This window comes from Vicugna pacos, chromosome 22 (assembly GCF_048564905.1).
Source record: "Vicugna pacos chromosome 22, VicPac4, whole genome shotgun sequence".
Lineage (NCBI taxonomy): Eukaryota > Metazoa > Chordata > Mammalia > Artiodactyla > Camelidae > Vicugna > Vicugna pacos.
This window is the reverse complement of record NC_133008.1, coordinates 8424526-8712883: the sequence shown is the minus strand read 5'-3', so window position 1 is coordinate 8712883 and position 288358 is coordinate 8424526. Positions and strand designations below refer to the sequence as shown.

The following is a 288358-nucleotide window of genomic DNA, read 5'->3' as shown; positions in this document are numbered from 1 at the left end:
GCACGGCCAAGGCCCCCGGGGTGGGAATCTGCATGAAACGTGGCTGGGGAAGGGGAATGGTGGGAAAAAATAAACGGCTAAAGCTGGGGGAGGGGAAGGGTGGAAAAAAAGAACTGGCTAAAGCCGACAAGTGAGGGTGTGATGGGGAGGATCGGCCAAGGGGAGAAAGGAGTTTGCACTTTATTCCAAGTGTAACGGGTCATCACTGGAGAGCTTCAAATGGGGAATTCCGTGTTCTGATTCACATTATGAAAAGCCACCCAGGATGATTTGGGGACTGGAGAGAATGGGTAGGAAGTGATCAAAAACTCTGGAGGCTGTAATGAGAGAGGAGGGGGCTTGAGCTGCAGAGTGGCCGTGGGTGGGTCTGGAATTGGTCTGGGGTGGAGCCAGCAGCCTCTGCTGAGGGATCCCACGTGGGGTGGGGTTAAGGAGAAGGGTGTCTGCAGCTGGAGCCCGAGCCAGTCCCGGAGGCCAGGAAACGCCTGGGAGGGAAGGTAGGGAGCTCTGTCCAACTCTTGATTCTGGGGAGTGGGCCTTCGAACCTGTATTTTTAACAAGCCGACCTTCCAGGTGCTGCCGCTGAACCAACTGAGTTCTCAAATGCTAACTCTGGAGGCTGAATTCTCTGTGTGTAAAAAACACAGCCTGGGGGTTCCAGTTGCCGTGTAAGGGATCAGGATACAGCAGCTTAAACATAGAAGACTACTTGTCACTTCACTCATTACTGCTCTTTCCCATGAAGCCAGGAAAGGCCCCAGAGTCACCTCCCTTATCAAGAATGTGGGTGCCTTCCCAAGGAACACTTCCCTCCCCAAAAGCCCCTTCTTTTCTTGTTCTCGGAGATTCGGAAGGTAGCAGAAACCTCTGAGGTGTCTGCTGCATAAGTGTGAGTGGAGGAAACAGCCAGACAAGAGGCCAACACCTCTCAACCATTAATGATTCCAAGTGAAGCCCAGCAGGACCCTGGGGGACCCTCCTTGGCACAAAAGCCTTTCTGAGCCCCCCCCCCCCGTTTCTTATTTGAGGGATAAAGGCTTCAGCCTTGTAGACCTTCCTGAATACCAAAGAGCAGATTCAAACAGTTATATTCAGGGAAGCGAGGGAGTGCAAAAACAAAGGAGGAGCAATCAAAAATCATAGTGCAGCGATCAAAGTAGGATCTGGTTCCTCCACAAGGAATATACGTAACAATGTCTTTGAGTTTTTCTGCAGGAACTAAGGCTGCCACCCAGGTGGAGGATGGCAATTTCAGGCTGAGCACAAGGTTTCTGGAGCACCACCCTGTTACCTCACCACCAACCGATCACAAGAAAGTCACACACCCTGCAGCCCTCACCCCAAATTTTGCCTATAAAATCTTTTCTCCAAAAGCCATCTGGCAGTTCGGGTTTTTTAAGCACAAGCCACCCATTCTCCTTGCTCGGCCCTGCGATAAGTTTTTCTCTGCTCCAAACTCCAACATTTTGGTTTGTTTGGCCTCACTGTGGGCCAGGAACATGATCTTGTGTGTTGGTGAGACAAAGTTTCCATGAAAGACCTCAACTCTACCTGGAAGTGACCCTTAAGAATCAAGGTGAGCTGAACGGTGGCAGCCAACCCTCACAAGGGTTCATTTTCTCATAAAATAACCTGGAGATTGACAGTCTAAGGCTGATAAGACAACCTGTAGTCACTGAGGAGCCAGGTTCCTTCTATTTGTCCCTTGTCGCTTCCTAGCATGTGGCTTCTATCCAAAGGTCATCTCAAGGTGAAAAACAGCTGCTGAACTTCCAGGCATCATGTCAGGCTGGAAGGAGAAAAATGGAGGAGCAAAGAGTTTACATCCCATTCATCAGAATTTAGTGCATTGACCACACCTAGCTGCAAGGGAGGCTGGGAAATGTAGTTTGGTTTGGTTTTAAAACTCAGCTCTTTGCCCAGGTCTTTGTAGTGAGACTGAAGGGGGAATGGATGTTGGTTTTTAGTCACTTTTGTCCCAGGACATTAATAGTCACAATATGTAAATAAGGTCAAGGCATCCTCCTGCATAAAACTCCCTCTGAGCCTCCAGTCACCTACAGCCCCTTCACCTGGCAACTGCAGCCCTACTGGACCCAGCCCCACTCCTCCCATGTTGGAACTCACCTACTACTCTCCTACTTTCTCTACTCGGGTCATTAACGTGTCAAATTCATACCCACCTCAGGGCCTTTGCACTTGCTGTTTCCCCTGCCTGTAAGTCTTCCCCTTAAGGTCCTTGCACAGCCAGCTCACCTCATCATGCAGGTCTCAACTCAAATGTCACCTCCTCAGAAAGGCCTGCCCTGACCTCCCCCAACAGCCATTCTCAACACCATTGATCTGGTTTTTATTTTTTTCCAAAGCACTTGGTACAGTTGGAACTTATATGCTTTATGTTTATGCTCCACATGAAGAGGGAAATTCACTTTTGCTCACCGCTCTGGGCCCTGCCTGTTCATACGCAGGTGTGTATGCAGATAGAGGAGTATCCTTAATTTGTGTTTTCTTCTGTACGGTGTCCTACAGGATCAGATATCAGAAGGCTCTTGCCCAGAGGCCCAGCTTCAGTGTGGCGATTCATGTTAGGAATGCCCTTTACCTCCTGGCTCTGTGTCAGCCGCAGGCCAGCATCCTTGAAGAAGAGGTGGCTCCTCTGACGTTCACCATGCCTGCCTGCTCCTTTTGGAGGGAAGGGTGACTCCAGATATGGAGCCTTGCATGTACTTGGCCACCAAAGTTCAGACTGTCTCCAATCTATGCCTGGAATTCAACAGATGCCCTGATCCCTTGTCACCATTGTCCTGTGGGTTTCTTTTGCCCTCTCTCTGTGTTGGGTCTCCTGATCCCTGAGCCTCTGGTTATTTCCTTTCTTGGTTTGCTGTCTCTCATCGTGGAGCACAAGCTCCAGTGACCTCCTGAGAAGGTAGTGGAAGAGAGCTCAATTTTGGAGGCTCTTGTAGCCTGAAGGTGTCCTTTCCTCTCCTTTCATTTGGTGAAGAGCTTACCTGGGTGTAGAATCTAGCTTGGAAATAATTTTCCTTCAGAATTTTGAAAGCATGACTCCACGTTTGCTAGTTTCTCTCAAAACTTGTAGACTTCGCTTTTTGTCTCCAGGCTCCTGAACTTGTGCAGCAACGTGTTTTGGTGTGGGTCTGCTTTCATCCCTTGTAATGCACCAGCGTGAATCCTTTCAACCCAAAAACACATGCCCTTCGTTCCTGAGAAATTTCCCTGAATTATTTCATTAAATTTCTCTCTATTTTCTCTTTTCTTCACTCTTATTACTCAGATGTTGAATGTCCTGAATCCATCTGTCAACCTTCTTACTTTTCCTCTCCTATTTCCCATCTCTTTGTCTTTTGGCTATTTTCTGGGAGATTTCCTCACATTTGCCTTTCTAATCCATCCATTCTTTTTTGGGGAAAAAAAATCACTTCTTACTGCTTTTAATTTCCAAGAACTCTCTTTTAATTCTCTATTCTCTGAATGTTTCTTTTTTTATTAGAGCTTCATGGATGTAATAATTTCTCTTATGTCCCTGGGATTATTCTTAACAATCTTTCAAGGTTTTCTTCATCTCTCATGGCCTTTGTTTTTGTACATTATTTTTTTCTATTTGTCTGCTTTGTTCTCTCTATCCCATGATGGAGGTGTTCCTTGGATGTCTGGTGACCTGTGGTTAACCAGATCATGTTTAAGTAAGTACTGTCGACTGAAATAAAATGCACAACCTGAAAGCTGAAAGTTTTGTTTTATTCAGTGGACATGTCTGCGGGCTTAAGCCCAGGATGACAGCCTCTCAAATCGCTCCGAGGGACGGCTCCAAAGTGGCAAAGTAGAACTCAGGATATATGAGTTTTTGCAACAAAGACCAGGTAGTTGGAACATCAACTACTGTTACTGATTACTGTTAATTAAAGAAAACCAGGTATCTCAAGTTAAGGAATTTAGCACTTTCTATGTATGGGGAGGTGCAAAGTTCTGGGCTCATGCAAATTCTTCCTTTGCTATGCACCTAGCTATCTAGGGCCAGTGTCCTGTTCTTTCCCACCCTGCTTCCCCTCAGGGGGCACCACTGGGGGTGGCTACCGAGGCCGGGCTGCCTGCATGTCTGCATCCTGAGTTCCCTCCGCTCACTGTCAAGGGGTGGCGGTAGCGGCTGATGACTGGATGGCCACCGTGTTTTTGTTTACTGATACAGCTTGCAATATTTTTTGTTCACAGTACCAAAATGTTGACTGAAAACTTCAAGATCTTAATGCGTCACTGGTGGGGGAACCTGCCGGTGCCTGTACCTTGAGGCCTTTACAATGGGGGCTGGTCAGTTTCCCTAGAGAAACCCTTCCAGCCTCCTGCCTGGAGAAGAGATCTGGCCTGATGGTTTCTGGAGCTGAGTAGGGGAAGGGAGCGGGGTGTGTGTGTGTGTGGGGGGGTCACAGCATTTTGCACCCTGTTTTCAGTATAGTATCTAAGCTCTTAGCTGAGCCTTGTCTCTTCCAGTCCAGAGAATAAACCTGGACTTTTGCTGGGGAGATGAGGGGTGATTACCCAACCGCTTGGAGTGACCCGAGGGTCCAGATTCCCACAGGTTTGCTTTGCTGGCTCTTGTTTTAACTCCCGCTCACCTCTATTTCCAGGTGTACCTGGGGCTGCACATTCCCGAGGCTCTGGGGTGAGAACAGACTTGTGCATCCTTTAGAGAAACAAACCAGCCTCTTGGGTGGGTATCACCTCTCCCTGTTTCCAGCCTCCAAAATCATTTTTCCATCATCTCTGCCCGTGTTATCCTTCCCGTGAAGTTGATGTCTTTTAAAAAAATCACTTGCTGTAGTTTTAGTGGGAGCTGGAAGGGAGTGCAATTAGATATTGGGTGTTCGGTCTGCCATTTGTCTCCCCGCCTTGCACATGAGGGGATTCACGTGAGAGTTTGGGGCTTCCTATGGAGATGAACAGTAGCTGCATATCTGAACCCCGTCCTGTGTTTACGGAGATCCTCACTTTATGAGGCTCACCTTGCATCGTGGAAACTGAAAATGGCAGGCACACATTTTCCTGTTGTCCCCAGCAGCTAGTCCGTGCTCAAGCCTTGCCCATAAGATGCTCCTCACCCCAGATCTGGATCCGGAGATAAGAGCAAAGAAGCAAGGTCAGGGGAGAATCTTCTGGATGGGTAGCAGCTGGGGCCATGCTGTGTCGCTTGCAAGCTGTGGTGGCCATGGTCAGGGTGCTGGCAGCATCGTCATCACTGGCCAGGTTTCTAGCAGGATTTGTACCATGATCAGCTAAGAACTGAGTGATGCACGCAGCTGGCTAGTGGTAGGCTTGGGGTCAGGGTGGAGTTATCTAACGTGATACCATGTCCTCCCCACACTCTCAGGTCCTCCTCAGCCCCTTTGAAGCTGCATCTGGAGCCTCCCCCAAGGGTTCCTTTCTGACCTGCAAACTTTTTACAACTTCTGCCCTGCTCTGCTTCTCTGACCCTCTCCTCGCCTTCCTCATCCTTGACCTTTGACCTCCTGTCCCTTATTCAAAGGCAAGACCCACTCTGTGGCTGTCTGTTTCTCCTCAACAGGTATCAGGCTGCCTGACTGCATGTCTTCATCTGCCCTGGCCGTGTTTGTTCCTCCTCTTTTTCCACCAGGTCCTTGCTCCCTGACACTCGTAGAGCAGTGCCCCAGCCCTGGGAACCATTATTTAAATATTTTAAAAAATTTACTATTTCTTCTGTTTAGAACTTGTTCTTCCCACTAGAAACCTAAGTGTCTCATCCCTTCACTGCAGACTACAGGGCCAGGCAAAATGCAAAACATTCAATAAATATTTCCCCACGTCCCTGCTCTGTTGAGAAAATAAAGCACTTATGAACTCATGTATGATTTACAGACACGAATGTTGGTAGTGAAAATTATTCTTCCTTATCTGAGCTTAGTTTTCTACTAGCTTTTATTGTTAAAACAATATAACATGAAAGAAATTTTGGAAAAAAGAGGAAGAAAAATCACCCATAATTCTCTTTGGCACAACTATTTTCATTTTTTGTGTATGCATCGCCTTCAAGCCTCTTCTTTTAAGTGTCCACATGTTTACATAGCTCCAGTCTTACAGCTTACTCCCCATAAAATTCAGCTCAAAGACCACTTCTCGGGGCAGCTTTCTTGGACCCTGAGTAACTCCCTGGTCCTCTGTTATTGCATTTCTCACCTCTTGAGGGTCATTACTTGTTTTCATGTCGTAGCCACGGATCAGCTTCCTGGGGGCAAGAGTTGCAGCCCAGGCACAGGACAGGGCACGTGCTGGGCACTTGTCACAGTCCCGTTTTGTATTCTGTGCTGTCACTGTGCCTTAGAACAGATGCCTTTTCCCCTGTTGCTCTGCAGTTTTTGTTAACAATCATTTTTAACGGCTCCAGAATATTTCATCAAGTGGATGTTTCATAATTTAGTTAACCAGTCCCCTATTGGGGAACATTTGGGTTGTTTCCAGTGTTTTGTTTTGTTTTTTTTTTTTTTAATCGCCAATGACGCTGCAACAACCCTTCCTGTGCAATATAGTTGATTTCTCCTTTTGAGTAAATTCATGGAATCCTTGGGTCAAGCAGATCCTTAGCTCTTATTTCAACCTGGCAACGAGGTGAGTAAAACTGACTCACCTGGAGCCACCTCATGAGAGGGACACAGGTGAGCCCCCAGCCCTATCTTCCTTCAGCATGAACACGTCCTATGATCACACGAATCTGTCTTCCTCGCTCTGCTGAGAGGTCATGGATTGAGTGGCTCTCATTCAGCAAACGTTCATTAAAGTGCTACTATCTTGAACTCTCCAGAGCCTGGTACAAAACTGGGGGTGTCTGCCTGACCCTTCCTCGGCATCCGCTCACTGATTTTCTGTGGGGGAAACCACCCCACTTCCACTGCAGTTTCAGTGGTACTGAGGCTGCTTCTGGTCCCAGGAGTTGACCCGGGCTTCAGGCCTGACCAATCAGAGCACTTTATCCCTGCTTGCAGTGATTGGCTCAGGGAAGGTCACATGACTCAGTCATAGCCAATGAGCTGCAGCCTTGGGATATTTGCGAGAGAAGCCCTTTCCTCCCATTGAAGTCGGTGCTGCTGCTGCGGGAATGGTGCCTTGACGATGTGATGCTGTTGATGTGATACAGACCATGAGGTGATACTGAAGGGGGAACATCCGAGCTGCCTGCAGCCAGCTCGCCCCTGTACAGGGAGGCCCCACCAGTGCGTGGAGAGTAAGACCAAGAGAAGAGGAGAGAACATTCCTTCACTGATTCCTTCTACATCTACCTGTTAAGTTCCACTCTCTGCCCGGCCTGCTCCTGGCCCTGGGGAAACAGCTGTGAACAAGACAAGGTCCCCAGTCTCACGGAGTTCATGGACAGTCAAGCGGGAAGAAGCAGTCTCTACAACAAATAAGCATAAAAGTAAGCTGGTGAATAAATAGGATAATTTCTGGAAATGGCAAGTGTTTGAAGGGTGAGAGTGAGTGGCCAAAGAACAGGGGTTCTTCTGACTGCCCTCAGGGGGGCCTTTCTGAGGAGCTGACTTTGGAGCAGGGACTTGAGTTATGCAAGGGGACTGCATTCCAGGTGGAAGTAGCCATCTGGAGGTCCCACTGGAAAAGGGATGAGGCACAGGGTGCAAGGTTTTTGTTTTGTATTCAAATTAAAAAAAACCCCACTATACTACAATGCACATAACATAAAATTTACCATCCTAACCATTTTGATATGTACACCTGAGCAGATGCACGGGATTTGAAGACCTTTTTGAACCCCTGGATTCAGCAGGAACCGAAGCAGTTACTACCCCTGACTTTACAGTTTGAGACGGATTCTCTGCCACTGGCTCCCTGAGGCCTGGTACAACCAATGCTTGTGAGTGAGCAAATACATCAGCAAATAAACAGAAGCCGAAGTCTTCGGAAACATGCTACTCCCAGCACCCCATCAATAGCCCTGGTCTCAGCAGTCTTGTCAGTTGGTTGTCATCAACCAACTTTCAAGCCTAGAATCTGAAATACAGGGAAGAAACAACTGATCCAGGGAGAGAGAGAACCAGGACCGGCCTCGCCTCCCTTCCCGCGAGTTCTCAGCGCTCGTCCACCCACAGCTGGGTCCGGGCCTGCTTTGTTCTCTGCTCTGAGCTGTTGTCTTATGGTCGGTTATGACATTGCCACCTGGAAGTGCCTTGCTTTTTGCTCTGGGGACGTTTTTATTTTTTTATTTAAAGAGAATTTCTGTGGCAGTCTGTGCCACCAAGGGCCGTCGGGAGCCCCTGGCAATATGATTCTGTCTGAAGAACAAAGAGGCAAATTTGCAGAAGATCAAATGCAAAGGCATCGTGAGAGGAGAGGGCTGGGAGTTACAGATGAAAACAGTGCGGGTTCCAGCCCAGCTCTGAGAGCCATGAATAATGGAGGATTCACACACAGCCCGGGGTGCGAGGCTGTTGGGGGTGTGGGAGGAGATGGGGTTCCCCCCACCTCGCTGAACACATCACTTTGTCAGGGAGAAACAGGGCCGGGCACAGCCCTCCAGGCAGGGTCAGCATGAATGAAAAGAACAGCGAAGCTGTGGGGATGCGTCAGTGCCGTGGCTGCACAAGTGTAATGGGAGCTCAGGAAAATACAATCCCTGGTTCTCAAAGTGGGGTCCAGGTGTCCCTGGGGATTTACGGGAAATGCTGGGAAAATATGCACTCTCCCCCTGGACCCTACGGCAGGTGTGCCTCCTCTGTCAGGCTCAGGAAGGTGCCTCAGCTTCATTTGGGGCCAGTTGGGGGCGTTCGCTCTGTGCCCCTCCTCCTGAGGTCCTGTCCCCGGACCTACTCTGTGCCCCGTCATCCTCTGCTATTCCACTTCTCTTAACAGCCCAGCACCCCTCCCAGGTCCCTGGGCCCACTCGCCTCTCAAGCCAAGTCCTGAGCCTCTCCCTTCCTCAAACTCCTCCCAGGCTCCCCATCCCACCGCCCAACCACAGCCCCCATCTTCCTCCCTCCCATCTCCCCTCTCCTGGAGCTCCCGGACCTCTGGGTTGACCTCAGACGTTTCTCTCTGTGCTGCTCTGACACAGCATCTTGCCCTGTGCAGCACTGTGTCTTTGAGAACCTGATCCATCCTTCTGAGAGTGGATTCTCATTATTCTTTTTGGCCACCCAGTTCTAGAACCTTCTTCCTGGCCAGAAAGAGCAAGATTCCCTAGGTCTCAGCTGAAAGGCCGAGCATTTGCCCGCTAAGGCTTTCCCTGACCCCTAGGATCCTCCATCAGTCAAATCCACCCCAACCAGTAAGGGTCACAAAACAGCAAGGACCACCCAGCATCCCAGAATCTGCCAATGGTTGGGCAGTGGCTGCACTGGCTGCCAAGAGCAGCTGCGTCTGTCTTCCAGATGCAGCAGGGACAGGACCTGGGACCCAGCTGGGCAGGTTGGGGTGTCAAAGCCAAGGGCAAGAGCTATGATGTTTTTGTGGCCTCTTCCTGGATGTCCAGGAGGTAATTAGGTTTGTGTATTTTAGTGGAGGTACTGGGGATTGAACCCAGGACCTCGTGCATGCTAAGCATGCACTTTACCACTGAGCTATACCCTCCCCCACCAAATCTTCTTTAATAAGTTCCCTTTCTATTTACATCAGCCAGAATATGTTTGCTACTGCTTTGAATTATATTCAGTTCTTCTGTATTTAAAGACCCTAACTTGCCCATTGCCTTTTTTCGATTTCTGGGGTTTTTCCCTTATTCTAGTTTCTCTTTAAAATATATATATTTATTAAGTTTAAAAAATAAATTGATATAAAGCAAGATATTAAGAAAATGAAAAGGTTTTTTAAATTATGACTTAAAAATCCAGAAGCCACAAAAGGTTTGACAATACCTATCAAGATTGCAAATGCATGTACCCTTTGACCCACCAATCCCACTTTTGGGAATTTATCCTACACCTTTTCTATTCAATTAAGGCAGTCTGGAGATTAGAAATCTTTCCTAATCAGAACATAGAAACATTCCTCATCTTCTTCCACCTCCTTTTTTTTTTTTTAACAAAAGAGAACTCCATTGTGTGAACAGGTAACCCCTTTCAGTGGACCCTCAGTCGCTTTCAAGCTTTGACTGTGATAATGCCATGAATACCCTTATACATACGGCGCCCCGAGTGTATAAAGCAGAACATCTGTGCAGTGTATCAAGTGAGAAGGTAAGATGCAGAACAGCCTAGAGGATGTGATCTGTTTTGCCCGAGAAAGAGGGAAAACCAGAATACATCTTCATATTTGGTATACTTCCATGAAGATGCTCTAGAAGGATAGAGAAAAACTAACAACAAACATAGGACGGTCTTTTGTGGTCGGCAGAGGGAATGAGGAACTGGGTGGCAGGGGGAGAGGTGGGAGAGAGGCTCCGCCTCCCACTTTTAGCCTTATTTTGCTTTTGGAACCAGATGATTGTATTATCTGGTTAAAAAAATTTTTTTTTATTTTACTTTTTAGTTTTTGACTTTTTTTTGAGAAGGGCGGAGGGGAGGTAGTTAGGTTTATTTATTTTAAATGGAGGTACTGGGGATTGGGCGGGATCTCCTGCATGCTCAGCATGTGCTCTACCACTGAGCTCCTCCCTCCACCCTTTTTTTTTTTTTTTTAACATAATGAGTGTAGAGGTGGTACCTAGATGAGACCAAAATCCTCAGGATGACCATGGGTGGCTGGATTTGGGAGCCGCTCCATGCTGTGGCTTTGGGCTGTCTCTTATGCCCTGACTATTTCCTCACCCCCCAGAGCCAACATGGAGGGAGCTGAGGAGAGAATGGAGGTGGCTCCTGCTAATGCAGACCCCTGCCTGGCTCTGTGCCCATGACTGTCTGCAGCTCCCAAACCTGCCCAGTGCATCCTGTTTCTGGTCCACCGTGTCCTGAGGCGTTGACTAGGGGACCTCTGGCTGAAACTGGACCCCTTAAATCCTGCACCCCGCCCAGGAGAGAAGACTCTAGAGGGGCCTGTCCAGGTTAGGGAACCTTCCAATGACAGGCCACATTAGCCCGACTCCTGTCACCTGTTCCTGCCAGCCCAGCTTTTTGAAGGGAACCCAGCAGAACCGCCCACACCTTTGTCCTAGGACCCCAGCACTTTGCAGAGGCTGAGATGCACACGCGTCTTCAAGTCTCCCCTCTGCAGCCGGATCGAGGGCCTTGGCTTTAGGGAGAAAGCCAGAGCGGGCAGCCGGGGGAGGGCCGTGTGCCCGTTTTGTCTCCAGCCGCCTTTGTTCGAGAATAAACACGCACACGCCGGGCCGCCTCCCCCCTGTACCTGAAAGCCGCTTCTGCCGGGGAGAGAAATCGTATACAGTCTCTGCTTCAGATGTACAAAAAGTCTGAAATTGCTTGGAGACGAGGCGGGAGGGAGCCTGGGCGAGGCTAGGGGGATCCGGGCGGTAATTGCGGGTCATCTATCTGCCTCTGTCAGCGCAGGCCCCGCTCTGCTCGGCAAGCGTTTGCAGAACGGATTCTGTGAATTTGCTTTTTTCACCATCTTGCATTACTTACTCTTTCCTCAGCAGCTGTAAAACCTCTTTTTCCTAAAAGTGCCCTCAGGCATCACGAGCAGGAGACATTTGGAGCTGGGAAGAAAGACAATCCTAAAATAATGCACCTGGCCTTTCTCAGGGTCCTTGAGAGGGTAACACACGGGATGGAACTTGCTCTGGGGCAAGTGGGGGCTGCAGAGAAGGACACCAGGGCCCACTGCATAAAGGGGGTCCTGATCGCTTCCTCCTCCACCCACTCAGATCAGTGACCTCAAAGGAGAGGTACAAGCCTCCTCCAAATGGGCCTAAGGGCTTAGTCCCCATCAGAACCCGCTCGCCGCACAGGCACCCACGTGCACCCTCAGATAGCCCGGGGGCGCCCCTAGAGTTGGGGTCCATGTGGCCTAAAGCCTGAACTGAAGCAAGGGGTTGGGGTGAGGAGGCTGGAGTCCAGTGGCCAATGCTGTGCAGCAGATGGGACTATGGGGTGACCAGCCCAGCTCATGGGGAGGGTACAGGATCAGGGACCACTGGGCACCCCAGATGTGGCTAATAGAACCAGAACTGCTCTCTCCTTGGGGGCAGAGGGTGTAACAGGGAAGCCCTGTGGGCCGATGCTGCTGTCACTTGATCGCTGAGTGACCAGGGCCACCAGGAGCACGACCTCAGGGGAGCCTTTCACCCCAGGAGACCTTGGCTCAGTCACAGAACCTCTCCAGGTCTTGGCTTCTGCACCTGCATGGAAAGTGTGAGGGTTAAGGGGGCAGCGCCACCAAAATAACCACGGGGACTTCTCTTCCTGGTCAGGCAGGCCACAGGGCCAGGCTGCTAGGCTGTTTACATACACCAGCTGTGAGTATAAACGTGCCCATTGGAGAAGGAGATGCAGACTTTCAGAGTCAAAAGGGTCCCTAGAGAAGACATCGAGGCCCACCTCCTTTTTCTCACCACCCCAAAGTTGTGCCCAGAGAGGTTAAGGGACTCTCCTGGGCTCACAGTGAGATGAGGAGACAGATGGAAACACCGATCTCCAGGTCAGCTATGTGACTGCCCATCTTTCACTTCTTCCTGGGGGGTGGGCAGTCCTCAGCTTCTCCTGGCACACCTGTGAGCCCCTAGAGTACCCCCCTCAAACTACCCTCGCTCCTCTGCACCAGGGATTCTAGAACCATTGATGTGGCCACCTTCCCCCACCAGCTCCTCCAGCCCCTTCTCTGCCCAGAAAGGCAAGATGGTCTGGTAGGTAGGGGTGAACCCCAGACGTGGACCCTCTCAGTCTCACCCATCCCCCGTGGCTGGTGGAGGCGGGGGAGGGTAGCTCATGCCCCCTGCCCGTGGGAATGGTCATGTCACAGGAGCCCAGCCTGTAGGGATGTGAGTGACCCTGGTCCTGGGGCCTGCGGGAGAAGGTTCACCCATCAGGTAGGTCTAGGTGCTGTGGGGGGTGAGGCCTCTGCTGGACCCTCCATCACCTTTGTGAGGGCAGGACTTGCAAAGTCCTATGTGCACAGCCAAGCCAGGAGGGAGGCTACTGGGGGCAGGCCTCTGGGCTCCGGTCCATGGAGCAGGATGTGCAAGTCAGGCCCAGCGTGGGCGGCTGTGCTGAGTTTTGAAGAGCACCTGGAGTTCTCGGCATTTAGAACACGACTGTCCTGATTTTCAGTCTCTACGTTAGTCACAGTGGCCCAGGAGCCTCCATGAGTCTCCGTGGAGCGGTTCCTGTGGGTCCGGGCCAGGCTGACCCAGGCCTTCTGTGGGGTGGGGCTGTGCTGCAGCCGGGAAGGGAGGCACCGGCTTCACTCACACTCTGAGACTCCAGTGAGGAGGCCCGGAGGCCCGGAGAGGGCAGGCCGCGTGGAGGCCACGGTTCCCTCCAGGGTCCTCAGACTCCCGGCTCTTCCCTGAAAGGACCAGTGCAGGAGGATGAGTGCTGGGGTGGCCCCTCCTGGCCGCCCGCGTGCGGGATCCTTCAGTGTGCCCCCAGCCTCCTGGTTCCTCCTCTGCCCAGGGCGGGCAGGACGGAATGGAGGGGGTGAGCCCCAGACATGGCCCCCTGAACCCCACCCTCTGGGCCAGCCCGCCTCAGGTCTCGGGCAGGGCTGGGTGTCCTGGCCCTCTGGGTGGTCTTGCCCTGGGCCTCCGACTGTTTCACTCTTGCTCTCCCCACAGTGGGGGGGGGGGTGTCTCCGGGCAGTGGCCTTGGCAGGCTTCCCAAAGCGTGACACACACCCTCTGGGTGCTGGTCCCTCTTCTCAGCCATCTTCTAGCCCATAAAATGGGCGACAATCCGTAGGTGAGGGCGTCTGGGGGTCAGCGTCTCCTCTGACAGGGAAAGAAGGGGGTCTGGGCAGGTTAACAAGCCTCAGATTCAGACCCCAAGACAGGTGACGTGCGGACTCAGAGAGACTCAGAGAGACTCAGCGAGGACTGTTATCACCCTCGGGGGCTCTTTCTCTCGAGTTCCCCGAGGGCTGGCTTAGCAATCCCTGTTAGCTCCCGATCTGCCCGGAACCTGCCCCTGTCCCTTCTCGGTGGCCCCAGCCAGGGGTGGGGGTGGGGAGGAGCCCCAGTCTCAGCTGCTCCCCCCACCTCCGCCCCAGCCAAGGCTCTGCTCCCGCCACCACCCGCTTGCAGGCATCCCGCTGCTCCAGGGCCTCTGCCTTCACTGTTCTCTTTATCTGGGAGTTTCTCTCCACAGATCTCCACATACCTCGCTCCCTCTCTTCCTTGGATCTATGCTCCAGAGTCACCTGATCAAAGAGGCCTTCTCGAATCAGTAAAGGGGATGCCCTCCTTCCCATATTCCCTACCACCAGGGCCTTATCACCACCTGACTCTTTATATGCCTTTTTCTCTACTGCACCTTGAATGTAATGGCTCTGGAAAGAGAACTTTCAGTTTTGTTCCCTGAAGTCTTTGCAGCTTGACACATAGTAGGAGCTCAACAAACATGCACTGGATGAATGAATAAATGGTTAAATGTAAATATTTAAGTGATCCCAGTTTCCGTAACACTTTGGGGGCATTTCTTGCATTTTTAATATACAAGGACTCAAAAAATAGTGCTTAGTTGAGACTTTCCTTCCTGCCCTCTGAGAGCCTCCAAGGATGAGCATGACTGTGGGGTGGTTGAGGCCAGGGCTTCTGTCCACCCTGAGGAAAGGGAAAGACTGAGCTGTGGGAAATGCCAGGAGTGAGAAATATACCCCTTTCAGGGACGGGAATGTGGAGGCCACTGTGAGCCACAGAGAGGAGGCAGCTCAGTCTATGGCCCTGGGGATCAGAGCTCTGCCCTACAGAAGCCCCAGTCTTGGGGGATCCCAACACAGAACTAACTATTCGCAGACCATAAAGGGCATCTTCAGAAAGGGCATTGCAGGATGCACAGGAGCTGCTAAGCCGACCTGAGGAAAGAAATGTGAGGAACAGAGAATAATGCAGACACAAATACACAGGCAGAGTGTTGGGCAAATAGTCCTCCTCCTGAGACATCATGAGTTCGAGTGAGAAGAGGGCACAGATTGGCAACACTGGATTAAACAAAGTAAACGTGGACACACAGGACTTATCAGAGCCTTTAATACACAATGTCCACTGTGGCTCTCCAGGACAGGATATAGCATGCCCCATTTGCTTCATGGAGCACCCTGAGGGTCCAGAGGCCCATTTAACTCACCTCAAGAATTATTGACAAGAACATTGGGACACATGGCAGCTGGGGGAGAGGTCTGGGAGAGGGGTGGGGCAGGGGAGGAGGGATGCTGGAGTAGGTGAAGCTGAGGCCCATTTGTAAATTCTGTGAATACTCTGCAAAGGAGTTTAGATGCTGTCCTATAGGAAGCTAATATTGATGTGGAATTTGCACTTAATTTGTATCCACTTATTGACTCTAAGCCAGGACATGCAATCAGGATGCTATAGGGACTTCAGTAAAGAGGCTGGCCTGGCACTGGTGCAAGCTGGAGCCCACGTGCCTTTCTAGAGAGGGAAGGGCTGCTACAGACTGTCCTGCTGTGCACTGCACATCTGCAGGGAGCACGGACCCCAGAAACTACTACATGAATGGCGCCTCCTGGAGCTGTGCAGTGCACTTTCTGAACTCCTGTCCACGGTTGCCCTGAGAAGGGCATGCTCACTCAGCTCCAGTGAATTGCTGCCAAATGAGAAGGTGCGGTAGACCAGTGTTCACCAGTATTGGAACTAGTGAACCTAGTATTCACGGAAGACCGCACTTCCTCCTTGGAATGTGGGTGGGTCACATGGCTTCATCCAGTCAATGACAAGTGAACAGAAGTCAGATATGTGTAACATGCAGCATCCATGTGTCCTTCTCCTGTCTCTTCTGCCCCGAAGCAGCAACTGACAGGCCATGGGTCTCAGGTGCTGCTAGATGATGGTGCTGCCTCCATCAGCTTGGGTCCCTAAATGATTTCATGGAGCAGAGCCCCACCCCAGAATCTTTCATTGGACATGCCACGTGAAAAAGAAGTAGACATCTGTGTGGTCTCCCCGAGACTTGGAGCTGTTTGTTACTGCAGCACAGCCTAGCCTGTCCTGACTACACAGAAGTAGAGCTCATGTCATCCTGACTTCTGATTTTGAAGAGAACTCTTCTGATGTTAAATGCTGGGCATCAATTAAAAATAAATTTTTTTTTGGCATGGCCTCCTGGCCACTGGTTTGCAACCCATACTCTCAGGCTTCTCTGTGGGGTCTCAGGGAACTGTACATGGGACATGAGCTGACTCTTTTTTTTTTTTTTTTTGCACTGTCCTAGGCAATCTCCTATCCTTGTGGGTGGACTGGGACAGAATGAGACTCTCTGGTCTATGATTAACTGGAAGAGAATGCCTGGTTACAAATAGAGAGAAAGAAAGCATTACCGGGGCTCTTTGAAAAGCTGCTGGAAAGCAACACTGGGACATTTGAACGCCGATGACAGCAGTGATGAGACACTGGCTGAATCAGCCCAGAGTGAGGCAGGAAATGGTGATTAAGCTGTGCTCCTGGGCGTGTGACCTTGGGCAAGTCATCTCACGTCTCTGAGCCTCTGCTTCCTGGCGGAGAAGCTGGGGATCATCACACAAAGCGCTTTGCAGGGATGTCAACGGGAGGAAGTGAGGTGTGTGTACAGCACTCAGCCAGCAGGAAGGGCTCGAGACACGCCAGTAGATTCCCTTTCTGTCAAGCCAGGCAAGGGCACAGAGCTGGCTCACACGTTTCCTCCCTGCCACTGCAGGGGGCCGTCCCAGGGACCTGGCTCTCATTGGCCTTCCTGGGACACACACAGGCTGGTCAGCTGCAGGCTGGCTGAATTCGTTTCATGCAGCTGCTGTCACACATGACCACAAACTGAGTGACTTTCTTCTTCTTTTTGTTTTAAATTGGAGTAAAAACCACATAACCTGAAATTTATCAACGTCACCATTTATGAAAGTATAGTTCAGCTGTGAAAAGTATATCCACACAGTTGTGAAGCAGCTCTCCAGACGTGTTTCATCTTGCAAAGCTGAAACTCTCTATCTTGGTGACTTTAAAAAATTTTTTGTTTAATTTTTAAAGAATTTTTTATTTTTATTGACGTATAGTCAGTTCACAATGTGTCCATTTCTGGTGTGCAGCATCATGTTTCAGTCATGCATATACGTACATAGACTCATTTTCATATTCTTTTTCTTTTTAGGTTACTACAAGCTATTGAGTATAGTCCCTGTGCTGTCCAGAAGAAACTCGTTGTTTATTTTATATATAGTAGGTAATCTTTGCAAATCTCAAACTCCGAATTTATCCCTCATCTTGGTGACTTTTAAAACAACACAAATATAATTCTCTCACAGTTCTGGAGGCCAGAAGTCTGAAATCAGTCTCACTGGGCTAAAGTTAAGGAGTGGGCAAGGCTGACTCCTTCTGGAGGCTCTGGGGGAGAACCCGTCCCCTTGCCCCTTCCAGCTTCTGGGGGCTGCCTGCACTCCTTGGCCTGTGACCCCTTCCTCCCACTGCTCCACCGTCTTACTTCTGTTGTTGTATCTTCCACTTCTGTGTCTAATCTCCCTCTGCCTCTTTCTTACAAGGACACTTGTGATTGCATTTAAGGTCCACCCGGTGGATAATCCAGGACAGCCTTTCCATCTCAAGGTCCACAATTTAATCACACCTGCAAAATCCCTCTTGCCGAGGAAGATTGTATTTTCACGGGTTGCAGGATAAGGACATAGCGATCTTTGGTGGCCACTGTTCAGCTCCCACTGAATAGCGGGAGCTCAGTCCACCACTGCGGCCACTGCGGTTAGCTCAGGGCCTGGGAGCCTCTCCCCAGCAGCCAGGAGGAGCAGGGATGGGGAAAGTGCCTGAGATGGGGCGTGGCACAGCGGAGCAGCAGGACTTGGGGTCACTCTGGTTCTGGCTCTGCTCTGGTCCTCACCTTCTATGAGACTGTGGGCAGGTTCCTCCCTCCCACTCTCAGCTTCCTCAGGACCGTTCATTGAAACAACAAGGCACTGGGGATACAGACAAAAATTGTTTCTCTGATGAAGATTCAATTCTAGCAGGGGAGACAGAGAATGAAGAAGACAAACACGTGCAATGGGAGGCAGTGGGGAGCGCTAAGGAGACAAAGGGAGCAGGGGCGGGGGAGGAGGATGGAGCCCTCTCTGGGCTGGGAAGATTTAGTCCACACACATTGATCAAGCAGCTATTATGTGCCAGGCACTGTTCTAGGACCTGGGTTACAGCCAAGAACAAGACAGACTTGGCCCTTGTCCTGGAGGATCTCCTGTTTTATCAGGGGACTAGCCAGGACCTAAATGGATGGATGTAGTCAGACAGTGATGAGGCTATGACAAAACTAAAACGGTGTTCTGGGCGAGAGAGCCATGCAGCCACTTCAGATGGGCTGGTCAGGGAGGGCCTCTGGGAGGAGGTGACTGCTGAGGAAGAGTCAGTGTGTGGGAACCCTGGGGGAGAGGGCTCTGAGTGGAGGGGACTGTAAAGGCAACATAGAGGTGATGCTCCTAGATTGCCCTGTATGGTGTCTGGGTGGCAGGTGCTCAGTAAATAGTGTTGGCCGCGATCAGGAGTTGAGTAGAGGTGGTGTTCCTGGAATGGAACACCAAGTCAAGGGCTTCACAGCCCACCTGTTGTGGTCCCAGCAGTGGACACACCTGAGAAAGACCCAGAGGAAAGATCTGCCCATACCTGGCGGCCACCTTAGACAGAATGAGCGCAGGACCCAAGCCCCACTGGAATGACCCAGGCCTGGAGCTGCCCCCGTCCGGAAGGAGCAGCCTTGGGTGCCCCCACGCCAGCGCAGAGCCCTGTTCCCTCATGCAGGCTGGTTTCTTTAACGAGACCATCTGTCTGGCTTTCCTCACTCTGCTGAGCCTGATGGGGCCATCCATCTCCCATGTCCCCATCCCCGTCTGTCTGTCACCGCCCAGGGTCCCCGTTATCCCTGCCTGGCTCTGAGGGGGGCCGTGGCAGATTTGGCCTCCGGCCTCCGTGTTTATTCTTCTCATCTGGCCGCATCTGGCCTCCGTGCTGAGTCACTTGCTCCATCTGCCTGTCCTCGCTGTGGGACGGCGGCCGTCTCTTCCTGGCTCTCCCTGTGCCACGTGGCAGCCCACGCGTGCAGCGGGTGCCAGGGTCTGCACGCGCGTGGGGACAAGACTGTGAGCAGTTCTGTGCCAGCCTGTGCACTGAGGATAGGGGCACCCATTTCAGGGCCAGCCTCCCCTTGGGGCTCCCCGCGGCCCTGGAGGGTCACATGGCACATTTGCTGAGTCCCAGAGGTGGGCCCTGCCCCAAGGCCACAGCTAGGCCTGGCAAAAACTAAAATGCCCAGGTAAGCCCAGCAATGCTCGGTGCCAGAGCCTTTCCATTTTGCTTTGAGCCTGAAAGTGAGGGATTCAAACCCCTGCAGGGCAGTTCCCAGGACCCAGAGCTCTGAAGTTGAACAGGTCTTTCCAAGTCTGACTTTCTTTATATTTTTGGAAAAACGAGTAAGTTGAGCTGGGGTAGTGTCATATCCCATAGACTCGGCGCCTGTCCCCCCTTACTCCAGCAATAGCACCCCAAATTTTCCTCAAGCCCCTGTCCACAATTCTTGAGATCTGGTCGGGGCTGATAAGAGGCTTGACTCTAGGAGAGGCAACATGACCAAGAATTACCCAATCAGAGCACTGCAAACTCCCTCCACCTCCTCACATCAGTGATTGGTTCAGGGTCATGTGGGCACCAAGCTGGACCAATCAGGGCCAGAATATTTGCTGAAAATTTTCAAAGGAAAAGAATGGTTCTTTCTTCTCCTGGGTCTGTGATGGAGCCAGACGTGGGACCTGAGCTCCTGGCAGTTGCCAGGTGGTAAGAGCCAGCCTGCTAGGGAAAACAACACAGAGGAGAGCAGAGCCAAAACAGGGAGAGTGAAAGCAGTCCTAACAAACTGCTAGATCCAGCTGCACCTGAAGCCAGCTCCACCTCTGGACTTTTCCATTACTGATACCAGTTCATTCCCTTTTACAGTATAGTTTGAGGTGGGTTCTGTCACTTGCAAGCAAAATAGTCTTATGTGATACATTCCTGAAAGGGGCTAACACCTTTCTTATACGCAGTAGGTACTCAATAAATACTTCCTTTAAAATAAGTCCTTTGTGAGTGAAAAAAGCCATTCTTAAGAGTTAACATATCATATGATTCCATTTACATAACTTTCTCGATGTGGCAGTCATAGCAATGGCAAACAGATTTGCGGTTGCTGGGGGTTAGGGATGCTGGGGGTGGATGTGACAGAGAAGGGTAGCACGAGGGACATCTTTGCGGTAATGGAACAGTTGTGCATCTTGATTGCTGTGGTGATTTCTCAGATCTCCGCAGGTGATAAGAAGGCAGAGATACATGCACATATCGTACTGGTGCCAGTTTCCTGGTCTCGGTGTCGTACTGGGGTTAGGTAGGATGTAACCACTGGGGAAAAACAAGGGACTGGCACATGAGCCCTCTCTGTGCTATTTTTGCAACTTCCTGTGAATCTGTAATAATTCCAGAATAAAAAGGTTTCTGTCAGCTGACACAACCCAGCAGTTCTTGGGCCCTTAAATGGCAGAGAGCATGGATGCTGGAATCAGATGGCCCCGAGTTCAAATCCCAACACTGTCATTCACGAGCGATCGGAGGTCAGTGATGTCCCTTCTCACTCTCTGTGTCCTCAGCTGTGAAATGGGGCTCATCGGCCCAACTTGTGGGATGGTTATGAAAAGAAAACAAAATAAAAATCTTTCTGACTCATGCCTGGCGTATAGGAGGCAAGAAACAGTACCCAATGGATGCAGCAGGGTATAAATACAGGGTTTAACAAGAAAGACATGTAGTGTAGGGTTCAAGGCTTTGGGCTTGGCAGCCAGCCTCTCTGGGTTTGAATCCTGGCTGTGTGTGTCTCTCTGGCTGTGTGACCTTGGTCAGGCTACTTGATCTCTCTGGCCCTCACTTTCCCCATCTGTAAAGTGGACATCAAAATTGTACCTACCTCGTAAGCTAGTTTTGAGGATTAAAAGAGAGAATGCACCTGAGACCGTCAGGGAGTGACTGGCACTTGGCAAAGATGGTACACAAAGCCCTGAGTGCCCATGGGGTATGGAGCCTGGATCCCTAGGTGGAGGTGATGGGGAGGCACTTGGCTACGCAGAGGAGTCTGTAGCAACCTTGCCCCAGGAAAGCCCCAACTTTCTGGGAACCAGTCCCCCTGGAGGTTCTCCTTTGAAGTCCTGCAGCCAAGGATGAATCCCACCCCTGGCCAAGCAGGAAACCTCATTCCCAGCACCAAAGCTGCCTTCCCCCACGATTCCCTGGCTTCCCCCTTCCCATTCCTGTCCTTCCTGAGGAGGGAGCGCACAAACCCGAACTGGACTCTGCACGGAATGGACTCCGAGGTACAGCCTCCCAAGAGAAAGGAAAGGAAGTAGGGTTCGTGGTCAGAGAAGGAAATGATGAGGACGGTGGGGGCTGGGTAGTGCAGGGGGTGGGTGGAGAAGTTCCCCTTCCCCGAGTCGTACGTCTCATGGCTCCGTTGTGGCTGTCAGATGCTTACCACGCCATCATCACCAATCCCATCACTTAGGTTAAACACTGTCCACTCCTGTGTCCTGTTCGTCTCTTAAATCTAGAGGAATACCACATTAAGCCCCTATGGTGTGAATTAATTTATGACAGGGTGTGGGGTGAAGCCCCCTCCAAGAGGACAGAGGAGGAGCGTGGGAGCAAGGGGAGAGCGCTGTGGGAGGCACACCCCGCCTGCCCTGGCCGGCTCTCGGTGGTCATCTACTTAAGGGCGTCCCTCGCTGTCCTGGTTGATGTAGATCCATTTGAGCAGTTTCAGGGCTGCAGTCTTTATTTAACGCAGCTCTGAGCCTGGCTGCACCGGGGCCCAGAGCCGAGAGGAGGCTGGGTCCTGGCAGTGCTTAAGAGCAAAGTGAATGTGTGGAGCGTCTGAGTGGGAGGAGCAGCGGTGCCAGGCAGCAGTGGCCATGTCTGAAAACCCAGGGCCTGGGACAATGGAGCATGTTGGAGGGGAAAATTCCCGCCCTGGAGCCAGGCAGGGGCCCTTATGAGAAGGCACTCTCAATTTTAAATGAGCTGGTGATTCGGTGGGATGGAAGAGGCTTTACTGAGTAGTGACTGAGAATAAGCTAGGTCCCAAGCTAGCTTCAGCAGGCAAGGGAATGTATTAGCTCATGGGGCAACTATCTTCAGGTATGGCTGGATCCAGGACTCTCTGTGAGACTATTTAGTAGTTCCTGAGGCCACAGGCTTCCTGTTTAACACAGGAGGAAGAGCATGTCTGTGGCCAAGCATTCCTTGCGAAAGTCCTTAGATTCTTTCTGACAGGTCTGGCTTAGGTCACGTGCCCATTCCCCAAGCCAGTCACTGTGGCTAGGAGGGCTGGAAGTGCTGACTGTCTCGGCCCACCCCAAGGGGCCAAAGGAGGTGTGTGTGGGTGGGGGGGGATGTCAATCCTATCCAAGCCTCACAGAGGATAGGGGGCCCGGAGCAGGGCCAGCCTCACCAGGAAGCAGGTAGGACGCTAGTTCGTACTGACAGCTCAGCCTGTGTTCACTTGCTTTATCCAACTATCCCTTCTCGAGTCTCTGCAGAAATTCTTCCCGTTTGACATATGAGAACACTGAGGTAGAAGAATTTGCCCAAGCTCGCACATCCAGAGGGGGATTCTAGCTTTGTTCTTTTTTATTCCAAATCCTTTCCAACATTTCCTGGTCCAAACTGCCTCCTCCCTCCCTCCCCAGTCCCCTTGATACTCCCGAGCACTTAAGACTCCTAGATTTGGGACCTGGAAAGGCTCTTAGAGTTCATTGCTTCCAACCCCCTTCAGTGACATAACCAGTGAATGCAGAAGACTAGAATCAGATCTAATTGTCACTTAAAACCTTCGGTCTGCCCCGCTGTTTGTGAATCCGGCCTTACCTGTGTGGCCTCAGTTTCTCACTTCCTCACGGCCTCACACGGTTCCCGAAGCCTCTGAGGCTCCGCTGTCTGGACTGATGGGCTGTGCTTTGCTGGGTCTCAAGGCTACAGCTATTTGCATGTTTCTCACTCCTCCTGTACATCATTTTCTTTCTAGCTAATTGCTTTGTTCTAATTCTTTAGAAGTAATTTTCTTCTGTTACTTTATTTCTACAGTTAACACCCTCCAATTAATTTCATAGCTCTTGAATATTCTCACGTAAGTTGCCCTAAAAACCCTTGCAGGTTAACTGTCGCGTGTGATAACGATGTCTCTGGCAGCCCGGCCGTCCAGCCACACGTACCGCATCCAAGGCGCTTGGACGTATTGGTTGCATCTGATGTTCATAAAAGCCTTCCGAGGGTAGCCTCATTCCACAGAGAGGGAAAATTAAGGCCCTAGGGTCCTAGTGTGGGCAGAGCTGGGATTTGAACTCCAGTGTGAGTAGAGCTGGGATTTGAACTCACCACCCCGTCCTCCGTCTCATGAGCGCCTGGGCTCTCTTACAGGGAGTGCTAGCGTGGGTCCCGGCTCCCAGATGCACTTCCGGCCTTCTGCGCTGTCCCTGGAGGGGTCTGGGTGGCTGTGCTGGCCCCACCCCTGGTGATTCTCTGCCGGTCCCTGGATCCGGCTCCGAGAAACTGCCCTGGCAGAGGTGGGGAGTGGGTACCAAATCCAGGGGAGCCGCGTCTCAGCATCCATGTGTGGACAGGAAGAAGGCAGTGGCAGCTTCAGCCTCTCCGGGGGGAGAGGAGGGGAAAAAATGCAACATCAACTACATTTGCAGAGAAATAACAAATGATTTCAAATTCTATTTTCCTGTCTCTCTCAGCACATCCCCCGGCGCTATTTTATCTAGTAAATAGGAGGCCTGCTTGTTATTCTCAATTATGACATTAATTCTCCAGGTGACCCTTGGCTACTTACCTCCCTACTCGGAGCCACTTTCTCTATCTATCACTACTCGCTCAAGGACAAAAAGATGTTCTCACGGGTAGGGAGCGCCCTGCGTCTGGAACAGACCGGGCCCTCATTACCCAGCAGGCCCTGCAGGCGGGGGCACGGGTGGCTGGCGAGGGGTGGACAGCATCTTGGCCCGAGGCGTCTGCCTCCATGCTTTGTCTCTCCTCTTTCCTGACCACAGACTCCTCTCTCCTATCTGGTTTTTTGGGGGGGGACTTGTTCTGCCAGCATCCCTGTCCTGTTTGATTCTGGAAATTTCTCTTGCCCCTGCCCCACCCCTCCACCCAGAGTTGGGGGAGGGGTGGCAGCAAGTTCCCAGCTGGGCACCAGCTTCCTGTGGCTGGGTTGATAATATTTTCTTATTTTTCCAGCCATCTCTCCTCCTTGGGGGGCAAGGTTGCCACGGGTAATTGGCCTTGAATTTGTTTACCTCAGCGCTCAGCGCTCCCTCTCCCCCGAGCCTCTTCCTCGCCTCTCCCTCCATCTCCTCCATCCTGCCGGGGCTCCCTAAGCCATCTGGAATCTCAGTTCCCCTCTCCCGCCACTGGTGAGGCAGAGGAGGCCAGTTGGAGCACTGGCCGGGAGGCCCAGGCTTCCCTGGAGCACAAGCAACTGGATTTAGAAGACGGCTCATCAGCGGCAAAGGAAAAACAGAAATAATGACCCGCAGAGACCCAGGGCTGGGATTTGGCAAATGCAGAGGAAACCAAGTGCTAGATGAAAAATTCTAATGATTTTTGCTCTTGCTCAGAACAGACAACTACTTTTGAAATATTAGAAAGGGTTCGAGGAGGGATGGGAATCAAGTCCAATCCTGCAGGAGGCAGAAGGACTTTGAGGCCTGGGAGACTGAGCGCTCACGTGCAAAGCCTCCCCGCCCCAACTAAGTTAGCTCGAGGACCCTCGGTGAGGTAGGCAGGGAGCGTTGCCTGTTGTCATTTTTACTGGAGGTCCTGGGGATTGAACCCAGGACCTTGTGCATGCCAAGCATGTGCTCTACCCCTGAGCTATACCTTCTGCCTCTTTGTTGTTATTTTCATAGGAAAGGAAACAGGGTTAGAAAGAGGATCATTTCTATCCGTGGTCTGAGGCTCCCATCCGCTGAACCAGGTGGGCGATCTCCACAGGTTCAGACATTTCTGTAGCTTAGGGAGGACTTTAGGTCAGATTTGTGACAAATCCTCTCTGAGACCCAGGGTGACAGTCAAAATAATTAATAACCTGAAGGGTCAGGCTCTGATCCATCAGAGCTGTGGCCAGCCACAAGATGGAGCAGGTCCAGAGGGTCCTGGAGGCCCCGGGAGACTGGAGTGGTCAGGAAAGGGGAGCCAGGGGCTTCCGGGAGTCGGAGGCAGCGACTCCTCACCACCTGGGATGGAAGCACCTGGCTCACACCAGCAGGTGTCCCAGGGGATCCTCGGCGCTGCTCCAACCAGTACCTGGATGTGGGCCCAGCACATGCCTTCCGCAGAAGCCAGGCGTGCACCGTGCAGCTCCCTGTCCTCACTCACAACGGGCTGGGAGGCGAGGAGGAGGGCAGGAGGCTGGGCTCCAGATCGTTCAGCGAGCTGGCCTCTCTGGCCTTGAATTCCTTATCTGGGAGGTGGGGGCAATTCCAGCACATGGTGCTCTGGAGCTGTGCGTGGAGAAGATAATCTTTGTCCAGCGCTGCGCCTAGAGCCTGGCGTGTGGCTACTGCTCAACAACTGTTCACTGCACAAGCTCGCATCTCACGAGGCACGTGCCCACTGAGCAGGGAGATGAGCTACGGGCACCTGTGCATCCAGACAGAGCGGGGCAGCGGCAGCCACAAGCGCCCTCTCTGTTCCAGGCCCCTTGTCCAGGAACAGCCTTGGGACCAACTCGTGGAGCGCCACACAGGACACAGCATCCTTTCCTGGGGTGGTGACAGCAAAGGCAGCAGGGCCCTGCACCCGCCCTCAGCTGCAACAGGGCCAGGCGGGAGAAGAGCCAGGGGCTGCTGGAAGGAAGCCCTTCCTTGCAGAAAACTGAGGGAGCCTTGGGGTCAGCACACCACCTCCTGAGGGGCCCTCCTCCTTTGAACCGAGTTGCGCCTTTGGAAGGCAGCCCTGACACTTGACACCAGACTGCCTATTCACCCCCTGCCCGTGTCACTGCTGATGGGGGTCACGTCACCCTCAGGGGGTCCCTGCTAGGCACGGGGATGACAGGGAAGGATTTGACCAGATGCCTTTCCTTCCTCCCCCCGCAGGAGCTACACAGCGGACTTTTAGATCCGTCAGCTGACAGCAGCAAGGCCGCCCTGGCATCCATCAGACCTCATCGCCTCACTTTAGAGAGGGTGGGGGAGGGGAGCAAGGAAGGGTGGTTTTGGGGGGAACATCATAGCGGTGGCTTCCCTGGTCCTTGGCCAGGACACTGCCCCATCAGAGTGCGGGGTTCCCTGTGGTGCCTGTGTCAGAGCTACCTGGGGTGGTTGTTAAACATGCAGGTTCCAGGGCCCCACCTCCAAGGCCCCAGAGAATCACTGGGGCAGGGCCATGAAACTGACCTTTCAAACCACAGCTCCAGAGATTCCCTTACTTGCAAATGTTTGAGACCCACTCACGACCCTAGTCTGAGACATCATGCTTCTGGGGACAGAACCCCCCTTAACTTCCTCCTCCCCTCCCCTAGACTGCCTGGGTTTGAGCCCCATCTTTGCCACGTACAAGCCATGGGAGTTTGGCTGGGCACTTTGCATCCCTGCCTCATCTGTGAAATGGGAGGGAAGCAGAACCCACCTCCACTTCAGCCTCCCCTGAGCCCAGCTTCCAAGGGGGTGGAAGGCATCTTGCCTTGTGGCTTCCTGAGAGCAGCTCAGATGGGAGCTGCCGCAGATGAGAGCCTGTCCCTGACTTGTCCCCATCCTCATCAGGTCCTAGGTGGTGGGATTTCTCAAGGGTGGGAAAGGCTCTGAGCCAGACACACGAGGCTTCCAGTCCTGGCTTCGCCACTTCTGGCTGCATGATCCTGGGCCTGTCCATTCTCCATGCTGGAACACAGCCTTCCCAGACAAGCAAGCCCCTTTGTTCACAAGGTGAGGATGCGGATAATCAACTCACAAACAAATCAGTGAAACAAAGTGACTGAAAATAACGATAACTGTTGTGAAGGCGAGAAAATGGGGATGCAAATAGAGAGTGACAGCCAGGAGGTGGGGGGCTGCCTCCCTGGGGAGCTGGCATTTGAATGGAGACCTGAATGCCAAGTTACTGGCCTGGCATAAATGGTGGCTGAGCCTCACAGGCAGCAAGAACAGCAAGTGCAAAGGCCCCGGGGCAGGAATGGGTATGGAGTGCCAGGGGAGCGAAGACGGCTGACACGGCAGGAGCATCACGAAGGAGGAGCAGTCGGGGAGAGGTCAGAGGGGTTTGCAGCTGGCAGATCTTGCAGGGCCAGTGGGTTTATTCTATGTGCTATGGGAAGCTCGTCCCAGCCAGGAGAAGTGAGTGGGGTCAGGGAAGTCAATGCTCGGGCCAGCCTGATGCAAACTGAGTGCTCTCTGTTCCCTCACTCTGTGACAGCCTGTCCTGCTCAGACGTTAAGGGCACATGGTGGCTTGGGGCCTCAGATCCTATAAGGAACTTAACATTGTTCCCAAGTCTGGGCGCTGGGGTCCCATTTGAAGATGTCAGGATGTGCTTGGTTAGATCACTGCCTTCTCTGTTCTTCTCTGCCACGAAGTGACAGTAGAGAATATTCCTTCTTTCCTTTGTTCCCTCAAACCTGAAACCCACCCAGAGCTTTTCAGAGCTCTTTTCAGAGATCCTTGAATGCAGTGCCCCCGGGAAGGACAGGGCCTGGTCATTTTGGGGTCCTGGCCCTGGTGGGGCTTTGTGACTGTGCTGGTGAATGTCTGGTTGCCCCTCCTTAGAGGATGGACGACTGGCCACCTGCCCGAGGGGTGTGCCAATCCCCTCTGGGGGCCTGGCTCTGGGGACAGGAGTGGGCTGCAGGGAGAGGGAGCAGGAGGGAAGGAGGCAGAGGCAGCGCTGGGAGGGAGGACGACTGTTGCCATGGAAGGAGCTGCAAGGCATTCTGGGATCAGAATTCTCACTGCAGAGGACTGGGTGGGGGGGCGGGTGGTTGGGGAAGGTGATGGGGAAGCTAGTGTCTTTCTTTTGTCCTTGGCGAGTTCCCGCATCCCCGCAGACAGAGTGGTCCCCTCATGCCCCCGGAGCTGGCCCTCAGAGGTCCCCTCTGCGTCCTGCCTGCCCACCTCATGTATAGAAAACAGAGTGGCCCCTTCCAGGAGGCCTGTTTACCAGCACGACAACAGCAAATTAGTGCTCTTAAAAGGCATTCAGCATTTATCCCGGCAAAAAAGCTCACCGCAAAGGGGGCCTGTGATGCCTTCTCCCCGGAATCTGCTGAAATGGGGTTTGCTGTGCATCTTAATCGACTTCCTTCCACCCACCACATTAAATGCATTTAATCCACTCTTGCAAATGGCTAATTTTGAAAATCCGCTTATCAGAATTAGGTCCTCAACATCCATATTTATTTACTTTTCATTTTCATAATCTTTTTTTTTTCCGTGTATATGACTGAATTCTGTTTTTGATTGTCTAGCCTATCGCCACAGGTCCTGGGGGGCGGGGGTGGGGTGGGCAAGGGCAAGGGCCAGGATAGGAACAAATTGGAAGTGGGCACATGGCCGGGATGGAAGGAGTGGGTTTAGGAAGTCACTTCAAGGATTAGGAGTCTGCGCTCTCCTGTGTGGGGAACCATCTCTGGGAAATGACAAAAAGCTGAGACTTGAGCAGAACCGGCTTAAGAAGATGAGAACATCTTGACAGGTGCCGGGCGCTCGGGGCATGCCTCCGCTTTACCAAGGGGAACCGGCAGCCTCGGCGGAAATATGCAAGAAAGGGATTGGGGACGACTGCTCTTCCGCAGTGCCCGCTGGGTGCCAGGCTCGGCGCTAGATGTCTCGTCTGTTCCATCCTCAGTGCGCACGTCAACCCTGCTAGGTAAGGGCGAGCCCCAGCTTACCGATAAGAAAATTTGTGCCACGATGCAAACCCAGGCTCATGTCCAGGCTGCACACTCTTCCCCTTTGCATCATATTGTCAGGTGTTCAAGGGATGGTTTCTCTACTTCAGTGTGTAGGAAGCACGTGTGCTGGTGCAGGACAGATGTGAGAAACACAGACTCAAAGGAGAGCGGATTTGGGACAAACACCTAGAACAAAACCCTGAATGCGGTTTTCTCTCATTTCCTTTGGACACGGACTGGGCGACTCCTATGTGCCAAGGGATGTGATGCAGAATACCGGGATAGAAGGATGAATCAAATATATTTCTAGCCACAGGAAGCTCACACTTAGTGGGTTTTAAAAGAAAGGCTCAGAACAACGAAGTATTAACACATACATACAAGATAATTTTATTCTCTCAAAGAACAGCTATTTTGTAACCACCCGCTCTGGCAAAATAAGTGGCGATTTTCAGATCTAATGGAAATTTCTAAAGCGTAAGGCGCTACACCTTGGTGGCTGAGATTAGGACTGAATTGTCGGCAGACCTGAGCTCAAGCTGCCGTTCTGCCTCATTCGCTGTGTGACTGTGAGCAAGTTAGAGCCTCGGCATCCTCGTCTGTAGAATAAGGGGTTATAGGAACATCTGCCCACAGAACTCTGCCGATTTAAATGATGCTGCGCTAAACGTGGTGTTTTAGCGCAGTATCTGACAAGGGCACTTACCTAATAACTAAATAGGAAGCATGATTATGTATACTAATTTTCTCAATCAAACTCAGGAAATAAAATTTGAAGATAGGGAAGTAAACATTGATCAACTGTTTTCCAACATTGCAAGCATGTTCATAAAGAAACTGGGAAGTGTCACTGGACCTCCAGGTCCTGGTGCCAGGTGCCGGGTGAACGGCGAGGGAGACCAACGACATACCCGCGGTCAGGACCCCTCCCTCGTTACTCTGCCCCCTCCTTCCCCTCTCAACTTCTGCCTTTCTCTGGAACTGAAGGCTATCTGCAGGATACACCAGACTTGCGAGTAGCCTGCATTTGATTTCCCCACCCTGCCCAACTGAGGGGAGGAACTTCTTGCAGAAGATAAAACCTCCTCCCATCCTGTGATAGGGGTGTGTGGATGCATCTGCAGGAAGGGAAACATTGGGGGGGGGGTTGTCGAGGCGGGAGGGAGCAGGCGGGTGTGCGCACAAAGAGCCACCTGTGGGTGTGGGCGTGGGGATTTGTGAATGAACAGTGTTTGTGTGCACAGGGACGTGGCGAGTGGGAGGGACGGTGCCCTCAAAGCGGTGCAACGTTCAGTAAACGCAATTCTTCCAGCATCCACTGCGACCAGAGGCCCTCCTGCCTGAGTGCCCAGCTCCACCGAGTACCGTGGGTGGAACGAAGCTCATGTGGGCGGGCTAAGGTTCTCCGTGGTTGAAAGAGAGAGGATTGAAGGACCAAGGGCTGGAGAGGGTGGAAGGTTCGGCCACCAGGCTGCGACAGGGAGTTTGGGGAGGATGGGAGCATATCCGTCTGCAGAAAGGAGAAGATGGTAACGGGGAGTGAACTGGCATCAGAGGCGGGCAAGGTAGAAGGTGGGGTGCAGAGGGCTGCGTGGACACCGGAGGGGACGCCCCAGCTCAGGGCGATTCTGAGAGCAAGTGTGGGGCTGCCGTCGCCACGGTTCTGACCGATCAGGGCAAGTGGACAGGGGACAGAGGCCGCAGAGGGAGGCCGAGCCGTCAACACAGACGATGACGGCTCTGCCCTGGCGCTGAGGAGGCGGGTGGGACTCGGGAAGGGGAGGGGTGGAGGGAGGGCGAGGATCCGCAGTGACAGAGCTGCACGAATACCAGGTATTTATAGTATTATCTGTTGATTTTGAAAGCTGAGTCAAGCTGCATTTAAAATATGAGATTACACACCGGAGGAAAGAATCAGGTCCCTTATTAAAAGAGAACAGAAAAGCTGCAGAAGGACGGTCTCTAGGTGGGGATGCGCAGCAAGGACAAAAATCTCTGGCTGGGACCCCTCGTCCCAAATTTCACATCCCCCTTGAGGAGGTGTTGTCAGCTCTGTCCCCATGACCATGGGAATCTCCTGAGATAAGACTTCCTGCTCTAAAACTCCAGCTTAGGCAGAATAAAATTCTTCCCTAGGTTTCTTTAGCACAGCTGAATAGAGCTGAAATTTTTTTTTAATTTTGCACACATACATGCACACTCCTTCCTCTCACTTGAGGCTTTGGGAGCACTGAGGGCATCTTTCCCTGCTTCATTCTACCTCCCTGTCTTCCTTGGTCAGGTCATTTTTGCTTGTGAGTGATAGAAAACCCAGTCCAAACTGGCTAATGCAAAAAAGGAAATGTTTTGGCTCTCATAACTGAGCACTCCAGTGTGGTCTTCAGGCACAGCTGGATCAAGGACTCTCTGGGGTCTTTAGGACCCAATTTCTCTCTCTCTCTCTCTCTCTCTCCTTAGGGCCTGGCTTCAATCTCCAGCTCTGGGTGGGGCCCTCGGAAGCTCTGAACTTCCCTCTCTGGTGGCAATTTGGCTGTTGCATCTCACATTTCCATTCCTTTGGGGTCACTTCATAAGGAAGATCTGGCTGATCCTGAGTGTCATTGGCTAGAATTGGACCAGATACCCCTTTGCAGGCCAAACACTATGCCTGGGGCATGGGATGAACGGATTGGCTGGGGTCTCTGCCACACCCTCTGAGCCCATGACAGAGGGAGGAATAGTCGCTGTCCAGTCAGACCTTGGTAGTCCTCTGTAGTCACCCCAGGATGCTGGACACGGGCGGGGCCACTATCCCACATCCCAGGGTGTGCAGCTTCTCTCCTCAAACCCTCTTTTCTCCTCTCCAGTGCAGCTGGCAAAGTAGGTGGGGCCTCTGACTGGGAGCCCAGCTTGCCTGCTACAACTCACATGTGCTAAAGGGAAACTGGGAACGGAGCAAAGAAGATGCAAGAGACAGGAAGGCAGCCCTCCGACTGTGGTGGCCATTTGTCACTTTCTGGCTGCCCTGAATCTACCTTCTTCATGGCTATCACCCCAAATTCCCGCTCTGCATCTGGGTGACTCAGGCACCCACCTCTTAGGGCAGAAGAAGAGGTGCCAAGTCTACCCTCCCCCACCCCAGATGCAGGTTTCCCATCACATGGCTGCTGCCGGGACCCTGACTCCTGAGGTGTCTCGGGGACTGTGGGGATGGCAGGAGGGCCTGTCCTGCCTGCCTGTGGCTCTGGCACTGTGGTGGCTGAGATGCCGCCCTGACAAGACTTGAAGTCATCCGCTGGGCTTCCTGCCTCTTCATGTCACTTTCTGCTCATCAGCCTCCTGATTTGGGGAGGCCCCGACAGTCACCCAATAATTCTGTCTTACTTGCATAAGCCCCAGCACTCCCCCGAATCACTCCCAAAGTTCAAGTTGCTGTGGAGTCCAGCCTCCACCCTGTCCTCTCCAGATCCGGTCGAAGAGGAGGCCACCCCAGCCCCCAGAGGGGAAAGCACTTCACAAACCCCTTGCCTGGCCACTTGCTTCCAGCTCCCAGCCAGACTCCTGTTGAGGTGGCCCTCACGGCCAAGGTCAGAAGAGCCCCTGCCAAGGGGCTTCCCCTCTCTGGAGCTTCCCAGCAACCCTCGCTTCTCCTCGGAGGAGTGGACTCATCCCTGACTCACCGGTGGGGCCCCGGCACGTTGCTCGGTGAATGAGCTCACACACATTGAAGTTTTGATCAGTGTGCTTATCTCCCACTCACCCACCTCTGCGCTCACCGAATTTCTTCTCCTTGCCCGGAGGATGTCTTTCCTCTCCCAGCCTCCACAGCCACGCATGAGTCACTTGCTGCGGAACCAGGCACCCAGGCTGCAAAGGCTCAAAAACCACTGGCCCCGGGACAGCAGAGAAAGGTGCTGATGGACGGGGGTTTTCATGTCGGCCGAGGCTGGGGGAGAAGGGAAGTGGGAGGGGTTGAGATCCTGTGCTGGAGGAGCCTCCCATGCCTCCCTTTCACCCCGACACCCCCTCCTTTTTCATTCCTCCAGGAGGACTGCCAGGTGGCCACATGGCACCTGAGTCGTGCCAAGTGTGCAGTTGCCAGTGGTCACACATGGTCAGTGGTCGGCTCATTCCCCATCAGTGCTCTGGATAGGAGTGATGCTTATTTGAGCCCCAGGAATCAAATCAAATCACTCTGTGACAGTGGCCATCCCCCAGAATGGAGGGTGGGGGCCATCGAGGGGGTACAAAGGCATAAAAGGAAAGACGTTTCCTGCCTCAGGTCACGAGGGAGCAAGTCTGCAGTCGTCCACAGAGCTGGCCTGGCTGTACAACGCGGCACCCCCCTCCTGCCCTATGCATCCAGGGAGACAGATGGGCTCCCTCTGGGGCCAATACTCGATTCTGAACTTTGGCATCTGTACCAGAGTTACATATCCAGAAAAGGAGGGATGGTACAGCCATGCATGGAACTCAACTAATTCACATTCACGTTGCTCTGAAGTTCCTGGCCCTGTGGTGAGGCTCGGCCTGTCAATCACCTGATGGGGCTGGAGCGTCATTCCAGGGCCAGGGTGCTCACCAGGGGAGGAAGAGGGTCTGAAAAGGACAGCACCGAGCACTGAGCCCTGTGGTCCAGCAAATCTTTCCTGGAAACTCCCGGGCCAGAGGTCTTCAAATCTACCCCACCAGGATCTCAGAGTCTCTGCCTGAAATTTCCTGGGATGATTTTCGCCTTGTCCACCAGACCCTAAACTCCCCACGGATGGTGTGGCTCACCACCAGAAAGCCAGCTCCTGGCAGAGAGCAGGTGCTTCTCAGGTCTTCGTTAATATTTGCTGAAGAAGAGAAAATCCGATCCCAAATAGACGGTACGTGGTCGGTTAATTACCACTGGCCCAGAGCTGATGCAGCTGCTTAAATGTATGCGTTGCGCTGGTCATGTCAAAAATCAGAATTAAACCCATTCAGACGCCACAAGTAAAAAGACCCCATGATATACTGGTCTGGTGGTTTCTTTTATGAAAACAGCTCTAAAGTGTTTCCTATTTTTCACCCAGAGCTCACTTGAAGTGCCTTCCATTTCGGACTTTATAATTTATTTTAGGGCTCCTGCTGTATCTTTGGTCTCTGAGGCTCGCGATGGCTCTGGGCTAAAAGCAATAACCGACCTCAGAAGAAGAAAGAGAAAGGTTCTGCATCGCAAGAGCACAGCCTCTGAAAGGAAAAAAAATTCTGGAGACCTCAGGGGGCAGCTGCGGCTAGTTGCCTTCCATCTAGGGGGCCGTCTTAGGCCACCTTTCATCAAAGGCTGCAGGCACTTTGGCACCAAAACAACCCACAGCCACAAAGCAGGAAGGACTCTGCTTCTGTGTGCGGCGATCAGTTGGCAATTTCTCGGTAGTAATGAGTAACATTTGAATGATGCTCGGGCAAGTTTGCCCAGATCGTGGGTGGAGGCTCTGGGTGTTCTGACTGCACAAGGCGTGCTTGGCCACCGGACCAGGGATCCTAGTGGGGGGCTGCCCGCAAAGGAGGGGCTCGCGAAGGATAGAGGGGATATGCCAGAAACATCTAAACTTATCATTGCTACTGGTTTGCCTTCATCTTTATCAGAGAAAAAAAATCTTAGCACAGCAAACCTGTGACTTCACACAAATTATTTTCAGGATGATGCTAAAGGTATTTAGATTTAAAACAGGTGATTCAATTTACTGCAAACATATATATAAATAATAGCACATGTGGTATCTGAATACAGCAAAGCACATGAAAATGATTGAAGTTTGGGAAGTGTGGCTTTGCTCTCTATTGCTGCGGTCCTGGGTATAAAAGCATGGAGACACTGAGCTCCCCGTTTCCACCCCCTGTTACAGTGATGGATGTTTCTGAAGCCACAGAGCGGGGTACCATTCATACTTACAGGAGAATGTGGAGGTGGGATGCGGGACGGATTTTTTTTGTCTCAATAATTCCCAAACCCGCATTTTTTGTCTCATCTATACAGGAGATAATTCAGCCATGGAGGCTGGATCAAAAGGAAATTGAGACCAAGTGATGCAGTCCAGCCCTCTCACCCATTTCACAGGTGAAGAAACCAAGTCCCAGAGGAGAAAGTGACTTAACGATACGATAAGTTAGAACTGGCCTTAGAAAACTCTTTCTAAGTCAAAAACAAAAGCCCAAGTTCTCAGACATGTGACAAATATCTACAAATCAATAAGAAGAAAGACCCAGTAGGAAAAATGAGAAAGGATTTCAAAGAAAACATAGAATACCATTAAATACCAGAAAAGATGCTCAATCTCGTGCAAAGTAAGAGAGATAGATGTAAATTAAAATTATATTGACACATCTGCTTCTGGCTATGATGGACTAGCTCGTACTGGGAATAATCAGAAAAACTGGATGGAATTTTACAAAAGCAACAGTTTGAAGATATTGGAGCTCCAAGATCCCAGAGAGAAGGGAGGCTCAGAGAGGGGAGCCTGATGTCTGGCAGTGCCCTACTTCTGGAGGCATCTTCTAGCTCTAAAGCCTCTAAAGAGAAGCTGGGAAGAGTGTCTGGCAAATCCGTGGTGCTGGGGAGACAAAAATTGGAGATCAGAGTCTCTTGAGAAGTAGGGACCCTATCTGCACACCCACGTTCATCGCAGCATTATTCACAATAGCGCAAAGGTGGAAGCAACTCAGGTGTCCATCAGCAGATGAGTGAATAAACGAAAGTTAATGTAAATGTACAATGGAGGGTCACTCAACCTTAAAACGGAAAGAAACTCTGACACGTGGATGAAACTGGAGTACATTCTGCTAAGTGAAGTAATTAAGGCAGTCACTGTATGATTTCACTTACATGAGAGACCTAGAGTAGGCAAATTCATAGAGCCAGAAAGCAGAATGGTGGCTGCCAGACACTGGGGGCCAGGGGAAATGGGGAATCATTGTGTAATGGGGACAGAGTTTCAGTTTTACAAGATGGGAAGCATTCTGAAGATGGAAGGAGGGTGTGATTACACAACAAAGTGGATGTGCTTAATGTCACTGAACTGTATATTTAAAAATGATTAAGACAGTAAATTTTATGTTATGTGTATTTCACCAGAATTTTTTTAAAAAAGAAGTAAGGACCCTGGTAAACAGCCTAAGCTTTCATTTGAGACCCCATAGGGCTGTGCACTAGGAGTAAGTCACCCAGAGCTAAACCATCTCTCTCTTGTGGATGGCAGGCCTGTTTCAAGTCATCTTAACTCCTGATTGGATGAATGCAAGCTGAGATGTCTGGTGCTCCTAGCTTAGGCAAGAGTAAAATAAATTCTCCTTGGAGGAAGATAACATGCAGAGCTTCAAATTATCTTTTCCGTGTTCATCAATTATATCTGATATTCAATGAAAAGCATAAATGCAGAAATACAATAACAGGACAAATATCAAGAGAAAAACAACACATCAGAAACATATCCACAGGGATCCAGATATTCGTGGTATCAAGGTCGGACTTTAAAATAATTGTAATTAATATAGTCAACAAATTAGATGGCAAGAAGGAAAAATTCAATACAGAACTGGGAACTATCAAAAAACAATCAAGTGGAAATCCTAAAAATGATAAAGGAGGATGACAAATCTGACAAAAGAGGTGCAAGATTGGCACATATAAAACTCAAGACATTGCTGAGAGAAAGTAAAGGAGATATAAATAAACAGGGAAATATATTGTGTTCATGGATCAGAAAACACAATGTAGTTAAGATGTCAATTCTCCCCAAATTGATCTATAAATTTAATGCAAGATTTTTTTTTTGTAGAACTTGAGAAGTTGACTCTAAAATTTATATGGAAATACAAAGGATCTAGAACAGCCCAAAACATTTTGAGAAAGAAGAGTAAGTTGGGGAATTTACACTACCTTATTTTAAAACATTATAAAGCTTTAACAGTCAAGGTAGCATAGTTTGGGTGCAAAGATAGACCAATGGAGCAAAATGTGGGTCCAGTGGGAGAACATGCTGGTTGATTTTCACAAAGATACCAAGGCAATTAATGAAGAATAAATATTTTTTTCAGCAAGTGGTGCTGGAACATTTGTATAACCGTATGCAAAAACAAACAAACAAAACAAACCTTGACCCTTACCTCACACCATATTTAGAAATTAACTTGAAATGGATCATAGATCTAAATGTAAAACTATAAAGATTCTAGAAGACAATATTTGTGATTTGGGTTTTGTAAAGATTTCTTAAATATGTCACAAAATATCATGAATTATAAAAAAATCTATAGATTGGATTTCATAAGATTTAAAATGTTTACTCTTTAAAAGACACTATTCTTTTGTCAGTGTCTTAAAAAGTTAAATATACACTTGCCATACGATCCAGCAATACTACTCCTTGAAGGAAAGCTATGTCTACACAAACATTTGCATCATGAATAATCATACAGCAGCATTATTTGTAATAGCCAAATATTGGAAACAATCCAAATATCCATCAAATGATGAATTCATACAATGGAATACCACTCAGCAATAAAAGGTAATGAGTTACTGATATATACAACAAGATAGATGAACCTCAAAAACATTTTACCAAGTAAAAGAATACATATTGTGTGTTTTTATTTATGTAAAATTTCTAGAAAAGGCAAAAAATCATAGATATAGTAAACATTTTAGTGATTGTCTAAGGCCTGTTTTGGGAATAAGGAAAGACTATTAACAGCCACAGGGTAACTTTGGGGGATGATGAAAATGTTCTAAAACTGGATTGTGGTTATAGTTTAGTTTTTTACTAAAAATTGTTGATCTGTGCACTTACAATGGGTGAATTGTATGATACGTAAATTATACTTTAATAAAGCTGTTAAAAGTGGGAGGAAAAGACAGCATTAAGGACATTAAAAGGCAATCCACAGACTAGGAGAAAATATTTGCAAAACATAGATCTAACAAAGGACTTGTATCTAGAGCATAATAAAAGCTATTACCAGTCAATCATAAGAAGATAACCCAGTTTTTTAAATGGACAAAATATTTATTCAGACGCTTCATCATAGAAGATACATGGTTGTCAAATAAGCACATGAAAAGATGTTGAACAGCATTAGTCATTAGGGAATTTCGAATTAAAACCTCAATAAGGTTCTACCCACACCCACTAGAATGACTAACATTAAAAACACTGACCATGTCAAGGGTTGGTGAGGGTGTGGAGCAACTGAAACTTTCATACACTGTTGGTGGATATATAAATCAATACACTTTATATTGGATAATGATTTGTCAGGTTCTCAAATATTAAAGCACACAACTACTGTAAGATTCAGCCATTCGACTACAAGGTATTTGTTGAGAGAAATGAAAGCAAGTGTCAACCCAGAGACTTGTACGTGAATGTTCATAATAACTTTATCTGTAATAGCCAACAACTGTCAAAATCCAAGCAATGGGTTACCATGTGATAGCACATCCATACAATAGAACACTTCTCAGTATTAAAAAATAATCAACTATTGATACAACGTGGTTGATGCATATTGATGCAACAACATGGATGAATCTCAAAATAATCATGCTGAATTAAAAACAAGTCATACCAAAAATAAATTCACACTGTATGATTCCAATTATATAAAACTCTAGAAGATGCAAATGAATCTACAGTCACAGGGAGCAGACCACTTATTGCTTAGGGAGAGGGGATAGGGAGAAACAGATTAAAGACGTGAGGAAACTTTTGGGTTGATGGATATGCTCATTGTATTCATTATAGTAATGGTTTCATGAGTGTATCCATGTATCAAACTTAATCAAAATACATATTTTAAATATATGCAGTTCTTTGTAGTCAATTATGATACAATAAAGCTGTAAAAATGGAAAAAATAATTTTAAAACACAGTAAGTAAAAAGCAAGAACCAAATAATTGGGTTTAAGACTTTCAGACATAGAGAAGAAACTTACGGTTACCAGGGGGTAAAGGGAAGTGGGAGGGCTAAACTGGGAATTTGAAAATTGCGCCTCTTGAGGAATGATGGAAATGTGGTGGGTTTATGGGTGTATACATCTATCAAAATTCATCAAATTGTACATCTGAAATGTGTGTAATTTACTGTACAAAAACCATACCACAGTAAAAGTGTTTAAAAAATAAATAATTGGGTTTAGACACTGCTGAAGGAAGATTATGGAACTGTAAGATAGAGCAGAATGAAATACCCCAGATTAAAAGTATGGGGGGAAAAACCCTACAGAATTGAAAATACAGAAAAGAACATCAGAGACATGGGTTCTGGTGAAAAAGCTAATGTAATAAGTATTTGGAATCCAGGACAAAGAGGAAAAAGAAGACAGATAAGAAGAACAGGCAGAAACAATATTTGAAAGATACCGGCTAGGAACTTTATGATGAAACATACGAAAGATGACATGCTAAGGTTTAAACAGAGCTAGGAAAACCACACCAAGGTGTATCGTTGTAAAACTACCAAAAATCAAAGACCGAGAAAGTCCATAAAGCAACCAGAGGTAAAATGCCAGTTACTTTCCAAGGGAAGCAGTAAGATTGACACCTGACTTCTCAACAGAAATAATGAAATTAAGGAGACCACAGACCGATCACTTGAAAGTGCTGGAAGAAAGCAACTGCCAACCTCAAATTCCACTGAAAAATATTCTTCAGATAATGAAAAAGACATTTTCTTTCAGCAGACAAAATCTGAGCTAATTCACTACCAGCAGGTGCACACTAAAGCAAAACTTGAAGTTTTTCAAGCAGAAGGAAAAGGGAAACATTGAGAAGAGTTACAGAAAATGTAAATATGAGGGCAAATTAAATTATTATTGACTACCTAAAACAATAAAAATGTCTTTTAGGGTTTCCAATAGAGAATTAAAATGGAAAATGACAATAGCCTGAAAGGTGGGAGAGAAATAAATTGAACTAAGTGTTCTGAGGCCCTTAAAATTCTGGGAAGTGATAAAGTTATTAATTTATACTAGATTTTAATAAGTCAAGGAAGGGGTCTTAGGCTGACTGCTAAAACTAACAAGCCAATGGAGGAAGGAAAGAGAAATGAAATAAAACAAGTATTTAGTTAATGCAAAGGAAGGCAGGGGCCATATGGGACAAGTGGAAAACAAATCATCAGATGGTAGATTTAGACTCAAATCTATAAGTAATTACATTAAAAGTAAGTGAACTAAATTTTCCAATTAAAACTAAATGCTCCAATTAAAATAAAATTGTTGGATTCAATTTTTAAAACTATATGTTATTTATAAGAGAAAAACTTTAAAAAAAAACATAAAGAACAAAAAGATATGCTAAGAAAATTCTGACAACAACAAAAAGTTCAGGTAGTTACATTCAAGTCAGAAAAAAGTAGACTTTAAACAGATACTTAACTAAATATGACGAGAGACATTTCTTCGTGATAAAAGTTAAATCCAATAGGAAAACACAATCATCTATATATTTTATGCACCTTATTATAATATAGCCTTTAAATATATAAAGCAAAAATGAGTAGAACTAAATGGGGAAATAGCAGAATTATCACTGACACATTTTAACATACCCCTTACTAATGTTTAAAACAAGCAGACCAAAAAAATCAGTGAAGATATAGACTATTTGGTTAACACAGTTAACTATTTTGACCTAACTGACACATATAACACACTGAGCTCTTCAACTTCAGAACACACACCTTTTAATGTGTACCTGGAACATTCGTCAAAATGAACCATGTATTATGACTTAAATAAAATCTCAACAAATTTCATAAGATTGAATTCCAGACCATATTGGAATTAAGCTAAAAACCCACCCCAAAAAAACCTAGAAAATTCCCAAGTGTTTAGGAAAATTATTACTATAAAGAATTCTTTTAAAGAGACTCAGCTTGCAATTAAAATAATGATGAAAATTTAAAACATTCTACATAAAATGATAATGAAGGCACAATATATCAAAACCTGCATGGATACAGCTACAGTCATGCTTAGAGGACCCAGATAGGCTTAAATGAGGAAAAGTTAAAAAGGAAAAAGGACTGAAAAGATTAAAGATTAAAAAGAGCAGCATATTTGTTCTTTAAAGAAGTTTGAAAGAAAAGAAGTAACAGCAGAATTAATGGAAATGGAAAACAAATGTAGAATAAAAACAATAAAGTCAATTTTCAGAGGGATGAATAAAAGTGATAAATCTCAAGAAATCTGATTTTTAAAAGACAACAAGATAAGGCACAAATAACTAATATCAGAAATGATGAGGGAGCATCATTACAGATCCTAAAGATATTAAAGAGAATATTATGAACAACTAAATGCTAATAGATTTCAAGATTTCGATAAAATGGAAGAATTATTAGATAAAAACAACTTACCAAATTATGGGTCTACTAAGACACAAGAAGAGAAAGAAAATCTGAACGTTCCCCCAGCCATTAAAGAAATTGTATCCATAACTAAAACCTTTCCCACAAATAAAACTTAAAGAATTATTACATTCTCCCATGTAAGAGAGAATTGTCACCAATCTGACACAAAGTCTTCCAGAGAACAGAAGAAACAGAACAGTGCCTGATTCTTTTCTATAAAGTCAGCATAAACTTCTTGCCAAAACTTGACTAGGAAAAGCTTAAGAAAGGAAAATCTCTCCTATGAACACACCAGTCTCTTTCATAGACATATACTCTTAAGTAAATTATTAGCTAACCAAATCCAGAAATACAGAATAATATATAACCACCACGTTGGATTTTTTTTCAAGGAAGATACAGTAGGCTTTAAAAAAAAAAAGTGATTTCCCACACTAGCAGAAAAGAGGACAAAACCATATGATCATCCCAATAAATGCAGAAGCAGCAACTGATGAAACTCAACATCCACTTAAAAATTTAAAAAGCTCTTTGTAAACCAAGAATAGATAGAAACTCCTTTGATGTGATAAAAGTTACATGCAAGAAACGCAGCCGACAGTACACTTGATGACTACTTTTAAAGTTTTATGCCCAAGATTATGGATAAGACAAAGATGTCCATTATCTCTGCTTCTCTTCAGCATTGTACTGGAGGTCCTAGTTAGTGCAGCAAGGCCAATAAATGAAATTAAAAAAGTAGAAAGACTGGAAAGGAAGAAATAAATCTGTCACCATTTGTGGATGACATGATTGTGCGTAGAAAATTTCCAAGAATCTGTAGATAAGCCATAGGAATGAATAATTGAACTTAGCAAGGTTACTTGATACAAGGTCAACATTTTTATATACCGGTAAGAATTTTTAAGTCAAAATTTAAAAAGTGGTGACATTTATAAAACCATAAACATTAAATGGCTGGGGATAAATTTGACAAAAGATGAATAAAACTTCTATGCTGAAATCTATTAAACATTATTGAAATTAAAGACCTAAATAAATGGAAAGATACGCTTATGGCCTGAAAAACTCAATACTATAAAGGTGTCAGTTCCCCCCAGAACTGACCCATAGATTCAGTGAAATCTCGATCAAATCTCAGTAGGTTTCTTTTGTGGAAACTGACAAGCTAGTTCTAAATTTTACGTAGAAATGCAAAGGGTGAAGAATAGCCAATACAATCGTGCAGAAGAAAAACAAAGTAGGAAGAGTTACATTACCAGATGTCAAAACTTAATATAAAGCTACAGTCATTAAGAAGGTGTAACGTTGCCACACAGGTAGACAAATAGATCAATGAGACAGAATAAAGTCCAGAAACAGATACACATATCCATGTGGGGATTTGGGTTTTTTTTTTACATGTTGACATCACAGAGCAGTAAAAATGATGATCCTTTCAATAAACAGTGCAGTGGCAACTGGATATCCATATGGGAAAAATCAATCTTGCTTCTTACCTCTCACTATATGAAAAGTAAAATATTAAAGATTCTAGAATACAGCAGTGGAGAGTATCTTTGTGACTCTGGGGAAGGCAAATGTTTATTGAACAGGACATAATGGCACTAACATTAAGGGAAATATTGAAAATTAGACTACACTCAAATCAAGTATTTCTGTTAATGAAAAGACACTATTAAGACAGTGGAAAGTCAAGTCACAGAAGGGAAGAAGATATTTTCTGACATATTACTGGCAAAGGACTTCTGTCCAGTACATAGGAAGAATTCCAATAAGTCAAGTAAAAGAAAGAAGATGATAGAAAAATGGGCAAAAGGCTTGTACAGGCATTTCACAAAAAGGACTATCTTTCTGGTCTATAAACACACAAAAGAGTGTTCGCCTTCTTTAGTCATCATGATAATGCAAATTAAAAGCGCATTGAGATAACTGTTAAACAAAAACTTAAAAGATTCGGGGGAGGATATAGCTCAGTGGTGGAGTGCATGCTTAGCATGCACAAGGTCCTGAGTTCAACCCCCAGTACCTCCACTAAAAATAAATTTTTTTAATTAGTTAAAAAATACATAAACCTAATTACCTCCCTCCAAACAAAAACAAAAATTTAAAAGATCAGCATAACCATTATTCATAAGAATAAGGATCTGCTGGAATTCTTATCACAGTAAGAGTAAATTAGAAAATCCACTTTGGAAAACTGTGCAGTGTTATCTACTAAAACTGAAGTATTCATATCCTATGATCCAGTAGTTCCACTTCTAGACATATACCCACCAGTCATAAACACATATTAAACCAAATGATGTGTACAAGAATGTTCATTGCATCACTATTTGTAATAGCTCCAAACAGGAAGCAATCCAAATGACTATCAATAGTAGAATGGATAAATAAATTGGAGTATAGCCATTAAGTAGACTATTACACACCAATGAAAATGATCGACCTACAACTCTACATGATATGAATGAATCTCACAGACGCTGAGTGAGAGAAGCCTTATGCAAGATGCATCCTGTTGAGGGGACGGGGGTGGGAAGGGATAAATTGGGAGTTGGAGATTTGCAAACACTAACTACTATATATAAGATAGATAAACAACAAGTTTCTACTATATAGCACAGAGAACCATATTCAATACCTTGTAGTAACCTATAATGAAAAAGAATATGAAAAGGAATATATGCATGTATATGTATGACTGAAACATTATGCTATACACCAGAAATTGACACATCACTGTAAACTGACTATACTTCAAAAAAAAAAAAGAGTGCATCCTGTAAGATTTTATTTATATAAATGGCAAAAATAGGCAAACTAATCTATGGTGATAGAAGTCGGATCAAATGTTACCATGGTGAAGGGAGACAGTGACTGGAAGGGGAGGTGAGGAAGGCTTCTGGACTTATAACTTTCTATATCTTGATCTTGTGCTGTTTATCACGTGCATTCACTTTCTGAAAATTTATCACCTGGGACACTTATGAGGTGGGCTCTTTTCTGAAGGTATGTCAGACTTAAATAAAAGCTTATTTCATAGAAAATCATACCTAAACACCAAAAACTGGCAGAGATCCAAGAGTTGGATGGTACACTGTGCTGGTGAGTATAAACAGGCACTCTCACACACAGCAGGTGTGTACAACGCCTATGGAGGACGATCTGATAATATATCTAGTTACATATGCACATCTTTTTAAAAATTAATAGACTTTATTTTTTAGAGCAGTTTTAGGTTCACAATAAAATCGAGCAGAAAAATACAGAGAGTTCCCACTCGCCCTGCTCCCGACACTCCCCCACCATCAGCTTTCCTCATTAGTGGGGTACGTTTGTCAATGAATCAGCATTAACACATCACTAGCAACCGAAGTCCATAGTGTACATTAGGGTTCACCATTTGTGTTGTTCATTCTATGGATTTGACAAATGTGTAATGACACATGTCCATCATTATAGTATCACACAGAATTGTTTCCCTGCTCTAAAAACGGCCTGTGTTTTATCTATTTATCCTTCCCTCCCCTAGAAACCCTAGCAACCACTGATCTTTTTTTTTTTAATTTATGGCAAAACACCCTTAAAATGTGCCATCTTAACCATTTTTAAACATACAGTTCAGTGGTATTAAGTACATTCATACTGTTGTGCAACCATCCCCACTATCCATCTCCAGAATTCGTGTCATCTTGCAAAACTGAAACTCTACCCATTAAACTCCCCGTTCCCCCTGCTGCAGCCCCTGGCAACCACCATTCTACTTTCCATCTCTATGAATTTGACTATTCTGGGGACCTCATACGAGTGGAATCATACAGTATTTGTCCTTTTGTGTCTGACTTATTTCACTTAATATAATGTACTCAAGTTTCATCCATGTTATCGTGTGTCAGAATTTCCTCTTTTTCAAGACCGAATAATATTCCATTGCACGTATATACTACATTTAGTGTCTGTCAGTGAAGACTTTGATTGCTTCTACCTTTGGGCTACTGTGAATAATGCTGCTGTAACGTTGGTGTACAAATATCTCTTTGAGTCCCTGATTTCAATTTTGTTGGAAATAAACCCACAAATGGAATGAATTGCTCTGTCATATGGTAATTCTATGTTTCATTGTTTGAGGAACTACCACACTGTTTTCCCTAGCTGCTACACCATTTTACGTTCCTGCCAACAGTGCACAAGTGTTCCAATTTCTCTATGTCCTCATCAACAATCGTTATTTTTGGTTTGATGGGTGTAAGGTGATTATTTCATTGTGGTTTTGATTTGCATTTCCCTAATAATAAGTGATCTTGAGCATCTTTTCATATATTTATTGGATATTTGTATATCTTCTTTGGAGAAATGTCTATTCAAAACTGTTTCTCTACTCACAATATTTTTGACTCTAAATGTATGGGAGTTTTTTTTCCCCACACCAACCAATTTCCCAGCTCTCTGGACACCAACTGGGTGTCTTGTCAAAAATCATTTGACTATAGGGCTATGTACGAACTCTGCATTTTCTGCTCAATTCTGTTGTGAACCTGAAACTGCTCTAAAAGAATAAAGTCTATGAAAAGAATCATTTTACTATATATGTGATACTTTATTTCTGGGCTCGCTGTTCCATCCCATTGGTCTACATGCCTGTCTTTATGCCAGGACTATGCTATTTTGATCACTGTAGCTTTACAGTAATTTTTGAAATCAGGAAGTTTGAGAGCTCAAATTTTATTCTCTAGTCACTAATTTTTCTTATATATTTTTAATTTTATTTATTTTTTAACTGATTTTTTTAAAAAAAGTCTCTATAGTTTTGCCTTTTCCAGAATGTCATATAGTTGGAATCATACACTCTGAAGCCTTATCAGATGGGTTTCTTTCACTTAGCAATATACATTTACAGTTCCTCCATATTTCTTGATGGCTTGATAGCTCATCTCTTCTTCAGTGCCGAATAATATTCCATCGTCTGGATGTACCACAGTTTATTTATCCATTCACCTATCGAAGGACATCTTGGTTGCTTCCAAGTTTTGACAACTATGAATAAAGCTGATATATCACAGACATTTAAAGTTGTTATTGACATAGTCGAGTCCATATCTACCACGTTTTATTGTTTTCTAGTCATTGCCCTTGTCCTCTGTTTCTATTTTTGTCTCCCGCCATTTTTCTGTCTTCTATGGTTTTATCTGAGCATTTTATATGAGTTTATTTTCTCCCCTCTCTTAGCTTATCAATTATACTTATTGGTTTTTTTCTCTTTTAACTTTTTTTTAGTGGCTGCCCTGGAGTTTGCAACACACATTCACAACGAATCCAAGTCCACTTTCTTTTTTGTTTGTTTGTTTTTGTGGGGGAAGGTAATTAGGTTTATGTATTTATGTATTTATTTTTTTAATAGAGGTACTGAGGATTGAACCCAGGGCCTCATGCCTGCTAAGCATGCGCTCTACCACTGAGCTACACCCTCCCTACTCAAGTCCACTTTCAAATAACATTATACCACTCGACAGGTAATGCAAATACCTAATTCCTCCCTCCCATCCCTTCCCTCATTTCTGTCCTTCATTTTATGACTCCATAAGCAATAATCATCCAACACATGGTTGCCATTATTATTTTGAAAAAAACTGTTATTTATTAAATCAATTACAAATTTTTAAAATATTTTTATTTTACCTTCACTTATTCCTTCTCCTTCCTTTTTCAAATGTAGATCCGATTTCTGACCTATTTCATTTTCCTTCTCTCTGAAGAACTTCTTTTAACATTTCTTACAAGGTAGGTTTAATGGTGACAGATTCCCTCCAGTTTTGTTTGTCTGAGAAATATTTATTTCTCCTTCACTTCTAAAGGGTGGTTTCACAGAGTACATAATTCTAAGTTGGTGGGATTCTTTTCCTCTCAATACATTAAATATTTCACTCCACTCTCTTCTTGCTTGAAAGGTTTCTTCTTATCTTTGCTCCTCTATAGGTAAGATGCTTTTTACTGCTGGCGTCTTTCAAGGCTTGAATATAATATGCCGCGGTGTAGCTGGGAGGCGGGTATTTTGTTTGTTGCTCGCTCGTTTTTGGCATTTATCCTGCATGGTGCTCTCTGGATCTGTGGCTTGGTGTCTGACATTAATCTGAGGAAATTCTCAGTCATTATTGCTTCAAATATTTCTTCTGTTCCTTTCTCTTTTTCATCTCCTTCTGGTATCCCTCTTCCACGTCTATTACACCTTTTATCCCCAGATTCTTGGATATTCTGTTCTGGGTTTTCTTTTCTGTCTTTCTGTGTTTCAGTTTTTAAAGTTTTTCGTTGACACACCTTCAGTGATACAGAGCTCGCTGACTCTTTCCTCTGCGGTGTCCAGTCCTCTGATGAGCCCGTCCCCCAAGGCACCCTTCGTTTCTGTTACAGAATTTTATATTTCTGGCATTTCTTTTTGATTCTTCCTTAGAATTTCCATCTCTCTGCTTACAGTACCAATTTGTTCTTGAACGTGGTCTACGTTTTCTGCTAGAGCCCTTTGCCTATTAATCACAGTTATTTTATATTCCCAGTGTGATAATTACAACATCTTTGCCGTAGTGTTGCTTGTTCTGTCTCTTTAAGCTGTGTTCTTTGCCCTGTAGTATGCCTTGCAATGTTTTGTTGAACCCTGGACACGATGTACTGAGTAAAAGGAAATGTGACACTAAGCCTTTAGTCACGCGGTGAGGACGTGTGGGGTGAGGGGAAGCGTTCCATAGTTCCGTGATTAGTTCTGTCTTTTAGTGAGCCTGTGCCTCTGGGCTGTGACCCTCCTCCACCAGGTCAGTCAAGCCCTGGTTTCCCTTGAAGACAGACAGGCCTTGTTAAGAGGAATAGAATGTTCTGGTCTATTTCAAAATGGCTCCTTCCCCCGTCCCCCTGCCAGAAGCAGGAGCAAAACTTTTTCTAGACCGTGGTAGAGCTCGCAGAGGTAATATAGCTGTTCCTCGGTATCCCCAGGGGATTGGTTCCAGGACCCACTACAGACACCAAAATCCATGGATGCTCAAATCCCTCAGCTGGCCTTCCGTATCCAGGGGTTCTGCATCCCCGGACTCAACCAACTGTGGATGGTAACACATAGTATTGGAAAAAAATCCGCGTATAAGTGGACCTGCACAATTCAAACTGGTGTTGTTTGAGGGTCAACTGCGCTCAGTACTGTGGGGAGCTCCCCAAGACTGAGCCCTCCCTGGAGTTAACTCTGAAATTTGTCTGCACTGAGCAGCTCATCAATTATAGTCTAGGTTTCCCCGCCGCACACTGGTTCTCCTGGTGGTTTCTGCACATGGGTTCCTGCTCTGATAAGTTGCAGTCCTCTGTATCTGCCTGTCTGTCTCTCCCATTTAGGGGACGGCGATTCACCCTGTGACCTCAGTTCTCCACCGGGTTTAAGAAGAGTTGTCAACTTTAGTTTGTTCAGCTTCTTTCGTGTGTGGATGGGAGAGATGTCTTGAAGCTCCTTACTGGGAGATATGGGACTGAAATAAAATATCTTGACAATGTTAATTGTGGACATTTTCAAGCGTGTGTTAGAGTAGAAAGGATCGTACAATGGACTCGCACATCCTCGTCAGCTTCAACTTTTACAAACATTCTACAGTTCCTGTTTCGTCCATTCCCTCTCTCATACACACATTTTTAAAATTTTAACAAATGTAGTTTGTTTTCTCCGACCAGGTATTTCACTTCTAGGAATTTTGTTTTCGAGATAGATATACATATGAGCAAAATGACTTGTGCACGATTGTTTGTTACAGAGCTGTTTGTAACAGCAAGAGACGGAAACAATGTGAATGTCCATCAATGGGGGACCAGTTAAATACACCATAGGACTGTTGGACAGCATGAGATGGAGGACTATCCAGATGTAGAAATGGACCAAGGAACCATGTTATGCATCAATATGGAATATGCTCCAAAATATATTGCTAAGTATTGGGGGAGGAATAAATCGAAACAAGGGGACAAAAGATGTATCTAGTACACTGCCATGGTGTAACAAAAAGGGGAGGGGTGATGTGACCATATTTTCTCACGACTGTATAAAATATCTCTAGAAAAATAAAGAAGACATGGATGACACTGGCTGCCTTCACAGAGGGGAGCTGGTGCTCTGGGAACAGGGGTGGGGGGAGTCTCACTTTAATTATACCTTTTGATTTTTGAATCATGGGAATGTATTACTCTGGTGAATGAATGTATAAAATTTGAAAGAAAGGAAGGAAGCTCCTTCTCCTGCAGTCCAGAGGATGCGGAGGAATGATGGATGCACAGACCCACACGTTTCTGGGCTCACCTACTTACCACGTAATGCTCCCAGCACCCTGGGAGATAGGTGGTTTACATTCATTTCACAGGTGAGGAAGCTGGAGCTCGGAGAGAGGAGTTTGCCCAAGATGAACTGCCACCAGTAAGTGGCAGAGCCAGCTGGGAGCCCAGGTCTCACTCTGTCTGATCCAGCTCGTTCCCCGCTAGGGCGAAGGCAAGGTGGCTTGACTTCCCACATTGCAGTGACAAGAGCGGATCAGAATTGCTGGGTCTCCAGCATGGACCCAAGTTGCTCCCCAGGGAGCCAAGTCCACCGTGCAGCCCGGAGCAGCTGGACCTTCAAGTTCATCCGCTCCCGAGGCAGAATCACCCGCTTCCTTCTCCGGGGATTTCTCAACTCCCGGATTAATCACAGCATCTCACTTCCCCCACCTCTGAAAACAAGATCCAATTTAATTTAAGGAAAAAAAGCACAAAAGCCATAACACTCAGTTTATCCCTTGAAATACAATCAGGCTGAAGGAAAGAATTAATTTTTAATTCCATCTTAATTACTCGGAGAAGTAATCTATTGGCACAGCCTGGCCCTGGGGGTGCCCCTGCCTGATCCCTGCCTGCTGCTGCGGGCACCCGAGGCTCCCTCCTGGCGCCGAACAGAAAGGGGAGAGGAGGGATGGGGCTGGGGCTGCACAGGTAGCCTTTGCTGAAGAGAATTATGAACTGTAGAAAGTAATGCTTTATCATTCCTTCAGCCTGATCTCAGATTCCTTTTTTGTTTGTTTTCATCGTTAGTGGAGGTACCGAGGATTGAACCCAGGACCTCATGCACACTAAGCACACGCTGTACCACTGAGCTATATTCCTCTCCTCAGATTTCTTTAATAAAGCCATGAGATTTATTCCTTGGTGATGCAGGGGGGTGAGGGGACATGCCAGACCACTTGCAACCCTGGGCTGAGGGGAGAGGGGCTCTGTCTTCCTCATCATTTCCCATTTGTTAAACAAACACTAATTGAACACCTACTACGTGCCAGGCATCTTGTGGAACCCAGCACAGCAGGTCCCTGCCCTCGTGGAGCTGACATTCTACTGAGCGGTGAGAGTCACTGACAATAAACCAATAAGCAAATAAATATAAGTTCAAGTGATGATAAGAGCTATGTGGTAAATAAAACAGGGTTAGAGAGTGATGGCTGATGGTTTGCAAGCATGGATAGGGAGTCGGGGGAGATCTCTTCAGAAAGGGGTTAGTTGGGGCTGAGGCCTGGGAAGGGGGCAAGGCAGGTGAAAAGACCCTGAGGCAGGGGCCCGACAACCTGTCTGCAGAGGAGAAAGGTGGGTGCAGCTGGAGCGGCAGACCCGGAGAGAAGGTGGGAGGCGATGACTTTGCATTTTATTCTGGCGCCAGGGAAAGCACTGTGCGCCCACGCAGACACATAGTATGTGCTCAGTAAGGGCTGGCTGCAGAAACAGCACCCTCTGAACTGGTAGCAGCTGGGAATCCATTTGCTGCCATTTTGTCCCTTCTCTGCTGCCAGGGAAATTCAGACAACTGATGATGTCCAGGAAGCCGCCCTCTGCCAGCCCTCCCCAACACTGTTTTGATGTGCTAACAACTCTTAATGAGGATCCTAATGAGTCACTAAAAATGGCATCATTAGGTTGAGAACAGAACAGTCCACACAAGCGAATGTCCAAAACAACCAGGCGACTCGCCAGGAAGCCGACACTGCCCCCTTCCAGCCTGTGCCGGGGCAGGCCACCCCTTCCCTCAAAAAGCAGGCGCCCGTTTATCTGTCTGCCTGTATCTCCTTGGGCTGTGACTCCCCATCCCAGCCCAGTGTCTCTGGCTGTTTTGTTGTTGGGTTTTTTTTTTCCCTTATCACCACATGAAGTTATTAGTCTAAGAACTGAGAAAAATGGAAAAAACAAAAAACTGTAAGGATTTGCTTGAATGTAAATGGAAGTGAAGACATAGCTTGAGGCTGGTCAGAACTCAAAGCGCTAATGCATAAGGGTGGAGGTTCTCCAACGAGGGCTGCAGGCTAAATCTGACACAAGTAGGTTTTATGTGGCCTATACAGCGGTTACAAAAAAATGAAAGGTTTCCTCCATGAAATGATGGGGAGAGTTTACCTAAAAATTGGGATGCTCAGCTTCTCCTGAAAAGCCGGAAGCTCTGGCATCCTGGGGCCCCGCCTCCTAAAGTGGCAGCCCTGGGCTGGGGTTAAGTAATGGCTGTCCCTCAGAGAGGGCGTGCTCTGTCCTCTTTGTCACAGTCCCCACCATCCCCCAAGGTCTCCACACCCTGAGGCCAACGGTCAGTTGCCATTTACCATCGAGGTTGCCCAGTCAATTTTCTCTCTGGAGATTTAAGAGGAAAAGAACACATTTCTCAAAGCTCTTCTTTATCAAAAGCAGGCAAACAAACATAGATCAAGAGAGAGAAAAGGTAGGAGAAAAACTATTTTCTTGAAGATGTGGAGACAATGCCTACGTGTTTCGTGTGCACGCAAAGTGTGTCTATTTCCAAAGAATTCGTTAAAATGCCACAGGGAGCGAGCCCCGCTTCACCTCGCCGCGTCGCAGCCTGGCCCCTGCGGCACTGGAGAAGTCTTTGGCTCCTGCATGAGGGACTGTCATTTCTACACCAGGGGCTATTGCTACTGCTTGGGTGACACTGGAAGCTACGTTGTCTCTATTGGGAATTTAAGTGTGTAACTTGCTTTGAGCATGCTGCAATATTATGACCATCTTGAGTCATTTTTTAAAAACAGAATTGGGGGAGCAGATAATTAGGTTTATTTTATTTTTAATAAAAGTGCTGGGGATTGAACCCAGGACCTCGTGCATGCTAAGCAGGTGCTCTACCACTGAGCTACACCCTCCCCACTGAAAAAAGATCTTTTTACAGTGCTCATTAGCTGGATTACCTCTTATTGTTTGAAGTTTGTGAAAATAGGTAATGTACGCTCTTGGGAAAGCAGTCAAACACTCCAAAAACGGTTATCATGAAAAGCAAGTCTCTGCTCACCCAGACCACCAGTCTATGGGTTTCCCTTCCTAGAAGCTTCTGCTCTCCCATCAAGCTGGAATCTGAGGTGGATCTAATGGTGGTCCCCAAAAAGAGATGCTCAGGCCTTAATCCCTGGCACCTGTGAATGTGAGATTATTTGGGGAAAAAAAAAAGGTCTTCATAGATGCAATTAACTAAGAATCTGGAGATGAGGAAATTATCCTGGATCATCAAGGTGGGCCCTAAAACCAATGAAAGCATCCTTCTGAATAGACACAAGACGGAGGAGGAGGTCACATGACCTCAGAGGCAGAGGCTGGAGTGGCGTGGCCACCAGCCAAGGGGTGCAGGCAGTCACCAAAAGCTGCACGGGGCACAGAACGGAGTCTCCCCCAGAGCCTCGGGAGAGGGCACGGCCCTGTTCACACACGGATTTCAGACATGGAGAATGGTGACAGAATTAGTTCCTGTCATTTTAAGCCAGCACATCTGTGGTCATTTGTGACGGCAGCCATGGGAATCCGTATTAACACAGAGTTCCCGCCCATCTCCCTCCCTCCTGCCCCCTCATTTTGCTACATACGCGGAGCACGTCCTGCTCAGTGTACTTCCCCCTGCCTTTTTCATGTAAGTGTTGTGTGAAAACCTCACACAGACCGCTGCCGCGGTCTGATTTGTGCTCACATGGTATTCCATCGCATGGCAGCACCGCGGACTGGTCTGTGTGACACATCTGAAAGACCAGTTCGCACAAGTGGACCTGCCGTCTCCAAGAGCGTGTTGTGTTTCCCATTCCCGTCGGTATTGCCAAATTGCCCTCCGAGGAGGTTATACCACAGATTCCTTTTTTAAAGTACATTTTTTTCTCATTACAAAAGTAATCTTTTAGTAGCATTCGTAAGTGTGATTTGATTACACCCTGTAACCAAAATCTTTTCTAGCAGAACACAGTCAATGGGCAAATAACATCAATTACCTGAAATTTTCTTGCCAGCCTGGCTGGAATGGCCCTCTTCTGCTAAATAGGGGTTCTTGCATTAGGTGTCTGTTTTTCCTCCAGGTGGCCTCTCTTGGTGGCTCTGAGGCAGGGCACGAGGATGTGGCTCTTTGAGCCTGGACAGCCGTCTGAAAGGGCCCTCCCCTGCCGTCAGTGACTAACCCCAGCCTCCCCCGTCTGCCAACCCCGTGTTCCCTTTCTGAGAAGAGGAAGAAGAGAAACAGAGGGTCAGTTCTCCCATCTGGATGGTCCTATATTGAATGTTGAATTTCAATCTATTTGTCTTTTTCTTCGTGTTCCTGGACCACGCTTTGGCTCAGAGGAATGTTCCCTGCGCCTCCCCAAGGTGGAGAGAAGGAGGGCCAGCTTCCCTGAGGTGCCACCAAACCCCATCCTGCAGGCAGAGGGGGCCCTTCCTCCTCAGCTCTTGGCCTCGGTCGGCTGCTAGGCAGATGGCCTTCCTCTGTGACATGTCCACCTCTAGTCAGTCCCCAGCAATGGCTTTGGATTTAAAGAGACTCCCTAAAAATCATCTTATCCAGGACCTCATCTTAGCAATGGACAAACCAAGGCCCAGGGAATGAGTTGACTGTTCCACGGCCACACCCATAGAAGGCCCCAGTCACCTGCTTGGGAAAGGATTGCACTCCCTCCATGGGATAAAGGGCCTGGATATGGGTCCCGCCTTCGTTTCCAGCCCTACCCTCTGCCATTCCCTGCCTCACCTGAAATGGCTTGAATAGCTCAAAGGAAACTGAGCATCTCTTTACCTGCTACAGCTCTCCATCACCCCCTCGGCCACGGCCCCAGACTGCGTCTCACCTCCAGCCCACACTCATGCCAAGCCCTTACCTCCTTGGCTTTGTGTGGTCAATTCTGCCTCCTTTTTAATGACTCAGCTCTGACACCCTCTTCTCCAGGAAGTCTGCTCTGATTTTCCCTAGCTGGGTTAGGACCTCTTCTTGGTACCTGAGCACATCTCTGTGGCCTCACCTCATCACAGTTATCGTGATGTGTTTGGGTTCGGTCTCCCCACCACCACCACACGGAGCTCTCAGAGGACTAAGAAAAAACCCAAGTCATCTAGTATCTCCAGTAACATGTTTATTGAAGGAGCGAATGAACAAACCAGAAGCTAGGTGACAGTCACTGCCATGGAGTAGAAAGAAAGAACCTTGAGCTAGGTATCAGGAGGGGAGGCCTTTGCCACTTAGTATTTGCATACCACTGGACAGGTCTCTTACCTTCTCGAGGCCTCAGTTTCCTCCTCTGTAGAATGGCGAGATTTGACTGCTTGTCAGTCAGCTGTTGCTACAAAGCAAACAGCCATAGACTCTGAGTGGCGTAGGGCAATGAGCAGTACGTGGCTCGTGCACCCGTGGTTGTCTGGATGTTGGCTGATTCAGCCTGAGCTCCACAAGGTGGCCAGCTGAGTCTGGCTCTATTCAGTGAATTTCTCGTCTTCCTTGAGCCAGTGGAGTAGCTGGGTCATGTCCTCAAATGGTGATGGCAGAGACACAAGAGGACACGTGGAAACGTGAAGGCCTGGGCTCGGAATGGGCACTGCTGCCCACATTCCATTGGTCAAAGCTTGACATACGGCTGAACCCGAAGTTAAAGCGTACACTCAGCTCCTGGTGGCGGGGAGAAACTGCAAAGTCATGTGAGAAAGTGATACAGAGAGGGTGAAAAATCGGGACCCACAAACCAGTCCATCCCACGCTGTGTGGTCTGTGAAGATCCTGAGGGGCCTGGCAGGCTGCGATCCTCTGGGCTGATCTGCTTCATTCCTCCTCTGCTCTGTGTCCTCCTGTCTGGTGAACGTTCCCTGCTTCTTTCTGCCAACCTGGGCCCAGGTCTCTTCCAGTGGAAATTCTGTGCGCACAGTTCTGCCTTCCCCCATCTCAGCCTGCAGTGTTCACCCTGCACAAAACCTCTGCCAAGATCTACCCCATCCTTCAGGAAGGGCCCAACTGCCTCCTTGTCCTCGCAGACCTGAAACCTGACACCAGCACCCCCCCCAAGGTTCTCACCCAGCTGGTGAATTTCACCTCTTAGCTCCCTCTTGACCCTGCCGCCTCCTCCCAGGCTCTCCGGCTCTGCCCTGGCCCAGGCTGCGTCACGTCCCCCAGGTCGAGTCCATACCTCCTCCAAAGGCATCCTCTATACTGTCACCTGAGAAATCTTTGTAACAGGCAGAGCTGGCTGTGCCAAGAACACTTGGGTCCTGACTGCTGACAGCAGGTGCAGCCAGACAGGATATGTAAGGCCATGAAGGGGCAGGCAGGTGCAGCCAGACAGGATATGTAAGGCCATGAAGGGACAGGTGGGTGTTATGAGTTGAATTGTATCTCTTCCCCCAAAATATGTTGAAGTCCTAACCCCTGGTACCTCGTGATGTGACCTTATTTGGGGACGGGGTCATTACAGAGATAATCACATTGTAATAAGGTCATTAGGATGGGCCTTAATCCTAATATGACTGTGTCCGTATAAAAAGGAGAAATTTGGACACAGACGGACACACGCGGAGGGAAGTCGGTGTGACGACACAGGCAGGAGACCACCCGCGGAAATGCCCAAGGCCACCAGAAGGGAGGAGAAGGGCGTGGGACGACTGGCTCTCACAGCCCTTGGAAGGAACCGGCCCGGCTGACATCCTGATTTTGGACTTGCAGCCTCCAGACTGGGAGACTATAAATTCCTGTTGTTTGAGCCACCCAGTTTGAGATACTTTGCTCCTAAGCAGCCCGTGGAAACTAATGCAGTCGGGGAGGGTGGACTGAAACATTAGCACGGCTGGAGGGAAAGGTAACTGAAAGGCACACGGGTTCTTGAGGGGAGAGAGAGACAGAAGAGTCAGGACCAGAGAGACGGCAACTTGAGGCTGGACTGGCCATTTCCAGCTTTGAAGACGCCGGAAGGGACCACAAGCCAGGGAGCACAGGCAGCCTCTGGAAGATGGAAAAGGCAGAGAAACAGATTCTCCCTTACAGCCCCCAGAAAGGAATGCGGCCCTCCCAGCACCTTGATTTTAGCCAGTGAGACTCACCTTGGACTTCTGACATCCGGAACTGTAAGAGGAGAAAAGTTTGTTTTTCTAAGACACCCAGTTGGTGGTGACTTGTTACAGCAGCGATCAGAAACCAATACAGCATCCTTCCCGCCCCAGGCTCTCCGCTCCACCCCACGCCCAGCTCTCTCAGCTTTGAGTCTGGGAGGCTGACCAGCTAGTGACTGGACACCCAGGCTCCCTGGCCCTCTGGCTAACAGATGGGTGCAGCCGGTGGGCAGCCCTCAAGGGAAGCTGGAGGGTGGAAGGGAGAGAGAGGCCGGGATATTTCTTCCCTCTGTTGTTGGAGAATAGGTTCTTGCTTCACAGAGGAAAGAATTCAAGAGCAAGGCATAGTAAAGTGAAAGCACGTTTATTTAGAGAGAGACACACTCCGTAGGCAGAGTGCGGGCTATCTCAGAAGGCGAGAGAGAGCGCGACCGCAAGGTATGAAGTTGTTAGGTTTTATGAGCTCGGTAATTTCATGTGCTAATGAATAGGAGGATTATTCCAGCTACTTTGGGGAAGGGGCAGGGGTTTCCAGGAACTGGGCCCCACCCACTTTTTGACTTTTATGGTCAGCCTAGGAACTGTCATGGCACCTGTGGGTGTGCCTTGAGGCTCAAGGTCCACTGGAAGTCCAGTCTTCCACCATCTTGGTCCTAACCAGTTGGCCCTGTCCTCAGTGGCTGTGCCACTCCTTCAGTGGTTTTGCCCTGTCCCCTTTCCTCCGGTTTCACCTCCTCCCCGCCTGCCAGGGCGGTAGCTCTGTCACTGGCTGCATCCTGGGCTTCTGTGCATGGCCCTCCCCAGCTCTAGCCACGCTCCCTCCCATGGGGCTTGTCCCTGGTGCTTCTGCTCCCCTCGTGGTGTCCCTTATAACCCTGCCTGCACCGCCTTGAATGAATCCTCTTTAAATTCTCCACAGTCGCAGCTGAATGGCCTTCTCTCTCCTGCAAGAAACCTGCCTGATATCATGGGATGTGACCATCAAAAAAGATGACAACCGATGTCGGTGGGGAGGTTGAGGGAGTGCTTCAGGAAGGAAGGCACTGGGTGTGGCATTTGCAGTGTCCCTACAGGGATCCTGGAACTGGGAAAGGGGTCTGGGCTCGAGCCAGACACCGAGGCTGGGATTCTCCGCTCCTTCCACAATTATGTGGCTCTGCTGACCCCTCAGAGCTTGCTCACCTGTCCTGGGACACACAGGTGGTGATGTGTACAGCTCCCAGGCCGATCAGGGAGTCAGGCGGCCAGCACGTGTGGGGACACGATAAAGGGTGGCTCTTAGGCCCCCGGGGGCCATCCAGGGTCAGAGGAGCAGGGGCTCAGCAGGCAACCATCGGCTGTGCTCTGGGGCAGCAGGCAGCCAGGGTGCCTGGAATAGTAAGACCTGCCCCTGGAAAGGTACGTGGGGAGCGTGGCCCAGAAGGCGTTTAGAATCAGCGCAAAAACTTGGATTCAGTTCAACTGGCAGTGGGCTGTCGTGAGGGTTTCTGAGTAGGGGAGTGACACACAGTCCAAACGATGCAGGCTTGAGGGAGGGAGCGGAAGAGAGAGAGAGAGAAAACTTAGGAGGCTAAAGGTCTTTGGCAAATTCCTCTGGAGACTTTCACAAAGCCATCTGTGTCTTGTTTTCTTTGTGCGAAGAGGGGAAGTAGAGGTAAACAAAACTTCAGAAGCAAATCATTAACAACGGGGCTCTGAGAGCAATTCTTTTCCTGGGTAATATGTCTTCCGGCTGAAATTCTTTGCCAAGCTAGTTTTCAGGAGCGGGCTGGAAACAGGCAGGGCCCCACGTTGTGGGATCGGGTTGGGGAGCCCCTCCCATCATGGTCTAGGGCTGGCGCTCCCTGCAGGTGTGCAGACCACCACTTGCACAGCTGTACCGGGAGGCCTGGGAGCAGCGCTCCTGGGGGACGTGACTCAGCCCGGAGCTCCCACCGTCTTCCCCTCTGAGCCTGGAGGTGGGTTGGGTGGCCAGCCCTCAGGCTCCTGCTAACTAATGGTACCTCCTGTATTTCCCTCTAACAGGAAAAGGAGGGAAACCCTGAGGTGGTCAACAGGGTGACACAGGGCCTCCCGATAGGTGAGGCTGGTGGAAGCCATCCTGTCCCTCGGGAGTCACGACACAACACCAAAGGAGCAAGAGTAACGCACCATTCTGTTCACCTGGCTGCTGAGAGCCTGGCCTGCACAGAGGGGCCGGTCTGCTCTCATAGCGCGTTACTCCTTCGTGTCTTACTGTGAAAGAGTCATATATAACTTTGGCATCATGTAAAATGTCATCATTATTTCCTTAAAGTGACTTATTTGGAATCCTTTTCTATATTAGTCAGTACTTTTTTGCTTGTGAGAATCAGGAACCTAACTCAAATTGGCTCAAGAAAATAAGCAAACCGAGAAATCCAAGCAGCATCAGGCGTGGCTGGACCTAAGTGTAAAACCCTGTCATCGAGACTCTGCCCCCTCTCCCCCACCCAGGGCTGGTCCCTCTGCACTGGCTTCATTCTTTGGCAGCTTCTTTCTACACGGTGGTCCCCAGCAGTTCCAGATTTATATTCTACAGGCCCAGTACCCCAGAGGAAAGAGAGGACTTTATTTTCCATAGAGTGGAATCCCCTTGGCTTGTCCAGGGCCATGCGTCAGGGACGGCAGGCTCTGGGTGGGCGAGCCTTGGCCAGGTGCCTGTTCCCTGTGCCCATTCCCTGAGAGGTCCAGAGAGAAAGTATCTGGGCACAGAGAGTGAGGTGGAGCGTGGATGCTGGGCTCGCCGGTAGAGCAGGGGCCACCGTAGATGCGTTTCTTATTTCCTTCTTCATTTTCAATAGCCCAACGTGCCTTCTAATACAAAAGGGTATATGTTAACAAATCTGCATGTGTGATGATTCACCGCAATAAGTATAAAACTCTGGACCTTGTTACATTGGCTGGATTCTTGCTCACCTTCTTGGGAGCCAGGGTCTGGGGAAAAGCCATGATATGGACCTTCAGAGGCCTGGGCAGGAACAGCCGGCCCCTTCTGCTTAACGTTGTTCCCAGAGTGATGAGCAGCAGAGTCATTCCTTGTAGAGGGAGTGAATCACAGAGCTGAGAGGTCGGACTCAGGCAGGTCCTGAGGCTACTCCATGGGAAGAAACTGGGGCGAGGCCATTACACACTTAGCTGGGTCCCTAAACAGAGATCTTGCCACATTACTTAGAATCTTTTGGTTGTAAGTGACAGAAACTAAATTCAGACTGGCTGAAACAAAACAGTAAATGTAAAATTATTATTCACAAAGTAAAAATCCTCATAATAACAATTATAATTACTACATAATAATATAATTAATCACATAACTATATAATTATATAGAATAGAATAATTATTAATATTATTATAAATAATATGATTTCCTGGCTCAGATAACTTCAGGCACAGTTGGATCCAGGTGCTCAACAAGTCGTCTGGAAGCTCTAACTCCCCATTTCAGGTCTCTCTCCTCTGTGTTGGCTTTTTTAAAAAACTGAAGTATAGTCGATTTACAATGTTGTGTTAATTTTTGTTGTACAGCCTAGTAATTCATTTATATATATATATATATATATTTTAACCTTTATTGGCTTTATTCTCAAGTCCTCTGCAGCATCAGGCTTACACTGTCAGCTCAGTAGTCCCAGCAAAAAGAAGGGACCGGTCGCCACAATCCCAGGATTCATCTGGATTAGACGTCGGGTTCCCTGTCCATCTCCAAACTACCCTCCATCTCCAGGGTGATGAGATACGCTGACTGGCCAAGCCTGGGGCATGAGCCACTCCCACCCCTCCCAAGTGATCAGATTCTTTCAAACCTCCAGGACTGAACGAGGGGGAGGGGTGGTCCCACAGAGGGGGATGATGCTTGCAGGAAAAAACAACAGCTGTCCCTCACTCGGAGAGGAGGGTTGGGGGGGGAGCGCTTGAAGTACAGAAGGCAGCCTCGTGCCAAGCAGGAGAGGAAGGCTGTTGCTGGGGGAGGAGTGCAAGTGAGGAATGGACGATGAGTGGAGGGGGCTGGGGAGCAGGTGGAGGGTCACAGATGGTAGGAGTCCTCCCCAGCAGAGCTGATAGGCAATGCTGAAGGCAGACTGGAGGAGAGAGAAGCTGGGGTCAAAGGCCCAGAGAGCAGTTGGGTGCAGCTGGGAAGGGGAAGCCCTGCGCTCTCAGCCTGGAGTCTGACACCCGCCCCTGTTGGTAGGCGCGCCGTGGCTCCTGGGGCTTCTTGCTTCTGCCAAGCCTCTAGTTCGTTACCGCCTCTTCCTGGGGTTGCCTCAATGGCCAGGGGGTGAGGAGACTGGTCTTTTCGCAGGGATTCAGGGCTGCTGCTCCGAAAGTATCCCCAAGTGGCTTTCTGTGAGTCTGGCCTTGCTCCAGGGGCCAGAACACGATGTAAAGGGGACCGATGTGCCCCTGGTGTTCAGGAGCTCACGTTCTAACTGGGGGCCAAGACAGCCCCGTGGTGTTTCCCCTGGGCTCTGGCACAGAGTCTGGCTCATGGCCCGGCTTCTGTGGAAGTGTTTGTGGAATTAGGGCAGTGATTCAGTGGAAACTGCTTTCACTGCCCATCAGGGAGAGGACCCGCTTTTAGTCCGTTCCACCTATAACCGGCTGGGTGACCTTCACTTAGTCACAAACCCTCTCTGGGCCTCTAGTTTCCTCATCTCTCAAATGACAGGGTTGAAATAGTCGGTCCCCAAGCCCCCGGTCAGCTCTCATTTTCTCCAGCTCTCTGGCCGGTCCTCCTGCTGTGGGGGCCCCTGCTCCGGCAGCCACCCTCACTTCAACACTTCTCCCCTTGGTACCCCGCGCAGAGCCGGCCTGGGCCAGCCAGGGCAGGGGAAAGAGGCATTCAAGGTGCTGTAATTATTGTAAAGAGGAGAGTTTAAGTGTTTAGTTTTATGAGGTAGCCGGCCCTCTCTGTCAGCAGAAAGCCACGCGGTTCCCTGGGTGCGAGTTAATTTCCTCCGTGGCTCGTTTCCTCTCCCGGCATCATTTTTTCTCAGCTGCTTTATGGCTTTTGGAGCCGTTCAGAGCAGTGTGTGGCGGTGGTAGCTTTGTGTATTGGAGCAGAAAGCCCCCACACCCCCTACCCCTGTGCAGGAGCCCATGGGTGGCCGGGCCCTGCAGCGGGCAGTGGGGCCAGTGACCTCTGTGCTCGATGAGACCAACAGGCTGGGGAGGGGTGGGGTGTAGGAGGAACACTAAGGCCAGGCCAGGCTGTCCCCAACCAGGCCATGGTCCCTGGTATCTCCCTGACAAGCTTGCAAGGAAAAATTCTAAATTAAATGATGGTCAGGCCAGCCTGGCATCTGTCCCTGGTGCCTCAGCTAAACAGTGAGCTGACAGTGAGCCAGGTGGGGGGAAATGCACCAGCTATGACCTCAGACAGACCTGGGTTCAAGTCCCGACCCTGCCACTGCTGTGTTCCCTGAGCCAAATGACTTCACCCCCTGACTTTGGGTTCCCATCACCTGATCTCACTGGGTGGCTCTAAAGACTAACGGAGGTAAAATAAAGGGAGGCAGCTTGGTGTCCTGTGAAAAAAGGCTCTGTGGAGTCGGACCGGGGCTTGAACCCACTACACCACTTGTAACCTTGAGCAAATCGTGGGTTCTGTCACCCGCAAAATAGGGACAGCAGCTACTTCCTAGGGCACGTACAGAGGACTAAATTAAATGAGATGCGGCATGTGGACTGCCGTGCACACGAGAACATGGCAGTGATACGTAGGGGCAGGACGCTGGCCGACCAAGGTTCTCTTCTTGATTCTGCCTCCAGCTCTTGTTCAGACTTGAACACCACTGTCCCTCCCGGTGAACCTCTTTCAGGTTGCAGACTGCTTTGAGACTTCATTAAGTTGTGGATCCTCTGCCCAGAAAAGTGCACACATGAGACCCCACAGATTTGGCAAGTGGTTTCAGAGGTTTCTGTACCTCCCGAAATCTGTCTGCCAATCCTAGATTAAGACCTCTGAGCTGATGGTTGCTCCAATCCTAACCTTCTTTGTCTTTGTGGGGGGAATAGGGGTAGGGTCCACGTGCTTTACTTGTGTTTTTTGTGGGCCCAGCACCTGGATTCAGGGGTCAGCCTCAGCGTATGGTCCCACATCCTGGGGAGAAAGAGAAGCTATTAAAAACAAGTTCAACAAGCCCCACGGTGGCTGGCTCACTCGGCTCACTTCCCCCACCCTTCAGGACCTCTGTGATTTGCCCCCAGTACCCATTGCTTCTTCCTTCTGGAAACAATCCTCTCAACCCACCCTGGGAACACCCCATCCATAGCTCAGCCTGTGACTGGTGAGCTGATTCCCTGCCCACCTTCAGGAGCAGAACCTGATTGGCCACTCAGCATATCCCCTCCTCCTGGCTGTGTCTATTGGTCCAGAGGTGGTTCAGGCACCCAATCAGAGTCAATGGGACATGAGACTATTCCTAGAGCTTCTGGGAAAGCAAGACCTTCCTTGTCTTAAATGGAAGCCTGGAAAAGATCTTCATTGTCCCCCTGAAGGATATGGTATAAGATTAGGATGGCGGCAGCCATTCTGCTACCAGGAATGGATATGCAGGAGCTGCCCAAGGTGGGGTGTGGGGAGAAGCTCCATGCGGAGACTGAGGGTGAAGCTTACAACAGGGAAGTCAAATAAGAAAGATGGAGAGAAGCAAGGCTTCTGGTGACATCTTTGGAGCTGCTGGATCAAGCCTCACCTGATGCTAACACTACCTCCAGACTTTAAAACTCAATTAACTCCTCTACGATGTGACCATTAGACCCAAGTTTTCCTGTCACTTGCAACACAAAGCATCCTAACTGAAACTTCCTTCCGCCGGGACCAGACAGAGAAGATCAGGAAGGAGAGCTCAGGTGTCAGGAAAACAAAATTCTTCCAAAAGATACAGGAGATTGGAATCTCCATCCACCCACCTGGTCCTGAGGGAAGTTCAGAAAAAAGCCAGAACTGAGAGAGTAGATGATTCTTTTGATATTATTTGTCTGGACAAGAGGAAATATTGGCTCTTTGGAGTTTGATTAATCACTGACTCCATTCAAGTCCACAAATGTTTCCTGAAAGCCAGTCATAGGCGGGACATTCTGCCAAGTGATGGAAGATGCACACACGAACAGGGCGGTCCCTACAGTGGGGAGCTCCCTGTCAGGAGAGGAAGACAGGCTCAGACAAATCTTGCCTGACGCCAGTAGGACCAGGAGAAGTGCTAAGACAGAGCAACGGACTGGTTGGCCCTGAAGCCAGCAGGAGGAGTCTGCAGGAAGGCAGATCCCAGAGGATAGGGGATCCTTCCCTGCCCACAAAGGCACAGTGCCGCCTCCACCCAGAGAGAACGCCTTTTCCCAATCCCCATAAAGACACCTTAAGGGCTAACGTGGTCCCAAATGCCAGGTGCGTTTGGGGAGCAGTCCCTCCATACCGAGCCCCACTGAGCTGTCCAGATTCTGTGTTCCCTGAAGCATGGGACGAGGACTGTGGCAGGGGCTGGATTTTAGGAGGAGCCGAGAATGGAGTCAAGTCACACTGTCTGGCTCAGATGGTGAGAAAGCTGCTCCCTATGCAGGTCTCTCTAGACCCTCTGTCAAGGACACAGTCTCCGTCCTGTCTCTAACAGCTCCCAGCACCCGCGACCCCTCCTTTCAGCAGAGAGGGAGAGAGCAGGCATCCTCCTATTGCCTTCTGCAGGCAACAGGCTCTTGCTCAAATTTCCTCACGCTGTTTTGTTTTCGTGGCATTTATTTTAACAGTTGTCTTCTATTTATGGCAAGTGATATTGGCTTTCCATTTATGGGAGTGATAAAAAAGTTTCCTTACATTTCACTTCTTTAAGTTTTTTTTTTTTTTTACAGAGAGCTGTTAAAAGGAAAATATGAGATAGCACAAGGAGGACACAGATATGACCAAAAATTGTGAAGGTGGGATGTGAGCGACCAAAGTTGGGGAAAAACTCATTGCACAAACACAGACTACCTACCTACCAGGTGCCAGGTGCTGGGAACACCACAGGGAACCAAGCTGGCAAAACCCCTGCCCTCATGGAGCTTACAGTCTAATGGAGCAAAGTGGATAGAATGTGTGGTGTGTTAGATGGTGGTGGGCGGTTTGCATGGATTCAAAACAGGGAAGGGAGCGCTGGCGCCTGTACACCTGTCAGGTTAAGCTTCACTGAAAACCTGGCAGTCAGTGCAGTCTTGGAAGAGGTGAGGCTGATGCTTCACAGATGCCGTGGGAAGGGGCACTGCAGGCAGGAGAAACAGAAGGACCCAATCGTGTTGCTGTCCCGTCCTGGGTGAGGCTGGGTTTGGAGACTCCCGCTGGTAGCTGGTCATGGTGGCATGCCACAGGAAAGCCCGCATCAATACACTGTCCTTCTTTCTTTGGTATAAAAAAGCAAAGGATGATCTGCAGAGTTGAGAGGGGTAGCCTGGCCAGCAGCCCCTAGGGTTCCTGAAGCTTTACGTGGCCCCACGCCGTGCACAGGTGTGGCACCACGCATGAGATCAGGACCCAGCAGGACGGGGCCCCGCGGGGCTCTGAAATCATCCCCTTCTAGTCATCAAAGTGTCATTGACTTTAGTCAATAATCATAGGGGTGTTAAGTGCACTTTACTATTCCACGTCGTTGGAAATTGGTCATCTGTCTGTGGTCCATCTGCAGCATGGTGGGCAGCAAAGCCGAGAACCCCAATCACAGCTCCCCCACGGTGAGCTATCTGCTTCTGGGCGGGTTCTTTTATTCTTTTGAGCTTCGTTTTCTTGTGTGTAGAATGAGGGGAACACATTGAATGAGGTCACTTATGCTGCTCTTGGCACGTCTGGTCAGTCGACAAACGTTGTCCTGGTCCTCCATCTACCTAACTCTGAGTTGCCCAGAACACCCAACTCCCTTCCACAAATGGGAGCCAGCAGGAGGAGGAGATGGCAGGAAACCCACTCATTCATTCAACAAGTATTTATTGCTCCATGCCAGGCACTGTTGCAGACACTGGAGGTACAGCTGAAAACCAAACAGACGGATAAGGTCTTGCTCCCATGGGAACATGTCATCAAATCACTGCATGCGATTTCATTGAATCTTGAGGACCATGACGATGATGAGGGGAGCCAGCTCAGATTAGGTGTCCAGGGAAGGCTTTGCAGAAGACGTGACATTGCAGTGAGAAGGAGTGAGCTTTGCAGGGATTCAGTGGGGGCAGCCTTCCAGGCAGAGGGAAGAGCAAAATTCCTGGGATTTGCCTGCAACATAGAAAGCCCAGCTGTTAGAGGAGGTGGGTGCGGGGGAATTTAGCACCAGAGGAGGGGGGATGTCAGGCCCTGTGGACTCGGGAAGGGGAGAGGCCAGGGAGGATGGCCCGTGACTGAGTGGACTGGGTGATGTGAGGAAGCCTGCGGTTCTCATCTGATGCCAGGGTCCCTTTGAAAGCATCTCTAGAAACCCCCAACTTGAGCGAGACCCTGGGCTCCCGCCCACCAGGCCAGGCCCTGCCTGCCGCTCCCGACAGCCTCTGGGGTCAGTTTCATCTTTGACCAGACCCACGAGGCACCCACGTGCCGGCTGAATTTCCCTCCCAGTTGGAAGAAGGAAGGGATGGGGGGCGGGGGGGAGAGCAAAGTGTGTTGGTTGGCACGAGAATCACAGCAGAAGCCAATGCTGGAAACCTTCCCAAGTATTTAGAAATTAAAATAATAAAAGAAAACTGAGCATATGGAGTTTGTAAAGTGCCGTCCATCTTCAAGAAGGGACGCAACTTGCTCAGAATTCACGGGAGAGCTGGGGTCTGGGAGAATGTGTCCATGGGGGTAAGAATAGATACCTGCCTCTCAGGTGGGGACCAGGGGCAGGGGCACATGCTGTTCTGGGCCTTGCAGAGTGTGGGAATCCCCTTTGGGTTGTACTTTTGGAAGAGAATGTCCTCCATGTCTCCTCCCTAACCACATGGGAGTCCCCAGTTCTCCTCAGCCCAGGAAATGCCCCCTCCTTCCAGCTCAACTCCAAACCTATCTTTAATTCTTCTGCGTCTAACTCCAGAGTGGTCCTGTAGGCTCAGCCTCAAAAACACACCCCAATCCAGCTGTTTCTCACCCTCTCACCACCTCCACCCCGGTCCAGCCAAACCAACAGCAGCCACCTCTGCCTGGTCTCCCGATGCCTCTCTTCTCACCCCAACCTAGGCCAATCTGTCCTCCCCACAGCCATCAGACGGATATCTCCCTCAAAGTCTCTTCATCTCACTTGGGATAAAAGCTCAGCTCTCCCCCATGGTCTTCAGGTCCAGCATGATCCAGGCCCTAACTGTTCCCAACATCATTGGTCTTCCTTCTATTCCTCAAACATGTCAAGGTCATTCTGCCTCAGGACCTTTGCACATGCAGCTCCCTCTGCCAGGAACACTTCCCCAGTCCTTTCTATGATCCGCTTTCTCATTCAGGTCTCAGCCCAAATGCCACCTCCTCAGAGAAGCCCTCCTTAGCCAATCCATCTAGAAGGCCACCTCTGCAGTTCCTGTTGACATCACTCTGTCTACATACATCTACCACTACCTAAAATTCCCTTGTTTGTTGGTTTGACTTGTCCTTCTACCATGTAGGTGCCATGATCCCTGGACCTTGCCTGCCCTCTTTCCTGCTGTGGCCTCCACACCTGGAACAGTGCTTGGCCCCGAGTAAACCCTGCTCAGTCATCTCTTAAATGGGAACTGACTGAATGCAGGGCCACCTGGTTTATTTGGGCATCAACCAAGTGTTTAGGTAGCACCACGCACAGCCTTGCAACTGCTGAGAGGCAAACATTGCCTTGCTCAGGCCAAATTCATGAGCTGCTGGTGGAGCCACGCGGGCAGGAGTCAGGGCACTGCCGGTGGACCTGTTCTCAGCCAAATCGCCGGACACCTCAGCATGTGTTGGGGGCTTCCCTTTCCGACAGGGCAAGAAACCAGGCGAGAAACTTCCACTTGCTGATCCTGGAATTGGGAGCCCACCTGGGAGGCCCAGGTGCCTCTCTCCTCAACAGGTGCTCAGGTAGACCCAGTGCCAGGCAGCCCATCTGGCAGAAGCCAGCGAGGTGAGTGGCTGGAAGTTGTGGGCCTCAGGGCAAAAGAAGGCAAGTGCCCTTTGAGAGCCTTTGAGGTAGGAGACCTGGTTGCCCATGGACTCTGAGAGACCTTGAGGGCTCTTGAGTGCCTTGGCCTGGGTGTGCAGAGGTGGCTGCGTGGGTGTGTGCAGACACCCATGGGGGGAGGGGTGGAGAGGACCTGCCCCCCGGGGTGGATGGGCCTGTGGAGGGGATGGAGGGTCCCCTCCCAGCAGCCCCTCCCCAGCCCCCATCTCTCCATCCTCCCCCTCCATCTGGCTGCTCCTCTCCCGCTCTGCTGCACGCTGGCCTCCGCAAGATGGATTTTCCTGGCTGTGCCAATCTTGCTACCACCTGTTCGCGCTATGCTGGAGCCAGCAAAGTGGCTCAGCTTCAAACCCAGAGCAGCTGGGAGAGCGGTTGCCAAGCCTCGTCGTCCCCTTCACCCCCCTCCTTTGTTGCAGCGGCGGCAGCTTGGGTTCCGAGTCATCCTGTCACCTGCTGTCATCTGGGCAGCCCCTTCTCTCCCCTACCATGGCCCCGCCAGACCCCTCCAGCCCTCCCCGGCCTCAGCCCCTCACGCCCAGGCTTCAGAGCCTGGCACAGGAAGGGGCGTTCACAGCAACCCTCGCCACCCTGCTGCCCCTGCCCCCAACCCAGACTCTCAATCCCCTCCCCCTCCCCCACTTCCCATGGGATTCCCCAGCCTACTGCTCCCCAGAGTCTTCCCCAGAGCTCCAGACAGAAGGACTGAGGCTTGGAACCGGGGCCCTGGACAAGACCGGAGGTGTCCAGCGCTACCCACTGAACACATGACAGAGCAGGTGGCCAGAGACACCCCCAGGCAGAGCAAGCTCCTAAGATCCAGGAGAAGGAGGACTCCGGAAACTTCCTGCAGGAGCAAAACCCAACCCACGCCTGAGACCCAAGGCCCAGCCGGGGCCTGACCGCTTGCTGGCTCCCTGACCTTGACAAAGGCCCTCGAAACCTCGGTTTCCTTGCCTGCCAAGGGGCTGGGTCGGTGCCTGCCCACCCTACCGTGTCACTGTGAAGAACAGAGGACTAGTGCCTTGAACTCCTTTGGGAGCAAGGCAAGGATATAATTAAACACATGCGTGGGACAGAGAAATACAAACTGTAAAGGGCTGTGCAGCCCAAGGAGCTGTTTTTGCTCTCTCTCACAGGGCATGGACCAGCTCCCAGAGCGGCCGCGAGGCCCCGTGGCCAGAACGCGTGCATGTCCGGCCCCCAGGAGAGAGATGTGGGCTGTGTCTGTCTGCAGAAACGCTGGCTCCAGCTGAGGGGGCATCTGAAGGCTGAGAGACAGACACATCAGAAGATAGAGCAAGACACAGGCAGACAGACAAATAAACACAGATGAAATATCCAGCGAGGCCGATCGCTCTCCTGATGGGAACAGACAAGCGGTGGTGGCTGGGTTCCCAGTGCCTGGGGCTCCTCTCTGCTCCATCAGGACCCTTTCCTGCCTTCTGCCCTCGCTCATCAGCAACCACACACTTGGCTCGAGGGCACGCGGGTGCAGCGTCCACCCAGGCACACCCTGGTGCTCACAAGGCTGCCTCCCACAGCCGTGGAAGCAGGGTGGGGAGGGTTGGACCCTCTAAATCCTGAGATGCTGATGAGAGGGAAATCGTCTCTGGCATGAGAGGGACGGGACCTTCCATTGGAGCAAATTACTTGGGGTCTGAGGAGGTGTGACTTTGTCCGCGATAGGAATAGGAAACTTCAGGGCGTTTCCAATGTGGGGGGGGGGGGCAGTGGCAGGGGTGGGGAGCTAATCCCTGGGGATGAGTCATCATCAAAGAGAAGCTGAGAAGGTTGGTGGAGAAACCATGTCTGCTCAGGTTTATCAAAGTGTGTCTTTCCCCGGGTGCCCAGAGCTGGTCAAGGGGACCTGCAGATGAGCAGAGAGCTCTGGGGGCTCCCAACATCATACGGGGGTGGGCTGAGCTGGGGGCACTAGTTCTGGAAGGGCATGGAGGAGGCAAGGCTCAGGCTGGCAGCCCTGCTTCCTCTTTGCCCCTGCCAGGCATCCTCCCACAGCTGCCAGACTGCTCTTCCTAGGATGACTGCAGAATCGGTCCCTCCCCTGCCTAACTCCCTCTCCCCCTTCCACGGTTTCCCATCGTACATGAAATAAAGCTCATTCTACCCGTGGCTCACAAGGGCCCTCGGGTCTGCCCTACCCACCTCTCCAGCTTCATGTCCTACTTCTTCCTCACTCAGCTCTCCATCCACACCAGCCCATTGTTCTTCCATCCTGGTCCCACCTCAGGGCCTTTGCACTTGCTGTGCTCTCTGCCTGGGATGCTCAAACCACCAGGGATTCTCCAACTTACTGCTCCCCAGAGACCTCCCAGAGCCTTCATTGCCTTCTTCTCATCATTTAGGTCTCAGTGGACAAGACTTTCCCCACCCCAGTTACTGCCCCCTTCCTTCTTCCGAGTACTGTCTCATCTCCCTAGGTTCTGCTCCTTTGTTTCCTGCATAGCACATACGTGGAATTATTTCTCTTGAGTGGTTTTAGTCTGACCCTGCCCAGTAGAATGCCAGCTCTTGTCTTGCTCACGGCTATTTCTCACTGTCTGGAGCAGAGCCTGAAACAGAATAGACATTTTAGTAACTAATCCCTCAGAGAAGGAGTGAATCCCAGAGGAAGAGACGGGGTGTCCTCAGAGTGGGGAGCACACAGCCAAGAAACCCGCCAGGGCAGAGGGGACTGCGACGAGTGCAGGCACGACCTCGAAGGGCTGAGACCGCAGACCCTGTGAAGCCAATAGGGTGTATGTTGCGAATCATCATTTTACCACGGGTTTTACTCAGTTCACCTCGCTTAATGGTCCTCACCTGAAGCCGGTGCGTTACTAGCCCCACTTACAGATGAGGCAGTTGAGGCTTGAGAGTTTAAATCATGTGTCCAAAGTCACACTGCTCGTAAACAAGGGTAGGGCTGGGACTCCACATCACACTTCCCCTCTGTGGCATGTGACCTGCCCGCAGGTTAGAGAAAGGGCTTAGGGGCTTAGGGGCCTCTGTCTCCCTGGGGTCACCCACAGTCACATTCCTAAAAGAGCTCCGCCTGCTTGAAATGTCAGCTGAGGGGAGCCACAGGCAGCAGGCTTACAAGACCCCAGGCTGACGGGAGCAGTGGCCAGGAAAGAGAAGCGAAAAAAGTGGGTCCTGCTCCTTGGTGGGCAAAGGAAGGGTGAGCAGGGGTCTGACTAGTGACTGAAAAGAGATTCCTAGAGGAGGCCTGTCCAAGCAGGCTGCACTCGCCCTCCAGGATGAGAGTAACTAAAGGCTTGAATCCGAGTCCTAGCCTGCACCTGGGACACACCTCGACTTCTGACCTAGCTGTCCTCCTGTGTGGAATGAAGATAACAACGCCTACCTCCCACAGTTGCTGTAAGAATGACCCCAGCCCTGTGTGAGAGTGCTTTCACAAACCTTCAAGGGCTCTACCAGTCTGCATTACTGAGGACTCGTTTGGCTTCAAGGGTCAGGAATCCATCTCAAACTGGCTCAAACTCAAAAGGAAATTCGTAGGTTCTTGTAATTGAAAAGTTAAAAAGGTGGGAGAGGTTGGCTTCAGGCATAGCTGGATCAGGGTGCTCTAACAGAATGAGACTCTTTCCTTGTCTCTTTGTTAGCTCTCCTCTGTGGGAGGTCCCATCTTCCACAGGATCTTGTCAATGAATGGCCATCATCCACTCATGCCAGGCCACCATGCTAACAGATGACCAACCCCACCTGAAAGAGCATCTTCTCTGTAAGCTTAAGTCCCAGCATAAGTTCCAGGATTGACTTTCATTGGTACAAACTGGAGGCCCAACCTGAACCAACCACCAGGGTACTGGGAAGCCAGGATACTGGGATCTTTGGCCATCCCTGCAGCCAGGGAGTGGGACTGGCTCCATTTAAACCATGAAGACTGTGAGTGGTGGTGATGGAGGTTCTCCAAAGGAAAAAGGGAGTGCTGCTACCAGAAGAGGGGTCTGGGAGCCCAGTTGGCAAATAACAGACGTTCACGGCAAGACCAACTGTGGCATCTTCACCCTTCCAGCTGGCACTGTAGAGCAGTGGTCTTTAGGGCTCCAGGTTAGGAGGCCCCACCCTGGGGCTGCTCTGCGGGGGGAGGCCACTCCCTTGGGAGAGTATTAAACAGAGCTGCTATGAGAGTAAAACAGAATTGTTTCGTGAATGTGATTTGTAAACGGTGAAAACACGCTTCAAAAGTTAAAAGATTATCCTTTAAGTTGTTTAAGAATTGGAGAGAGAGGGGCAGGAAATTATAGGATTTTGGAACCAAAAGGGGCTTAGAAATCACTGGCTGCCACTCCATCCCCCCCTTTTTTTTATAGTCATCACTATAAGACACAAGAAGAATGAGTTTAAGATGCAGATCACATCATGTCACTCCTGTCTAAACCCTCCACTGGCTCCCCTTTTGCTCTTGAAATAGTCTATTTCCCCTTTTCCACTTCAAGAGCCCTTGGGATTGGGTCCCTGCCCACTTCTCAGACCCCATCTCTGGCATCCCATCCTGCCATCTCCTTGTGCCCCAGACACACTGCCTTTCCTGTGGTTGCACAAACACACTGAGCACATTTCCTTCTCAGATGCTTTACACTTGCTGTTCCCTCTGCCGGAAACACTTTTCCCCCAGAATTTTAAGTGGCTGCCACTTTCTCATCACTCAGGTCTCAGCTGAAACATCACTTTCTCAGACAATTTTGTACTGATGCCCCCCACACCTACTCTCCTCCACTCTCTCTCACTTTATCCATTCTATAGTCTTCACTATCTGAAATATCTCATTGGTTTATTTGTTTATTTATTTTATTGCCAGTCTTTCTCCCATCTGACACCCTCACTGGAATAATCAGATTCAAGAAAACAGGACCTACACATAGCACAGGGCCTGACATATAGTAGGTGGTCAATAAATACTTATTAAATGATTGAGTGTATGGTTGGACAGATGGTCAGTGGATGACGACTGGGCGCATGGGTGGATGGTTAAGTGGATGGGTGGATGGGTAGATAGATGTGTAGGTGGGTAGATGGGTAGATGGGTGAATGGGTGAGAGGATGGGTGGATAGATGGGTAGATGGGTGAGTGGAGGGCTGGATGGGTAGATGAGTGGATGGACGGATGGATGGATGGGTGGATGGATAGATGGTGGATGGATGGGTAGGCTGAGCCCATGCCTTGCTCACCCTGCCTTCACTCTCTAACCTGTTTCCGGCCCTTTAAAAGAAGTGTGTCCAGTTACCCTCTTTACACTAGGAACAGATCCGGACCTGTGGTCGCTAAAACCCCTCCAGACTCCCCGCTTCACATCAGCTCAGGCACTGCAGCCTCAGTGCCACCCACTCTAGTTGCTGAATTCACCTGACTTCAAAGCCCATTAAACTGATCACTAGGAGGTTAATAAAACCCTTTCCCTTGCATGGGCACGCATCCTTTCTTGCCTGCTGCTTGCTGCCCGCTGCCCGTCAGCTAGGCCTGCCTGTCACTGTTGCCAGGAGCTGGGAGAGAGCTCGGCGGCCCCTTTTGCCTGGCAAGCCATGCAGGTGAGCTAAGCAGCTTTGTCCTCACAGAAGCCCCCAGGGAGCATGTCACTCAGTCCCTGCCCCTCCAGGGCTGCTCTTAGAGATGGGAAGCGGGAGGCAGCTTGTCTCTTTAAGGACCCCTCACCTGAACTGGGAGTCTGTGAGGCTGGCAGGGAGTGGCCGCTGCAGCGGGGCCACTTTGTGCGAGACAGCTTTGTGTGAGCTGCCCTGGTGTCTCAGCGACAGAGGCTGGAGGAGGGAAAGGGCACTGTCGTGACCTTGGCTCACTCCAAACGCTGAGGAGGAGCGGGATCCAGGGGAGCGTTCGAGCAGACGGGGCAGCGGGCAACGAGCCGGGGGCGGGGTGCAGTGTGGATCCCCTGGGCTGAGAGTCCACATTCAGGAGAGGTTCTGATGCAGGTCCCAGGCCATTCTTAGCAAGAGGTCCCGAGGGCAAGGAAGTCTCCTCTCTCTACCAGGAAAATTCCATCTCAGTGAAATCTGACTGAAGAACACATCAAATCTTCGCATAATTGTTGAGTGAGGAAAACACACACACACACTGCAGAACAAAGCAGACAGTAAGATACCATACTGTAAAAAAGTCTAAAGTCAAGCAAAATTACATCGCGTTATATCAACATATATACCTGTATACATGCGGAGGAAGACCCCAAGGGCGACACACCAGAATTTCACCAGCTGTCACTTTCCTGGAAAAACCTGGTATTAAGTGGCATAAGGGTGGTATTTGTAGTCTTTTATTTTAGTTTTCAGAAAAATGAGGTATTCATGTTTCATAGGTGAAATTAAAAATTAATTTTTAAAGCTATTCACCAAGGATGTAATTTAGAAGGTGATGGTCAGACTTAGCCCTGGAAGGAAGTGGCATGAACAGTCACGGAAGGACGTGAGAGGGCCCCTGCTGGCATAGGAGCCCCCAACCCATGGCAAGCTGGGCCAGCTGCAGGCAGACCCTGTGAGGGTCACCTTTCACCTTGGAGCATCCCGGGACAGGTTGCCTCCAAATACCTGGTCCTCCTCAAGACTCCCTCCAAAATCCCACCTGAGGCTGTGGCAAACCCAGGAATTGGTTCCAGGACCTGGGGAGCAGAGAGGGCGGGGAGCCAGTGCCCAAGGGAGCAGGGAGCGTTCTGCTCTTCTAATCCCGTAATGCCAGGGCTACAGCCTCTCCGCTTCTGCCCAGCCAAGTGACAGCGTCCACGTGCTCAGGCAAGGGGGTTATTTTATTAACCAGATAGATTAAGCATCTCTCCTTCTAATTGCCAGTTTAATTAACCTTGGCACACAGTATGTACCCACCCCCGAGGGACTGAGTCAGAATTGCAGCGCTGGGTGAACATCGCCCATCTGCTCAGCTGGCCCTCAAGGGACCAGGACAGCGGGCAATGAAGGCCAGGGGTCTGGTGGTACCAGGGAGGAGCGGAGGAAAAAGTGGGCAGGGGCTGTCAGGAACCTCTCAGGAGGATCTTGCTGTGGTTGCTGGATTCTAACAGGGCCACCTCTTCCGCAGCCCTTCTGGAAGTGACCCTGCGCAAGGTGATTAGAGAATTCAGCCTGAGCCACCTCACTTGGATTGCTCTAGTGCCTGCAGGGTAACGATGGGCCCTGGGTAAAGCCTGGGAACCAGATGACTTGTGTTCAACTACCACTAACTGAATGGTAATGATGCAGATGCTGCCTTAAATTCCCTGGGCCTCAGTTTTCTCATCTGTAAAATGAGAACAGTGAGACCTAGGACATGGGACCACTTATGAGGCTTAATTCAGAGAACGGAGGTCAAGATGCCTTGTCAATTACATTCATTTATTCACCCAATTATTCATGCAGCACATGTTTAAGGAGCATGGAGCAGATGTCGACCAAAGTAAGAAATGATGAACAGGGACAATTTGGAGACCAACTTCTCCAGAAATTGGTCAGCATCTGGCCAAGAGCCCCAGAGTCACCCCCTAAGTGTACATGCACTAAAGCACACACGTGCACACACACACACACATACATGCTCTTTCCTGACCTGTCATCCATGACACCCTGCACCAGCACACACCTCACACACACTTGCGCCCGACACACGGTTCACACACCTGCTCCTTCACAGCCATGAACAGAACACATACCATCTCAGAAACCCGCCTACACACACGACGACTGTGTTCTCAAGAAGCGTAAGGCCAGAGATGTCACATTAATAAGAAGCACAGAGGCCCTGGTAAAGGGGGGGTTATATATTTATTTATTTAGAAGCTTATTAAAATCGTAACCTAGTCTCCTCCTTACTCAGGCAGTGTTATTGGAGCCCCCGATGTCTGTGTGGGAGGGTGAAGATGGGAGCGTGTGTATCTGCACATGCGTGAGGAGAAGCTTCTCGATGCGTTGTGGTGTGTAGTGTGCGCTGGTGTGTGTGTGTGTGTGTGTGTGTGCCTGCCCAGGTGTGGTGTGTCGGATCTGTGTTAGGCTCTCATGCTTCTCAGGACCTCTCAGTAGTTAGCGTGATTTTCAGCCTGCTTTTCACTGTTGCCCCCACAAGGAGCCTAGCACACATTTTTTTCCCTAACAGCCCCTCTTTGAAATTGTCAAGCCACCGATATGCTGTCTACCAGTTTATGCACTGTATGTAGATCTGTGCCTTATGCAGAGAAAGAGTCAGATTTTTTTCACCTAATTCCACCCTCAAAGAACCAATTCCCACCCCCTTGGGGCAACACAGCTCCTATTGAGAATTCATGACATAGAGCAAGAGTTTTTGTTTCCGGGGTCCTGTGACCCCTCCCCCCAACATTGTGTGCCATGGTTCGCAGTCTAGAGGGCCCAGCTGGAAACCTCTTAAATGCAGATCCCTGGGCTCTGCCCAGAGATCCCATAGTAGGTCTGGGAAGGAGTCTGAGAAATCTGGATTTTAGCAAGCTCCCAGATACTCTGATGCCCTGACTGAGGGAGAGGTCTGGGGTGGAAGGGAGCTTAGAACCATCAGGGACCACCTGGACAGAGGGGAGAGAGTCTGACTGGAGCCCCCACTTAGTCCTAGAGAACTTGGAATCTCAACCCACAAAGGCTGGGGCCCTGGCCTTTACAGCCTTGCTGTATCAGAGCTGACCCAGGGCTCTCCAAAGAGGCTGGGGGAAGTCTAGTTGCTGGACCAGAACCCCTCCCACTGACCAGGACTTGGGGAAGGCACAGTGAAGAGAATGTCCCCAACACCAGGGCTATGTAGCTGGAGACTGAGACAAACTCTGACCCGTGTCTTGAGGGCCATTTTGCATCTGTTCGGTAGAGCCACACTGACCTGGGCCTCCCTTCAGGAAGCCCCAGCTTCCCCACAGGTCCAGGCACTCGGTGTGCTGGGCACCGGGAGAAGCAGCAGAATCTCCCTCGGCCCTGCCCACCAGACCAGCCCGGGGACTGGAATGGGAGCTCCAACTTGTCAGGGGCTGGAATCCTGTCTGGGAGTTGCCAAAGACCTGGTAGCAAAATCAATGAAAAATACAGATCCCCTACCTGGCCCTGCCCTTTGTGGGTGCCAAAGGAAAGCTCTGCCTCTTTGCAGGACTGGACCAGTGCCAAGCCCTAGCCCTGAGTATCTGAGCGATCAGAACACAGGGGACCGATTGATGCTCTGTGGGCAGTGGTCCAGCCTGGGGCTGCCGAGGGGCAGATGGAAGCCTGGAAGAGGGAGGGTGGGGCCATCGTGGTGGCTGAGGAGCGGGATGGGTGGAGTGGGGTGGGGGGTATAAGTGATTCTATGAGGGCATGATGGCAGGGGAGGGGAAAATGGGATAAGAGTGGATGGGAGATGGAGATGGAGGGGGCATAGAGAAAAAGCGGGAAGGGATGGACACTGTGGTCTGGTGGGGGAGCCAGAAAGGCATCCTTCTCCCTCTCTTAAGCTTTTAAAGGCATCAGAGCATCTTGCTAATTGTTCATCTCCCAGAGACGCTAATGAAATTAACTCTGCAAAATGCTCATCAGGTCATCTGTAGAGGGCATGGTGCCAGGTTTCCACTCGGTCCAATCCCATCCTCCTCCTCCTGCTCAGCAACTCCTGCCCCTTGCTGATGATTCCCTGCCCCCTCCTTTTCACACAGGCCCCTCAGCAGGGAACACCTCACCTCCAAACCTGCCTGAAAGTGCCCAGTGGGGACACTAGAAATCGGAGCTGTGTAGCCAGGGAAACCTCCGAGTCTGATATGCCATGGAGCTCATGGAGCTGGAATGGTTGTTTCTGGATGTGTGTGTTTCTTTGGGTGTGTGTTTCTGAGAGTGTGCATGTGGAAGGGTGGGTAGCACATATATCAAAGGACCACATGTCTCTAATAAAACCATTTGTTAGACTGAATGTTCTTTCAATCACTCAGCAAACATGTCTGGAGCAGCATCTGGGTTTAAATCCTTGTCCCATCCCTTACAAGCTGAGTGGCTTTAGGCAAGTTACATCCCCTCTCTGTGCCTCAGTTTTTGTATCTACATAATGGGGGCAATAATGGTGTCTACTTCTTAAGGGGTTGTGAGAATTGAAAGAGACCAGGTAAGGAGCTTAGTCCTGTGCTGGGCATGAGTTTCAACAAATGCTAGGAGCTGTCCTTGGTCCTGGAGAGTTCAAGATGGAATCTCACTTCCTGCGTTGCGGCCACAGGATAGGGCCGGGCACAAAATTCTCAGTAGCTTGGGGCTGCATGGAGAATGGGCATGAAAACAGTCTGTGCAAGAAAGGAGTGGGGGTATCTGGAAGTGTTTTTATGTATACGTACATACATACATGGAACTTACGTGTTTTCATTAACTGGGTCCAATATTGATTCAGTACTGACTGATTATATTATTGATTGTGTGCATCTGTGTGAGTTGGGAGTGGAAAGTGCATTTGTGCTAGGAGCAGACACTGAGTGGGGGCTGGCATTTTGTGTGTGTGTGTGTGTGTGTGTGTGTTGGATTCGGGGCATAGGTGACTGTTAGGGCCCTGCGTGTGGAGGGACTGGTCCAGGTATTGCTGGGGGTCCTGTGAAGGGGTGTGTTTTTAGTTCTCTCCCCTCTTAAACCCTACACATTCTTCACTTGTCTTATAATGCAGCTCTACTTCCACCCCAACTTAGAACTAGGAGGACATCTATGTCTTCTCCCACAGGCTGCAGCTTCCCCCAGTGGGTAGCACTGAGCCTTGCAAACACTAGGCATTAATAAGCACTTGCTTTATCTTAGGCAAGGCTCTAGAACAGATTTTTATAAAGGATGGTTCTGTACCATTCTTTCAAGTGAAAATGACAGAAACCCAAAATAAGCTTAAAACAACAAAAAAGGCTCATATAACTGAAAAACCAGGGGTGAAAAACCAGCTTCAGGAACAGCTGGATCCAAGGGGCTTAAATGAAGAACCAGGACATAGCCCCTCTCTCTTCTCCAGGCTCTGCTCTTCTCTGTCCAGCTTCGATCACAAGAATGGGCTCCTCCCATAATGGCAGCCCTAAGAGCACCCTTTTCCTCCTCCAAGCCCAGCAAAAAAAGAAATTCTTTCTCTCCTTAGTTCCAACAAAAGTCCTAGAAGTGAGCCTCAGCGGCTTGGCTTTGGTCATATGTGCATTCTTGAAAGAATCATGTGATTCAGGGAACAGTGAATGTTGTGTGTCCCAAAGCATGTGCCATCCTCTGGAACTGGGGTGGGGTAGCCCCACAAGAATCTCATGCACTGATGATGGGAAGAGGTAATCCCTCAAAAGGAAAGATGGAAAGATGCTGCTTCCAGAAGACAGGAACTGGAGGCTGAGCAGTGGACATATAAGAATGCTGGGATCAGGGCAGGGACCATCAAGAGCCAATTTTGGGTCACCAAGAACAAGGCCTTCCTGCCAAACTAATTTCCTGCTTGATTGGATTATTGGCCTGGTAGATCGGGGCAAAGCAGGAGACTCATGTGTCTGGGGCTCTACAGGGAATTTCCATTTATTTTGTGGGTACAGCAGTGATGTGTGAGCTGAAGGGTAGAGTGATGTGATTGGAGGCTTCCCAAGTGAATGAAAGAGAATCTGTCTTATTTCCCCATGGAACTTGCAAGGTAATGTAGAGTGAGGAAGCCAGTGGGATCTGTCCTTGGTACTGATCCCAGCCACCTGTTTAGTAAAGACTTGACTGAAAGTATGAAAGTATGTATCTGGGAATGATAGGAAGCTGAAGAAAACAGCGAGTCCCCTGCCTAACAGCCTCCACATCCTGAGAGGGCTCCACGTGGGGAAAGAAGGTTAGGTGTAATACAAAGGAATAAAATTGGGGTGAATTGAAGTCTCTGCGTTTAAATTCAGAAAGCCAGTGACCAGGGTAGATGAATAACATCCAGTTGTTGGCAGCACCCATGGCTAAGACCTAGGGCAGCATTCCTCAAAGTGGAGTCTTCAAGCCACTGGCATCAGTAAAAATGGCTGTAGGGGATTTGTGGGGAGGGCTTGGTGAAAGCACAGGTTCCTAGACACCTCCCCAGACATAGTGAATCAAAATCAGGATAAGTCAGGGCCTGGAGTCTGCATTTTAATCATTATCACAGGGGCTTCTGGCATATCTCCATGTCAGCTGTGGCCTCACCACGAGCTCTGAGGCCCCCCAGTTGGGAGGGCATTAACAACACGATGTCACTGACCAACAGCTGACCGAATCCTTGCTCATGCAGTTCACAAGGCCATGTGGGCAGGAGATGTGCCAACTTCCTCCCTTAAGGAGGTGCTTTCAAAGGAGCAGTCCTGCTGGAGAGCACCTGCAGCAGGGAACTAGTGTGTTGAGAGTGCTGACAACAGCAGAACTGTTTGACCTGGAGGGAGAAAATCCATGGTAGACCCAGACTTTGTGTTCTGTTCTAATCTATTTTTTTTTGCATAATTTTTTAATGGTGGTACTGGGGCTCGAACCCTGGCCCTCGTGCATGCTAAACATGCATTCTACCCCTGAGCTATTACCCACCCCCAGACTTTGTATTCTGAAGTTTAAAAAAAGTCTTTGGATACAACAGAAGAAGAGATGGGGGGCACATGCTTGGTGTGGCCCAGATGGTGAACCCAGTGAGGGGCAGAATTTCTGCTCCCTTGAAAGGAGACATTTCTGGCCAGCAGAGCAATCAGAGGCAAAACCCATGTCCTGACACTGGGATATCGCAAGGGGGCTACGGACGCTTGCAGGAGGGTCCCCCCTCCCCAGGCAGGGTCTGACTCCTCCTCGCCTTCGAGTCTGGGACTCAAGAGCAAAAGAGATTGGGGATGTCAGGAGCCCTCCTCTCTGGCCATCTACCTTTGGGTCTGAGACAAGCCCTTCCTGGCAGCCCTACAACCTGCATTCTTAACTGGAATTCAGCTGAGACACCTGCTTCCCTGTCTCCACAAGGGTACTGCTGCTCCTTTTCCTGACATGGCCCTGACTACCACTTGGAAGGGGACAGCTGACCTGAGTGACTAAAAGGAACCACCCATGTGAACAGATCTGGGGACAGAAAAACAAACAGGAAGGCCTGGAGGTGGGGATGAGCCAGGATGCCAGAGAAACAGAAGGAATGCCACCACGGCCAGGGCCTAGGAGGAGTGCAGATAGGCAGGGGGCAGCTCATGCTGGGCTTGGAGGCTGCGGTTAGCACTAATGCTGCTTTCCACATATTTCAGCTGCTCCTTCCAGGCACGTGGTAGGAATGCACTTTCTGGCCCTCTTGTATGGGGCCATGGGGCCAGTTTGGGCCAGTGAATTGTGAGTGGAAATAACACGTGTCATTTCTGGGCTGAGCCATCAATGGCTGGTGGGTATACCTCCAGAGCTCTTGTTTCCTCTCTCTCACTGGCCAACAGCATTCCTGAGAGTGGCCACTTTGTCAGCCTGGGTCCTCGAGTGAAGATAAGTTGGAGTAGTAGATTCATGATGGATAAAATGAGAAACCTTTGTTGATTTAAGCCACAGAGATCTGGGGACTGTTACCACAACATAACCTCATCTATCCCGCCTGCTACACAAACCGTCTTATTCCAGCTGAAGAGAGAGAGCCAGGGAAGTGAAAAGAGAAACCAAACTGAACAGAGAAGGGGACCCTTTCCTTTCCTGGACTCCAAACCTCATTCCTAAGATCTAATCCCAGAGTCAAGCCTGCAGGAGGAAAGATAAGGCGCATGGGCATTGACAGGAAAGCTTGCACAGTCATCTCAGCTAGCCCTGCAATCACTGAAAAAGGCTGGCCCTGGGCGTAAGGCATTTTCCTTACCCAAGCCTCAGTTACCTCATCTGTATAATGGGGGTAATAATGTTTAACAGGACTGCATGTGAGGATCAAACCAAATTATAAACTTTGGCAGACATAGCAGAGTCCAGCACATACCACTATATCATCTTATACCCCAGCCCCCAATCCCAGTCTTTCATTTTCAGCTACTTCCCTCCAGTGCCCAAATCCCAGTTCCTAATCATTGCCCCCATACTGGGGTCCCCAAATACAGGTGCTGCTACTGTTTCACCTCTCTCACCCACCTCTCTCCTGGGAATGGAATGGGGCAGAGAGTCAGAGGAAGCTGCCTAGGCACACACTGCTCCCCCTCAACACACACACACACACACACACACACACACACACACACTCCAGTTGGGTAGATCAGGGCCCTCTAATACAGTGTACACACCCAAACGCCCAAAGCACAAAGTACACACAAGCGATTCTCAGAGCTAGTGGATATTTGTGGACATTTTCATCTGGGCTCACATGAAGTTAAAAAAAATTTTTTTTTTTAGGTAAAAATTTTACATCAGAAATTTTCACATACAGTGGCTTCTATTGAAAATTTGGAGTGGGGAGAGGATAGCTCAGTGGTAGAGTGTGTGCTTAGCATGCACGAGGTCCTGGGTTCATACCCTGTACCGTTAAACAAATAAATAAAAATAAACCTAATCGCCTCCCCCCAAAAAATACCCACCCTCCCAAACTGGTACCTGAAAGAGAAGAACCAGCTGTCCCTGTGGATGGAACCCTGTGCCCAGTCCCCAGAGCTGCCATTGTCTCTTTGGCGCTGAAGCCCAGCTTCTGTAGATAGGTATTTGGACATTGGCTGATGTTTTTCACAGCAGAGTTAAGAGGAAAGCAAAACATTTCTCACAACCCTTCTCTATCAAAAGTGGGAAACAAAAGACAGACCGAGAGAGGGCCTCGTGTTTCAAGAAACATAGGAGAGCTCATATCTCTTTGTGGAAGCGAAGACCATTCTTGTATCGCCCGCCCAGCGTGCAGTGCGCAGCATCAATTTATATTATCGACTGGCCCCTGTAGGCGTTTTAGGTTGCCACCCTACCTTCACCCTTCTCACCCTCCTCCCGACCCAGAGTAGGACCCTCTCTTTTTCTAACCACTCTCCCGTGCACATGGTGCACGTTTGTCATTTCCTTTCTCCTTCAAGGCAACCCTCTGTTTATTTTAACCCGATTAGGGAATGGGGGTGGGGAACAGAAGACTCCAGAAGCAGTCGTTGCTAGCGGCTCCGGGAGACGAAGTGACTTGCCCAAGGTCAAAGAGCTAGAAGGCAGAGGCGTCTAGACCCTACCCCAGATCTCTCTAGCTCCAAAATCCCGGCTTGTTCCTTCACGCCCACGTCTCAGGCGCGGTGCGCGCTCGGGGCGCAAATACCGCGCGCCCTGTGGGTTGCGCTGCGTCCTAGGGTTGTTTTCCCAAGGCGAGCAGGGCCGCGAGGTTAAAGAAACCTTGGGTCACTGAGAGGGCCGTCAGGCTACGTGCCTGGGATTGCGGGTGGCCTTTAATCTGGTCTACCCGGGTACCTCTGCGCACAAGCCATGGCCCGGGCACTCTCCTGCAGTCCCCTATCCAAGCCACGAGCAGGGTGGCATACCGCGGCACGCTGACAGCTTCCGAGCGCTGCCGGGAGGCGGGGAGTGGGGTGGGGTGTGGGTAGAGGACTGCAGCAGAACCTGCCCCGGGCACCCCTGTCCCGGGCGGCTCTCTGCAGCCTGGCGCCGCGCCGGGGTCGCCGCAGCCCTGGGCCCCTCCCGGGCCACCTGTGCGCAAGCTGGAGGGCCCAGGAGAGCCCGGATCCGCAGAACCGATCCACTCCGGGTTTCAGATTCCTGGCCCAGTCCCTGGAGATCGCGCGGGGCGGTGGGAGGCCTCCCCGCCTACCACCCCAGCCCCTCCCTGGGGGAGCCTCGGGCATCGCCAGGAGGGATCCCCGGAGCTGGGGGTGGCCCGAGCGCGCCGCGTGGAGCGGCCGGGCCCCTCCTTCCTTCCCCCGCCCCGCCCTGCCGCCGTCCCGCTCCGCTGCTCCAGTCCGGGTTTTGCGGCGCCCGCCGGCCCGCTCCCCGGCTGCGGGCTCCGCGCGGCGGCTGGCTTGGTGCGCGGCGCGGCTGGCGCTGCGCTCCGCCCCGGCTGCATTGCTGCGCTCCCGGTGCCCAGGGGAGCCACGCGCCGCGTGCGCCCCGCAGCCGGCCGCCCGGAGGCAGCGCAGTCCGCTGGCATGGGCCCCGGGGGCCCCCGGGGCTGGGGCTCTGGGCTGAGGAGCTGAAAGCCGCCCTGTGGTCCGCGGGGCCCCGCGCCCGGCCCGCCCGCCAGCCCGCGGCCATGGCCGTCCGGCCCGGCCTGTGGCCAGCGCTCCTGGGTATAGTCCTTGCCGCCTGGCTCCACAGCTCGGGTGAGTCACGCGCGCGCTTTGGGGAGGCTTGAGGGTGACCGTGGGCACGAACGCTCTCTGCTCTGGGGGTCCCTGACCCACGCTGCCTGACCCGGCTGGGAGCCCCCGGAGGCCAAACTTTGCGAGGCGGGACGCGGGGGCCGCCTCTCGCTGCTGCGCAGCTTCCCCGCGCACTTCCCCGGAAGCCTGGGTTCTGCCAAGTCCAGGAGCAGCTGTCAGCGCGTGGGGCTGGCGAGTGTAGACGCCCCACGTCTCCAGGTGGGGGAAGTTCGCTGGTTGCCCTGCCCCAGAGCAGGGTCGTGGGGTTTAGATCAAAGCCCCAGGGAGTCTGACTTGGACGGTTGGCAGAACAGTGGATTTGGACCACATCCCAGTGCTTAGGAAATTGAGGAGGGGGTTTAAGATACCTCTTCCCAGCAGCATCTGCCCCAAACAGCTACTCACAATTCCCAGCTTGGCACCTGGCCTCTGCCCACGTCGGGAACACAGTGTCCTCCTCTGTCCCCACCACACAGGCTCGCACACGCACACACTCAGGCGTGGAGGCGCTTACACCAGCCCCCAGCCCTTGCAGCCCGTACAGTCAGCTCCGCGGCCCCTGGCCCTAGCTGGGGCTCCCGGATTCCCTGGTGCTTGGGGGGCCAGAGTTGTGCTCGGTAGATACATTACCGCTTCCCCCCTTCTTTCTCGCTACACAGCCCTTCTCCCTCCCTTCGTGTCCCTTTGGCCACCCTCACCTGCCCCATTACTCAGCCCTCAGCCCATCTCCTGGGTTGGGGGTGGGGGGTAGTTCCCCTGTGCATCCTTTGTCTGTTCTCCCTGAGCTTCCACCTAGGCTGACTGAGACGCTGGGCCTCCCTGATCTCTGACCGCCCTCCATGCACTTAGCAGAGCTGAGCTTCTGTGTGCATGGGAGGGGGTTATTTGTGTGGTGAAGCGGGGCATGGAGCTTGGCCTAGTAATCTTGATTCTTGCTGCCCTGAGACCCTGGAGGGTGAGCCTGGCCAGGCCATTGTTAATTCCAGAGGTATCAGAAGGGAACGCTGGGGTTCCTGAGATGCAAAGCCAGACAGACTGGAGATGAATGAATGAAAGCTCAGAAACCAACCCGACGATTGAGGCTGATGGCTGTTTCCTTCAAGGGTCTCTGCGTAGCACATCCTGCACCCACCACTGCCTGGCCGCCGTTCCCATCCTACCCACCTCAGTCCTCCCTCCACCCCATCCCATCCAGTCTCTCTCCCTTCTCCATCATCCCATCACCGCCCCACCCCCACAAGTCCTCACTTTAGCAAACCTTTCTGCCCCATGACCTCCCCTCCTCATCTTGACTGAGCTGGGAGGCTGCACTGCCACTGGGTATGTGTCCATCTTGCACACACGTGCGAGCTAGGAGTGTGTGTGTGCATCACTCAGGGGGTGCGGGTTGCACCACTGACCATGGTGAGCTGGGGGTGTTCATGCTCCTCACCCAGGAGAGGTGTCGCTAGATACCCAGAAGGTGCCCAGGAGATGTTTACTGAGTCGGATGTGTGCCAGAGGGCTGTGTGGTCATATCTGCACGTTGCCCACGTGAGCACGTGTGAGGGCTGTGGGTGGGCATGTGTGCCCTGGCGATGCTGAGGGGAGGGAGGCTGGCGGTCTGTGCAGCCTGGGTATGCGTGTGGCCAGATGAGTGTGTGTGACGGCTGGCCTGCTGCACGTGTGTGCCGGTTGTGAGCAGTTGCACAGGTGAGCTCGTGTTGATAAGACGGTGCCCTGTGATGGGGATTCAGGGTGCCGCAGCCCAGGGGGTGCTGCCTGGACTCCTCAGGAGGCCATAGAGTCAGGGGACCGCATCCCTGAGTCGTGGGGCACCTGTTGGGGCCTCCTATAACGTTTCCCAGGGAGCTGGCGGGTGGGCACCAGTGCCACAGGGCTGCCTTGGAGCAGAACCTGCCTCTGGGCATTCAGTCTCAGGTCTATGTGAGGGGCTGCTGAAGGGCAGGAGGCCCTTCTTTTCATCTAGGGTCCCTTACTGCCGTTCCCCACAGGCTCTGGGTACATGTACCCAGCAGGCTGGCCCGGCGCTGACCCCAGCTCCTCCCGCACCGCCCATTCAGCTCCTTGGCAACAGCAGCCAGTGAAAAATGTGTCTGTGAGTGGCTGAAGGAGGGACGGCCAGCCAGGCGGCAGGGGGCGCCGGGGGCCAGCACAACCGAAGCCTCCCGCTCCCCAGGCCAAGTGCCCACCCTCTGTCTTTTGATATCACACAAAAGCCTGTCCCTCAGGCACACTCACCGGGGTGGGCCCTCTCAGTGCCCGCACATCCAGGTTTTCTCATTCATACCTAGTTACCCAGCTGGCACCTGCCCCCCTGCCCCCCTGCCCCCCTGCCCCGTGGGCCACACACACCTGTCGGCCTCCTGGTCTCAGATCTCTGCACTCCTGAGGGGGAGGGGCCCACGGGGAGCTGGAGCTCCTGCAAGGTGGGGCTGAGGGGCACTAAGCCGTGGCTTTGCCCATCCTGACTCGGTGGCTGCTGCCTCAGGCCCCTCCTCCCATCCTCAGGGCTGGTCCTGGGCCCCTCTTTCCATCCCTCGCCCCCAGGCTGGAGCAGTTGGTTCCAAGGAGGATGTCAACTCTTCTAGGCTGAGATATCCTGCTGTCACTCATCCTGCCTTGGGATGGGGGTCTGGGCTTTGGGGCCCCCCGAAGCACTCCCAGGAGAGGGCTGGTCCTCTGGCTGACATGCCTGTGTTGGGAGGCCCTTAGGAGCCTGGGGATTGGCACTGATCCAGGGACCAAACTCCCAGCCAAGAGGCACTGGCCTGGTTCATAGGAGCAGCCAGCTGTGGCCTAAGCCAGGGGCCAGGACCCCACTGTGTCACATCCCTCCCTCCTGCCTAGTGCTGCTCTGGGCCCCAGATCTGCCAACCCAAGCCATGCAGTCTCAAGACAGGAACTGCCCTCAGCTGGGGTGGGGGGAGGGGGGACCTCTCCAGGTGAAGGCCCCAAAGCTGGGCTTGGCTACAGAAGCAGGTATCCACAGCCACGCATGCCGGGCCTGCTCCTCCCAGGCCACCCCTCTCCTGTAGCCCCCTCCTCCCAGGGGCCCTGTCATTCCCCCTCCCACTATTCCTCAGCCCGGAGCTGGAAACCTTAGAGCCTCCCTCGGCTCTAACCTTCTCCTTCACGCTTCATGTCTAATCTGTCACCGAGTCCTCCAGCTCAGCCCTACTTGTGACTTTGCTCGTGTCCCTCTCCTCCTTTGTCCCCTCCCACCACCAGCCCTTTCTCTCTCACCTTTTCACCTGGACCAGTGCAGGACTCACCCCTACTCAGCCCCCTCCTATGCCTCCTTCACTTACACTAATGCCCCTGGTGCCCAGGATGGAACCCACTCAAAAGCCTTCTGCAGCTCCCCTGTGCCAGCAGGTAAAGTCTGAACCCCGAGCCCAGGGGCCCTTAGGAAACACCTGCATCTCCACACATCGCTGGGTGGATCAGTTGGCAGGTGGGGTGCTCCTCCCTGGCTCTGACTACTGCTGGGCTGGGCATCAAACCCCCAGACGAGCTCTGGCTTCCACACACTGTACCTCCCTTGCCTTGCAGAACTGGGTATCCCTGGCCCTGCCAGCCACGCTCCCCATCCTACACCCCAACATCCTCAGCTCTGTCCAGATCTAGGCCAAGCTCCCCTGCTCTGCCAATCCCCACTCTTCTCATCTCAGCCCCCAGCATCAACACAGCCCCCCCTCCAGGGGCCTCCCTCACTCCCCCCAGGGCCCATGCAGGGGCCACAGCACAGCACACGGAGGAGCTTTGAGTGGGCTCCAGGACAGAGGTACTGATTCTTCAGCCCTGGAGAGGCACGTGGGGCCTGGGGCATCTTGCCAGAAGCATCTGGCCCAAGCCACCTCCTCATTCAGGCCAGTGCTTCCCACAAGTATTGCCTTTGTCTATGGCGCTGTGGCGCTGTGACCCTGTGACCCTGTTCTCAGCCCCCAACAGTCAAGTGCTTATTTTTTTTTTCTTTATTTCCTCTGCTGGAGTTTGGGTTCTCTGGCTAGGCAGGGAGGGCTGCTGCGTCTGCGGAGGGGGAAAGAAGTTCGCTCTGTCCTCCCGGGCAGCCCTCCTCATCCTTGTGCCTGAACACAGACCGCCCTGCTCCAGGGAGGCTGGAGATGGCTGCTGTCCAGGGCCGGGGCGGGGGACGTATGCCCACGTATGTGGAGTTGGAAACTCCCTGCCCACCCCCACCCCTCCCAGGCAAAGATGTTCCCAGAGGAGTGTCTTCTTGTGTGAATAATGTCATTGTGGCCCCCAGACCTGCAGAATCAAGCCCCTGGAAGGTGAGGCTGAGGGATACCGAGAGGTTGTCCATCCTGACCCCAACAATCTGTGTGGGTGGCAGCTTCCTCGAGCCCCACCCGCACCTGCAGGGCTGGAGTTGACACCAAGATGGGGTGCTCTGTGCAGCACCTCCACAGGGCTCCTGGTTCCTGAAGTTGAGCCCCAGCAGAGCCCAGCCCCTGTGCCCCAACCATCCCCGCCACCCAGTTGGGCACCCAGCTTCCTGCAGTCAATTCTGCTGGCCCACCCCTTCCTTCCTCTTGTCTCCCCCATGGAAGTGGCATCGAAGGGTCCCCCTGCCTTCTGGGGAGCCTTGCCCCCCTCTTCCTGTCAGGTGGACTACAAAGGAGTGTGCTTTGGAGGCAGACAGGACGGTTTCAGTCAAAGCCACCTGACCTTGAGTGAATAACTTTTACTCTCCCAGCCTGTTTCCACCTTTGTAGAATGAGGTCACGTCTGCTTCCTGGGGATACAGTAACGACTTGATGGGCAACACAGAGCACCCAGGGTGGACAGAGGGGTGGTCTTAAGCTGCATCGGGACCCAAGCCCACACGTAGGAAAGAAGATTGTCTCCGTATAAGCTGCTTCACCTCTTGCTGCTCCAGCCCCAGGCAGGAGCCCCTGGGAGAAGTCATTGCTTCTAGTTGGAAGAAGCACCCCCACAACCCAACCCCCAATCTGTACACACACCACCCCCTGCAGGGACTTGGGCCTGATTCAGATACCAGCTCCTCTGATGTGCAGAGCTTTGTTTGGGGGTTCTAGGAAGATGATGATTGGGCTCAGCCTGGCCTGGAACTGTGTGCTGATGATCCACTCTGACACACATAACATGGCAGCAATGTGGGAGTAGGGGCCCTGGATGGACCTCAATTATAGTCCCGGCTCTGCCGTTTGATTACTGTATGATATTGGACAAATCACTTAACCTCTCTGGGCTGTTATCCTCTTTGTATACCAAAGGATTGGACTTGATGACTATTAGGGGCACAGGCTGATGCCCAAGGAGGCTGCCTTGTGAGTCTGGGGTGGACTGTGCACTCAGCACCAGGCTCCCCCAGGAACCACTCACACCTGCCCAGCACCTGCCAAAGCCACCAACCACCCTGGCAGCAGCTGCCTGCGTTGCCTTGGAGCCAGGTGGGTGCTGCAGCAGAGCCAAAGGTGACTGTGTGGCAGAGGTGGGAATTGTAGAGTCTTAGCACCCAAGCAAGGAAGCAGGGCCCTGCTTTAGCTGGTGAACACCCTCAATGGCAAAAACAGGCCTTCTCAGGGCCCCCCGAAGGTCAGAGTGCCACCCTCTCCCCAGGCACTGATGTCAGATGCCGCAGGCAGCCTTTGGCCCCGTGGGAGCCAGAACCCCAGGCACATGGAGGAGGTGGTGGGATGGTTGAGGTGGCAGGCTCTGGGCTCTGGGTTTGGACCAGGGCTGGGACGAAGCATGAGGCAAGGGAGGTGCCTAGGGTGCAAAATTTAAATCATGAAAGTACAGGGTCAGCCCCTGAGAATGAAGGCCTCCTTACATTTTGTGCCCTTGGCACCCCAATACCTCCCCCTAGTCCTGGCTGTGGATCCAGCTCCTCTGTGTAGTTTCCTTGTCTCTAAAATAGTCACAAAAGGACTTAACAGGGTTGTTGTGTGGATTAGGCAAACTGATGCATGCCAGTCCGCACACAATAGGCGCTTAATAAATGTTAACAATTGATAGAGATGGATAAAGCAGAGGGCACTGTTCCACTCTCTCCAATGGGGAGTGCGGGAGTCCTTGGTGTCCTCTTTGTGGGATCCAGGTAAGAGAGAAGAGGCCCGAGGGGAGGCCTCCACTGGGGGATAGGGGACAGGCCTGGCGTCTTTCCTCTGCCCCCTTTGACAGCCAGGGACAAGGCATATAGATGTCCCCTGCCCATCCCACTCTTCGGGTGTGATGTTGGCTGGGCCATCTCAGCCCTGTTTGGGATGGAGGAGACAGGGAGGCTCATAGCCATCAGGAGAGGCCTGAGTGGCAGCTACTCCCCAGAGCAGGCCCCAAAGGGCAGGTTTTAGGTCCCACTAGATGGGGGAGGGGACCCTGAACTTCCTGCCTATGAGTGCGCCATGGTGAGAGCACCAAAGGCCAGTGCCCTGATGGGTGAGTCCCCCAGACTCAGGCCTCTCCCCACGCCTGGATGTCAGAGCTGTGTCCCTCTGGAAGGCTCAGGGTCACCTTGAGCTCCAGGCAAATATGCGGCTGTGGTTTGTGGAGGGCGAGTCAGTCTATCTAGATGGATCCTTGGAGAAGGAGCTAGGGGCCCTGTATCCCACCTCTGCCCTATACCTCCCCAGCCAGGGTGGCAGCTGGGGCTCCCTGTCCCCCCCGCCCTCGCCCGCAGCATGTCCAGCCCAGAGCCTGCGGGGGTATACCCCAAATTAGACCCTATTCCCTCCTTACTGGAAGAGAGACTAGAGAGTACTATGTGGACTTGAGGTGCTGCTGGGTTTTTCCATATCTGCATCTTCCTAGCCCTTCTCCTAACCCCACCCCCAAAGGAAAAGGGGTACCAGGCACTGGCAGGTAGAAGTGATTCTTGATCTTCCCGGCGCGACCGGAGCCTCCCCCTCTCCCCAAAACAACCCCCACCCCGCTGTCCAGGTAGCTTGGCGGGCGGGGGTCCCGGGCTGGAAGCAGGCCCCAGGCCAGGCGAGCCGCGGGGCACGTGAGCCGCTGTGGGGCGGCAGGTGCCCGAGCCAATGGGAGCCCGAGCCCAGGGGATTAGCAATTAGCCTCCGCGCCCGCCCGCCGGGGCCCTGGGGAGGGGCGCGCCCCCGGGGGCGTCCCGGAGGAGGAGGCGCTGAGCGTCCAGCCCTGTGGCCCCCCGCCCCCGCCCCGCGCCGGGTAATGAGTGAGCGGTAAACTCGGCAGCCGCGCGGGGAAGGGGCGGGATCCCTCCGCCCGCCAGCCCGCCCGCGGCCGCCCGCCGGATTAGCGGCTCTTTGTTCGGGGCCTGTTAACAAGTTCCTGGCTGAGCGCTCGGTTGCCGCCCGGGGAGCGGGCATCCAGCCTCCGGGCACGGCGGCTCCGCGGCGGCCGCCGCTCCTGGCTTCCCGCGCCCGCCGGACCGCGGCCCCAGCCCGCGCCGCCTCCCTCGGGGCCCGGAGACGAGGCGGAGCGGTGGGCCCCTCTGGCGGTCCGCTGCGTTCCGTGCTTCCAGGGCTCCCGGGCTGGCCTCGCAGCGGAAAGGAGATAGCCTGAGCACCTCCTGTAGGCCAGCGACTTCAAATGCACCGCTGTGGTCCGTCCCATTTTACAGATGAGGGAGGGCCCACTTCGGGAGTGCCGAATGGGTTAGGCAGGCCTGGGGTTCCAACCCAAGTCTTTGACATCCAGACTCATTCTCCTTCTGCTAGGATTGAGGCCTGGGGCGGGAAGAGGAGGAGGCTTCGGTAGCTGTAAACTATCGTATCTTTTATTCCTAATTAACTTGATGATAATGGGAACTGTGGCCGGGGCTGGGCTCTACCTGTGTCAACTGATCAGAACCTCAGGACAGCCCAGGAGGTGGGTGAGGTTAGTCCCATTTATTAGATGAGGACGCTGAGGCTCAGAGAAGTGTTACTGCTCAGCCTCACCGCCCTCCACTCACATCAGCGGGGACCAGAACCCTGTCCCACGTGTCCATTTACTGTCAGAGCCTTTTCTGGTGTCCCATGGACTTGAAAGACGACTGGGGACCACCTTGCTCCACTGGGATCTTGGGCTAATCCACTTACCTCCCAGAGCCCGTTTCCCCCCTACATCCTGCCTCCGGACGCCACACCCCACCGGGGTGCAGGCACTTTCTAAACCTGGATTGGATTGTCCAGGCCACAGGACTTTGATCATAAAAAACCCCTAGGGGTTAGCTTTCCAACTTGTCCACGGCCACACATTTTCAGGTGGCTGGGGCTGTAATTAAAGCAACTGTCTTATAGTGAGGTGGAATCCTTCCCGGTAAGCTCCCCTGGATGGTTCCTGGCTTCTCCTTCTGGCCCTAAGACAGGGCTCCATCTGCCCTTTCCCAGGCCAGGCACCTCCTGTCCTCCCAGCTGTTCCCCATGGTTCCAAGCCCCCTTCTGTGTCCCCAGCATCTTTATTACCTGCCCCTGGATGTCAGTCCTAGGAGCGCATCCCACTGTGACACAATGCCCTGGCATGGACTAGCATAGGATACTGTGTCTATTGCAGATTTTGGAAAACCCAACACAAACTGGGTTAAGGAAAAAAAAAAAGTATTGGCACATTACTGAAAGGCCAGGGGTAGCTCTGGCTTCAGACATGGTTGGATCCAGGGATAACAGTGTGACCAGGACTCATCCCTGAACTCTGCCCTGGTCGGGGGGAGGGGTGGGGTGCCACTCTTCAACAACCCTTCGCTTCACAGTCCCAAGGTAGCTGCCGGGAGTTACCAGGGCTATATCCTTGCAGGCCCAGGCTACAGGGCAAGAGAGAGCATCTCTTCCTGCAGCCAACATGCAGACATCCTGACCTTTCCTCATTGGCCCAACTCAAGTGCTGGTGGAGTGAGCCAGTCCCCAGAGCCAGGGCTTATGGCTATGCAGGTTAGCTTGAACCTGAGCCACCCGTGTCACTGTCCTGATCCAGGCTGTTTGCCACCACTCGCAGCTTCTTGTCCACCGAGAAGGGTTGCGCACATGGTCCTCAGATTTAACCAGTGTGTCATCAGTCGGTTTTACCAAAGTATTTAATCAAAATGCTGAATAGCACCAAGGACACAGCCTGGGGCTCAAAGGTAAAGAACCAAGTCTGGATCAACATTAGCTATTTAATTGGCTGTGTTAGAAAACAATGTTGGCCATTCAGAAGGTTTTGCATGCCCTTAAATGTTCTGTCACCTAGTTCATACATCTCCATTTGTGGATCTTGAGATATTTTATCAGGTGCCTGGCTGAAATCCAGACACACAGTTTCCAGTCCAGCCCGGACCTGTGAGAACGGTAACCCTATGATAAGGGAAGCTGATCTGGTGTGATGGCTCCTTGGGGGTCCTGATGGGTCTCTTAGTGTCCCTGCTTCCCTCGGTCACCTGTAGCTGACCAAGAGGTGCTAACAGAATCACGCCTGGAGTTTGCATGGGGGGTACCAGGCTGTGGCTATTCCCGTGGACGTTTGTTGGGCTTTGTATCTGTCCAGCTTCCATTCCCAGTCCCACCAGGACCCCCTGACCTCCCCCCCGGTACAGCCTTAGTTGGCGTTTGTCAGGCCCCTTCATCTCGGCAGCAGAGCCCAAACGAGACAGGTGAGTGATTTCCCCATCCTGGTTTCTTTCCTGCTTCAGAGCCTGCTTTTTAGCCTCTTTTCCCTTCTCTCAACAACCCAGTTTCTTGCCAGTATTTCCCCCTTTTCGCTTAAATTTATGAGAATCGATTTCTGTTGCTTGCACTCAAATAACCTAACCGTGCATTCACCAAATCCAACTTTCTTCCTTTTTTGAAAACTAGGCCACAGCTCACGCATCTCCTGCCTCATGAGCTCTCCCACTCGCACTCTCTCAGAGGTCAGCAGAGGAGTTTAGCAGGTTCTCAGGCCAGGGCCTGGGGTGTGATCTATCAGGACCAAAAGACCTGAATTGATTCCCGACAACCACTCAGCCTGCCTTCATATCACCTTTTGGCCTTCAGTGCTTTCTTACTAGCATCGGTCCTGTCTCTTTACTTTGGTGTCATGTGCAGAATGGTAGGAGGTGGAGGCCTGCTTTGCAGCATCCCCCTCAACCGGTCAGAAGGCCCACCCTTTCTTGGTCCTCTTCCTCCAAGCCCCTTCTGCTCTGTCTTACTTTGGCATTTCCCACAAGCCTCAGCTGGACCTGAACTTCACCTTCCCTGCTTGTTTCTCCAGTCCACGCCTCTCATTGGTGGCTTTGTCCTTGGTTTGGGGCCATCTTTCCATATTGGGCATGTCTGGTCAGAATCTGAGCCTACCTAGATGTCTTGCGGCTGCCCTGACACTTTTTGAGAGTCCGTCTTCTTCCAGATCTTTTGGGATCACACAGCCAGAGGTCCATCTTTGAGACCCACCTGATCCTCTCAAGATCCTATTCTTTTAAGAATGGGGTCCACTGTGGGGGAAACTTGTCTTTGGTGTGAGATGCCTGAAGCCTGGCCCCACATAGGCCAGGACGCCCTTCTGAGGGTGGTCAGCATTCCTTCCCCAGCAGTGATGTGCTGGTAAATGTTTAACAGTTGGCTCTCTGGGAGAGCTGGGGGATAGATTTGCCAATTTCCATGGTGTAAATACTCCCACGGTGGCCTATTTCAAGCTACCAATGTGATGTTGACCAGCTTGCAAAATTCCAGAAATTTTAACAACAGGCTGTCCTAAGACAGGATGAGCTAACTTGAGCACATCACTGTTCCCTGGTCCCACCCCAGCCCTCTGAAGAAGTGGTCACAGGAAGGGAGTGACAGGGGCTCCTTAGACCTCGCCCTTTCGGACTCAGTGACCTCCCCAGCTCTTTGGTGGGCCAAGGGGTGGGGAGTCAGGCACTAGAGGGTTGTGGCTAAGAGTCGGGCTCTGGAGCTGATAGTGTGGGTTGGAATCCTAAACTGGATGTCCTTAGACAGGTGATTTCAGCTCTCTGTGCCTCAGTTTCCTCATCCAGAAAATCTGAATAATGAAAGGCTCCTATCTTGTAGGGTTATGAGGATTAAATGAGTTATTCTGTGCAGAACACTTGCCCTGTGCCAGGCCCAGGGCAAACACTTCATCAGTTTGAGCTATTTGGGGACACTCTGTGGACAGCAGTGGGGATGCTCACTCTTGGCCTCCCTCCGTGACACCTCCTGAAGGGGCAGGGGGAGGCGGGTCCTTGGTTGACAGCATTGGCAGAGAGCATCAGGGCAGAACCCTGAGGGTCTAGAAACTTGGGAAGGTGCTCATTCTGGGGTGACGAGCATTCATAAGAGGGCTTGAGAAGGAAGGCTGACGTAGTGAGGGATGACCCACCCAAAAGACTTGACCAGGGGTGACTCCTGACAGCCTGGAAGCTGGGGTAGGTTCCCATGGACAGAGAGGTGGCAGGGGCCACAGCAACATTCAAAATTCCAGACAGGCCAGGCAAGGACAACCCCTCTGCTGATCTGCAAACTGGGCTATGGCTTCAGGGTTGGTCCCTGGCCACCCCCACTCTCCTCTGCTCCCAACCTGTGGGTGTCCCAAGGCCAGAGGAGGAGAGGTACTCAGCTGGGACCTTGGCATGGGGTGGCATTGGGCCAGACAGTGAACAGAGGGAGAATAGAGAACAGGCATTCCCTGGTGACAGCGTGTGTACAGGGGAGCCAAGAGGCGCAGCCCGGCTGAAGCAGACAGTGCCTGTGGGGGACCAGTGAGCGACAGGGTTGGCTACATCATTGTGCTGGAGAGTGACAGGCAGTGAGCGGTGTTTAAGGAAGATTAATCTGGCAGCGCATGGAGGATGGATGAGAGCAGGGAGAGGCTGGAGGCAAGGAGACCAGCCAGGAGGCTGCAGCGGTCATCCAGGCAAGAAATGACGAGGCCTGCCCTCCCAGGGAGCAGGCAGCGGGGGTGAAGTAAGAGAGATGGATGTGAGAGACATTTGGAGGGAGGAGCCTCTGGATGTTGCACGTTGGGGGCGCGGGATGGGAAAGAGGCAAACATGATTCAGAGCTTTCAAGCCTGGGGAAGTGATGTCAGAAACAGAAAATGGACAGGGAGCCTCGATGAGAGAGAAGCTGAGAAAGCAAGAGGGTTCTGTGATGCCATGCACTCCACCCAGGGAGCTCTGCCCCATCAGGCCCTACCGCGGGCGTGGACGTCAGTCAGGCACTTTGACCACAAGCAACAGAAACTGGCTCTGGCCCAGAGGAGCAAAGGGAGGGTTAACAGGGTGCTCAGGACTGGCAGATGCAATGTAACCAAGGGAGAGACTTAAAATCATGTCCTAGGAGAGAAGTCCTCAAAATGTCACAGTGACAATGGGGCTGTCCTACATAATTCAAGGCCCTGAATGCAGGTGGGAAAAGTGGAGTTGCTTTGTTCCATGTAGCCTTAGAGGGCAGGGTCAGGACCAGCAGGCAAGAGACTCGGAGGCTGAGAAAGATCTTCCTGACAAGTAGTGACACCAGTGGCCCTGGCAGGCGGGGAGCTCCCTGTCGGCAGGGCTGTTGAACCAGACCCTGTCCGGACCTGTCAGGGAGACCATGGACAGGTGGCAGGTGGCCTTGGTGACGCTCCATGGTAACGGGGAACGGGTGGGGCTTTAGCCCTGACTTGGGCTCCACTCCCAGCCCCACCCGTGCTGGTTGGCCTTGGCCTTGGCCTTGAGAAGTTTCTTACCTGTTAGGAACTGGCCTTTCAGGAGGGATGAGCCCGTCTCATGGGAATTTGTGCTCGTTGTTTTGACTACTCAACACACGTTCTCAATGGCACAGCACTCTTCCTGAGATGACCTTCTCCCAGTACAATGTGTTCCTGATGGGACTGTCAATCATGGGGCCCCATCTTCCCCACAGAAAGCTCCTGACCAAGCTGGCAGAGATCCTAGGCACAGTGATTGGTCCAGGGTGGCCATGTGACCTGGGATGAGCCAATCAGGATCCTTCTCATGGCTTTTCTCACCTGGAGGAGGGGGATCTGCCTCTGAGGTTGGCGGCTATGAAGATGCAGTCAGAGATGTTGGGCCAGTGGCAGCCATTTCCCCTTCTATAGATAGAGCCTGGCTAATGAGGCCAACGTGCAGAGACAAGCAGAAGAGAGAGACAGTTGGTGGCCCCGAGGCCCCAGAGACAAAGGTTCCTGCAGCTTTTCTCTCAATCCTGTGAGCTGCCCCCCAGCCTTCCCCACTGTTGAGCCAAGAACTTCCCTCTTTAGGTTTATTCCAGTTTCATTGGCTTTTGGTGCCCTACACCTGAAGGGGGCCTGGCACAGAATCTCAGGAGGAAGATATGACCATGTGGGCAAAGCACCTACCCAGAGGTGGCAGTGTGCAGGGCATGCAATCCCCAAGAGGCAGATAGAACATTCTAGAAAATAGAGAGTTCACATGAAAGTCCAGATTTCAGGTTTCTCTAGAAAAATTAGATCTGGGCACTGAGAGCCCATTTTCCTGGCCAGGCAGGGGCTGAGACTTGACTGCCACCTTGGCAGGTGTGCACCCCACCACCCTGGGCACCCCCGCTGAGGCTGCGTTCTCCCCACCCCATGCCCCACCCCCAGCACGGTGCCCAGGCTGTATGCTTTCCTCTCCTCTCCTCCCTTCCAGCTCTGCGAGCCTGCATTTGGGGCCTCAGATTTCACCCGTCCAGTTGAGGTGGCAGCGGCTAGTCGGGTGGAAACGGCTGAAAGATTATTGGGAACCCGGGGCTGGCACTTTGAGAGGCAGTGAGGGCGGGAAGTGGACACGAGAGGCCCGTTCAGAGGGAGCTGGCCACGGGCTCCAGTCCCATTCTGAGGGGTGACTGGGGAGTGGCTGCGGCTGAGATGGAAAAGGAGGATTTGGGGAGTGATTCCGAGGAAGCCAGAAGGAGGCTAGAGAGAGAGCATAGGAGCCCGGGGAGGAGTTTAAAGTTTTGAGAGGGACATGGAGGCAGCTGCGAGGAAGGCTGCACGCAGACGAGGCCTGGAGGACACGCGCCGGGATGAGGCCAGGAACTGCCTCCTGAGAGCCTGTGCTCGGGAGCATGGAACCAGCCTGCGAGACCAGGGACGGGGTGGGTGGGCGGCACGCGGTGGCCACTCAGGATGTGAAGAGCTGCGAGGGAGGGACATTAGAGCCAGAAAGGCTCAGGGTCCTTGGGACGTCAGAGCAGGAACCCGAGGGAAGGGAGCAGGTGCACGATGAGTGTGATTGCTCAGCGCTGGCAAAGCCCTTGCACACAGGCTGCAGGCAGCCTCAGAGGTGAAGTCACTGCCCGAGTCACATGGTGGCCCTGCCAGCCAGGTCCCAGCCTCAGCCTGTCTGCGGGAGGAGTGGGGCAGAAGGCCCAGGACCCCAGTGAGCTTTTGAGGGAAGCCAAGAGGATGGGCTGAGGGGCAGGGCCAGGTGAGGATGGGGACACGTCAGTCGTTCAGTACGTGTTGATAAGGACCTACTGAGAGTCGGGCCCCAAGTTAGACACTACGGAGACGCAGTGAGCAAGGCGGACGCCGTCCCCACCCTCAAGGAACCCACATTTCTGGTGGGGGGAGATCACTGTCAACAAGCAGATAGACTCAGGTAATGAGGAATGCTTGTCAGGACTTGGAAGGGAAGCAGGGAGGGCCACGGGACCACGGGACTACGGGCCAGCTCGGTGTCAGTCAGGCCTCTCTGAGGAGGTGACATGTAAGCTGAGACCCAAATGACAGGAAGGAGTCAGCCGCGGGAGCAGCGGCCCAGAGGCGGGCATGAGCACTGGGAGTGGAGATCCAGTGTGGTCTGCGGCCAGGGAAGCGTGGACTCGGGTGGAGGGAGAGGGCGGCTTGTCTCTGTTCATTTATGCTGTATGCCCCCTCAGCTTCCTGAAAGGCATAGTCGAGGAACTGAGTGATTAAAAGGCCCTCAGAAGGCAGATCTGATAGGGCCAGCGTGGCTGAGGACGGTGACTTGGAGGTGTGGGTGCTGCACCAGAGAGCCCAGGCCTGGAGTGGCTGCACAGCGCCCTGGGCCCAGGGTCAGGAGACCTGCGTTCAGAGGGTGGCCCTGGGGCCAGACGCAGTCCTCTGCCTCATTTGGGAAATGGAGAGGATGACCGGGCCTGGGCTGTCCTGGCTCTGGTCCTGAGGCCTTAGGATGGGGAGCAGGGGCAGTGGAGAGGGCGGGGAGAAGGGAGGGCGTGGGGAGAAGGCACGACAGGCCCCTTCAGCACCATCCTGCCGCCCCCACTGCCTTCCAGTTCCAGATCCTACCCCGTAAAATGAGCTAAGGCGGGAAGTCCGGTGAAGTTGAGATCCACCCCTCCTAGACCACTTTGATCCACATATATATTTACAAGTATATGGATTATTGAATATATAATTGAGGTGAACTCCATACAACATAAAATTTAACCATTTTAGAACACAATCATTTGCCCTTTTTTTTTTGAATGGAGATACTGGGGATTGAACCCATGCATGCTAAGCACATGCTCTACCACTGAGCTATTCCCCCAAACCCCCAAATTTAACCATTTTAAAGTACACAGTTTAGTGGCATTTAGTACATTCACAATGTTATGCAACCATCAACTGTATCTAGCTCCAAAATACTTTTCACCAGCCCCCAAGGAGACCCCATTAGCTGTCACTCCCCATTCCCCACTCTCCCCAGTCCCTGGCAAACACCAACCTGCCTTCTGTCGCTGTAGACTTGTCCATTCTGGGTATTTCACGTAAATGAAATCATACAGTGTGTGGCCTTTAGTGTCTGGCTTCTCTGACATAGCATGTTTCCGAGTTCCATCCATGTTGTAGCACGTAACAGTGCTTCATCCCTTTTTATGACCAAGTAATATTCCGTTGTACGGATGGCCCACATTTGGTTTATCCATTATCATCATTTGATGGACATTTGGGCTGTTTCCACCTTGGAGATATTGTGAATGATGCTGGTCTGAAGAATTGTGTGCAAGGATTGGTTTAAAGATCTGTTTTTGGTTCTCTTGGGTACATACCTAAGAGTGGAGTTGCTGGGTCATACGGTAATTCTCGGTTTAATGTCTTGAGGAACCACCAAAATGTTTCCCTCAGCAACTGCACCATTTTATGTTCCCGCCAGCAATGCATGAGGGTTCCAGTTTTTCCGTATCCTCATGCTTATCTTTGAAATATTAAATTCTTGCAAAGCTGTTTTTCCCCTCTCTTGGTGCTCCAGCTTTTCTGGTGCCTGAGTTCATGTGGGGGCTGCTGCCGGGCCGGCCAGCCCTGCCAGGTGTGGCTTACATGGCCCAGGATGGGCATTAAAGGGCGGGTCCCGGGGACTGGGGCAGCTGGGGGCCCGCAGCCCTGCAGCAAGCAGTGGGTCCGGCTGGCTGTCAGGGAAGGGCTGGGCCTCTCTTTGCCCTGGGGGACCCTGTTTCCCTCCACCCCTCCCCTCTCCCTCTGCACATGCCCCCAGCCGGGGAGCTGCCCTCACCGCCCCTCTGCTCCATTTTGTGTGTGTGTTTCATCACCAGGATAAATGTAGCTACAAACAATGCGGCGGGCTGGGTGCTAATTTGTCAGACGCAGTGCGCGGCTGTGATTCCGAATACATTAACATTTTCACATGAAATCATTTCAATTTTTAGTGATTAAGAAGTATTTGTTTTAAAGCATCAGGGTGATTTACTGCAGGCCTGGGGGGTGGCGGGGGCGGGGCGGGGGAGCCCCCAGGTGTGATGTCATTCGTAGGCACCAGCACGAGCAGAGATCACACCAGTCACCGTCCCACGCCCACCTGTGCCCACCCAGCTTGGGCTTCCACGGCGTGAGGCAAAGAGGGCAAGTCGCAGGGTAGGGGGTGGAGACTGGTCCCCTAACGTCAAGCAGCAGCCTTTCGTTCCGTCTTTGCCTCTTTGTGGGGCTCACCAGCGACGGAGAGGGCCTTCTGTATTGACACATTCACGTATATTCTACTTCCGCCACATTAGGGTGTAAGTTTCTTGAGGGGCCATGGCCTGCTCACTGCTTTGTCCCTTGTGCCTAGAACAGTGCCTGGCACGAAGTAGAAGCTCAGTATTTGTTGGACGGATGGACAGATGGGCGGAAGGGTGGAAAGGGGTGGATGGATGCCTGTGGGTAAATGGGTAGGTGGAGGGGTAGGTGGGTGTGCAGGTGGATGGATAGATGGAAGGGAGAGGGGATAGACAATTATTCAGGGGGCACAGGAAACCCTTCACTGTACCATGCATCCTCTTATCCTTGAGTCTCACTGTCTCTGGAACTTGAGGGACCCCAGCCCTCTCACGCAAGCCACCTCTGCTGGGCTGGCTTCCAGGCACCCGGGAAGTACAAGTTCATTAGCACTAGGGCTGCTGCTCACAAGCCTCCATCCCCTCCACCCTTCCTCATCACTCCCACTCTTTACAGCCTGTTTGTGCCTCCCTCTCCTAGTGGATGGGAGCCACTGAGGGCGCCCTCGTGCTCTGGACAGACCAGCTCCTCCAGGACCCAGCTGCTGCCAGCCTTCCTAGCCAGACCCTTTCTCCCCTCCCTGGGGCTCCCAGGCAAGGTAGCCCTCTCCGGGCAGTTCACGGAGCAGCTAAGGTCTGAGCATGAAGGACAGACCTGCAAGGGACACATATACAGTGTGCTCTGGCATATGTGTGTGTGTGTGTGTGTGTGAGAGAGAGAGAGAGAGAGAGAGAGAGAGAGAGAGAGAGAGAGACAGAGAGACAGAGAGACAGAGAGACAGAGAGAGAGAGACAGGACATGCTCAGAGCTTTGCCAAGTGGAAATCAGGCCCCTGCAGGCCTCGCTCTGCGGGGGCCACACTGGAACCCCTGCCTCACCCTTCTGCACCTCCCAAACTTCTATGGCTCTGCCCCCCACCCCCGCACCCCCAGATCAGACTCCTCCCCCACCGACCCCAGCAAAAGGAAAATAACTGGAAGCTTTTATCGTTCAGCAGAAGCAACATCAGAAAACAATTATTGTTTTAATTACCTGCTGTCGCCGTACAAGACAGGGAGGTTGTAAAGTGCGATAAAATCTTTCATGTTAATGGGCTGCCAGCCTGGGCCAGGATGCGATTTATGGGACTGCAGCTGGCAACTCCAGTCAGCTGGTACGGAGCCCCCAGGGCCCCCCTCCCCGCTGGGGCCAGGTCTCCAACGCCAGAGGCGCGGTCTGTCACTTTCTCCCGACGCAGCAGGGGTTCTTGCGGTCTGAGCCCTGGAATGCTTGAGACAGCACAGACACAGCAGTGTCCTGGCAGCTGCGTCCCCTGCAGGCTGAACCTTGGATCAGCCTCTCTTTCTACTCCATACAAGACACGCCAGTGCTGGGCTAGGGCTGGCACATGGGTCTTCTCCCTAAATAAGCCTTCTCCCCACCACCCTGCTCTGCTGTGGCCCCCGCATCCTCCAGCCAGACAGGCTCAGCGCTCTGGGTACCATCTTGGGCTCCTGCACTGCCCAGAGCTGGTCCTCCCACAAGCCCTATAACCTCACACCTGTCTCCTCCTCCTCTGCCGCCTCTACCTCCCAGAGCCTGACTGCCACCTCCTGACAGAGGTCCTCACCTGTCCTCCCCTCAGCCAACCCGGCCCCACTACTGTGCCTGCGTCTTTCTAAAGCCCGTCGTGGCATGCCCCTGCTCGGGAACCAGCCTGTGCTTTCTCACATTGTCTCACTGAAGCTTCACAACAGAGCTTTCAGCAGGTGCTGTCGTGATGCTCCCCGTTGTACAGATGTGGAAACCGAGGCACAGAGAAGTCAGGCGTTTGGCTGGCAGTGTGATTTCAGAGGGCGGCTCTGAAGACAAAGCTGGAGTAACAGTTGTGAAGTGTTTGGAACAGTGCCAGGAATAGAGTGCACACCCCAAACATTTTAGCTCTAATAATAATTCTTGTTATTTCTGTTCAACCTGGAGCAAATCACTTCGCTGCTTTAGTTACACATAACTTTCCTCATCTGTACAATGGGGACAGCGACCGCCTATGCTATAGGATGTGAGGCTCAAATAGGCCCACGTCATAGTGCGAGGCTCAGGGCAGGGTGTGGTGGCGAGAGCTTGGGACCCATTAGCTGCTGTCTTTGCGGTTACCATGGTAATGGTGGTAGAGGCTGAGGCTGTGAAGATAAGTCGAGTCCACATTACGTAAAGCCCTTAATGCCACATCAAGGGGTTCTGAGCCAGTCTGGAGATAGCAGGGAGCTGCTGACAATTTTAAATCCGGAAAGCCATGTGATCAGATCTGGGTTTTAGAAGGATCATAGTGGCCCAGTGGCGGATCGATAGGTGAGGGAGAAAAACTCAGTACCAGAATGATCCAGATGAGGGCTGACAAGGCTGCATCCCCGCGTGGCAGGGCCAGGTCCAGCTGGGGTGAGGGTGGACAAGCAGGGCTTGTCACCGCTTGGACAGAGGAGGAGTGAGGGGAGCATCCAGGGTCTGCACAGGGCTGGCCTCTGCGGGGACTCAGACCTTTCTAGATCTCCTCTTTCATGCCCAGTGCCAAGCACGGGGCTGGCACGAGGGATGGGCACTCCTGCCCCCAGGACACGGCCAAGGCCCTGGGAGCAGCAGGAATATTGGGGCTGGGGCCACGTCTGCGTGGAGTGGAGCCCAACTTGAGGGAATCTTCAGACTGTTGCTGAGGGACTTGAGTGGGGCTTCTCTGAGCAACCTCAGGGGCCTGGCTTCGTCTCCGGATGGACTTGGGTGCCAGCTGTGGGTCTGCCCTGGGTGGGTTTGCTCATTCATTCATTCACTCACCCACACATTTGTTCTTCTCAATTCAGGTCTTCAACGAATGACTGTTAAGCACCATCTCTACAAGGGATGTGGGATGGGGGGAGGGTCTGAGCTGGACCCTGGAGATGCTGGAAAGTATGATATAGCTGGCTGCACACCCTCCCATAGCTAGCATTCTAGTGGAGGAGATGGGCAACGAGCCAGGGAACAAATGAAGAAATGAAATAATTGCACATTGTCGGGAGTGCAGAGGAGAATGAAGAAGGAGCTGAGACGAGGTCCCCCCTTCTCTCCCCTCCCCTCTGTCCCTGTCCTGTCTGCCTGTGAGAAGTGGCCCACAGCTCCCCAGCCCTGCCGAGATGCATGGTTGGCATTAGCAGCCCAGTCTGCCCAATATGTTTCCCTGTCTTCCCTGGATTACTTCCCCCATTTTGGCCATCACTTTAGAACTCTAATATATTCCCCAGGGCCCGGGAGGGGCCATTCATTTAAAGATCTTTCTATGGAGCCTTCTCCTCTGAGGACTGTGAGGGGAAGAAAAATGCCAGGAGAGGACAAAAAAGAGAGCAAGAGGGATCTGACTTCTGAACTCCCAAGTAGCAGGTCAGATGCAGAAGGGAGCAGGGCCCTGCTGGCTCACAGACAGATCTATCCAGCAGCATAAGTGCCTCCCACCCTCCCTGTCACCCACTGCCTGCGCCCCTGCAGGAGTCTGAGCTCCCCACTGTGCCCTCCCGGGGAGAAGCTATCCCTAGGTGCTGGGAGATGGTTCCCTAATTATAGTTTAATTTGGCAGTGTCCCTCCTTCATCCCTCCCAGTTCTCTGAGTGAGGGCTCTGGCAGGGACCAGCCTCGGTGTGTTCCATCCCTGTAGCTGGGCCAGAGTGGCTGGCCGGCGGGGCCCACCCTGTGCCAGGCGACTAGGGCCGGCGGGCCAGTGTGGCAGCCCCAAGGCAGCATGGAGTGTGAGAGGTGGATGGCAGTGCTCTGGGTCCTGGTTGGTGCTTGTATAACTCTCTAGCCAGGGAGTCATCACCCCTTTGGGATTTCAGGCGGCAGCTGCTTCTCATGAAAACACTGAGGAATTCCAGGTCCCCACCTGACTCTGTGGGCAACCCCTGCCCTCTACAGGCAGCATGGCCAGGGAGAGAGGTGGTCTCAGGGTGGCTTGGTGGGGTGACAGATGTTCTCACACATCGTATGAGCCTGGGAATAGGGCCTCTGGCCAGGGGCTGCCTTGTACACCTGGAGGCAGACAACAGCATTGGTGTGATGGAGGAACGGTGTGCCCATGGGTGAAGGTGACCTCACTGCCTGCTTGGGAAGCCGGGATGCCTGCCCCACAAGGCTAGCTCCTGGGGGTTCAGGGCTACCTGCTCTTCTAAGTGTGAACAGAGGCTGCCTGCCTGGTCTGGTGTGTGCTCAGTGTATGGGACTCACAGGAATGCTCCCGGGTGGAGACAGCTGGGCAGCCAGCCCTGCCCATAGCTGAGAGAGGTCCTCATCCAGGATTCTCTAACCACCCTGGTCCAAATTTCAGGAAATTCCCTGATCCCCTCCCAACAGTTCCAGATGCTCCAGAGCCTATGATCCATTTCTCTCATGTGCTGGCATTTCCCTGCCTGGCTCCGTCCCCTTCCATCCTGTCAAACATATGAAAGAACTGGGTTCCTCAAAGAACAGAGCCAAGTTTCTCCTCAATGGACAGGTGTGTGAGTGAGTGTGGAGAGAAATGTGCTGTGGGGAAAACACTTGTGTGCCTGAGCATGAGTGTGGAGGCACCAGCATTGGTATAAATGGGTGCCTTGATAAAGGGTGTGTGTGTGTCCTCCAACTGTGTGCATCCTAAGTATTCTGGGCTGTGGGTCTCACAGATACGTATGTCTTAAAAAATGGATTCATCTGGAAGTTAAGGAGCTGACAAAGAAAGGAAACAAAAGGTCTGAATGAATAAACAGTCTTCTGGGTAGAGAAGTGTAAGATGTGAGCTCCGCCAAGAATTGAAGCTAATCTTTTTTTTTAACATTTAAATAAAAGATCTGGAAGAGGATGTGTACAGTGAAATCACCAAGTTAGCAGTTGAATCTAAACTCTCCTGGGTGGTAGTCAAATGCCAGGCTCATGAGGGATAAGCTTTAGGCAACTCTTATCTTAACAGGCAGTTGACTGGGCGGAGAATGGCCAGCAAGTTTGAGTTTGGAGGAAATGATGTGGATGGTGTCTGGGGGAGGGTATTTGGAGTTTCATTCCCAAGGAAGGACTCAGAAGGGCAGTAGAAAGCTGGACATGGTTGGAAAGGGAATTTGAAAGAAGCCGTAAACGTTCTCTTCTCCCAGGACATGAGTGAGGTATACTTGCATCCAACAGTCTGGGGTGCTGGAGGTCATGTCTCCTTAGGAGACCACCAGCCCCAAATTGGTGGGGGAAGCCTCGGTTTTATTACAAACTCACATGATCTGGGTAATTCATTTCCCTTCCTTGACCCTCAGTTTGTGAAATGGAGGTTGTGCTCCCTGGCGGCCTGCTTCAGAGGGTGGGAGAGTCTGCGGTCTCACTCAGATGACGATGTGTAGGTAACTGTAAAGTTCAGTACAGCTGCATGTGGTTGTAATCAAGAGAGTTGTGATGAGAGGGGAACTGTCATATAAAGTCATTCTAGCCCACCTGGGACAACTTCAGTGTACAGAGAGAGGCGAAGAGGGAATATGGTAGAAATCTATAAAATCAGAAAGGGCACAGAGAAGGGAACATGACTTCTTTACTAAATCCCAGCCTGACGGAATGAACCCCTCCCCACTCCTGGCCCCCACCAAAACTCAGGAGAGGTAAGTTTAAAACCAATAACAGGAAATCCTGCTGCACTCAGCAGGGAATAAACTTTGAAAATCATTTCCCCTAGAGGTGATACAGGCTGGAAATATAAATTGCTTCCAGAAAGGTTTAGATAAGTTCATGGATGGCAGAATCAGAGTGGTTCTTAGGCAAAATTAGAATGTTAGGAGGCCTCCACCCTGTGAGGATGATGTCAGAGAGGAAGTCCCCAGCAGAGCCAAACTCCTGGACCAGACCTAACAACCTGTAGTCCTGTCTCTGGATGTGTGTAGGAGTCTGTGTTTAGGACTAGATTGTTCCTATCTGGTGAGGATGGTGCCCCTCTCACCAGTCCATCTGTGTTCTAAAATTCCCTTTACTTCCTCCCTAGTCGGTCACCCCTATTGCTGCTCCCACACCCCTGTTAAATTCCATTCCATGAGTTCCCTAGTCCCACTCACAGATTTCCACTCTCACTGCTGACCTGTGTCTCCAGCTTGCCCCTGCCATCTCACCTGTCATCACAGAGCAGCCACCACCACCCACCATGTACTGCCTTCTAGCACAGGCACCTTGTCTGGCAGTGCCCTTGAGCCAGTGAGGACTGGAATCTCCTGCCAGGCCCTCCGAGTAATGCTGTTGGCATGCAGCTTCTCTCTCCGGCTGCCTGCCCAGAACCCGTCTCTGCCTGGATGCCTCTCCCAGGGTCCCCAGCAGAGGCTGGTTGAATAGATGCTGACGTTTGAACCCTTCAGGGGCCCACAACCCTGGAGAGTTTAGGTACAGGAGGACAGACTGATATCCACCCTGAGGACAGGGTCACTATCAGGAAACAGGCCTGCTTGGATCTGTGCCAGGTTATCTGTCTCATGCAGAAGGTCTTGGGGGACTGGCACTAGCAGAGGAGGCAAGGTTATGGAGTCTGCTTTCCCCTTGGTTCCTAAGATGCTTTGAGCTCTTTCCAAGTCACCACGGATAGGCCGTGAAGCAAGCTGTGGGCTCTGTTTCAGCACCACGGATAGCGGTCCTTGGTGCGGCAGTGCTTTCAGGACCATGGACAACCCCCACGCGGTGCCTCCTCCAGCTCTTGGGCCTGAGCCTCTCCAACCTCTGCTACCTACTTCCGCCACCACCCCCGGAGAATTCATTTATCCATTCGCCAAGATTTATTGACCATCTACTTATTATGTGCCAGTAACTATTTTACATGCTGGCAGCACATTACTGAACGAAGCAAATACTTGCCCCGCCAAGCCTCCATTCTCCGGGGTGCAGACTCCTGCCCCATGGGTTTCCACTGATATTCCCAGAGCGTGTTCCAGCCAAGGTCGCCCAGCAGGCCATGGAGGGTGAGCAGATTATGCCTTCTTGCAAACCTGATTCTGAGGCTTCACTCTGGTGGAAGGGAGCTGGAGAGGTAGGAAATAGGGATTGGTGAGACCAATTCAGAGAGTGGTTTAGGATTCTAGGAACCCAGTGTGATCTAGTCATACCCCATTGGTTCCTGGTCCCTGTGGAAATAAATAGGAGTCCCCCAACCTGTCATTCAAACCTCTTGGTAAAACGTTCTTCATCCATCTTGCCAGTCCTATCTTCTTACTCTCTTTTCATGCTTCCTACACTCCAGCCAAGCTGGATGCTTAGTTAAGAATCTTTTGGTTGCAATATGACAGAAAACTCAACTCAAACAGACCTAAGCAGTAAGTGAATGTTATTGGCTTTTGTAACTGGAAAGCCCACAGTTATGGCTGACTTTGGGCGAGGTTTGATCCACTGGCTCAAACATTGTCTGGAACTGCTCTCTCTATTTCTCTGCTCTGCCTTCTCTGGTGTCTGTCGACTACATCCTAGCCTCCTCAGGGCAGCCTCCAGCAGCTCCACACCCTCCCTGTCTTGGTAACAAAATGTCTGCAGCAGCCCAGTCCCCACATCCTCACCCCACACCATTCAGGGAAGCCAATGTCTCCAAGGACCTCATTGACTGTCTCCCATTCCTCTCCCAAAGCAATCACCACAGCCAGAGCAGAGAGACAACTGACTTAAGCCAATCAGGGCTGCCTCCTGGAGCTGGGGAGGGGGTCATTTATAGCCAAACCACATGGCTGAACATGAAACAGAAGGGGATCCCCAAAGAAATGAAGCTGCTTTTGAGAGAATGGGGGAGATGGAGGCTGGAAAGGCAGCCAACAGGTGTCCAGTCATTGAATGTGCTATTTTCTTTTCTGCTTCTGTGATTTTGCACCTGCTGGTCTCCTGTTATCCCACCTACTGATACCCTGAGCCACCTTCAAGGCCCTTCTCAAGTGCTACTGCCTTCCCAACACCGCTCCCATCACTCCCTTTAAGGAGTCATGCCTGCCTCCTCTGATCCCTCCTAGCACTGTGCTTACTTCTCCCGTCTGTCTGCTCACCATTCCCTGATCTGCTGGCAGTGAGGGGAGTGGACATGCATCCCAGGGCACTTGTGCTGGAGCTGGGTGATGGATGGCTGCTGTCACACTGGCTCAGTGGGGTGAGATAACAGCATCACTGAGCCGCAGGCAGGCTGAGAGGGCCGGCTGGCTGGGCAGGCCCAGGGCTGTCCCTGGTGCCCGGGTCTACACAGCCTGGGCTGTCCCCTGCTGTCACCCCCAGTGAAAGCTTGGTCTTGCCCAGTCTGTGGGTAGGGTCTTAGCCCCTAAAGCTTCCCTGGCAGAGCCAGTCCAAATGTGACAGGAAGGCAGAGAATGTGCCAAAGGTGGCTCAGCCTGAGAGTAGAGGCACCTGGGGGACTGTCAGTGGGAGTCCCAGGAGACAAGCTGGGAAGCAGTCAGCACCCTGCATCCCCACTGTGGCTTCACTACCTCCTCCTTCTACTCAGTGTTAACCTTCTTTGGGTAACTCTGGCACTGGCCAGGGGTGGGGGAGATGGTGCGGAGAGAAGGACTTGTAAGGAGCCTGCTGATTTAAGAGAAGGGAGACTGGAGCTGAGTGTCAGAGGGAGGAGGGAAGAAACTCAGAGGCACAGGGTTGAGGGGTTGGGGTGCAATTGCGAGGGGGTGCAGTGACAGGGGCTGGGCTGTGAGTCTGAGGAGGGGCCAGAGCCATTATTCTTCCCCTCCACCGAGCCTTACAGCTTCCCTCAATGACGTAACACTCCCATCAGCACTTTTCCCTTCATGCTCTTGTTTTAATTACAAGTTGGGCTCAGCAAGGGGGTGGCCACATCTCCGTCCTGATCTCTTTCTCCATTTCACGGGGACCCTCACCCTGCTGCAGGCCCGGAGCTGAGCTCAGGGTGGCCAAGGGCTCATGTGAGCGACTAGTGGGGATTCTCTGTCCCCCATGAGCCCTGTGAACACTTCCTAGAGGCAGCTCGTGGGCAGGACAAGAGGGAGGCTTCTTGTCCCAGGCCTCCCTGCCAGTCATCTTCTAAATCACTAACCAAAGGGATTTATTACGTCCAGGTCAACTTCAGAGAAATCTCATCCTTCAGTGGGACAAACAGGACCTGATGACAGAGAGACCTGCCCAGGTCACCCCACATGGACAGCTGTGCAAGGCAGGTGGGGGTGGGCTGGGGAGAGCTTCCTGCCTCCCCACTTTTGTCCTCTTCCTGGGCTCCCCCACTGGCCTTGAGGGCCGAGGAGGGGAGAGCTGCTCCTCTCTGATTCCCTTGCTCTGGGTGTCTGGGCTTTTGTTTCCTCACTGGAAAACTCCATCCACCAGAGGGCGTCGCAGTCCATTTGGGTGGCTGAAACAATACTTCAGACTGGGTGTCTTGTAAACAGAAATTTATTTCTTTTAGTCTTGGAGGCTGTGAGATCTGTCCAAGCTCAAGGCACTGGCAGATTTGGTGTCTGGTGAGGGCCTGCTTCCTGGTTCATAGACATCGTCTTCTTTCTGTGTCCTTACGTGGTGGAAAAGTCGAGGGAGCTCTGTGGGGTCTCTTCTACAAGTGCACTAATCCCATTCATGAGGGCTCCACCCACGTGACGTCATCACATCCCAAAGGCCTACCTACTAATACCACCACATTGGGGGTTAGGATTTCAACATAAAGATTTGGGAAGGACACAAACTTTCCGTCTATAGCAGAGACAGGGTGAACGACCAGGCATTGAATGGATGCAGTGTGACTTGGTTGTGTGTTGAAAGCCATGGCAGGCAGTGGGAGTGCCAGGAACCCTTCTTATCACTTCTGCTAAACTTGGGGTCAGGACAGCATGGTAGTGATCACAGAGCTGAAGTTATAGGGGGCACCAAATGTCTGCTTCAATTTATTTCCTTCTAACCACAGGGTTCTCGGTGACGCAGGCAGTTGTGGGTGCCCTTTGCAGCCAGTTATGCACCAGAGTCAGAGGGACTTATGTGGGCACACTGCTAGCCAGGCGGACTGGGACTCAGACTCAGGCCTTCAGCTCCCAGGTCAGAGCTCTGCCCACCACCCCAGGCCTTGCCTAGGGCTGAGCCCAGGAAACCTGTGAGTGGCAGTATAGCCAGGACCTTAGGGCAAAGACTTTGGAGCCAGATATCTGGCTCTGCCATGTCTAGCAATGTGACCTTGGGCAAGTTACGTTGCCTCTCTGAGCCTCAGTTTGTCACCTGTAAAATGGGGATAATGATAGTACCTAACTCATAAAGTTGAGAGAATTAACTGAGATGTTATACATAAATATGTATAGTATATGAAACAAAGAATTTCTTTTCAAGTTAAACACATGCTTCCTGTTTGCCTTCGCAATCTTATTCCCATGAGAAATGAGGACGTGCCCACCAAGGCTGTTGTGTGATCATCAAAATCTAGAAACAGCACCAGTGAATGGATAAACAAGCCGCAGTCCATTCATATAATGGAATACTGCTCGGCCATCAAAAGGAACCAACTGCCAATTTAGGCGACAACATGGATGAACTTCACGGGCATTGTGTTCAGTGAAAGAAGCTGGGCACAAAAGACTGCGTACTGTATAATTCCATTTCTATGAGATTCTAGAAAAAGCAAAACTGTAGTGACAGAAAGCAGATCAGTGGTTGCTGGGGTTGGCAGAGGGATTGATAACAAAGGGGCTCGGGGAACATTTTGGAGGGGATGAAACTGCTCTCTGTCTTTATTGTGGTGGTGGATACATTTGTCAAAACTCCCCAGACTGTAGATTTAAAGGGGCTGAATTTTACTTTATATGTCAAAAAAAAAAAAAAAGCAACCTCAATTTTTAAAAAGCAGAGCCAGGGGTTCATAGTAAACAGTTTGTAACTATTAGCTGGTATTATTATTATTACTATTACAATTATTACCTGGGGAAGAGTGTCTGGATTGGTTGCCCACACCCTGGATCCACCCTGCTGTGCCCCAGCGCCCACCCTCCTGCTCCAGTTGGCAGAGGAGGACATGCTGGGTCGTCCCTGCTCCACCAGCTCCTGTGGGTGCAGACAGCGGGGCAGGGAGCATGGAGGGAGGGTGCTCAGCTGTTTCCCCGAGTCTGATTTCCCTCCTGCTGATCCTGCGAGGTGCTCAGCGACATGTTAGCAAGAAAGATGCCACAAGAAATAAAGTTTGTTATGAATTATTCTACTTTGGGCTAATTATAGGCACAGAGGAGACGATTATTTACAGAGGCAGGAGGCAGCAGGGAGGGAGAAGGGCCCAGAGGCGTGGAAACAGGGTGGAGGGCTGAAGAGAGTGAAGCAACGGGGCTGTGTTTGGAAGGGAGTAAAAGCACTTTTTTAATAAAAGCTGTAACTGAACGCAGGTCCAAGCTGATGGGAGTGTCTCAACAGGCAGATCAAAGGCCCCAGGCCTTGTCATGTCCTTGATATGGCCTGGGATCCCACAGGCCACCAGACTTCTCCGGGACAGGTGTGTGTGAGGTGGGAGCGGGGTCCAGACTGAGCTGGAAGGGCTACTGGGGATGACCTGAGCCGAAGGTGGGTGCCCACTGGTTCCAGGAGGCCATGGAGGGAAGGGCCCAGAGGGGACATAGGTGGACTGTGCCATGCCTGAAGAATGTCACCAGTCATGGCTGGTGTGCCCCCAGCTTTTGATTCTTCAATGGGGGTGTATACCAATGTCGGTGTGAAATTTACTAGTCTGCAAAAGGTGGTTTGAAACCTACAAGACACCAAGGGGTCCGTGGACCAGCAGTTTGCAGCCTCTGAGAGCCAGCCTGGCCTCCTGTTGTTCCAGCTGGAAGACAGAGGCCCAAGCAGGACTGAGGCTCTGCAGCTCAGCCCTCGAATGGCCCTGCTTGCACTGAGCCACAGCAACCGGAGCTCAATTGGGCCATGGACCCCCGCCCCGTGCCCCGCAACAGACAGCAGTCGTCAAACACGTGGGTGTGCGGTAGAGTGGGTGTGTGGCCCTCTCAGCTTGCCGGAGGAGCCCCACCTTTCAAGAAGTCACCGATATTGCCCTCCCCTAAGCGCGAGCAGTGGGCCAAGGTTTTTCCAGTTATTTACGCCTGGCTGTGTCGCCATCTACCCACTCAGCCGGGCAGGAAATGACAGAGTCATCTTCTGCTCCCTGCCTGCCTCTCTCCCAGCCAGGACGATGACTCTCCCTACCCTGCCCCCGGAGGTGCTTTTCATGTCCGTTTCTCCTCTCCAGCAGCCTGTTCAGGGCCGGTAGCTTCCTCCTGCGCTGTGGTGTTGGGGAGTATCCCCTCCCCGAGCAGAGCTCTCTACCACTCTCTCATCCCATCGGCCCTGCTCCCGAACCTTCCCTGCTTTCCCATGCTCAGTGTCCTGGCACAGAGTCCGACCCTTTCTAACTCAGTTCATGCTGCCACCAGATTTGTCCTGCCTCAAATTCCTCAGTCCTGCTGTCCCCTCAGCCTAGAATGCCTTTCTCTGCTGCCCACTCCTGGCCCCTGCCTTTCCCCCAAAGCTGAAAACATCCCCTCTCTTCCCCCCCAGCCCCGGCCCTGCAGCAGGGCAGACACACTGCATCTGTGCCTGCCCTGACCAGTTGGTGTGCACCCCCAAAGGCCCTGTGCAGCCTGGAGCTTGGGGCCTGGCACAGGAGCAGCTTCTCCAGAAACATAACCCATCCTTCGCTCAGAAATGTCTAGTGACAGGGCCTCTGGTTCCAAGCAAACAGACAATAAAGGAACAAGTCAAATCAGAGGGGGTGGGCACTAGAGAATGACAAGGATGCTACTTTGGATGGAGCCTCTCGGAGGAGGTGCACGAGCCAAGAGCTGGACAATGAAGAGTGAATGACAGTGCCTGGGGCAGAGGGAACAGCGGGTACGATGGCTCTGAGGCAAGGCAGAGCTCGAAGCTGCAGAAGAACAGATGAAAGGCCGGGTGTTAGATGGTGAGTTGAGAGGGTTTTGGCCCGTGACATCTGAAGGGACAGGAGAAAAAGAGACAGAAGAGGCAGAGCCAGCAGGTTCCTGGGCAGGGCAGTGACAGGGCTGTTTGCCTGGGGAGCTAACCGTTTGCAGGGGCCACACAGGATGGCTGAGAGGAAACGTCGTGCGGAGCTGGGCCTGGCGGTCCTGCAGGGGGGATTTCGGAGTCCTCTGCTCTGATGCCCTCGCTGAAGCCTGCGGTTCTCCAGGAGCAAGGAGAAGGCAGATGGGGGAACAGGATGGGGGGAGGAGCCTGGGCAGAGCCCTCAAGGGTGGAGGCCAGGAGGAGCTTTTGAGTCAGACAGATGGGTTCCCTGGCAGAAGGGAGAAGGGGTTTCAGTGGTGATGTGGCAGTGAAAGTCTGACTGAGGGACCTGTGTCAGGACCAGGACAAAGAAGGGCAGAACTAGAGGGGAAAAGAGAGTAGGGACCGAGGCTGGAAAGGGGGAAAGGAGTTAAAGAAATGGTTTTCCTGTCCTTGATGGAGAAGATGGACACCCTTGGGTCATCAAGGCATTTTATATAGCTCAGTGACACTGCCTCCAGGAAGCCCTCTTGGAGACCTCAGATCAGGCCCCCCAGTGATGTGCTCTCACGCCACCAGTGTGTCTCTGACGGAACTCTGACTACAGGTTGTAACCTTGGACTTACTACCCTGACACCTGCCAGTGTGTGTCTCCCATGAGTGGGTAAGCCCCTGAGAGAGGGGCCTGGGTTCTGCCCTTTGTGGTAGATCCATGTGGTTACCTAAGGGCTGGCAGGAGGGCCGAGGACGCTAGGGAGGACAGGCACAGTCCTGGCGGGGAGGCGGTTGGGTGGTGAACTGGCCCAGAAGGAGGTCGTGCCGACCTTGCAGTGAGCGCGCCTGTGGGCTGCTCCGAGCGAGCAAGCAAGTGGCTGGGGAGCGTTTCAGCAGGAGGCGGACGTGCTCCGGAGCAGGGTGGACACCGATGCTACACCAACGCTCTGCCCGCCGGAACTTCCGCGAGGGCACCCCCAGCCCCACCCAGACTCGCATCCCCTCTTGGCTTCCCGCCCCCTCACACTCCATTTATGTTGCTCTAATGGCAGTGCCCACATTCTGAAGGTCTGCCTCGTCCCCGTCCAGCTGAAATCAGGCCCCAGCTGATTCTCTGCACCCAACAGCCAGACCCGGGCCCTGGCGGGGTCTTTCTTAGATGAAATGCTGCCTGGATGAACCCGCCCCATTCCCACCCAGCGCCCCTCTCTGGGATGGGGGTTTGGAGAGAGGCAGGGCTGGCCTCAGGGACTGACCAGCTGTCCATGCTGGTCCAGGCAGCTGTGGCCGGTTTGCTGACCCGTGAGCCCTCCCTCCCTTGGGTGGGGTCCCCTCCTAGGAGCAGGCCACCGAGTGTCCCTGAAAGAGCACTGTGCAGGGACCTACATGGGGGCCCTCGGCAGCCTCTCCCTTCCATCAATTCATTAAGACCTGTAAGTTTTCTCATTAATGTACTTAAAGTTCGTTTTAAGGGGAACAAGCGCAGAGATAATTGATAATAAACCCTCAGTTAATGCCCTCGGTTTACTGTATGTAATTTATATCCGCTGATAGCGTCTCTCACTCCCAATTACCCATTTAGCTGTGGTGATAACAGCAGTTCAATCAGACTGATACCAACTTTTATATATTCCAACCTGATAGCAATAAATACCCACACAGGGAGCCGCACTGGGCCTACTGTATTTTTTTATTAAGATTTAAATATTCATGCAATTATGAGTGATTTATTAAGAGCTAATGACCCCTTGAAGAGGCTCTAAATCTTCACCCAAAGAAGCCCTGGCCTTCCCCTCGGCCCCCTCTCTCCTTACTGCCCCCCCAAAATCAGAGAAATGAGCTGCTCTTTCACAGCCTGGATGACATCACGGCATCGCTCACGTTTCCATGGCGATGGCAGGCAGGTGAGGCGGAGGCCAAGGATGGAGGTCAGGCCCAGGGAGGGGCTAGGTTTCTTGAGGGTGGCGGCTCCTGCTCCCTCCCCCGTCAGACCTGGGGGACACAGGACACGGAAGCCACCCTCTGGCCCCACCATATCCTTACTGGCCAGTGGCCTCCACACTGCAGTCTCCTCCAGGCTGGCCTCCAGGAGCACCCCCTCCCCACCTCCTTCTTGCATTTGCATCCCTCCACCCACCCCTCCCCTTTCCCGTATCCCTCCTGTCCTTCATACCCTAACATTTGTCTGAGTCTCTGTCCACCCCATTAAGGGCACTTGGGAGGGAGTACACCAGCTTCTCTCTCCCTGCTGCCCTCTCCCTCCTCATTTTAAAACGTTCCACCCTGATATGTTAATGACAGAGGTTGTGCGGAGATCTGGGATTCCAGGACTCAAGGCCCAGAGAGGGCAGTGGCTTACCCTAGGCTGCACAGCAAGGCCCAGGCCACCTCTCCTTCCTCCATGTTCTCTCACACCCCTGCTTCCTCCAGTCCCCTCTCCTCCACCTGCAAGACCTCTGAGCCCATTAAAGGGGCAAGAAAGATAATGAACAAACCAGGAAAACATGAAATCAATATCAGGAAAAAAAGTACGGCTGCCATTAAGTGAAATAAACAAGCTGGTAATTATTTGGACAGCAAGTAATTAAAATGGGGTGAGGGCTCATTACTGTCTTGTTGGAATTCGATGGGCGTGGTCAGACACCCTCTTCCCAGCGGGTCGCAGCGGGCCTGAGCTCCGGCCCGCCCAGATTTGGGAGGACTGTAGCTGGGGGTTTCCTCTGTGGAGTGCCCACCCCCGACATGCCTGTGTCCCCATTGCCAGCAGCCTTCTCCCTCCTCCCCCAGCTCAGGATCTGAGACCCAGAGCAAAGGCCGGCAAGAAAGGCAACCCCCAGCCTGTCGTCTGCCCCCACCACTGTCCTGAGCAGGGAGCGGCTCACTGCTGGTGCTCAGACCCTCAGCCTCTGGGAAAGGGGCCGTGCCCTCAGGCTCAGCTGAGTGTGGACACTTGAGCTGATCGTTAAATCCCAGCCACTTGGGGTGATGGGCAGATGACCCCTCCAGCCTCTGCCAGGCCTCAGGGGACCTCCTTCGGGAGGCCATGATGAAGAGGGGTCCCAGGGGAGGGCACAGCTCAAGTGGTAGAGCACATGCTTAGCATTAACGAGGTCCTGGATTCAATCCCCAGTACCTCCATTAAATAAATAAATAAACCTAATTGCCTACCCCATCTCAAAAAGGAAAAAAGAGGGGTCCCAAGGAGAAGACAGGATGATGGGATGCTGGCGAGGGAGGCTGGGAAGAGTAAGGGAGGGGGAGGAAACCAGGAGGGCCGAGCAGTGACGGAGGGGGGCTCCTGCCCACCCTGCTGTGACCCCCATCCTTAGACCTGTACGGTCGGAGGAAACCTTGGACCTTGTCCAGTCTGGCTTTGGCCTGCCAACTTATTTGGCCCGCACGGTGTTTAAATGTTTGAATTAGTTGTCAACATTTTAAAACAGGAAATTTCACATAAAAATGATTTCTAGCTGCTCTTGAAAGAAAAGAACTCCGGCGTCTCTTGGCCGCCCTGTCCCGTGGCAGCAGTCAGCCTAGCTGTGCTGGCCCCTCAGGCAGGCATCTGCACCCTCTACGTCTCCCGGGCCCCGCCCGCCCTTGAAGGCGCCTGAGTTTGCCACCCCTGACCCAGTCCCACATCTTCTGAGGCCTAGAGAGGGCAGTAACCTGCCCAAGGCCACACAGCCAGGTGGAGGAAGGTGGGGACTGGGGACCCAGTCTCCTGATGCCCATCTGAAGGCTCCGCTCCTGCCTTCAGTGAGTCCATGCCCTGGACCTGTCACTGGTGGGCACACCCCGGTGCACAGCCCCAGAGTTTGCAAGTGAGGGGGGAGCCTTCAACTCAACCAGTCCCTGACCCCGAACTTGCCAGTCCCTGAGTTGGACGCTGCTGAGGAGAGGTGGCTCAGGCCCGTTGCACACACTTGAGGGTGCACAGTCTGATGGAGGCGGCAGCCTCCGCACAACAGCCTAAGTCAGCGGGTAATGCTTTCTTAGCCAGGGAGTCGGGGGAGGGGGCCGTGCATCCCCTGTGCAGAGAGGAGCTGGGAAGGGGATCAGAGGAGGCGACACCTTGAATTATGAATTACCAGGGCCGTAGGGCATTGGGAGTGGGTGGGGTGCCCTGCAGGTGCAGAGAAAAGTTGAGGTGAGGGGCGGGCTCTGGGCATGCAGGGAGGGAGATGAGCGGATGTGCTGAGCTGGCTGCAGGGTGTGGGTTGGTGCCAAGGGATGAGGCTGGTACTTGCGTGTGCAGGGGAATGTGGGGGCATGCGGGGGACCGACCTTTACCCTGCGGTCAGCAGGAACTGTTGCGGGGGTTTGAAGGGTGGGATCAGATCTCCTTTCTAGAAGTAGCCCTGTGGCGGCATGGGTGATGGTATTTTTGGTACTTTGGCCAGAGGAGAGGAGGGGGTGGGTGGGAGAGAGGCGGGGGGGCTAGAACAGTGGACAGTGAGGGCGCAGGAAGCCCCGCAGCTCTGAGACGCCTGCTGAGGCTTCTGGGGGTGGGGGCGCAGCCCTGCTGGTGAGGGCGAACTCTGGGAGCAGGAGGTTTGGGGGAGCCACCGAGCCCAACTTGGGACATGGCAGTGTGAGGTTCTCGGGGGCATCGAGAGGCAGGGAAAGGGATGGGGCTTGGCTGTGAAGGGCAGTTGGAGGGCAGGAGGCTGTGGGGGAAGGGGAGTTATGGAAAGGGGGGCCCCAGCAGAGGGCTGAGCACAGCCAGGCAGCCGCACCGCTGAGGCACAGAGGAGGAGCTGGGGCTGTGACTGCTTTTCCTGTAGGTCCTGGTAGGAGGAGGAGGGGTCCAGGTGGGCTCAGCTGCTGAGAGAGGGGGTCACAGGGTGGCTGGTGATCTGTGGCTAAGGGGTCACCATCCTAGTGAGGGCATCGGCCGCCCTGGCTAGATTTAACCTGGAGGACAGTGGGCAGTGCTGGTGCGCACACGTGTGTGCCCAGGGCTTGGTGAGTGTGCCCACAGATGCCAGAGCACTGGCGTGGTGAGTGTGATTCTGGGACGCTCTGTGCCCAGCACTTCCAGCAGGAGGGCTGTGGCCACGGCACCCCATGGGGCAAGGACATGAGTCTGGCTGGGGCTCTACTACAGTGTGGCTCGTGCACGTTTGCTGAACCCATGCGACCTGGTTAAAGTCTTGGGACACTGCAGCCTGCCTGGCACGAATCCATCCCTCACTCCTTACTTCTCCTGTCCCTGCATCAGTGCCTCGCCTGGAAGTTGGAGATTTTAAATGGTTCTTTGGCTCTTAGAATTGTCAGGAGGGTTAAGTAAGAACATGCATGTTATTATTGTGATGGTATGACCGTGTGCGTGTGAGTGAGCGTGTGTGCACGCAGCCACGTGTGCACGAGAGCCTGTGGGTGTGCTCGTGCTGGCTGTGATTGTGAGCAGAGTCTCCCTCTGGCCCAGGGCACAGCACTGGGCGGCCTCTCTTGTTTCTGGGCTCCATCCGGGGGCCTCGACTGCCCTGCCCCGTGCACCCTGAGCCGAGCCTGGCTGGGGAGCAGCGCGTCTGCCCCACCCCCGGCCCCTGCTCGGGCCAGACTCACATTAAACCAGTGAGATATGAAATGCCACCATATCCAGGACAGGGTCTTTAATTAAATTAATTGCCGGCAACATTGTAAAAATGCTGATGGGGTCATAAACGGCGCCTCAGCGATGCCGTTCATCATCCCCTCGGACTTGCGGGGGCCACACCTGGGCTAGGGGCAGGGGTGGGCATGCCATAGGGGAGGGAGATGGGAGCATGGGCTGGGGGGTGGCGGGGGGCGCCTTGTCTTACGGGTGCACATGTGGAACAGTCACACCATCCTTACTTAGCCTGTATGTTTCCCTGGTGAAGGACGCAGATGGAAATGGGGAGGGGTGCCTCGGGAGCTGGCAGGGGTGGGGGCGAGAGGGGAGTTCCTCCAGCCTCCTGGCCAGTAGGAATTATCGTTAATCCACAAGCAACCTGAGAATCTGGCCCAGCCCGGCCAGCCGCTCATCACTGTGTGACCTTGAGCAAGTTCTTCCCCTCTCTGAGCCCCAGTTTCATCATCAGGAAGACCGGCGGACCCCTCCCTGCCTGCCTGCCTCCCTCGTGTTCCCTTTGACCTCCTGGCCACCCTCCCGCGGCCTCCCACCCTGCAGGGAACTATGCCGGGGATCCTTTTACGTCTCCTTCAGCCAGAGCTGCCACAGGCCCTGGCAGGGCTCAGAGCCTGCGCGCCGACCTCCTGCTGAGCGGTGGTGACGCGGAGGGGCCAGCGCCCACCTGCCCGCCTCTGCCCGGTGAAGGTGGAGGGGGCCCGCCGTGCAAACACACACACACACCACCACCATCAGAACCAGAAACATGCCCATGGCAACACGCACTGCACCAGCAGAAGTTTCCAAAGCAGGAGAAAGCCTTCCTTCCCCGGTTCTCTCTGGGCTGTGCGACCACATAATTACCCTGGATTCCATTCTATTTAATTGCAGCTTATTAAATTCTAACCAGCCAATTATCAGCCACAATTACAGCTTAATTCGGGGACACAATAGCTATTTTATCGTTTGTTAATCAAATGCTTACTTAGGCCTCAGCTTTATTAACTATTTCTCTGGCCTGAAGCAAGGCCCTGTGGCCAGAAGGGGCTGTGGGAAGGGCTCCGTGGAGGCCCGCCCCCCCATCAAGCACACTCTCCCTGGGCATCCTGGTAGGTTCTAGGTCCCCTTCACTGGTGGCTTTGGGGGCTCTTAGCAATGGCAGGAGTGTGATGCCCAGTGTGGGCTCTGGGCATGGAGTTAGAAGACCTGAGTTTGTTCATTCGTGCATTCAGCACGTTTATCAAACACCTACTGGGTGCCAGGCCTGAGACTATAGCAGTGAACAGGAAAGGTGTGATCCCCGCCATCGTGACACATTTCAGGGGAAAGGGGCATAGACAGTAACCAGCCAACAAACACACAAACAAGATGACTTCAGGTAGGGGTGAGCCCTACGGGGAAAACAGACGGAACGGGGTGGTTAGAAGGGCCTACTTCAGACATGGCAGTCAGGGAGGGCCTCTTGGAGGAAGGTAGAGCTGAGACCTGAGGGATTCAAGGGAGTCAGCTGTGGAAGAACAGGGGGCAGCATGTTGCAGGCAAAGGAGGGAGCAAGTGCAAAGGTCCTGGGGTGGGATGAGCTTGGAAGGTTTGAGAGGCAGAGAAGTCGAGGGTAAGCAGAGTGAGCAGGGGCCAGGTCCTGGTCCAGAAACTGCCCAGAAGCCCACCTGCCCTCTGTGGCCGTGTGACCTTAGGGAAGCCCTGAGCTTCATGCTCCTTGTCTGTGACAAGGACAAGGGGCAGCTAGAGGGCACCTGAGTGCAGCTGCCAGAGGACAAGCCTGGTCTGCAGCAGCTGGTGGGCAGGCTGGTCCAGCCACGTGCCCCACATGGTGTGACCATCCTCTGAGCTGCTGAAGTGGCACTGTCTCTGACCGCTTTGTTCTCTGCAGTTGAGCCTGTCTGCACGTCCTCCTCCTGGCGCCTCTGTCTGTCCTGGTGACCAGGTCCCTAGAGCCCAGTGGGGAAGAGGGTGACTTTCTTCCAGTCTTGGTGAGGTAGCTGCTGCTTCTGTGACACTTTCACACAAGCGTTACCATGGAAACCGGAGCGCCACGCACTCGTGTGTATGTGTGTGAGCGTGGGTCTGGGAGCAGCCCTCCCTTCCGAGGGCCACTGCGAGGGGCTGTCACCCCGCCTGCCGCTTCCACCCCCTGCCTGCCCCCTGACCACTGGGGTGAGGGGCCTGGGCTCAGACCCGGCCCTGCCCTCTGGGAAGTCCTGTGCCATGTGGAAGGACAGCCAGGGAGACAGCTGACTGAGGGATGGACCAAGGGACCAGGAAAGGAGGAAAGGGAAAGAAGAGAAATATTGGTGAAGCCCCTGGGTGGGGTGGCACCCCTGACCCACCTCGTCCTGGTGCTGGGTCACTGCTGTTTGCCCCGAACAAGGAAACTGAGGCTCAAGAAACAGGGGTCTGTCTGGGGATTTGTAGTAGTCAGTGTGCCCAGAAGTAGCTGGTGGGCAGCACAGAGGTTTTTCACACATTGGATTTGGAAGAATTCTGGAGCGCCCCCCGAAGCCTGCTCTGGCCCCGTGGCACCCCGTCATCCCCACCAGGCAGGGCCACACCTCTAATTTGCCACCTGGAACCTCAGGGTTCTTCGTGTGGCCCTCAGATCTGTCGTCTCAGGGCCTCCCGCCCACCGTTCCTCCACTCCCTCCACCCTGCTTCTGTCTCCAGCAGCAAGTGTGGATTCCAACCCTGCTTATCAGAGTCTCCTAGTGAAGCGCCCTCATCATAAAATTGCCCACATTTAAAAAATCGTAACTCACAAAGCTGTCTCAGGCCGCAGGTGAGTAGCTGGTCAGGAGAGCGCAAATCCCCCTTCCTCTGTTGGCCCAGCCCCCACCACTGTGGCCACGTCTCCCCCCTCCCCCCCATCTCCCCTGGCCCTGCACACCAGCCTCTGCCCCCTCAAGGGCCAGCATGGGTGTTTCTAAGAATCAGGTGATTGACTGGTTGATTGGAAGGTGAGCTGGCTCCCAGCCAACCTGTGTGTCCAATTTCAAAACTCCTTTCTGGGCTCTGGTCCTGGTCAAGGGAATGATGTTCAACATTCACTCAACAAACACTTGCTGGGCATTCACTATGCACCATGTGTCAGAGCCTGCCCAGGCTCTGGAGATGCTCGAGGGGTCGGGGGATGTCACCATTCTGTTCCTGCCCTCAAGGCACTGACACTTTTCTGGTGACCGTATGACGTGTGAGGCACTGAGACAAGTTCAGCCAGGAGATGTGAGAGCTCAGAGGTGGCGTGTCACCTGGAGGAGGGGGTGTTTGAGCAGTCCTCGAGGGACAAGTAGAAGTCACTCAGGCAGGGAGCAGAGGATGGATGGGTCAATGCGATGAAAAAACCCTCCCTCCAACTGGCTTGAGGCAAAGAAAAGAATCCAGGGGTGGCTCTGCCTTCCGGCTTCTTGGGACCCCAGGCCTCAAATCTCTTCCCTGGTTGTCGTCATTCTCCGAGCCCCTGCTTCAGACCCGCGGACGGCCTCCCCTTTCACTTGGCCGTCTGTGGCCTGCAAGGCCTGCAGGACTGGCCCAGCAAAAAGAGAGGTGTCTCTTCCTGGCAGCTGAACCCAAATCCCGAAATTCCGTGTACTGAGATGGCGTGACCTGCTTGTCTGGGAACCACTGACTGCACTGTCTCTGAGGCCAGAGATGGGGTCGGCCCACCTGGACCAAATGACCATATGGACTGAGTGGAGCGAGGGTGAGAGATCCTCTGCAGAACATCGGGCTCTGTTAGCCAAATAGGGGAGGGACGCAGGGCCCAGGATGGAATGTGCACAAGCCTTTGCAGAACTGCAGGTAGTCAAGATGCAGCCCCACAGGGCGCCTGTGAAGGGAGGGCCTGGAGGTGAGGCCAGGTGGCAGCTCAGGCCCTGGGCCAGCAGAGCCTGGAACGCCAGGCGAAGGGCGTCCTGTGGACTCTCCTCTCCTGCCTGGGCCAGTGGAGCAGGACGCCCAGGGCCCAAATGGACCTACCAAATGCACACCTCCAGGCCATAAAGGCTGGGAGTAAAGGTGCCCAGGGGTGATGGGGTGTAGTGCCGGGGGTACAGCCAGGAAAAGAGAGACGGAGGCTGCCAGGCCCCCACCGCCCCCCGCCACTGCAAATCCAGAACATTTCTCAGGGAAGTGGCAGAAGCAAGGGCTCGCTGCCCCCCACACACACACACCCCCCGCCAAGTCCCTGGACACCTATGCTGGGGCTGTTGGGAGGGTGAAAGGAGCAAGTTGCGGGCAGGGCTGGGCAGGACTGCTCTTGGGAAGCAGTCCTCACATCTCCCAGGTGGGTGAGGCCCGGTGACACCCTGCTCCCAGGGACCGAGGCCTCTCTCGGTAAATACGAGTTCATTAATAGCTAGATTAATCACACCTCGTATTTTCGTGGTGCTTTTAAAAATAAAACATTTGAAAGCACTTTCACACCCACCCTGGGCCTCAGAGTTACACGAGGAGGTCTTATCAACCCAGACTGCAAGTGAGAAAGAGGAGCTCCACCTCAGAGCAGCAGCATGTGTGGCGGCGGGCGGCCCACAGCGCAGAGCCCTCTCCCAGCCCGCAGCTCTGCCTGTGGGCCACCCTGGGCTCTCTCTGGGTCTCCCTGCAGGACATGAGTGAAGGGGGCCGTCCTTAGGCAAATCTTCAGAAGTTCAAGGGAAAACAAGGGGTGGTTAGTTAGTCACTCAACAAACATTCCATCAGTATCAAGGCCAGACCTGGCCTCCTGCCCCCAGTGAATTCATGCTGTAGTGGAGGAGGCAGCATGCAAACAAATTCACTCCAGTCCTGAGTGTGGCACAGACTCGAGCATGGGTGCCAGCTGCGGCTGACTGAGCAGCCAGTGCCCTCCTGAGACAGATGGGGGCTGGTTGGCTTGCCCCAGGACTTGCTGGAAGTGGGGTTCCCACTTTAGGGCCTGAGCATTTGTACAGCCCCATCTGCAGTTCTCAGTGACCAAGAGCCCATCAGGGATTCTCTAGTCAGTGAAAGAAGTCTTCCAACTGAATTCCAAGAGGGTGGCTGGGCAGGTCGGAGAGACTTGGCCAGGGTGTGGCAGACGGAGCTTCTGGGGAGCCAGGGGGCGGAGTCCAGGATGTGGCAGTGCCTGCTCTCCCAGCCCCAGTGCATCTGCTTTGGCCAAGCCTTCCTTCTGTGTTTATCACCTCACAGCCAGAAGGGAGGAGCAATAGGCACCCCAATCTGAGTCCCTACTCGCGAACACTGGCCCTAGGCCGCCTTGAGCTTGGCAGCCAGGAAGGATAGACTGGTGGTGGGGACAGAGGCCTCAGCCACACACTTGCTTCTCCTGTCATATGAGCTACAGCACCAGTGAGGATGGGTCCTAGATGCAGAGGGGGTAAAATGCTGGGTGTGGTTTCCTGGGAGAGTGAGGTGGGGCAGCCCTCTGTCCAGAAGTGACAGCAGAGAGGGAAGGGTAGCTCAGCCAGAGAGCAGAGCTTGGACAGAGACCTGGAGGTGGGTGGCAGCACCTAGGAGGGATCAGTGAGTGTTTCTGGGAGAAGGGACTGGGCCAGAATGGAAGACCCAAGGCTACCAGTCAAAGGCACTTGGTTCCTTCCTGAAACGCCCACGGGAGCCAGGCAGGCAATGGTAACAGAAGCAGCAGGCCTGGGGTGAGGCAATAGGGAGTGGTGGGGACTGCAGTAAACTAGAGTCCATGCCCTTTTAAAAGGCTCATGTGTCTCTTGGCACCGAGCATGCACTGCTTGGTGTTATCTTTAATAGACAAGAACATGATTCATATCCAAGGGAAGACCACTTACTCCAGTGGCCTGCGGTGTGGAGCAGGGGAGATCCAAGGCTGTTACTGTGCTTTAGTCCAGGCGAGAGGCCTAACCGGGACGGGGAGAGGGGTGGGCAGATCGCAATAGCAAGGTGGAGGGTGGAGGGTGGAGGTCACATAGTGGACTTGGGGCGAGAGGGAGCGGAAGCCAGCTCTGGCCACCCAGGAAGCTTCCAGCAGCCCTAAGAGGGGCTGAACTTACCCCCACCCATGGCCTTAGAGTGACCTTGCTGGAGGGCATCACTGCAGCCTGGAGGGGGCCCCTTGATCCACCGGATAAATCCCCGACCCCAGGGGTGGAGGAGGGGAGACCTCCCCAGCGTGGCGTGGCGGAGGCCTGGGAGAAGTGAGCTATGTCCCTTATTGGTCACAGTACATTTATTTTTCATTAGCAGTTAAATGCAGACATGAGGGATTGGGCTGGGTTCAGCGGGCGGCTGACGCGAGCAGTGCTTGGCGCAGTGATCGATAGGGAAGCTGGGGGGCCACGTGCCCACTCCCAGGCCCACACCCTGAGCTGGGACCCCTGCCTACCCAGCCCCCAGCCATCACATTGAGACTCAGCCAGGTGAGGCGTGGGCAGGCCGGGAAGCTGCCCCAGGTGGTCTCCCGTGCCCTTCTGGAGCCCATGACACCTTCCCCCAGCCCGCTGTGGGCCCTGCTCAGGAGTCAGGCTTCCTCTTCCTCTGGGCAGCCCTAGGGTCTGCACTGTTGCTGTGATGTCTCCAGTAAGTGTCCAGAGAGGCCCCTGGACTTTCAAGCTCCCCGCTCCAGATCCACACTAAGAAGCCCGCCCTCCCACTCACTCTCCCGACCTCGGGAGGCCTGAGCGCCACTCAGCTCTGCCCTGGCTGAGCCCGCTGCCTGGGTCAGGGACCGGCAAGTGGCTGCCAGTGACAGTGAAGAAGCAAATGTCACAACAAAGGGCCAGGAGGCGGCCCCCGGGAGTCCAGGGCTGGAGCCGGGGGCCTGGGTAAGGGACTTCTCCCTCAGGCCTTGGATTCCCCATCTGTAAGGCATCCAGGTGGCTCCTCCCCTCTGCCTGCATCCCCACCTTCCTAACCTAAAACAGGTGGCGAAACAAGGTGAGTTGCATCTTCCCAGCTGCTGGTGTGGCTCCCGGGGGCTTAGCCTTCATCACAGAGCAGCAGGAAGTGCGGGAGATGGGGACGGCTGTCAAAGGGAGGTCACAAAAGGCAGAGGCAGGCTGGGGAGGGGCCGGGGGAGGGGTGGGTGAGCCCACTGCTAGAGACCACCCCACGTCCCTGCCACACGAGAGCACGACTCCCCCAGCCCGAGGGCAGGGCACCTACTGGCTCTGTGCCTGTTTCCCCATCAGCCCTCACCCCTGAGGAGATGGCCGGAGGGGAGGTTACTGAGAGAGACGGAGCCGTTTGTCATTGTCGGTGCAAAACCACGGCGTACGGATAGCAGCCAGCATTTACTGAGCACTGTGCCTTTTTGCATTTCATTCTCACGTCAGCCCTAAGACTTGGGTACCCCATTTTGTAGGCAAGGAAACAGGGTGGGAACGGGGCAGTGGGAGTGGTTACCTGAAGTCACACCGGGTTTCTCAGCCTCTGCGGACATTCCCTGCTCACCTGCAGGACCAGGCACAGATGTCCCCAGAATCACGGTCTTCAGGTGGAAGGGGCAGGCTCCCACCTTGGAAAGAGAGGGTCCCTGTGCAATCAGGAGAGAAGGGGCAGCGTGGATGCCCCCTGTGCCCAAGGAGCCAGCCCTCCGTGGTTTTGGGCTGCCCACAGGGAGGGCCCTGGAGACAGGAGGCCAACTGCGTGAGGCATCCCGAGACTCCCCCACGGGGCAGACGAGACCTCCACAGGTGTCACAGATGACGAAGCAGGTAACATGCCCAAGGTCACCAGTAGCAGGGAGCAGATGGATCTCCGAAGCCCAAGCTTTCCTCTCTTTATCCCCAGAGGCCCCTGTTGGCTGTCTGTGTGGGTTGGGGGAAATCACCACAGCCCTGGCAGAGGCCAGGCTGTGGGGAGCCTGTCTGGTGGACAGCGGGGTGTGGAGGCTGAGAGTGCCCCCCTCCCCTCCCCTCCCCTCCCTTCCACCCCCTCAGGGTCCCGTTGGTTGAGCAGACGGTCAGACTGCTGTGAGGGCTTACCTCCACCAAAGCCTCAGAGCCAATTACCTGTGTAATTAGCAACAAATGACTTGTGGGATGGTTGTGGATTTCAGTTAAAATTAGAAGGAAACCCATATTCAGGTCTCCTTGAAGGGTGGGGCGTGGCTCAGGTCCCTCGGGCTCCCAGGCACACTCCCCTAGCTCCCACCCGGCCCACCCAGCAGCGCAGGCTCGCCCCAACCCGCCTCTCCCAGGGGCCTCTCCTACGGCACTGCCACCGGCACCCGTCGCATCTGCACCCGCCACAGCCTCCTCCCCTCCTTCATTCACTTGGTCTTTTCTCAGCACCCACTACGTGCAGGGGCCAGGAATGGGGAGCAACCCCCGAGGCAGCCAGGGCACCAGAGGAAGGGACTCCTGCCCTCTCAGGATCCCCTGCCCCTCTCCAGCTCTCCCCCGGGCCTCCCAGGGCGGTGGGCTGCCTCACCAGACCCCTGCACTTCTACCAGGGTAGCAGTGAGCCCTGACCGCTGCCGTGTGCTGGGACTTCCACCTCTGTCTCACTTCGTCTCCACGGTCTTCACACGTGGGTGGCCTGCTTCTTCCCCCATTTTACAGAGGGGGGCACTGAGGCATAGGGGGCATTCAGCAGCCCCAGTTGCCGGACTGGAAGTGGCAGAGCCTGGCCTCACTCTCCTCCCATCAGCCCCACTGGTGGCCTCCCCGTGGCCTGGCCTTGGCCCCTGAACAGGCAGGGAGCCCTGGGAGGGCCCCAAAAGTCTAGTCTTGGCTCACCTGCCCCTTTTGCCCCCACTGCAGGTGCCCAGCAAAGTGCCACGGTGGCCAACCCGGTGCCCAACCCGGTGCCCGGCTCCAACCCAGACCTGCTTCCCCACTTCCTGGTGGAGCCCGAGGACGTGTACATCGTCAAGAACAAGCCGGTGCTGCTGGTGTGCAAGGCCACGCCTGCCACACAGATCTTCTTCAAGTGCAACGGGGAGTGGGTGCGCCAGGTGGACCACGTGATCGAGCGCAGCACAGACGGGAGCAGCGGTGAGGCCGGGCTGGGGCACCGGGTGGGGCCCCTTGAAGGGGAAGCGATCTCTACCTCAGAGGCAGTGGAGGCCCAGAGAGAGGCCACTGCCCCGGCTGCATGCCTGTGAGCGGGAGGCCAGGGTGTAAGTAGCCAGCCCCGTGCGCACCAGCCCAGGTCCCCAGGAGAGGCAGGACTCCCACACCTAGCACCCCCGTGTATACACCAAGGCCTTCCCTGGGAGGCCTGCCCCCCCCCCAGACCTCACCACTTGGTAGGGGAGTAAGAGGAAATGCCCCTGGGAGCTGTGGATGGAGGCGCAGGTCCCTGCTGCTGCATCTGAGCCCAGGCAGGCCCACAGGCAGCCTGGTGAGTGGTGCTGGAGAGAAAGGGGGTTTGGAGGGAGTGGGTCCCAGATGATGGAAGGGCTCACGGATGTCACGTTCTGTGATTTTTCTTTATGCATCCGTTTGTTCATTCATTCATTCGCACGTTCCCTGAGCACCCACTCCCGAGCTGGGAACCCTGCAGAGAGGAGGGCAGCATGGTGACCTCTCAGTGAGTCCTGGGGGCTGTCACTGCCCAGGGAGGCTCCTCAAAGAAGGCAATGTGTAAACCGAGGGGGCTAGTCTGGGAGAGAACAGGGGAAGGGTGTCCAGCCACTCCAGGGAAGGGACACAGCACGAGCAAAGGCCTGGAGGCAGATAGGCTGGCTTGCAGGTCAGGGGTCTGCAAGGAGGCTGTGAGTGTGCACGGGTGTGCAATGGTGCCATCCAGGAGCCCCACCCATCGGGCTCTGGAGTCAGGACACTGTCCTGTGGGATTTCGAACTGCCAAGTGACATGGCCAGAGCTATGGGTGACACTCAGGGCCAGTGTGGGGGACTGACAGGAGGGCAGACCCAAGAAGTGCCCCTTCTGTGGGACACCTCACTCCCCACCCCCAGCCTTAGGCTGCAGGGGCAGAGAGCTGTTGTCTGGGTTCCCTGCTCCCCGAGTGCAGGCCCAGCAGAGCTCACAGCAGCCTCTCCTCCTCACTAACTGGACCCCAGTTAAGCTCATTACCTCTCCCTTTGCCTTGATGCTTTGTGATAAGCCCTCAGGTTAAGTCCTGAGCCCCTTCCCATGGAGGTTAAGCCAGCCTGAGACACACAGCACACAGATTCTGTGCAGGTTACGGCCACGGGCATGAGGCCCAAGTCACAGGAACAGGCAGGTGGTGACCAGGACAACTCACACTGACACCAAGGTCGGGCAGGGGACCACAGGCCCAGAGGGGTGGCCCATGCTCCATGAAGGAGGGAGTGGGCAGCCCAGGAGGGATTCCCTGAGGGTGGGTGACCTCAGTCTTAGAAGCACCTGAAACAACCATTTTTCAGGCCGAAGGACAAATGCAGGGAACGGCAGGCCGGCCAGCAGCTTAGCTTCGGGCGGCAGAAGTGGGGGTGGAGCCTGTGGTCAACAGGAGGAGGAGGCTGCAGCCACACTTGCACTGTGGGGAGTGGTGCCGGGCAGAGAGAGAGCCCAGAGAAGGAGGCCCACAGTAACCCAGATGTGCGCACACCAGGGCTGAGTTTGGGCAGCGTGAGATCTAGTCCGCCGCACCCGCCTGTCGTGTTACAAGTGGCTCTCATTTGTCCAGGGCCCCAGAGGGGCGCCAACCAGGTGTTCTGGCCCACAGAAGTCACGCCCGATCCTCCCCTCTCGGGGGCTGGTCTTCTCCCCACTAAGCGTCCGCCCCCAGGTGGTGATTCCTGCCCAAGTCCTTGAGCCCTACATGTCCTGGCCTCACACGTGCCAGCCAACGGCAGCATCCTCCCTGCTGGCCTCTGGTGTTAACCGAGCACCTGCTCTGTGCCAGGCCTGGGTGAGGTGCTAGGAATTTAGCCCCCGAGGCTGTTGGGCAGGTGATCCACCTCTGCCTCCCACCTCAGAAGGGGAATGGTTGGGGTTGGTGCTCTCTGTGGCAAGTCCTCTCCCCTCCCTGGGCCTCAGTTTCCTCATCTGTAAAATGGGGGTGAGGAGGGCCCCCTTTCGGGTTGGTGGCAGAAGCTGTGAGATCTCCCTCCCACTCCTGTGTGGGGTTGCGGGTGGCTGGGTGCACCCCCCAGGAAGAAGTGCTCGGTCTCCTTGTGACTTGCCCCCATTCCCCATCCAGAAGGCCAGGGGAAGGGACCAAAGCCTGAAAACTCTTGACCCCAAACCTGCTGATACTGTAAAAGCTGGAAATTTGCAAAACCAATCGTTGGAGTCCAGTCTGGGAGTGTAATTTATTGTGTGTTAAACAAACTGGTTATTAGAAGCAGATTGGTGAGTAGGTAAGACCCTAAACACCTTCTTGTCCTCAGAACCCCCCACCCCTCACCCTCCACCTCCCAGAAATACTCAGCACACACACACTTGGACCTCCCCACAGCATTCACACGCCCGCACACATCCGACACAGTCCTGGGCCGGCAGGGACCCCCTCCTTCCTCCCGTCCCTCCCCAAGGCTGGCATCTGCTCACATTTACCAGGCAGGTACAGACACAGCCGTGCCCAGAGCCAGGCTGCTCAGTGACCTGCGGTGGGTAGGGCACAGCCCCTCACTTCAAGGAACTACAGGGCAGGGTCTGGGTCTTCTCCTCGGTCCACCGCCTACTTAGAGCTTGTGGGGGTCAAGGGCACTCCCTGGATCTAGACCTCATGGACCAACTTGGCCCTCATTCCTGGCAGCAGGAAGATGAGGAGGTGGCAGGACAGAAGTGGGGAGGAGACAGGGAGAGAGAATTAGGAGTACTTAAATTTAGTACTGTTCGCCCCCAGCTGAGCTGCCTGGGTGGTGTATGAGCTCTCCCCACCACCATGGGGATGGAGCCGTCCACCCATAGACCTGTCCACCTAAGAGAGAAAAAGTACCCAGTTTAGAATGTCCTGCAAGTCTCCCACTGCTCACCCCAGAGGCTGAGGGAAGACTTGCTCTCCATCCCCTGGTGTATGCACGGCTCCTTCTCAGATGCCGCAAGACTCGATGTGTTTGACAGGTGGCTGGAGCTGGCGGCCGCTCTCCTACACACAGAGCCTGTGAGGGACCCCTCCTCGCTTCTCAGCCCCGATCCCCCCACCCCGCCCCGAGAACGTGCACTTCCAGCACCTTGGAGAGTAGGGCCAGGCAGTGCCCAGAATGAAGTGATCTAGCCCACTGTTAGTGACCTCAGTCAGAGGTGACACCCCACTGTCTCCTGCAACAGCTCACTGGGGGGAAGGGCAGAAAAAGTGAGGGAGCCGGAAAGACTCGTGGCGAGGGGTCTGGGTGGGGGTCAGGGAAAGGTACTTAAGAGAAATTAAGACAGAAAACAGCGTCCTGGCCTGCCTGCTCGGCTGGCCCTCTGCTCTGCCTGCATTGCAGCCCTAATTGAATTTCTCTGTTAACAATGGAAACACCAGCCTCTCTCCCTCTTTCTGATAAGCCAATGACCCGAGGGAAATTGGGGTCAGGAGGAGGAGAAATTGGAAACAAACAGTCTTTTCTCACTCCTGGGGACCCTGGTTTTGGCCAAAGGCCAGGGTGCTGGAGGAGGGCTGGTATCCCCCACCCCGTTCTGGGTCCTCAGAGGTCTAAGCCCTCCCCAAATGCCCCTAACCTGGGTTTGGAAGAAGGCCGTGCGGGGGGTGCTGAGTCCATCCTTGAGAGGGACTCCCCCCAAACACAGTCCATTCAGGTAGAGAGAGTTCCCGGAGACTCGTCACAGGCCAGCTTCCCCTCTTGGGGCTGTCCCCTCACCCTTGCCAAAGTTTCTCCCAGTGGGGGTGGGCTCCCGCGGCAACCCCCACCCCGTGAACCCTGAGCACACTTTGGATTCTGAGCTCCCTGAACGCACTCTGGACTCAGACAGCCCTGGGCAAGTCCCTGCCTCTCTGGGTCTCGGTTTCGTGGAGTGGGAGCAGTACCGACCCAGCAAGTAGACTGGAGAAGACGAGCCGCGTGCGGGAAGCCCTCGCTAAGCCCCGGGGGTCTATTATCCGGCTACATGATCGCTGTAATTACCTGGTTAATAGCTGTTATTATATTATCACTTGTCAGGACCTACCTACTAACCCCAGGAGGTGAGCCAGATCCCGCCTCACTCTTTTTTACCCCCAGAGGCCCCAGGGCTGGCCTGTCTGCCCCACTCCTTCCACATGGGGGTCCTTAGAGGCCAGCCCTTTTGCTTGAAGCTCCTCTGTGCCCTTGTCTCTGAAACAGCTGGAAGCCCCTTTAGTGACATTTCTGTAGGTGATTCCAGGGAGGCAGGCCTTGGAACAAAGCATAATGAATGAAGTGCTAAGGACCCACTCCTGACCTTCAGGAGATACCACAGGAACCCCTCCGGGTTCCCTCCAGGCTGGAGGGTTGCCCCCAGCGCCTGACTGCTCCCCTGCTGAGCAGAGGGAGTGGCTGTGGGTGGTGCAGGAACCCGAAAGGCACTGGACAGCGAGGTTCTGTGTGCTAAGCATGGCCCCAGCCCTGGCTACCCACCCCTCTGCCCTCAGGGCTGCCCGCCATGGAGGTCCGCATCAATGTCTCAAGGCAGCAGGTGGAGAAGGTGTTTGGGCTGGAGGAGTACTGGTGCCAGTGTGTGGCGTGGAGCTCCTCAGGCACCACCAAGAGTCAGAAGGCCTACATCCGCATTGCCTGTGAGTCCAGGGCTGGGCTGTCACCCGGGGAGGAGGCCCCATCAGAAATCCTCAGGTCCTGCCTTGATGGGTAGAGGGAGTGCCTATGCACGCCGCCCAGCCACCCCGATGCCCCCCGGGCACTTGGTGCTTCCTCCTGCCATGTACCGTGGGCCCCAGGGGACCAGGGGACAAGGTCAGCCAGACTGACCTAACATGAGGTACTCCGGCTGGCAAGCACTCTTGTTCTTCCCCCAGATTTGCGCAAGAATTTTGAGCAGGAGCCGCTGGCCAAGGAGGTGTCCCTGGAACAGGGCATCGTGCTCCCCTGCCGCCCACCGGAGGGCATCCCCCCAGCCGAGGTGAGAGGGGCTCCGGTGCCACTCCACAGGCGGGCAGTGCTCCCAGGTCCCCGGTCCTGCCGGCCCAGCCCTCCAGGCCGACCCCCTCCAGGGGCTACTTTTGCTCCGGGCAGGGCCAGCGCAGGCAGGCAGTGCAGTGGCGTGGCTCCCTCCCCCAGGTGGAGTGGCTCAGGAACGAGGACCTGGTGGACCCATCCCTGGACCCCAATGTGTACATCACGCGGGAGCACAGCCTGGTGGTGCGACAGGCCCGCCTGGCCGACACGGCCAACTACACCTGCGTGGCCAAGAACATTGTAGCGCGTCGCCGCAGTGCCTCGGCGGCCGTCATCGTCTACGGTGGGCCCCAGCGCTGGCGGGGCGGGGGGGGCTCCGGGCGCGGCAGAGTCACTGGGGGTGCCTTCAGGGAAGCCACGTGTGGCTGGCTCCCTGTGGAGCCAGGACCAGGCAGACCAGACCGTGGCCTGACTGCGAAGGACAGGGAGGGGGCCTGCGGTGGCTGTCGGGGAGCCGAGGGGCATGTCTGGGCGGAAGAGGGGAGCAGGCTGGTGATATCTGTGGCTGGACCATCCCGTGGCTTACTTGTGGGCAGGGGGCACTGTGCAGAAGGAGATGAATGGATAGGATGGGAAACTAGGAACGCACCAGACGGCCCGTGCCCCTGTGTCCCCTGTGGGGTGGCAAGCAGCGTGTCCCGGGCACACCCAGGAGCAGAGAGGGAGGGGGTGCGGGAGCAACCCCCATGAAAGGCTGGGGCCTGGGCTGGAGGAGCGTGGGTGCTGCAGCTCGGGCTGGCTGCCCTGAGCACCTGCAGCACCCACAGGGAGACGGGGCTGTGGAGCAGGTGCAGCCAAGTCCTGGGGGCCGTGGGCACAAGCAGGGCCTCCCCTCCAGGGCTACTTTCTTAGCACAGCTGCAGCCTGCCTGTTTCCAGCTCACAGCCCCTCTGCCCTCCTGCCCAGCTCCTGGGCCAGTGTGTCCGAGGAAGCCCCCGCTCCCTGACCCCAGTCCTTCTCTGTCCGGCCAGTGAACGGTGGGTGGTCGACGTGGACCGAGTGGTCCGTCTGCAGCGCCAGCTGTGGGCGCGGCTGGCAGAAAAGGAGCCGGAGCTGCACCAACCCGGCACCTCTCAACGGGGGCGCCTTCTGTGAGGGGCAGAATGTCCAGAAAACAGCCTGCGCCACCCTGTGCCCAGGTACCAGCGGCCGCCGCCTCCCGCATCGCTCTTCACCACGCCATCTCCGTGCCCACCAGCCTGCTCCCCATGGCTCCATCCCACCCACCCACGTGCAGGGCCAGGCTCAGTCGGAGGCCAGGATGAGGTTCAGTGTGATCGGAGGCAGGGCTCGGTCTGTGTCCAGGCTCGGCCTTGGCCGAGGGGTTGAGTCACAGGGTCTGAGGTGCAGTCAGGACGGGTACAGTCAATGTGGGTCAGGCCCGGCCTGAGGCTGCAGAACCACCTGTGCCTGGGATCAGAGGGTCATCGTGCGACCAAGTGCCCTCACTGCCCCAGGGCCTGGACGGCCCCCTGTGTGGGTAGAGCCAAGCAGGCCCAGCGTCATCGTGCCTCCTGTCATTAGCATGCGTCATCCAGGCCAGCTGGACAGCAGAGGGCTTGCAGACCGGCAGGCCTGGCCCTGGCCCTGGCATTGCACCAGGTCCGGATGCCCGGCAGGGCCGCAGCGGCAGAACGGCCTGGGCTGGCTCCCCAGGCTGACCACGCCGTGTCCTCTCTGTCCGTGTCTGCCCTGCGTCTAGTGGACGGCAGCTGGAGCCCGTGGAGCAAGTGGTCGGCCTGCGGGCTCGACTGCACCCACTGGCGGAGCCGCGAGTGCTCTGACCCTGCACCCCGCAATGGAGGCGAGGAGTGCCGTGGCGCCGACCTGGACACGCGCAACTGTACCAGCGACCTCTGCGTGCACAGTGAGTCCTCTCCAGCCTGGAGTCCTCTCGAGTTTGCCAGGAGTGGCCCTGCCCTGCCCCAGGAAGGGGGTGCAAAACCCTCTTCAACGCTCAGGACCCTCAGGGGCCCCCCTCCCTAACATACCCAACATGTGCCCACCTGCCCTGAGACATACATTCATTTGGAGGTTTACTGTGCACGCCCAGCCCCCCCGGGATCAGCTCGCAAACCTCTCCCCGTCCTCTCCTGCAGTTTTACCTATGCCCTGTCCCCCAAGTGCACACACGAGTCCTGTGGGGACACCAGGCTTGTGAGGCCTGTTAATTATAAGGCCATAACTAACAATTAAAGATCTCTGTTGGACTTTTTTCTCTAGAACACACCCTCCCCCATTCTTTCAATTAAAAACCTAATTATCTGTGTCAATTCCTTTCTGATGGACATTTCTTCCATTATGCAAAGCCCTTCTAAAATCAATATAGCTTTCTCCAGGCAGTCAATCACTCTCTCCCCAGCTCTGCCCCAGGCCTGGGGGAGGCAGACAAGGAGAAGAGCCCTAAGACCCCTGCTCCTGGCCCAGGGACTCGCCAGGAACCAGACTGGCAGACCACCCTCCCAGGAAGCAGGTCCTCCACTCTGGGGAGCCTAGGAGCTCACCCTCAGCCCCAGCTGCCCCAGAAGAGCAGCCTTAGCCTAGCAGCCCGGCACCAGGGCACCCCAGGAGGCGGCTCTTCCTCTCCTCCACCCTTCGTCAGCAGCAACTTCAACCTGAATTGAGCCCCTAAGGGATGCAGTCTGCTCAGTGACACAGCAAGGTGGTGGCAGATTGCAAGGCTGGGATACACAAATGCCGACTCCATGCTCCCTCCTGCCAGCATCCCCTGCCCAACTGGTGCTGACGCCCAAAGAGTAGAGGCCTCATCCTCCTGAGGTGTAGACCTCTGACCTCTCCTTCCCAGCCCCCTGCCCCTCCCAAGGCCGCGCTCTCTCCTGCAGCTGCTTCTGGCCCAGAGGACGTGGCCCTCTACGTGGGCCTCATAGCCGTGGCCGTGTGCCTCCTGCTGCTGCTGCTCGTCCTCATCCTGGTGTACTGCCGCAAGAAGGAGGGACTGGACTCGGACGTGGCTGACTCATCCATCCTCACCTCAGGCTTCCAGCCCGTCAGCATCAAGCCCAGCAAAGCAGGTAGGATGCTCCTGTCGCCAGTACTCAGGCCTGGTCCCCACCCCAAGGGCTGCCTAGACAGGGCTGACCCCAGTGTCACTCTCTGAGTCTGTCTCGATCCTTGCAGATAATCCTCATCTGCTCACCATCCAGCCAGACCTCAGCACCACCACCACCACCTACCAGGGCAGTCTGTGTCCCCGGCAGGACGGGCCCAGCCCCAAGTTCCAGCTCACCAACGGGCACCTGCTCAGCCCGCTGGGTGGTGGACGCCACACGCTGCACCACAGCTCCCCCACCTCCGAGGCCGAGGACTTCGTCTCCCGCCTCTCCACCCAGAACTACTTCCGTTCCCTGCCCCGTGGCACCAGCAACATGGCCTATGGGACCTTCAACTTCCTTGGGGGCCGGCTGATGATCCCTAATACAGGTGGGAAGGACCCCAGCATGCTTGGGGTGCTCTAAGAGGCGAGACCCGCCTGTGTCCCTCCTGGAGGAGGACAGGACAGACCGATGTTCCTTCTGTGCCTCTGAGCCTCACTCCAAAGGCAAAAGCCAGCCCAGCAGGGAAAAGGGATAGAGTTCTGGGGAGAATCCAGTTGTGGCTGGCAGTGGGGTGGCACTGAGGCCATGGCTGGAGCTGTCTTCTTTCTGCTGCCCAAAGGCACAGGACTACTGTCCATTCACTTACACAGCCAGTCAGCCTGTGTGTGTCGGGCTCTGTGCAGGGCCCTGGGCCCCAAGGAGCTGGGGAGCTAGAGGAGAAATAGCAGAGGGAAAAAATGCCTAAACAGGGGTTCTTCTACCCACCCCTTCCAGAAACCCCTGGGACAGGATCTCAGAGATGCCTTCACAGAGAATCCATAGATCTTTCCACGGTCGTCTTTTGAGAAACAGCCACAAACTGCTGTGGCTGCCTATTCCTGCCTTGAAATCCTCGATTCCCTTTACTTAGATGACCCCACATGGCCCTGACTTTCTTGTGCTTTTCCAGCTGCCCTTGGTGCCTGCTCCCTAAATGTAGGGATCCCTCAGAGCTCCCTCCCAGCGCCCTCTCCCCAGGCGATCTCGCCCACTCTGTGGCTTTAATCGCCATGTCTGTGCGGATCACTCCCACACCTCCATCCCCAGCTGCAGTTCTCCTGGATGACAGAATTATACACCCAGCTGCCTCCTGGGATGTCTCACAGCACCTCAGATCCCTCGTGCCTAAAACAACACTGTCTCCCACCCTCCCCCAGAACCTCCTGCTTCCCAGCTCGCCCTATCTTAGGGACAGCAGAGTTGAGTTGCTCAGATCAGAAACTGGGGTCACCTTGACCTCCTGCTCTTCTTCACTTAGCCCCCTCACCTCCACGCCAGCTTCGTTTACACACCAATCCCATCATTCTTTCTCCTCAAATGTTCCTGCATCCTCCTGCTTCCTGCCTTTCCCACTGCCTCTCCTGGCCCAGGCCACCACACCTACCTCTCCTATGGTTCGTGGCCCCAAGAATTCACTCACTGAAGCCAGACTTGATCATGTCCCTTTCTGGGGCTTCTGCTTCCCCCTTCAAAGCCCACGTGGCAGAGTCACAAAGTCTCCTCCCCTGCTGGCCAGCTATAGTGGCCTCCCCTCCCATGCACACTTCTCCTGCATGTGGCAACCACAGTGGGCTCCTGTCACCCCAGATACACTGTGCTGCCCTTTGCACACACGGTCTCTCTGCCCCCGTCCACCTTATCAGCTGCTTCTCTGTCGGGTCTGGCAGCTCTCCATCTCTGTGCCTCACGTCCCCTTGGCGGAGCTGCTAGGAAGATGAGGTGAGATGGTGCGTGGCAAGATCTTAGAGAGGGCAGGCGCACAGTGGGTCCTCGGTGGCCACTTGCCCTTCACTCCCTCGGCAGGGCGGGTGGCCGGTGAGCTGCCGCTCCTCCCAGCTCTCCCCCAGCGCCCAGCATCCTTTGCTGCCGTCCACTTGTCTGCCTCCCCGTGGGGCTGAGTGCTTCATGAGAGCAGGACTCGTGGTTTTCCCTCACCTGAGTATTCAGCATTAGCATTCCCTGAATGAGTATTCAAGTGAGTGCACCTCTGCCAGAGAGCACTCATGCGTGCATCTCTGGGACTGTCACCAGCACTGACAGCCAGTACCAGGAGACAGCGCAGGCTAGCGAAGGGAGCAGCAGCTGTAAACACGCCACCACCGGCTTCCCTCTCTCTCCCGGGCTGCAGTTGCCAGGAACTGCACCCCACCTCAGAGTTGTGCACTCTGGAGAGCATGAGTATGCTTTCAGACTTGCTGGGATAGCCATAGAATGTCTTCGCCTCTCCCCATCGCGAGCCTCGGAGCCCCCTCCTGTTGTAGGGGCTCCCTGCCCTAAAAGCACAGGAGGTAGGGCAGGGCCTCTTCTTGCCATCCCCAGAGTAACTCCCCAGCCCCCGGCCTCACTGTGTCCCGCCCCCGCCTCTTCCCGGCAGCCACCCCTCCCTCAGCAGACACTTTCTGATTCTGCGCCCGAAAGACACTGGGGCAAAAGGTGAATCGATCAGACAGGAGGCTGTGTGTGCAGGGGCACCCAGACCAGAGAGGGCCACCTTAAAGTGGGCAAGGTCGTTAAAGGCCCCAGCCCCACCTGCAGAGGGCCACTGCCCAGCCGGGAGCAAAGTCAGCAGAAGGGAGGTGCCCACCCAGAGGTGGCCAAGCTGAGGAGGGGAGCTCGAGCAGGCCAGGACGGTGGGGCACTCAGAACAGCAAGTCTGCAGCACAGGTTAGACCCAGAGGCCAGGGGCCTTACATGTCAGGCCAAGGGGCCGTACTTTATCCTGGAGGCAGGGAAGGTTTTAAGTGGGTGATGGAGGAGATGAGTACAGCATACCGCATACCGGGAGGTTCCAGAGTTTTCTGTGCCCAGGCTAACTAGACATGCATCTCTCACCTGAGCTCCCTCAGTCACTCCTGGGGTCACCCTGAGTCAGCTTCATGCCCATGTGGGTGGTTGGCCAGCCTGGCACTCCCGGTGGCACCTCTGTTCCCAGGCCAGGCTGGCATCAGTCAGTCCTCAGAGGGAGGCTCAGGAAGGGGCTGGTGGAGTGGGGTGCTGGGTGTCTTTGCAGCTGTGGTAAGCCCCGGCCCCGCTCCTGCTCTGTCGCAGGCATCAGCCTCCTCATCCCCCCAGACGCCATACCCCGAGGGAAGATCTACGAGGTCTACCTCACGCTGCACAAGCCAGAGGACGTGAGGTGTGGGCGTGGGCCCTGCTCCTGGGACTGGGCGGGTTCTGCTCCTGCCTGCTGTCACCATGACGCCCCTGCCCACCCACTGTCAGGCCTGGTCTGGCCTTGCCCAAGGGAGGGGCGGGGGGAAGAGCCGCTCCTAAGCTGCACCCAGCTCTGCAGCCCCCAACCCCAGGGTCTGCTGCCCTGCCTGGAGCCGGCTCCCAGGATGGCCCACTGACGCCTTTCCCTCCCCACCCATATTTCCCCACTTGAGGTTGCCCCTAGCCGGCTGTCAGACCCTGCTGAGTCCCATCGTTAGCTGCGGGCCCCCTGGAGTCCTGCTCACCCGGCCTGTCATCCTCGCCATGGACCACTGCGGGGAGCCCAGTCCCGAGAGCTGGAGCCTACGCCTCAAAAAGCAGTCCTGCGAGGGCAGCTGGGAGGTGAGCCCCAAGCCTCCCCACCCCAGCCAGGGGCTCGGAGAGGAGTCTGGCTTCCTGCCTGGCCCTTGAGCCACGCCCCCGCGACTGGCTGCAAGCTGACCCATTAGGCCCTGCCCGCAGGACGTGCTGCACCTGGGCGAGGAGGCGCCCTCCCACCTCTACTACTGCCAGCTGGAGGCCGGCGCCTGCTACGTCTTCACCGAGCAGCTGGGCCGCTTCGCCCTGGTGGGAGAGGCCCTCAGTGTGGCCGCGGCCAAGCGCCTCAAGCTGCTTCTGTTTGCCCCAGTGGCCTGCACCTCCCTCGAGTACAACATCCGGGTCTACTGCCTGCACGACACCCATGACGCACTCAAGGTACCCGGGGAGGCCGCCCGCGAGCGCTGACCGCCCTGGCCCCGGGAGGGGGGCGGGAGGGCGGGACCCTCCTGGCCCCCAGCCTTGGCTGACGCTGGGGCCCTGCAGGAGGTGGTGCAGCTGGAGAAGCAGCTGGGCGGACAGCTGATCCAGGAGCCTCGCATCCTGCACTTCAAGGACAGTTACCACAACCTGCGCCTGTCCATCCACGACGTGCCCAGCTCCCTGTGGAAGAGCAAGCTCCTCGTCAGCTACCAGGTGAGGGCACTCAGGGTGCCTGGAGCCGGGCACAGCTGACACGGGCCTGCCTGACGCCGCATCTCTGCACCCCTCCCGCCCCAGGAGGTCCCCTTTTACCACATCTGGAACGGCACGCAGCAGTACCTGCACTGCACCTTCACCTTGGAGCGCGTCAGCCCCAGCACCAGTGACCTGGCCTGCAAGGTGTGGGTATGGCAGGTGGAGGGCGACGGGCAGAGCTTCAACGTCAACTTCAACATCACCAAGGTGGGCAGGAGGGCGTGTCAGCGCCGCTATGACGTGCTTCCCCGCGGGGCCTATCCTGCCTCCAAGCCCACCTCCTCAAAACCACTTGGCAGCTTCCTCCGTCTCCTGGGGAGGGAGGCGCAGATGCACGTGTAGGCAGATGCAGAGAGATGCTGTGGGACTTGGGGAGGGGCTTGTGGAGGGTGTGGGAGCAGCAGGAAGGGGTGAGGAGATGGAGCTGGCCTGGGGGCCCCAGATGGCATCCCTGAGGAGGGACTTGTACTGGGCCTGGAAGGATGAGCAAGAATTAGGCAGGCAGCAATAATGGAACTGAGTGTGGAGGACAGAGGCAGGGGAAGAGAGCAGTGAGTTCTCAGCAGTCAGCAGAGTTCTGCCAGTCAGCAGAGGCGGGCAGAGGTGACCTAGGGAGGAGTGATGGGCGGGGAAGGAGAATGTCATCAGAAGGCTCCTCTGCTCGTGGGCTGTGTGTCTGTGAGGCAGGTGGCTGCACTCCCGCGCTCTGGCGAGCAGGGCCCTGGCACTGGGGCTGCCCAGGAAGCACCAGTGCCCATGCTGTCCCCGTGCCCTGGGGTGGTTTTCGAGTACTCCCCCACAGGAGGTGGCAGTGGGCCTGGGCTGGGAAAGTTCTAACAGGTACTTCCACCGCTCCCTGCCCCCAGGACACAAGATTTGCTGAGCTGCTGGCCCTGGAGAGTGAAGGGGGGGTCCCAGCCCTAGTGGGCCCCAGTGCCTTCAAGATCCCCTTCCTCATACGGCAGAAGATCATTACCAGCCTGGACCCACCCTGTAGCCGGGGTGCCGACTGGCGGACTCTGGCCCAGAAACTCCACCTGGACAGGTGGGTGGGAGATGGGCAGGGAGGGGCTAAATCTACCTGCAGTCCAGCATGGGGAGGTAGGATGTGGCGGGGCATGTGGACAGGGTGCACCGTGGAGCCTGTGCCCCAGCCACCAGCAGCTGGGGCATCCAGTGCACTTGGCTGAGGGGAGGCCCTGCCCTTGGGTGGTCTGGGAGGGAGGAGGCGGCAGCTGGGTGAAGCCAGGCCCCTGACGGGCTCCCCTCCCTTCCGCAGCCATCTCAGCTTCTTTGCCTCCAAGCCCAGCCCCACAGCCATGATCCTCAACCTGTGGGAGGCACGGCACTTCCCCAACGGCAACCTCAGCCAGCTGGCTGCAGCAGTGGCCGGACTGGGCCAGCCGGACGCGGGCCTCTTCACAGTGTCAGAGGCCGAGTGCTGAGGCCGGCCAGGCCCACAACGCCTACACTCTCACCAGCTTTGGTACCCGCCAGGGACAGGCAGCAGCCAGACAGGGCCCTCCCCCCACAGCGGGGAGAGCTGCGTGGACAGGCCCCCTCCTGGCGGAGGCTGTCCCCTGACACTGGCCCTTCAGACCCTGCCCGCACTCCCTCCCCTCCATGGCCTGCCTGGCCAGGCTGGCACTGCCACCTGCTCTGACTCTGCCCTGGCCCCCGGGGCCCAGGGTGGACGTTGCCTGGAGCCCGGGCTGGGCCCAGCCCATCTGTGTGTGTATGTGTGTGTGATGCTACCTCTCCTCCTGCCCCAGCCAGGGGGCCGCGCACACACGGGCATGCACGCACACGACGGGCTCGGGACGTGGCCCTGGAGCTCCTGCCTGAGCTGGACCTTATGCAAACATTTCTGTGCCTGCTGGGTAGGGGCACATCTGAGGGGCCCGGCTCCAAGCCTGCAGGACTGAGGGCCACAGCTGAACAGGGGGCAGCCCCTGGATTCAGGCACACAACCACCACAGGGGCATGTGCCCACGCATGTCCCGTGTGCTCTGTCACACACATCCCCCGACACACACATCTCATGCTGTACACCTGGAGGCCGTTCACGTCTCTCACGCCCGGTGTCAGTCCACACCTGCCTCTCACATGCTGCCCTTCTCCCACCCACCCAGGGACACCCGACGGCTCCTCCCTGATCCTCCCCCTGCCCCCCAGCCGAGAGGAGCCCTGCCCAATGGGGCGTGTGAATATGCAACGGGAGTCCCGGGCTGGACAATGGCAAGTGTGCGTGCTGTGGCGTGCCCGCTCCTGGGGCTGGCCGGCGCCCCCGTGAGGGGCCTGTCTTGTGAAGCTTGTGCCCTGACTCTGTCTTAAGTGCATTCGTGCACTTACACTTGGCCTTATGTACACAGCCTTGCCCGGCCGCCGGGGCGCGTAGGGATTTTAGCGGACGTGAATGTAAATAAATTATATATATATATTCCTAACCCAAGTGCTACTTCTCTCGGGGAAAGCTAGGCGTCGAGGCTAATGGCCATAAAGGGTCACACGTGGCTGTCCTGGAAGTCCTGGGTGTCGGCCTGGCTGGGGAACAGGTGGGGTCCCAGCCCTGGTCCAGCAAAGCTGGTTGCTAGAGACTTCTTCAGACATGGGTCATCTGGGCCAGGCGACAGGCAACAGCAGTGACCAGGGCAGCACCTTTGCCAGACCCATCCTCCGACTGCAGGAAGGTGACTGCACAGCGAGGAGCCAGCTCTCGCACCGTGGCTGCCACCAGACTGGAGAAGCTGTGAGGGGGAGAGATGAGGTGAGCCCAGGTCAGCCAGGCCCCCTGTGGCCATGCCTCCCTGCCCAGTCTGGAACCCAGACTCACTGGGGGTGCATCTTGTAGAGGGTCCCATCCACCCCTACGGACACGGTCAGCTCTTCCAGGCCCCGGTTCTCACGGATCTTCTCCACCACGGCAGCCACACCTGCCCCACAAAGCTGGGCGGCCCGCTGGGACACGGCCTGACACACCTCCAGGACCATCAGGGCATCATCTGAGGTCAAGGGCAGCCCCAGAGCCTCCAGGATGGCTCGGACCTGCCTCAGGGCCAGGCTGTCACTGGGGACAGGAAGGACAGAGCACAGAGAGGCAGGATCCTGCATTAGCTCCCCAGCCTCATGCCTTCTCCGCCCTCTAGGGTGGACCTCCCTCCAGCCAGCATTACGCCCAAGTGGATAGATGAGGTCCTTTTGGAGGTGGAGGGAGGTAGTGCAGGGATCAGCACCTTTCAATTTCAGAGAGAAACTTGGTCTTGAAGATGTCCCTGGTCTGAAGGCGCTGGGTCAGCTGGCCCCGGAAGAGAACTCCAAGTCTGGTCAAATGCAAGAGGACGTGGCGGACGATCTCCCCCAGGTACATGCCGCTGATCATCTTCTCAAACCTGCATGAAAGTGTGTGTGCACAGGGCAGGCGATCCCAGCCCTGTGCTGCCACCAGCCACCAGCCACATCACCAGTGACAGCCATCAGCAGGCACCCCTCCTGGCCCAACCCACACCTCTGCTTGCCAGGATTGATGGATGCCTGGTCCACACTTGCATCAAAGTGGGTGCTGAGCATGCCGAGAGAACCATCATCCCCAAAGGCACCCCACTCCATGTTGATGCACATGTGGCCTGAGTCCCCGGCCACGCTCGCCACGTTCCGGAGCTCCTCCATGTAGCAGGCATTGGTGCCGGTTCCTGCAGAGAGGCCAGATGGCGTGGGAGCCATTTGCTGGTGCAGACACGATCTGTCTGAGCCCTTCCCACTGAGACGGCAAAATCTGGGCTCATTTCCTACCTCTCCATCTCCCCACGCTTATGGCCTTTCCCAGGACCTGGTCCTCCTTCCTTTCTTATATCCCTTCTTCAGGCTCTGCCACTATCAAGCCCCCGGGCCTCCACTACCTCCCTTCTCAGCACCACCATCAGTGCACTTCCCCTGCTACCCCAGGTTGCTCCCAAATTGCCCATCAGTCATGTCATCCCCCTGGGAGATGTGTGACAGCCCCAACTGTCACACAGGTGACAGGCCCAAGCCTTCCTGGACTGGCCTCCCAGGTCTTAAGTCAAATAGCAGGTGCTGGGCCAGGAACCAAGAACAGAAATGAGACATAAGGAGCCCCACGGTGGCCAGAGCTCGGGCAGTGTGCAGCAACTCCGATACTGCCTTTGTGTGCCCAGAGAGAAGCACAAAGTAGAGCACCGTGAGATCCCCAAGCCCAGGGGAGTCTTCCTGCCTAGAAGGCCAGAAAAAGCTGCAGAGAGGGAGTGCTGTTTGGATTTGACCTTGAAGCCAAGAAACTTCCAGGAAGAGGGCATGCCCTGGGTATAGGCATTCCCTTCCTCTCCCCAACACACTCAGCTCTAAGCAGGCGGGCTCCTCATCTGCCCCACCTAGAATTCCTCCATCCAGCTTTTATTCACACAGCAATCTGGGCCCGCCTCCCCCTGAGCACCTCCAGTGCCGAGGTCTCTCCGTTCAAGAAGCTCCCAGTCTCATGCGAGGCTGCCACGTACCTCCTGCTCTAAGAGACTGATGTCTAAGGAGCTATGGGAGCCCTGCCCCCCGCCGCCCCCCCCCCCCCCGCCTAGCCAAATCCCTTCTTTCAAGGCTTCCTTTTCAAGTCTCACTCATGTGGGGGCCCCTTTCTCTCTGAATCAGCCTTTTCACCCTGGCGTTTAGTCAGATTCAACTCTCTCTGATGACCACGTGCTTTTCTGGGCCCAGTCCCCACCAAGCGGTCAGTCCCAAGAAGGCAGGTATTTCCCTCTCCCTTATGTGTCTTCCTGACCCTTCATCCAGCCCCGAATCGGCCACAGGATAGGTGCTTAATAAAGACTACTCAAAGGACTGTCTCAGCTCACTCTCGGCACATCCCTCCTGCCACCCTCGCTGGGGTCCCACCCAGTTCCCAGCACTGAGTGTGCACCATGAGTCAGGGGTTGTGCTACACCTTGTCCCATCTCGTTTCACCCTCAAAACCCCTTAAGACAGGCATCATTATTATCTCCATCTTGGACATGAGGAAGCCGAGGCTCTGGTGATTCGCCCCAGGTCATACAGGTGGGAACTGGCAGAGCGCGTGTTCCCACCCAAATCTGTGTGACTCCAAAGCTCACATCCGTCTAACAGATTGAGGTTCAGAGAGCTTAAATGACCATGAGTCAGCAGCTAGCTGGGCTAGACACCCAAGTTCCAGACTCCCGGTCCAACAGAGTGTTCCAGGGCCCTGCTGGGTCAGGTAGGAACGAGGCCAATCCCCAAGGACAGGGGAATGGTCCAACTTGGGGAATCAATGGGAGGCAGTGAATCAGCACAAACGAGCAGCACCCTTCTCACCAACGATGAGGCCGACTTCGCAGCGCGGGTCCTCATAGCCACAGGACATCATGGTCCCCACCGTGTCATTGACAATGGCAACCACATTCAGCTCCGTTGCCTGTGCACAAAAGGATGCTGCCAGTTGCTGGGCAACGTGGTCGTCACAGCAACCGGGGCTGGACCCAGAGGTCTCTGCTACAGAGCGCGCCCCCTGTCAGGAAGCGGGAGACCCTTTGCTCCCCTCAAGACCTGTTGCAGCCCCAAAACATCCCTGGAAGCAGACTCCTCACCTGTCTGCGTCTGATGGCTTCCCGCAGCAGGCACACGACGTCTTGACCCTCACAGTCAGATGCATTGAAACCCTTTGTCCAGGTCAGGAGGATGCCCTGGGGTGGGACCAAGAGGAGGCAGGAAGCTGGAGGGCCCTTGGAATCTCACTGTGCCTCCCCAAAGCCTGCACCCCATTGGAAGGCAGTATGATTCCCACCCCAAGGAGGATCCTGTGCCACCTGGATAAGGCCTTTCCCTCTGTCCCCTCCCAAGTCCCCAGAGGCTTCCAGAGTAAAGAAACCTATTAATAACCATTCAACCTACATCTTCTATTTTTAGTGTCAAAATGCTCAGATGGTCTGAGGGTCTGGCCATTTTAAGACATCTGCCCAGAAGGACTGGCCCTTCATGATTGGATTAGAAATGAACAGAGCTGATGAGATGAATACTGTGTGTGAGAAAGGAAAGGACAGAGCAGTCTCCATCGTCCAAATGACAGCAGAGTCTGCTCTCCCAGAAAAAATGAAACCAGAGTCACGCGAGAGGAAGGAATTCTTGGAGTTGGGACAGAGCTGTGTCAATGGGAGGTTCACTCGCATGTTCCAGGTACAAGTGAAGAACGAACGGAAAAACCAGAATACAGGCACCTGGGCAGGACAGGAGGGGACAAGACAGTTTACTGTGAGAAGCGGACCTTAAATTGTGAGCTTAGTGACAAGTGCTCTTTTCTTACTGTGTTTCCTCTAAGGGCGGAGGCAGGGGGAACTATTCCACTGCTCTTGAGAGAAAATAACTGCTATGCCCAAAGCAGAAACATAGAGAGGAGGACTGGGGATCTCCGGGGCAGGAGGCTTTAGAAATATTAACTGACATTTCCTCCACCAATATTTCCTTTTATCCCTTTTTCCATGTAACCACAGCTGGAGTATTCTGTGCTCTTTGTCTCAAAAACAGAAACCAGATAGAGTGAGAGCAAGTGAGAGGGAGTCAGTTAGGGGGGCACCAGATCATGAGCAACAGCAAAGCTTCCCCGCTCCCAGACAAGAGACAGGTGAGGCTGGGGGAAGTCAGAACCAGGCTCCAGATGGCTTCCCAAGAAGGGTGTCCTAGGCCCTCCACCCTGGACATGCCCCTGTGGGGGAGGGGAGGAAACCGAAGGGATTTGGGTCATCTGAGAACAGTGGTGGCCTCTGCCATCCTTCCCCTCTGTGGAGAAGCTAAGGTGTCAAGGGAGGTGTTGAGACACAGAGAAGAAGAGACAGAGTCCAAACAGCTGGGCCTGGACAATTCCCCAACGTCGCAATTTGCATGCACATTCTATACAGCGAAGGAGGGGCCCCTACCTAAAGAAGAGGGTCCCTGAGTTGATTAAGTTTTCACCCCTGAAAAGAATGTGGGCTCAACATAGAAACTGAGTCCAGTCACAGAAAGCTAATAGGATCATGTTTCCTGCACGCCTGATTTTGCACACAGAGTCCCACCTGCTTCTCCCACAAGGAATAGTCAAAAGGTGCCAGAATGCTCAGCCTGGAGGGAGCAGACCAGCAGAGAGACACCGCCAGCTGCGAAGGAAAGCAGAGCACAAAGGCCCGTGTCTGAGAGGGCAGAGTGGGAGCAGAGCGCAGATGAAAACCACAGCAAGGCTGGCAGGAGTGGAGGAGGCAGGGCTCCTCAGGGAGCACAGGTGCAGAAAGACCTGGTGGGCGCCTTCAGGGCCCGTGAGCGCCTCATCACAGCAGCTTTTCGGCACAAGCTGGGGGCACTGGGGAGGAGACTCCTGGGAGCTTAGACGAGGCCTGGGAGGAGCCGTCTCCACGCCAGGCCTTAGGTGTGTGTGTGGAGAGTCTGGCGTCCCTGTTGAAGCACGCGGAGGTGAGTGCAGAGTGGGTGCCGCACCTAGACCTGTGCCTGCTGCTCCGACCCGAGCCAGGCCCTGAGAGGGACACCAGCCAGGCCGGGAGGGGGAGGGCAAAGAAACCACACAGCCACAAGCCTTTTCGAGAAAGAGAGCAAATGCTGCTCCCCGCAGGTTCCCTCAGCCAGGTCACAGGTGCTTCAAGGAGACACGCAGTCTGTCCTCTGGTCAGCCCCGATCTCAGCCCGTGCTGCTCCCAAGTGCACAGACCTAACCCTGGCTCCACTCTCCTGCCCAGCGGCAGCCCCCAGGCTTATTCATGTCTGTCTCCACCCCACACCTTTTCACGGCCCTGTATGCCGGGCCACTTCACCACACCCTGGCCACCTGGGCATACCACAGGTCCTGTGCCCAGTCTGGGGAAACTGAGACTGGGTGCAGGCCCAGCCCAGCAGTGCCTTCGCCCACCCCTCTCACCAGCCCTGGAAGCCCTCTCCGGGCCTCCTGCCCACTCCACGAAGAGTGTGTTTGGTGGAAATCCCCGGAGGATGGCTTCCCCCCGCCTTCTGTCTCTCACCTGGTCCAGGCCGAGCTGCCTGCATGGGAAGGAGAAGGTGAAACCCAGGGGGAGACTCTGGCCACTTAGGCCCTGCTTCTGCTGGAAGTCCACGATGCAGTCCACAATGTGGTCAAAGAGCTGAGGGGTGGGGCGAGTCAGGGAACAGGACACCTGGCCCTTCCCCCTGCCCAGACATCAACCCCAGGCTGTGAGTGAGTACCTGCTGTCCAGAGCCCTGGGCCACGCACTCCGGGATAGAGTAGATCTGGCTGGAGATCTGCACACCTCCTGTGGCCACACGCACCAGGAGGACCCGGAAGTTGGTGCCCCCCAGGTCCAGGGCCAGGAAGTCCCCACGTTCTGTGGAGCAGAGGCCCTCAGTCCCAAGACAGAGCTGGTGGCCCCACCCTAGCATATGCTGTGACCCCAGGAGCCCGTGACCCAGCCCCACAGTCAGGCCAGGTCCCTACCGCTGCCATCAGGTGTGGCCCGGACGTAAGTGGGCAGCATGCGGAGGGAGGAGGCCTCTCCTCGGAGCCCCCTGGCCATGGCCTCTCGCATCTGTGCCTGCACCGCTGCCAGCTGCTCACAGGTCACCCGGAATGGTGCCAGGGTCTCCTCCAGCAGGCGCCGGTGGGCAGCCAGGCGGGCAGCCACAGCAGTCACCATCGCCACGCCCCGGCCGCCCCCATCCACAGAGGGGATGAAGGAGACATCACATGTAGGGGCCAGGAGCATCACTGTCTCCTGCAGAATGCTGAGGAACCTGCACAGACACATGGCAAGTTCACCCTGGCTTGGTACCTGGACCGACCCCCAGGGCTTGTTGAAGCCCTGGGCTCCCTCACTTCAAGCCAATTCAATTCTAAATCCGTCTGTGCACAACCATACATACAGTGCCCCCAGCGACCCCCTCCTCTGACCTCTTCTGGCCTCCCCTGACCCCCGTCTGTCCTCACTCTGCTTGGGTGCCATTTGTACCCACTGCCTTGTACCCATGGTACCAGAGTGCCTTCCAGGTGTGTATCACAGACACACACATGTTCCTGCTACCTGCTCACACAAGATCATTTGTATTCCCAATACCTGGGGTGTCGCTCAAACACTCGGCCTCCAGTGGCCACAGCAATCTGAAGTGTCTCCTGCTCGCGGCTGCGCTGGAGGCGGGAGAGGACGGCGGCCAGAGCAGCTGCACAGAGCTGGGCAGCCCGCGTGCACACAGCCGCACACACGTGCCGCACGAGCTCGGTATCTGAGGCCCTCGGACGCAGGCCTAAGTCCTGCAGGATAGTGTGCACACGGGCTGCCCCAGCAGAGGGACTAGGGGGGACAGGGTGCTGCTTTGGGGCTCAAGTAGCCCAAAAGCTCCCTGCCCCCCACCAGAGCTCTATGGCTACTTCAGGGAGAGAGGATTCCGCCCCCCACCCCAAGCTGAGAATCCCTTTGTCGCAGCCGCTTGCCTCCCGCACTTACTCCTCCATCTCAGCCACATGTTCCAGGAGGATGCCACCTCTGCTTAGCAGGGCAGGGGAAGTGCAGCCACCAAAGAGGACCCCGCGCTGGGCCAGGTGAGCCAGCACCAGCCGCACCAGCTCACCCAGGTACAGTCCCCCAATCATCTTCTCAAACCTACAGGCAAGGAGGGTGGCTGGATAGAGACTTTCCTAAGCCCTCAGCCCACCTGGCCCCACTTCCAGGAACTCTCAAAGAGGGGTGATTTTCTTTGGGGCCCCTGACTGAAAGTTCCAGAAGCAAATGGCCTCCTAGGAGACAGGTGGCTGTTTACCCAGACCCCGCTGTCCTCTCTGGCTTAGGTTAGGTTCAAGGGGGTTCCTGGAGGGTGGCAGGACCGAAAGGAGGGCAAGGAGACATTTTGCTTGGCTACTCCCAACCCCTAACCCCTGTCGGAGCTGGCAGAGTCAGGAATAAGGGAGGGCCAATGGTTGAAAACTCTGCATTCTAGAACCTTGATCCATTCCTTCCTTGAGTATGGCTGGGGCCCCCAGGATGCAACCCAGAGACCCCAGAGGCAAGCAAGAGGGTGGGGCCTAAGGGCTGGAGTACAGGGACAGTGGAGAGGGAGGGAACAAAGCAGTGACAGGCCACCTCTGGGCACCCGGATTCAGGGACTCGTGGTCCAGGATGTGGTCAAAAGTGGTCAGCACTGGCCCCAGGGCCCCATCATCACTGAAGGAGCCCCACTCGATGCTGATGCAGACGCGGCCCCGGTCCTCATCCAGCAGAGCCACATGCCGGGCCTCCTCCATGTAACACGCATTGGTGCCAGTGTCTATAAGGGACAACACCATCAGGGCCTGCAGACCCAGCAGCCAGGTGCCCCACTCACCATCACAAATGCCCATGGCTCACCTACAACCAGCCCGACTTCACAGGGCCCAGCCCCCGGCTCACAGCCCATCATGGTGCCCACTGTGTCATTCACCACAGCAACCACGTCAATGCTGTAGGCCTAGACAATGGAGAGGGCAGTGGCTGGGGCCTGGTTTTGAGGGACACACCCAGAGCCCATGAAATGCGTGTTCTCATGGCCCACACATTCGTGTCACATGTGCTCTAGGCCCTCCCACCCATCCCACCCCTGCCTCTTGGCTCCTTGGCCCCTAACTCAGGCCCCGGAGGTCTCAGGGTTCCCAGCCTCAGCCATCACTTCCAGAACACCAGTGCTCCCCACAGGACCAGGACGAGGGTGAGCAAGCACGGCACCTTACAGGCTGTGTTGTAGGCAACTTGCTTGCTCACCCTGGTCCTTGCCTGGCTCCCCAGGCCTGCTCCTCTCAGCCCTGACTTCCAGCCACTCACACAGAAGATCCAGATCGGCCTTTCTCAGGCATCCAGACTTTTGCATGTGCCCTTCTATGAAATGAGACCTTCCTCCCCAGCCTCAGCTCATGCACCTGGCAACCTCTTCCTTCAAGTCTCTGCTCAAGTCGTGGTGCACCCTTCCCTGTGCTCCCAGAGTCATCAGGACCACCTTCTCAACAGGGACAACCTTTTATTGGAATGCTTTCCCCACTAGACTGTCAGTTCCTTGAGGACAGGATCAAGTCTTTTCGTCTTTGTTTCCCCACATTGGTCCTGAACATTTATTTGACCTTTCTTAGCCTCAGTCTCCTTACCTATAAAATGAGAATGGTAGCAGCATTTACCCGAGGGTTAAACTGGATAAAGGATACAAACAGGAGAGGAAAGCAGGCCCCCCCAGAAGCACGGCACAGTCTGCATGTGCCGGGTCCAGGTCCAGGCCACATGGGCAGCCCTCCCAATGCCCCTGCCTCCACTCACCCCCTGCCTCTGGATAGCATCTCGCAGCAGCTGGACCACATCCTGGCCTTCCACACCACTGCACCTAAAACCTTTGGTCCAGGAAATGAGTGTGCTCTGGGGGCAGAAAAGTCAGGTCAATCCTCCAACGGCCTTCGTGGGGCTGCAGCCCACCCACTGTCCCTGCAACCACTCCACCTCACCTTGTCCAGGCCTGTCTGGTGACAAGGGAAGGAGAAGCTGAACCCAAGCTGCAGACACTGATTGCCCACAGGGAGCGCATCCAGGAACTCAGACAGGCAGCGGGCGGCAAAGTCAAAAAGCTGTGGGACCAGTGAGGGGCTTAGCTCTGCCCACTGGAGCTCAGGCTGCCCAGCAAAGCCCGAAGTCTGGGTAGTGAACACTCACCTGCTGACCAGGACCCACCATCACCTCTTGGGGGATCACAAACTCCCGGCTCTGGGGCTCCATCCTGTGCCCTTCAGTGCCCATCAGGGTCACCCAGAGAACACGCAGTGAGGCTCCTATGGCCCCCAGCTCCAGCACCACGAAGTCTCCTTGCTCTGGGGGCAGGCAGGTCACAGAAAGGCATGCAGCTGATGAGACCGAGCCCTCTGCCTCCCAGAAATATTCCCAAGGCCCAAAAAATCTCGTCAAGGGACCACAGAGATGGGGACAGGGATGAGGAGCTTCCCCCTCCCCCAGATCAGAGCCCTCTCTGCAGGCCTGGCCACTCATCTCCGTCTATGCCACCCACCAGTGCCATGCGGGACAGACCCCACATATGTGGGCAGCATCCGGACAGTAGGGGCAGGGTTGGCCTGCCCGCTCAGCGCCTGCTCCATGGAGTCCAGGAAACTGGCTTGGATCTGCCGCAGCTGTGCCCCTGTCACCTTGAACTGCCGCAGGCACTCCTGCACCTGAGGAGAAATAAGCCAACAGCTGGGTGGGAGCACTGCTGGCCTAGCCAAGTTCCCCAACTCCAACCAGGACAGAGGCCAGCCTGGCCCGGCTCAGACCTCCCTTCCCCAGTCCAAACAAGCACCTCTCCCCCAGCTTCCCTAGGGGCTGGCCTGATCCCCGCTTGAGCCCTCTGTGAGCCTTGCTGATCTCCCCCGCGCCTGCTCATCCCCATCCCTCGCCTCTTCACACATCCTGGCTCTCTTGCTGCTCACAGCTTGCACCAGCTCCTACATCCTCAGAAGGCTTTGTTCTGGAGGGAAGACCCTCCCTCTTCCTCCTGCTCCGTTCCCTCATGGCTTCTTCTCAGCTCCATCGGTCCCCTGCCCCCTCCAGTGCTTTGAATTCAGGATTGGCAAGGCCTCTGCCTTGTCACCCCATGACTGATTTGCTCTGGCTTCCCAGAACCCAGGGCCGAGCTGCTCAGTGAATTATTGTTGGATGAGCAAATGAATGGACAAACGCATGGATGAACTTCAAGTTCAGGTGTGTCCCTCTCTCAGTCCAGTCAACTCTGGAGCCTGAGCAAGCCCAGCCCAGGAGAGCTGGGGGGGGGGCGCACCATGGAGGACAGTCCTCCCACCAGTCAGCCATCCTTGCCATAGGCATTGAGTGAGCCCCTCATATGCACCCCGCACTACTCTAAGCACCATACCTGCACAACCAGCCAAGTCTGCTCCTGTGGAGCTGAGATTCCAGCTGGGGTGGAGGGGGAGGCAGGAAACAAGCACAGAAATATATAATATGGCTCTGGGAGTAACGGAAGGGAGGAAAGGCAGAAATAGAAGCTCGGGGATGACCAGGGGAGGAAGAGGTATTTTTGGATGTTGGTTGGGGAAGGTCTCCCTGCAGAGGTAACCTAAATGAAGGACAAGAACGAGCCATTTGAAGATCTGGGGGAAGAGCACAAAGGGATTTTCTTCAGAGCGGATGGATTTGGGGAAAGGCTGGGCCAGGGGTGGCTCAGAGTGAAGGGAGAGGGGGGCAGGCACGGAAGGCAGCAGATGGGACACCCCAGGTTCTTCTCCACCAGAAGCCTGTTGTTGGGAAGCTTAAGAAAAGCTCCAAGATCTCATGTCTATGTGGAAATCTCCCCTGTTCAACCCTCTGGCCTATCCTTCAAAGAGGCCCCAGCAGCCTCCCTGGGTTCGTTGGAAGGTCCCACCCCGGACCCCATTCTCCCAGACAGCCTTTCCCAGGCCCCCACTGCCTATCTCAAAGGAATTCCATCCCTATAACCCACTGTCCTACACTGGGCCCATATTTGTAATCACTCGGGCACCTAGATAACAAGGCAAGGAGAGCCAGGGAGGAGGGGCTGCCAACTGGGGGAGATGGGGGTGACTCAGTCTCACCCCTGCTTTAGGAAGAGGATGGGAAACAGACCCCTAAGGAGGCAAATGATCCTAAGTGGAGTGCCAGATATTCCATTCCGTATCCCCGTTACAGCAGGTGGCTCCCAGTAGCCATGCACGCTAGGAGGGGTTATTCCTATGTCACCAATGAGGAAACCGAGGCTCAGAGAGGGACAGTCATCTGCCTAATCCAAGCAGCTATTAAGGGGCAGGGTGGGACCTGGAACCAGATCTGTCCGACTGCAAAGGTGTTTCCACATAAACGTGAAGCCTTACAAAAATTAACAATTTCACCTGAAAGGAACCCAAAGCTCTGATGAGGGTTGCAGTAAAGAAACCCCACAGGACTTGGGATGAGAGCATTTACATCTGAGATCTTGCCTTGCCACTTCTTGGCTATGTGGCCCTGGGCAAGTTAAACTTCTTTCTGACATGATAATATCACCCCCTATGCAACACCAAGAGAATAATAATACTCAAAAGGCCGCAGGGGCCAAGTCTTGTATCTCAGGGAGTGGTTGGCTTGCGGCAAGCCCGCAGGAAGGATATGCTGATTGAGTGGCTGCTGTGGCTCAAGAATTAAAGGGGATAATGCATGTGAAAGGGTAGAGTGCTGTTCAGATGTGAGGGATGCTTTATTATTGCTCAATGACAACCGCAGAGGTATGGAGAAGTCAATGGCTAGAGCAGATCAATGTTCCTCCTTTTCGTCCTGGGTGCAGTGAGAGGTGCATGAGGAGTGACTAGGAGGTGGCAGAAGCCTCAGGAAAGACAGGAGGACGACCCTGCTGTGTGGGTTGGTCTGGGCCCATCCCCTCACCTCTCTGAACAGGGTTTGTCCTCTGTCCACCAGAACAAAATCAGCACCCACTTCTCAGAATTGTTGTAAGGACCGAGCAGACAGCAGATGTGAAGGGGTGGGACTGTGGCCGGCCATGCTCAGTGGCCATGCTCAGTGTGGGCGTGCTCAGGGGAACGTGGGTCCCCTTTCCTCAGCGCACAAGTGCACTAGCAGCCTGGAGAGCCGGATTCCATGCCCCACCCTGGTGACAAAAACAGTCCTGAGGGAAAGGATTGGGCCAGGACTCAGACAGGTCTGGGCTCTGACCACACGTGGTTAACTAATCTTCTCCTCAGATCATCGTGGGAGAGGGAGCTAAGGGTGAGGCCAACAGTGCTGAGGCCACAGGAAATCTGATGTTCCTGTGAAGTTCCCCCAAAGCCAAAGGGAATTGTCTTTAAATGGCAGGGGTGTTCAATGGAGCTAACAGGGTGGGTGTGGGACCCCCATGGGAGTCTCAGGAGGGAGGGAGCAAAGTGAGAGAGGAGATGGTGGCAGGCCCCAGAGCCCTGGCAGGGCCAGCCCCGCGGCCCAGCCGGTACTCCCTCCTGTGGCCCGGCTGGAGGCCGTGCACAGAGGACGTGTTTACAGCAGGGTCTGGCGCAGGGGTTAGACAAGTGTAAAGTGGGAGCGCGACATGCAGTGAGGGCGATACCCCCCCAACCCCCCAGTTTGGGCAACAAGCCAAGTCCAGCAGATGTCAGAATGGACTGGAAAGTAAAGAAACTGCAGGGAACAATCTGAGGACCCTTCCATGGATGCCTCCTTTGCGCAGTGTCCCCATTAGCTCCCTTAACCCTGCTGGGGGTGGAAGGATTAGACTTTATTTTCCTCCATTTCACTGATGAGGAAACAGAGATACGAAATGACTTACCCAAGTGTTTCCTGCTAAAGGGTGTGGTAGGCAAGGGCATCTAAATCTTGGTCAAGATAACAGAAAAAAAGAGAAACTCACCCTGAGTTAATCTGAGGCAGGCACATGGACCTACTGCCCAATAACCTCCAAGTTGAATTCTGCACTAAAATCCTCTGTGTGCCTGACCACAGTGGCCGTGTTGTGGCGAGAGAGATGTGCGGGAGTGAGTAGAGAAGTGGGGATGGGAAGGGCCTTAACCCAGCTTTCTGCCATAAAACCCCAGGAGGGTCCTTTCTAGACTGAGACAGCCCATCCTGGGCAGGGCCGGTGCCTGTGTGGCAAGGCAGCAAAAAACATTTGGACCTGAAACACCTCGGCTCAAGCTCCTGCCATGCCTTAAACTCAAGGCATGACTCCTGCCTAAGCCCCCTCTTCCTCAGCTGTAAAATGAGGAGATAACCCCCACCTTGCAGTGGTGCGGAGCCTGGAAGAGAAAGCTACTAGATCAAATGTGAAAGACTCAGTAAGATGGAAAGGGCTGCCTGGGTGGGAGCCCATGGCCCTACGGCACCTTCAGCGGCTCCTGCTCTTGACAGCCTTGAATAGGCATGAGAACAGGAACCCAGTGCTGAACTTACCAGCTCAGAGCTGTTTGAGGGGCAGGGCAAGGCTTCCTGGGGGCAGCCGGGAGCTCCATCCCCTTGCTGCAACCCTAGAGGCCCCACGGAGTCCATGTGGTTCCACGGTGTGGGGTGGCCGCCTATGGGAGGAAACGGACAGCCTGGGTGAACCGGTACTCTGCAGGCAGGCTCTTGGAGGCCGTGATGCAGACCCTTAGCTTTCTCGCTTCTGAAGGGGACCAGGAGGATGTGGGCAGAGCTCAGAATCTCTGACCATCGAAGACCCTTTAGTAAATAACCAGAAGGCCCACATTTTCCAGAGCATGGACAAGAGAGCACAGGGAAGACTGATCTCTAATCCCAATGCCATTCATTCATCCTGTTGCTCACTCACATTTACCAGTCCCTGATCCCTACCGTGCCAGATGCTGGGGTACAGACGGAGCAGGCTGGGCCCCACCTCAGACACCTCACAGCTTTACCAGTGATCATAGTATGGTTGACACAGGCAGTGATAAGAGATGGACTTGCTGCTGCACTTGTGGGTTTGGGAATGTGCTGGAGGTTTGGAGCAATGGGTGTGAGGTAAGGAGGAACCAAAGACCTCCTGGAGAAGCAGGCAGGCTGGCTTGGCACACTTATGCCAAGTTAAGGTGTGTGAATTTCATGCTGAAGAGAGATGTGGACAGGAGCGGATCTGTGCTTCAGAAAAGGTTTCAGTGGTGCCATGACTTTGGGCAAATCATTTATGACTTCTTTGCATTTCAGTTTCTTCATCTGCAAAAAGCAGGAGAAAATAATGCCTACTGTCACAAGGTTGTCATGAGAATTAAATGGAGCCACACCAAGGAAAATGCCTTGGGAACTGTAATGTGCAACACAAACGTCAGGGTGGGTTTTAGAAAGTGAGGTGATGCTGAGCTGAAAGAGCCCTGTGCTCAGCGTTGAGGACCCAGCTCCCCACAAAGGAACCATACCAGGCCTCTCAATCTCAGGCCTACTTTTTTTCATTTGCAAAATGGGGACACACATATGTCAAAGGGCTGTGTGGAACAAATGAGATAATGAGAGCAAAGATCCTTGCTCAGAATGCGCCTTCAGATTTATGTAGCTGGTTCTGAAATGAAATTCTAGGAGCCTCAATTTCCTCTTCTGTAACAGGACAAAAGTTCAGTTGTGCAAACTAAGGAAGTTAATGGTTCTGAAAGTCCTCCGCACACTGTAAAGGACTGTAGAAATGTCAGGGATTTTGCTCACTCAAGCTAGAGGTGGTATTGCTGTTCCAGGAAATTCCCAAGAGAGCCTTCAATGATTCAGGTGCCCTTCATGGGTGGAAGAAAAGGGAAATGCAGTCACGGGCCCAAGATGGGTGGAAGGCATCTGGCTACTGAATTATATCCCCTCTCCTCCTACTGCAGCAAAACTTTGAGAAAGTTACCTTCCCGCTTATGCAACCTCTCCCCACCTCCTACTCCCACCATGCCCATGAATTTGCCCTCCCCGTGGTCATCTGTGATCTCCTAGCTGCCCAATCCTAGCTTTTTCCTCAGTCCCAATCCTTCCTGTCCTCTGTCAGGCGTGCAAAGCCATGCGTATTCTCTTCACTGCAAAATTCTCGTCCCTTGGCTTTGAGAGTCAGTCTCTCCTGGGCCTCCTTCCTGAGTCTCTCACAGTCTTCATCAAAAACTCCTCTCCTCTTAAACAGTGGGGCTCCCAAGTTACGGAAAATAGTTACCTTCTCCACACTCCCTCTTAATCTCACTCATCCCCAAAGTTTGATTAAAACCTGTGTGAAGGCTCCCAAATCTACCTGTCCTGAGCCAAATCCCAAACTCCTATGGTCTGTTAGCATCTCTGGATGCTGGAAAGGGCTCCTCAAACTCAATGGTCAAAGCCACATTCATTTTCCTCCTTCACTTTTCCCCATGAAACTCTTTTCCTGGAGACATTCATGTTGCTTGTATACATCCATGACCCTCAACTCCTCTGTGCAATCTGTTCTCAGGCTGAAAGAGCATAGAGCGGGAAGAGCTCTCCTGTGTGTCCCCACCTCCTGGTTCCCACAGCCTCTGCCCTGGACCTTCCGCTCATCTGATTATTCCAACAGTCTCTTAATTGATACTCTTTTGTTTGTTTGTTTCGTGAGTAATACTTCAATCAAACAATACATATCCCACAAGAGATGTTTATGTTTGGTAGGAAACATCAGAGTTTATATGCCACCTTCCTGCCACAAGCTCCGGGTATCGCTTCCCCACTTCTCCGGCTGCCTTTTCGCCCAAAGGCAAAAAGACAAAAGACAAAAGACAAAGGACAAGCATCCGTGGAGTTCAGAGCCAACACCCCCCATCCCATTGTCAGAATCCATTGATCACAAAGTGGTCTGGAGAACCCGGTCTGCACTGGAAGTTACTCTCTTCCATGCCTTTGGTTGCAAGATGAGATTCTGAAACATTTTAAAAGACCGTGACTTGGAGGGAGGGGTATAGCTCAGTGGTAGATTAAGTGCTCAGCATGTGGGAGGTCCTGGGTTCAATCCCTTCCTAATTAATACTCTTGCTCCCTTCTGTCCACCTTCCCATCCCACCAATGCCCAACACGTTACCAGAGTGACTGTGCAAAAATAGATTTTATCATGTCATTCCCCAGCTCTATCTCCACTAAGAAAGAAAGTAAACCTTCACATTGTGATAGCTCCTATTGCAGAAAAGAAAAGTCCAAAATTCTTTATTGTGGCATTGCAGGCCCCTCACACTGTCCTCAACACACGCTTCCCCTCTTGCTACCCCCCTTCATACTCCAGCCACACTGACTATGAGCTTTGCTCTGCTGGCCACCCTTTGCTCACAGCCTTCCCCGGAACTGTCATGTCTGAGTCATCGCTGCTTCTTCAATGCCCAGCACAGGGCTTGGCGTATGTAGGGGTTATGGGGAGTTTTTTCTTATTCAGAGAACCAAGGAATCAGTTTCCAATAAATCTCCCCAATGTCACATAATACCTACACTCAGTTTCCAAATCTGTCAAACATATGTTCCATGTGTTACAGGTCTGCTTTGAGGATAAAATGGGGTAACCAAGGCAGTTACCTTTGAAAAGGGCCAAGGGCTGCTTATGTGGTGAGATTTCACTCTCCTTTTGAGGCCCCGCTGGCTCAATCATTCATTCACTCTCTTACTCATTCCCTCTTCTATTCTGACATTTATTCAGCACTTCCAACATGCCAGAGACCGTGAACCTTCCCCAGGTAGCTCCAGTATTTATGTCTGTCTCTTCCAGCTGAGAATCCCTGTAGAGGGGGACCTGTCTCCCATATCACTAAACCTCCAGAACGCAGCCCAGGATCTATACGTGTTTGAATAACTGTGGGCCTCTTGGCTTAATTCAGCTGAACCAGCTACACAGAACGAGCCTCCCTTCTGGAAGGTGTCCCAGGGGCCTCTGCTGACGATGGGAACCACCTTGGAGGTCCAGCCAGCTTAGTCTTTCCAGGCTCAACTCATCTACGTTGGACTAAACAGGAGAGATGAGGGCGAGGGGCTGGCCCTGAGGCAGGAATTAGATGAGATTCTTACCTGGAAGAAGCAGCAGCTGATCACCCTCTTCAGACCTGGGCTCTTCTCTCGATATGAGGCATCCCACTGACCTGGTTTGCACTCAGAACTGAAACTCATGAGCGATCTGAGTTATATTGTCCCCAAGCCCCACCCTCTTACTGGGCATCAGCTAATTCAGGAAGATGCACTTCCCTCTGAGTCTGCCCTAAGAGGAGGCCGGGTTAGGCAGGGCCGTGATGCAAACTTAAGCAAGATGACTGCAGGAAGTTGGGAGTTCTGAACTGGGTCAAGGACCCTGGGATATCTTCTCTGCAATGCTGGGAGCATTGTCTATTTTACAAACACTCAGTCTTGAGTTTTGAGGTGATGGCTCACCCTTAGAAAGAAGCTGGAAGAGCCTAGCCTGAGAAATATGCAGTCCAATGGACAATTTCCCAAAATGCAGAAGGACTTACTAGATGAACAAGAGGCAGTGTGGGAGCACAAGAGGAAACGGCTGACTCTGCCCTCGAGTGGGCAGGGAAAGCTGAGGAAGCTGAGCCCTGAAGGAAGGGTGACGGTATGCCAGCAGAGCGGTCCTTGACCAAGAAAAGAGCATGTAGAGGGTCACGAAGCACAAGGCACCTTCATGGAATGGGTGGCGACCCCAAGGGGCCTCCAGAGGATACGTGTAGGGGAGACTATATGGCGGGAGGGGCAGCAGCCAGACTGCGGAGCCTGGCCTTTAGTCTGCAGGCCAAGGTTCGGGGGTAGGTTCACACCATGGGGCTTCTCTACCGGAAGGGGAAGAGGAGTCTCAGGCTGCAGTGGAACTGTTGGCCACCAAGCTGGTTTTCCCTGAACTAGTCTTCTTAGATGCACAGAACCTTGGGGTATCACTGTGCCCACTGCTATGGTCTAAATATTTGTGTTGTCCTTCCCCGTCTAATCCTTATGTTGAAAGGTGCCCAAGGTGACAGTGTTGAGAAGTGGGGTCCTTCAGCGGTGATCAGGTCACAAGAGCAGAGCCCTAATGAACGGCTCCAGAGTTCCCTTGCCTCTTCTGCCACATGGGAACACAAGTTGGCAGGCTGCAGCCTAGAAGAGACTTCATCTGACCATGCTGGCACCCTGACCATCCAGCCTCCAGAACTGTGAGAAACATGTTTCTGTTGTTTATAAGCCACTCAGTCTGTGGCATTTTTTCTTAAATAGCAGCCCAAATGGTCTGATACCCACCATGGTAGACTAGACATACTTCACCAGTTTTCACTTCAGGGAAATTGGTGAGCACTCTAAAACTTGAGGCTACCTCATCAGCACTAACCCCACCATTAACCATGAACAGTACTTGGCCTCCACATGACACCAGGATGGAGACCAGGGACGACAGCTACCTTCAGTGCTGGCATGACTGGGTCTGGAAACATGCCAGGCATCAGCCCTGCTGCACAGTTCACTGGTTACCAATCAGGCATATGGGCTCTGAAAGGCAGGGAAGTTGGGAGTGGGGGTGGGCAGGACAGAGTAGCCATCATCTACAGCATAGTGTCCTGCCTGGCCTGGGGCTCCTCTCTCTCAACTGTTCAGCTGGGAGAGATTATGGAACTGAAAGACCCCGCTGTGATTCATGCTGACAGTTTGCAGCCTCCTGAGCCAGGGTGAGGATACCCTCCTGACAAGCAATGCTGGGGCTCTTCATCCATGTTTCTGAACTCCTGTGTCCATTTCCCCAGGAGAAGTGGTCCCGGCATCCTTGGCCGTATCAGGGAAGGTCTGGATCAGGGCCCACTGAGGGAAGAGGTCTGTGAACCGCTATGACAGCCCTAACTGCAGCAGAGGCATAGTAGGGGTCAGCAGTTCTCCTCAGACACCAGATGACCACTGACTAACAAGGGGAAGGACGAGTTCTGACCATGCTCCCCCATAGCCCTCAGTGCCTATCTCCAGCTGTCCAGCAGGAACTACGGGACGGGGAGAGGTGGTCGGCTGGAGGAAAAGTGGGCTGTAGCCTGGTACTGTGGCTAGGATGGGAGTCAGGCCCTCCCTGCTTGGAGCTGCTCACAAGTTTGCTTCTCACAGCTCACAGTGCCCCACAGCCAGGCATACAGGCCCTCAGGCCCCAGAAAGCGTCCCATCGTTCCCGCTATGCCCTTCTACTCCGATGAGCCTTGTAGCTTCTTCTACACCCATCACGCTCCTTCTTACTGTTAGGTTTTCGTTCATGCTGATTTGTCTGGAATGGCTCCCCCTTTGTCCTCTCCAGTCTTTTCACCTAACTTTTCCTCATCCTTTAAATTATACCTCAGCCATCAATGCTGGGAGCCTTCCCTGACAAGCTCCTCCTGGCCCTGATACCAGCCCAGCAGTAGCAAAACTATTGATCCCATAGTGCCTTGATTTCCTTGTATCATCGCATTGACTACAAGTCTATTAAAGGCTTTATCTGTTTGTGTATTTGTTTTCCCCCACTATACTATGGCCCCTCAAGAAGCCCATATTCATCTTTGAAGCCCCAGGGCCTAGTTCTAGGTCTAACATGAAATAGGTATCAGTTAATTTTCATTAAGTTGAAGAGCCCTCCCACAACCTCAATCGTGCAGGGCTTTTGAAACTGAAGAGTTCATATTCCTGACTTCCTTGTACATACGGCATCAGCAGCCGTTCCACCTGGGGTTTACACACTCTTCCATCTTCCCACCGGTACTACCACCCACTTACTACCTGCCTTCCCCCACCCCAGTTCTCATCTGGGTTCCCCCAGAAGCAGACCTAATTTGAGTGCAAATAGTTTAACTGGGGAGCAATCCAGGCAGGGCTAGGATTAGGGTGACACACATGAGGAGCTGAGCTACAAAATGTAGAGAATCTCTTTTCAGTTCACACAAGTGCCAACCCTGCCCTTACATGAAACCCAAGAATGAGGGCCCCAGCCCTGATCCAGGCAACACTATCAAGAGTTGGAAGCAAGACAGGAAGGGAAGGAAGCTAGCAGAGCATACATAAGCTGCTGCAGGGAGCTACTGAGGCTCACTCCCCCAGAGGAACTCTGGGAGGCAGGCGGAATGCACCCACCTGAGGTGAGAAAGTTGGGAATTTATCCTCCAACTCCTGCCTTTCACTGGCTGAGGGCTGCCCCAAGGGGCCTCATTCCCCGGCACTCCCAGTCTTTGCCACACAGAAGCCTAGAGAAGTGCTAAGGAGGGTCACAGGCTCTATTTCATACCCTGTATGATGGAACAGTGAAGTGTCCAGGGAAAACGGGCAAGGCACAGCCTCCACTAGAGGGCTGTTGCAAGGGTGAGATGAAATAACACCACCACAGTGCCTAACGCAGAAATCACCTTCCCCTTCCCAATTTATCACAATAGCTTATGGAGTTCATGGCGCTTCCCACCTCTTCATGTGTTGGCAACAGCAGCGGAACAGCTGCTTCTCATCTTTCAAAAGAAGCAAAACAAAAACAAAAAAAACAAAAACCCAAGGGCCCTAGGAGAGCTCTAAATACCTCAGCTTGCTGTGGAAGGCTGGGGCCTGGTAGAACTAAGGTAGTCGAATTGCCTCTTCTCACACCTGCACTTCACCTCTCTCTGGCTTTTCCACCTGCCACTGTAACACTATTTATGACATACAAAACTAGCATCACATTGAGTAACAACTGCTGCCATTCACATGAGATAGACACTGTGCTTTTTTACACATTATCTTACTCCTTCGAACCCTGTAAGACTTTTCACATTTTATACACAAGGAAACCAGGTCTCAGAAAGGTTAACTTCTATCAGAAATAGGGGTTCAGACTCAGGTTAACGGCATACTCTTTCCATTGACTTTGTCTCTTTACTGTCTCATTAAGGCCCCTCCCAAAGGACCACTGGCATGGAGAGAATAAGGCAAATAAGCAGCCTTTGCCAAAGACAAAGTGGGGAGGGCCTGGGGAGACGGCTGTCTCCCCCAGCTCCACATCGGCTAATAAACAAGCCCATCAGTCCTGGTCCCGCTGATCCACACCCTCCTCCAACAATTTGCCACTGACTGATGTTCTAAGGAGACTGCTCAATTTTAAGTTAAATAATTCACTTTCTAGAATCAGCCCCTTTCCCTTTTCTTATCTTCAGGCAGAGAGATAAACATTCTATCCTCTGTTTACAGAGCTTAACCTCCAATAAACTGCCATTTAATGAGAGAAAACTAGTGAGAGTTAGGCTGATGGAACATAACTGATAAACTACTTTTCATTAGAAGGAAAACAGGAAAATAATCAATACTTGAGTCAAAATACAGCATTTTCTTTAGGACCAAAGAAGCAGGGCACTGTAGTCTCACTGCCATGGACAAAAAGTGGTTTTATTTGTTACTCTGAGCCTTTGCTTCCTCATCTGAAAATTAGGGAGAGTAACTCCTACCTCATAGGGTTGCTGTAAGGATTAAATAAAGTACACACATTGCCTGAATCATAACAATTGCTCAAAAAAAAAATAACAGCAATTATTCATGTGATGCTGGCCACAATGTCAGCATGATCCAACACCAAGACATGAAGGAGCAGAGTGAGCCTGCCATCCTGCCTTCTTCTAACTCAAAGAGCTTGTGTGCAAAGACACCTAGGCAGGAAACAGCACATTAAAGGCCTATGCTGTGCCTTACATCTAGCTATCTCTGAACTCCCTACTCTAACACACACCTCACGTTTGTTTTACAATAAAGGAAAAGAAAACTTTGGACTTGGTAAACCAGAAGTTAGGAGAGTCTGAAAGGTGTTCTGTTTACTTTGTCCCAGGATCCTTTCCTGGTCGGCAGCCACCTCATACCACCTTCCACGACATCTTCAAATCAGCTTGGGCCAAAGCTAGCTTTCTTAACATCTTTGTTTGGTCATCTCCCCTCAGGTAGTTGCTTCTGCCATTCAATATCCTCTCATCTTTGGAGTATGCCTGTGTGCTGAGGAAAGACTACATCTCTGTTCTGCACTGGAAGCTCCTGGGCAATGTGGTCAAGAATGAGCACCCTTCTACTAATGTACTGAACTAGAAGCTATTTCCTGTTGCTGCTATGCCCTCTGACAACAAGAGAACCAATCTCGGTTCTAGCAGATGAATATGCAAGGCATGCTCACTGGTTAATCCAGGAAGAAAAAATAATTCTATAGGAACTAACAACTGAGTGTTCACTTACCAATTCCTGACAAGAATGGTAGGACATATCCCTTAAAGGTCCTATGCTCTGCCCGAGAATTCTTAACTGGGTGAGGCAGCAAGATGAAATGACAGGTCACTGAGTGGTAGGGATAACAGAACAGAAGTAGAACTCAGTGCCCTGTCATCTTCCAGAATGATGTCAGAAAAGGTCAAGGGAGTAACCACACAGTGTTCAGAATTGTGCACTATACTTCCAGTGAATATAGGTAGTGTGTCAAAGACCAGTAATGGAATTCATTCCGAAACATGTAATTTATGAGTCTGAGAGTCTGAGTCTGAGAACTAGCTCCAAAATTAAAATATCCCTCCCTCAAGCCCCACAACACAGAGAAAAAAAAGCAGCATCTCCATCTTACTGAAATAAGATTTCATACAAACATAGATAAATATATTTAAATTTTCTTTTAACTATAAGTTAATTCGAACAGACTGTTATAATAAAACAGAATACTATACACAGTTGTCTGTATAGCTCATAGAAAACATAAAAACCAGAATGCTGAGTCTGTGCTGGTGGTAAAAACTGCAGGGTCAAAACTTGCTCGACAATGAACTGGAGGCCACTAAGGCTTAATGAACTTGGCCCACCCCTATTGCTAATGGTTTTGTCAACCTTCAGACCCTAGAAATTTAGGATTTCCTCCTTCTTCCTCTACCGGCTTTGGTCCGTGTCCGACTACCTGGCCGGACAGTAAGTTGCTTCTTGAAGTCCACTAAGCAATCTGTGGCTTCTGAAATAGAAACAAAAGACTTGATGGGAGACTCATTTAAGTCAAGATGTGCAAGGGAACTCTGCATTTCTTTGCTGCAGCCTGCCTCTTCTACCCCTGGTGAAGGCACCCTAGAGAGAAGGAGAAAAAAATCAGAACGCAATACACACCTGCTAATAAGCACTGAGTATGTGTCACGCGTTGTACCAGGGGCTTGTACATATACTATCAGTTCACGTAATCTTTCAAATGATCCAGCCAGGTAAGTACTATCATTCCCCTTTCACAGATGAGGACACTGGGGAAACCATAGACCCAAAGCCACACAGGCAGTGAGAAAATGAGGGTTCAGACTCAAATTTCCAAGCTGTTTGAATTCTCAGTCAGAAGACCAGGGCGGGGTAGGGACAGAAAGGCAGGGAGGAGTAAGACAGCTTTTCCTCTGCTTGTTTCAACACCACGAGTGAAGTGAGGGAGCTGTCCAATTCTTCGCCCAGGTTTACGGGGGTCACAGAGTTATATAGAGAGAGGTCACACGGTTGCACAGTTTTCTACTTTAATAGTTTAAATACCAAACTGTACACAGAACAGAGGACTGGGCCTCTGCTTTTCTAGAACGGCTGACAGTCACACTTAAGGGCACACTCCAATTTACCCGAAGGCTCCTGTTTCTGAAAACTTGGTCTTTATCTCTGCATCTGTGATGAGAGAAAAAGTAATAATGCTGTTAGTAGTGCTGTAATCATAACACTTCTCACCGGTAATACACTTTTAGGCACTGCTCTTCCTCAGGCTGACCCAGGTAGCTCACATCCCCAGTCCCCAGACCAACGGAATGGGAGCATTAGCCTCCAACAGGCTCAGCTGCTGAAGTACCGAGGTGAACACTTGTGAATGAATAACCACTGAATAAACCTACTCCCAATCTGGACTTGAGGAACAAGGAGTTGCCATGGGAAATCTGCTACCTGCAGAGATTCACAGCCTGCTGATCTAGAGGCAGCAGGCTATGCAGCTCAGAGATGCTGCCTTTTAGCCATCAGAAGGCACAACAGATTTGCTTGATGGGAATGAACTACTAGAACTAGATGATAAGCAGAAGTCCCTTTCCCTTGTACACCTAGTAAATTTTAACAACAGCAACTGTTAACAACAACAACAGTAACAGTAGCAGCTAACATTTACTGAGAGCCTACTTAGGAGGCTGGTGTTACTAACTCTATGCAATGTTCTTGAACAGTCCACTCTACTCCTTAAAAATTAAACACAGAGACAAGAGCCACTTCCTACACTCCCTCAGGAGCATAGGCTGAAACACTAAGCTAAAGGTAACATGAATGAAGCACAAAACATACGGAGACGGTAGTACTGCCTGGTTTTCAATGCCTATTCCTTTAGAAGATAACTTGGGGCTTGTGCCATTCCCCTGTGATTTGGAAATGTTTTCTCCCTAGTTCAACAGCCAGTCCAAATTTCAACGTTTATAAAGCCCGAAACAAAACACATGATGAACAGGGTATTTTCCCATCTTCCTTAGGGAGAGATGACCTAGACCAAGTCTCAAAGGCTGGCTGACTGGGTCAAATGTGCACCCAAATAACTCCAGCAAGGAGTTAGGGGAGTTGGTAGTGGTTATTCTTACTGGAAGGCCTTAGGCAGATGCCCAGAAAACTGGTGCTGGGATCCTCACCTGCAGCCTTGTACTCAGACTGTTCCAAGAGACTGAGGAGTCGGCCTTCACTGTGACCTTTTTCCTGTGACAGAAAAACAGATGAAAGAGTTACACCAAAGAGTCTAAAATACAGCTTCCTTAGCCCAGATCACACCTGTCTCCAGGAGAGAAGAGGTGTGGGGGCACAGCTGTAGGAAAGTCTTCTGCTTTCTAATAAACAAGGGTAAATAGTAAAAAAGCAAACTGTGATAAATAGAGTACATCTTTATGCCAAGAATATATCCAAGAATGGATATCAGAGTCAAGACAAATTATTCCACCAAGATCGTATTAGAGAACAGTAGCCTTTGACCTGTGAGAGACTTAAAATGGAAAACAAATTTCAAGGTAGCTTCTAGAGGCAGTGATGCCAGAGGATAAACTGGCTCTATGGTATAAGCACAAACCTGTAAGCTCCAATTCCAAATTATCATCTCAAAATCACCCCATTCCCACAGGGGTCCCTCTTCTTCTGTCATGACAGATAATGGCTTCTCCATCTCATGTGCAGTGACTGCTGTGTCAGGAAGCCCAGAACATGGGGTTGCTGCTTGATCTCTGATTTCTAAGCCAAGACTTGCTCTGCTTGATCTCTAATCACAAAGCCCAGAAAGCACATCCATCTTCCCAGTGACCGGGGCCAGACCCTGCAGCTTCCTAAGGCTGAGCACACAAGGTGTTCAACAGAGTTGATAGTGAGTATGTTCCTAACAATGGGGTATGACTGGATATCTTTTCTGGAAAGTAATTTGGCAGCATGGTACAAGAGATTTTTAAAATATTTAAATCCATTTCCCTAAGAGTTCCACTTCAGGAAATCTATTCTAAAGAAATAATGAGTGGTACAAAGACTGATTAATGTTTTAAACACAGCCTTATAATACAGCAGAAGTGGAAAGAATTTGAATGTCCAATAATATAAGAATGGTTCATTGCCTCTGTGTGACAGAAACATTAAGAGTATTTTAAAAAACAATTTAAAAATAAATTCAAGAAGGTACTTATGTTACAATGTTAAATGTATACAATATACACACATATGTGTATATACACACACACATATATGTACATATATATAGTATGGTGTCAACTACATTAACAATGCATAGAAAAAAAGATTGGAGAAAAATAGGCCAAAATACTAAAAGATGTTATCTTGAGTAGCTAAATTATGGGTGATAATTTCCCCCAATTCTTCATACTTTTTTTGAACTTCTCGTATTTTCTACAATGAGCATATATTACTTTTTAATTAAAAGAAAAATAACTTTACAAAGTGCAAGATATTTATTTCAAGATAAACAGAAGAAAAGGAAGGAGGGGAGGGTATATAGCTCAGTGGCAAAGCGCATGCTTAGCATGCACCAGGTCCTAGGTTAGATTGCCAGTACCTCCATTAAATTAAAAAATAATAATGATAATAAATAAAATAAATAAATATTACCTCCCCCCAAATTTTTTTTTTAAATAAAAATAGAAGAAAAAAGGAAGGAGGGAGGATAGAGAGAAAAAAAAGCCCAGAACAGAACTGTGCAGAGTTAGGTAGCCTTTCCTGAAACACTCCACACTTACCTTTGGGTTCCGCAGCCACTGTGGACGCTTCCCTCGCACAGCTGAGCATACTCTCCTACTCTCTTCAGGTTCATCTTCTTGATCACGTCTTGCAAGCTGGAGACAGGACTCTACATGACACTGGTACTCTCTGAACGGGACTAGGGATTTACAGAGATAACACTTCTCATGCCTAGCCAATCAGAAGAAAGGGAGAAAAAGCAGTTTTAAGATTTGCTTTTGCCTCTGGGCTCCTAGATACGTCTCAAATTGTGTTTTTATGTCTTCAAAGTTATTCCGTGGAGAAGACACGTCAACGAAAGCAGATTCGCTCAGCAGGAACACCAGTAAAACTACCCCAATGCCAATCAAAAGGACTGAGTGATTAGTGGTTTCCCCTGGCTGTTTCTCTGTACCCTGCTGTTGCAGCAGTGGGGTAATAATGAAATCAGCTCTTCTAACTATTTCAAACAATGCTGATTGCTCTTCAGACATAAAATGTTCTGTCAAACTCTCTTCAAATTAAGTGTAATCGTTTTTTCAAAGGGAAGTTAAAAACTCAGACAGAAAAGGGAACACCAGGACCATCAAATCAAAATGACATTTTCACCAGGGTGAATGAACTTGTCTGATTAGTAAAATCAAGTCTGTCTATATGCTGACTTCCTTAATTCTACAATCTTCAACATCAACTAGAAGTTACCAAAACCATGTGGTTCTTCCAGAGGCTTCTGCATAACTTAATATACATAGTTATTTTTATATTTTTATAACAGTAGAGTTTGTGCAAAGAGAGGGAATTGTGTCCTTGAGGTAAGGTTTACTGGACATCAGTAAAAATGGAATCATTGGAGACAAAGGAAGAAAATGAACATTTACTAGGTATTTTCTCTGTGGTGAGAACTGGTGTAAGGCCCTTTAAACACAATCTCTCAATTAATTTTGGCCTATTAGGAAGGTATTATTCTCCCCAACGTTTTATAGCTAATAATTATCAGAAGACAGGTCTGCCTGACTCATAAGATCATTTTAGTTTTAAGAAGTTAAAGAAAACTTTCCAAAGCTTGCTATCGTAGACTTCTTCTGGCCATTGCTATTCAGCTACTACAGCAAGGAAGATTTACATCGTCTCTAACGAGAAGTTTCTTAGGAGGTTTTTAAAATAGGAGAAGTCCGTCTCTCAAGTAAATAATCACTGGAGAGAATACAAGTAAAACTCTGCTTTATGAGAAAAGCTAGATTAGTGTAACTTTCAAGGTTTATCAATTAATGTAAAAAGCATTTATTAACCCCCTACTACATGAGAGACAGAAGCGTGTAAAAGAAGCATGAGTTTCAAAGTCAGGTAGGCTTTGCCAGTTCTGGCCACATGATCTTAACCAGTTACTTAGAATTTCTCTTCAGTTTCTATATCTATTTTTAAAAAAGAAAGAGTAATTACCTTACCAACTATTGTGACAGTTACAAAGTAAATAAAGCACCCAGCACGGTGGCTGGAACATAATATTAGGTGCTCAACAAATAGCCAATACCGGTATTGCTGTCTCACACACATTTTATCAGATACTGAGGATATAAAATGAAGGTAAGTATCTGCCTTCAAATAACTCACAGCCTAGCCAGGGAGACAGAAATGTCAAAAAATGAAAGAAAAAATATTACTGCAATAGTGTGATGAATACAGTCCTAGAAGAATGAGTGCATGTCAGGAGAATTTCAAAAGGAATTAAGTGGATCAGCCTCTGCTCAACTGGATTAGGGAAGGCAGCACTAAAATTTAGGGTCAAAGATAAGACCTATGTTTCAAAGACAAACATTTCTGTCTGATTAGAGCAGTGACTAACTGCTCTAATGTACTGCAGTGATGTCTTTACTTTCAGGAAGCAGCACTTATACTTGACCTTCCCAACGGTCCCCACCTTAGAATGCACTTCCTTTGTCAAGCTGCAACCCACAACCCAAGGAAGTCGTCAATATTGCCTAACTTTTTGCAACTCAACCATTGCATTGCAAAATAGTTCATTGCTTCCCCAAAGCACCAAATACAATATGCAAATTCAAAGAAAACAGAAAGCTAAGAGCAATGTGGAAGTGGAATAGGTGGCAGGATCTTTTCAGGGTAACAAAAAAGGGATACAGAGACCATCTACACTGGAACACAAAAAAGAAATTCGGGCATTAAAGCAACAAAGTGATTGCCAGGCCAAAGAAAGCCAGGATAAGCAAGGAACTGGTCTCTTATTCAGTCTAAGCAATGGCATGTTAAGCAAGAGCTCCATAAACACAGCATACCTACTTACTTGTCAATGTCTAGGGAAGTCTGGGCAGCTGTCCCACTGCCGCTCTTGCTCTTGCTCTTGGCCTCTTTTTGTCTCCGAGTCAACACTTTCAACAAAAAAAGAAAAGAAGAAACAAAACAAAAAAAGAAAAACTGTTAGTGGGCAGTAAACTCTGAATATAAAAGACAGAATGTATAGGAAGAAGAAAAGTTTAAAATCCTATTCCACTGGGAGAAGTGCACTGTCCAGAAACCTCTGCCTTTCTAGTTTAGAGAATATTACTTGTATAACATGGACTGAAACTGCCAGCCACAAGATATTCCCATATTTGGTAATGAGATCTATTTTTTCCCCTCTTTTCCATGAGATCTAAAGATTAGTCCACCCCAAGAAAAGTTTTTGTGTACTACTCCAACTTGCAGCACTCAGGGGAAGGATTTATACTTTCTCAATGAAAACACTCCAACAGGTGCTTTATGGGATATAGCAATGATAGCTCCATCTGAGTGCCCACATCAGCTCCAATTTCACAAAACACTGGAAGCATTCCACCTACAAGTGAGGAAGCCAGAGCTCAAAACAGTTAACACAACCAGTCTTTTCCACCACACAGCAGGACCATCTCTTTATTCCAGTAGGTATGGACAGCTTTAGCCTAAGTGGCATACAAATACTTTGTCTCACACCAAAAGGTGTCTGTTAATAAAATCATACTCTCTTAAAGAATCTTGGAAGATTAATTAACCAACTGTTTTCCAGTCTTCATTCCTTGCCGTTAACAAGGAAAACTGTGACCATCTCACGTCAAATCTTGCCTTCTTCTCTCCTGACACTTAAAATCTCCATGACAGAGAATTTAGGAAGGTTATCAGTTCACAAAATAATTTAGGTTATGAAACATTTATCTAGGTCAGGGATCAGCAAAATTTTTCTGTAAAAGACCAGGAAGTAAATATTTTAGGTGTGGCAGGCCATATGGTCTGTTACAACTTCTCAACTGTGCATTGTAGCAGGAAGGCAGCCACAGATAACATATAAATAACTGAGTGTGGTATGTTAAAGTAAAACTTTATTTACAAAAACAGGTGTCTGGTTAAATTTGGCCCTGGCTGGCCAGAGTTTACCTACCCTTCTATTCCAACCTCCTATTCATAAAAATCCCTTCTATAAGCATTCCTGGCAAGGGATTTTACAATCTCAACTTGACTATATCCATTCACTGAGGAGAATTCACTTCCTCCCAGGGAAATCTATTCTACTATTACACAACAATCTGGCTCAATCTACATTTACTGGGGGCTGTATGAATATAAGTTTACCCCTTTTTCCACAAGTAAACTCTATGAATACTTAACAACCTGAATTATAATTTTGGTTTTACTTAACTGCCTGACCCATTAAAATGTAACCACCTTCAAAATAGGTACTAATAAGATTTGGATTGCAGAACTTTTTGAAGGCCTAGGTCTAATCCTTTTAATGACCCTCTAGAGACTGGTGTTATTATTCTGCCCTATATTAAAAGTATGAAAACAAACTCAAAGGAACTGACTTTGCCAAGCTATCACAATTGGTAAGAAGAACCTAGGGTAGACTGTAAATCCATTTGATTCCTTTACCCATGTTTTACCTTTGTAGTTAACCTCTTCTACATATACCCCAATTTGTCAGTCTCTCCTTATATGTGTGACCCCCCAAAACGGACCCAATATTCCAACAGCCTGACCAGTAAAAAGAACACAAGAACCACAAGCTACCCCATCTGGACTCATATTCTACTAACTCAGCCAAGGCTGTGTTTATTTTATTGCCAATCCTGGTACATTACTGGTTTAAACTGAGCTTAAAGACAATTAAGACCTATACCCTACCCTCCCAAATCATCTTTAAAACTGTTATCAAGAAAGGTCTCCTAATTCTATACTAGGGTATCTAAGCTGTTCCCTCTTTAACAGAACTTTGTATTTATTCCTGTCTGTTGAAATCACCTACAGACTTGATTCTGTCATCTGATGTTGTCAGCTCTCCCAGCTTTGTGTCGTCTGCATATATGACAAGAATGCTTTCTACATCTTCATCCAAGTCACTGGGGGAAAATAGCTGTAAATGATATGGCCAAGGACATAGAAAACTCTGGCCTGTTACCAGGGAAACCTGTCTTAAATTTCCTTTAAATACTTGAGTAAATATTTATTGAGAATCTTCAATGTGCAAGTAATTCGGGGAGATATAGGAAATTACAAGGCATGGCCTTTGCTCTTAAGGAGTTTACAACTTACTAAGAAAGACAGCACATAAACTCAATTAACTATAATACAAGGTGTAAAGAGTTATATGTAATAAAACATGATCACACACAGAAGCAACTATGAACAGTATTTCTGTCTCTGAGAAGGATGAAAGGAACACCTGAGGACTGAAATAGGAGGGAGGCATATTTTTCACTATATAGTTTCTGTACTGTTGAATTAAAAATTAAAAGGGCTAAGTATTTACCCAAAGAAAATGAAAGCACTAATTCTAAAATACGTACCCCTATGTTCACTACAGGATTGTTTACAATAGCTAAGATATGGAAGTAACCTAAGTGCCTATGAATAGATGAACGGATAAAGATGTGAGGTACACAGACACACAGAATATTACTCAGCTATTAAAAAAAAGAGAAAGAAACCTTGTCATCTGTGACAACATGGAATAGACCTAGAGGGTATTATGCTATGTGAAATAAGTCAGAGAAAGACAAATACTATATGATTTCACTTATATGTGGAATCTAGAAAACAAACGAACAAATGTAACAAAATCGAAACAGAGGCACAGATACAGGTGGTTGTGGGAGAGAGGAGGGTGGAGGGAGGAGAGAAATAGGTGAGGGAGATTAAGAAGTACAAACTTCTAATTACAAAATAAATGAGTCACAGGTACGAAAAAAAATTCAAAGGGAGAAGAAGAGACTAGGTTATAGCGAGGTCTTAGTCACAGCAGGTTAGAGAAGATGATCTATTTCTAAGGTTTCTTCCAACCCAGAGATTTTATAAGTAAAAATTAAGTACTGCAGGAGAAAAAAACCCTGGACACAGAAGTATAATCACCTTCAAAATCCACCTCCTATTCTATCAGCCAGCCCACATTTTTTCTCCATCTTATATACAAGGACTTCATGAGAGATTTTTATCAAGTGCCTTGCAGAAATCAATCCTTAAAAGGTTGGCATCTCAGATTACAGAAACCTTTAAGGGTTGTTTCCCCCTTCTTCTCTTTCTATTTGCACCCCCATCTTGAGTACCAAGTATTTTTCCAAAAGAAATACTTGGAAACCACTCTGAAGACAGAGCTGGAAAAAGAATTAATCACTTCTAGCACTTCATATATGTATCTCTCTACTGCACCTAGCACGTTTCAGGTATTTGTTTATATGTCAGTCTCCTTTCTACATCATACCACTCTCAGAATCCAGAGATTCCGGGTTTTGTTTTGATCTCTTCACCATCCCTAGCAGTCTGGTAACAGAATAGACACTAATAAATATTTGCCAAATTAAATCATAGCAATGGATTCAAGGGAAAAGGGGGCTCTTGCTTTATAAAGACCTTCTCTGTGCCAGGGACTTAATAAACATAATTTCTACTTCTTACAACAATCCTGCAAGGCATGTATCACTATCGGTATTTTATAAATGATGCAATAAACTGATCAAGATCACAAAGCTAAAACAACAACAAAGAAATATGGCACCAGGAATGCAACATGAGCTTGACTTTAAAGCAGCATATATTCTTCTACCAGAGCAGGCTGCCTCTCCTGGGAAATCGGAGGGTTAAAGGATGGGAAGAGAAAAAGTGGTTAAGTGGGCAGGTGGAAAAAAGACTTGGTAGATGACTAAGAACTATATGCTAATTCTATTATTAAACATTATGATCAGAGCAAACTGGACTGGGTCTTGCAGCTGCATTTTTCCTTTGAAAACTACTGCCCCTCCAAAGGAGCAGAAAGGTGTAAGTTGCTCTAAAGGAACCTCCTACTCTGGTTTACGAGTATTGAGAGAACCATTTCAACTAGCTGCAGGCAGAGAATTCAGTATGAAACTTAAGTCCAAAAACTTAGCTGCTGGTGACAACAGCCAAAGATTTCAAAAGGAAATAATGGAGTCTGAGGACAACTACCAGGGCAATGTAAGCAAAACAGAAAGGAGGGACATCACTGAAAGCTGAGAGAGCCACCTATAAACCTATGACCATTAACTTAGGCCTTTAGATACCACTGGATGGAAAATGCCCTCTGGAACCGTGCTTGCGACTTGGCTTGACACTGTTAAGATACAAAGAAGCAGTGGCACACAGCAGAATAAAGTGCACCAACTTTAGAGTCGGAAGAAATGGTCTCCAAGCTGGGACTCTACTAGCTGTGTTGCCTTAGGCAAATTACTTAAGTTCTCTGAGTATCAGCTGACTTACTCACAAAATGAGATGATTACATCTACCCTCATGGGTTTTGGTAAGGATCACATCTTGTAATTCAAATAAGTTGTAAGAGTGTTCAGCCCACAGAAAGAACTCAGAAAATGTTAGTTGTTTATTATTGCATAATTCTCATTATTAGTGTTCCATATTTATTTCTTAGCCTTATCCAAAGATTTAAGCCCATCCTTAGAACCAATACTTACCAGTCTGTCTATAATTTGGGTGAGGTCTTAGACTTAAATGGTTGCCATTCTGATTTGTACAAACAGAATGGACAAATAACTAAAACATTACAGAACAATTTCCAATACTATGTAAACATCAGCACATTTGTTTAAACCTAAAATGAATAAGCAATCAAAAACTAAAACATATAGCCTTGAACTGTAAATAGTAAAGACAATGGCTCCTTGAGGAAAGTGAAACTTATATGTACAAAAAAGAGAGATTTGGCAAAATAACAGTGGATAGTCTGTTTGTCTTCCTCAACTTCAAAACCACCTCAGCAGGAAATAACTGAGTTGTTTATGTTCCTGCTAAGACCGCCCACCCTCCAGCCTACCATTTTCTCACTGGGACCTTAGAGGAAAAAGGGAAGGCCTGCTCCACTTGCATGTTGCCCGCCTCAATGCTGCAGCCTTCCCCTACAGACTAGTCCCAACAAAAAGGCTATCAATAGAACCAACCATTATCTACCATTTTAAGACATGTAGTTATTTAAATTTAAATCTTAATGAGAATTAAATATAATTTAAAATTCAGCTCCTCAGTCCCATGAGCCACACTTCAAGTGCTCAACAGCCACATGTGATTAGTGGCTACCATGTTTGATTCTACCGATACAGAACATTTCTGTCATTTCAGACAGTTCTACTGACTAGCACTGCTCCTTTAAGAGATAACCAGGAGTAATCCTGTTTTGTCTTAAATCTGTTTACCTTGGATACCCCAAGAAAGTCAAGCTTCCCATAGCATCTCTCATTACCTAGATTCTCATCCCCGCATGACTCTAATCTCTCTTCTGGGGAGACTTTTCTAATATGATTCAGTCTCCCACTCCTGCTCTCAAAATGACTCTGCCCTCTGGACTTTGGGTCAGTGATCAAAAAAATCCCCAATATTCTCAGCCTCCTCTGTATGAGTGTCCCCTTCATCTTCTTACCATAACTGAAAGATGGCTGTCCTCTGAGGGTACTTCTTCTCTTTGTACCTTCTCAAGTACTGGCTGTTTCGTCTTCCTTACAAACACAGTACCACTGACCAGGAAGTGGGATAAATATCCTCTCACACCTAATTGCTGCTTCCAGACTACTGGAAAAACCTAGTATGAAGCACGAACCATTCTGCTACCCCTGTTACTCTATCCTAAAGTAGTCATCTACTATCCTCCTGGTCATCCACCCCACCCACCTTCCTAGCCATTCACTGAAAATTTTAACATGTCATTTACTGTCTTCCTTTTCACCAGTTCTGCCATCAGTCTTGGTGATTTTAATATCTATGTATTAGTCTGAAGAATATGAAGCTGCAGTTTTTGTAGCTCAACCTAAGGTATGACTCATTCAGTATCTGTCCTCTCACTTCCTTGACATTTTGGCTATCAACTCCCTGGATCATACCATCTCAGCCTTTCTCAAGCAGGGTTCTGAGAGAGAAGTCAGCCTTATACCATTGTATATAATACATTAACCTCTGTCCTCTGCATCTAGAACAGTACCGGTTATGTACCATCCTGGGGACAAGCCAGGAAAACAGTTGATTCCGTTTCTGTGCTCTGTGGTTCCAGTGACAAACCCTGATTGAGCCTGTCAATAATAATCATGCCACTTCCAAGATCACCACCACCTCTCTTTTCCAACTCACTCCCTCTAATTCCCTCGCTCTAATAATCCTCCAGCCCCACTAGGACGCCAAATTCCAGTCTATCACCGTTTCGTTGTTCGTCACCCTATCACGTCCTCATTTTCCTTCTTACCTAACTTGGATTTCTTGGTTATCATACTAACAATTCCCTTGAATATCCTCTCAATTTGTTCTAATTTCTGTTGTACTCCCGGCAAAACCCAATTTTCGTTAAATTCAGTTCTCCACCTATTATGTTCCCCTACCTGTGCAGCACAATGGTGCTGACTGTGCTCACGTTAATATTTAAGACCACAAGCCTCAAGTGCCCCCTTGCTAGGCTGACAGTGATTGCCTAGCAGTCCTAATGTTTTCACAGTCAGTTTATTCTACTGAGACTACATCTCTGCTTTCCTCAGACTTTCAATATCCATCCTGCCTCTGCTGTCACCATTCTTTTTTGTTTCAATATAGTAACTTTATTGAGATAAAGTTACACATTATAAAATTCACTAAAGTATATAGTTCATGGTTCTTAGTATATTCATAGTTGTGCAACTATCACCAGTATCAATTTCATAACGTTAATTTTCATTAACTAAAAAAGAAACCAGTTCCCATTTAGCAGTCATTCTCCTTTTCCCTCCAAACTCCCAGACCTAGGCAACCACTAATCTTTCCTTTTCTATGAATTTGCTTATTCTGGGCATGTCTTATAAGTGGAATCACATAATACACAGGCTTTTGTGACTGACTTCCTTCATTTAACCTGTATTTTCAAGGTTCATCCATACTGTAGCATGTAACAGAACTTCATTCCCTTTTTTCCCAGAACAGCTGCACCATTTTACATTCCCACCAACAATGTACTAGGGTTCCAACTTCTCCACATTTTTACCAACACTTGTTATTTTCACTTTTTTTTTCAACAGCCATTCTAGTAGGTATGAAGTGGTATCTTGTGGTTTTGACTTGCATTTCCATAATGACTAATTATGTTGATCATCTTTGTATGTGCTTGCTGGCCATTTGTATATACTCTTTGGGAAAATGTCTATGTAAACCTTTCGTTTTAATTGGGTTCTTTTTAAAAAATTTTTTTTAAATTGAAGTACAGTTAGTTACAATGTGTCAGTTTCTGGGATACAGCACAATTCCCCAGCCATGCATACACACACACATATTCATTTTCATATTTTCCTCATTATAGGTTATTACAAGCTATTGAATATAGTTCCTTGTGCTACATAGAAGAAACTTTTTTTAATCTATTTTTATATATAGTGGTTTAATTGGGTTCTTTTTTGTTGTTGAGTGGTAAGAGTTCTTTATAGATTCTGGAATCTAGACCCTTATCAGATATGTAATTTATAATTATTTTATCCCACTCTGTAGGGTTTTTTTTTTCACTTTCTTGATAGTGTTCCTTGATGCACAACAGTTTAAATTTTGATTAAGTCCAATTATCTATTTTTTTCTTTTGTTGTTTGTGCTTTTGGTGTCATATCTAAGAATCCATTGCCAAATTTAAGGTCATAAACACTTACCCCTAAGAGATTTTTATAGTTTTAACACTTACATTTAGGTCTTCAATCCATTTTTTTTAATATGGTGTGAGGTAGGGGTTCAACTTCTTTCGCATGTGGATATTAATTTGTCCCAGCACCATTTCTTGAAAAGATATTTTTCCTCCCCACTGAATTGTCCTATGGCCTTGTCACAAATGGACAGCCCATAAATATACTGTTTTAATTCTGGACTCTCAATTCTATTCCAGAGACAGATAGACAAATAGATTGACTTCTCTATTCTTAGGCCAGTCTTGATTTGTAAGTTGTAAAATCTGAAACTGTGAACCCTCAACTATGTTCTTTTTTAAGGCTATTTTGGCTATTTTGGATCCCCTGTATTTCCCAACCTCAAAAAATGGAATCACGATCAACCTAGTTGCTTGGAGCAAAACCTTGGTGTCACCTCTGAGTTTACACTTTCCCTCATACTCCAACTATTCCTGTAGGTTCAACCTTCAAAATACACCCCAAATTTGACAACTTCTTCACCTTGCATATATCACTGTGATCCAAGTAAACATTAGACCTTTCCTGGAACACTGCAATAGCCTCCTGTTTGGTCTGTTTTGCTTCTACTTTTGTTCCTGTCCCTCTTACAGACTGTTTTCCACATAGTAGCCAGAGTTAGATTACATCACTTCCTTGCTCTCAATCCTTCTATGGCTTTTCATCATATTCAGAAAAAAGTACATTTCTGTCCTGTATTTATGCTTTGTTTTTGTTTAATTACAGGACAGAAATAGACTCATGGACAGAGAATACAGACTTGTGGTTACGGGGGGGGGGGGGAGAGGGTGGGAAGGGATAGACTGGGATTTCAAAATTGTAGAATAGATAAACAAGATTACACTGTATAGCACAGGGAAATATACACAAAATGTTATGATAAATCACAGAGAAAAAAATGTGACAATGAGTGTGTATATGTCCATGAATGACTGAAAAATTGTGCTGAACACTGGAATTTGACACAACACTGTAAAATGAGTATGAATCAATAAAAAAAAAAGTAAAAAAAAAAAAAAAAGAAAAAAGTGCAAAAAACCCATGGCTTCTCTCTCCTCTTTCCCCTGTGGCTCATCCCACACTTCAGTCATTGTGACTTCCTTACTGCTCTAACAAACATGCCAAACACACTCTTGCTTTAGGGTCTTATATACTTAATCCCTTTAACATAGAATGACTCTATTCAAATAACACCTTAAGAAGCCTTCCTTGATCTTTTTATTTAAGAGCCCTGCCCCTCCATGCCCTGGTCATTCTCTTTCCTCTTTCCTCATTTTATGTTTCTTAAATTTTATTTATCATCTGTTTCCCCCATGAGAATGTAAGCTTCGTGAGACCACAGATTTCTTTTGTTCAGTGCTGTATCCTTACCTTGTATAACAGTATCTGGGTCATAGTAGGTGCTAAATAAGTATCGACCGGGGGCTATCAGTAAAGGAGCCTAAATAACAACATGATAAACAACAGTCTTCTGAATTACTCAGGGACTCTCTAAAGTTGAGCATCCTACAGTAGGCTTAGTCAGAAACCTAAGTGAGAGATGCCTTGGATCATCTTGACCCTCAGTCACAAAGTTTGACTGATTCTCTCAAGAAAAGATTCTAAAATCTGTCCACTCTCATGACACTGCTTCATTAGTTGTCTTGTTATTTCTTAATTTCAATCTCTCTAGTCAATTTTCCATACTGCTCCAAGAATAACTCAGGCCCAGCATTACCAGTTGGCAGTACCTAGGAAGCCTTCTCTGACCCAAGAAGGCCACAATCTCTACACGTGAACAGGACCCTACGTACATATCTATCACAGCATTTCTCACACAACATTCTAATTATTGCTTTACCTATTTACTTCCCCCAGCAGACTACCTCTTAATCACATCAGTATTCTACATTCCTGGCATAAAATTGATGCTCAATATAAATGTACATTTAATGGGTGGAGAGAAGCAAGATGGCGTAGTAGAAGGACGCTTGTAGCTCACCGTCTCCCACAAATACACCAAAACACATCTACGGACCCACTAAGACAACTAGAGCACCTGCCGAACTCCAACAGAACATTGCCCTCTTCGAAAGACAAAGATGCCAAAAATCTGGTAGGAAAAAAGAAAGAAGAAAAAGCAAAACAGTGCGGGACTGATCCCACAGGGAGGGAGTGGCTAAAGAGGACAAGCATTCATTCGCTGGGTCTCCCCTCTCCAACGGAGAGGCCAGTGGGACGGAGGGGGAAACTCCGAGGCTCAAATCTGCCCTGAGCACCCCTTGACCGACAGAACTAAGTTAAATGGACACAAAGGGTTCCCACAACACCCAGCCTGAGATGCGAGCCAGCAGCTGGGGCTGGGGCAGGCGGCCCGAGCTGGGCAGAGGACTGGGGTGGCTGCACTGAGGCAGCCCTAGGGGACTGCTGGGTGCTGCATGCCGTGGCTGGGAGGGGATATGGAGCAGAACAACCTTGGTCCCCATAAATTGCGAAAAAAGCAAAGCAACATGGCTGGTGTGCCCTGGGGGGAGGGGCGCCATAGCCTTTGTCTCCTCAGACCTGTGCCACCATTACTGGCACTTCTTGCGAGAAGAGATGCAGGACTCAGCCACAGCTGCCATCTCCTCCTGTGCACGGCGCCCAGGCGTGTGTGGGGCCAAGACCTGAATCGGCACCCAGGGGTTCCGCAACCTCCTAGACATGACTGAGACTTGTTTACAGCTGGAGGCAGATAAGATCTTCCTGCCCTGAGCCCTCAGAGAACTTACACAGCCAAGATAAACAAGGAGCTGAGATTTGGCACGGAGCAGAGGCAGGGCCGTTCAGTGGTCTTCCCCGAACCCACCTTCAGGTGGAGCAGGCAGCTGCACAGAGCAGCGGAGCAACCAGCGCCGGGAAGGGCGGGCGGCAACCCGCTTTCCTGGCAGGAACGCAGCACCTGACCACGGTGCTGGGAGGAGGCACGATCAGCCCACCTGCCTCCCTCAAGTGCAGCATCTGACTGATGGCATCAGGAGGGGGAGTGACCCGCCTGCCCACCAGATAAGAGCTCAGCACCTGACCCAGTGGTGGGAGGAGGCGCAATCTGCTAGCCAACAGCCACTGGGAGCAGCACAGAAGAGGGCGCCAACAGAGGGCCTCTGGAAACAGCAAGCTGAGTTCGCAAAACAGGGCGAAGACACAAAGACCTCTCAATAAGATCATTAAGAGCACAGCGTCTCCAGAACTAGATAACTGATACTCCTTAAGCCACAGTGCCAGAGAGATATGAGTAATATGAAGAAGCAGAGGAACCACTCCCAATTAAAAGATCAAGAGAAATCCCCTGAAAGCACGATCAAAGAAATAGACATTGACGGCCTACTAGATCAAGATTTCAAAAAAGGAGTGAGCAAAGTACTGAAGGAACTAAAAGAAATAGTGTTTAGAGATATAAAATATGTCAAAAATGAAACAGAAGCTATAAAGAAGAACCAAGTAGAATTAGTAAACTCATTTGCTGACATGAGATCTGATCTAAAGGCTGTACAAAGCAGGCTAGATAATGCAGAGGAACAAGTAAGTGACCTAGAAGACAAGACAACAGAAAGCACCCAACCAGAACAGCTGAAAAAATAAAACAAATAAAAAACAATGAAAACAATATAAGGGACCTATGAGATAATATAAAGCGTGCTAATCTACACATAATAGGGGTTCCAGAAGGGGAAGAAAGAACAAAGGGAATTGAAAAGGTCTTTGAAGAAATCATGACTGAAAACTTCCCAAACCTAAAGAAATCAGATATCCAAGTACAGGAGGCTCAGAGGGTCCCAAACAGGAAGAACCCAAACAGACCCACACCAAGACATATTATAATCAAGATGGCCAGAGCCAAGGATAAAGAAATGATCCTAAAGGCAGCAAGAGAAAAACAAAGAGTGAGTTACAAGGGAACCCCCATAAGGCTCTCAACTGATTTCTCTACACAAATACTACAGGCCAGAAGGGAGTGGCAAGATATATTAAAAGTCCTGAATGAAAAAAAGATGCAGCCTAGGATACTCTATCCAGCAAGGCTATCCTTTAGAATAAAAGGAGAGATAAAGAACTTCACAGGCAAGCAAAAACTAAAAGAGTTTAGCAACGCTAAACCCATGCTAAAAGAAATATTGGCAGGTCTACTATAAATAGAAAAGCAGGATGCTACAAAAATGAGAAACTCATAACTGGAAAGGAGATAACTGCCATGAATTACAAAAAGAATAAACACAAAATTGTAAAAGAAGACATCTAAATCATTAAGAGTGGGAGAGGGAAGCAAGGAAAGCCATTGTGGAAAACAGTATAGAGATTCCTCAAAAGACTAGGAATAGACTTACCATATGACCCAGGAATCCAGCTCCTGAGCATATATCCAGAAGGAACCCTACTTCAAAATGACACCTGCACCCCAATGTTCATAGCAGCACTATTTACAATAGCCAAGACATGGAAACAGCTTAAATGTCCATCAACAGATGACTGAGTAAAGAAGACATGGTATATTTATACAATGGAATACTACTCAGCCATAAAAACTGACAACATAATGCCATTAGCTGCAACATGGATGTTCCTGGAGAATGTTATTTTAAGTGAAGTAAGCCAGAAAGAGAAAGAAAAATACCGTATGAGATCACTCATATAAGGAATCCAAAAACAAAACAAAACAAAACATAAATACAAAACAGAAACAGACTCATAGACATAGAATACAAACTTGTGGTTGCCAGGGGGGCAGTGGGTGGAAGGGACAGACTGGGATTTTAAAATGCAGAATAGATAAACAAGATTATACTGTATAGCACAGGGAAATATAAACAAGATCTTGTGGTAGCTCATAGTGAAAAAAGGAATGTGACTGAATATATATATGTTCATATATAACTGAAAAATTGTGCTCTACACTAGAATTTGACGTAACATTGTAAAATGACTATTACTTAATAAAAGTTTAAAAATATATATATTTAATGAATCAATTTGGCAAGGTAATTTCTTATTCACAAGTTTGGTGGAGTGTTTTCTTGGCTTTAAGAACAACAGAATATTTTTATGATGAAAATGTCTCTAGAGCTTGATTTGAAATAACTCTTGAAATAAAAAGATCCTCTCTGCCTCATTCTATTCAATAAATAAATTCTTGTTCTCTCAGGTACAAGACTTGATAATGTTATTCTACTAGTGATAGCTTCTAACTAAAAAATCCTAATAGATTATGCTGATACTTCCTAACTATAAACAACCCTAAAAAGGCAGGCATCACTGGGTCCAATTTACAGATGAACAAATAAAGGCTCAGAGTCCTCAATCCTGTAAATACCTGGACTAAGATATGATTCCAAATCTGTCAGACTCCAAAACCAGCACCATAATACCAAACTGCTCTCTTTGTCGTAGAGAAGCCACAGAAGCCCCCTGTCCCTACCCTACTCAAGTTGTAGTAATTTCCTTTCAAGTTTACAGAGGTAAGTTTGCTTTCTCAACAAGGTACACTTGCATGTTGAGCTCCTGACCTTAGTCTTCAGTGCTGCTGTAGTTAACCCCTGCATCTGAAGTGACAGCATGGCTTCCTCAACACTTTTCCAGACAAAGACAAAAGTACTCATATAAAAATATTCTTGGCAGTGCCTCCACCACCCTGAGACTTAAAGCAAAGAATCAATACTGAGAAAAATCTTTAAATTAACAACCCTTACTTAGGATACAGAAATAAAGGGCCTACAACCATTATATTTTTATGAACAAAACTCCTCAATCTATGAAGTAATGAATAATTTAGAGGTCTTAAGAAAACAGTCACTTGTCTAGTTCTTACTAGTTCTTGTGTATAATATTTATAGCACAATCTTTTTCTTTAAAAGCTAGAATTTTTATTTAAGCAGTTTGAAATTATATGTCTAGAATTTTTAAATAATTAATATTTTCTGACCCATGAATTAAATTTTGGGAATCTACTCTGAGGAAATCACCTGAATTTAGACACGATTATAAGACAAAGATATTTTATCAAAGCATTATTTTAACAATGAAAAAAGTTAAACAACCCAGTGTTCAAATACAGGATGAAATACTATGCAGGGATTCAAAATTAAGACTGAAAGGAAATAAACTAAAATATTAACCATCATTCTGGGGGGAAACTGGATTTGGGGGTGATTATTTGGGGATTATTATTTTTCTGTGTTAACAATTTTGTTTCAATGAGTATATACCACTTTTATAATTTAAAAATTGTTTAAATATCAAGAGACACCCTCAATGAAATAACAGATCTGAGCAATCATCATCAATGACCATTAGCTGAAAGCTGGGCTCTCTAAATGGATGGATTAGGCTGATCCCACTAATCAATCTTAACATCACAAAAGAAAGATAACCAGACAGTATGTGTCTCACAGTCTGATGTAATATGAAGCATATAATACCACCCATGAAGTATTCTTGTAAAAAAAAAAATCTAAGCTGAATCTAATCAAGCCTCAAATAAAACTAGAAGTTTCCAGAAATTACAGTCCAGAACAGAACATGTTAAAGATCTCCACAGCGACCACCAGAAGTAATTCTGATAGTTCATCTGATGTTTTGACTTCACACATGTTTTCACAGACATGACTTATGTCACATCAACTCTGTTCACCAGGAAATAGTCTGGATCGATCAAACTGTTTCTTTTAGGTAACTGAAAATCTGACAAGATCAATTCTGATGAGATCAGATTTCATGTACGCATTCAGGGGTGAAAGATTCTAATACTCTGCCTTTCTAAAACTGACTGAGGCTTCTATGGTCTCCTCATACTTTCCCTTGTGTTCGTCCCCACCTCTACACATGGGAAAGGAGATAAAATACAGCAATGAAAAATGCTAGCTCTGGAGTCAGGCAGACTTCGGCTTGGGCCCTGGCTCTGCAGCTTATTAACTATCTAATGTTGGACAAGTACTAAACGTCTCAGATACCAGATTCCTCATGGGTAAAATGGAGATAACAATAACACTTATCCTCTAAGATAATTATAGTCCTGGCTGTGGCTCTGTAATAGTTATAATGAAAATGACTGATCTAATATTAATTCGTTGAACTTTCTTCTTTCTTAAAATGCTCTAGATGCCTGAATTAAAACGTGTGACTAGATCATGAGGTGAGAGAACTTCTCTGAAGTGATTTTTAGCTGTTAATATTCCTTCAACACATAATGCTATGGGTATTAACTCAGGTGTTAATAAGGGCTATTTTATTTTTCAAGGAAGGAATAAGCACATATAGTAGGAAAAAAACTGCTATAAGAAATCCCGAGGCCTGGCTCTTTAGCGGCAAGGCACAATGAGTAGGAGTAACTGAAACAAAGACAAAGTCAAGGTTAAGAGGAACAAAATAAGAAGAGTGAAGACACTGAGAACTTAAGAAGACATGGATTGCAGTCAGACTGCCATTTCACATGCCACATCATACAGTGGCCTTACTAATGCATCATAGTGGAGTTGATATAATGAAATGTTCCACAGAAAGGTTGAACAAAAATTATCAGAAGACAACTGAGATGATGGGAGGTAGAGGGGAGGGGAGAGGACCATATAATTCTGCCATATTATTAATACAAGGAGAGAGAGTTACATGCAGTAGGACATAACAAGCCTGGAGTGGAGGTACTTGGTCTAAGAGTTCATCCACAGCAACTAAGAGTTATGATGTATTTCTGTGTCAGTAGGCACTCAAAATACGATGGTGGCCTCTACAGAAACACCAAACAGTTTTGGGGTCAAGCCTATTAAAGAAGAACCTGCTTTAGATATTTCACTTTGGGCATCTAGCTCCTGCTGACTACTGTGTCAGGCAACCACCTCCTCCTACCTCTTAGCTTCCTCCTCCCATTATCAACAGCAATGAATTCTTTACCCTTTCTCCGTGCTGCCCACCCATCCTCCTCCCCTCTCCAATTCTGCATGGATTCCAGTACTCATTTCCCCATATCAGCGCCACTTCTTTTCACACTGATTAGATCCTTCTGCAGGATCAGCACTGCTTCTGCTTTAAGAAATAAAAGCTTTGACAGCGTTTAAACACAACAAGGAGGTTGCCATGCCAGGCTACATACATTTGGAAACTTGGTGAGAACTCATGGATGGGTAGAAAAAAACTGGAAAGCACCTTTGAAGCAAAGGGCAAATCATTTATAAAGAATTCATACGAACTGATATGAAAAAAACAAAGAACCCAAGAGATACTTGGGCAAGTTCAGAAATGAAGCAATTCTTCAAAGAAGAAATACAAACTGGATTTTTTTTTAAAAAAAGAAAAAATTCAACTTTACTAATCAAAGAAATATAAAATATAATGAAATGTTACTGATTATCTATCAAATATGCCATGATTTAAAAATATATATTACATATATATATATTCTTCAGTATTTGTAATGGTGTGATGAAAGGAACACTTTCATATGCTACTAGTGAAATTTTAAATGAGTATAACTTTTTCAGAAAGCAATCTTAAAACTGTAATGAGAGATTCAGACAATTTATACAAGTCTTGTTGCTATTTTAGATGCATGTCTTCAACAGAGGGGGGAAAAGGGTAAAAAACCCATACCTGATATTAGAGGAACACTTAAGAATCTGTCCTTTTTCTCACCAATCAGAAATAATCCTGTACTCAATCAAATTAAGAGTAAAATATCTAAAACAAATAAAAACATACACAACAAGGAAAAAAATCCCTTCTACCTCTGTGAGTGCTTATCGCCTCTCTATTTTAGCACTCCAAACTGATCCGAATCATACTTAGTCATACCCAACTCTGTTTGCCTTGCTGGACTGTAAATTCCCTTAATATAAATGTGAGGTCCCATTCAGCTCTGTATCACTGCCTTATCACCTTGTGAGTATCCCTAGAACCTAACACAGTATTTCACTAGTAGCAGGGCATGAAAATTTTTAAGTTGAATTATTGTACAAAGCAAATTAATCAATGACTTCAGAGATAATATAATCTTATACACATAATGACATATAAACACACGTAAAGGACATGAACAAACACTAAATTTATAACTGACCTAATTCTACCACAATTTGGAATAAATTCAATTCCAAGAGATTACAGGAATGAGTTATTAGATTACAGTAGTCACAATCTGCAGTCATCCCCTTTAAGCCTTTCTCCTGCCTGCCTGGAACACAGATTTGAGGTCTAGAGATATAATAGCCATCTTGAAACCGTAAGTAAAGAAGCTACAAGTCAAGAACTGTAGAGCCAAAAGAGAAAAGATTTTGTTACGTGAGAAAAAGAACCCTACATGTTAAACCCATTATTAACGGTGTTTTCTTTTATTGTGATTGACAGAATTTTCTTACAGATACTAAATAGGGTTTTCCAATACTTGTTCTGTATTAATAAATGATATGTATCCACCCGCTTGGCTAAAGCAGGGGTGGACACAAATAAAACCAATCAGAATCTTTCACTAGACTAACTTATGGTCTCAGGAGAAAGAATTCCTTCTTTCCATTAAAGGCTAAAAATCTATGGCTACTGGCAGACATCTTGCTTGCCCCTTAAAAAAAGCCCATCTGTTGAATAGAGACAAGTAGACTCAAAAGATGGAGAGAGACATCATCTGAGCTCCAAAATCTGGCTCTGCCTGAAGCGTATCCCAGGCTTCCCAATTTTTGTGCAAACTAACTTCTCTTTTTTGCTTAAGAGTACTTGAATTATATTTTGACACTCGCACTCCGAACAGTCTTATATACTACACTGGGGTAAACACATAAGTAATTCTTTCACAGGCCGAAAAAAACTTTGCCCTGTATTAACCCATATAACTCATTATGTTTGTCATTCTCCAACTGCCTACTATTTACTTTCATAACGCCCATACTATAACCACACTGAATCTCATGCTCTTTCTTGTATACCCTTCATGTTTTTTTATTTACGTGATTTTTGCCGACTGTTCTTTTCCATTAGTGCCATTCCCTCTAAATCTCTAATCACATTTCCTCTGAAACACCACAGGATTTTCTTTATGCCCCTTAGTAGTTCTGACTTGTATTACAGTTATTCACGTGTTGTCTTATCTACCCAACTGCACTGTAATCTCACTTTGTTTGGATTTGTATATCTCCCCACAGGTCAGTCTGTGGCCATAATCCATGTTATTTCTACTAAGCCTATGCTACTTTGCCAGTTGTTAACACCTCAGTAGTTAGGTGTCAGTAGTGATATACTCAATCTAATCCTCCTGGGTACCACACAAAAGCCACATTAATACAAGTGATAAGACTGAATGGGGTATAAATTATATTCAGGTAGGCAAATACAGATACATGAAACAGGAAAAAAGTCAACTCTGTCTAATTTAAGAAATGTTTCACTTAGAGATGTTCAGGTCTTACGATTTTTGGCTGACTCACCCAAGTCAAGCCTATTTTTCTAAGTCTCAGTCCTTCTCTGACAGCTCTCAGGCAAATCTCTATCAAGAACTCTTACCTCCACCCATCCACTTACCCGCCATTATTTTTTCAGGAAACATCCTTGGAGAGAAAATCCACTCCTGGCAGAATCTACACCCCTGTATCTAGGCCCAAAGTGTATACAGTTAATGCCTTCAGCCTTCGTACCTCTGCTATAATCTACTTCTCACTAACTTTTTCTTAGCACTTTGACTCTCATGCCTTTTCGTGCCTTCCATCTTTCCCTTAGCTCTACCTGGCTGGCGGCTCATCCTTCATGTATTAGCACACAGAAATACAGACCTCAGAAAGACTACACATGCAAGAATACTCAACAATAACCACAGCTACCATTTACTGAAAATCTAAAACAATCTAGACACAGTGCTAGGCACTTTATAAATTCTCATGATAATCCTAATTATGTCAGACTAATTTTGCAAATGAGGCACCTGATCCTCAGAGAGTAAGATAATTTGTCAAGTATTACGCAGCTGACAAGCATTAGGCTGAAAGTTAAGTTCAGATCTACTTAGTTCCAAAGCCCATGTTTCTCCCACTCTATCATATTACCAAAAATAAAATGTTGACTGTTTTCCCAGCTTCCACCCTTGTCTCCCAACCCAACAATCAATTCACACAGCAGCCACAGTGATCCTTTACCTAAATATTAATTCATTCTTTATGCTCAAATCCCTCCAATGTTTCCTCCTTTAAAAGCTAAAGTCTCACTATGGCCTAAGAGCCAGCCCCATGTAATCTGTCCACCTGTCCCCCTCCCCCGTTACTTCTCTGGTCTCATTGTTAATCTCTCCTTCACTTACTCTACTCCAGCCACACTGGCCTCCTTGTCATTCCCCATACACACCAAGCCTGTTCACACCTCAGGGTCTTTGCACTGACTGTTCCTCTGCCTGTTAACACTCTTTCTTCTCCACTTGAAATTCTCTCAGCTTATTCCCTCACTTCCTTTAGGTCTCTGCTCACATGTCACCTTCTCAATGAGACCTTTCATACCACGTATTTTAAATTGCCACCTCCTGACCTCAGTACTCCCTATTCCCCGCTTCCTCTGATTTCTTTTTGTTTTCTAAAATACTTACCAACATCTGACATATTATATGTTTAGTTGTTTATTGTAGTATCCCACTACTGGAGTATAAGCTTCCTGAGAACATGGACTTTGTATATTCTGTTCACTGTATCTGGCAATAGAGTACGCATTTAATAAATACTTATTGGATGAGTAAATGAAGACCTTCATTCTTCCTAGGTGTTTAAATAAAAATGGTCTCAAAGACATGTTCCAGAAAGCAAATGCAAAGGCAACCTGCTTTTGTCACAGTCTAGATTTAGTAAACCTCTCCCTTCAAACAATGCCTTTAAAGTATACTCCCTCTAATTTTTCCATACCTGTGAATAGATAATCATGTCACCTAGCAACAAACTGAACAGACTGAGCCAACTTAACCAGAGTGTAGTATTATAATCAAATAAAACTTACGGCAAAGTTAATAAGACACATATTTAATGATATGCATAATTGTTATTGTGCTGCACAGTAACTAGGCATAAATGGTAGACACTTCATGTAAATGACTCTAATTAGTCTTTCTTTTACACAGCCAAACCAAGCATGTCTAGGATCAGATTCAGGGAAAAACAGGAAGGAGGGGAAAGCTAGACACGTAGCTTTAGGAGGGAAGACTTCTCTCAGAATTCCATCCCCTTAGGCATTGGGCTAATGGTCTCCCAGCCTGGGTTATATAAGTAACTCTTTCCCCTCCATTGTAGGAGAGGCTTCCTTTCACCAAAGATTAAAAAATTAGGCTGAGGACTGCCCTCTGTCTTCAGTCATAAAGCTGAGAGGAACCAGAACAATCACTGCTGTCTATGGCAAGGAAGATGGGGCAGAGAAGCTGGTGAAGAAACCAAATACTGCAGATTTACTGAAGACCTGCTATATGCCAGGCACACTAGTAGGTGCTTCACAGAATTCCTCTGACTACTTCCGCACTCCACCTAGAGCTCCAAGCTCTTTTCCCAGGAAAGCAGAGGAGTAAGCAGGGAATGGGACAGCTCCAGAGAGGACTCCCTCTTCCAAATTCTCTGACAGGGCTAAAATGTCACCAGAAAGGGCCATTTATATTAGCAAGTTAACACTACTAAGAAGATTAAGAGGGGAGGGCACAGCTCAGTGGTAGAGTGCTGCCTAGCATGCATGAGGTCCTGGGTTCGATCCCCAGGACTTCTATTAATAAAATAAATAAACCCAATTACCTGCCCTCCCTCACAAAAACAGAGGAGGCTGTTGTTTAGCGGCTGTTTCCCTTGCTTCCTATCTTATCTAACCCATAGAAGGATAAAGGGCCCCCTACTTTCCTTGGGTTTATCCAAACCTATCCAGCCTAGGCTAAGTGTGCCCTCTCTGGGGACATTATCCCTGCCCACTGCAGCTCTCCTTTTTCCTATTACACTTAAGTGGTCAGGGACATTCATTTGGGTACACAACCATTCACTTTGTGTCACCCTGCAATTAATTTCTTAGGTTAATGCTTATCTCCCCAATGAGACTGCAAGCTTCTTAATGGCAGAAACCTTGTCTTAAACTTCTTTAATAACCCACACAAGGTCCAGCACCATTAAAAAAAAGTGTTCCATTAGCATTTGGATGAATTAAAGTTAAGTGGGTAGGCAATAGGTGGTAGAAAGGAATCAAATTTGTTTCTAGGTAGACAAGTTGGTGTTGAAAAGAAGTTTGTAGTATTCTAGACTTGTCTTTCTCATACTTCCAAACTAATTTAAAAAACAAATTTCCTTATAAAAGAAAGTGTGACTGTCATTCCAGATTCAGCAGACATCTTTGGATGCAGGTCGGAGACACTTGGATCAGAGCTACAAGACAGTGCCAAGAAATAAGGGCTTCCAAAATACCAGAAAACACACGTCTATAATGTCTGAAGGAATCTTCAAGGCCCAGAGTGTAAATCCAACTGAGCAGCATTAGACAGGTTCACTGACGCTTGGCCCAGTGAATTAAGAGAACTCGAAAGGCTTTTCCTGAATGGACAGCAGAGCAAGTTTCAGTCTACTTTGCCCACCTGATGGTGTCAGCTTCTCGACAAGAATAAGAACCACCCAGTTCTGATGATGTAAGTCTGCACGTGGTCTGAGGAAACTCAGAAACAAGCCTGAATCAAGTTATCTGGGGCTGTGAGTTGCCCCATCGCACCCCAGTAAGGAAGAACAAACGTTAAGAGCAAACATCATACAGCTAGAAGACGTCTGACAGAAGTGAATACCAAAGCTTCCAGTTGAGGCAGAGTTCAGCCTAGGAGATTCAACAGGGGCTACTCTATACTTCTCCTTCTCTTTTAATTCTTACTGGAAGGAGGTCCAGGAAGTCAAGGGGATTCAGCTTCTCAAACTCATTTATTTCTGGACCTCAGTGCTAAGTAACTACTATCAGTTGGGTATGCATGTTTGGTGAGATAGACAAAATAGTCTCCCCTTTCATTGGTCACCTAATGCCCAGCCCCAGAATTTTTTCAGTTACTGGAATCCTTCACTAAAAATCAAACTGAAGAGCTTTGTCAAAGTAAAACTGTATTTAGAATCCTAGTCCTACAGTGCTCTTCTGTTAAAGGAGTTGACCAGATTTAGGTCTTCAACTTGCATTATATTTGAAAGACTACAATGCTATTCATAAAAACCCTTAAAAATGATGACAAAAATCTTTGACCTAGTAATTCCACTACTGGGAATGATAACGGCAGCTGAATGTTGTTAGTACTTACTATGTGCTAGGCACTGCGCTAAGCACTTTACTTAAAATATCTCATTTAACCTTGCAAAAACCAAATAAGGTACTACTGTGTGACAGATGCATAAAGGGAAGACTGGAAACTAACACAGGTGGCAGAGGTAGACCTCAATCTCAGACTGAAAGGACTCCAGGCCTATGTTTTTAAACTACCACCCAAACTAAATATAACCTCAGAAAATAACCCTAAAATACAGCAACCATTTTAGGCATAAAAAGCTCAGTGTCATCTAAGTATAACACGGCAACTTGAAGCATTCTAAACACACAACCGTTAAGCAAATGAAGGCAATTTCGATTACACAATGATATAGGCATTAAAATATCTTTACACATAACTTTTAGTGATATGGGGGAAATTTTCATGCTCTAAGTAGAAAAAGCAAAACAGAATTTTACATACAGTCAGATCTCAAGTATGTAAAAAAAATATATCTACAAATAGAAAGATCTAAACTTACTACTAAATAAAAAAAGGTGACTTGAAAAATTATACATATATGGCATGGTCAGATTTATGTAAATAGTGCCTGACTCATTTTAATTATTCAGTAAATGTAAGCCATTATTATTATTCTTACTATAAGGAACACGTAATACTTTAGAATCAGAAAAATCAACAAATGTACTTAAATTATAAGTTTAGGTACTTATTTAATTAGTAAGAAGAATGTTACTTCAGAAAAATTAAATAACATGTGTCTTTCTTTCTTGGAAATCTTCCTCACAATTATACAATTTCGGATTAAATATCTCTAAATTATGGGAACCAAGTAGCACTGAGAAAAAGGCTGTCACACTTCCAAACATCTAACGTATGATCACGTCCAGCATGTAAGACCACAGTGAGTTGTGCTGGTTATTTTATATTTAGAGTTTAAAGTCATAGACAGAAAGGCAAGATCAGGGATCATATTTCAAGGGCTGTGATGAACAAGCAGATTCTCTTGGCCAGTATCTCACACTCCACCAAAACCAAAGCCTTTGGTGCACTCTCTGAGAGAGAACCAATAGCTCCAGGGTGATACAGCAGAGACATGTAGGATATGAATGGAAATTAGGGATATTTTTCACCTGTTAATCGTCTTTAGGTAGAATTTTCACACACACACAAATAACAGACTTATTTTGAATGAAAAATGGGCAACTCTAGAACTTAGTTCCTCAAGTTCCATAGGAGTTTCCATATCTGAATATATAAGTTGAGACGCAAGGTTCTTGGCATCACATTGATCTCTGGCCTGCCTAAAGCAAAGAGTAAGTTTGAAACACAAAAAGATGAAAGATTTTTCCCTTCCCCTTCTCCTGAGGTTATGTACAACAAAACAGTATACCCACCAAAAGTAATAAAGACCATGAAAAGCACTAGAGAATCAGGTAGACTGAAAAACCCAACAACTTTAACTTTGAAGAAGAGCTGTCTGTTGCACTGTACTGAATAGGATTACAAAACCATCAGGCAGTCAAAGTCTGGCTTTACCTGTATCTTGACCCATCAGCCCGTTGCAGTACATGGCATGTCGCTCGATCTTTGTGGGTGGGAAGCCTTGGTCACAAAGTGGGCAGGCTATGCGGGTACTGGATGAGAAGGCAGAAGTAGGTACCTCCTTCTCAGCATCTTCCTTGTAATCAACCTGAAGACCCTGAAGATCATGACAAACAGCAATGTAACAGCTTTAGTTTATAAGATATCTTTTCCCTCCAAAACACTGGAAAAGACTCCATCCCATTATTTCACTTACTTTCAGAGATGATATCAATCAGTTTGCCAAATTCAGGACAGCAGATTTGGAGATACACTAATAGAGTTAATACCTATTCAGAGCCTGCTTACTATGTGCTAAGCACTCTGTATGTAATACTCATTTAAACCTCATGGTAATCTTACAAAGGTATTAATTAACACATTCTTTTTACATGAGAAAAGCGTTGTCCAAAACAGCAAAGCAACTTGCCCAAAGTTACAGGATAAGTAGCAAAGCTGAAACTCAAACCAAGAATTATTTGGCTCCAAAACCTGACAGCATTCCTCTCTATCATGTTGCAAGGCACTATCCTCGTTGGGTCCGTATGCTGTGTCTGCTGTGTTTCAGTCTGTACATTAACAGCATCTTAAGGACATTTTTTCAATCTCACAAAAGAACTGTGAAGGCATTCAAAAGGTACAAGCTCCCAGTTGTAAGATAAATAAGTACTAGAGGTATAATGTACAAATGATAAATATAATTAACACTGCTGTATGTTATATATTAGAAAGTCATTAAGAGTAAATTCTAGGAGTTCTCATCACAAGGAAAAATTTTTTTCTATTTCTTTAATTTTGTATCTATATGAGATTACAGATGTTCACTAAACTTACTGTGATAATCATTTCATGATATATGTAAGTCAAATCATTATGCTGCACATCTTAAACTTATACATTGCTGATGTCAATGATATCACAATACAACTGGAAGAAAAAACGAATTCCACGACACATACAAAAAGAACTGTGGTCACTGTAAGTGATTTCAGACCTCAGGAGTCAGGGGGGCAAAAAAGACCCCTAAACAAAAGTGACACAACTAAAATTCAGTAACAAAGTCCTCAGCTTACACCACTGAGACAAACCACCTCTTGTGTTTTATTTGTCATTTTTGTGTTGAAAGAGGAAACACAAATAAGACTCAAATATTTAAGAAGGCCTAAAGAAAACCATTAAGACAATTCTGACAAAGCCATTCTTAGCCTCTCTCTCTCTCACTCCCTTTCTCAGTGTTTTGTAGTCATCATTTTTCCTACACTTGCCAGTGCCTCTCAGAGGCAGTTTTATTTTACCTCTACAGGTCGGAGCCGAGAATTCTGCAGTGATTAATTCAACAGTATGCATGAGCACTGCAGCACTACCGCCTAACACTTGCTTCAAAGGACAGCATGTCCTACCCAATCAATGCGAAGCTGTCCTGCATAGCCACTGCTTTCATTTAAGAGCAAGGAGCACCTGGCTGTCATTATGCCTTACTACAGGAAAAAATAAACCCTCCTCTGGCACAAGAACAGAATAGGACCAAAACTGCAGTTGGTAGATAGTATGAACTCAGAGCCAACTGGGGTGTTTCTTTTGTTTGTTTGTTTTTCTTTTGGTTTCTAAGTTTAGGCCATCCCTAAAATTTACTGCCTGTGAATGTAATCCAGCAGAGAGTGAAACAGGCCATCTAAATAAATACCAAGTAAAACAATTTCTTCAACTGCCGAAAATGTTGTTTTCAGCACATGCCTGCCTTTTACTTAAAAAGAAATGGAAAAAAAAGAAAGATGAGAAAGGAACTAAGAATGGCTGAGTTCCTATACTATGCCAGGCTTGGCCAAGCATTTTCCATATACATCCCTCACAAGGACCCAACTGGCAGAGGTAACACTAGCTCCAGTGTTACAGAAAAGGAAATTGCGACTTGGAAAGGCAAAGTAACCTGCTGATCACAAAGTGAGTAAATGGACAGTCTAGCCTGAAACCCAGGCCTATGTGGCATCAAAATTCTCAGTATTCCACCATGTGGTGGCAATACTCCACTTTGCTTCTGGAAGCTGACTCTGTCAGATATTGGGAGACTCTCAGCTTCTATTAATCTTCTCCAGAATGTGGGGAAAATCAAGTGGGTCTGGGAGTTCTAGGTATTTTTTAATCCAAGCTTTGTCACTGACCTTCTCACACACCCAGGTTACTCTGTTCATAAATTTTACAAGGAAAAGTTGTCTTGTGAATGTAAAGCCATTTGAGCAGAGGGGGAAAAAATCAATATATCCTATAATTTGCAAGTAGTCTTGAGTTACTCTATAAAATGCAAAGAAGATACCTTCAACTAATAACGTAGTAATCAAGAGGGAGCAGTCTATTATTGTTTTATTGTGAATACAAGACCACTTCCAATCACATTCATAGGCAACCCAGGTTTCTGAACATTTCTATATCAACTAAGTTTTTTTTCCCAGCACCATAAAAAAAGGTCTATTTAAATATTAACTACAAAGGAAAAAATACAAGCAAAGAAGCTTTTATGAGGACTATGCAGTTAGGGACTGGGTCTCCGCAGAGTTACTTCTACTTCTTTTAAAATACTATACAAGTATTTCTCAAAAGAGATACCTGGACACCAAATCATGATCCCTTAAAAGCTGGCCTTTACCTTCTGGCCTGAAAAGAAACCTCATCTCAAGAAATGGATCAAATGAAAATAAAAGTATGTCCTACAATCACCAACTCCGCCACCAGTCCGCAACCTGGTTTATGTGCAGTTTAGAAAAGCATTTAGCTTGTTCCCCTCTTATCATACAACTCTCAACACAGTTACTTAAAAATCAACTGATAAAACTGACTACAACTGTGCAGGTCCACTGACACATAAATGTTTTTCAATAGTAATGACTACAGTACTAAATGATCTGCGGCTGGCTGAATCCGAGGATGTGGAACCACAGATAGAGAGGAACCACAGGGCTTGCTATAAGTTATATGAGGATTTTCAACTGCACAGAGTCAGAACCCCTAACCCTCCTGTTGTTCAAGGGTCAACTGTATTTCATTCCGAATAAGGGCTATTAACTCTTCTGAGTACAGAATATCTGAGACTCCAACTAAGAGAAACTCTTAGGCAAGATATTACAAAAACATTATTTCCAAAGGAACCTGACCATGGCAGGAAATCAAATCAAGAAAAACTACAATTCTGGCAAGGGTATTCCCAATTCCTCAAACACTGTCAAGCAACTCTCTGTCATTAGTAAGTTAACATCACCGAACAGCCACAACATATTACAAAGCAATTTCACGTGCATTCCTCTACTTGTGCAAAATTCCTCCTATGTATTTTATATTCTCTAATTTAATCTTCAGAGAAACCCAGCAAAACAAGCTATTTTTGTCTCTATTTTAGATATAAAGAACTGAAATTCAGAAAACTGAAATTCCTCTCCTATGCTCCCTCAATGCTCCAGGCATCTCTTTAACATTACATCTGTCAGATCACATTATAACTATCTGTTTATGTGTCCCTTTGAGGGCAGGGATTAGTTTTTTTCTTATTTATCTTATATCTTAAGACTCTAAAACAATGACCGGCACACAGTATACAAACTATAATATTTGCCAAATAAATGAATAAAACAATTAATTAATTTGCCCGAGATCACAAAGTTAATTGGTGGGGTTGGGATTTCAAAGCCATGTCTTCTAATTCCAATGCTCAAGCTCCTTGCACAACCTTCCAACTTCCAATAAACAAATTTTAGAACAAATGACCCTATACACAAATCCCAAGGGCAAAAGTCCAAACCCATTATGATACTATCACTGTGCACATAAAATGCCCAGATTCTATCTTTCTAATAGGTGACTTACAACAAGTGATTGCTCAACAACTTGAAAACAACAGTATCTCTAAACTTCTTTTAATGGAAATTTCTAAGACTATTTAGAGCATCCACAAATATCAGCGAACAGCAACATCAAAAAGAAGCCTAAGCCTCTGTCACCTACATCTTTTCATCCAAGGTCAATATTGCATCAGAGAGAGGACTACCAGTAGAAAGAAAACACTGAGGAAGGTTATAAATAATATTCACCTCCTTATCTGCCATTATTCTTACTTCACCTGGGGTCTCTCTGCTGCCTGGAAAGTCTTCTTTTTCAAGGTCAAAAGTTTCAGGGGAACATAGCTGTGTTTCTGTAATTTAAAAAATTAAAACTTCATTAAGTTTCCTTTTGTATTTTCATAATTTAAAAAACAAATACCTATCTCCCCTAAAACTTACGGTATGAGAATACTGCAGTGGGAATATAGATCTAGCTTCTTTCTTCTTAAAGCTTCACTGAAGCATAATTTACATACAACAGAGTTCACCAATTTTCAATTTACAGTATGGTGAGTTTTGACAAATGTGTACAATCTATACATGGTATCAATTATACCACGTAACAATCACCACAGTCAAAATAAAAAAACATTTCTTGCATCCCCAAAAGTTCTCATATACCCCCCACAATTAATTCTCCCTCCCACTTGGCTCCCTGCAATGACCAATCTACTTTATGTTCCCAAAGTTTTGCCTTTCCTAGAAGGTCATATAAATGAAAATGAAATAGTACACTGTGTCATCTTTGTGTCTGATTTCTTTCACTTAGTATAATGTGTTTGAGAAGCATCCATGTTATTAGATATATCAGTACATTCCTTTTTACTGCTGAGTAGTATTCCACTGTTAAGATATATCACAATTTGTTTATTCATTCATCAGTTAATCCACTTGGCTTCTTTCCAGCATGGTTCTAGTTTTAAAGCATATTTATTCTGATAGAAAACAAAACACTGTCAATGCTAATTCTGAGGTTAAAGTGATGATTAGAGAAGACAAAAATTGAAAGCATTAATAAAAATACATGCTCAACAAAAATAGGCCTTTCTTTAATTATTCTTTAAGCACCATCTACTCATTCAAAATTAATGCAGCAAATATTTATGGAAGAAGTTCCAGACACTGTACAGGCTACTGGCAATATGGAGATGTAAGATGGGATCCCTCACAGTCTAGTTCAGGTATCAGCAAACTATATAGTTCATGGGCCAAATCCAGCTAGTTGCCTGTTTTTGAAAATAAAGTTTCATTGGAACACAGCCACATTCATTCTTTATACAGTCTGTGGTTGCTTTTGAGTTAAAATAGCAGAGCTGAGTAGTTTCCACAGACTGTATGGTCCACAAAGCCTAAGATACTTACCATCTCGTCTTTTACAGAAAAAGTCTGCCAACCTCTGGTCTAGAAACCTTTCACTTAATATAAGAACAGTAACTATATTTCAAAGAAGGACAATAAATCTGGAAAAGAAATTTATCTGTGAACACAATCCAGTAAGTTACCTGTTATCTACACTATATGCACTATATATCTAACTGGTATTTCTGTGCTTCCCAAATACAATGAGTGGCCAATGCTCAGCAAATAATGTAGCTGAAAGATACTGAGGTGTCTTCTCAGTCATCCAAGAATGATGAAATCCATTTCTAGTGTTAACCATATTTTAATACATCACAATTTTTTGAAAACTGAATACACAAACAGATTTTATACCACCCTTGTTGGAAAAAGGCTTACACTGCATAACTTCAAAATCTTCTTTATCAAAGTTCCCTGAGAGATATTACCAAAAAAGACATTCAGTCTATTAGAAAGTAAGAGTTGCTCACTGCTTGTAATACTGTAACAATAAAGTCTTTAACCTTTTGTGAATGGCTGACATGTTCAACTATAGAGACAAATTAAGAGGGTATTAGCTCTGCAGAAATAAATAATGCTAGTACTATGCACAATGTGGGCATAAGGCTGTAATCCTGCTTCTTCACTAAGATGATATTCTAAGTTTGACTATCAGACCCCTGGAACTGTCAGAAATATGAGACAAAACAAAATAGGTAAGATGGACTACTATACTTAATCTGTGTTTCACCATTTAGGACAAATTTTTATACATAGCTTCTAAATTACGTATTTAAAAAGACACTCAGGAGTCTGGCTCCATGGAGAAGTAGTTATACTTTCTTAGCAAAAGGAACAGTAACGTTAGGAAAACCTTTTACAATCTCATTTAGAAGTGGTTTATATCCGCACACAGTTGGACTTAATTAGCGGACTAATGACAGTAAGTCATGATCATAAAAGTTATCTAACCTCAGTCATGAAAGGCTTGATTTTTCCTCTTTCGTTAACTTTCCTCACATTAGAGATTTCAATATTATGTATTTGCAGGTTCCTCCTGCAAGATCCCAGGGTGACATCACATGTCATCATTCTAAACTTACTGAGTTACTTCCCAGCAGGATAGCATGTCAGTTGTCTCATATGGAGAAGGAGTAACGCTATATTTTCACAAAGATAACACAGCATTCCTGAGTGCTCCTGCCAAAATCAGAGCACTTGGCAGTGAGGTCTCTTAGTGGGTATCATTAGGCAGTAATCCAAATAAATTTCAAATGAATTAAGAAATCACTTTCAATTAAAAAAAACATAGTTAAACTTTAAAAGTAAGTAAAGAAAGACCTTTACAGTATGCTGCCAAATGTTTAAAAATAGTTTACACATTAGTCTAGGAAAACCCTGTAATTAAGTATGTATCTCTGGCAAAACATGAAAGAAACCAAAAAAAGAAAACTACGAGTCTCTCTGATCCTGACAGGTTATATGCCACCTAAGGGAAAACGAGATGTGACTTATGGTAACATTTGTCCCACACCTGCTGTCCAAACATTCAAACATTAAGAGGAAGTACCTCAATTTCACATGAATGAGGTTACTGATAATAGGCCCCACTTTTAAGAAAAGCCAAAAAAAAGAAAATTTAAGCTAAAATAAATTCCTTAGAAAGCAGTGATTAATATCATAAAATAATTCTTCATATTATACAATGATTCAATTCAAGAGTTCCCTTAGTGGGTACTTAGCTCATTTTGAATTATTTTGTGTAGCAAACCTATTCATGTGCAACTTTCATGTGAAGTTCTCTCATACCTTAAGCAAAGCACCCATGTCTTTTTATCTCTATTATTAACAAAAAATGAGGTAAGGTACTTAACCAGGTTAAGCATATTTTCTGAGACTAAAAGTAAGTCAATGACAGAAATTTATGTACAAAATTCAATTAATTTCTGGACTCTCTATGCAATAGACCCCATGAATGGTAATGTAAAACTAACTAGTAAAAGCCTCAGGGAAAAAACTGCTTAATAACAGGTAGATCTGAGGACAATTCAACTTTGAAAACCCATAAACCAAAACATAAAGTCCTCTGCTATTCATGCTCTGGTTTCTCTTCAGATCGAATAAATCTTTCGCCTTTTACTAAAAAAAAAAAAAAAGTCCTCTGCTATTCATAATGTTTTGCTGCCATCTCTGATGAGGCTGGTAAGCAAACAAGCAGACAAAAGGCCATGTTAATTTCAAACTAAAATATCTCTAAGAAGAGAAAATGTGAGAAGCAGAGCCAATGTCCATTTAAAAAGTGTGTATATGTATATACGTATGTGTGTGAACACATACATACACATCAATCACACATAAACTTCCTGAGAGTGGTTGACAAAGTCAGCAAAATTAATAGGCACAAAAAGGTAGATAGCTAGGGATTACAAACTAAGTAAAATCTCAATGGGCTACTTACCAGGACACACAATGATTTCCTCTGCAGAACTCTCTGGCCTAAGGACCAAGCTTCTTTTACAGGTCAAAGTAGGAAAGCTAAAAACAAACAAACAAACAAAACAAAAAAACAAACAAACAAAAAAAACCCAAGTGAATTCCCAGTAAAATAAATCAGAACACAGGGCCAAAAGCAACGGTGAGTCATTCACAAAGCCACAGGTAATCTAATACCTGCTGTCCAATACACAAAAGCACAACAGGGAAGCAAGGAATCAGCAGTGAAAACTTCAGGCCAGAAATAGGGAAAATAAACATGCTTACAACTTTAGTTTCAGTGAAATCACTGAATGAAAAGAACCCCCTTCTGGAGTTTTCAGAAAGGAAGGTTGAAGGGTAAGGACTATCTATGAACACAACAGAAGACAAAAAATCCACTCCAATATAAGGATGTCAAAAGTGTTTTACAGTCTCCATCTCAGCCTTCTGAAAGCTAGAGGTTTGTAAACTCATAAGAGAAGACATGGAGATTCTCCTGACAACACAATAGCTCTCCCCTCACCTTGCAGTTAAATTTCCTCTTTATTTCAAGATGTTGCTCTCCCAGCAACAAAAATAAGATACAAATCCAAACTGCCTACAGCAAAAATCTGCCCGACCCAGCTGAATATCTCTTCTGAGAAAAACATAATTATGAATGGCTCCCCTCATCCAACCTTCTGGTTTACCCTGCCTGTTCATAGCATGCAATCTCTTCCTGACATAGGAACACATGGCTAAGAGAGCTTAGCATCTGAGCTAGCTTCCTCATGCTTCACAGAGCTTTACGATTAGTTTGATCAAGTATGCAAGAGGACGCTTAAAAACACAAATCCTCACATCAACCAAGAACCACAAAGAAGAGAGAATAACCACCACTGATTCATGATAAATAACTAAATCCTGCTAGGAAACCACAAGTGATTTCTCCCTCTAAATAAAACACCTCATAGCATTTGTTATAAACCCAAGCCAGATACAGTTTACTCTGCATGTAACATTAGGGCTCTATTCAAAGAGTCTATCACAAAACAATTTGCTGACATTTATAAAATGGGCTAATCAATTTGAAGTCAAACCACATTGCCTGCAATTCCAACTCTCTCCTGGTGACAAAGCATATAATCATTTATTAAAACCTACATCTGCTCTGCACAAGGCTCACCACAACAAAGCAGAGAGGCCTACAGGAAGCAGAAGGCCTACTCCAGTTAAAACCACTTTCAAAACTGTCTTAACAGCAAGAGAATCAAACCAAAGCCATGTTCTTTAGCTCAGGAAGAACTACCTACTACTAACAACTTAACCAAAAACCACCAACTAAATTACAGCAAATAGCAATTGGGCCTCAACTTCCATTTGGAAGATGAAGGCCAGTTAACACAAAATTAGGCTCTTGAGTAATCCCCAGTGATAAACTGCCTGTAAAAGGGAAAGTAATTGGAGGCCTGATCCAGTTAATAGTACAGTTTGTAACCAATCAACCTCTATTAGTCAGAAAACTAAAGTAACACCACCAATCAACAAGAATAACTGAGGAGATAATACAAATACAATCATTTAGGAAAAGATGAGATACAACCAGATGAAAAGTGGCAAAGGACACGGAGTCAGGGTGGTAACAGGTTCCATGTGGCCTCAACAATATAAGGGCTTCAGAGAGGATGTAAATCTCAAGAGCAGGCTTAAAGATTTATATGGTTTGGATATGCAGATAAAATAAGCATAAGCAGAGGGAACAAAAAGAGAAAGCAGAGAAAGGACCAGAAGGACCATAAAGAAATCAGTCTAGAGTCTTCAAACTGGCATAGGGAGCTAGTGTAGTTGGTTAGGAGAGTAGCAGGATATAACCACTTTTCAGGAATAGTGTAGATGGGATTTGTGCCTAGATGGCTGGACTAGACAAGTAAACGCTAAGATATTCTCCACCTTAATATTCTAGGCTTCTATGAGATGCATATTTGAGAACTAGGAGATGATGATTTCTCCCAGTCTGTGCATATAAAAGAGCTGAAAGATTCCTGGCAAGCTGTTCCTGTACAGTCTCACTCATGTGGCTCGTCTCTTTTATTCTGGTACTATCAGAGGAGAATTCAGACCTATAACAACATATAATCTTACCTTTGTGAGGCAGGTGCAGGGTTTCCTTCTTCAGAAGTTTCAACAAATAGCCCTTGGGAAGACTGCAAAGAAATACGTAATATCCTAAACATACAGGCACAGATGAACTAGTTTCTCTTCCTTTCTAAAAACAATTTAATTTTTCAACATTATCACTCAACAATTAGAAATAAGAATAAATCATTTTACGTAAGTCAGTAAGTTTAAGTAAAAAAAGTATATCCTGTTGAGTCAGAACACTGGGATTTAAATCACAGGTAAATTACCTATTGATTTTGTAATCCTGGTAAAGTCATATCTGAATGTTTGCTCATCTTAAAATGGTACTAACAATTGCTTCACAGAGTGTTACTGTGAGAATTAAGATAATATATATGATGTACTGTGTAAAATATGACATACAAATATTAATTGGTAAGTCAAACAAATTATGACTTCAGAAAAGCAATTATGAAGCTTTTGTTGTGGAAGGAGGAAATATAGAGGAAAGTCCAGTTCTCAATGAAAATACTGAGTTGGGAAAAACTGCAACATGAAAGAAGTTCTCATGGCACAACCAAGCCATAACAGGATATCCAAAAGAAATGATTATAAAGATTCCTTTTGTTACAAATCTGCACTATGAGTTTAATATCTGGCTACAGAGGTATCTTTTAAAAAACATAACAGAGACTGGATAAGAAAAAGATTATTTTCTTTGATTAATAGTAGAGTTGGTACAAATGTTAACTCATTAAATGTAGATGCACAGGACAGTGGAAAAATCAGCTACTGCTGCCTTAGGGGTACTTCTGAGGAAGTGCCTTGACTGTGAGGCTTCTTCCAATAGATGTAAAGCTACTGGCTGAAGTTTTCAGGGTCTCCTAACAGGATATAAATAACCTAATAAACAAGTTAGGCACCTCTCTACCACTCAGGTAAATATACTAAAATACAGCAACAGCCTAGATGAGCCTTCAGTCAAAGGGAAGATAAAGCTGTACAATGATTGGGAATGTAGTCATTATGAAAAATGAGAGTTGAAAAAAGCTGTCAAAAGGACTAAAATACAACAGCAATAAATACTTCACCTGACTATTGGTTTGAACTCAGTGGTGACAAAACACTGTTTTATTCCTGATGTCTCAAAAAAAAAAAGGTAAATACTGACACCTGGTGTCCATTTAACAGAATTTTACCTTGTTGGAATGACTGGTCAACTAAGCCACTGGCTTCAGAAGCAATCAAGGTACCAATAAGCTATGCGATACCTCCATCTCTACCCTATGCTAAACATATCTCTACATTTCCCAATGTAATTTTTTTTAATCATTACACACCTATTACACGCCAAGCCTATGCTAATCACTTCACATGTGTTATCTCCTTTATTCCTCACAAGAATCTTCTGAAGCAGAAGGCATTATTTTAGAAATGAGGAAAGTGAGACTTTGACAGGTTAAATAATCCACCCAAAATCACAGAGTTGTTCAAAGTGGAGCCTGGACCTTTCTGACTCCAAAATCCATGTTCTAACCACTAGTTATATTGTTTACAGAAATGATCTTCCTAACCATTTCAACACAGAATTCCCGAGAATGTCTTCATTTCCCCAAATCATTTTCTAATTTCTAAACATATACCTCCATGGCAATAATCTAAACACAGGGGTAAAGTAAGGTTCTTTCAGAATATGAAAATAACAGAGCAAAACAAGTAAACAAAATGTGATTAGAATATCCAAATCTAATCAAGGTAAACAGAGAAGCATGACAGGAATGTAACTTTCACTAAGGAAGCTATGGCCTAATCAAGACATTGCAGTCTGCCTGAACAAATAATATGTTAATGGAAAAGGGACAGTTTGCAACAGCTCAATCTATGGCCTAGAAATGCAAGTGAATAGATAAATCATCTGGTCACCACAGAAACATCCTCCATTCTCAGGTACCAGTAGTTTATCAGGTCTTTCCACAGACTAGTTGAATCATCCCTTAAAATTTCTATTTTCTAATTATTATTTCATCCTTCCAGATTCCTTCATCCTAGAAAAAGGTATAGGGGATGGTAGACCTGAGTATTCTGGTCACTGAAAATGTCTCTCTTTCATAATAAATTAACAAACTGACATTTGGTGTACATATCAGCTTGAAATTTGGTTAGTCAAAGTCAGTTCTCAAAGCTCCACATAATCTGGTCATTTCTGGGAAAGAAATCTCAGTTACTGAAACTGAAAATTAAGGATCAGACCCTGAAAAGTAGTGACCACATCAATATACTACCCCTCCCCTCCTTGCTGGACAGCCATCAAGATGACCTCTCCATTTTCATTAACAACTTCCCTATAATTGCAGTGATGCCAGAAACAAGTTATCATCTAATCCTAAAGGTTTTACAACCTAGGTAAAGACTAAGCAATCTGCCCCACAGTGAATGTTTTTCTGAGCCCCTATTTCTGGGACTCTCTTGCTATCTCTACCAACCAAGGAGTCTCAAATGTGGGCAGTTCCAGCAAAGACATAATCAACAGAAAACATTTTAACATATAAACGCTTTCTACCCAGGGTAGCTGAAAGCAAAAGATCAACATAAGATGTGAAAATACAATCACAAGCCTTTCATTTATTTGCCATAAAATTAGTAAGTTGATTTCTCTTTGTTTCCTTTTTTAAAGACACCATTCTAGTTGGCATGGCTGCACTGAACCAGGCATTCTCATACATTGCTGGAAGAAAACAGTTCAAATTTGAACAACCTTTCTAAAAAGCAATTTAGCAATAAATATCAAGTCTTTTTTTTTTAATGTTCATAACCCTTTAATCCAGTATGTTTCTGGCCCCTTATCCCTAAAGACACTGATTTTAAATAAATATAAGTTTTATTTAGAAAAACATTTATCACAACTGAAATATCTGGCAATAGGAAAACAGTTTATATATTAAGGTAAATGCATAAGGCCAAAATATTATATAATCATTAAAAATGAAATCTATAAATAATTTTAACATCATAAGAAAATGTTTATGTAATATTAACTTAAAAATATAAAAATATACTAACGACTTTCCCCCACAAAAAAATACATATATATATAAAAATATAGTAATATAATCTAACCATACCAAAAACAGGTATAGAAAAAAAGATGAAGGAATACATCACTGTGGATACTTTTTCAATTTTGTTCTTTATACTTTTTGGTATTTTTCAATAGTTCTAAGTGATTCCTAAAATTAATGTTAATGACTAAACTGAATTACTAGGTTGTCTGCCTGGTATCCTTTTACTAGGGGCTGTTCCTCACCCCTCTCACTGCAGTACAGCAGTGGGTTCATAGCCATTTGTACAATTTGGAACACACCCCCTTCAGGCCACAGCCAACTGGGCTGGTGAGGGCTACGAACCCCAAACGGGCCATAAGTTATTTCCTAGAAGTTTAATGTTGATATTAGGAGACAAATAAATCTCCTGTAAATTGTTTTTACCTTTGGGAACTGTAGGATCAGTGTCTTCCACCCACCACGTGAAACAGAGAAGCAAAGGAAGCAAGTTTGCAGGGAGAAGAATGAAGCATATACAACATAGTGGTGAGATACAGAAAAATTACAGATGATTTTCTAGGCTTAGTACATGATCCAGGCTTGGTTTACCAACCTATTTTGGAATTTATGAGGCACCCTAGTTCCTTATGATAAAGCCATCTTTTTAATTAAGCTAGCTTGATTTGGTTTGCTATAGCCAAATACTACCAATTACTAGTACTATGTGTAACATTTGGTGGCCTGTTGATGAAGTTAGAGAACCTCAACCTACTACAGCCAGTCAATAGGTTCTAACCACTTCCAGCCTATTCCAAAGGTACTGCTTTCAAACCTCAGAACTTGACACAAGTCTATGCTCCAGAACTCTGGCCCCTGGGATCTTTCAAGCTAACAACTTGAATTACAGCAAATCATTAAGTGTTCTGCAGTAACCGTGGAGTTAACTTACTCTTTTAAAAGGAAGCACCTCAGAATAGGAATGAACAAATAAAACACGTTCTCATAAGCATAACCTAACCTTCCTTTGGAAAAGATGCAGAACAGTGAAGAAAAATGCCTTCTCTTCCCACACAGCAGTCTTTCTAGAATGCAGATGAAGAAGGCTGCTAGGGAAGAATAAGTCCCATACATACTCTCAATGATTAACCTTCTCGTTCCTTAGAGAAAATTACCAGTTATTGAGTAGCTATAATCTCCTAAGCATTATATTAGACATTTTACATAATTTGCTTTTATTATTAAAATTATTGAAAGATATGAATTGCTACTCCCATTTTACAGATGTTCACAGATGTCTTTAAACTAAGATTCAGAGGTTAAATGACTTGCTCAAAGGCATGGTTACCAGAACACTGAAGTCAAAATTCAAACTCCAAATCCATGCCCTCGACACTATGCTATGAAATTTCTCACAGCTACCATGTCTTGAACCCTTATCATAAAAGAGACAGAACAGAGTAACAGCAAAACAAAACCAAAAACTGAGTTGAATAACAGAAATAGCAACAAAAACAGTATGGTAATAAAATAATATTCTTTTTTTAATAAAACAATATCCTTGAAAATTACAATTTATAAAGAATTTGTAATTATATGATTGCTTTTATAATATCAGAGAAAAAATAGAACACAAGCTTATTCTATTATATGTACAATGTATATATCTATATAATATAATCTAGATATCAGAGAAAAAGACTTAAAAGGCAATCAAATATCCCAAAACAGGAGGCTGTTTTCAGTAAGTAACTGAAAATCACAAATTAAGTCACAAGCAAAATCAGAAATACACCATTATGTGGGGGCAAAAAAGTAACTGCACTTCCTATCACAAAGTACCACTTCCCCTAATACATAAAGGGTGCCTACAAACAACTAACAAAAAGATTGTTGAAAAAGAAAAATGCCCATAAGATCTAAATAGAAAAGGATGTACACATGAGTCTCAACTACACAGTAAGAAAAATGCAAACTGCAATGAGATACTGTGTTTCATCTCTCAGATTTGCAAAAGATCAGGAAGTCCTGATAATACCGTACTGGTATAGGTACTGGAAAGATGGTACTCATACAACTTCTACGAAGGCAACTTAGGAATAGCTAACAAAACTATAAATACATACATACTTTGATCCACCAATTATATCAGCAAGAAGTTATCCTGTAAGTATCTCCCGTGTAAATGAAACACCTTCTGTTCAAGAATAATAATCACTGCAGTAGTATCTGTAATAGTATTTTGGAAACAACCTAAATGTCCACCAATAAGGGCACTAGATAAAATAAACTCATCCATATATGGTGTATTACACACCAAAAAAAAAAAAAAAAGAAGTAATTCTTCATGTACTGTTATGGAATAATCCCATAGTATTAAATGAAAAAAGCAAGGTGCAGAATAATGTGGAGTATGCTATCATCTGTGCAAAAGAAGGTGAGGGCTTTGAATTTTGAGTCATGTAAACACTATTACCTATTCAAAAACTTAACTTTTCAGAAATACATATTTTAAAGCAAAAGATTAACTATGAAACATCCATTATGATACAGTAATGCTTTCAAGTATACTTAATAAATAGGAAAAAAAATCTAAGAGATGCTATTAAGTAGGAGAAATGAACAAAGTTTATATAAAGGAGTCTTCATTTTCTTGAAAAATTAAAAAGAAAAGCATTTTTATATGCATAGAAATAATGATGATTGCCTCTTGGTGCTGAGATTATGGGCAATTTTTTTTCTTTATATTCTTCTGTACTTCCCTAATTTTCCACAGTGAGTATATGTTACTCTAAAAATCAGGGGGGATAAAAACACAAAAAGAACAGATAGCTAAAATAATCCTTGTTTAATCTGTGAATAAATCATCCTTAATCACAGCATCACTGACCCTTACCTGACCATGACTGGTTGTTGGTTCTTCCTCCAACAAAAGTTTCTCTTTCAAGCTTTTAACTGGGCTTTCTTGGAAATCCTTGGTTTTTGAGTGCCAGACAGATGCCCTAGATTCCTGCCTCTCCTCTTTGTCTTCATCTCCCATTTCTTCTGAGGTGCCTTCATTTTTTTCACTAGCCTGATCTCCTTGGCCACATTCATTCTGGATCAGAGAAGGAGGTCTAGGTAACACTGGTTCCCCAAACACTTTTTTTTTTAAGAGCTGCCTCTGAGCCATTTTCAGGCTCTTTTGATAAACCTCCAACTGGCAGAGAATGACCTGGGTATATTGGTTAGGGTCTACACCAGCAGGGCAAAATGGAATACCCCAGAAGTAGTGCACAGTGCCCCCAATGTCCTGGAGACCTCTGGCATCTGCTGGGGTAGGCAGACAGTGCCTAGATGTGTCCCCCCTACCCTGGGCAGCTTTGTGAAAGGCACAACCCCTCCCAGTACTTTCCTGTGGCTTCCCACACTGTGTGTGCTCAGCCAAGCGGCCAGTACATCTGTCAAAACATTTAACGTTCTCATTCTCAAACACTGGCTGGCTTGACTGGTCCCAGCTTCCTGAGCTGCCAGAGACCGGCTCCTCTTCAGTGTTTTCAGTGTGGTCCCAAGGCTCCTTTCTTTCCTCAGACTCGTTTCCCTGACTGATATGTGAGCCTTTAAACAGTGGTGGAGGTACCAGCTGCCATATGCCTGTAGGTATTTGAGAAAAAGTAGGACTAAGGACAAACTTTTTTATTAAGAGGGCTTGGTAAGTTATCACTTACCAAGATTACATAATGTAGGTAAAAAAGGCTCTTCTTTGGGTTTAACCAAATGTTGGCTTTTCCTGGGCGATAAAAGTATGCTGGGTATTAGTGAGATTTCAACTACTTTTCTGATTGAACCTCTTTACTACCACCAAAGGGATTTGGGCATTTCTGTACAACTACTCTCAGCATGATGTCCCTGTGACATGGTTACACTTGATGAGCAGAAGCCAGAACAGGGAGACATGCCTTCAGTGATCCCAGAGTCTGTGGTTTTCTCCTGATGGGACTGTGAAGATGGTCCAGTGGCCAGAGGTCGAGATCTGGTAGCAGAAGCATCAGAAGGCTGGCAACTCTGAAACAAGTGATCCCATACCAGACCAGGTTTATTATTAAGACAGGTATACATGAAGGGTCACAGGAGGGACAAAAAAGGGAGGCCACTGTCCCTAAGAGATTCTCCTCTCCAAAACGCAGGTGCTCGATTCAAATGAATTCCACAACATGCACTGCATGTCTACTATGTGCAAAGTGCTGTACCAGATCACTGTACTAAACCCTTTTCTAATATAGAGAGGTAAGTGGCGTAAAAGATGGCTCAGGACCTGCCATTGGCAAATATCCTTCACATGTAAAATAATTTCAACTACACAAATTCAAATCACAATTTAGTATTATTTGAAAACTTTTAAAACTGCCCATTCTTTCTCCTCATAACCCACCTGATTCTCGCTCCCTTTGCTTTCCCCACAAAACAGGGGCAGTAAACACCTTATCTTGCTCCTTTCTGGTTCCTTGGTACTCAGTCACTGTTTTCAGAAGCTGCCAACTACTATGGTTCTCTTAAGCCACACACTGAAAGTTTGCGGTGTGGAAGAAAATTCTTTCACGCAAAATTAGCACAATACTTCAAACTGGGTTCACCAACAACTCAACACAAACTTCAAAAATTATTATGGGAAATATCTGTTAGTTGAAATCCTATGAACTACCACAGCTAGTTTCTAATGTAGCCATAATACTGCAGAAATAAATACTGGCGATCAATTCTCAAACACTTTTTCAACACAGCATATTTACATTCAGGCTTTCTGCAATGGCTTTCCTCAAGAGCTCCTCTTCTTCCTCCTCCTGGCTGTTCACCTCCCTAGCTTCCTGCTCGCTCATTTTGAGAGCCAGAGCAAACTGTTCTTCTTCTGTCATTTCTGTAAGAAGATAAGGGGAAAAACAGAGGAGGACATCACAAACATTGAATAAGCATGTAGACAAGAAACAGAATTATTACAAGTGAAGACACCACAGACCATCTAGCACAATTTTATAATTTTATAAATGAGAAAAGCCCCAAAAGGTAAGATGCTGGCAAGGATCAGCAGCAACAGTTACAAGAATCCTTGGTTAACTGGAAGTGAACCCCTGCGAAGGCAGAGTTCTTTCTATTTTATTCACTGTTGTATTCCTAGAACAGAAAAGAGTGCCTGGCACCTGGTAGATACTCAATAAATATAAGGTGAGTGAATAAATAAGAGCTGACTCCCACTCCAGGGCTTTTTGCTACATTTCACACTGCTTTATATGTTCAATATTACCCCAAATTATTTCACTCTTCAGAATCCTCTGATTTATCCAGTAGAAAGAACATCCCTAATGACCCAGAATGTCACCTCCAAACACCATTTCCCATTAAAAGTAACTGGAGTACCTTGGAGAAATGGCCGATTCCAAGTCTGGAGCATGAAATGTAGAAAATGAGCTAGAATATCTGACGTATCTGTGACCAAGGAATCTATCAGACATTACCAGAGTCATATCAAAAGAACTTAAGAGCCAACTTAAAAAGATTCTCACTGGCCCAAAGTGGGACAACTAGAACATCAATAAGGACAATGAGCACAATGAATTAAAACACATTAAATATGTTTAAATCTACGAGTTCATAATAGCACTTTAATAACATTACTAACTGGTCATTGTTGAAGAATATTAGTGAATCAATTATTTTGAAAACTGGTAAATAAAAGGACAGAGAATTAAGCTTCTGTCCTACTCTTCCAATATACTACTGGTTAACCAAATAGATGAAGAGAAGTTTCTCTTTAAAGAATAATAAATGTAAAGGAAATGACAGAATTAGAATACTGTCATTTTGTATAACGACTACGGAAAGGATTTTAGCAATGTCTAACAAACTACGTATATGACCCAGTAATCTCAATTCTAGCAATTTACTCTAAAGATGTATTTCCAATTTTAAAAAAGTAAATATGCACTACATTTTTCATTGTGGCATTGTCTGAGTTTGCAAAACACTGGAATCGACATAATGACCACCAGAGGACATTGCTTGAATAAACTCTGCTATACATACATGCAACTCTAAAGAAGAATAAGGAAAGTATCTATGAGATAGAAGGATTTCAACGGTATAATACTAAGTTAAAAAAAAAAAAGGAAAACACTTACAAAAAAGTATAAATATAATATGCTACTTTTTGTCTAAGAAAGGAGAAATAAGAAAATACACATATTTGACAAAGGAGGCAAGCATATACAATGAGGAAAAGACAGCTTCTTTAGCAAGTGGTTTTGGAAAAGCTGGACATTGTACGTAAACCAGTGAAGTTAGAACACTCCCTCACACCATACACAAAAATAAACTCAAAATGGCTTAAAGACTTGAAACATAAGACAGAACACCATACATTTCCTAGAAAAGAATATAGGCAAAACATTCTTTGACATAAATAATAGCAATGTTTTCCTAGGTTAGTCTACCAAGGCAATAGAAATATGGGCAAAAATAAACAAATGGGATCTAATTAAACTTATAAGCTTTTGTACAGCAAAGGAAACCATACACAAAACAAGAAGACAACCTAAGAACTGAGAAAAAATATCTACAAGTGATGTGACTGATAAGGGTTTAACTTCCAGAATATACAAACAGCTCATACAACTCAATAACAAGAAAAAAAAAAAACCAATCCAAAAATGGGCAGAAGATCTAAACAGACATTTCTCCAATGAGGAGATGGACAATAGGCACAGGAAAAGATGCTCAATATCACTAATTATCAAAGAAATGCAAATAAAAAAACTATAATGAGGTATCACCTCACACTGGTGAGAATGGCCATCATTAAAAAGCTCACAAATGATAAACGCTGGAGAGGGTGTGGAGAAAAGGGAACCCTCTTATATTGTTGGTGGGAATGTAATTTGATGCTGCTGCTATGGAAAATAGTATGGATATTCCTCAAAAAACTAAAAATAGATTTACCACATGACCCAGCAATCCCACTCCTGGGTATATATCCAGAGAAAATTCTAATTCGAAAAGATACCTGTACCCCAATGTTCATAGCAGCACTATTTACAATAGCCAGGATGTGGAAGCAACCTGAACATCCATCAGCAAATGATTGGATAAACAAGTATATACACACACACAAACATACACAATGGAATACTACTCAGCCATAAAAAAGAATGAAATATTGCCATTTGCAGCAACTTGGATGGACCTAGAGATTATCATACTAAGTGAAGTAAGTCAGACAGAGAAAGAAAAGACACACATCATATGATATCACATATATGTAGAATCTTAAAAAATGACACAAATGAACTTATTTATAAAACAGAAACAGACTCACAGACATGAAAAACAAACTTATGGTTACCAAAAGGGAAAGGGTGGAGGGGAGGATAAATTAGGAGTTTGGGATTAGCATATATAAACTACTAGATATAAAATAGATAAACAACAAGGTCCTACTGTATAGCACAGGGAATTATATTTAGTAGATTATAATAACCTATAATGAAACAGAATATGAAAAATATATATATAAAACCAAATCACTGCCCTGTACACCAGAAACTAACACAACATTGTAAACCAATTATACTTCAATTAAAAAAAAAAACAAAAGAAAGTATACATATACCTGTTAATTTTTGTAAACAGTGACACAAGAAGGATAAATGATACCGCATAGTTTTGATTCACATTTCTCTGATAATTAGTGATACTGAGCATTTTTTCATATGCTTATTGGCCATTTGTATGTCTTCATTGGAGAATTGCTTGTTTGGGTCTTCTGCTTATTTTTGGATTGGGTTGTTTGTTTTTTTCTTATTAAGTTGTATGAATTGTTTATATATTCTGGAAATTAACCTTTTGTCAGTCAGCCCTACGAGAATATTGCTAAGATTATGTGTCAGAGAATGTTTTGTCTATGTTTTCTTCTAGGAGATTTATCATGTCTTGCCTTATATTTAAGTCTTTAAGCCATTTTGAGTTTATTTTTGTGTATGGAGTGAAGGAGTGTTTTAACTTCATTGATTTACATGCTGCTATCCAGCTTTCCCAACATCACTTGCTGAAGAGACTGTCTTTTCTCCATTGTATATGCTTGCCTCCTTTGTTGAAGATTAACTGACCATAGGTCTGTGGATTTATTTCTGGGTTTTCTATTCTGTTCCATTGATCCATATGACTGTTTTTATGCCAATACCATACTGTTTTGATTACTGTAGCTCTGTAATATTGTCTTAAGTCTGGGAGGGTTACTCCTCCAGCTTCATTCTTTTTCTTCAATATTGCTTTGGCAATTCTGGGTCTTTTGTGATTCCATATAAATTTGCTGGTGGGAATGTAGTTCGGTGCAACCATTAGGGAAAACAGTATGGAGATTCCTCAAAAAACTAAAATTAGACTTACCATATGATTCAGCAAACCCACTACTGGACATACATCCAGAGGGAACCTTAATTCAAAGAGATACAAGCACCCCAATGCTCATAGCAGCACTATTTACAATAGCCAAGACATTGAAACAACCTAAATGTCCACTGACAGATGACTGGATAAAGAAGATGTGGTATATTTATACAATGGAATACTACTCAGCCATAAAAACCGACAACATAATGCCATTTGCAGCAACATGGATGCTCCTAGAGAATGTCATTCTAAGTGAAGTAAGCCAGAAAGAGAAAGAAAAATACCATATGAGATCGCTCATATGTGGAATCTAAAAAACAAAAACAAACAAACAAACAAAAACAAAGCATAAATACAGGACAGAAATGGACTCATGGACAGAGAATACAGACTTGTGGTTACCGGGGGGGGGGGGGGGGCGGGGTAGAGGGTGGGAAGGGATAGACTGGGATTTCAAAATTGTAGAACAGATAAACAAGATTACACTGTATAGCACAGGGAAATATACACAAAATGTTATGATAAATCACAGAGAAAAAAATGTGACAATGAGTGTGTATAAGTCCATGTATGACTGAAAAATTGTACTGAACTGTAAAATGATTATGAATCAATAAAAATGTAAAAAAAAAAAAGAAGTTGTGGTATATTTATACAATGGAATACTACTCAGTCATAAAAAACAAAACAATGCCATTTGCAGCAACATGGATGGAACTGGAGATTGTCATTCTAAGTGAAATAAGCCAGAAAGGGAAAGAAAAATACCATATGATATCACTCATATGCAGAACCTAAAAACAAAAACAAAAACAAAAAAGGACACAAAGGAACTTATTTACAAAGCAGAAACACACTCACAGACATAGAAAACAAACTATGATTACCAGGTGGGGGAGGGAGGTGGGAAGGGATAAATTGGGAGTTAGACTTGCAGATACTAACTACTATACATAAAATAGATAAACAAGTTTCTTCTGTGTAGCACAGGGAACTATATTCAATATCTTATAGTAACCTATAATGAAAAAGAATATGAAAAGGAATATATGTATGTTATGTATGACTGAAACATTATTCTGTACACCAAAAATTGATACAACATTGTAAATTGACTATACTTCAATAAAATAATAATAATAATAATAATCCCAGTAGGGCTAGACCTTTTCAGGAGACACTTTTAAGTTTTTATTCAGCATGATTTTCCTAATTTTCTAATGATTTTTCATTACCGAAATCAAATAAAAACCAGAAGACAAAGAATATATATATGATTTGCAAAAAAAAAAAAAAAAAAAGCCGCTAGGTAGGCTGACTAAAAAGAGAGAGGACACAAATTACTAGTATCAGAAATGAAAGCAGAAACATCACTAGAGACCTCATGTACATTAAAAGAATAATAAAAGAATACTATGAACAATTCTATGCCCAGAAATCTGATAATCTAGATGAAAAAGAGCAATCCTTTGAAAGGCACAATCTGCCAACACTCACATAAGAAATAGATCATCTGAATATGCCAAAATCTATTAAAGAAATAGAATCCATAATTAATCTTTCACAACAAAAAGCATCAGGCCCAGATGGATTCACTAATGAATTCTACCAAACATTTAAGGAAGAAATTCTACAAATTTTCTACAATCTCTTTCAGGACAGAAGCAGAGGGAATACTTCCTAACTCATTCTATGTGACAACCATTAAAACCTAACACCAAAACTAGACAAAAACATTATAAGAAAATTACAGACGAATGTCTCTCATAAACACAAATGCAAAAATCTCCAACAAAATAGCAAATCGAATCCAACAATGTTTAAAAAGAATAATACACCATGACCCAGTGGGATTTATCCCAGATATGCAATGCTAGTTCAACATTCAAAAATTAATATAATGCAACATATCAAAATGAAAAAGAAAAACCATAGGATCACATTCAACAGACTCAGGAAAAGTATTTGACAAATCAAACATTCATGGTAAAAACTCAATGAACTAGGAACAAAGGAGAACTTTTTCAACTTGATAAAGAATATCTACAAAAAACCTATAGCTAATATCATACTACCTGGTGAAAACTCAAAGCTCTCCCACTAAGAAAAGGAAAAGGGCTAGGATGTCCCCTCTCACTGCTCCTTTTTTGACACTGTACTGGACATACCAGCTAATGTAGTAAGACAAGAAAAGGAAATACATGTTATACAGACTAGGAAGGAAGAAATAAAACTCTTTTTGTTCACAAATTACACTACATTCATCTACATAGAAAGTCCAAAATAATCAACAAAACAACTCCTGAAACTAGTAAAACAGTCAATCGCAGTCCGTTTACCAGCAATGAACAAGCGTAATTTGAAATTTCAAACAAAATACCATTTACATTAGCACTCCAAAAATGAAATAATGTATAAGATCTAATAAGGAAAACTACAAAACTCTGAACAAAATCAAAGAACTAACTAAACTAAATGAAGGGATATTCCACGGACAGAAAGACTAAATATGGCAGAGATATCAGTTTTTCCCAACTTGATCTGTCAGTGGAATCAGAATCAAAATCCCAGCAAGTAATTTTGTGGATATGAACAAACTCATTCTAAAGCTTAAATGGAGAGGGCAATAGATCCAGAATAGTCAATACAGTATTGAAGAAAAAGAACAAAGCTGGAGGGCTGATGCTACCTAGCTTTAAAAACTACTCATAAAGCCAGTAAGCAAAACAGTATGGTATTGGTGAAAGAAAAGACAAATAGATCAATGGAACAGAAAAGAGAGCCCAGAAATAGACACGCATAAATACAAGTCACCTGATTTTTGACAAAGTAGCAAAGGCAATACAATGAAGCAGAGGGATTATTTTCAACAAATGTTGCTAGAACAACTGGATATTCATATCCAAAAAAATGAATCTAGACACAGACCTATCACCATTCCCAAAATTAACTCAATGGATCATAAACTTATATGTGAAATATCTAGAATGTGAAATATCTAGAAGATAACATAAGAAAAACATAGATAGCATTAGGTATAGCAATGACTTTTTAGATATAACATCAAAGGTATGATCTATAAAAGAAGTAAATGATAAGCTAGATGTCATTAGAATTTAATCCTGCTCTGCAGCAGACAATGTTGTGAAAATGAGAAGACAAGCCACAAAATGGGAGAAAACATTTTCAAAAGACATATCTAATAAAGGACTGTTACCCAAAGTATACGAAGAATTTTTAAAACTCAACTGTAAGAAAACAAACAACCCAGCTAAAAAGTGGGCCAAAGACTTTAACAGACACCACACCAAGATCATACAGACAGCAAATAAGCATGTGAAAAAATATTCTACATCATATATCATCAGAGAAATGCAAATTAAAACAAGGAGATACCACTGCACACCTATTAGGATGGCCAAATTCTGGAACACTGACAACACCAAATGCTGGTGAGGGTATGGAGCAAAGGAACTCTATTTATTGCTGGTGGGAATGCAAAATGGTACACCCACTTTGGAAGAGAGTTTGGCGGTTTCTTACAAAACTAAATATACTCTTAGTATAGTCAGCAATCACGCTCCTTGATATTTACCCAAAAGAGTTGAAAACTCATGTCCATACAAAAACCTGCACACAGATGTTTATTCCAGCTTTATTCTTAATTGCCAAAACCTGGAAGCAACCAAATGTTCTGCAGTAGGTGAATGGATAAATAAACTATGTTACATCCAGAAAATGGAATATTATTCAGTGCTAAAAAAAAAAGATCAAAACATGAAAGGACACAGAGGAACCTTAAATGCGTATTACTAAATGAAAGAAGCCAATCTGAAAAAGCTACATACTGTATGACTCCAACTACGTGACATTCTGTAAAAGGCAAAATGAAGACAGTAAAAAGACCAGCGGTTGTCAGAGAATGGCAGGGGAAGTAGGGTAGGGATGAACAGGTGGAGTAGAGAATTTTTGGGCAGTGAAAATACTGTTTCATACCATAATGACGGATACATGTCATTATATATTTGTCAAAACCCGTCAAATGTACAACACCAAGAATGAACCCTAATGAAAACTATGGACTTAGGGTGATTAGGTCAATGCAGACACATCAATTGTAACAAATCTATCACTTTCGATTTGGAGGAGGCTAGGTATGTGTGAGGTCAGGGGGTATATGAGAAATCTCTGCATCCTGTCCTCAATTTTGCTGTGAACCTTAAACTACTCTAAAAATATAAAGTCTTAATAAAAGAAAGTTACACACACACACACACACACACACAAGCTGAGAATTTTCCAAAGTTAATGAAAGATCTCAAATCAGACCTCAAATCACAGATTCAAAAGCAGTATCAAGAAAAATATATTCCATGGCCTCATAAAAAAAATATCTAAACACCATATTCAAACTGTTAGAAAAAGATACAGACTATATTGAAGGATGGCAGAGAAAGATATGTAACATTCAAAAGAACAAAGATAAGGATTAAAACCAACTTCTCATCAAAAACTCAGTACCCAGAAAATGATACAGTGACATCTTGAAAATGCTGAAAGAAAAAACCATCAAATCAGAATTCTATAACCAAGGGAAATATTTTTCAAAAATGAAGAAGATTCAATATACCACTTTCAGTAAATGGGAGAACTAGGCAGAATATCAACAAGTAAACAGAAGACAAACAACACTATAATCCAACAAGACCAAATACATCTAGAAAACACTCTATCCCACAAGAGCAGAATACACATTTTCCTCAAGTGCACATAAAATATTCTCCAGGATATCATATGATGGCAATAAAACAAGCTTCAATAAACATAAAAAGATTTTTTAATATACAAAGTATGTTTTCCAATCATAATGAGTGAAATTAGAAATAACAGAAAGAAGAAATTTGGAGAATTGACAAATACATGGAAATTAAACAAAACACTCCTAAATAACCAAAGCGTCAAAGAAAAACCACAAGAGAAAGTAAAAATATCTTGAGATGAATGAAAAGGAAAATATATCTTGAAAACATAAAGGATTAAGTTAAAGCAGTACTTAAAATGGAAATTTACATCTATCTAACACCTGTATTAAGAGAAAGATCTCAAATCAATAACCTAAACTTCTACCCTAAGACACAGAAAACAGAGCAAACTAAATCTAAAGAAAGCAGAAGAAAGAAAGTAATAAAGAATATAGGAGAAACTATGAGAAAACAGAAAAACAAGAAAATCAACAAGATGAAAAAGTTGGTCTTTTGAAAACTAACAAAACTGACAAATGACAGAACTAACAAAACTAACAAAACTGACAATTAGCAGAGGAAAAAAAGAGAAACCTCAAATAACCAAAAACAGAATGGCAGCGGAGACATTACTACCAAACTTACAAAAGTAAGACACAAACTATCACAGGTGACTCAACAAGAAATAAAAAACCTAAATAGAACTACAATAAGACATTGAATTAGTAATCAAAAACTATCCACCAAGAAAAGCCTAGGCCCAGATGCTCTCATTGGTGAATTCTGTCCAACAATTAAAGAAAAATTAATACCAAGTCTTCACAATCTCTACCAAAAACACAACAGGAAGGGAAAATGTTCAACTCATTCTATGAGGGAGTATTAGCCTGATACCAAATCCAAAGACATCACAAGAAAGCTACAGAACAGTATCTCTTGTAAATGCAAAACTTCTCAACATAATGTTAGGATACCAAATCTAGAAACAATGTAACAAAACAGTCTGGCAGTTTCTCAAACAATTAAATATTGAGTTAGCATATGACCCAATAATCCACTCCTAGGTATGTTACTCAAGAGAAATAAAAATATATGTCCACACAAAAACTTGTCCTTTAATGTTCATAGCAAATTTATTCACAATAGCCAAAGAGAAGATACAATCCCAATGTCCATTAAATGATGAACAGATAAACACAACTGGTACAATACAGGGGAATAATATCTGGTAACAAAGGAATGAAGTACTAATGCCAAAACACAGATGAACCTGAAAACATTAAGCAGAGTGAAAAAAGCCATTCACAAAAGACTGCGTATTACATAATTCCATTTATATGGAATGTCCAGAATAGGCAAATCTAGAGACAGAAAGTAAACTAAAAGTTGCTTAGGGCTGAGTGAGATGAGGGCTTTGGATTACTAGTAAGTGTATAGGGTTTCTTTTCACAGTGATGAAAAGTTCTAGAATTAAACTGTGGTGATGGTTGCACAACACAGTTAATATACTAAAACCCATTTGCTGTACACTTTAAATGATGAAAGTACTACACAATGAATGAACTGTATAGTATGTGAGTTATATCTCAATAAAGCATTTACCATAAAAATAGAGAAATACTTTTTCAGACAAACAAAAACAGACAATTAATTGGCAACAGGTCTACATTAAAAGAACTGATAAAGGAAGTTCCTTCAACAGAAAAAAATATGATGCTGGACAAATTGGGAGCTACACAAAAAAATTAACAGCCCTTGAGACGGCACAAATAAAAGAAAACACAGAATTCTTTATTTCTTATTTCCATTGCTCTAAAAGTCAATAAACTATCTAAAGCAAAATAATATCATGTATTCTGTGATATAATCTATGCAAAAGTAAATGCATGACAAAAATAACAGAAAGGAAAGTAGAAAGGGACAGGGAGTCTATGTGAAACAGTATGACATTATTTAAAGGTGACTGTGATTAATTAAATATGTGTATTGTAAGCTGCAGAGCAACCACTAAATATTTTTAAAAGGAGATATATAAGTCAACAGTAGAAATTAAATGGAATCATAAAATACTCAACAAATACAAAAATGGTCAGAAAGAGAAGAAAACAATTAAAATACACAGCTTTCAAAATGACAGATTTTGATCCAATCATATCAATAATTACATTAAATGTAAGTGTAAGACAATTTAAAAGACTGAAATTGTCACACTGAATGAAAAAATAAAAAGACTGTTAGGCTGGATAAAAAAGAATGACAATTAAATGAAAAGTAAAACACAGTTTGACTATAAAGATAAAGAATAACCAAGGAGACAACTATCAACAGTCTACTAATGGTGACAAAAACCTATCAACTGATAAAGATTATTGCATCTCAAAAAGTAACTACTATCAGTAATTTTCAAGACTGAAAGTAACCTGAGTACCTTCAACAGATCTAAACAGTGACAGCCACCTCTAGATATAACACAATGATTTAGCAACAAAGAGCTATGGTTAATTTTATAAGGCTGAGAATTATACCTTAAATCACTGAAATTCAAATTAACACTGAAAAAAATCCTTCTTTATCTTCAATCAACTGTTATAATAATTTCAATTGGTTATCATACTTTTTGAAAAGTTCACCAAAATACTTAAACATCTCACATGACATTACAATGCAAAAATATTATCATTAAATAACTTCACAATTGAGTAACTAAGGCAGAAGAGAAAAAAATTCCAACAAATGATTTTTGCGACATTGTGATTTATAGTAATAAATATATACTTGATCTTTGCCCCTGGCACATAGCTCCTAAAACACTTGTAATTTCCTAAGTGAAAAGAGTAATAAAGGTATCTAACAATCTCCTTTCAGGTACACTAGAGATTATGTTAATGAACATACTTCTGGAAAGACCCTAAGGATAAGGGCTGAGTGCCAGGGGAATCAATCAAGGTACAAGAGGATTGGAACTTTCATTCTCACCCCACAACCTTCAAGAAAAGGAGAGAAGCTAGCTGGAGGTCGACCCAATCACCAATGACAAATGATTTAATCAATCGTGCCTGCATAGTGAAGCCTCCATAAAAATACCTGAACTACAAGGTATAGTAAGCTTCCAGACTGGAGAATATGTTGGGTACTAGGAGAGTGACAAACCTGGAGAGGGCATGGAGATTCACACCCCTTCCTCCATATCTTGGCCTATGCATCTCTTTCATCTGGCTGTTCCTGAGTTATATCCTTTACCAGTCAACTGGTAAGCAAACTGTTCCCCTGAGTTCTGTGAGCCATTCTAGTAATTTAATTGAACCCAAGGAAGGGGTCATGGGAGCATCTGATTTATAGCCAGACGGTCAGGGGCACAGGTAACAACCTAGACTTTGCAACTGGCATCTAAAAGGAGGGAGAGTCCTGCGGAACCAAGCCCTTAACTTTTGGGATCTGACACTGAGTGTCAGCTTTCCTTAAACTGTAGGACACTCAGTGTCTGCCAGAGAGCTGGAGAATTGCTTGGTGTGGCAGGGAAAAAGCCCTACACATTTGATGACCAGAATGAAGTGCTGAGAGTAGAGGAGACAGACAAGAGTTTTTCGCATACAATTTTAATGGCCAAAATAGTAATAGGCCCCATTACTGGAGCCATTAAGTGACTTTTTAAGTGTTATTATCTGAATTTTATTGATGAAGAAATAGAGGCAGGCTCAAAGTAGTGTCTTCCTAAGGTATTTACAGTAAGCTGAAACAAAGATTCAAATGCAAGTGTATCTAATTCTGAAGGTCACGTTTTTAATTTCAACACTATGCCTTTCATAACTCAGTTGTATAAGCTATAGGTAACATGATCCCTATAAATTTTAACAGACTCTAGAATTAACAAGAAGCACATACACCCTTATTCAGAGAAATCTCTTCCTAATAAAAAAACAAGTATCAATTCTATGACTGCTGTAATTTCCAAATCATTCTCAACACAAAAATAAAAACATACGTGCAATTTTTCTTTTAGCCAAACACTTTGCTCTATTCGACACTTTTGTCTTCGTTTTCTGCAATCCATTCTCCTCCTTCGGTTCCTGTTACAAAACAAGAAACATGATCAGGGTGGCTGCCATTAAAAGTAGTACTCTTACATGGAAACAACCTTAGATGTCCATTGACAAATGACTGAATAAAGAAGCTGTGGTATACATACACACACACACATACACACACAATGGCTGTATAGCACAGGGAACTATATTCAATATCTTATAATCTTTAATGAAAAAATATGAAAATGAATATATGTGTATATATGCATGACTGGGACATTGTGCTGTACACCAGAACTATACTTCAATTTTTTAAAAAAAGGAAAAAAAAGAAATATATATACAATGAAATACTATTCAGCCATAAAAAAAGAATAATGCCATTTGAAGAAACATGGATGGAACTGGAGATGTCATTCATTCTAAGTGAAGTAAACCAGAAAGAGAAAGGAAAATACCATATGATTTCACTTATATGTGGAATCTAAAAAAAAAAAGACACAAAAGAACTTATTTATAAAACAGAAACAGACTCACAAACATAGAAAACAAACTTATGGTTACCAGGGAGAAAGGGGGTAGAAAGGGATAAATCGAGAGTTTGAAATCTGCAGGTACTAACTACTTAATATAAAAAAGATAAACAACAACTTTATACTGTATAGCACAGGAAACTATATTCAATACCTTCTAATAAACTATAATAAAAAAATGAAAATAAATATATGTATGTATATGTATGACTGAAACATTATGCTGTACACCAGAAATTGACACATTATAAACTGACTATACATCAATTAAAAAAGAATGCGCAAAAAAAACAAAAGTAGTACTCCGTCTGCTATACAGCTAACAGATGCCACTGAGCCCCTGAATAATCAGTAGTTGTTGTAAATGTTCACAAAAATAGACATATAGATCAACGGAACAGGATAGAAAGCCCAGAAATAAACCCATATCAATATAAATAAATATGGTCAATTAACCTACAACAAAGGAGGCAAGAATATACAATGGAGAAAAGACAGTCTCTTCAGTAAGTGCTGCTGGGAAAAGTGGACAGCTACATATAAGAGAATGAAATTAGAACATTCTCTAATACCATAAATAAAAATAAACTCAAAATGGATTAAAGACCTAAATGTAAGACCAGACATTATAAAACTCCTAGAGGAAAACATACACAGAACACTCTTTGACATAAATTGTAGCAATATTTTTTGGCTCCGTCTCCCAGAGTAATGGAAAGAAAAATAAAAACAAACAAATGGGACCTAATTAAACTTAAAAGCTTTTGCACAGCAAAAGAAACCATAAACAAAACAAAAAGACAAACTACGGAATAGGAGAAAATATTTGCAATGTGACCGACAGAGCTTAATTTCCAAAATACACAAACAGCTCATACAGTGCAATATAAAAATAAAAAAACTGAAATTAAAAAAATAGGCAGCAAACCTAAGTAGATATTTCTCCAAATAAGACATACAGATGATCAACAAGCACATGAAAAGATGCTCAACATCGCTAATTATCAGAGAAATGCAAAGCAAAACCACAATGAGGTATTACCTCACTCCAGTTAGAACGGTCATCATCAAAAGGTCTACAAATAATAAATGCTGGAGAGAGTGTGAAGAAAAGGGAACCCCCTATTACACTGTTGGTGCGAATGCAAGTTTGTGCAACCACCATGGAAAACAGTACAGAGGTTCCTTAAAAAACTAAAAGGAGAGCTACCATATTATCCAGCAATCCCACTCCTGGGCATGTATCTGGAGAAACTGCTAATTCGAAAACATATCTGCACCCCAAATACAGAAGCACTATTTACAATAGCCAAGATATGAAAGTAACCTAAATGCCCATCAATAGATGAATGGATAAAGAAGATGTGGTGTACACACATACACACACACACACAGAGGAATATTACTCAGCCATAAAAATAATAATAATAAATAATGCCATTTGCAGCAACAGGGATGGACCCAGAGATGATCATACTAAGACAGAGAAAGACAAATAGCATATCACTTATATATGGAATCTAAAAAACAATGACACAAATGAACTTATTTACAAAACAGAAATAGACTTATAGACATAGAAAACAAACATGGTTACCAAAGGCAGAAGGGGTGGCGGGGAGGGATAAATTAGGAGTTTGGGATTAACAGATACACACTACTATATATAAAATAGATAAACAACAAGGACCTACTTACTGTATAGCACAGGGAACTATATGCAATATCCTATAATAAACCTATTAGAGAAAAGAATCTGAAAAAGAATATATAAACTGAATCCCTTTGCTGTACACCTGAAACTAACACAATATTGTAAATCACCTTACTTCAGTTAAAAGAAAATACTTACTGTGGGGGAACAGGTACTCTCATATCAATGATGGGATAAAATGGATGCAGTATGTTTAGAGGGCAAATTGGCAATAACTTCTAAAATCATATACACTCTTTGTCCAGTAAGATACCTCTAGGAATTCATTCTACAAATACATGCACACATAAGCACAAAGACATAAACACAATAATGTTCAGAATAGAATGTTTTGTCATTATAAAAGACCATAAAAACAACCTCAATCAATGTTACTCAAAGTATGATCTATAGATAGGTGATAATCAGCATACTGCTTGCTACTGATCTGTAACAAAATAAGCACAGAAACTGAAAATAAGCTTTCAAAAACTTTCACAGCAATTTGACACTGCTACCACATCAATGCACATAAGTGGACATCCATGGAGAAAGCTACAGACCAGTCATTTGCAGAAAGACCAAATTACTATATGTGATCTTTCTATTGTAATTACTCATTAAAATCCAAAATATATAAATTTCTGAGAAAATGTAGGCATCTATTTATTTTATAACCCATTGTTTCAATTACCATTTTAATTTTTAATCAAGTCTATTTGTTAAATTATACTTTAATACTATTAGCTAAACAAAAGAAGTAAAGCTCCTATTATTGACTTTAATCCTTACTTACAGATTTCAAAACAAGCTTCAATGAACTTCTGTCACCAAAAGACAAATCTTTCTGAATGAAGCAGTAGTAGTAAAACAAATGATGATCCAAATATTTGTAAAGAAATGAAGGGCAGAAGTTTTATTCTAGTTTTATTCAGAAGTATGATCCTTCATACACTAAGGTTTTTTTTTTTAATTCAAGTATAGTCAGTTACAATGTGTCAATTTCAGGTGTACAGAACAATACCTCAGTCATGCATATACATACATATATATTCATTTTCATACTCTTTCATTAAAGGTTATTACAAGATATTGAAATATAGTTCCCTGTGCTATAAAGAAGAAATTTGGTTTTTATCTATTTTTAAATACCGTGGTTAATATTTGCAAATCTCAAACTCCCAAATGTATCCATTCCTGTCCCCTTTCCCCCAGTAACCATAAGACTGTTTACTATGTTGAGTCTTTGTTTTGCAGATGAGTTCATTAGCATTAGTGCCCTCTTTTTTCTTTTTTTTTTTTAGACTCCACATATGAGGGATATCATATGGTATTTTTCTTTCTCTTTCTGGCTTATTTCACTTAGAATGAAGATCTCCAGGCCCATTTATGTTGCTGCAAATGGCATTATTTTATTCTTTTTTATTGCTGAGTAGTATTCACACATACTAAGTTTTGGTTTTGTACCTACAACTGATGGTGAAGTATAACAATAGGAGTGTATTATTTCTAAATATTTACTGAGTAATGAAACTATGAAAACAAACAACATTTATGCAATAACCTATTATGAAAAAGAATATATATGTATAACTGAATCACCATGCTGTACACCAGAAATTAACACATTATAAAATCAACTATATACTTCAAGAAAAAAACTCACATATAAACATAAAGAGTTAAGTTCAAAATCAAAAGAATTCTTTGAAAGAGCACTGAAATAACAAGCTGATACAGATGCTTAATATTTCATATATAAATAATAGCAGTTTATATATTTCTCATAAATAATAGATGTGCTAAAGATTAAAAAACTATACAAAACTGTCAAAAAATTAGCAGAAGACTGTAAAACTGTGTGCTTGGAAATGCTGGATGAATCAAACAAAGAAGGTAGCTCAACTACCATATTCCAATGACAGCATAGTTCAGCATATTCAGGAAGTAGACCATGATATGGAAAACTAACTAACAAAGCAAGCAACACACTTTCATTGCAACTTCATAAATGCACAGATAATTGCAACACAGCAGTCCTTCTAAGAAATGTATAATGAACTCAATGGTACAAAAAAATCAGCTTCATTGTTAACAAATATCTTGAACTATATAAAACCATACAGCATTCAACTTTTAAATTTTATGTAGTCAATAGTAACAATGGGAAAACATCCTAGACTAAGCAGTTTGTGCCAGAATGTGACAGAATCAATACACTGTTTCCATTACTGAAAAAAAAAATCAACCAAAGTAAACACTGTGCATAGCAGAAACTGTAAATTACATAGACTAAGATTAATGCATTCAAGAAAATTCTCTTTATCATGTGATTATATATAAATGGGTCATAAACAACTGTTATTAATTACTGACACAAGACTGATAAAAGGGAAAAGTTCTATGGAGATTTCTAAACTACAAAATGAGTGCTTAGTGTTTCTGCAACTTTTTAAGATGTAGAGTGAAAACCAAGACTCACTTGTCTAATTACCCTCAGTATTTTCAATGAACTTAATGCTTCCATACAAGGAAGGAATTTTACCAGCTGATAACACCAGAGGACAGAAAGGAAAGATTATTAGAAGAATAAAGATTCTACAGATTGTGATGTGTCCTATAATTTTACAACAAACATCAATGAAATAGGTGGTAATCTTTATATTATCTACAAAAAGTTAGCATCCAAGACCTTACAAATTTGATAGAACCTTTTTAATTTTATGTTATTTCAAAAAAGATTAACCCAGAGGAAATTCATGGATCTGAACTACATTTCTTTCATCAAAAGATAACTGCAATGTAATTATAACTTTATAGGAAATTTGCTAGAACTTGCTACCAATGATCAAAAATGAATTTTGAAATACAGCATTTTCTAGCTCATTTTGAATAAAAACTTTAAATACATCTTATTGAAACTGCTTTAAAAATTCTTCCCATTCCTTACTGTCAGAATGATTCCTCTACTTTGAATTTTCTTTTAAACATTGATTTTAGATACGTAGTATCTCCTGTGATATTAGCATTATTAACCCAAACTAGAATAAGTTAACAAGTAAGAAGAAAGCTCATTTGTCAAAATAAGAACTTCACAGATAAACATAAGTGTCCACTGAAAGTGTTCACTGAGATAGATGTTTAAAATGGGGTTCACTATTACACATACAACTTTGTATACTTACAACTGTGGAAAGAAAAAAGTTCTGAGTATAATAGCCATTCTATATGTTAAATTGCTGTTAAACACAATTCCAAGGGCCATGTACCACTTTTTTCTATTTTACCTATGTTATGTTGGTTCTGATCATATTTATTGAAGTGAAACCTTTTACCTGTTGTATCTAACAATGAAAGATGCAGGTTCATATTGTTTTTTTAATTTCATTTTTCTAGTAACCCATTTTTAGCGTATTTTTTTAAATATCAGTCTGTGACAGATGGGAAATTTTTTTAAAAAGCTGGTCTTGCATACTGACTATGTGAAAAGAATGAACTTAAATAATGATGAAAAACGACATGTAAAATAAATTATGGTCCTTTCAGAATACCATGCTTCCTTCTAAAAGAATAAGTTTCATTTATAAACATTCATAAAAAAATTTCCAATATATGTGATTAAAGCAAATCAGGATGCAAAATAGTAAGACAGTATGGTTCCATTCTCTCTACACAACCTACAAAAAATAATTTCAGAAAAATAAAGAAAGCAATTAAAATTGCATATAAACCTCATTCTCAGCATACCTTTGTTTTGTATGGTTTTTTAATTGTATTATTTAATTATTTTATTTTGGTGGGGGGAGGTAATTAAGTTTATTTATTTTTAGAGGAGGTACTGGGGATTGAATCCAGGACCTCACGCATGTTAAGCATGTGCTCTACCACTTGAGCTATACCCTCCCTGGCTCAGCATACCTTTGAATTTCGTATTACTTGTAGTGAAGAAATAAACACCAATTTTGAACAGACAAAATTACTCCCAGAAAGAGAAAGTCCCATCCTAAGACTTAACAAATGCAGCACAAATAGGGGATAGTCACTAAGCTTACATCAAAGCAGCATCATTCACAGAGGAGGAGGAGGAAAGAGGTAGATGAAAAGAAAAGAGACCCTGTGGCCACTGGGAGGTAAAGGAAAAGAAAAACTGGCAAAGTTAAGAATTCTATAGAAACAAAAAAGAACCAAAAAAACCCAAACCCCACCCCACCTCAAAATTTAATAAGGAAGACAGAAAATGATCAATATTAGCAGATATCCCTACCTAAAAAAACCCCAAAATAATCAACTGAATATTTCAAAAGTATACAATAGATCAATGGAACAAAACAGAAAATCCAGGAACTACCCTAAAAAGATTTTAGTTTACAACAAAGGTGAAATTTCAAATCTTTGGAGAAAGGATAGATTATTGAAAAAGACTGTTGTGGGGAGTGTATAGCTTAAGTGGTAGAGCACATGCTTAGCATGCATGAGGTGCTGGTTCAAACCTAATTATCTCCCCCACCAGAAAAAAAAGAAAGAAAGAAAAAAAAAGAAAAACACTGTTAGAAGTGCCTAACCACTGAGACTCAGGTTTTTAATATATACATACATTGCTTAGGGATACAGATAAATATGGTAGAACCACAAAGAGCATGGAAAAGATAAAAATAAATACAGTGGTTATCTTCAGATGAGTGGAAAGCGATGCATCTGGGGAAGGTCACATTAAGTCAAGAGAGCTTCAAAGTTGGTAAATACAAGTGTTCAGATTTTTTTAACTATGCATTAATATTTTATGCACTCCTGTGCATAGAACATATCTGACAGTTTCTTTAAATTTAATAAGATAGATCTGTATGTGCTGTTATAGAAAAATCTCCACGTAATATTAAGTGAAAAAGCAAAACATTATGTGTAGCATGATTCCTTTCCTGTAAAAGTTTTTATTGATGGTATATGTATGAAGATTTTTTTTCTGGAAAAATACAGAAGAAATTATCTTTCATTAAATGTACACTGACAAAGGTGTACATCCTCATTTTATATCTTTCTTCACTGTTTTATTTTCAAACAGTTTTAAACTGTTTTAATTCTGTTTCTGATTTTTCGTATATACATGTATGCATACACAACTTTGTAATGTATTTGTATGTATAACTATTTTAATATTAAGATGAGTTATCCAAGTGGTAGAATCAATGGATTGTTTTGTTTTCTTCTTTATACTTTTACACTTTAAAAAAGAACTATTTAGACAAAATCCTAATTAAAAACTAGACTGCAAGGAAATTCAAAAAAATAAATATCCAACAGAAATATGAAAAAATGTTCAATCTTGCTGATTACTAAAAACATACTTCTGATTATCAAGTTGGGGAAAATAAAAAAAGTGGTAAGTCTTCGCAAGAGGACAAGGAAACTAACTCACTGACGGTAATATAAATAAGACTGTTTAGAATGCCAAGGTTCTGATAGAGTATACCATTTTAAAATTCTAAACTGATCTTGTGGGGATTTTGGAGTCAAAGATTTTTAAGCAAGCAAGTACAAAGACCTAAATTTTTAATTCTTGGAGGTGGGTATAGCTCAGTGATAGAGTTCATGCCTAGCACGCACATGGTCCTGGGTTCAATTCCCAGTACCTCCATTAAAAAAATAAAATTTTGGTTCTTAAAAGAAAGTTAGAGTAAGATAAGTGAATTGTGGAGAGGAAATAACTGAAGGCAGAGAAGCAAGTTTAGAGTCTGCTACAAAAACTCAAATAACAAATGATCAGCGGGGTAAGGGAACAGCTCAGTGGTAGAGGCATGCTTAGCATGCATGAGGTCCTGGGATTTAATCCCTAGTACCACCATTTAAAAAAAAAAGAATGAAAAAAGGTATTTAAAACAAAACCCAAGTGATCAAGAAAAGAAATGGAAGAGGAAGAACAGATCTGAGTGTAACAGGTAAAAACTAAAGGATGTGGTGAATGATTAGGTATAAAACATGAAATAGAGGAAAGAGTTAAAGATAATTCTGAGCTTTATAACTTGAGGCAAATGTGTGGTTCTATCATGAAATAAGATAAAAGATAAAGATAAGCGGCAGGTAAACTTGGATGAAAAAACAAAGACTTATTTTAGTTCATTGCCTTACTGGATGTGACCTACAGACAGGTGGAAATCTCCAACAAATGGAAACAGGGAACAAAGGAAAAATGTTAAGAGCTAGAACAGCACTATAAAGCTTTCTACAATGAAGAAAATGTTCTATACCTGTGCTGTCTAATACAGTAGACACTAGCTGTGACTAGTGCAAAAGAGGAAATGATTTTTCCTTCTACTTAATTTTAATTAATTTAAATTTAAATAGCTACAGGTGGCTAGTCTCTATCACCTTGGACAGAGTATATCTAGGGACCTAAAAAGCATTTATTTCCATGGAGAAGGTATAGCTCAGTGATAGAGAATCTGCTTAGCATGCATGAGGTCCTGGATTCAATCTCCAGTACCTCCATTAAAAATAAATAAATAAGATGCTACGGGTAGGGGAGTATATATGTGTAGGTGGGGAGGGCTATGTGCGAACTCTCTGTATTTTCTGCTCAATTCTGTTGTAAACCTGAAACTGCTCTAAAAGAATAAAGTCTATTTAAAAAAAACAAATAAAAATAAATAAATAAATAGATAAACCTAATTATCTCCCTCTCCCCCCAGTAAAAGTAGAAATAAAAGATGAGAATTTATCCTTGGAAAAAAAAAAGCATTTCCATTCTCTTTCTCTCAATTTCCAGACATGCAAAAATTAAGATTCACATATGATTTATTCAAAGAAGTTTTAAAATATTCCCTTGGGTTAATATACTACAAGACTGAGGAACTATGATCCATCCTCAACCAGTATGATTACGTTCTTTTAAATGATTCTTAACTCCATTTATAAATCACAGTGAAGCCGAGTAAAAGTGGCATGGTCTGGCATGGTCTGGCATTAAGGCACAGCCTCACAAAACAAACCAGTCATAAATAAGGAGGACTAGTTTGAAACCTAGAGCTCCACTCCTCAGAATACTGACCTCTCCATCACTATCAGATATCACAATGAATGCATCCTCAAGTCTACGCTTCTTCTTCACATTGACAGAATTGGAAGTTTCTGCATCTTTCTTCTCCAGGTTCTGAACTTCAGAGGCTTCTTTAACCTTTTTTTTTCTCCGTGGCATCCTTTGTCTGAAGTACAAGGAAAAATAATTTATTTAAAGTGTAAGTTTTCTATGGAATACTACTCAGCCATAAAAAAGAAAATAATGCCATTTGTAGCAACATAGATGGACCTGGAGATCATCATTCTAAGTGAAGCCAGAAAGAGAAAGAAAAATACCATATGATACCACTTATATGTGGAATCTAAAAAAAAGACACAAATGAACTTTTCAAAACAGAAACAGACTCACAGACTTAGGAAACAAACTTATGGTTACCAGTCGGGAAGGAGATGGGAAGGGATAAATTGGAAGCTCAAGATTCACAGATACCAACTACTAGACATAAAATAGATAAACAAGTTTATACTGTATAGCACAGAGAATTATATTCAATATCTTGTAGTAACCTATAACAAAAAAGAATATGAAAACAAATACGTGTATGTATGTGCATGCCTGAAACATTATGCTGTATACCAGAAATTGACACATTGTAAACTGACTATACTTCAATTAAAATTTTTTTAATTCTTTTAAATAAATAAAAAATAAAGTATATATTTTCTAGATGCTCTTTATAATTTAGTCATGTAAAAGAAAAATATCCATCTAATAGAAGTAAAGCTGGATTTCTAAACTTTTCCACTACTCTTTAAAATCTGTACTTTTCTATAGAGGAAAATATATATAAATTTATAAATCTCATCTCTTTAGTGAAATTTCAATAGGAGTAATACAACATTAACTTAAATATTAACTTAAATAATTGGTTCTCTTGACTATATTTTATTATTTATCTAAAAGATTTTTTTTTAAATACTAATGCTTCAACCTGATAAAGGACATCTTTAAAAAACCCAATGCTAACATCATACTTAAAGGTGAAAGATTGAATGCTTTCTTCTTAAGACAGGAACAATACGAGAATGTCTGCTTTCATCATTTCTACTGAACATTACACTGGAGGTTCTAGACAGGTCAATTACAAAAGAGGAAGAAGAAATAAAAGACATCCAAGTAGGAAAAGAAGACATAAAACTATTGCCATTTGCAGATGACATGATCTTGTATGTAAACATAGGTTCAGAAAAACAACTTCCCCAAAGTCACAAAGGAGGCACTTGCACTTCTGCTTCTCGATTCCAAAACCAATACTCCATGACTCAATATACTTACACTTCTTCCAACTAGAACTGCTGCTTGATGTATGGTAAGCACACATAAATACTAGATGAATTAATGAATAGCATAAAGTATATATTTAAATTATTAAACACTATATAAAGGCACAGAAGGATAAAATTATTATAGGTTGAAGAAAGCTATATGAAGAATAATATGACTTAAGGTGATCTTTGGATGTATTCATCCTTGAATAGCATGAATAGAACATGGAAAGGGTTAAGCATGGGATAAGACTGGAGGGTTCATAGTGCCCTAGGAAAACATCTTGTATGGAAGTTTTCATCTCATTAAATGCTTCCTGTACATTTAGTTATTTAAACCAGTATGTTCAAATCTGACAGCAAGGGTAGCTATACCACCAAATACATGTAATTTTTAAAGATATGCAAATAAATAAAAACTCTTCTCCCTAGCACAGAATCACCTACAGGATTGAAGTGGGTTTTCAAAGAATCATAGCAGAATCAAGATCAAGAAGAAGCATTAAGTACAGGAACCCCACAGATACAGATTCCAAAATTCCAGTGTGTCATGACATTTAGCCACACTATTTCCACAGAAATTCTAAGAGTAAACAAAGGTCACTGCTCAGCCAATTTAAATAAGCAATCTAACATATAGTTCAACTACTACTTAGTTTGCTACACTACCAAATTAAAAAAAAAAAAGATCAGTAATAAAATAATGGCTTATTTTCAGTTACTTAAACAGAGGCTACAGAATGCATTACCACTAAGTGTGAGAAAAAAAGGGTAGCGTCTAGATGCCAATAGTCTCTTCTTAATCATGTCAGAAACAGAATGTCTCTAAAAGAATGTACAAGCAGGAAAGGTGACCCAATAATGAGACTTGTTACCTCATGGGTAGTGTTTTTGATAGTGTCCTTGAAAATCTCCAATTTGGGAGGCATTGTCTGTCTTTTTTTGTTCAGCACATCTATCATCTTGATCTATCTGAAGAACAATCACTGACAAGATAATTTAAAATCTTGACGTTCTACTAACCAAATCTGTCAAAACTGCTTTGAAAGCTTGGGGGCATAGGATCCTTAACAACAGTCCTCTTGAATGATTGACTCTTACCCCTAAATAGCCACAATTCAAGAAATCTGGTACCAAGCTCTTTATCAACTGATCACATGAGCTGGACTGTTTCTCCAATTTAAAAAAGGTAAACACACCTATAGACATACACACCTGATGCTCTATTTCCCAGTTATACGCAGCCTCAGGTTAGGACAAGTGTGTACAAACAGAATTCAAACATACTCTGAGTAATTATTATAGTTATTTACGGAGTCCTTGGACACTATTTTAGGTACCTCATATGCATTATAGAGATTATTACTCACAACAGCTCTGTATGGTAGGCATCACTACCATACATTTACATTATTTTTATCACGATTTTACACGTTAGGAAACATTTAAAATCAAATATTTGGTAATTTGCTAAGTTGGTAAATGGCTATGTTGAGAATGGCTATGTCTGATTCCAAAAAGACACATTTTCTGATTCAACTAAAGGTACTGCCTCTGTCAGGAAAAGGTAAAGAGACAAGTATAAACTTTCGCTTTTTCCTGGGTGTTATTTATACTCAATATGACAGTGACTAAATACAAGAACACTGGAGTCAGACTGGCTGGATTCAAAAGCAGCTCAACCACTTAGGAGATGTGTCTTCGACCCTCAGTTATCTAACCTGTAAATTGAGGAGGTAAGAGTACCCATCTCATAAATGAAAATCCAATAAATGCGCATACGTATAAGGCCTGAAACACTGTCACGGGCAGGGCGGAAACAGACCAGCTGCGTTGGAAAGTGGTAAATGATGATAACTACTTCCAGGGAAAATCTTTATTTCTGGGCAAAAAACTACCTCACTCACCAACGGTAGCCTGGAGAAGGGAGGGGGCGAGAGGAGAAATGGGCGGCGGGGCCCAGTCGCCTCGACTCCGGGAGAGGTCCCGGCTGTGGGGCCCCGCAGGAGAAGGCGGCAGGGGCCGAGCCCCTCCTGGGGTGCTGTGTGAGGAAGACGCCTTAGAGGGGCGGGCGGGGACAAGAGCCCTTCGGCGGGCGAGCCACACGTGCCGAGGGCGCCCCAGGGGAGGGTGAAGGCCGCACCCCCCGCGTGAGGGGGCCCGGCCCGGCACCCGAGCGCGGACGCCCAACCGGAGTCCCGAGGGGCCGCCCCGGCGTCGGGAGGCGCTCATCCAGCATCTTGAGGGGCCATCCCGGGAGTCCCGAAGGGCCCACCCAGAGTCCTGAGGGGCCGCCCGGCGTCGGGAGGCGCCCACCTCGGCGTCCGGAGAGACCTGCCTCAGCGTCGAGAGGGCCTACCCCCGCGCTCGAGGCGCCCCCTCCGGCTGAGGAGTGGGCCGCGGCCCCCGCAACGGAGAGAAGGAGGCGGGAAGAAGGCGGCCTGGAGGTGCGCGGAGGCGGCAGGTACTCACCGCCCGGCCCGCGCCTCTCCGCTGAGCCCCTCCTCCCGGGTGCTGCGGCTCGCGAGCGTCCTCCGCACGTCAGGAACCGGAGGTCGGCGGGAGCGCGAAGCTGAGGCACCACAGCGAGTAGACGCGCTCGGGCGGGAGGGGGAGGCGCATGCGCGGGCGTCCGGGGACGCAACCACAACGCGCGCGGGGGAGGCCGCTGCCAGGACGTACCAACTGTGCGAGGCGGGGGCGCGTCAGCCCAGGCGGGGTCTCCAAACAGGCAGGGCGCCTCCCCGCGCTCTAGCAGTGCGTCCGTTTGCTTTATCATTTACTAACACTTTGAGGGAAACCAAAGAGTAGCAACAGGGTCCCAAAACCCTACAATGAAACCTTCAAAGCCTTCTCAGCCACACTAAGCCTCCTCTGGCCCTTTCTTTGCATGTATCTAAAGCTATACTGAAATTATCTGTTTATATGACCACTTGAAAATTATCTCCCAAGGTAGTTGTTAAAGTCTGATCATTTCGAGGGAAGAAGGGAATCTGGGAAATGGAAACTCCTAGAGCTGCCAGGTGGAAGTGTAAAATTAGAACAGACATTATTGGTGAAATTAAAAATGTGCATTTCTTGGCCCAGCGATTTCATGTCTACAGGTGTGCAGAAGAAATGTTCATATTCAAGCCCGATTCCTTGCGAAAAAATGTAAACAGCGGAAACGTACAGTAAGACATGGAGGAACAAAACGTGATACGTTCCTACAATAAAATATTACAACAAATAAAACTAATAAATGAGTCCTATACTTATCAACATTTGACAGCTCATAGGAGTTGCTGAAATAGCAACATGCCAACAAAGATGTACACGTGAAATGATTTCTGTAAATTTAAAAATACATAAAATGACAGCATATACTGATTATAGAAAATATATGTGTGTGAAGTATAGATAATGAACTAGATGAATATATGGATACTCACTGTGATAATATGAGGGCAGGAGATGGGAGAGGGGTGGAAGCCAGGATGAATGGGAAGGAGAAATAATAAGACTTCTGACAGACCTGTAATGTTTCTTTAAAAAAGAAGCCTAAACATACTTTTAACAGCTGGATAGTGTAACTATAGGTGCATTATTCTTAGTACTTTTTTTGGTAACATTTAATTCTGGAATGCCCTTTTCTTATCCCCTCAAGTCACCTACCTCCAACTGATCCTCCAAACACCAGCTCAACCATTTCTTCCTCTGCCTCCTCTAACCCCACTTCATTTCTCCTCCTTGCTTTCTCAGCCGCTGGGGTATTCGATCACCCAGGGAATACTGTAATTATCTGATGCACCCATAGCTTCTATAAGACCTGTGGACTTTCTGAAGACATGGTCCATATAACCCTAGCAAGTAGTAAAGAGCCTGGCTAAAAATAAACATTCATGTTGATTGAATTGAATTGGATAGGGGGAGATAAGAAAATGTTTCAATGTACGGCCAGAAATGTCCTTTTGAAGCATCTTACTTCAGAGAAGAATGTTGATGCAATTGTTGTTAGCAGCAATCTTGAAACCCTGAGGAGAGTCAGCCTATGGTAGGCAGCCTGTAAGATGGCCCCCAGTCATCCTGCCTCCTGGCATTCACATTCTTGTGTAATCTCCTTCACCTTGAGTGTGGACTACACTTAATGACTCACCTTCAAAAATATATAATATGGCAGATAGGATGTCATTTCCAAGACTAAGTTATCAAAAGACTGTGGCTTCCTTCCTGGGCATTCTCACCCTCTTGATTTGCTCACTTTAGGGGAATCCAAATGCCATGTCATGAGGCAATCATGTGGAGAGACCCACTTGTGAGAGAGGATTCCTACCCGACCCTCAAGCTGACAGTTCGACCACAACCTCATAAAAGAGGTTAAGTCAAAGGCACCACTGGGCTAAACCATACTTTAATACTCAACCCACAGAAACTATGTTTATGTTTTAAGCCACTAAGTTTTGGGGTAATTTGTTACATAACAACAGATAACAAATACACATCTTAGAAGAGGGAAAAACAAAATAGTAGAGTGAGGGCCCTGGGCATATATATGTGGAGACATTCCACTTCTGGGCTTTGAGATATCAGGTAATAAATTTCATTAATATTTATGTCACTATGAGTCATGTTTTCTGTTACTTGCAGCAGACAACATCCTGGCTGATAGAAGTCTGAATGATATATAGTACAGTATATTCACATAATAGAATAACACAGAACAATTTAAAGAAATGAACTAGATCTCATATGTCATCATGGATATATCTCAAAAGATGATATTAACTTTAAAAAGCAAGTTACAGGATGATGCAAGCTCCATGAGAACAGGGAATTTATTTTGTGCATTATTGTATCACCAGTACTTAGAACAGTCCTAGCACATAGTTGAGAAGAATGAATGATATGCTCAGAATGATTCCATTTATATGAACACACACTCTTACACAAATAATATTATAGGTTTTTTAAGGTAATAGATATGTGTAAAAGTATTTTCATAGGCCTGGGAGGATACGTGGATACATAATAAGCAGAAAATAGAGAATACTTCTGGAAAGGGAGCTAGAGGTCCAAAATTGGGAAAAAGGGATCTTACTATATCTGTAATGTCCTCATTTTATTGTTAGAATTACTGTGTAATTAAAAATGAATAAACTACGTATTATAAAGCAAACAAGTTAATCACTGGAGACCACATTTCTGTGCTCATCTCTTTTTTTCTAAAGCTTCTCTTGCCATTCCTGCACAGAACTTCCTGTCATTTTTAAAGTGCGTTATTTGTTAATACTGGGAAAATCATTTATTTATAACTCTTCATGTTCCACGTGGGAGCACTACAGTTAGTGTAATAAGCCTGGCCCCTCTCCACGTCCTCACTCATTCCTCCCAGAGTAGGACTGACTTATATGACTGGTAGGTTTCAGAGAAAGAACTGCACATGCTTTGCCCAGCCCTTTCCTCACTCTCTCTCAGATCTGCCCGCCTGTATGAAGCTCACATTCTCTGCTCTAACTTTTTTGACACATCACATCATCCCTCACCTCTCCTATATCCATCAAGGAAAGCAAAACTGTTTAGGTGTACCTATAACAGAGCAAGTCCATCCAATTCAGAATTGATGTATAAGCAAGGTTACTTGGTTAACACACTAATCTTTCAATTGGTTCCAGTCTTGGGCAGGGGACAGGAATATTATTTATTAACCTCCTCAAACCATAATAATAATAAGGGAACTGGTAGTTCTTTATTTTTAAAAATATATATAAGGCTATATAATTATCTATTCATGTAAAACTGTAACAAAAGAGAACACTACCGAAGTACACATGCATAGGATCCAAGAAAATGCTAGGAGAGTTTCAGGTACATGTGCACAGCACTTGGTTAGCCACGTTATAATCGTTTCTTTTTCTTTTTCTTTTCTTTTCTTTTTTTTTTTTTTCTTTTTTTGGTCTTAGCATTTAGTGTACATTTTGGGTGCTTTTAAATTTATATTTATAAAGAATACATGCCATTAGATAGTGTTCTTGATTCCATTTTGAAACAAAAATTTCCTTCGCTTTTTTAAATCTTCCATCTCAGTTTAACTGAAGAACAGCTTGAGATTGCAAGCAAGCTATTTTAAAGCTGTTATAATTAACTAATACTCACCTATGTGAATCTGAATTTTTTTAGATATTGTAAGCCAAAATAAAAGAGACATATGCCTTCAATAATATAAAATACATATACATATGTTTATTCATTAAATTATTCAGTATTAAAAAATACTGGAAAGAACTCTCCATTCATAGGAGAATGAAACATCCAATTAAGGGAGTAATATGCAGTAGCAAAACAAACAAAAACCACACACACACACACACACACACACACACGCAACAAAGGATAACTTACAAACTAGAAACCAGTCATCTACTAGGAATGGGTAGACTCAAAGGGGAAAGAATGATGGGGGAAGTAACCGTTGGAATGGGATAGAAATGTTGGGGGAAGATAGTCTATGTTAATACCTTCTTGTACAGTTCTAGTTTTGGAACCATGTTAATATTTCACACACTAAAAAATAAAATCAACAAGGATGAGGAGAAAACTAAAGGAAATATAATCTAAAACAAGTAAACCAAACTGTACCCCAAATGAATAACATAACCACACTGAAGGAGCAGGGACACAATGCACACTTTAAGAAGGGATAAAACTGAATGCATGCATACATACATATACACACGCACACAAATGTATGCATCCTCGGTCTGTGCACTGAGAGAGCCAAGACGCAATGACACCTCAACAGCAATGAGAGCACTTAGCCCCAGATCTTGGTTTTTAAAAAGTATTTCCTACTACATAGAAGTAGGGGTCCTCAGAGAATCGGCTGACTCCTGGGAAAGTACAAGATGAGCCTGGGGCATCTGATTGTGCAGGAAAGTAAAGAAATGTTCAAAGAAGGATGAGGACATGTCAAACATACAGAGGAGCCAACTTGAAGGGTCAAATTTGGGACAAGATAAACATCAAAATAAAAAATGACAGGCGTGGATTATAACACATTAAATAAAATAATAATTATTGAGTCTACATTGATATAAATAAATAAATAAGAAGGAACAGCTCTTCCATTAGGTAGAATGTTAACTAATAAAACGTAGAAGGAATGATGAAATTTTAAAAAACCACCAATTGGCAACCACCAGAGTAATAATTAAGGCAAGTGTCATCAATAAATGCTAAAACTAGGGAATGTAAGGTTGATGACTAGCAGGATATCTATATAATCTCAAAGAATTTCCTCACAAGTTATTTCTTAATTGCAAAGGGAAAAACAGTAGCTTCACAGTGGAGAAAACTAGTGGGTACCACCTTAACTAAGTGATCAGAGATATTATCACTCGTAGCAACACACATCAACATCCTGTACAACTTGATATGATGCCACTGGTATCACTCACTGCCAGAAATGCATAAACTTGAAGCTAATCATGGATAAATAGAGATAAACCCAAACTGAGGGACAGTCTACAAAATAACTGGTCTGTACTCTTTCAATATATCAATGGCATGAAAGACAAAAGCTGAGGAATTCTTCCAGACTAAAGGCAATCAAAGAGACATGATAACTGAATGGAACTTATGATCTGGAATTTTCTTTTGCTATAAAAGAAATTATTGGGACTATTAGTGACACCTTTTTTTTTAGTGACATCTTAATAAGGTCTAATAAGGTTAGTAAGGTCTAATAAGATTAGATAATACCATTATATCAAAGTAATTGTTTAAATCTTGATAACTGCACTGTGATTTAGTATGAAAACATCCTTGTTTTTACATTGAAGTATTTAGAGTAAAATGGCATCATGTCTGCAGTTTGATCTCAAATAGTTCAAAAAAAATAATATTTACAAAGCAAATGTAGAGAGAAGGACAGAACTAAAGCAGTAAACTGCTAATATTGGGGAAATCCGGATGAAGAATATACTGGAGTTCTTTGTACCATTCGGTCAACTTTTCTATGAGTCTGAAATTATGCCAAAAAAATAGTTTAAAGAATAAGAGTAAACTGCATAATTATTCTGATAAGAATACTTCATTTGCCACCTGTAATACGCAACTTCAAAATTCTTTCTTGATCTAGTCTACTTCATTGTTCTAAAGATTTCATACATAATTGATCTCATCTTGAACTTATAAAATAAGTGTATACTAATACATTGCCACTTCTAGCCCTTTCAAACATTACAAATCTATAGAGCTCATGTTTGAAAAATAGTTCTACTACTAAGCAAAGTAAATGCTGATCTGAAAACTTTTCCAATTTACTATTTGAGAAACTGAATCACGAGGAGGAAAGGTGACTAGTAACTGGCCAAAATCACAGTTATAAACAATGTTGGGACCATCAGACACACAGAGTTAACCATAAGAAAGTGTTAACAATAAACAAGCACTAGGAAAAATGTACAGCATTACTAATAATTAAAGAAATACAAAATAAAAGTCCCACAGCACATTTGCTAAATTAGCAAAAACAAATAAAACAGACAAAACTCAATGCTAACAGGATTGTGAGAAAATAAGTATATTTCTGCACTGGGAATGCACCATAAACAAGTGTAATCTTTTCAGAGAGAAATTTGGCAATTGCTGTCAAGAATCATAAAAATGATCATATTCTCAACCTGAATAATACCTCATTGGGAAATATATCTCAAGGAGACAATTCAAAAGAGAGAAGAAGAGATTTGAACAAAGATGATTATAGCCAATCAGTGTATTATAGCTAAAAACTAGAAACTATACAAATGCTCACCCATGAGAGAAAGGCTAACTAGAAATTGGCCATGGTAGAGCAACACAATAACAGATTATGACATTACCACCGGGAACAGCAACAACAGGAGCTCATAGAAATGTGGCCAAAACCCTAACAAGTAAGGAAGTTAGGCTAAAAGCAGTAGAATCTGAAGAAACCAATACACAGTGCTGACAACTAATGGGAAATTTGTATGTAGGTATCACAGAAACAGAGTTTATAATTAGTAGATGATTTGAAGCTGGAATCTGTTTTTTAAATATGACTTTTATTATATAATGAAATCCATGTACAAGAGAAGCGGGAGGAGTGATCACGGCCAGAAGCCAGTGCCTACAACCCCTCAATCCTGACAGAACAATGTGTTAGGTTCTCTCTTTCTTTTTTAAAACAGTTTCATTGAGATGGAATTAACAGCTTCAATTCAACTTATAATATGACAGTGTAAAGAGCTCCACTGACCTGCACACCCACCAAAACTGGTGAAAATTATTTAAAAAGCAACCATTTAAAGCCTCAGGAAAGAGTCCTAAGGGCAAAGAATAAAGGGAGAAATATCTACTCAAAAAAAAAAAAAAACCTACAAAAATTAGGTAAGAAAAGTGAGAGTCTATGGTATTTGAACAGCAACTGCTCTCTCTCTTCACCCTCCCAACTCAGTGAGGTAGACCCCCCTGCAATCTGCTACAGCCAAGAACACAACTCCCATTCGAAGAGCTTTCCTCCCGCGAGGAGTAGGACATCCGTGTTTTCTCTTTCTGCCCTTTTTGCTGAGGCTAAGTTCCAGGCAAATAAAGCTGAGAAGCTGGAGCAGCCAACTTCTCCCACCCAGCCCCTGCTCTTGGAACGGAGGCTCTGACTTGGGTACGTCACACTGCAAATACAAAGACCCTGATACCTGTACCACGGTGATCAGGCACGTAATTACAGGGCTGGATAGACAAGCCAAAAGGCCCTCGGGCTGCTGTTCTCACCCAATATCAAGTCCTAGACCCTCGGGTCGGGGTGTCCTTCAGAGGGAAGCTTGCCATTGTTTCTACCTTCAGCTCCAGACCCCTGGCTTAGAGATTTTGCCTGGGGAGCAAAGCAGGTGGGGAGATAGGAGGGAAAAGGAGAGATCTCTTCTCAAAGTAACTGAAGTTCAAGCCTAAGGGTGCTCACAAGAACAGTGTTTGTTGGTTAAAGTCAACTGGGAAAAGAATCTAGATGTAGGATAAGTTATAGGCCAGCTAGTGTAGGGGGAAAGCCAGAGAACAACACAGGGGGGAAAAGCAGAATATCACACATGGACCTCAGAAATTATTCTTTCAAAGGAGCCAGAATTTAATTGGATTAGTCTGCATAGCAATGTATGCCCCAGGGCATTGTTGAGAACAACAGAGCAATCAGAGAAGCTTAACGACAGAGCAGGCAGTGGTGGGGGGGGAGCAAATCCTACCAAAATCACTATCATCCCAGGGTGAAGGTGGACACACACAAAGCTACAACTCCCTAAGGAGGAACAGCAGAGGCTTAACACTGAAGTGGGTGGGAGTGGGAAGTAGACTTTCACTAAAATAATCCAGTCAATCACTAGACAAATAAGCAAATAACAGTAAGTCCTGGTGGGTTGGGAGGACCAGTACTCAGAGCTGTTGTTTTAGTCAAGGTTCTCCAGAGAAACAACCAATAGGATATAGACAGAGATAGATGATAGGTAGGTAGATAGATGATAGATAGATAGATAATAGATGATAGATAGATAGATAGATAGATAGATAGATAGATAGATAGAGGGATAGATAGATAGATAGACAGACTTACATTTATTTTAAGGAAGTGGCTCACACAATTATGAAGGCAGAGAAGTCCTAAGATCTTAAGGGTGACTCAGCAAGCTGGAGAACTAGGAGAGTTGATGGCTTAGTTCCAATTCAAGCCCAAAGACCTGAGAACCAGGAGAGTCAATGGCATAGTTCTCAACCAAAGACCAACAGGCTTGAGATCCAGGAAGAGCCAATGTTTTGGTTTGAGTGTGAAGGCAGGAAAAAAGCCAATGTCCCAGTTTGATGGCAGTCATATAGGAAGAATTCTCTCTTATTCAAGGAGGGTCAGATTTTTTGTTCTATTCAGGTCTTCAACTGACTGTATGAGGTCAAACTACCTTAGGGACAGCAATCTGCTTTATTCAGTCTATCAATATAAATATTACTATCAAATAAAAACACCCTCACAGAAACACCCAGAATAATGTTTGACCAAATATCTGGACATTCCATGGCCCAGTCAAGTTGACACATAAAATTAACCATAACAATTGTTATAATAAATTATCTAAAATATCCAGTTGCCAACAAAAGTTTACAAAGCATGCAAAGAAATAGGAAAGTATGATTTATACAACTGGTAAAAATTGGCAACAGAAACTATGAGAGAAACCAAATGTCAGATATATATCAAAAAAAAGAGAAAAAACACTTTAAAGTAGCCATTATGTACATACTCTCAGAATTAAAGGAAATATTGATTAAAGAGTAAAATCAGGAAGGTATTATGACAATGTCCCACCAAACAGAGAACATCAGTAAAAAGATAGAAATTATAAAATAAAAACCAACTGGAAATTCTGGATTTGAAAAATACAGTAACAAAAAAATTCACTAGAGGGACACAAGAGTAGTTATGAATCATGAGAAGAAAGAATGAGCAAACTTGAAGACAGATCAATAGAAATTCTGCAAACTGGAAAACAGAAAAGAATGAAGAAAAATAAACAGAGCATGAGAGAAATGTGGGACACTATTAAGCACACTAACAAACATATAATTAGAGTTCCAGAAGGGAGGAGAGAGAGGAAGGAAAGGAACAAGTATTTGAAGAAATTAATGCCTGAAAATATCTCAAATTTATTTTAAAAAATAATAATCTATACATCCAGGAAGTATAACAAACTCTAAGTAGGATAAACACAAAGAGATCCACAGACAGTTCATAGCAAAAATGCTGAAAGTCATAGACAAGGAGACAATCTTGAAAACAGCTAGAGAAAATGGGGCTTTACACACAAGGGAACTTTAGTAAGATTAACAGATAACTTCTCAGCAGAAACAACAGAGGCCAGAAGGCATCGGGATAACATATTCAAAGCACACAAAGAAAAAAAACTGTTAACCAAAAATCTTATATCCAGCAAAGCTATCTTTCAAAAAAGAAGGTAAAATAACGAACAGCCCAGATTAAAAAGAAAAAAACTATCAACTACTATATATAAAATAGAGGGGGGAGGGTAATAGTTCAGTGGTAGACCACACACTTAGCATGCACGAGGTCCTGGGTTCAATCCCCAGTACTTCCATTAAAAAATAAATAAATAAGCTTAATTACCTTCCCCCCAACAAAATAAAATAAATAAATAAAATTAAAATTAATTTAAAAAAATAAACAACAAGGTCATACTATATAGCACAGGGAACTATATTCAATATCTTTTAATAACTATAATGAAAACAAATATGAAAAGGAACATATATATGTATAACTGAATCACTATGCTGTACACCAGAAACTAACACAACATTATAAATCGATTTTACTTCAATTTAAAAATACATACATATATACATACATACATACAGAGAATGGTTGCTCACAGACCCACCTTACAGGAAATATTAAAGGAAGTTATTCAGGCTGAAAGTAAATGACTCCAGATGGCAATGCGAGACTACATGAAAAAAGAACTGGTAAAGGCAATTATAATTATTTGACAGTATACAGGCATACCTCATTTTACTGGGCTTTGCTTTACTGCACTACACAGATACTGCATTTTTTACAAATTGTAAGTCTGTGGCAACACTACGTCAAGCAAGTCTTTTGGTGCCATTTCCCCAAAAGCATTTGCTTGCCTCGTGTTTCACATTTGGTGATTTTTCCAATATTTCAAACTTTTCATTATTATATTTTTATTGTGGTTTGTGATCAGTGATCTCTGATGTTACTATTGTAATTGTTTTGTTTTGTTTTGGGTTTTTTTTTTCCAAATATTGTAATTGTTTTGGGGCGCCACAAACCACACCCATATAAGACAGCAAACTTAATCAATAAATGATGTGTGTGTTCTGACTGCTCCACCTACTGCCCACTCCCTTCTCTCTCTCCCTCTCCTTCCCAGTCCCTGAGATACAACCATACTGAAATTAGGCCAGTTAATAACCTTACAATGGCCTCTCAGCGTTCAAGTGAAAGGAAGAGTCAACTGATGCAGCAAATTTCATTAATGTTATATTTTAAGAAATTGCCACAGCTACCTCAACCTTCAGCAACCATCACCCTGATCGGTCAGCAGCCATCAACACAGAGGCAAGACCCTCCACCAGCAAAAAGATTATGGCTTGCTTAAGGCTCAAATGAAGATTAGCATTTTTTAGCAATAAAGTATTTAATTAAGGTATATACATTGTTTTTTTTAGACATAATGCTATTTGCACACTTAATAGACTACAGTATAGTGTAAACATAACTTCTATAAGCACTGGGGAACCAAAAAATTCATATGACTCACTTTATTGCAATATTTGCTTTATTGTGGTGGTCTGGAACCAAACCTGCAGTATCTCCAAGTATACCTGTATATGTATAATTTTTCTCCTTTCTCTTCTTAAGTGATATAAAAACACTGTATAATATATTATATATATAATGTACTGTTGGTACGATAACATAAGAAATGTAATATATATCTTATACATTTGCTAATAAGGGCACAAAAAATGAGTGAGAAGAAAGCTGTACTAGGCTAAGGAAATGACTAGAGATGGTAAAGTAACAACATGTTGTTGGGTTTACAATACTGATTGTGCAATACATATAACAATAATACCACAAAAAGGAGGAAAGGGAATAGAGCTATACAGGAATAACACTTCTATACACCAATTAGAATAAGCTAGTATCAGAATCTAAAGCTGATTCTGGTAAGATGTATATGATGCAATCACTGAAAAAATTTAATAAAATAGAAAGCCAGTAAAGAAATTAAAATGCTACATTAAGAAATACTCACTTATAAGCAAAACAAAAAAAAAGCAGCAAAGGAAGAATAAAGGAACAAAAAATACACGACACACATAGAAAACAAAGAGTAAAACTGCACATGTAATTTAAGATGAATGAAAATCAAGACACAACCAAAACTTACTGTTTTATTTTGTCTTCCTCATGATTTTCTTAATAACATCTTTTCTCTAGTTTACTTTATTGTGAGAATATAGTATACAATACATATGACACAAAATATATATTAATAGACTATTTATGTTATTGGTAAGGCCTGCAGTCAACCTTGGGCTATTAGTAGTTAAGTTTTAGGGAGTCAAAAGTTATAGACTTTCAGTTGTGTGTTGTTCAAGGGCCAATTGTATATATAATTTATAATCAAACATTTTCTTCTACTCTTCTGCTCTGTGGCTTACTTTTTCATTTCTTAAAGTACAATTTGATTTAAAAAATTTAATTTTGAAGAATGTATCTATGTGTTATGGCCAGTGCCTTGTGCGTCCCTCTGAAAAATCTCTGCCTACCCCTAAAATGGCATATATTTTCTTGTGTTGCTGTTGTGGTTTTCATATTCTTTTTCATTAAAGGTTATTACAAGATATTGAATACAGTTCCCTGTGCTATACAGAAGAAACTTGTTTTTTAATCTATTTTTATATATAGTGACTAACATTCGCAAATCTCAAATTCCCAAATTTATCCCTTCCCACTCCCTTTGCCTGGTAACTGTAAGATTGTTTACTATGTCTTCGAGTCTGTTTCTGTTTTGTGGATGAGTTCGTAGTGTCCTTTGTTTTTTCAGATACCACATATGAGTGATATCATATGACAACCAAAATTTAATGCAACTAAAGCAGTGCTTAGAGGGAAATTTATAGCTGCAATGCTGCTATGACGAAAGGAGATCACAAATCAATAACCTAACCTTCCACCTCAACACATTGGAAAACGAGGAGTACACTAAGCCTCAAGCAAGCGGAAGGAAGGAAATAACAAAGAAAAGGGCAGAAATTAATAAAACAGAGGATATAAACACATTGAAAAGCACTGAAACCAAATGCTGGTTCTTTGAAAAGATCTATACAATTGAAAAACACTTAGCAATATTAACCAAGATAAAAACAGAGATGACATAAATAACCAGAGTCAGAAATGAAAGCGGGACATTACTATTAACCTTACAGAAATCTGAACTCACAGATCTAAATAATTAGAAAAATATCCCATGTTCATGATCAGAAGACTTCACACTTAATATGGCAATACTCCCAAACTGATCTACAGATTCAACACCATCTCTATCAGATTCCACTTATATGAGGTACTTAAAGTAGTTAAAATCACAGAGACAGAAAGTGTAATGGTGACTGCCAGGGGCTAGGGGAAGGGGAAAATAGGGGGTTATTTTTTAAAGGCTATAGCATTTCAATTTTACAAGATGAAAAAGGATCTAGAAGTAATGGTGGTAATGGTTACACAGTATGAATGTACTCAATACCACTGAAATGGACACTTAAAATGGTTCAGATTAAAAAATAATAAAAATAAAAATTTAAAAGGGAAAATAAAAATGGTTAAGATAGTAAATTTCATGTTATGTATATTCTACTGCAATGAAAAAAAAGTTGGAAAAATTCACAAATTCACTGTATTCTCCTCTATACCTGCATACCTGTTATGTTCCTTATCTCTGTTAAGGGTATTATGTACTATCCACCCACTCCCTCAAGCTGTGAGTCTCCTGCACCACCCAGGGCACATTCCATGGGTCATGGAATCCTGACTTCAGGACACTTGGATCCACTCCCTCCTTTGCCTCTGCCTTGGTTCAGGCCCCTCTCATGTCACACCTGGATTATTGCAATAGCTTATGTGCTAGCACCAGCATTATCTTTTACACACTGATCCTACCACTTTTCTACATAAGAACCTTTAATAACTCATCACTGCCCACAGAATAAGCACAGCTCTCTCACAGCGTGTTCAGCATAACTTTCCAGGTTTAGCTCCTACCACTCCCCACACTAGGCTCCAGCTGCCATTCCCTAGTGTCACATACACTGACGCCTTACCATCTGCTACACAGTTTTCCCATTATCTAAAATTAACTTTCTCTCCTTCTCCATATATAGAATTCTTAATCATCCTCCAAAGCTCAGAACCAACATCTCCTCCTCTTATAAAACAATCTCCATTCTAAGACATTTGGTTGCTTCTTGCATTAATCTGTCAACAATAATTGAAAGCCAACTATGTGTCCTAATACAAGGTACTAAGGATATAGCAAACAAGACAGACCCAGGCCCTGACAGTCTAGCGGGGAATAAAAAATAATATACAAACAATTACAAGTGTGATGAATTTTATAAAGGCAGATTATGGGAAACTATGGAATATAACCAGAGAACTTTGTCAGAAGCTATTAAGGAAGGTTTCCCCAAGAAGATATATTCAAGCTTGAAGCTGAAAGACAAGTAGGAACCTGGAGCCAAAGATCAGTGTTTACTCATTCTCATTTACGCAACTAATTATACTGAGTGCCTGCTGTGGGCCAGCTATTTCCTTAGGTGCTTTGGATATATCACGGAACAAGAATCAAAATTCCCATATCTTCCTAACAGCTTATATTTCAGTGATTACATTCTAGTTCCTCCATTCATTTACTTAACAAATATCCATTGAGCATACCCTGTCGGGCACTATGTCAAGTGGTAAGAATAAAATATGAATAATACACAAGTCCTTTACTGTCAAGCTGATTCCAACTTTATATGGAATGTAATTGCCAAGGCAATCTTGAAGAAGAAAAACAAAGCTTTAGGAAATACACTACTGACCTTAAGATGTATTACAAAGCTATAATAATTAAGACAGCGTGGTTTTGGCACAAAGTTAGACAAGCAGAATATTGGTACAGAACAGAGAATCCAGAAACAAACCCACACATTTATGGACATCTGATATATGTAGTGGGGAAAGGATAGCCTTTTCGATAAATGGTACAGGATCAGATTAATGTCCACATGGGATAAAAAAGTGAATCATCACCCCTACCTCATACATGACCAAAAATCAATTCCAAATGGCTTTGAATCTGGGAAAGGTAAAACAGTACAAGAAAACACAGAAGCATATCTTCAAAACTTCAGGGTAGGAAAACATTTTTTAAATAGGACACAAAGCATTAGTCATAAAAAAAACAGAAAGTGGGGTATACTAAAATTAAGAACTTCTGTTCTGTAGAATCAGTTATACCTCAAAAACAAATGCATAGAATAAGAGATCAGATTTGTGCTTACCAGAGGCAGGGGCTGGGGGAGGAGGGAATCGGATGAAGGTAGTCAAAAGGTACAAACTTCCAGTTACAAGATAAATAAATACTAGGGATATAATGTACAAAATGATAAATATAACTGACACTGCTATATGCTATATATGAAAGTTGTTAAGAGAGTAAATCCTAAGAGTTTTCATCACAAGGAAAAAAACATTTTTTTCTATTTCTTTGATTTTATATCTATATGAGATAATAGATGTTCACTAAACTTACCATGCGAATCATGTTGATGTACCTAAGTCAAATCATTATGCTGCATACCTTAAACTTACAGTGCTGTATGTCAATTATATCTCAATAAAACTGGAAGAACAAAAACCTTCTGTTCATCAAAATACATAATGGAACAGTGAAAAGTAAAGCAGCAGAGTAGGAAAAGATATTTTAGTGTGGGAAAAAAATATACATATATATTCAGCCATAGAGTATTTGTATCCAGTGTCCTTTTCCTCAGGAGGAAGAAAAAGGCAGATAATCCAATGGAAAAATGAGCAAAAGAATTAAATGTTAAGCATGTAATTCACAAAAGAGGATACTAAATGGCAAATAAACCTATGAAAGGGTAGTCAGCTGCATTAGTCACTATGTATGCAAATAGTCTACCACTGGTAATTTCATTACATACTCAACATCATGACTAAAATGAAAAAGACAGAAAACATCAAGTGTTAATAGGGATGTAGGCCAATTGCTGGTTAAGAGTATAAATTGGAAGAACTACTTTGGGAAATTGTTTAGCAGTTTCTATCCTGAAGTTGAGCTTATGCATACAATATGATCCAGGGATTCCACTCCTAGGGGAGTGAGCACAAAAGTTCATCAAAAGGATACCTTCAAGGAGGGGAAGATGTAGCTCAAGTGGTAGAGCACATGCTTAGCATGCACAAGGTCCTGGGTTCAATCCCCAGTACCTCCAGTAAATAAATAAACCTACTTACCTCCCCCCTCCAAAAAGCAAACAAACAAAAAATCCCATGGAGTAATGAGAATGAACAAACTACAACTGGATGCAATAATATTGATTATTCTCACAGATATAATACTGGGGAAGCAAAAGCAAACACCCACATACACCTACTGTATGATTCCATATATATAAAATTCAAAACATGCAAAATTAATCTATGGCGTTAAGAAATCAGGATGGTCATCACCCTAGGGTGGTGGGGGACCTAATGAGAAGGTGGCACAAGAAGGGCTACTTTCACACTAGCAGCGTTCTGTTTCTTGATCTGAGTTCTGGTTACATGACAGTGTTCACTCTGTGAAAATTAATCAAGTCATACACTTACGATTTGTGTACTTTTCTACATATGTGTCATACTTCGATAAAATTTTACTTAAGTGAGTAAAACAGGTTTATATTTTTTTAAAACAGATATATATAGGGATCTCCCAGGATATACTGCTAAGTAAAAAAAAAAAACGCAAATCAATAGAGACACAAAATAGATGAGTAATGGTCTAGAGCTGGGAATGGGAAAGGGGAGTGACACAAAAGTGTGCAAAACAAGGCAGGCACTTGTATCCGGGATGGGAAGAGCTACAGCGACCAAGAATGTAATGATGGAGCCTGAAGGGGTAAGGAGAGCATCCATGTGGGAGAGCTGCCAAGTATGAAGAGTAGAACCCAAATGTGGTAAAAAGAACATCCTGGCAGAGCAGCAGCCTAGTACAGAGTATCAGAGCCTGACCAGAGTAAGGAGTTTGTCCACACAGGGAGCCAGCCCAGCTTGAGAAGTCAGAGCCTGACTGGAGTGAGAATCTGAGCAGGGTAAGAAAAAGCAATACAACACTTTGGGGTATACTGTTGCCCTAGCTCTGTTTACTGAGAAGGTCAAGGAGCATCAACATCCCAAAGGCAAATACCTTTATCCACTAAAATGACCTGGGATTCTTTGGAGAAATGGCTGATTCCATTCCATTCCATGGCTGTGGCAGGTAAAATATGAGATGAGCCTGGAGCATCTAGTTATGCCAGCAAGTAATGAAGTGTGCAAAGAATGATGAGGAACCTATCAAAGGACAAAGGAGTCAGCCCAAAGGGACTCCAGCTGGCCAAATCTGGGATAATCTGAGCATCAAAATAAATAATAGTAACTGATTACAACTCACTGAATAAAATAGGAAACCATGAGCCCATCTGTATATAAATGAATAAATGGAAAGTTTGATGAAGAACAGGATATTTACAAGGCTTCAAAGTAATTTCCCACAATATACTTATTGATTATAAGCAATACACTTATTATAAATTATAAGAGTAATTTTGCATCATCAGTAAGAAGACATATCAAGGTTGTATATTATCTGAAAGTATTCAGTGAGAACACAGCATCACTTCTCTAATATTTCTACCAAAGATGCATAATCTGAAGAAATACCAAACTCAAACTGAAGGACATCCTACAAAATAACTGGCCTGTAATCTTCAAAAATGTTGGGGTCATAAAAGATAAGGAGAGTCTAAGGAACTGTTTCAGAGGGAAGAAAACTAAAGCATTTGACAACCAAAAGCAACACATGAATCTAAACTGGATCCTTTTGCTACAAAGGAGGTATGAGGACATTTGGCAAAATTCAGACAGTTAATTTCCTGATTCTGATGGTTGTATTTTAACTATTTGGGAGAATATCCTTGTTTGTATGAAATACCTACCAAGGTTTTGAGGACAATGAGACATCAGGTCAGCAACTCCTCTCAATGGTTCAACAAAGTTCTCTGTACCATGCTTACAACTTTTCTATACACGTCAGATTATTTCAGAAGAGAAGGGGCAAGAATTACCTCAAGGATTCAGTTAATTAAAGATTAGAACACCCTGAAGCAATGAAAAGAATCAATTATTTCATAACATTTTTAAAACCAGAAAAAACTCATTTGTGCCCATTCAAAGTAGATGTTTAAAGAAGTTCTTACTTAAAACTTTGTAATTAAAAGTAAAGAGTTAAAAATACCAAAAACCATAAGAGAATACCATGAACAACTATATGCCAAAAAATTGGACCATCTAGAAGAAACGGACAAATTTCTAGTAACATATAGCCCACCAAAACTGAATCAAAAAGAAAGAGATTATTTGAACAGACCAATCACTAGAAGTGAAATTGAATTGGAGGTGAATGGGTAATGAGGGTGGTTATCCCCATTAATGGGATTAGTGCCCTTATAAAAGAGACTCTAGAGGGCTCCCTCACCCTCTCTGCCGTGTGAAGACAAGGGAGAAGATGGCTTCCTGTGGACCAGGAAGAAAGCCCCCACCGGACGCCAGATCTGCCAGCACTCTGATCTTGGACTTTCCAGCCTCCAGAACTACAAGAAATAAATGTTTGTAATTTAAGCCACTCAATCTATGGTATTTTGTTATAGCAGCCCAGATGGACTAAGACACTGTCACATAATATAGCAGCCCCTAAACAAAGGCTATTGATTTGCTGTGACTCAAACCAGTATGACAGTTCAAAATCTACACAGATTTCTTCGCAATCCTTCAGTAGCAATGACAGAGCTTCATTGATCATTTCAGGCCACTCTGGATTTCGATGGACACATCAAACTAGACTAAGTCACCTTGATCCATAATCAAATGCACAGACTATTCACTGAAGCTGGTTCTAGGAATCACAGCATCTAAAACTGGTTCTAGAAAAGCAGGATTGAGGATTTAGGTTTTCACCAAGATAAAGACTAGAACCTAGTATCAATTTGTTAAATTACCAGAAAAAAATGTAGCTTTCAGAATAAACTGATAACAGCTATCAATTATTATGTGCAAGGCAATGTGCTAAGCATCGAGATTATTTTTGGTTAATCTTCACAACCACCATTTGAGATGGGTATCATTTTCTCACTTATAGATGAAGAAGCAGACTCACAAATGTTAAATAATTTACCAAATATGGCATAGGTCATGGATGCAGGATGAAGCAGGTGATGTCAAGCTGAGGACCTCACAGTTTGAACTGACCACCTATTTTTTTTCTCAGAGATCACAGGATTAATACCCATCCTGCTTGCCTCATCTGGGTCCAGAACATCATGGCCATCCCTTGTACCACATATGCCTCTGAAAATCCACCCTTCCTGCCCCAAGGATGGCTTGGCAGGGCCTAGAATAGTCAGAGTCCCTGGACCTCCACTGGGTTGATGAGAAGAAGCAGTCTTATCTATTTATTCTAACTTGCCAGACAGATATGCTCATTTTCTAGGCAGGCTGTGACATGGAAAAAGTTGGGAAGCTCAACTTGAATCTAGTCTAATCCTCTTCCTTCTCAAAATCCTCTGGAAAGCCCAGTCTTTGATCAGCAAACTCCACTATAGCCTTAATGTATCCTTGGAAAGTAGCCGAATTAAAACTTGGCATCCCCTGAGGATACTGCTTCCCTGCATGCAGCTCTGAAGATACTGTAATAAAATGATTCAGGCTGAGAAGTAGACTAGGATTGCAGCAAAGAAATGCCTGCCAAAGTGCGGCTTTTCCAGAGTTTCCCTCAGGAGCATCCATGCTGTTTTTTTAATCAATCTCAGCTTCTGAGTCAAATAACACTTGTTCTTACCCTGTTAGTAAAACCTACTCTACAGCCAATTCTAATATATGGAGATGTGTTTACAGAACTGCAAAGTAGAAAGCCTCATATTGAGGAGGGAAACCCCATAAAAAGACAGGCAGGACCCCCAGGCAGGGCCACTACTCTCCTGCCAGAACCATCTGGTTCCCTGGCCCAGAGGCTCTATCTCACTTTTTGCCTCTGAAACGCTTAGTTACCCCTAAAATTCTATTGGTTCCCTGAGCTCACTCCTGATTGGTTATTTCTCTCACTCCTGATTGGTCCATTTCCCTCACTCCTGACTGGTTATTCCTCTCCCTCCTGATTGGTCCATTTCTACAAAGTTTGTTCCTAATTAGTCAACTTTCATTACAGCTCATTTGCATATGATATTGCAAAGTGTACACTGGCAGCCTATAAAAGCCAGTGTAAACCTACAGATGGGGTCCAGAGCTTGGAGTGTTAACTCCTCTGGGCCTGCTAGTGTAATAAACGTGAGTTCTCCAACTCTCGGAGTGCTGCTTGGTCTCTTACCCAGGATCCAGGTTGCCGTTACAAATGAGCTGTAACAGCGACTGTAACACATTTTTCTGCAATAATATGAGGTAACCCAGAAACCATCGTGATCCCCATAACTGTGACTTCATTGTCCCACCCCATCCACACTAGCCTTGGTTGCTGTATTACTCATTTCTTCCCCTTGTATTTTATGATGCTTTGGTATCGGGGAGCCTTGCAGACCAGGATGGAGCTGCTCCTCTCAGAGTTAGCTAATTCCTAGAGACAGCAAACAACTTGCCTTCAACCAACCAATCCAAACCAATATCCCTCACTACCTCCTTCATCTACTCTCATACACCAAGCCAATATTCCCACTGTCCTAAATCATCGCAGGGTCAGGTACCAGAAAACTAGGGACCACCCCTATAGCCCAGAGTCCTACTGAGATTATTCAAATTAGCCAACCCAACCTCTTACCTAATTTCACCCATTCCTTCCTGCAGAAACCACAATAAAGGCTCTTGGCAACGCTCTCCCTCACACCTGCCTCCTGACCAAACCTGGTGTTTCCCTATACAGCCCTGCATGGCAGAGCATGACCCTTTCCCTTGGGAGCTGTGCATAACAAAACTTTCAATGGCATTGAACTCCTGTGCCATCACTCCGTCACCTCTATAAATTGAGTCCTGGGCACAATCAAAACAGTTGTCACTTCCATTATAGCAGTTAACACACACTCTCGGATATTACATATACAGCAGCTACTTTCAGCTCCAGAGTTTAATCTCCCTGAGAGCAGGAACAGTATTTTACTAAGCTCCATAGTGTGGGTTTGCATGCCCAAGAACACACACAATCAGTGTTTAATCAACTGAAATGGCTGCTGAACTGTGGCCAGTTCCTGTCCCTTGGCAAAGCCATTGCCCTGGGATTGTTCTCCTCCCATAGCAACAATACACAGTAGAATATGTTGAGACGTGGTTCTCATTGGCCACAGGGAAGGAATATAAAAGCCAAACCCACAAATACAAGGCATCACCTGTACTGCTGGTTCCCAGCAAGGAGTCCAAGCCTGGACTAATATTAGAAGCATTTATACAGACAAAGCAGAAAACTGGTGACACGAGCTGTTCAGACACTCAGTGCTGTAGCTCAGGACTCTGCCTCAGTGGCACAGGAGACAAATTGTGACAGCATTCATTGGAGAATAAATGGAAGTTATTTTGAGCACATGATTGGACTGGGAGTGGTGGGGCAGGGGACTGTTTTCCAATAATATGCATAGCATCTTATGTACCTCATTCTCAAGATATGTCCATTTTGTCAAAAAAAAATAAATATGCTTAAGGCAAAGGGTATAGCTCAGTGATAGAGTGCATGCTTAGCATGCACAAGGTCCCAGGTTCAATCCTCAGAACCTCCATTTAAATAAATAAGTAAACCTAATTACCTCCTCCCAAAAAAAAGATTTTTTAAAAAGTTAAAAAATATACACACATGCTTGAGTTCTGGGACTTTTAAAAAATGCCCTCTACCTCTTGGTATTTCTACCTGAAAAACTCATGCTATGCAAACATGGGTAACTAGAAGTCTTCTTTAAAACAAACAAGTAATATATAGTCATCGGTTTTTAGGCTGGGCTCTGTCACTAACTAGTTGTGTGACCCTGCTAAAACCTTCACCTCTCTCAGTCTCTATTGTCAGGAAAGAAAGAATCTATCATAAGAGAACCACCCCGAGGATTAAATGTTGTGATGTATGTTAAAGGTGCTACATAAACTGTAAAGCACTGCACAAACATCAGTCATCTATCATACTGGAAGCTCCAGATTCTGGCATGAGGCCTGACACAGAGCTGATGCTCAGTATTTGTAGTATAAATGAGTAAATACCACTGGTGACCTGTGTGGTCTCAGGCAAGAAAAATCTCCCTCTCTCTCTCTCTCTCTCTCTCTCTCTCTCTCTCTCTCTCACTCTCAGGGCCTTTGCACCTGCTGTTTCCTCTGCCTGGAACACTTTTCCCCAGGTCTTTACATGGCCATCCCCTTCTTATCAGTCAGGCCTTAGGTCAAATGTCATTTCTTCAGAGGCTTTATCTGACCACCCTGTCTAATATTCCTCCCATATCATTCACCCAATATGTATTCCCATTTTATTTTCTCCCTAGCACTTATTACTATGTGCTGATTTGTTTATTGCACTCTCCTTCACTAGAACAAAAAACACTCCACCAGAGCTTCCCTGTCCGTCTTGTTCACCCCTATTCTAATATCCAAAACAACATCCACCTCATAGTAAACTCTTGATAAGCATTTGAATAAATGAGGTTGAACTTTTATATCAAAAGTCTCATTCATTCAACAAATATTTTGTATGCACCTATGAGGATTCAGGCTCTATTTCAAGGTGCTGGGGGGATTTGGCTGAGAACAAAATAGACAAAAATCCCTGCTTTCTTGGGGCTTGCGTTCTAAGGGGGGGAAACAATAAACAAGATAGAAAGTAAAATACATACTATATCTGATAATGATAAATGTTAAGGAAAATAAATAAATAAAGCAGCAAAGGAGAATATGAAGTGTGTGTGGAGGGGCACAATTTTAGATAAGGTAGCCAGAGAAACTGACAGACCGAGCCATGAGGATATATAGGGGAAATGCATTTCACGAGGCCAGGACAGGAATGAAGAAGCTGGAAGCTAACACAATAGAAGATGAGGTCATGGAGGTTAAGAGAAGCCAGAATGCATAGGTCCTGTTGGCTAAACCAAGGGCTTTGGCTTTTACAACAGCAAGATGGTAAGATTTCGGAGAATTTGAGCACCGGGGTGTCATGATATGTCTTGTTATTAGAGGATCGCTGGGGCTACTGTTTTGGGAATACCTGAAAAGAGAAAGGACCAGTAAGAGCGCTACAATAACTGAAACAAGAAACAGTGTTTCAGAAAGACTGGGGGAGGAGCAGGTGTAGAGTTGGGAGATTAAATTTTGCCTTTGACTGTTGCTTAGGGGGAGGTTTGGGCTGGGGGGTTGTATCTGGAACTCAAATGGTATCTAATATTAACAGCAATCGAATCCTGGAGATGGAGTCCCACCTCTATCACTTACTAGCAGCGAACTCGAGTCAACCATTTCTAGGGTCTGAGCCTCAGTTTCCCTACTAGTAAAATGAGGAAAATACTCCCACATTAATAGGGCCTTCACGAAAACGAGTAAGAAGCGTCAAAGGCTGACCGTAAGCAAGGTGAGAACCCTGAGCCAAGGACTGCACGAGCCTGTCCCAGAGGGAGGAGGCTGCCGTCAAGCCGGCGACCGACTTTCGAAACCAAGGCACACGCTCCGAGGTCCCAGCAGTGACCAAAAAGAAGCGCCAAGGCCGACACCGCAACGCAGTCGGCGGTGCCCAAACCTCGCGAGATTTGCTGGCCAGGCAAAGTCACCCTCCCACCCACATCTCGCGAGACCGGGGTGCATGAGCGGCTATCGGCCGGCTAGGGCTTGCAGGGAAGATGGAGCATCCCGCGCTGGGCACGGTGCAGGCCGCGGACAGCGGCGGGGCCCGGCCATACAGCAGCCTGGAGGAGCGGGAGGGCCGGGAACCGGACGGGCTGCGCTTCGACCGCGAGAGGGCGCGCCGCCTCTGGGAAGCAGTGTCCGGGGCCCAGCCGGTGGGGAGGGAGGAAGGTGAGTCCGGGGGTCTTCCGAGGCGGGAAGCCCCTCTCCTGCCTGCTCGGTTCGCGGGGAGTGGCGAACGCGCGGCGCGGGAACGCGGACCAGCCCCCGGGTCCACGGTCACACCCCCCTGGCGCCCGGCCCGCCCCCTTGCGTGACGCGCCCCGGGACTCCCAGACTCGTGCACCCCGGCGGGGGCGGGCTCCGTTGGCCAGCTCCCCTGAAAACTGAGGCCACAGCACTCCAGGAGTCGCGCGCAGATGGTCAAGGGCTTTCTCACGCCCGGGCCTCGGGGTCCTTTCCCTCGCCTTCCTTATCCACCAGAGCTCTTCGTAAATTCGGGGACTGGAGTCCTCGAGGCATGTCATCCAAGACGTCTCGGAGAGTCATAGAACCTTCCCCGCCTGACTCGTGGCCCCTTCATTTCTCCCTGACTCTCCCTCGTCCTAGTGTCCAGGTTTCCCCGACCCCTAGTGTCTCTTGCCTCCTTTCTCTCACTCCCCACACTTCCGAGGGCTCTAGGAGGCTTTCTCCTTACCCCAGGGCTCCTCCTGGATTTGGTAACTGAGCCCTGGCTTACCCCTGTTTCTTGGTGTCTCTTGTCTCCACCAGCTGGGTCCCTTTTCTACGATGGGGACCAGGAGCCTGAGAACCTGGCCAGGGCATACTTTGGCTCCAGTTTTCTTGTATCCTACGCCTGACCCAAAGTTGTGGAGAACAGGATACACGGGGCACTTCTGGGCTGAAGCTTCCCAGCATGCTCTGCACTTGACATGGCGCTGGGTAAGGTGGAGATAGAAAGAGGAGGATGGGAAGAGCTGCCCTGACCCCGCTGTGTGACCCCCTTCACAGTCCTTAGCAGTGCTAGCTGCTTACGTCTAACTAAGGTCTACACGCTGGGCTTCTGTGCTAATCCTGTCCTGCAGTCTGCTGGGAAATCAGATTTCTCTAAAGGTTTGGTTGCTTGCTGAGCAGACTAATCTTGGAAAGTTAATATGTTGCTTGTGAACTGATTGCCCTTGGATAAAATGGAATTTTTGACCGCACCCAAGGAAGATTAAATTTGTTTAAATTTGGGGTGGTACATGGACCTGTACTCTGGTATATACTTCTCCAGCTTGAAAACTCGTCTAGTCTGACTCCTAAATCAATACGGGGCTCCTGTCCCTTTCATCCTTATACGTTCAAACTTGTTTGGCACAAAGTTGCCTCTTCTCCACCTCCCACCCCTGGCAGTTTTCCTTTCATTAATCTGACATTAACTGACAACTGTTCTGTTCCCAGGACTGGCTGGGCGTCAGAGCTACAGAAATAAGGAAAAAACAGTCCTTTCACTGGAGGGGCTTGTAGTCTAGTCCAGGAAGCGGACACCAAAGAAATTGCAGTATAATGTAGTGGGTGCAATAAAGAGGAATGTCTAAGAATTGGGGAGTGCACAAAGAGGAAGTGACCTTTGTCCTCAGGGGACAGGGAAAGTATGTCCTGGACATTGAAGCAGAGAAAACAGCACCTGTGCTTTGAAAAGCTAACTGACTATGTGTGTATGAATGCACACTGTCACTTAGAACCCGGTTTATTTCCCTACTCTCCTCACTCTGTCCAAAAATTTATATGAGGTCTGGGTAGACACCTGTAACATGAAGTTCTGCTCACCTTGGTTTTTTGTTTTCTCTTAGCACTTTTATTGAGTTATAATATACAAACCATAAAACTCACCCAATGTAACTGTACAATTTAATGATTTTTAATAAAAGTATGAAGTCGCATAACCCTATTGCAATTTAGAACATTTCCATCACTCCAGTGAGTTCCTTTGTGCTCCTTTACATGAAATCCCCACTCTCACCTCCCGCCCTAGGCAACCGCGAATCTGTGTTCTGTCTCTATAAATTTGCCTCTTCTGGACCTTTTGTATAAATGAAGTCATATCATATGTAGTCTTTTCATTCGGCTTTCCTCAGCATGTTTTTGAGGTTCAGCCAAATTTTGGCGTGTATTAATCCTTCATTCCTTTTTATTACTTAAAAGAATTCCATTGTATGGCTCTTGCTTTTTTATCCTCTGATAATCTTTGCCTCTTGAGTGGGCTGTTTAGACTATTCACATTTAATTTAGTTATCTACGTCTAGATTTACTGTCACTACTTCTTTCACCCTGTGAAAATCAGCCCTGTAGTTCATGCTCTAGATCTCTCAGCTTCTACCCCAGATATCTTCTGATGGTCTACAATATGGGTACGAACTGAATCCTGCCAGTCAGATGCTTTATAAGATTTGGAAGGCAGAAATGCAGTGAGGACCATATTCCTATGGCTATTGGCTATTGTTGCTATCAAGAAAAGTCATGGAACTATGAGATCTTCCTACATCAGTGCTGCAGCGTCCATCCTCCAGCTTCACAGGTTAAGAGGCAGTTTCAGGGACAATGGAAGCTTCTTCTTTCAGCAAGGCTGTGATGGAGGCCTCAGAGACTGGAGCTCACCTATTGGAACAGTTATACATTTTTCCTAGAGACATTTCTGGAAGGCCCAACCTGGTACCTTCAGCCTTTCCAATAATTTTCTAAGTGCCTAATTTCCCCGATCAAACCTGTCCCCTCAGGTAACTGGTAGTTGGATTAGAGTTGCATGTACATATCTGGGCAACAGGAATGCACATTCAGGCTACCTTCCCGGAATTCTGATAATTCATGGAAGTTCTTTTTCCCTCTGTGGACCTTCGCTTACTCCAGCCTCATGAACCTCTCAGATTTTGTGAGTCCAGAATTTAGGAAAGGGTTGGCTGGACAGTTCTGACTCGAGGTTTCTTATGCACTTGCAATCAGATGGTGGCTGGAGCTGGAATAGCAGTGAGATGGGACTTCTGGAGGCTGGCCAGGCATCTCTTTTTCCATGTGGTCTCAGAGTCTCTCCATGTGATTTCATGCGTGGAATAATTAGGACTTCCTCACAGCTTGGGAGAAAACTGCTTACATGGTGACTGCAGACTTTAAGAGCAAATATTCCCAATTTGGTGGATGTTTATAATTTCTGTCTCCTGTGTGGCTCTATGTTGCTTAGTGGTTAGCCAGTGAGTCAGTAAATACCTGGAGCCAGTGAGGTTCAGTCCTCTGCTGTTGGATCTGTGGTTTGGTAGGAAAACACATTCAAAGTTCAGGCCTTTTAAAAAATCATCCCTGGCTTTTACTGTCAGGCGCTTTTTGCATCTCCTCTGTGCATGCGTGCAGCCTCAGAGTTAGCCAGGAGCATGTGGCTAACTTGGGGCCTCTTAGGTCCCCATGGCCACACGGTTTCAGCTACAAACATGACCACAGCCTCGGGCTATAATAGATCCTCTGGCCTGTCCTGCTCACCTGCCTCTGAGACCATCACTTCCACCAACATTATAACTAGATCGGAGTGTTGCCCACCACTTCCACGGGGAAGTTGTTGGTTCTCATATCCTATCTCTTCCTGGTAGAACCTCTGTGCTGACTGAGTGTGGGAAGGGACGAGAGCAGTCCCAGATTCCTGCTGTTCTTAGCCAAATTTCTGCAGGTCTACAAGCATAAATGCTTCCCAGCTTTTTAAGTGCCTTTGGTCAATTTCCAGAGTACTCACGTGGTCTTTTTTGCCAGTTTATTCCAGTCTTACAGTTGCTATGGGGAAAGAGGGTCTCCTCACTCTGCTATAGCTGGAGGTCCCACCCTATGTTCATTTTATATTCAGCTTCACTTTCTCTGCCTGACTTCTAAATTTGGAAGGTCCAAGACTCAGTCCCAGGAACTCTTTCCTTTTGCATCTACATTAGGCATTCTCTTCCAGTCCACAGCTTTAAATATGATTGATACACTGATGATTCTCAATTTGTATCTCCAGCTCTGACCTTTCCCTCAAGCTCCAGGCCTGAATCTCCAACTGACTGCTTGATATCTCTGTCCGTATGTGTGACAGACCACTCATGTTTAATATGGCCAAAGGAAAAGTCTTTCATTTTTCCTCCAAGGCTGTCTTCCAGTTCTCATCTGTTCAGTGCTCAAGTTCAAAATGTAGGCGTTGTCCTTGACTCCTCTCCTTCACCCACTACAACCAATTGAAGAAATTGGATGTCAGATCAACTTCCAGAACATAATTCCTAATCCATCCACTTTGGGGGGGGGCAGAAAAATATGGCATATTTATTCATTTTAATAGCCTCAAAACCAATGGAAATTCTGAATGATTCATGAAGTTAGTCCCAATGATAATTTGAGCTTCTGATATCTCCTTTTGTTAAAGTTATTTCTCTGCTAAACTGTGATCACATGTGGAAATTTAGTTTCAAAACTGCCAGCAAGAGAGAGGTATTCAAAGAAGTTCAGATTTTTTTTCCTATTAGATATCTCTTAATAAAGAAGGCAAATTAGGAAAATAATACCTTTAGAGTACATATAAAACAGAACTGTCTGATTAAAAATGATTTTACTTATCATAATTCTGGTGATCAGCTGAGTGATTAAGTCTGCCTTCCCACGAAGGGCTCTTAATCTTACCAGTCACTATCAAAATGTTGTAAACATATTTCATCAGAAATTTCTGTGTGCTTCCCAGAAGAGATTATACATGATGTCACACACACGCACAAAAAGTCTACCTCATATAAACTTTTTCAGGTTTTAAACAATTTTCTTTCTCTAGCTTCTCTCTCGACAACTCTTGAAGACTGCATCTCCCTGGCATCTCCTACAGAAAATACTTCCTATTGTAAGGCACAGTGTGGGATCTTGTGATTGTTCATAAGAACATTTCTGACTCTCATTTGAAGGCTGAAATTAGACTGAAAACTATTATCAAGGAATAATTTGGATTCCATTTAAAGGAAAATTCAGGTGAAGAGATATCTTAGGCCATGTTGGCAACGATCAGAACCTGTAGACCTAGAGTCTGGCAAGGTGCACCTGACTTTCAGAAGCTGTTTGCAGATGGTCCTGAGGAGGTTAGGAATTTTATACACATTTCTTAGGGACGCCTTGGGATGCTATGGTCTATCGACTCTCTCCACAACTTTCTGCACTTGAAGCCCCTTGACTGCCCCTTTGACCTTGCCAACCCTGTGATAATTGCGTCTGACAGTTAAATGGAGCCTCCTGGCCTTGCTGCTTCAGGCCCCATCATCCCCATGAATATTAACAAGCCAGGCTCCATGACTATCTGTCCTGTCATCCACTTTTCTCATCTCCATTGCCAACCTGCCTAGTCCAGATTTCCATCATTTGTTGCCTGGAGGACTGCAGCCGCCTCCTCCCTGCTCTCTCTGCTTCCATTCCTGTTCCCATAGTCTGCTGACACAACCACCAGGCTAATTTTTTCAAAACATATAATACCTATCTGGCCACCTCTCATTGTGCTGAGAAGAAAATACACAGTTCATACCATGGCTTAGGAGACCTTACAGTTGTTTAGCACGATCTGGTAGGCCTCAAGCTGTCTCTCCAACTTTATTTTCTGCCACTCTTCTCTCTTCATCATACTCTGTTCCCAGCTGTCCTTCCCCTCATTCCTTGCTTATGCCAAACTCGTCCCTGCCTCAGAGACTTGACGCCGTCTCAGGCTGGAGATGCTGTCAGCACTGGAGCGGTGTTTCTCCCAGACCTGGTGGCTGACATCTCCCTAGCATGGTCTTCACTGTCTATCCTGCCCCCATCGCTGTCTCCACTTACTTGGTTTTCATAGCTTTCCTCACGCTCTGTCACTGTCTTGCTCATTTGTTTACTTTGTACTCTGTCTTATTTGTTGACATGGCCCCAGCACTAAGCCCAGAGTGGCACCTAGAAGGCGTTCTGAATCCATGTTTGTGGACTGTGTGAGTGTATTTTTTGAGGCCAAAGAAGTACATTTCATTCATTCAGCAGGTATTTACCAAGCCCCTCCTGTGGGTCAGGCATTTTGTTAGATGCTGGAGACACAAGGTCAAAAATGACGTGATCCTTGCCCTGTTTAGACTTTGGGAGTCAGATTCTGAATATCCTTCAAAGGGAACACAATAAAACAAAATTCTAGCATCTCTAGGCAAAGAGAGGAAGGCTGGAATCTGACTCCTGGGTAACACTTCCCCTCGTGCGCTTTGCATTCTGAGGAGCCTCTTACCTTCCCTTTAAAAAGTTCTGGCCCACATATGTTCACAGACTCACTTCCCTTGGTTTCTCTGAGCACAGCTGGGTTAGCCAAAGTCTGCCACAAAAATCTACCAAACACTGTAGGAGAAAAATGAGAAAATAAACAAGAGACCCTAAGGGGCAGAAATATAGCCAGACAATAGCCCTTCTTCCCAAAAGGGCTGGCGTGAACGAGCTTTAGATCTTGTGGTGTAGGGAGAGGCACCTTAAAAGTTCCCACCGAGAACCTTCCTCCAGGGAGTCTTGACCACTTCTTGGTCCAGAGTAGAAGATAAAAAACACGAGCTTGCTGTCCGCTCCCGGTCCTCTGGGCTCTGCCCCTGCGTAGATGACCGATGTCGTGATAGAACTCATGCCTCGAGCGAGATTTCACTCCCTCCTCAAAAAACAAGGCTTTGTTTTCTAGGCCCAACGATTAAGCCCAGGACAATGCCACGGTTTCCTGCAGTGCGGAGCTTCTGTGGCCCGTTAGATAATTTTGGATGTTTTGAAATCATATCAAGAGCAGTGAGAAAATTATTCCCTTTTCGGTGCTTTCAATCCTTCTGATTCTGCCTGGGGAGACACCGGTCAGCTGCTGCCATGTCTTAACGCCTCTCCTCACAGTTGCCCCTCTGTTGGTTTTTTGTTTGTTTGTTTGTTTTTATTTTTGGGGGGGGGTGGGTGGTTAGGTTTACTCGTTTACTTGTTTTTAGAGAAGGTCCTGGGGATTGAACCCAGGACCTCGTGCATGCTAAGCAGCCACTCTCGTGTTCTTTCCAGGGAGAGCTGCAAGCTTCTCACACCAGCATCAGGCTACAGTTGTTTCATTTTTATTGTATTTATTTTTATTGGCATTTACTTTTTATAGTTTAAAGATTCCTTTTTGAAAGAATTCACTTAGTCAAGAAAGTTGGCTTACATAAAATTATAAAGTAAGTAATAGGTTAGGTGGCATTGGACTCTAGCACGAGTCGTGAAAGCGGCAGGGGAGGGGTGACTGAGGTTCGCTGATCGAACAGCACGGCACTCCCTTCCTCGGTGCCTGCGTTTGAGGCAGGGTTCAAAGACGGTGCTGCTGAGGAAGGCTTTTAACCCAGAGGTTTTCCATTTTCCTCTCTGCAGTGGAGCACATGATCCAGAAGAACCAGTGTCTCTTCACCAACACCCAGTGCAAGGTTTGCTGCGCCTTGCTCATTTCTGAGTCCCAGAAGCTGGCCCACTACCAGGTATGCCCTCGCACCTTTAGAATGGCTTTGTTTTCCAGACCCACTGCCAAGCCCACACTTCTCCCTGGCTTGCATGGTGAAATGAAATTACTTCCTAGCTGTCCAGAAGTTGCCTCCATGCATGTTGGCTGTGACTTGAAGATTGACTTAATTTTTCGGAGTCTCATCTCTCCCACCCAAATCAGGGTCATGATACTTACACGTTCCCTTGCTGTTTGGTGTAACAGAAAGTATATGCTTTGGCTTTAAATAGACCTGTGTTCGAATCAGAACTCTGCTACTCATCTTGGGCAGGAAACCTCACTGTATTCAGCCTCAGTTTCCTTTTCTGTAAAATAGAGATGATGATAATTTTTTTCATAAATTGTTGTGAAATTAGATTTGACAGCATTTAAGTGCCTTGTACAGAGTAGGAACAAAGTAAACTAGGTTTCTCCCCCAACCCTCTCCTCCTCTGATGTTTTTGTGAGGATGAATCAGATGAAAATGTAGTGTTTTTGAGTGCCTTAGCTATGAAATGGCATTTGGCTATATTTGATCTTTTTCCTGGGTTCTTACAGAGCAAAAAACATGCCAACAAAGTGAAGAGATATCTAGCAATCCATGGAATGGAGACATTAAAGGGGGAAACGAAGAAGCTAGACTCAGATCAGGTAATCCAGCTGCCATGTTGAGATCGCTCACTTCCTGATGAAGCCAGCAGGCAGGTTGGTGTGGTGGAAAGAGCGTGGGCTTTGAGTCAGACTGACTTGGCTTCAAATCCCAGCCCATCGTGTGACTTGGGCAAGTCTTCTTACCTCTCCGAGCCTTGATTTCTTCCTCTATAAAATGAGGATGCTAGTATCAACTACCTTTCAGGATTTTTCCAAACTGAAATGAGGGAATGTTTATAAAAAGCAGTCAACACAGGACCTGGCACATAGGAGGGGCTCAGTGAATGGAGCCATTGTTCTGCGTTACACCCAGTGGTTTGACAGAGTGGGACAGCTGTCCATTCCCTACTCCGGAAGAGAAAGTGGAGGAAAAGCCAGGCTGCTTGCTTTCTTGAGACCCAGGCGAAAGAGCTGAAGCACTTGAATGTTGAAATAAACAAGTGGAAGGAACTTTTCCAAATATCTGCTCTGATCAAGATGTAAATGCATTTGCTTTTTGCTTTAGAAGTTCTGTGAGAATTAGGCCAAAACAACCCCAGCCCCTCAAGTGTACCATTATTTTTGTTCCATGGCAGGCTGTGCAGACATCATGGGATGAAAAGCCAGCAGACTGGGTCCCAGTGCTAGCTGTGCAACTTACTGGCTGGGTGCCTTCAGACAAGTCACTTAACCTCTCTGTACTTCACTAAAATGGACATAGTAGTTCCTACGTCTTAAGGGTATTGTGAGGTAAAATGCCAATTTTTAGTGGATGCTCAGTGAGTAAAAGTTTACTCTACAAACTGTGCCTCCCTGTTACAGTGACACCAGGTCTGGAAGGCCTTTGCTCATCCCTTTTTGACATTCACTAGGCTCATCCCCTCGTTGCCTTTCTTATGATGTGAAATTCAGAGAGACAGGGTCAACTCTGTGACCCTGGGCAAGTCACTTCCCCTCTATATCTCTGTTCCTTCAACTCTTGGGGTAGCCCAGTAGTTCAGATGAGAGCATGGGCCCTTCCCCCTCCAACAAAGAAGTACCCAGCCCGAAATGTCAATAGTGCCAAGGCTGAAAAATGCTATCTTAGAATGAATACTTTATTCAGAGATCAGACCTGGGAGAGAGGCTGGGAGCCTTAATATAGGCTTGAAATACATTGTTTTCTAGCCTAATCATAATCATCAAATAAAACCCAGTGACCTGCTTGTTCAGCACACACTGAGCACCTGCTGTGTGCCCGACTCCAGCAGGGCGCTAAGGATAGGAAACAGGTGAGTCCAGCAGTCCACGCCCAAGCATTGCACTTGAGTTCAATGCCACTGTCAGTTTAGGGTGACAAGTGGTAAGATAGGGGTCTATTTAATGCACTCCAGGAATACAAAGGAGGAGCAAGATTGAATCTTCCTGGAATAATCACACAAAGCGGCTTGATAATTGTTCACTGAGTAGTTTTCTTGGGTAGAGTTCTCTCAGAAGAGATATTTAAAATGAGCCTTGAAGGCTAAGCAGACATACGCCAGGCAGGAAGGAAAGGAAATCGTTCTAGGCAGCAGGAACTGCCCACGTAAAACAAGGAAGCAACAGAGAACAAAATGGGGAATGGTGAGTAGAGTGTTGGCTGAACTAGCTGGCGAAGAATCCGGAAAGGTAGGTTGGGGTTAGCGTGTGAAGGGGGCCTTTAGTGCCCATTCTCCTTTGGGCCGTGGGGAACCATTGAAGATTTTCCGGCTGGGCAGTGGCGTGATCAGACCTGTGTTCTTTCTCCTAACCAGAAGAGCAGCAGAAGCAAAGACAAGAACCAGTGCTGCCCCATCTGTAACATGACCTTTTCCTCCCCTGTCGTGGCCCAGTCGCACTACCTGGGGAAGACCCACGCAAAGAACTTAAAGCTGAAGCAGCAATCCACTAAGGTGGAAGGTACTGGTTTTCCTGAGTGGTGCTATATCGGGACCCCTCCCGGCCTCAAGGCACCAATGCCAGGTGCTCCCAGAAATGCTCGCTGGGGCCACAGACTTGGAGAGGTTGAACTGCTTTTGAGAGCCCTTAAAAATATCAAAAGTAGACCCAGCTTCATGAAAATGCAGCCTCAGAGTGGTAGTCATTTAGCCGCCCTTTCTTTGGTTACATCAGTTTTTCTCTATAGAAGCGTCTTAGCCCTGGACTTTTGTCCTGACAAATAATTATGAGTCAGGAGCGCCAAAGTCCTCCAGGACTCACACCGTGAGAGCTTGCTACCTGCTACCTCTCTCACTTAGTTTTTCCCTCCCAGCATCCACCTGCCCTTATTAGTATTCCAAGTTAAAAGCTGAATCGTCTTTTTCGTGTGCTTTAGGTTATGCCCTGCTTACTTTAATCCTCAGAGCTGCCTGTTCTCAAGACAGGGACTTGCCTTTCAAAGCTGAGGACTTCAGTGCTGCCCCTGCTGCCCAGCGAGCTGTGTCTGCAGCTGTCACGAATTCACTCCCAGTGCAGTGACTTCTGAAATAGCCCCCTTTATCTTGTCACCACTGGGCTCAGCCTTCACTTTCGTCTCATTAACTCCTGACTCTCTGGATTTTTGACCTCTGCTAACTACAGTTAGCCAAGACTGAAAGTTCTTTGATCTTTATTTCATTTTCTTCGTGGTAATTTTTGCTTCTCTATTTTGAACCAAAAAGACTATACTATCCATAGTACTTGTCCTTTTTTATATTGTTATGTTATAAAAACAAGACAAGGATGTTTTGGAAAGCTTTGAAAATAGGGTAAAAAGCCACTCATAATTACACCCTCTTATCACACCCAAATCTAGCATTCCTGCTATATAAAACAACAGAATATGGACTTTGAAGCCACAGATGCCAAAGTTTAAATTCTGGCCCTGCTATGTACCATCTGTATGACTTAACTTCTTCATGCCTGAGTTTTCTCACCTGTAAAATGTTGGTAATACTGTCTACTTCATAGGTTGTGAGGATAAAATAATGTGTGTAAAGAGCCTAGGACATAATAGATGCTCAGTAAATGACAGTTCCTGTTGTCAATATTGTCACCGTCATCACGACAGCCAGGGATGGAACCCCACATGAAGTGCAGTGGCTGATCAGGCATCCACCGCCTGGAGCACGTCACTGGCCTTGCTTATGGCTTGTTCGTCACTAAGTTATACTAGCTCTAATTGTTTTTGTTTAAAGTCACTGTTCGTACCATTTATAGTACTCAAAAGATTAAACGCTAGGCTGAGGGAAACTAGCTTAAGAACAGAACTTTATAAAGTCACTTATCTTTCCATAAATGGGAAGATCCCCTGGAATATGCCTGGACCGATGATTCCATATTCAAAAGTTTATTTTTCATCTTTACTTTCAGCCCTTGCCACATAAAGGATATGTTTTTTGATAGTTGTAATTATAGTGCATGTAACATTCATATCCTGCTTTTACTTTTAAGTTAGTAGTTTAGGCACATTTCCATGTTATTATATAAGTTTATAACTGTATTTCTGAGATTAAACATTTTTCTAATGTAAAAGTAATACAAGCATGTTGTAGAAAATATGGAAAATATAGATAAATGGAAAGAAAAATACCCATAATTTTATCAAAGATAACCACTGTTAGCATTTGGAGTACTCTTCCTCCTGTAATCTTTTGTTATATGTACGTGTGTATATCTGTGTGTATGTTTGTTTTATGTATACCTAGATTACATATATGAGCATAGAATCCTTTAACCTTATTGTTTTTATAAAAACAGTGCATACTCATTATTGTTTGATCAGTTCAAACAATGCAAAAGGTACAGAGGAAAGTGAAATATCACCCAAATCCTACCACCAAGAGAGAAACACTATTAATATGTTGGTAACATTTCAAAATACGAGCACAATTTTTTTAAAAATATAAGTACACATATAGATTGCACATATATCTTTTAATAATGATATGGTCATATCGTGTATAATTTTTTATACTCCTTTCATTTAATATAACATTTATATTTCTTCACATTATTAAAAACATTTTCATAAGCATTTTTAATGACTGTAATATCCCATCACACCACATTTATTTAACAGTTCCTCTGAATGGTGAACATTTACATTTCCCCCCCCCCCATTTATATTTATAAGTAACACTACAGCAAACATCCCTGTACAATACTCTTTCAGTGTTTCAGATTGTTTCCTGAGAGAAGACTCCATAGCTCTCCTTTTTATTAAATGTCCATTAAGTGGTTCCTCCAACTTTACTTAACCATTCATCACTGATGCTTCTTTTCTTTTAAAAAATGACCTTTATGTTTTAATGACCATTATTATCTCTCTTCTAATATCAGAAATTTACATTCATTGTAGAAAATTTGGAAAATACAAAAGCACCCTTTTAGTCAATAGTTTTGGCCTTTTTTCTGTACATCACCCGTTAGTTTTTTTTCACTCAGTACCACGTACTGAATATTTTCTCATATTATTAAATATTCTACAACATGTACATTACTTTTCAATTTATTACATTCTGAAACAATGACCAGGGAAAATCAGTGGCCAGGGAAATTGAGATTCCCTATACTGGAAAGCCATTGTGGGAAAAGCCGGCAGGTTTCTTCTGGCTTGCTGAAAATCCTCAAAACTTCCCCCACTGAAGTGGCAAAGGGATGAAAGAGCATCTGTCTGTGAGAGCTGCCGAGCCCTACCCCTCCTCCACCAATGGGGGAGTTTAGGCCACATGTTTAAAGCAGTGGTTTCTAGGTTGACACCATTCCAGCTGTGTGGACTCATTAGTGAGTCATGGCGTCCACTTTACAAGGCCACAGCGCAGCCTGCAGTCAGCATCGGGACATTTGCTGGCCCACAGGAGGCTTACACATGTGCCCATACCCGGCTCTGATTAACTGAATTCATGGGCCAGAGCCAGGGATGCTTTCTGAAGCATGAGCTGTATCCTTCAGGTCTCCCTGCCACACCCCGGCAGCCTGGCATAGCAAAGAGGGCTTGGTATTTAGGATCACACAGACCTGGATTCACTCATTAGCCGGGTGATCCTGGGTAAGTCATTTCACCCATCAGAGCCTCAGTTTTTATCTGTATTGTGGCAAAATGATACCTACCTACCTCATGGCAGAGTTCTGAGGACCAAAAGAGGAAATATATGTACAAAGCTCATAACTAAATGTCAGTGTTATCCTCCTCTCCCCTACTTGGCCTAAAAGGCAGTGTAGCCTAAAAGGCCCCCCTAGTATGGTGCCTTTCCTAGATGACCCTCCAGGCCCTCAGGTTCTGTATCTGTGCATTGGCTTCAAGATCTGTAACGGGGATACATTGAGGATGGGAATAGACACCCAAACTTCTTGTCCTATTTGCTGTGAAGTTCTGGGGGATTCTGAGGGATGGGAAGACTGCAAGCATGTGCATCTCTAATCTGTTGCCATTTGGCAACTTGTTGGCAGAAGTGCAGAGCCTCCTCAGAACAGGAGAAGATCAGGACCCACGAGCCTAAAGTAGTTAAAGCTGCCACACAGAGTAGCTGGTCTTCGGGCTCCCCCACATCCTCTCAGTTTTCCCAATTAGAGACGGCTGTGATTCACACAGGCAGCGCCACTCCTGCAAGTGTGGCTAGCTAGTGACCCAGCCTTTCTTTGCGTTCAGCGTACTCGAAAGCCTGGCACCTTCTGGGTTTTTTCATCATTTCTGTTTGAACTCTCTCACCGCAGCTCTGTCGAAACGCCTTACAAACCCTTTCCTTGTGGCCTCCACCTTAGCCTTGCACCAGAATAGAGAGATGATAGATCCAGACAAGTTCTGCAGCCTGTGCCACGCGACTTTCAATGACCCCGTCATGGCTCAGCAACATTATGTGGGCAAGAAACACAGGAAACAGGAGACCAAGCTCAAACTTATGGCGCACTACGGGCGGCTGGCAGACCCCGCTGTCACCGACTCATCGGGTAAGGGGGCCCCGCTCACACCCCGCTCACACCCCACTCCCCGGACCGCCACGGTCACGCTGCTCCTCCTCCAGATTTGAATAAGAATTCTGATTGTGCAACTAAATATTTAAACGTTTAAACCCTCTGTGAGTCAAACCTATCGGCAAGCCAGATTTGGGGCAAAGGCCACCAGTTTGCAACATCTGATTTAAATTCCCTGTCATGCACATTTCTTGTCTGAAGGCCTCAGCAGCCTCTGCCAGATTTTATACTATCCTCAGAATCCTTCTTCTCCCAGCAGCTGAGACTCCCTGGGATGTACCCCCAGGATAGCATGGTGAAGGGGGCCACACATCAAGATTTAGCCCTTGGAATGTCAGTACTAAATGGTGAGGTCAGATTAGAGACAGCAGAAGAAACTGAGAAGGAGCGTCCAGAGGAGAAAAAGCAAGACCGCGGGCATGCGGAAAGCTAAGGGCAGGGAGACTGAAAAGGGAGGGGTCACCAGTTCTGCCAGGTGCTGTTGAGAGGTCACATACAGTGAGGTCTCATAAGCGTCCATTTTGTCCGTTACATTTAGATACAAGGAAGCCAGCATTGGCCTTGGAGAGAGAGAAGGAGTGGGAGAGAGCGTGTGTGTGTTGTATAGCGGGATAGGTTGCAAAGTAATTGAGAGACAAGGAAATGGAGAAGCAATTGTAGACAGGTCTTTCAGAAGTCTTGGCAGTAAAAGGCGGGAGCTACAGGTGCTTTTCTAAATAAACCAGATGTTTAAAAATCAGCTCTAGTAATTTACACTTCATAAAATCACAGGGGTAAACTGGAACATCAGACATATAAAATGAAAAGCAGATGAAAGTGTATGAGTGTGGGTACTGGACAAATGTGCTTTTTTCGAAGCACCAGTGAATTCCTCACTTGCCCCAGATGACCATTTGAATCTAGCTTCCAGATCAGCACATTGTGTGCTGAGATGTACCTCGCGTGCGAGAGTGCAGAGGCCTGTGGTGCCCAGGGAAGAACAGGGGCCTCACAGACCAGAGCACAAATCCCAGCTCAACCACTTAACCTCCCTGAGCCTGTTTCCTGCTCTGAAAAATAGAGATAATGACCTATCTTCCAGCGCTGTTGTAAGAATCAAAGGGCATAAATAGCCAAAATTTTGTCATGGTGGCTGGTGCTTAATAGGTAACAAGAGTGGGCTGTTGTAATCTGGGCATCAGTGACTCTTAACTATTAGTGGTTGTCACCCGCACACCAGCCCCAGGTCCCACTCCACATCCTTGCGGGGAGAGTGGTTCGGCTAGTCCATTGTGCATCTTTTCCCTGTTCGTGTTGAACCATGAATTCTGGCCTTCAGTGTGTCAAAAAGGCCTGAACTCTGATTGCAGTAATTTTGCCCTTAAATGCTTTAAAGGGATGTGTCTTACAGGAAGTACCTGAAGATACAAGAGAAACAAACGTAGCAGGGAACACTGGCCAGCTTACTAGACTAGGGGAGCTTGTGGGTGTTCCCAGTAGCTGCAGCTGCTGTGAGAGACTGGTTAGAAGACACTCTCCATCTCTTTGCCAGCTTGGCTCATGGAACCCATAGGAGTGAAATAATAATATAAAAGCTCGCATTTGTTGAACACTTACTGCATGCCAGTTGGCTTTTATTTGAATCATTACAATAACCTTTGAGGTTAATACTAATAGTAACCTCATTTTATAGGTAAGGAACCTTAGTCTTAGAGAAGCCCCACCTTTATAAATGAGGACACCAGATCCCAGAGAGCTTAAATAACTGGCCTGTGGTCCTACAGGTAAGAAATGATAGAGCTGGGATTTGAACCTCGATGAACTCACTCCAGAGCTGTGAGACTTTAGGATGACAGATAAGTCAAAAGGTGTCAAAGAGACTCCTAAAGTCATGGTGCAGTGCATCTTGCACAGCTAGCACCCGGCCTGCTAGAGCAAGTGCAGCCTTCGGAGGCAGGGCAGCCTGAGATTGCCACTTACTCTGCGTTCTTGGACGTGTGGCCATGCCTGATTTTCTTCATCTATAAGAGAATAATGATACTGGCTTCCACAGGATCATTATGAGGGCCAGTCAAAATTTTATGAAGTTCACGGCCTATACTAGGCACTTGGTAAATAGCTACTTTTTATTGTAGGTATTATGGTTGTGGTATAATTGGTTCATAGATGGGAAAAGCTGAGGATCAGAAAAGGAAAGGGATTTAGCCAGGGTCACATGAAGGCAGAGTCAGGAGTCCAGCCCCATATCTTGACTCCTGCCCCATGCTCTCTCCGCCAGACCGTGGGAAGAAAGGCCACTTTGTCATTGGAGCATCCCTGGTAGTGAGACAGGGTCTCTGTGAACCTCATGGTTTAGATTAAGTTTCATAGCAGGCCTTCTCATTAATTACTGTTATTGCAAGCCCGAGGAGTGTGCCACCTTCCCAGAGATCTCAGCGAAGGGCATCCTTGATGAGGCCACTTAGCACAGTCAAGTGGGAGAGACAGTTACATTAGATGTCACCTCTTTGTTCTGTCAGTGTTTTATATACTGAACAGACAGCTATTCTGGACCAGGCTCAATGCTGGGAATGAGGGTTCAGAGGGAAGCGAGGAGGTTCCCAGCCCCAAGGAACACACAGGCACCCATGTGCCCCCTGAGCATTGAGGCTTCAGGGGTTCTTACCAGGGCCACTCACCTGACCTCATCCCACCCATCCATCCTTAGAAGGGCATTTGCGCATGCTATCAAAAGCAGCAGCCCCCAGCACCCTTCTTACTGGACAACTAAGCATCTTGCCTTTGATGTGTGTTGCAGCCGGGAAGGGCTATCCCTGCAAGACGTGTAAGATAATGCTGAACTCCATAGAACAGTACCAAGCGCACGTCAGCGGCTTCAAACACAAGAACCAGTGAGTAATCATACTTCGAAATTCAAGAGTCTGCAGCAGGAGCCAGGGCTTCTGGTTTAGAACAAAGCCCCATACTCCCTGGCTGAAATGGAATCCTGGCAGTCTTCTCCGTCAACAGCTCAATCACTTAGCAGAAAGCAGTGTCTCCTCTAAGTTCTTCTCCCATCACCGTCTCCCCAGCCTTTAGAACTGCAAGGCTGAAGGTTTTAGTAGAGGAACATAAACGATTTCCTTGGTGGTCTCCTAAGAGTACTTAGATTTTCTGGCTGTTAGCAATCTAACTACAGAAACTTTACCCCCAGTGGACTGAGTACCCTAGTCTTCAAGGCCAGCAATTCTGTGGCAAGAGCTCCCTCTACAGGTTATTACCGAATATGACCAGATTGTTTTATTGATCAAATACTTACTGAACACCCTCTGGCCAAGACAGACCCAGTCCCTACTCTCATAACGTTACATTCTGATGGGAGGAGACAAACAATAAGTATGTAAACAACCAGTAATTACAAATTGTGATAAGTGCTTTGAAAGGAAGAGATGAACAAAGTCATCTGTTCATGATAATCTTGAAAATGACTGACATTCTTTGAGCTCCTGGTCTGTTGCAGGCCGTATACCAAGCAGATTCTCTCAGGTGATCCTCATAACAATCCTGGGAATAAGGGATTGTTATTCTAATATTACAGATATAGGCAACCACCATTCAAAGTGGTATTGTGAGAAATAAAATAAAAAACAAAGTGGTATTATGAGGCAGAGCCGTAGTTCACACTGAGGCTCGTCTGACTCAGCATGCTCCTCCAGGGTGTCCTGCTGACGAGGTTGTGGCGCCATGTGATATGAACAGGTGAGGGCCCATGCAGTTCTTTCCCTTCCTCTCAGAAGGGAACTGTGTGGTGTGGACAGTGTGCCACAGCATAACCTTCTGAGATTGGTTATCCCCATTTTACAGGTGAGGAAAGTTTCAGGCCAGCTGAAATGATTGCTTTGACTTTGGTGATTGGTTCTGCGTTGCTTACAGAGCCGAATGAATGAAAGGTGGTAGAAATACAGAGTGTTGAGGTCAGAACTTCCTTGGTCCTCTCAGCTCTGCCTGACGTCTCCTCTCCCACCCTGCGGCGGATCTTCCACTTTATTGGTTGACATGTGTTTAATTGGGAGAACTCTGGAGGCTCCTCTTAGATGTGGACTTGAGACAAGCCCTGGCGGCCCAGCCTGGTCCCCCTCCTGCTCCAGCAGACCTCCCTTGTAGCATGACTGGTGGCAACTTGGCAGCCACCTTGGAGCCAGCCAGAGCCCTGCCCTGGGGCTCTCTGACTTGAAAATGCTGGTGTTGTTTACTGTTTTCTTTCTACACTTTCCAGCTGTGTGACCTTAGGTGAGTCAGTAAACCTCACTGAGCTTCCAGTTCCTTTCTGTAAGATTATAGTACAATTTGTTGAACACCTAATTCAGTCTCATGGAATTTGCAACAGTGGCTCTGAATTAGGACCTCCTCCCCTTTACAACCCAAGGAAATCTAATGTCAAGTAGATTGAGTGACCTGCCCCAGATTACATGGTTACTGGGAGTTAAACCCGGGATTCAAACCTCTTTGTCTCCAAAGCCTGTTCGTTTTGCTCTGCCGCTTCCAAGTGGTGCTCGTTAATGGGACAATGTGATAGTTAGAGATAATGTATGTGGGGTTGTAGTACTGATAAAGGGAGCTGTTAGAGATAAGCTTTCATTCATTCAGCAAATGTACACTGACTACCTTTTATGAGCCAAGTCCTGCTTTGAACGTGGGGCTACCATAGGAACCAAGACCAGTGCTGTTCCCTGATCCTCTGGATCCCCCTCTGGTGGTAGAAGCAGAGCCTAAACAAATCCATAAACAAATAGGACACTATCAGGTGGTGCCGGGTGAGACAGGGAGAGGAGAGCCACTTAACATTCCATGTGAGGGCGAGAATGGTCATTCTGTGCCATCCAGGTCATGCAGGGCCCTGCAGGCAGAGTAGATGGTTTGGTATAGAGGAAAGATATAGACTGCAGTCCTACTGTGGGCAGGTCACTTATACTTTCTGAACTTTAGTTTCCTCATATGTAAAATGGGTGTGCTAGCCCCACCCTTGCAGAATTGACATGAGGATGAGATGGAATACTGGAACCAAACACCCAGCCCTGTGCCCTGTACGTGGCGGCCCTCAGCGAAGGAGAGCTGCCCTGCTTACTGCTCCAAGGGCCTGGAAGAGCTGTACTACCATCAGAATAAGCTACGTGGAGGACCATCACTACCGCCACGAGCTAACCCTGTGCCTTTATTCCTTCTCAAATTACAGGTCACCAAAAACAATGGCATCACCTCTGGGCCAGATTCCTGTGCAAAGGCAGCCCATTCAGAAAGACTCAACCACCTTGGAAGGCTAAAGGTGTTTCTGTACAGCACCCCAGGTTGAACCAGCCATGAGCCAGCTTCCTGTAACTATGGTCAGCCCTTGGCTCTTTCTTCCTCCTTTCTTACACCTGGAGAATACGTAGGCCTGAGGCAGGAGTGGACCACAGACAGCCTCTGACTGGTCCAGGCAAATCCGCCCCTGCCCCTCCCCTTTGGAATGGGCCCTGAAGGTCAGGGTAAGGCTAGAAGGGATCTTGACAGGACGTGGGTTGTAGTTTGGAGTTTGGCCTTTCCCGGTCCCCAGCCCTTCTGGGCCATATGTCATGAGGCCCCAGGCCTATCTTTTCCTCTGCAAGTCAGTTTTGGACCAGTCTCTGCAGCTAAAGAGCTGAGCTCTCCCTGGGCTCTAGGTGTCTCCAGTGAAACCTGGAGCTTCCATGCCAGACCTTGGCCTGGGCAGGAGAGGGCAGATGGAAGCGGCTGCCACACGGAAGCTTAGAGTTAATGTTACACTCCCCCTCCCCCAAAAAAGTTTCCTTTTGCTGAGCCTGGGATCAGATGCTGGCCAGTTACACAGATTTCTGCCCACCGTGAAGTCTCCACCTGGAGCAGTTACACGGTCCTGGCCGAGCATTGCTGTCCCCCTCGCCCTCGTCCTCCACAGTTCCTGAATGGTGCTAAGGATCTGCAGCAACTGGGGACACACTAGAGCTGACGGAGGCCTCAGTACCCAGTGGGATCATCAGAAGCTCCAGTAGGGGCCTTTTCCCTCCTCCATCAGAGGTGCTCTGACCCAGGGTCATATGAGGAAGTCTCCACCTGCAAATTTCCTTGATGGTTCTGTGCCCTTAAAGGCAACCTGCCTCCTGCCAGCCAGCTTAGAGGTTAGTTGCTGCCCTTCGGCCCTACTGGCCCTCTCCTTCCCCTTGTGCAGCAGACCACCTGCCCAGGTTGCTATGGTGCTAGTCCTCCCCCATCATCCACCAGGAGATTCTGGGTACCAAGGGGCAGGATGGGTCCCCAGGAGAAGAAGAGAGCTAGTGTAAGTTTCTGCGGTGAGTGAGGAAACAGACGTTTCCCTGACCCCACACCTAGATTTCTCTAGCACGGCTATGTTTTACGGCCTGGGACGTCCCTGGGAGTGGACTTTACCTCGGAGCTTTCAAACAGGAATTCCAGGGAGGGTCACCATCTGAGGTTCCTCTTCACTGGGGCAAAGAAGCCCCCAGCTGCTCTCGTGGCCTCCTCCCCACGCTCCCTCTCCCTTGGCCTGTGAATGCCTTTACGTATTGTGTGTGGATATGTGTGTGTGCACTCATGCTCTCTCTTGATCACTGAAGCACCTAAATAAAGAATTTCTCCCATGAGCCAGATTGCAACTGAACAGACCTGGGATTTGGATCTAGTGTGTGTGTCTTTACCTCTCACCCTCACCCCAGACTTCCAGCACCCTAAGTACTGACTTTGGGAGTTGAGACAGAGACAGACATCAAATTGCTTGCCAACTCTGTAGGCGTCTTCCAGGTGCCTTGAATCAGTCCAAGCTCCTCTGCTCACCCAGCCCCTCTGTCATGGAGGGCCTCATGGAGTCTTTAGAAAGTTCAAGCTGGGAATCTACTTTGTTTGCGAGTATGATGTGGCTACTCTGTGGAGAAGGAACGCAGGGGAGCAGGAAAGGAGACATCCAGCGAGGCAAGGATGAAAGCTGTCCGCAGTATGGCCCTCTCCGGGCTAGCGCCCTCAGGGCAGGGGCCTGGCCTCATCCATCTCCACTTCCCTAATGTACAGAGTTGTATGTCCTGCAGTGTTTGTTGAATGAATGATTGAGGATGCATAAAGAAAGATGGCCTCTTCCCGCTCAGCCCTTACATAGCAGTAGGTTTGCTCCCTGGGGCTTATTATAGGCCTGGTGATTTTTGGAAGAATCTTTTCCATGACCCAGAAATGAGCTGGGAAAGGAGTGTACGTGGTGGCATCAGGAGCCCTCTGTCCAACCTTTGTTTCAGACAGCGAGATCTGGGGAATGTGCCCAGGCAGCCTCAGCTCCCATTCTTCACTCAGCAAACTGTCTTGGGCACCTGCTCTTTTCCACCTGGGAAAGGCCATACACAGCTCTCAGCTTTCAAAGCCTAGACTGCCTCTCAATTTTCCCAGAGTCCTTCTACCCCACCTAAGGTGTCAGAATCAGCCCCACCTATCAGGCAAAGGAGTGAAGGGCAGAGAGGTGAGTGGGCTGCCATACTATGAGCCCTTGGCCTGCGGGACCTCTTAGTCTGGATTCAGGAGTCCCTACCAGCTGTGTGCCCATCCCTGTTGGTGTGGGGATGCAGGCATGAACACTGTTTTGCCCCTGGGGAGCTCACACACTGTTAAAGATCATTATGGCCATGATCAGAGGGTTATGCAGGGTGCTGTGGGAACGCATAAGATGTAGGCACTAACTCACCCGGGGGCAGGAAGAAGCTGGAAAAACTGGGAAACTAATGTTTGATCTGTGTCACAACCTTTTGAGCTGGGTGATGGTACTCCATCTTATGGGGAAGGAACAAGGCTTAAAGGGGTATAGTGATTTGCCCAAGGTCTTGCTGCTACAAAGCAGCAAAGTAGAGAGTAGAATCTGGTTCTCTGGATTCCAAGTCAAGAACCCTTTATACAGAGGGACAGGAGTCCATTCCACGTGACCTCTGGGCTTGCCATGCTCATCTTCTGGCAGGGCCATGGCCTCAGAGAGCAGGTAGCCACTCGGCCGGGGCAGCAACAGCACCCACAAAACAGACTGAACAAAGCTCAATGGTTATTGTCTGTTCCAGGCACCCCCATACCTCTCGTAATTTTACCTAAGATTCCTGGCATATTAGACTAGTTATAACTATAAGAAACTTAAGTGGTTATCTAAAAAAGAAAATTTACTGATTCACCTAATGAAAAATCCTTGTACGAGGATGGCTGGATTCAGGTTCTGATGCAGTGCCATCAGGAAGAGTTTAATCTCACTCTGCTGTCCTGTCCCCTGTCCTCTTTCCCTGGCCGACTTTCTCCAGAAGGTAGTAAGACGGCCCCTGGCAGCTGCAGGTTTGTATCCTGATAGACTGGCCACTGCGTCTTTTTCTTGGTTCGAACAAAAAATTCTGGGATTGACTCCTTAGCCCCTTGGATCTGTTTCCACCCCTAAGCCAGTTGCTGCGGCTAGAGGAGATGGTGCTCTGCTTTGGGGCTCCACCTAAAACACATGGACTGAAAAGGAGAGACGTGCACGCCTAAAAGAAAAAAGTTTGGCTCTCCTTTCATAGTTTGGTTGAAGAATGGATGTGGGTGGGCAAAAATAACTCAGCCATACCCAGAGACTGTCTTTATCTGACCATCTCTTCTTTTTTTTTTTTTTAACTTTTTGAGATACAGCATGCATTTAGTAATGTGAGCCAATTTTTAGCATACAGTTTGATGAGTATAATGTCTACTTCTGGGCAATCACCCTCCCGGTCAAGATACAAAACATGGCCAGTTTCCCCAAAAAGTCCCCTTGTTGCCCTCCTAGTCAGTAACCCACAGAAGTGAACACTATCTTGACTTCACAGATTGGTTTCGCTTGCTCTTGAATTTTATGAAAAGGGACTCACACATACATCCACTTTTGCTCAATATTACGTCTGTGAGATTCATCCATGTTACTGTGTGTATCAGAAGTCCATATTTTTTAATGTTTTTTTTTCATGCTGTGTAGTAGTCCATTGTGTGAATAAACCACAGTTTGGCCATTCTGTTGTTAATGGACAACTGGGTTGTTTCTGGTTTTGAACTATTATAAATAAAGCTATTCTAAAAAAATTTCCTATGTGTCACCTGGTGCACGTTTGCCTGCATATACCCAGGAGTGGAATTGTTGCACCGCAGGGTAGATGCATGTTTAGCTTGACTACACACTGCCAAGCAGTTTTCCAAAGGGGTCTACCAGCTTACATTCCCACCGGCCACGTGGGAGCGTTCCAGCTGCTCCATGTCGTTGTCAGCACCTGGTATTGTTGGCCTTTCTAATTTTGACCATTCTGGTGGCGCCGAGGAAGTTGAACCCAAGGATCCTCTCTTCCTATCAGGGCCCCTCTCACTCGGAGCACCCCTGACATCAGGTTTGACTTTCTCCAGCCTGGAATGGTCTCCAGTGTCGGTGCCCTGGACCCACAACACACAATCCAGCAGATAAACATCGCAGCCCATGGCTTTTGTGGCCAAGGAGGTTCTCACAGGAGAGGCGTCAGCTCTGGAGAGGCAGGCAAAGAACTCAAGCACTGCAATCGGGCAGCCAGGGCTATGTGGTCTTGGTTAGTTGCTCTGTCCCTCAGGGTGAAATATTAGTACCTCCCTTAGAGGGTTATTGTGGGAATTAAAAGAATCGATACACAGGAAGCAATTACAGTGACTGACACGTGAGAGGTGCTGTGTAAACAATGACTACTGCTTGTATTACTGGCCTGGAGTAAGCTCTGGTTCTCCCCATGGAGGGGTCTACAGGCAGATGGTATCTGGCTCAGCCCCCTGTGTTAAGACTCAGTGATTTAAGAGGGGAGGGTACAGCTCAAGTGGTAGAGCACATGCTTAGCATGCATGAGGTCCTGGGTTCAATACCCAGTACCTCTTCTAAAAAAAAAAATAACTACTTCCCACCCACCCCTCAAAATAAAATAAAAGCCATATTTCCACCTACTTAAAAAAAAATAAAAAGACTCAGTGATTTATGAAATACCAGAGCCTAATTCAATCTGATTGGGGTGGGGGTGAGGGGAGGAAATGTGTTGGCCAAAGGTGGATCTTCCCTGGGCTCCAGCACGACAAGAAGTCTCCTTCCACTGCTACAGAGCCTGGGCCCACCCCAGGCTCCCCAGGCTTTGCAGTCGATGACACAAGGAGAGGATGAAATGGATTCGTGCGTGTAAAGCTCTTAGCCCAGAGCTGGATGCAAATCAAGTGCTGGCATGTGACAGCCCCTTAGTGCCGACCGGAAACTGTGTCTGTACCCATGTAGCTGCCAGGAGGCATGCCGTGGAGGCCATTGGTCTAGGATCCTGGGTCCCTGGGCGTTGGCCTGAGTCCTGCCACCAGCTTCATGGACCCGAGGCCTTGAAGTTTTCTGTGAAGTAGAAATTAGAAGAAGTCAAAGTCCCCAGCCAGAGTCCTGAAAAGGTAGTGATGGGCAGTTAGAGGCTCGTCCCAAAAATGGTAAAGAAGAAAGCCCTTCCCTCACAGGTGAGCCGTTCCAGCCCCTAACCAGGCCTCTGACAGGCAGTCCACGGTGTCAAATACAACAGGAAAAACAATTTCTCCCTCTCACCATCTGTCCGCCCAGCAACCTCACCTGCCCTGCGCTGTGCCAAGCCCGCACCACAGAGAGGGCAGAGCCGGCCCCGTGCCGGCTCTCCGGGGCTGGCTGCCCTCCGCAAACGCTGTGCCAGCTGTCCCGGAGCCTCAAAACCCGGAAGAAACCTGACGGTTCTGTAAGTGGGTCAACTCCATAGCGCAGTGGCCCCGCCGGCCACTAGGTGGAGGAAGCTCCTTTTCTGCAGGGCGAAGTCAGCCAGGCCCCGGACCTTCCGGTTTGATTTCCTTGTTTGTTTTGGTGGGGGAAGGTAATTAGGTTTATTTATTTGTTTTTAATGAAGGTACTGGGGATTGAACCCAGGACCTCACGCATGCTAGGCATGCACTCTACCACTGGGATATATCCTACCCCCCGTTTGATTTAATGCCAAAGAGAATAGGCTGACTTTTCCTGAGCCTCTGTATTTCATATTTCATTTAGCCCTCAAAACCACTTGACAAGGCTCAGTTGCACAGGAGAAACTCAGAGGCAAAATCTTGCAACGCTTACACAACGAAACATAGCCATAAAGAGATATGACCCCATGCTCTCAAGTCTTCGCTTGCCTCACCAGGCATCCCTCTGGGGGACAAATCTGAGGGCTGTAATTTAGTCACCTGCCTGGGAGCACACCTGGTGTCCAGCCTGCTTATCAGCCTTTCTTTCACTCTCTTCCCATGGGTAATATCTCTGTTCCATTTTCAGACCCTGTGGCTCAGAGAGACTGACCCCACTCCCTGGTTCCAGTAGTGACCCTGTGGCCCAGATAAGGGCAATCAGAATCATAAGTCTGGAGCTGTTAGTAGCCGTCTTTGCCCACACATAAGGACAGCTCTAACTTCCCTTATCAACCTGGAGATCTCTCTTCATCCTGAGAAAGTCACTGACCCCAAGGCTGAGTTGGCTGCCCTCCTGTGCTCCCAGGTGCCCTGAGCCCCCTCTGGCATTACTCTTTATATTCTGTGTAATGATCTGTTGAATTCCCTGTCTCCTCTTTAGACTAGAAACTCTTTGAGGGCAGGGACTGGATCTTCTTCATCACCCGGTCCCTGGTGCTCAGTGTAGCACTATGATGGTCTTAATGACAGCTTGGTGATTGAGCGCATTGATGGATAAGTGAATAAAAATGAGTATGGGCTGGTAGGGACCATTGCTGGGAATTTACACAAAGGCTCCTTAAAGGAGCTGGGCCTCAAGTGGTTACCAAGATCAAAGCAACCAGGTTCTGGGTGGGGAGAGAGTGAAGGGACATAGAAGAGGTCAGTTGCAGGTTAAGGGGTATAGTAGATTGTTTCAAAAATGGCCTCTCCTGATTCTTTGCCTCCCTGGGTCTGTGCCTTTTTGCAATGTGGCTTGGTCACTCTAGGCATCCAGATGGGGCATCCACTTCCCAATCCCTTGAATCTGGGCTGGACTCGAGGTTTGTTTCGTTCAGAGAATGCAGTAATGTGACACTGCGCAACTTTCAAGGCTAGGACTTCAGCTCTGAAGCTTCCACTCCTGCCCCCATGAAAAGAAATCTGGGCTAGATCGCACGGAACTGAGAGACCACATGGAAGGAGAAGCCGGCAGCCAGCTCCGTAAATATGAAGGAGACCGTCTTAGACCCTCCGGTTTAGGTGGAGCCACCGCATGGGTGATCTCAGCTAGTGCCAGCAGAAGAACTGCCAAGCTGAGCCCAGCTGATCCACAGAATCATGAGGAATATTAATGCTTCAAATCACTAAGTTTGAGAATGGTTCATTGTGCAGTAAAGAATCACAGAATCACCAGGATGAGTAGCCATACCCTCTTCTGGCCTCCTGGTGTCTATTTACCTTTCTTCCTACCATTGGATTTTCCTGGAGGAGCCCCACCCTCAGCTCATGTGTCAGTGACCTCTACCCTACAGGCTTCAGCTAGAAATTTGGGGAAGGAATCGCTAAATGGGAGGGTCTTGAGCCCAGAGCTATTGCTAGCTTTCTTTGTCCCTTCTTGTGGGTCATTT

The 288358-nt window shown here is 47.3% G+C and overlaps 4 protein-coding genes across 12 annotated transcripts; 2 read left to right on the top strand and 2 right to left on the bottom strand.

The window, feature by feature from the left end:
- Positions 1–83816: 83816 nt before the first annotated feature.
- UNC5A (unc-5 netrin receptor A) lies at positions 83817–143266 on the top strand. Its single transcript, XM_031689342.2, has 15 exons — positions 83817–84076; positions 128249–128482; positions 132975–133118; positions 133356–133459; positions 133618–133798; positions 135218–135382; positions 136359–136547; positions 136654–136956; positions 139659–139746; positions 139997–140165; positions 140286–140519; positions 140628–140777; positions 140862–141026; positions 141686–141864; positions 142099–143266. The coding sequence occupies exons 1-15, from the start codon at positions 84007–84009 to the stop codon at positions 142262–142264; spliced, it is 2541 nt and encodes an 846-aa protein (XP_031545202.2). The 5' UTR covers positions 83817–84006; the 3' UTR covers positions 142265–143266.
- On the bottom strand, positions 143237–163826 carry HK3 (hexokinase 3). Of its 2 annotated transcripts, XM_072947181.1 has the most exons (20): positions 163773–163826; positions 160304–160391; positions 156749–156870; positions 152856–153018; positions 152507–152661; positions 152302–152421; positions 152120–152215; positions 151187–151286; positions 150923–151106; positions 150290–150445; positions 149903–150136; positions 149287–149582; positions 149037–149176; positions 148835–148954; positions 146423–146518; positions 146151–146250; positions 144325–144508; positions 144053–144208; positions 143653–143886; positions 143237–143566 (listed from the first exon to the last, which is right to left on the bottom strand). In XM_072947181.1, exons 3-20 carry the CDS (start codon positions 156842–156844, stop codon positions 143422–143424), a joined length of 2775 nt encoding a protein of 924 aa, XP_072803282.1. In that variant the 5' UTR covers positions 156845–156870; positions 160304–160391; positions 163773–163826; the 3' UTR covers positions 143237–143421. The 2 variants fall into 2 exon arrangements, with proteins under 2 accessions (XP_072803282.1, XP_006199011.1); XM_006198949.4 differs by lacking the exon at positions 163773–163826 and having other exon boundaries at positions 160304–160662.
- Positions 163827–165823: 1997 nt separating this feature from the next.
- Positions 165824–261433, bottom strand: UIMC1 (ubiquitin interaction motif containing 1). 6 transcript variants are annotated; one of them, XM_072947186.1, is made up of 15 exons: positions 261416–261433; positions 234671–234824; positions 225360–225444; positions 212987–213111; positions 212156–212261; positions 211114–211850; positions 205201–205262; positions 203063–203139; positions 199477–199577; positions 195356–195518; positions 171735–171819; positions 169456–169627; positions 167863–167926; positions 166828–166870; positions 165824–166303 (listed from the first exon to the last, which is right to left on the bottom strand). In XM_072947186.1, the coding sequence occupies exons 2-15, from the start codon at positions 234815–234817 to the stop codon at positions 166093–166095; spliced, it is 2178 nt and encodes a 725-aa protein (XP_072803287.1). In that variant the 5' UTR covers positions 234818–234824; positions 261416–261433; the 3' UTR covers positions 165824–166092. The 6 variants fall into 6 exon arrangements, with proteins under 6 accessions (XP_072803287.1, XP_072803283.1, XP_072803284.1 ...); XM_072947182.1 differs by lacking the exon at positions 261416–261433 and adding an exon at positions 238438–238573; XM_072947183.1 differs by lacking the exon at positions 261416–261433 and adding an exon at positions 238282–238430.
- A 221-nt stretch (positions 261434–261654) lies between these two features.
- Positions 261655–282405, top strand: ZNF346 (zinc finger protein 346). Of its 3 annotated transcripts, none has more exons than XM_006198948.4 (7): positions 261655–261865; positions 269090–269193; positions 269754–269846; positions 271598–271742; positions 275565–275750; positions 278551–278644; positions 280966–282405. In XM_006198948.4, the coding sequence occupies exons 1-7, from the start codon at positions 261691–261693 to the stop codon at positions 281051–281053; spliced, it is 885 nt and encodes a 294-aa protein (XP_006199010.1). In that variant the 5' UTR covers positions 261655–261690; the 3' UTR covers positions 281054–282405. The 3 variants fall into 3 exon arrangements, with proteins under 3 accessions (XP_006199010.1, XP_015090435.1, XP_072803281.1); XM_015234949.3 differs by having other exon boundaries at positions 275517–275750; XM_072947180.1 differs by lacking the exon at positions 278551–278644 and having other exon boundaries at positions 275517–275750.
- The last annotated feature ends 5953 nt before the right edge of the window (positions 282406–288358 follow it).

What these genes read in the sequence shown, in the direction of transcription:
- UNC5A (XM_031689342.2), top strand. Translation starts at nt 84,007, where the DNA reads ATGGCCGTCCGGCCCGGCCTGTGGCCAGCGCTCCTGGGTATAGTCCTT. An exon ending in CGCCTGGCTCCACAGCTCGG is followed by an intron (nt 84,077 to 128,248) that starts GTGAGTCACGCG and finishes CCCCCACTGCAG; the next exon opens with GTGCCCAGCAAAGTGCCACG. An exon ending in CAGCACAGACGGGAGCAGCG is followed by an intron (nt 128,483 to 132,974) that starts GTGAGGCCGGGC and finishes CTCTGCCCTCAG; the next exon opens with GGCTGCCCGCCATGGAGGTC.
- ZNF346 (XM_015234949.3), top strand. Translation starts at nt 261,691, where the DNA reads ATGGAGCATCCCGCGCTGGGCACGGTGCAGGCCGCGGACAGCGGCGGG. An exon ending in AGAAGCTGGCCCACTACCAG is followed by an intron (nt 269,194 to 269,753) that starts GTATGCCCTCGC and finishes GGGTTCTTACAG; the next exon opens with AGCAAAAAACATGCCAACAA. An exon ending in CGCTGTCACCGACTCATCGG is followed by an intron (nt 275,751 to 278,550) that starts GTAAGGGGGCCC and finishes TGTGTGTTGCAG; the next exon opens with CCGGGAAGGGCTATCCCTGC.
- UIMC1 (XM_072947186.1), bottom strand. Translation starts at nt 234,817, where the DNA reads ATGCCACGGAGAAAAAAAAAGGTTAAAGAAGCCTCTGAAGTTCAGAAC. An exon ending in TATCTGATAGTGATGGAGAG is followed by an intron (nt 225,445 to 234,670) that starts GTCAGTATTCTG and finishes GTTTTGTAACAG; the next exon opens with GAACCGAAGGAGGAGAATGG. An exon ending in GGCTAAAAGAAAAATTGCAC is followed by an intron (nt 213,112 to 225,359) that starts GTATGTTTTTAT and finishes ATCTTCTTACAG; the next exon opens with AAATGACAGAAGAAGAACAG.
- HK3 (XM_072947181.1), bottom strand. Translation starts at nt 156,844, where the DNA reads ATGGACTCCGTGGGGCCTCTAGGGTTGCAGCAAGGGGATGGAGCTCCC. An exon ending in GTCTGTCCCGCATGGCACTG is followed by an intron (nt 152,662 to 152,855) that starts GTGGGTGGCATA and finishes GCCTGCCCCCAG; the next exon opens with AGCAAGGAGACTTCGTGGTG. An exon ending in GGCCACACCTGATGGCAGCG is followed by an intron (nt 149,177 to 149,286) that starts GTAGGGACCTGG and finishes TCTGCTCCACAG; the next exon opens with AACGTGGGGACTTCCTGGCC.